At 37.8% G+C, this 288,358-nt stretch overlaps 1 protein-coding gene across 6 annotated transcripts; it reads left to right on the top strand.

Annotated features, from left to right (window-relative positions):
* Positions 1-122,238: 122,238 nt before the first annotated feature.
* Positions 122,239-252,901, top strand: ATP2B1 (ATPase plasma membrane Ca2+ transporting 1). Of its 6 annotated transcripts, none has more exons than XM_036864888.1 (22): positions 122,239-122,647; positions 179,086-179,511; positions 191,412-191,609; positions 205,150-205,404; positions 205,493-205,618; positions 209,170-209,310; positions 211,800-211,838; positions 212,594-212,755; positions 214,273-214,487; positions 216,876-217,118; positions 218,460-218,701; positions 221,279-221,516; positions 226,639-226,818; positions 227,457-227,544; positions 227,920-228,026; positions 235,126-235,317; positions 235,548-235,761; positions 236,227-236,438; positions 237,812-237,919; positions 239,737-239,919; positions 240,305-240,391; positions 249,631-252,901. In XM_036864888.1, the coding sequence occupies exons 2-22, from the start codon at positions 179,304-179,306 to the stop codon at positions 249,940-249,942; spliced, it is 3,750 nt and encodes a 1,249-aa protein (XP_036720783.1). In that variant the 5' UTR covers positions 122,239-122,647; positions 179,086-179,303; the 3' UTR covers positions 249,943-252,901. The 6 variants fall into 6 exon arrangements, with proteins under 6 accessions (XP_036720783.1, XP_036720782.1, XP_036720786.1 ...); XM_036864887.1 differs by lacking the exon at positions 122,239-122,647 and adding an exon at positions 123,039-123,296; XM_036864891.1 differs by lacking the exon at positions 122,239-122,647 and adding an exon at positions 123,039-123,296 and having other exon boundaries at positions 240,305-240,456; positions 249,631-249,789.
* Positions 252,902-288,358: the final 35,457 nt, after the last annotated feature.

The raw sequence follows: 288,358 nt of genomic DNA, 5'->3' as shown, positions 1-288,358 counted from the left end.
CTCTGACTCCATCTTTAGAATCAGAATAATAACCCCAACTTCACAGACCTATTGTGAAAATTACATGGGATGTCATGCAGGGAGGACCTGACACCCAAAAAGTCGTAGCTCTCGATACTGCTACTACGTCTGTTTGTGTCTTATTTTGTAACTAAACTAGAAGATTGAATTGAAGTCAAATAAAACCTCAATGCTTGCAAAATGGTATGTCCTGGTATATTTGTGTATTTATGATTGACTGAGGGATATCTGGATATTTTTAAATTTAAATACCCTTGTTTGTAAAGTCGTTCTAAGTTATAAGAACCACTATTCTTTAATACATTTAGTATAGTCTGAGGATAATGCATTATTTTCAAACGTAAGAAATTCCGGACCCTAAATGGAAGGGTGCTGGATTAGGAAATACTTGAACCTATGACTTTTGGCGCGCACGCGCGCGTGTGTGTGTGTGTGTGTGTGTGTGTAAGGGTGTGTTTGTTTGAGAACATTTCAGTGCCTCTGTGCCAGGATCATTATCATGAATTAATGGATTAGTAACAAAAATGTTGATATAGCAAGAGTCACGCTGAAAATGAATTTCTGGGAACATATTCGATATCCGTAATTGATTTTAGAACAAATAGGAAGTGTTCCACACGTCTATTGATGATGGTAAAATCCTTAATTCGACTTTTCGCATTCATTAAAAAAATCATAATCAATTACAAATTGTGAGTTCCCATATTCCAGTTGAGATTCTGTACCTCTAAATGATACAAGTTAACAACTTGCTTCTCCCCTTCCCAAATCATTTGAATTACATCACCAAATGTTTGAAGAGGATGTTTAGAAGATGTTTTTTACTTCTGATAGGGGTAAAAGGATCACTTAAAATTAGAATAAAGAGTGTCTCATTTACTTGGAAAGAATTATAGTCTTAAAGCATTTAAAATGAAAATTATCTGGAAATCATCTAAAAAAGGCAAGTAGGTGGTAATATTGTCATTATTGTTTGCATTACAAAACTTACTGCTTTATGTGTATATGCTCACATCTTCTTTTCTTTTTATTCCAATAAAATGTGTGTTAAATATAACAGAATTAACCAATTATAAAATTGATCAAAAGAAAATTTCTAAAATGAATCCTAACATATTCTTCCTATGAAAAAAACACATAGTGACAAATTTTTAAAATCACATGTAAGAACCTACTTTCAAACAATAGGATTTCTTTTTCCATTTCATTTCCTAGTCAGAGCAGCCACGTCATTATTTATTCATTTTTGCAAGACGCACATGTCACAGATGTCCGTAGACCTTTTTTATCCTTAAATAGCTTTATCAAAAGATTTATTACGGGCTTCCGTGGTGGCGCAGTGGTTGAGAATCTGCCTGCCAATGCAGGGAACACGGGTTCGAGCCCCGGTCTGGAAAGATCCCACATGCTGCGGAGCGACTGGGCCCGTGAGCCACAACTACTGAGCCTGCGCATCTGGAGCCCGTGCTCCACAAGAAGAGAGGCCGCGATAGTGAGAGGCCTGCGCACCGCAATGAAGAGTGGCCCCCGCTCGCCGCAACTAGAGAAAGCCCTTGCACAGAAACGAAGACCCAACACAGCCAAAAATAAATAAATAAATAAATAAATTTAACATTAAGATACTCTTTGACAGAGAGGACACCAACAAAACTAAAGACAGGGCTTGCTTTCCTTTAAAAAAAAAAAAAAAAGATGTATTACTTGTAAATCTGTATCATATAAGAAATCTTTTCCTTTCTTGACCTGGTCTTTTCCCACCCTCACTTCCTTCATAAAGAAAGCTTTGAGGAGAAAGGATCACAGGAAATAGCTGTGGGGAGGATCTTAAAAAAATAAAAAAGCAGTTCATCTGGCCGCTGATGGTTGCTTATTTAGCATATAAGTGACCAGACTCTATCCAGCTTATCTATCTCTTTACCACTATCTAACGCTTAAAATAATTTTAAGGAAGCACCTTATAGGTGAGAGGTGTGCTTTGTCTCTGAGGAGCTCATCATGTTTGACAGGGGTTTTATTGTTTTAATAAATAATTTTTTAAATATTCCTGCAAAGAAAGCATAAGTGAGTTATCTGTTTTTAAAGGCTGGGAGTGTGGGGTGGTGGAAAGAACATGAAGAGGCCAGGTCAAGGAACAGGCTTACAGATTCAGCCCTGGAGCTAGAATGCTGGGGTGCGTATGTGCATGTATTTGAATGTCCATTTCTGTCTTTACATCTCTCAGCTTCAGGATTTCACTGCTCAATGCCTCTCTACCTAGTTTCCCACTCTCAATCACTTCATCAAGCAATCCTTGACAAAGTTAATGTTCCCTTCTCTTGCCCCATATTTCTGAATTGGTCATTACCAATTTACCTTGTATGAGCCATAGGTTTCCCCCTTGTCCTGAATCTTGGATTCTGCTTCACTAAAATATGGCAGATTTGGGTGAATACATTTGGTCTGATGGTTCAAAATGCCCTGACGTGCATGGCAGCTTGACAGTAACTTCGAGAGGGTAGTGAGAGGAGAGACATCTGATGAACACAGAGATGTCATAGATTTGTGTAGTGGCTTTTATATAGAGGCTCTGACAAGGAACATCTAACTTCTACCATGACCAAGGCAAAGGGCAAAGGGATGGTACTGCCCCCTCATCCCCTACATAGTCAGCAAACCCCTATTGAGCACCATTGACCAGATACTGTGCTGAACCATATACTGAATGCAAAAGCAAAGGAGGCCATGTTCTACCTTTTTGAATTTTGAAATGCTGTCCAACAGAAGAGTTAGGCATGCAGACATACCCAATTATAAAGGGAAATGAGTTATAGTAGGCTATAAGCTTTTTAAAATGTTGTGAGAGTATGGAGAATAGAGTAATCCCATCCATTCATATATGTGATTTATTCCCCCTCCCCCCTTTCAGGCTGCCTTAAGGTATAGTCTAATCTGATGTCATCTGTATAAAATTTTAGTTAATGCAGGGCAGCAAGGAAAGTCATAAAATATAATTTTCTCTGGATCATTCTTACACCCTCAATACTGCCCTCCCGTTTGAAGGACCCCTTGCCCAGTTGCCTGATGGATAATGTTTTCCAAACCTGGAAATTCTGACTAGAACTCTAGTACTTGTGGGTAGACTAGGCCAGAAATGTCATAGGTACACCCTTCTCAACAAACACCCTGACAAGTTTCTTTTTTTTGGGGGGAGGGGGGCTCTGAATATCAGTGACAGAGATAAAGCACTAGCTCTGGGGGGGTCTGTGGGTTGGTAGTTCCCATCTACAAGTAATCATTTAATTGAAAAGGTAGTTTTGATTTATTAGAGAGAAAAGTGACTGGCAAAGTTTACCAGGAATATATTAGCATAAAATGACAATTCTCAATTTGTAAGTGAACATGTGAAAAGTGACACATGATTAATCCTGACTTGGTCAGTAATACCTGAGTAATCAAAAGTTGGGAGACATTCTGAAATACCCACTGGTGGATGGTAGGCAATTTAAACATGTCCCAGTGTTCTTGGAGTATTTTCACTCAGACTTGTGCATGTGTCAAACTCTGGGGCAACATGCCAAAGTCAGAATGGATTGATACCAATAAAGCACTGGGAACTAAGATAGGGTTTTGTATAGAGCATAGATACCAATCTGGTATTGTACACCTAGTAAGAGATGAATTTCAACCAAAGGAAAGAGAATTTTATCAGCTCTTCAAAATTGTGGTACCAAGGTTGATGCTGGATAACTTTAATTTCATTCGTTTTCCAAAGAAGCTTTCCTTCCTTCAGATGCAAGTTTTTGAATCTTTTGGCTGAGTTTCTAATTCTGAACGTACACGAAAGATTCAAAAACATATTATCTACACAAGGACCAAAAAAAAGACTAGGAGAATTTTTTCTAGTAAAAAGTTTAATAGTAGTTAATTTGAGGGAAGGTAGATTGGTGTAGCCACTATGGAAAACAGTATGAAGTTTTCTCAAAAACCTAACAATAGAACTACCATATGAGCTAGCAATTCCACTCCTGGGTATATATATATCTGAAAAAAAAAACCCACTAATTCAAAAATATAAATGGACCCCAATGTTCATAGCAGTATTATTTACAACTGCCAAGTTACGAAAGCAACCTCAGTGTCCATCAACCGATGAATGGATAAAGAAGATGTGGTATATATATTCAGTGGAATACTACTCAGCTATAAAATAAAGAATGAAATTTTGCCATTTGCAACAACATGGATGGACTTGGAGGGTATTATGCTGAGTGAAATAAGTCAAACAAAGAAAGACAAATACTGTATGATATCGCCTAATGTGGAATCTAAAAAAATACAACCAATTAGTGAATATAGCAAAAAAGAAGCAGACTCACAGATATAGAGAACTAGTGATTACCAGTGGGGAGAGGGAAGGAGGGAGGGGCAAGATAACGCTAGGAGATTAAGAGCTACAAACCACTATGTATAAAATAATAAGTTACAAGTATACATTATACAACACACGGAATATAGACAATAGTCTATAATAACTATAGAGTATAACCTTTAAAAATTGTGAATCACTATGTTCTACACCCAAAACTTATGTAATATTGTACATCAACAGTACCTCAATTTAAAAAAATAGTTGATTTGATATCACAAGATGCAGTAAATTGCCATGACCTTAAGTTTTCAAGCACTAAGTAGATTTTCCCCTGATCAGTATAGAAATTAATTATTATTCCATAAATCCCTCTTGAATTCCAAACAGTGTTTATTTCGGCAATACTGAGAGAGCACTCCTTGTTGTTGACATTAAAATCATCCTAAAAATCGCAATAATGTGATATCCTTACCCTATTTTACCCATGGCTGAAAACTACATCCTTACTTGCAGCATATCTCTTCTTTAGAGTCATTCGTTCAAATCAGCTTCAAGAAAACATATTCACAATATGGATAAAGCAAATACACACACCCACACACACACACGCACTTGGTTTATTGAACTTAAGTTGATCCTGACAAAAAAAGTAATTTTCATACCTTTGAGTATTTCACTAATAAATACCTGCACACTAACCAAACCCTCGGTAAAATCCATTTGCTGCATTATAAATCCATCTATGAAGGACTTTATATATTCATTGATCTAGTTGTGTTTTTTTTTTTTGTTAATTTGTCTAATGACCAGAATCTCGTATTCCCAATCATTGAATAGTCTATGCTCTCTCAATGGTTATCAATCTATATAAGAAGGGGAAAACTGAGCATAGTGGTGGTGTATTAGGGTTCTCCAGAGAAACAGAACCAACAGGAGAGATAGACCGATAGATAGACAGATAGATAGATAGATAGATAGATAGATAGATAGATAGATAGATAGATAGATAGATAGACAGATGTATACATACACATATAAGTTGCCTCATGCAGTTGTGGAGCCTAAGAAGCCCCACAATCTGCCATCTGCAAGCTAGAGACCCAGAAAAACCTGTGGTGTAATTTGGTCTAAGTTCAAAGGTCCAAGAACCAGGAGTGCAGATGTCTGAGGGCAGGAGAAAATTGATGTCCCAGCTCAAGCAGAGAACAGATCCTCCCTTCCTGCACCTTTTTGTTCTATTCAGGCCTTGAATAGATTGGCTGATACCAACCCACATTGGTGAGAGCAATCTTCTTTACTCAGCCTACCAATTCAAATGCTAATCTCTTCCGAAAACACCCTCACAGGTACACCAGTAGTAATGTTTTACCAGCTATCTGGGCATTCCTTAGCCTAGTCAAGTGGACACATAAAATTACCCATTACAGTTGGTGTTATCAGCTTCATTAGCAACATCACTTCTGACACTCAGAGCCTTTTATGTGGCTGGCACTATGCTAAGCATTTTATTTGCATGATCTCAGTCCTCTCAACAATCCAATGTGACAAGTGCTACATAATAATTATCTCCATTCTTTAGATTAGGAAATTGAGGCCTAGAGAAATACAGTAACTTGTCCAAGATCACAGGGTAAGAGGCAGAACAGGTGTTAAACACACAGGTCTGTCTGACATCTAAAGACCACACCCAAACCCCTCATCCTCTAACTGCCCATGTCCAACTTGAAAACAGGTGCTTGGTTATTTTACAACATCCTATACCTGTAAAACGTACGTGAAAGTCAAGTGATATTGATGTTATTGGTTAAGTAAACAACATAATTTGTGGACTTTCTCCAGTTGGGAGCTTTCTTTTATTTACTTATTATTTATACCCTATTTTGTCATACAGATAAAACTAAGATTTAATACCAAAAAAAAAATCTTCATAAAAAGCAGTTGTGGGGCTTCCCTGGTGGCGCAGTGGTTAAGAATCCACCTGCCAATGCAGGGGACACGGGTTCGAGCCCTGGTCCAGGAAGATCCCACATGCCGCGGAGCGACTAAGCCCGTGCGCCGCAGCTACTGAGCCTGCGCTCTAGAGCCCACGAGCCACAACTACTGAGCCTGCGCGCCTATAGCCCGTGCTCCGCAACAAGAGAAGCCTCCGCAGTGAGAAGCCCGCGCACCGCAACGAAGAGTAGCCCCCGCTCGCCGCAACTAGAAAAAAGCCCACACACAGCAACAAAGACCCAGCACAGCCAAAAATAAATAAATAAAATTAATAAATTTATTTTAAAAGAAAAAGTTAAAAACAAAAAAAGCAGTTGCTCAGGAAACCAATCTGGCAAAAATAGAGTATGTTTAAAGCAGAGTTACACTGGTTTTCATGCGTTCATGTCACTCTACACCTTCTTTCTTCCCAGCACCTAATGGGAAAGCATTAAGTTGACCTAAACTCCAAGTTTCCTGGGGTTTGGCAGGCTGTCTGGTCTTGAGGGCTGCTATGACCACACAAGCAGTCCAAAGAGCTGCTTCGGGACTAGGCCCCTCAGGGTGTGGCCTTTGAGACTGGTGTGGGTGGCAGCAGTTAGCAGACCACAGGGCCAGGTTCCTGTAACGGTTCTCCCAGAATCCGGGGGGCCAAAGGGATTCTCTCCCACCCCTTCCACATACCCCAATTAATCCAGAAAAGTTGATTGGATGGAGGGAGGTTTCCACTCCAACTAGAAGAACAAGTTGAGGAGGCAACATTCCACCACAGTGTGAGGATGTGCCAGGCTTCCAAGCAGCCGTGTGCTGAGTCCCAGGAGCGCTTGGGTACGAAGCAGGCCTCAGTGTACGTGTCAGTGTTCGTCCCGCCGGTGTGACTCAGCTGGGAATTCACTCTGCTGCGGGGGCGGGCCTGTCCTTTTCATTCCTCTGAGGATTTCCTGGGAGTTGAAGGGTCATGAGGAGCTGCCAGAATGAGCATGTGCAGATGGCAGTGAAGGTTTCACGTCAGCAAAGAAGGAGCACTTTTGTGTTTTTCAGGAGTGGCAAGTCAAAATGCAGCCCTTAGCACCAGAGGCTCACTAGGGAAGTCAAAAAGAAAAGCACGTGGGCATTCACATTAGGCAGAAAAGGATCCACGGAGCTGTTAGAAAACCCGAGGGAGATAGAAGCTAAAGAAGTTTTCCTACTTACACACTAATGATGTTTATCTGCAGAGGCTGCTTCTGGTACTTTATATACTATTTAGGGGCCCTTAAAATTTAATTCATTATAAATATATTTTAAATTCAAAGTTTCAGAATAGTAACTCAAACATTTCAGAAATTTCTCTTTTTACTTACACTGTGTTTTGCCTCTGCTGCAAGGTGAGCAGCTCAGATACAGTAACCCGCCCACAATTATTGACTCCTACCTCCAGCCTTGCTTCTGAATATTCAAACACACAGCTGTGGGAGTGAAGTGAGAGGCAGGAGACCTGACAGTGAAAAAACTCCCTCTGTTTTACATAAACTCAGGCACTTTGGGGGTTGGGAGATGTGTTTTCCAGAGTGTTAGACACACTTCTTCAGTCCTAATTGAGGGGGTTGTTATCAGCATCTTGTAATTGCAAATGCCGAATTTAAACATCAATTTAAATTAAACAGGAATGAACAAAGAAAAATACAAACACACTCTATAGAAAAGCTTCAATTTCCTAGATTATCTGCATTGATTTTTTTTTTTTTGGCCATGCCGCACTGCTTGCGGGATCTTAGTTCCCGACCAGGGATCGACCCCGGGTCCCGGCAGTGAGAGCGCCAAGTCCTAACCACTGGACGGCCAGGGAATTCCCTGCATTGATTTACATGGGTAGTTATCTAGGTCTGTATCTGGATACTGCATTTTCAACATGCAGTAAAGGAATAAATATGAACATTAGAATCATAAAGATCAAAGTCAGACTTCCCTGGTGGCACAGTGGTTAAGAAGCCTCCTGCCAATGCAGGGGACACGGGTTCAAGCCCTGGTCCAGGAAGATCCCACATGCCACAGAGCAACTAAGCCTGCAGTCTAGAGCCTGCGAGCCACAACTACTGAAGCCAGCACACCTAGAGCCCGTGCTCCGCAACAAGAGAAGCCACCGCAATGAGAAGCCCAGGTACCGCAACAAAGAGTAGCCCCCGCTCGCTGCAACTAGAGAAAGCCTGCACGCAGCAATGAAGACCCAACGCAGCCAAAAATAAATAAATAAATATTTTTAAAATAAAAATAAAAGTCAAATCTAGACCCTACGACATTAAAGCACTTCAAATGACATTGGATGAATCACTTATGTACTCAAAGCCATGGATCCTCATCTAAAAAATGAGGAAGAATAATATCTACGTAATACAGGTAATAGAGAATGTAAGTTCCCACCAGTTTGTACACTTCGTGAGAGCAAATAATCTGAGGTTTACGGGGTTCCCCCCCACATTGCTATAACCTTCAATACCTAAGACATTGCCCAGCACTCAAATATTGGTTGAATAAATGAATGAATATTATACACAAAAAAGATTCCATATGTGAAATGTCTATCCCCTATTTAATTAATAAATGTTTGTTCCTTCATTAACCTCCACCTGACTCCATCTTCATTCCTACCATACTATTTCAAATGTTTAAGGCTGAATTATTTTGACTCAATTCATATAGTAGATTTATGTTCAGATATTCTTAGACATTTACACTAAGAATTATCTTTGAGTATTTCTTTTCTATTATTCCCTCTATTAAATTAATTAGCAGGACTATTAATTCAACCTCCAGAATATATCTCAGATCCATCCACTTCTGTCCACTTCCACTGTCACTATCTAATCTAGGCCACGATCCCCAAATGGATTCTTGCAATAACCTCTTAACTGGTGTTTCCCATTTTGCTATGCCCTTACAATCCGTAGCTGGGTCTCCAATCTCATCATGTACCATTTTCTTCTCTCTTACCCATGCTGCAACCATCCAGACTTCATTTCTGCTCCTCACATATCAAGCTCTTTCTGGTCTCAAACCTTCATACTTGTTATTCACTCTGCCTAGGAATGCTGCTACTCTGGCTCTTGTGTGTGAGCTTCCTGCACATTCACCTGCTCAAACACACCTCTTCAGAGAGGCTTTCCGTGTTTACCAGGTTTTCCCTACCATGTTTCTTCATATTTCTTATTTATTTGCTCACTGATTTAACCTAGGCTAAAATTGGCACCACCATTTACTGGCTGTGAGAACTTAGGCAACATACTTAACCACTCTTAGCCTTGGTATCTTCACCTATAAGATAAGGGTAATAATAATACCAATCTCACAGAGTTGTGAAGAATAAATGAGATATTATGTGAGAAAAGCTCTGAACGTTACCTAGAACATGCACTTGCTCGCTTAATGTTAGTTATTTCTATAATTTTTATTATTATGTTCACCTGCAAAACTACAGGTTCCTTGAGGTCAGGGACTGCATCTGTTTTTTTTCATCACTGCCTTGCTAGTTCCTAGAAATGTGCTGGCACTAAGTCATCAGTAAATGTTTGCTAAATGAATAAATGCTACCTAAACAGGCCACATACATTTCAGCTAAAGAGCTTCTTGTAAATACACATGCATGTTTAAATACGCATAAGTTAATTTGCTGCAACAACTACATAATGTAAAAAAGAAGAGAGAAATTGCTATTTGACAACTTCTCACCAGGTCTACCAACACTACCCTAGCCAAGCCACTGGGATTATTCTAGTAGCCTCATAATTGGTCTCCTTTCTTCTACTCTCACCTCCCTACAATCTATTCTCCTCACAGAAGTCAAAGTGATCCTATTAACACACACATCAGATTATGTCACTCTTGTGCATAAAATCCTCCAATAGTTTCCCATCGCACTTGCAATGAAGTCTAAACTCCTTGCCATAGCTGAAGGCTTACGTGATCTGGCTGCTGCCTGATTCTTCAAATTCATCTTCTACCACTCTGTTCCCTGGTACCACTAAATGTCTGACTTTTTCCCCACCAGCCTCACTCATGCCGTTCCAGTCAGGAAAGTAGAATTTTTAAATTTAGAAATTAATATAAAATAGAATAATCAGAAAGAACAGACATAGCAAAAAACACAGTAAGGGACATAGAGGTAAGAAAGCAAACAAAATGAATGAAACTAAAGAACTGAAAAGTAGTAGAGAGAAAACAGGAGAAAAAGAACTTCCAAAGGAGATCCAACATTTGCATAGAGGGCATACCCAACAAGAAAAATAAAAATTTTTAACAAAACAAATATTTAAAGTTACAGTTTAAGAAAATTTTCTTTAAATGTGGATTTGGATCTCTATATTACAAAAGCACACTGTGCCATGACAGAAAAAATTGACCCACAATGGTCAATAACTAGTCTTGTAGTAATAAAATTATTGAATGCTTGAAATGAGAGAATCAGACATCCAGGCAAAAATATCAAGTTATTTATAAAGAAAGGAAATTATATTGGAATCAGATTTCTTCATATGAATTACCAGTGTTAGAAACAATGGAGCAATGCCTGCAAAATACTCCACAAAGAAAGGGTGAATCAAAAATTTTATATCCTGCCAAACTGACCCTCAAGAATAAAAATTACAGATGTTTTAAATATGCACAAATTCATGGAATATTGTTCTCATGGACACTTCTCAGGGAAACTACTAGAGGAAAAGCTTCAGTCAACCAAGACATACCTGGAGAACTACAGCAAAAGGACTTGTAGTGACCATTGAATGTATTTAACTCTACAATTGAGACTAACACAAACCACAGTTTATGGTGAAGGAACATAGTGCAAATTGTATATGCCTGACCATAGAATAAGAACTCAAATTTTTTTAAATGGGAGGGAAAAGGGAAAGAATGGAGTAGAATAGTAAGTAATTCCATCTGCAGTAGCCAAGAGTCAAATTCTATAATTTAAAACTGACTTATAAGCATATATAACTCTATAAAATAGAACATTAAGAAAGATAATTGACTAAAATTGGAGAGTGAAAGAGAGAGAGAGAGAAATGAGGAAATAATAGTAAATGAACTACTTTTATCATCATAAAAGGAAACTAATAGATTCTGTTTGAAGAAGATTATAACCAGTGACATTACATAAAGATATAATTATGATAATATTAAAATAAAAATAAAATAAAATAAAATAAAAACCTCCTTAAATCTCAGCAAAATTTCACACTGAAAACAATCAGCAGACAAAGAAAACAAACCATGTAGTAATAGACTTTTTTAAAAAGTTATAAAAGAAAAACATGATATAAAATAATAACAAAACTAAGACCCAACACTTCTGTCAAATCAATAAATGTAAATTGTCTTGATTCATGTATATAAAAGAAAATTTTTACAGATTAAATCACAAAGTAAAACCCTACTCCATGCCAAATACAAGGCAAAACCTAAGATCATCTTAAAATAGAAGAGAAATCAAAGGCCTACCAAACAAAAATAAATAATATAAAGAAGTCATAATCTTCATATCAAGCAAGGTGGAAGTCAGAACAAGCGGATTTAAATAAAACAAAGAAGAGAACTTAATAATGCCAAAGGGTTCAATTCCCAGTGAAGATATTACAATTAAGTCTATCTATGCAAAAAATAGCAGCATTCATTGAGCAGAAATTACAGGAGACATAAAGAGAAATAAACACAAACATGCTAATCTCGGGAGACTCCAACTCATCTCTCCAGTGCATGATTAATCAGGTAGGAAAAAATAAGTAAGGATACAATGACCTAAATATCATAATTGATATAATGCAAATGATTAATATATTATAAACACCATAACCTGAAAATAGAGAATACACTTCTTTTCCCAAAAATGACCAATAGAAAACTTTACAAAATCTAAAAAAATAGAACCATAGAAATAACATTCTTTGATCACACTACCTAGAGACTATTAATCACACTATTAATAATGGTGCAAATATTCTAAATAATATATTAGCAAAAAGAATCCAGGAGCTCATTTAAAAAAACAAAAACAAAACAAAACAAAAAACCATTGTTACCAACTGAGATCGTAATGGTCCACTACTAGAAACTCTGTTGCAGTTCATCATATTGACAAATCTAAAGAAAAAAAGTATAGGATCTCTCCATAGATGCTGAAAAAGTGTTGGACAAAATTCATCCGCCTTTCCTGATACAACAAACAAACAAAACAACCAAGAAAACATTGAAATAGAAATTGGAGGCTATCTTGTCACAATAAAATGTGTCTAATTCAAAACAAAGCCATCATAATGCTTCTGACCTTTATGGAAATGTCTTCATTGTGTTGGCTAGTATCCACTAACACTACAACTATGTAACATTGTGCTGGAGTTATTAGTCAATACTATTACACAATAGAAAAAGATTATAAATATAAAAATTGGAAGAGATGAGTAAAAATACCACTAATTATAGATAACATGGTAGTGTAATTAGAAGGTTCAACAGGTTTTTTTAAAAACTACTACAAACAATAAGAGAATTCAGTAATAATGAAGTACAAAATCAGTGTGCAAAACTCAGTTGTTTTTATATATTCAAACAACCAGTTAGAAGATTCAATAGGAGAAAAGAGTTCGTATATAACAGCAACAGAAAAGATAAAATACATAAACTAAATGTCAAGAAAAATGTGAGACCTGTTAAAAATAAAATTTAAAATAATACTGATGGCCACAAAATAGCCTTTCTACAAATGGAAAGTCCATGTTATTGGATAGGAAGGCTCAACATCATATATGTGTCAATTCTCTCTAAATTAATTTGTAAATTTAACATGATCTCAGTGAAAGACCAACAGTTCTAAGCTATATCACCAGATGCTAAATTTAGTAAGAAAAATAAACATAGAAGGGGACCAGCCCTAAAAGACATTAAAACAATTTTAAAAGCTTAAATAATTAAGAGTAGCATAGTGGTCCATTAACAAAATAGAAATTCCAGAAGTAAGTGTATCAGGTACATACAGGAATTGAGTGTATAAAAAAGATGCCATCTCAAGTCATTAGGAAGAAAAGGGACTGGTCAATAAATACTTTAGGGATAAGTAAAGTAATATCCATATCTTACTTCATATGCCAAAATGAATTCCAAAGGTACCAAAGATTTAAATTTTTTAAAATATGACCATAAAACAGTAAGAAGGAAAGCTGGAACAATTACTTTATAAATTTGGAGTTAGGAAGGTCTGTCTAAACTTTTATGACTCAAAATCCCCAAGTCATAAATTATTTTATTGGTATATTTGGGCATAGGAGAATTTTTTTTTTAATTGCAGAAAGTCATGAACAAAGTTTTAAAAAAGACAAACTGTGAGAAATATTTAAAACTCACCACACAGGGCTAGATTCTCTAATATATTGATATAAATTGATAAGACCACTACCATTTTCAAATACAGAAAAAGGAAATGAAATTTGCTGTTAAATAAATGACGAGATAATCAACCTCCCTTATAAAAAAAAGAAATATAAACAGAAACCACACAGGATATCATTTTCTACCTCTCAGTCGGCAAAAATCCAAAGTTAGCTAACACATTCGGTTGATAGGACTCTGAGGGAAAAATAACACTTTCTCATGCATTGCTGATGGGAGTATAAGTTGGCCATGTGCTAATATCTATACATCTTACAAATGTATATACCCTTCACCCTAGCAATTCCACTGCTAGGAAAACCCAGATATCCACTAGTGATGTGTGGAATGCTGCCTGTACATTAGTACAAGATTAGTCATTGCAACAAAAAAATTTGAAAATATACTAATGTCCATCAGTATGTAACTAGCTAAATAATTAGTAGTATGTCCATATAATGGAATTACAGGCAGTTGTTAAAAACTGAAAGCAGAAACTCTCCCTGTACTGATATCAAGTGGTATACAAGGTATATTAAGTGAAAATAGTGTGATTAAGCAAAAGTAGAATAGTGTTTGTTAAGTGAAAAGAGAATAGAGTGTGTAGTATGTCATCTTTTGGGTAAAAAGGAGAAAAATAATGTAGCTATATTTTCTTGTATATGCATAAAGGAATTCTAAATGAATACTCCAAGATTAATAATAGCTGTTATCCAGAGGGTTGGACCTGGGGGCAAACTAAAAAATGAAAGACATGTATATAAAAGACGCTTTTCACTGTATAACTTCTTACGTTTTTTTTGAATGACAAGAATGCCTTATCTATTCAAAATTAAATTTAAAAGATTTAAATAAAAAAAGAAAGAACAATTTGTTATGAAGGTAATACTGTCTTGTGTTTTTCTTAATTTTTAAAAATGTAATTCTAATTTTATTTCTTAATTTTTAAATTTAATTCATTTTTTTATTTTTTGCATTATTTATCATAATAAAATTTTGAAGGCATTCGTTGAGTCTTCATCTCACTGTACACTATTTACTTTTTAATAAAAGTTTAGTATTTCCATAATCCTAAATATTTCCAGCAGGAAAGGACATAGAAGAGCCAGGCTATAAAATTGATAACTTTTCAACTGCAAATGGTTTCATCCCCAGTAGTTTGCCGAGTGTGTAGTTTCCTTGTCATTTTTTCTGGTTGGCAGAATTCTTATGATCAAAGTATCTTTAATAATACATAAAAGCTCACTTAGAACACATCTACTGACAATAAACTTCAAAGGCAGTGAAATCCATAGCTGTACAAAGATCCCCGTGTTGTGACATGCTACCAATTTTTAATTAATCAGTGTATATATCTAGTGTATTAAATGTAAGAAATGACATTTGTCACTCACCCCACATTTGTTCAGGGAATTTCTATTGGAAATAGTAAGAGGTGGTCAATTCCTACTGCCCCATCCAAGCATGCACAGCCATCCTGGCTCCAGACAAGCCACTGTTGCCACCTTCTCCTCTCATGAGGCCTACAAGCCAACGGAGAAACTTCACTTCCCACGTCCTATAGCTCAACCAAAGATTGGCACCAGCCCTATCCCCTTCTGATTAAAATAAGAAAATATGGTCAAATCACAACATAGTGATTTGATATTTCTATATGTTTCAAAATGATCACCAGGATAAATCTAGTTTCCATCTGTACCATACAAAGATAGTGTTGTAGGTCAATTATACTTCAAAAACAAATAAATTCGTAGAAAAAGAGATCAGATTTGTAATTACCAGAGGCAGGGGGTGGAACGAGAAGGAAGTGGATGAAGGCAGTCAAAAGGTACAAACTTCCAGTTATAAGATAAATAAGTACTAGGATGTAATGCATAGCATGATAAATGTAATTAGCACTGCTGTACTTCATATATGAAAGTTGTTAAGAGAGTAAATCCTAAGCGTTCTCATCGCAAGGAAAAAGATTTTCTATTTCTTTAATTTTGATGATAGATGTGATATATGTGATAATGGATGTTCACTAAACTTATTGTGATTATCATTTCATGATTTATGTCAGTCAAATCATACGCTGTACACCTTAAACTTATGCAGTGCTCTATGTCAGTTATATCTCAAAACTGGAAGAAAAAAAAAATAAAAAAATAAAATAACCCAAAGAAGACATTCCTATTTTTATCATCATTATATCTGTATCTTAAATTAACTTCAAAACCAATATTCAAATAGATAAAAAAATAATAATTCTATGGCAAAGATGAGGAGGGCTGTGAATATTTAGCCATAAACATTCAAATTTTTATAACTATTGCAATATAAATATTTAGTTTAGCCAAATAATGCCTGTCATTGTTTCAAAAACCACCTGCAAAACCTAGCTTTGAGAATAGCATCCAGGGACTAAGTAATCCGTGGCCATGGTGGGCACCATTTGCAAAGGGATTAGTAACATACACAGTCACTTTCAATTCAGCTTAAATTTCAGTCTGAATTTGAGCAGCATCATGCTGACACAACACATTCATAACTGGAGAGAAGTTTCCTGTTCTTTTTATGAAGCTCTGTAACCTTGGTTTCTGGGACTCCTTGTTTTGGAAAAAAAAAAAAAAAATCACTTCCTGATAATTTCTCTGTTGAAGAAGAAAACTAATTAAAAGAATAATTGGGAAATGAACATGTTTTACATAAAGATATGCAAGTGATCTTTTTTTATTTTTAATTCAACTTAAAATCTGACTACACATTATTTTTCTCTATAAGTATGCACAAGGGAAAAAATAAATAAAACACTTCTGCTTGCTGGGTGCTTCTAATAGGTGTTCAGTATCACAAAGACCACAGAAACCACATGATTGTGACAATTACTATGGCAACTAACAAAATTTTCAAATTGAAATACCCACAGTCCAGGCTGCCCACACAGAGCTCTTAGATTTGACACCCATTTCCACTTCAATGTATGTGTGCAAATTTGGAAGCCCCTGTCATCTTGTAACCACAGTGAAAAAAACTGCCTACGTTAACCCTGCTACTTGATTTTCAGTTGACTGTTCCATACGTCAGGGAGTATCTCTTGCAGCACTCCATTAAAAAATGAAGACCAAAAAGTTGGCTGCCCATCTAGAAAACTGCACATAAAGCCTGAAGCATACACGGTACTAAATTAGCAATATCATCCATATGTTTTCTCCTCTGTGTACTCAGTGCCATGAAAATAAGTTCATTAAAAATAGCTTCCATCACATAGTGTATCTTTTTCTTCTCCTGACTCAGATCATCATTTTAATCTGTCTGATTTAATTATCTAAAACCAAGTCCCTCACGTCAGAGAGGGCCTTTCCTCAAATAAATATCACACAGGAAAGCTGATGTGTAATAAAATTGTAAATGGTTTGGTCAGAATGTTCTGTTTTGTTTTTAGAGACAACAGAATTTCAGGAATCTTTTGGCTCATTATCATGTGCTGATGAGGAAAGTCTCAATATGGACATCAAAGCCATTTGGAAAAGGCTGAAAAGACAAGGAAAGTGTAAATAATCCTCTCTCCTGGCAACACACCCTTCTAATTGGAAAAAAAAAAAAAAAAAAAGTCATTGGACAGAATTCTGCTATGTTCAGCAAATGTCACTATGCGATTTTCTCTTCCTGCTTCTACTTCAGAAGAAACAAGAAACAGGAAATTTTAGGACAAGAAAGACAGAGGAAATGATGTGCATCTTAGCAGGACAGGCACACAAGAAAGGCAAATAGAGATCTCTTCTGCTAGGACATATGAAATTAGGATATACGAATTCACTATTGAGATAGAAATTCTCCTATCAGCAGCAAAAAGATCGTCATCATCATCATCATCATAATTAGCAACCCAACACTCCCTGAGTTCTTATACATACCAGGCATTGTTAAAAGCGTTTTACATGAATAGGCTCATTTCAGCCTCGCTTTCAGTGTACCACTGCTGTTTCCAACTGCTAAGCAAGTCATAAGGTGTAGAGTGGAACCAGTATTTAAACCCAGGCAATCTGTTTTCAGGGTTTAAACCCTGAAGAGAGAATAGGTGTCTGGAAAAGTCTATAATATTTCCCCTTGGAGTCTGTTGCCTTTCAAAGTCTGCACACAAAAACAAAAACCAAAACCATAATGTACAATAGTGATGTTTGAAGGGACCAGTGTTTAATGAGAAGATATACCTATAGTTGGAAAATGTCACCTGGGTATGGTTCCGACTAGGGGATCAGAAGAGCTAGGCTCCCACAACCAGCCTATGGCAGCAAACCTTAGTGTCCAGAGCAGCATTTTAAAAGGTGAATAAGTCTGAAGTTAGTAAAATGGAAGCAAATGGAAACAAAAATACAATCAACTCTTGATTATTTGTGATTTATGGCTGGGAAATACAGGTCGTTCAAACAGCTACTTTAGCCGGTAAGTTCAACCTTCTGCCCATGAAAACCTTGTGCATTCAGTTTTTATTACTGCTGTAACAAATTACCACAAATATAGTAGCATAAAACAACACAAATTAAATGTCTTATAGTTTAGTAGGTCAGCAATCTAGTATGGGTCTTACCGGACTACAAACCAGGTATCTGCAGGCTGCATTTCTTTCTGGAGATTTTAAGGGAGAATCTGTTTCATACTCATTTGGGTTATTTGCAGAATTTAGTTCTTTGTGATGGGAGAAGGACTGAAGTCTTATCTTCTTACTTCCTGTAAACTGAGGCCCATTCCCAGCTTCTAGAAGCTGCCACATTCCTTGGCTCATGGCCCCCTCGCTCACCTTCAAAGCCAGCAATGGCAAGTTGAGTTCTTCAAATCTCTCCTCCTTCCTCTTCTGTCTCATCTCTCTGACCCAACCAGGAAAGTTTCTTCCCTTTTTAGGACTCACGTGATTATATTGTGCCCATGCAATTAACCCAGGATAATCTCCTGACTTCAGGGTCCATACCTTTGATTATACCTGCAAAGCTCCTTTGCCATGTAAGGTGAAATATATACAGTCCTACCCAGTTCCACAGCTCACATCTCCAGGTCCATAGATAAAGCCAGGAACATCCTTGGAGGACATTATTCTGCAACCTCATTTATGAATAGGAAGCACAGTTAGAAGGTTTTGTTTGTTCCTCTTTTTCTCTTTAACAGCTTTATTGAGGTGTAATTGATGTACATTGAACTGCACATGTTTAAAATGTACAATTTTATGAGTTTTGACATTTGTATACAGTATACACCCATAAATCTGTCACCACAATCAATATAATGAATATACCCATTATTCCTAAAGGTTTCCTTGTGACCCTTTTTAACCCATCCCTCCCTCCTTCATCTCATTCCCAGGCAACCATTGATCTGCTTTCTGTTATTATAGTTGAGTGTGTATTTTCTAGAATTTTATATAAATGGAATTACACAGTATGTACTTTGGGGGGGGGTCTGCCTTTTTTCAGTCAATAATACTACATGACCTAGCCATTCCACGCCTATGTACTACTTTTTTATTTATTTATTTTTGGCTGCGTTGGGTCTTTGTTGCTGTATGCAGGCTTTCTCTAGTTGCGACGAGCGGGGGCTGCTCTTCATTGCGGTGCGCGTGCTTCTCTTGCGGTGGCTTCTCTTGTTTCAGTGGCTTCTCTTGTTGCGGAGCACGGGCTCCAGGCGCGCCGGCTTCAGTAGTTGTGGCTTGCGGGCTCTAGAGCACAGGCTCAGTAGTTGTGGTGCACAGGCTTAGTTGCTCTGCAACATGTGGGATCTTCCCGGACTAGGGATCAAACCTGTGTCCCCTGCATTGGCAGGCGGATTCTTAACCACTGTGCCACCAGGGAGGTCCCTCCTGTATACTACTTTTATTGTTTCTGCCTGGGACAATGTGTTAAGAAGAGAAAAGAGACTAAGAACAACCTGAGCTTTTCCGACCTCCAATCCAGCTCAGATACAAACCCCGGGCTAACCTAGACATAAGAAATCTTCGACACTCAGACAATATTCTGTTCTATCCATTAGTTTTTGCTGTGAAGAAACTATCCCTGAAACTAAGTGGCTTAAACAGTATCACTTCTCTGTGAATCAGTGATTTAAGCTGGTATTTGCTGGGTCATTCTGCTAGGACTGGCTAGGCTCACTCTGGGGCTAAAGTCAGTGCTAAGGGCTGATTCAGTGTCTCGCTCAATGTCTGGTGGGTGGTGCTGGCTGTCAGTTGATGCTGGCTGCCAGTGGGGTGATGAAGATGACTGGCCACAGGTCTCCAGCAAACTACTCCAGATTTATATTTACCTGGGGCAGCCACAGGATTCCCAAGAGCAGCAAGAGAGGCAAGCCCCAGTGCTCAAGGACTTTTCAGGCTTCTGTGTACATCACATTTGCTAATGTTTTATTGGTCATAGCAAGTCACATGACTAAGCTCAGATTAAAGGGTGAAGAAACAGACTCCACCTCCTGATGAGAGCAACTACAAAGAAACACTGCAAAAGGACATGCATTCAGGTAGGGAAAGATTTTGAAACCATGTTTCTGCAGTCTCGCTCATCTACTTCTCTTCCTCCTTCATTAACTACACTCCCTCACTACCCATTCACGCCTCAAGCCATGCCTCAAGTTCAATTTCCTTACCCATCACTCAGCAGAATCTACTCTCTCATAAGTTACCAATGAACTTCTTGTTTCTTGCTAAATCCAGGGAACCCATTTCCCTCATCATCTCATTTGGCATCTTGGCATCATTTGATACAATCTTCTCCCTTGGCTTTGATAACACCATTCTTTTCCTTATAGGCCTCTTAGCTATTTCTTCACAGTCTCCTTTATGGAAAAAGCGTGTAGCATGGTGCCTAGCATAAAATAAGCATTTTAAATGGTTTGTTGAATGAATTATTGAATGAGTGAATGAATGCAAGAACAAATAAAAAAGGATTATGTTCCCCTACCCACCAATTAAATGTTAGAGTTTGCCAGTCTTTGGTTACTACCTGTACACTGGTGATTTCCAATTTTATGTCTCCAGAGCCTAAATCTCTTTCCTTACTTCAGGCATGTATATGCAACCTCTGACTGGACTTTCTCCCCACTGACACTCCAAACTCAACCTGTCCGAGTCTGATCTCATTAGTCTCACTGCCAGACCTATTTTTCTTCCAGATTCTTCCACAATCTACCTAGTCACCCAAGTCAAAAATCTGAATGTTATCCTTGGCTCCATCCTATCGGTCGCTTAAGTCCTGTTACATCTTCCTTTTGAAATCAGCCCCCTTATTTCCAACCACGTTGTTTCTACCACTTTTGTTTGGGTCCTCATTTGTCCTTATCTAGATGCCTACAACTCAGTGTCTGCAAAATCGCTCTGAAGACAAAAATCATCTGAAGACAGGAAGCATATGTTTTTATGCTTGTTAAAAACATAGATTACCAGACATGCCCCAAATCTTCTGCGTCATAATCTCCCAGAAAGGAGCCTGGAAATATGTATGTTTAAAAAGCACCCCAGATGATTCTTGCTATCAGGAAACATGGGAAAATATTTTTTTGCCTCCCAAACACCAGAGTTGCCACCCACCCTATAATCTACTCTCCACAGCATTGCCAGTGACCTGTTTAAAACACGAATCTAATCTTATCACTCCTTTGCTTAAAATATTTTCATGGTTCTTCATGGTGTCTAGGATAATAGCCACATTCTTTAACAGACCCTTCATATTTCTCTGGCCTTATCTTTCAATCCTTTTCAGTATGGACTCTACGCTCTGTTCTTAACTCTTTCCTAAATGCAGCATGCATACCTTTTCAGGCCACTGCACCAGCTCTACCTACTACTTAGGACACTCAACCCCTTTATTCATCACACACATATAATACTTCAGTGAGACAGGCACTGTTCTGAGTGCTTTAGAAGTATTAACTCACATATTCATCCTTACAACCCTGGGATGGGTAAGTAGATGGTGGATACTATTGTTATCCCCACTCATGGAGAAAAGGGAGAGACATTTGCCTGGAGTCATGCGTAGTTTCTGGCAAAACCACGACTTGATCCCAGACAGCCTAGCTGTAGAATCTATGCATTTAGCACCCATGCTCTAGTGCCTTGCCTTCATCTGGTTAAACTCGTTTTTATTTAAAGCACATCTCATGCATTAATACTTCCTGGAAGGCTTCTTCAATCCCCCGGTCTGAATTAGCATTCTGGGCTTATTTTTTGTCACAGCACTCATAACACTGTACCATTAAAGTCTCTTTTCTTGTCTTACAAACCAGACTGTAAGTTCCTTAACAGAAGGAAACACATTTTTTGTATCCCCAAAACCTAGCACAATGCCCAGCATGAAGTACTAAGTATCCGTTGAATTTTTTAAAAAGGAATAAATGAATGAGTGAGTAAACTTATAAGGGAGCTGCAGGGAACATCAACGACAGACAATCTGAACATTGTGCCCCTGAATCGTCAAGTCATCTGTACACAATTTCATAAGGCTTTTCAATTTTGGGCATATGAGATGGCCTACCTTGTATGAAAAATAAACTTTGGAGTCTTCTTACAAATTCTACAAATGTTCATGGGAATTCAAATTAAACGCATGATTGGACATTTATTTGTTTAATCTACTCAGTAGATTTCTTTTATTTCTCTGTGTCAAGCATGAAAGTTAAAACTATTTCTAGACCTTTCATCTTAGCTCAGCTTTCCCCTTAATTTCTTCACTCCAAAATGTTGAACAAAACAGGTCCCTTTTTGTGGTTGGAAAGTTTGGCTTTACATAGAACCTTTCAACACACACTGTCAGCACCTGATTATGGGTCATTTTTTAGCCTCTGACTTTCACTTCCTTCCTTAAATAGGTCTTTCAGATGAATCATCTTCAGCCACTCTGTGATTATGCAGGGAACAAGTTACTCAGTATATAAATGAACAGAATGCACTCAGCTCCTTCCTACCTTGTATCCTTCTGTGCTCTGATTTTGGGGGTTTCATTTTCCATTCAGTAAAAATTTGAGTGACAACCGTGTGCTGGATTTTGTGTAAGCCCTCAGTTCATTAACACTTCCTGCAAGTATGAGAGGAAGCAAATAGCTGGGGAAAGCTCACATCTACCAATTTTCAGCCTTTTAGCATTTCTGGTTTGGAGAGGAATTTAGTGGAAAAGGACTTGGATGAGACTTTTTATAATACTTGTGCAATTATTTTTCTATATCTCATGTCATTATTAAAATAATTGTGTGTGTGTACAATACATTATACATATAAATGTAAGTAATCTGTCCACCACCACAGTAGTAGAGCCTTCTAACTACTCAAAAATTTATCTCTCAGCCCATAACCCATGAATACTTTATCAAATTCATTCCTATAATATGCATGCTGATAGTCATAACTATTGGATCGATTTTGGAAAATAATATATTTTGGTAAATAATCTATTTAATGATAGTTTATGGGTTGTATCGCATGTACACATGTCCATGAATATTAATATGAAAGAATCCACTTTTTTTCCATATGAAACCAAGAAAAATCAAAGTACCAAGACCTACAATACTGGAAAATACTAGAATGAATTAAGGAAAGAGGAAGTTTACAATAGGAATTCTTGTCTTTTATCTTCCATATGAATGACATCCTACATATGTATGATCCTGACCTACATTTCTACAGTTGAAGGCTGTTTCCTGAGTGAATCACAGCTGCAATGAAATGTGCAGCAACAGAGGTATGAAAATACACAGGCAACAGCACTCTGACAGAGCAATTCTATAGGCAAGAGATTAAAGGACTAATGTGCAGGACCTCAGATATGGTAGGTTTTAGGAAAGATTTTGAACCTCTATAAGAGTGCAAAAACTACTTATTTAAGAGTCTTTCCAGGCTGCTAACGAAGATTCTGGCTTTGTGCTGCTTCCCCCTCTCGTTTATCTTCTGAGAAGAGAAGAGATGTCAAAAGAAAGTAATGCTTTGGGCATTAGTAATGGAGAATCGTCAGAGAGTGAACAGAGAGCAGTGCCTGCGAGGTGGTAGGAAACGAGGAAGATGTAACAGAGTCAATTAGGATAAAGAGCCAGAGAGGGTGGGAAGAGAAAAATAAAAACAGCCCAAACTGGGGGCAGAGGAAATGGCTCAGAAAAGAAGCTAGGAGTGCAAATAGCTATGGGGTGTGACGGCAACTTGTGGGAAAGAGAAAAGAGGAAATTTTCCGAGAGCTATTTGTACCCTTCCTAGTATTTGCGAAACACAAGTGCAGTATTTGAGATGTTCTGAAATCACTTTTGGTAGCTGAGTTCCTTTGCATACAGTACTGCCCTGGAACAGAACTACATGGTTCATGGCTTTATAAACATTACACGTCTTGCAGTGAAACGTTATGAAAACCACCTTCACTGTCATCTGGCCAGCAGGATTTGTTGCCTCTGGATGAACTGATAAAACCCCTTTAGATTGACTCATTCTCTACTTGGACCACATTGCCTCTTCTCCTCTCCCCATCTTCGTTTACTGTTTTTTGTGTCCTTGTTGAAATACAAATAACATACTAGACTTTAACATCCTTGATGCCAGGAACTGTGTCTTTTCTTATTTTTGTATTTCGAGTTATATCTGGCAGAACACCCAGGACGTGATTAGATATTCAGTTAGTTAACTAATCAATTAATTAATTCCAGAATACATATAAAGTTTTGCAAAATAAAATGAGTAAAAATGCACGAAGAGAAAGCCAAGTAGCTTTGGTTTTGTTGGTGGTATTTTAATTATTATCACTTTCTTATTGATCTTTTCAATATTCTGATTCAGCAATATATTGGAATCTAAGAACTATCAGATACATTAGTCACTGGTGATTTAATTACTACAACTTTGCTTACCGACCTTACCAAAATGTTCTAATTGCAGCAATATATTTGGAACTCAATTGTTATTACCACATTTTAACACTTCAGAAAATATCACTAATTTAAGAGACTATTATTCTGCTAGAAAGTAGTTATATAAGTGGCATTAATAACACTTGCATTTTCTACGATTCTTGTCTAAAAATTAGCTACAAAATTGGCCAGTTTTAATTCTCTAAAGTTTATGAAGGTATGCACGAGATCATAGCTATAGCTCCCACACGAATTGTTTTGATTGTCTGGAAGTCTTTGTTGTTTCATTAGCTATTATCCTTCTGCATGAAGTCCTAACATAATGAAATGCACCAAACCATCTCTGGATCCAGAATAGCAGTGTGCCGTGAGTAGTATATAAGACTAAGATTTAATGGCTAGGTGAGAGCACCCATCAAGAATCCGGATTGAACTGTAGGAAGTTAAAAAGAAATAAAAACATTTGTTCTCTGACAACAAGGAACTTATATACAACATACACAAAATAAGTTGCTGTGATGTGAAATGAGAAGCATGAAAACATATACATACACACACTTTTCTGTCATGCATTCATAAACTTACATTTTCAGTTATGTTGTTGCTGTCTCAGTGTACACACATTGCCAGATAGATGTGTTTTTGACCAGGTAAAGTAGAAGAGTCCAGTTGAGAAAACAGGCCTGGAAGAGGCAGCACTTACCAGCTGTGTGCCCTATGTAGGTCTTAGAGCTTCACTGAGCCTCCGGTTCTTCATATGTGATGAGGAGTGAACACCTACCTCCGGAGTGGGGTCTAAAGAGGAAATGAGGTCACTGTGGAAGTGCCTAGCATAGAACACCCCACAACCAACTGTTCTCTCTCCACATTGCATTTTACTTTGACTTCTGACTGCTAACTCACGGCAAAGCCTGCACCTTCTTGGCAGTTCTGCTTCTTAGACACCAAGATTAAACAAACAAACAAAAGGCGCCCTTCTGATGACTACAAAAAAATAAAACTATTTACACAAGTCACAAAGAAGTAGCATTAAATATGTTACTGATGAGAGTTGTTCAGATGTATATATAAATGCTTGGCTACTTAAAAGATACAAAAGGCAATTAATATAAAGGAGAGGAGGTTTCTGGGAAGATTGTAGAACAAGAAGCTGTCCCTTGAAAGGGTATTATAAGTAAGGTCTGATTAAGGAAATTTTTATCGTGTTTATTCTTTTATGATATAATGCACGCTTTAAAAAAAACTTGGAAAGCATATAAATTTTTTTTAAAAATCATAAAATCAGCCATAAACTCATACCAGATATAAACTCTGGTAACATTTGTTTTCCTTCCAATGTTTTTCTTCATATGTGATCTATGTTTTTTACCTATTTTAAATTATATAACTTATGTGTCTTTGCATCTCATTTTTTTTCTTAGATTGTATAATAAGCGTTTTCTATGCTATTAAACATTTTCTGAAATCATGCTTTTTAATGATTTTTAACGGCTGCCTGTTATACGTAAGATACATGCGCAATAACTCTGAATCTCACCACTTACCAATTACTCCTTTATATTGCTCCCAGGTTTTCACTTTTAGCAAAACTTTAGATGATGAGAATGATGCATTTTAGTTAAAAGTAACATTTTGATCAACATGACATAAACCTTACAGACTGGATAATGAAGAGAAAGAGATGAAGGGGAACAGCTCAGAATAGAAAGCCAACATGGAATTATGTTATCTCTATATACTATCAGATAATATAACAATTGTACTTCTAAGTAAGTTAAAAACATCTTAAGGAAGTCAGAGAGCATTTACTTACACCAAGGAATGGACAGGAATTAAATAGTGAAAAAAGGTTATGTTCTTTCCAAAACACTGATGAATGTGAGACCTGAACTAGCTTTTGCGGTCACAATTGGTCTCTGGAAAGTGTTCTGTATCACAAGAAGATGCCATATTTAATAAATATCAAATGGTAGAATGACATCTGGCTAATAAGACAGATAAGGAGCTCATCTCATACGCAGGTTGAGCTCAAGTGAACTCTGGCATAACCATCAAAGAGTGCAAGGAGGGTGGGCAGAGAGGGCAAGGACAGAAGGGAAGATTTCTTCCATTCAAAACCACGCAATTCCATCTCATCAAGTCTTTCCTGATGATCTCCTTCTCCAGTGCCTCCCCTCATCACAAGCTCTCACACTGTAGGCACATGCCATCAGTTCATGGACTCAACTAAGTTCTAACAGTGTAAGGACACATAGAACAAATTCAATGTTCATGATGGTCATCCTTTGTTCCTCTTTTGTACAGCACTGAATAGTCTCTTCTGAGGTTCCATAGACCCTCCTCCTTTGTTACACTGAAACTTGAGCAACCGTAGATTGTGAAATGAAGGATTATAAGCCAGGGCCAGGAGAACTACAGAAGAAAATGAACAAAGGTAGAAGTTGGAACCAGATTATAAGAACACGTTGAACAGATAGCCTGGAGACAGAGATACATAAAAAACCAAAAGATAGAAGGAACTGGAGAGGTGAAGTCAGACAAAGAATCAGAAACCAGAGAGATCAGGTCAGGAGAAGGCACCAGTGCAGAAAGAAGTCAACACTTGGGAGGACCAGAGGTCACTGCTTCAGAGACAGAGTGTCTTAAACTGAAATTAGACCAGCCTCAAATGGAAGGACATTGTTTACTCCTCCTGAAAAATCAAGATCCACAGATTGGCATCCTGGACATAGAACCAAGAGATTAAGATGAATGCATTGGGTTTGGTAAACTAGCACCTCATTCAACTCCCTGAGGCCCAGTAACTTATCTGGCTTTGGGACTGGGTCTTTCTCTTTTATCTGCCTTACCTCCTATTCTCCAGTTTCACAGCAGGCCAGACCCCCTTTTGATTAATAGCTTTGGCTTAAGCTGTATTCTTCATTGGATCCTTTGGTTTCTGGTTGAAACTACCATGTGCAAGGCCACCTCCTCACTCGTGCAAGAGACATCCTTTCTGTCCTATATGTCCCCAACTCATTTCAGACAAACACAGATGCCCCTTTCCATTCCTTCCCAGGGTTGAGAGTGGCAGGATGTGTTTGAGCTGCTCAAAACCCTATTTTCTTTGGAGTTGAGGAAGAAGGGGATACAAGAAACAATATGAAGAGAACAGTACGCCCAGGGACATCCAAAAGCACTAAAAGCTCCTGTAATGGAGCAGGACCCTCTGGGCCATTCCCAGGACAGACCCCATGTCCTCTGCCTGCCTCTTGTCTGTAGAAAAACTTTAGCCAAAGAATAAGTTTAATCAGAGCAGTGAGAAAACGCAGAAATGAAGGAAAATAGTCAAGCAAGAAAAAATAATACTAGTTTAGCCATTAAACAAAGTCAAGGACTTTTAGTTCCTCCTCAATGGCTATAGATAATATTCTGAGTCATATCTTTTGAGCTGTTTTACAGATACTGAAACCTCCACCAGGTAGAAGAAGTTAACTACGTGATGACCAGACTATAGCCGTGACATAAGCTGCTCCATCTTGCACAATTCCAAGAACTGGCCTCAAAGAAACGGGGACAAACCAACCCTAGAACTAAAGATTAACTGTACTTAAAACAATCAAGATGACGCTTATCAGACCACCACATGACCAATTTCAAGATGACCGTAGGAGCTGACTGTGCTGTTCTGCATGTAGCCCCCTCGTCCCACCTGTACACCCCTGAAAGTCTCCTTTAAAATCTTTTGCCTCCTGATCGGCAGTTGGGAGTTGGCTCTTGGACACGAGTCCACCTTCTCCCCAGATTGCTGGCCTCCTGAATAAAGCAACCTTTCCTTTCCTACCAACACTTGTCTCTAGAGTATTGGCTTTCAAGCAATGAGCAGCTGAACCTGAATTCAGTAACACTCCCTCTAAGAGACACCCCTCGCCCTGGACAGGACTGCACAGGCCCGCGTGCACCCACGGGGCCACACGCAGTGCGTCAGCTTTGCCTCAGCCTCTCCTCTCTCCATAATCCTTCTCAGGAACTCTGAACCTGATCTGCTCATTCCTTCACCAACCTTTTAGTTAAAACGAAAAGTCCTCTTGAGCACTTTCTATTTTCCAGACATAGTTGAAGCCTTCCTCCTCATACCATTTATCTTACTTAAAAATTTCTCATTTTGTGGCTTCACAAAACATATTTACATGTGAAAGGCACCCTCAAGGGGATTCTGGTACATTTGTAAAACTCTTGAAGTATTTACATTTTACAGTGAATAATAATGTAGCTTATATTATTGATTCCTAACTAGCCACCAGAGATTCTGCTAAGCGCTTTATATTATAAATTATATATTATGTATTATATAATTATTTATCCCAATATTTTCAACATACCATGATTGCTTTCAATACACCTCTTATTTCCATTTAACAGAAGAGAAAATTGAAGATCACAAATAGTACGTGATGGATTCAGGACTGAAGACCAAACCCATATGACCACAACATTCATCCTCTGGTCAGTATTCTACATGGTTTCTTGCTCTGAATAACTCTGGCATTGCTGTCTTTGGCATTTATTTGGCAAGGAGGATGGCACTTTCTAATATCCTACAATGAAGATATAGCTACTGCACAATCTTGGTCACAGAATCATTTAGCTGCCCTGAAAATGGTTGTATGTGAGGCTTGCTAGACTCTAAATTTCCATACTGATCACCTTTTGAAGTGGGAGTGGAAAGAAAAAACTGCAAAATCATCCTTGGCCTGCCATCCTGGGAAGTAAAATGGCATTTCTGAATAGTCTTTCAATTTCTTTCAAAGCCCCTGTAGTAGGAATGAAAGGTGTTGCTTCCATCAGAAAGCTCCTTTCACTTCACTGCCTTTCTCAAGATCAGCTTTCTTGTCACTTACAGCTGAAATTGAAGCCAAGCCCTTGGGCTGGACCTCAGGACTCCACAAACTCCTCCCACAGCCTTCATTGCCTTTCTTTCTAATTCAGAGTTCTCACTGCTCCTGGGGCGCCTGGCCTGCCGTCCCTCACGCTTGGCTTGTCTCCTGCCTCTGCCCGGCGGTGCCTCCCTGTAAGGGCCATTTCACCCCTCTTCCTGTCCACTCTTATCAGACCTTCACTCAGCAACCTCTTCAGTCATACTCACTTCATCGGTGCCCTACTTTGTAAGCGGTCTGAAGCCCATTTTATATTCATGGGCTGTGTGTCTCTCTAGCCATAAAGTAAGGTCTTTGGGGATAAAGATTCTATTTTTCGTAGAATAGAGGAGTTAACTGAATGGATACTGGCTTAAGGAAATAAGATTATTTGGTGCCTGGCACAAGTAAGCATCCGTGTATTATAACTCGCATACTAATAGTAATAATTCTTGTTTTTGGTGCTTTGGTTCATAGAAATATATATACATATTTAAAAGGTATTAAGGTATCCTGACAACTCTGGTACCTCGGGCACAGCTCAAGACAGGAAGCCAGAGAAGGCTGGTTCACTTTATAGCAGTGATTCTCAGCTAGCGACAAATATCTGGAGACCTTTTTGGTTATCACGACTTGGGGGTCAGGGATGTTACTGGCATCTAGTGGATAGAGGCTAAGAAGGCTACCAAACGTCCTACATCGCGCAGGAGGCCCCCCACTGCAAGGAAATACCCATCGCAAAATGCCAGTAGCACTGAGGTTGAGAAACCCTGGTTCAGAAAGTAAGTTATTCTGCGGTCAGGTTGTCAGCATTGCCTGGGTTTGTTTGTTTGTTTGTTGTTTTGGCAGTTCATTGTCCAATGCAGAGAATATAGATTTTATTTTTAAGATTGAGAATACCACCATTTGCATATCAGTCATTTTAACTAAATACACTGTGACACAGCTTGTTTCACCTTTACGTTCAAAGTTACCATCTCAACTTTTTAAAATTACTTTTATTAACTTTTCCACTTTTGTATACAATATAAATCAGTTTCCAAATTCTTAAATAAAATCTTTGGATTGGAAGAGACCTTAGGAATTATCTGACCCAAACTTTTCATTTTACACGTGAAGAAACTGAGACCCAAAGTGGTCTGGGGACTTTTGAATGACAGAAGCAGGACTGGGTCCTCAATCTCCTAACCCGTACTCCAGTGCTCTTTGCAGTGTCACACAATGCAACCACTATGTAAATGAGAAGGAGTAAATTCTTCTTTGGGAGATTATTTCTTTCTAAGGACAGACCTAGTGACTGTGCTAACTAGTTTCACTGAATCATAAGGTAGAAAATAATTGCTACAGTAATACATGATGAAACACTTGTCCTCTGAAGAAGCAAGATCAGACACTAAAATTCTGTTTTGGAAATGGAAATTCTAAAGCCATCTGGCATTTTTCACTTTTAAGCTCATTTAGGTAATACTTTTCAGTATATTATCATAGTTCTTCAAATAATTTTGTGTTAAGACTTTATCTTTGTTAGATATTGGTTAACATTTTCTTGGTAAATAAATTATTATAGTAAACACTTAGATGAGAAAATCTTAATAAAAACCTTTCAAGAACAATCTTAAGTATTTTTGTTCTATGCGGTAACTTTGGTTTTCACGTCATTGCCAAAGAAATGACTGGAATGGAGAGGTTAATTAACTTATTTATAATCATGCAGTATATTAATGGTAAAGAAAGGATTCCAGTACTCAGCTTTTTGTTTTGTTTGGGTTTGGTTTTTTGGTTTTGTTGGTTTTGTTTTGCAAAACAAATGCTTTTAAATTATGCATTAGATGGAATTCCCAGTTTGTTGTTCAGCCTATATGCATCCTAGGGGTGTGAGCTTCTGAGCTCTCAAGCAATGTGAAAGAAATGAGTAATAAAAACTGATATCACCATTTCTTAATGTTTACTACTGAGCTAGGTTTATTTAAATATTTATGATATGAAGATTAGAGATCAATTTGCACCTTTACCCTCCACCATTCAAATTTGAATTTGTGTCATTTGTCCCAAAGAAGGCTCAGTGGAAATGCATGGAGAGATCAGTTTGAATCAAACAAACACTTCAACTCAAGGAACAATTTAAAACAAGGCCCCACTAATCAAGGAAAGGGTCACTAGTTCCTATTCTGATTAAAAATGAGGAACAGAAAGGAGGGTGAGCAGGCTGGAACTTCTTGCAGTGACTCGTTTGAGATTTATAGCAAAAGGAGGAAGTTACCTCCCAGAAGTTGTGTCTGAAGTAAAAAGAACTGTGTTACTGGCATACGAATACCAAACAGGCTGCAGCACTATTCGAGGTAGGAATGATGTGCAGATTAAATGCCACTAAATGTAGTGACAACTTTGAGTGACAGATGAAGAATAAAAATGAACAATTTTTCTGATAACATGTCAGGAAACAAATGCCTCTTTCTTTCAGAAGAAAAAGATATATATGGTTGCGAATTCAAGCAACCTCCCATCTACTGAACTTTTTCTCCCTTACAAAACTATAATTTTGGCCCCAAACGGAGCAATCCCTTGGTAGAAATTGTTACTTCTTCACTTCATTGAAGGTTTACAACTGTTTATTCTGACTGTTTCTGTCCAGGTTTAACAATGTGTTTTATACTAACATTGTCCTGTCTACTGCATAATAAGAGATCCAAGAATAGGTTAGGCATTTTGTCTTCTGTAGGCCAAAGGCCATCATAAGTTCAGATGTACTACTCAGAGCAAATTCGCATGGTTTTTGTACTAAAAATATGTCATGTTTTAGGAGTCATCTCTTTATAAAATAATAAGAGAATAAATTTTTGTATTAATTCAACTTTGTCAAAAATAACTCAAGAAGATATGGAAAAAATTTTTAGAAATTATACAGTACATATCTGCGTCAGACAATCAATAACATCTTGCCTTTGCCAACAAAATGAACTTGAATATTATTTAAACTTCCCCAAGAAATTTCTGGTGTGGATCAAAAAGCAGAAAAGAAAATAATGGGCCTCTGCCTCAGGCTACTATGTATGCAGTTTCCCTGGATGATGGAAATCCCATGGTGACAGCCTTTCATGACGGCGATAGATGTTTCCAAAAATACGGTTCTATAAAAGTCACTCTGAACTTAAGAAAGAAAATATTAATTAGGTAGTATGATGTAATGTGTCACTTTTAATTATCCTATCCTATGAGAAAACTTGAATCTAATATCAGACCAATATTTGGTTTCAGCTAAGGAGAATGGTAGCTGCTTATTTATCACAAGGATCTGTGAATCCAAAATAATGAAAGAAAGCTAAAGCATATTATGGAGTTATCAGTCCATTATAGGAATTCTTTAGCTATACAGAGGACAGTTTTGATAAATGGCTCTCAAGGGACCTTTTTAATTTCCATAAATAATTGATTATGGCCATGTTAACATGTGCTGTTGTTTGAGGGTATTCTCACTTCTGCCCAGAAATTTCAAGATATGAGTTGAAATGTTACTTTCATATGCTATTAAAGTCCATTATTTCTGCATTGAGGTTTCATATTATGCATCATGGCTGTTGTTTCACTTAGTGAAATGATCAGAAATTCACTTTGCCCAAATCTCAGTTTTGATCTTTGCATAATGTCAAAACTTCTCTTCGGAAAAAAAAAAAAAAAAGCAATTGATGGTTTTTCTTTTATGTTTAGTATTCAAGTTAAGAGTGTACAATTTGCAAGGAAGACTCTGGCCAAGAACTCACCTCCCCATCATCAGAACTTCCCCTTAACTTCTCATTTCCTCAGCTACGGTGATTTCTCTTTGATATCTCAGTGATTTCCCAGCTCCCACCAATTCTGTATGCTTAGCATTTGGAAGGACCAATTAACTGACATGACTCCATGGTTTTGTCTTTTTCAGAATGTCATACAGCTGGGATTATACAGTGTGTAGCCTTTACAGACTGGGTTCTTTCACTAAGCAATATGCTTTTAAGGTTCCTCCGAGTCTTCTGTATATTGATAGCTTGTTTCTTTTTAGTACCTATTAATATTCCATGCTATGGATGTGCCACAATTTATTTATGTATTCACCCTTTGAAGGACATCTTAGTTTCTTCTAACTTTTGGCAATTCTGAGTAAAGGTGCTAGGAACATTTGTGTGAGGGTTTTTGTGTGGACATGTTTTCAGCTCGTTTGAGTAAATACTTCAGAGCGCGATTGCTGGATTATATGGTAAGAGTATGTTTCGTTTTGTAAAAAGCCATCAAAATGTCTTTAAAAGTGGCTGAATAGTTTTACATTCCCACCAGCAATAAATGAGAGTTCCTGTTGCTTCACTTCCTCACCAGCATTTGGTGTTAGTGTTCGCAGATGTTCTTTATCAAATTGAGAAAGTTACCCTCTGTTCCTAGTTTGCTAACATTTTGTGTAATAAATGGATGTTGCATTTTGTCAAATGCCTTTTCTACATCAATTGATATGATCATACGATTTTTCTTCTTTATCCTGTTGACATGATGGATTACATTATTTGATGTTTGAATGTTGAACCATCCTTGCATACTTGAAGTAAATCCCACTTTGCTACAATGTAAAAAAAAATTAATTGACATGACAGTTCATCATGTGACTGACCTTTGGGGTTCACTCACAGAACCTAGACTATGATGTCATCAATTCTAACATTAACCATGGATGGAATTTACTGAGCCTTTACCTCATGCTGGTCACCATGATAAGCACTCCATATCCATCATTTAATTTAATTCTCATCACAAGTACTATGAGTTATTGCTATTCCCTTTGACATATGAAGAAACTGAAGTTTAGAAGTTTCAGGGAACATGCAGGTAGAAGGTGCAGAGCCCAGATACAAATCCAGGTCTGCTCACTTTTAAACGAGAAAGGATGCACCACTCCCTCTTTTCCCCAAGGTAGAATCTAAGAAGAACAAGAGGCAGTGGTTCAGCACTGAGTTGAATCTTTGCTAAACTCGGAGTCTCTAAGGTTCTATTTGTGTGACTGATGAAGAGAGGCCTTAAGGGAAAATGAGCCAGCAAGAGGTCCCTTCTTCTATTCTCAGAAAACCCAAAGGGAGAAGAGGATGAGAAATGAATTAAAGAGGCCAGACTTACCAAGTGTTGAGAATTACTGATTCTGTGGAGGGAGAAACAATTTGAAATTTTAAAAATGTATTTAATTAACACTAATATAGCACAAACTGTCAAACACTGTTCTACGTACTTCATAAATATTAGCTCATTCAGTCCTTACAGTTACCTATGAAATGGGTACAATTATTATCCTCATTTCAAAGATGAGGGAACTAAAATATAAAAATGTTAACTTACTTGCCTAGAAATCTGCTGTCAGTAAGGGGCAAAATTAAGATTTAAACCTCGGCAGTTTGGCCTTAGACGAGTACTTAAGCACCATAATATACTGCCCCTGATAGTTAGGAAAATATTTTGTTCCTTTTTATGGGCTTAGATCAGTGTTTCTCAACCTCGAGTTCAAGATCCCCTGGGTCCCTCAAATGTTTTTAAAGAGGCTTTCGGGTTCTCTTCAAGAGCTTTTTAATTTTATGTTTAATTCTCAGTTCAAATGAGGCTTAAGCTATAACTGACATAGTTTTCCTGTTCTTTGGAAAAGCTGCTTGTTAAGAGGGGCTTCATGTTAGCAGGGACCTCAAATTCAGGGTCTGCCAGGCAGAAATGAGGGAGCACAAGGAATTGAGGTAGGCGACAGGGTCTGATCTACTACCCACACACCGGGTTGTCTTCAGATGTGGTCCTGTCATGAAAACATCTCAGGACTCCCAACTGCTTTGCTCTCTGATAGCCCATTGGCCTTTGTGTGTACCTCTCTTATTGTCCTTCACTCCTGATGACCACTATTACCATTCTCTTTATATTAACCAACCAACTTCTATGTTGGAACTGCCTTGAAAGTTCTATGTAGACTTGCTGGTTGCCCTCATTATCTACTTTCCCCTTCTTTTATGATAGAACCTTCCATTTTAACTAGTTGCATTGCCAGGAAGCTAAAAGACTACATCTCCCAGTCTCCCATGCATAGATGAATGTCCCATATGACTAAGTTCTGGCCAAATGAGAGTTAAGCAGAAATGTTGACTGAGACTTATAGAAGATGTCCTTAAAAATGAGGATACTGTGGAGCATGTTGGTAATGCGTTTGGGGGCGGCAGGCGATATGTGCTAAATCTCTGTACCTTCCACTCAATTTTGCTGTGAACCTAAACCTGCTCTTTAAAAAAAAGTCTAATAATCTTTTTTTTCTAATGAGGGCTGTGCCTGTCCCTTCCTCCTTCCTCCTTCCTACTGCTGTAAGACACAGATGGGATGGCTAAATTCCTAAACCCATCACGGACCATGAGGTGGCCTTGGGAACAGAAACCACATGCAGCAGAAAAGCAAGGGGAAAGAAGTGAAGTTCTTCACCAGCCCCGACTACCTCACTCCAGACTCCTTTATTAATGGGAAGGAAATATACTGCTCTCTCATTTAACCTGAGGTTATTTTGGATTTTCCTGTGATATGCAGCTGGACTTGATCTTCAGTGGTGTAGAAGTACAGAGATGATGTTTTATTCACCCTTCATTGAAATATGCAGCACAGTCTCAATAGGGCAGGTTCAACTGAAAAATATACTTATTGAATTGAATCTCAAAAACCACTGAAAGGGCCCAGAATTCTCCATTAAGATATACACCAAAGTTCCTCCTGGCCTTCTTGTCTACATCTAGTTAAACTCATTCCAAATAAATTTCATAATTGTTTCTTTTCAGTCTTTCTTGATTATAGGTTGCATAATTGGAAAATATTTAATTAAAATGCTTTATGAATATTCCATATGCTTAAATATATTTTATTAGCTTTAGAATAGAAGGTGTGACCAAAGTATAGTTTTCTGCCTTTTATTGAAAACACAAAATTTTAGCTTTATTATTAGGGATTAAAACAGCTTTGGAAGGAAAAACTAAACTGAAAACAAGTCAGCATTTACAATACAAGTTCTGTTAAGACAATCCATTCTGAGTTTCAAACTAGCAAGTTACAAGGAAGCTTTTAGAAGTTAAAGTATTTGTAAATTCGTGAGTAGGGCTACATATAGACATGTAAACTCCAAAAATCTGTACTATAGTTTCCGGATTTGGGAACTATGAAACCTTAGGATATTCTTTAATCATAACTTATTAATTGTTTGACTTTTATCAATTTTAATTAGTGAGATTTCATCCTGTTAAAACAATGACCATAGTTTTAGCATTTGGTTTTTTTGCTCTTTTTTTATATTGAGGTATAGTTGATTTACAATATTATATAAGTTTCAGGTGTCCAACATAGTGATTCACAGTTTTTAAAGGTTATACTCCATTTATTGTTATTATAAAATACTGGCTATATTCCCTGTGCTGTACAATATCTCCTTGTAGCTTATTTTTATATGTAGTAGTTTGTACCTCTTAATCCCCTGCCCCTGTCCTTCCCCTCCCCACTGGTAACCACTAGTTTTGTTCTCTATATCTGTGAATCTGGGTACTATATTGTACAGGTAAAAGAAAAACTATTATTAAGTCTTTTTATATAATGTTTAAATATATGTAATGGAATATAGCTGACCCCTGAACAACACAGGTGTTAGGGGCACCAACCAGAGCAGTGGAAAATCCGCATACTGCTACCTCTGCCTCAAAAACAGAGGAACTGATAAATGACTCACCCAAGGGCAGGAAGCTGAAACAGTTTGGATAGAGTCAGAACTCAAACCCCAGTTCTTTTGATTCCACATATTATGATCTCTAATCAAACACAAACTTTTCCTCACACTTAGTTAATTTAAAGATCTATAAAATAAAAATCCAAGTACTGCATTTATTGAAAAACATCTGCATCTAAGTGGACCTGCACAGTTCAAACTTGTGTTGTTCAAGGGTCAGCTGTACTGATGAAACTTCAACATTCAAATAGAAAATGTTCATTAGTTCATTGATATTTCTTTTGCATCTCTTACAGAATCATCTAGAAACATCTCTTTTCAAGTTTTAATCAGTATTATCTAATCTAAGCTTTAATCAATAATTATCATTAAGAATAACAGTAGTCAATATTTGTTGAATATTTACTATGTGCTAGGCACCGTTTTAAGGGCTTCACATATTCCACAAATAGAATACTGAAACTCAAAAATGATAGCAATATGCCCCAGTCCTACCAATAAAAGGTAGAACTATGACTCAAATCCAGCTCGGTCTGACTCTGACTTCAGGGTCTTTCCACCAGTGAACACACTTTGCTGCCTTCTATTAATAACAAGGGGACTATAATTTCATTATTTTTGTCATTACATTTTTCTTCAAGTAGGGGTTAACCAAATTAATGCCAAAAGATTTGCCAGCCAGTTTGCTAGAATCAAGAGAAATTGTAGGTCTTTCTAGTCTGCCTGACTTGACTCTTTTTATATAAATGAGAAAACAAATTACTTCATTATGTAAAGACTGTATCAGCACTATTATTATTTATCTTTGAGCTTCCTGAGAGCCAAGGCAACAAAGCAAATAAGATGGGCTGCATAATTCTTATATCAGGACTTTGAGAAAAACGTTTTTTTTGGCATCAAACTCTAAAATCAATATATTATATTGGATTTATGAAGAAACATAATCAATAATGTCTTAAATAGCACTTTCACAACAAAAAAAAAGAAGTGATATTATGTGCCTGACTTCTGGGTCATGCCTCTGTGAAAGCCAATAATGCAATAGTAAAGCGTGATTCAGCGATAGTAATTTTTGCAAATTACCACAGTCAATATCTACAGATGTTCCATAGGAATCAAACTTTCATTTAGCTACCAGTTACACTATATGTATAAGAGGTAAAAATATCACGTCAACGCTGTCAAGCCATAAAATAATGTAGTCATCCGGAAGTATTCCATGATGCCTACTGTCCAAATTGGCTCAGCATTTCTTTGACTTGTATGATACTGCACAGAATTACACAGATCCTCCCTTTGAGGTCGCAAACCTTTTCAGCTACTTACTCATCTAAACAAAGCATTCCTTTGTTGCCCTACAACATCGTCCCTTCATATAGCTGGCACCCCTGAGCATACGGGTACAAAATCATTATGGCTACATGTCCACTGGTTCTTGCCAGCTCCCAGCTCCTCCCTAGGCAGTAACCTCAGACAGGCAGCTGTAAAGAAAGTGCAAGGGCAAAGCCACCTGAGTTGACCTATTGTGTTGAAAGTGCTTCACCTCCCCCACATTCAGCAGAGAGCACACGGAAACCATCCTCATGGATGTTTGTGCTAAAAGCTGTCTTTGCCTGAGCATTTGCTTTGTGAATGAGGTCATTTTAACAAACACAGTGAAAGTGATATGATGAAGAGATGTGGTTCTTTTCCTGATTAAGACATCATGTAAAACGTAGAATTAGCTATGGTCCCTCCAGAGGAAACTTAAGTAGACATTTTAAATTCGTAGTTAACATTACACATTCAAAGATAATCAGCAGCTGCAGCCTTACCTTGGATATATTGAGGCACAAAAGGAAAGGAGAGCATAGAAAATTGCTTACCTAGTTCACAAAGGTACTGAGAAGCTTAATGCTTCTAAAGCACTTGAACTGAAGACACAAAGCATTATCTTCTTACCACGACATTGTAACAGACGTCCATATGGTCCCATCTTCCACTAATTGGACTTAGATGTTGCATGCATTTGATGATTGTGATAATGGGTGATGTGATTATAAGAGCCCCTCCACAGGGCATTTTGTCCACAAATAAAATTGTCTTTATCCTATAGGAGAAAATGTTTCTCAGCCTGAAATAATTTGATTTTGTCACTGTGGGTCACAAACTGTGCCTTAGGCTTGTGGTGTGCAAAAATGTCTTTTAGTCAAGTGCCTGTCGTAAGAGGTTTCTTTAAAAAAAGAGAATGGAAGCCTCCATTTGTACCACGTGACATGATCTTATCTGCTGTCTAGACTGTGTTACCAGTTCAGATCCTTTACCGTTGGGTGAACTGAGTTTAAAGGTAGATAAAACAAAGCTATAGTTACCCTATGTAAACGGATCTGGAAAAAAAAAAAATTAACAGGCAGTTTACCTACCATGACATCGTACACAGTACTTGTGTTCATTTACTTAGTTCTTGAAATCTTATATAATTCATACTCAGCATGAATGTGTGAATATTGTAATTACACCTGTAATTAAATTGGAGTTTATTTGAGAACAGAGAATCAAAAGTTCATGAAGCTGGTTATCTAATTCTCAGATTGTAAAGTAAATAGGTCAAGTTTTCGGTGTTGCATTGTTTTAACCTGTCAATAAGAGAAAAAAAAATTGCAGTGCCTTGTGACTCTGAAATTTTCCATTAATTTTTTTTATTAAAATCTGAAAATTTAAGTTAAAAATTTGCATTGCTTACAAACTAGTTTCCCTTTAAGAACTGTATACCATTCAAGTTTTTCATTTCTACCTGATATTATTGTGAAAGTATTTCTGTTTGAACATTGAGTATTTGGCAATAATCGTCTTCTCCAGTGCCACAGCCATTCTGATCAGAGTGTAAGAGACGAATTAAGGTCTCCTTTTCAGTAAAGCAGGTGTTGATGCAGCCATATGTATCTTTTTTTTTTTTTTTAATTGATTTAAAGGAACCAGCTCTCTGAAAGTTGGTCATTTGAAACCCTGAGGCTAAACTGGCCTACATTTATTTATTTATTTATTTAAATTTTATAGGTACTTTTATTTTTTTTTTTTCTTTTTTTTTTTTATTAATTAATTTTATTTTTAATTTATTTTTGGCTGCGTTGGGTCTTCCTTGCTGCGCGCAGGGGGCTACTCTTCCTTTTAGTGCGCGGGCTTCTCTTGTTGCGGAGCACGGCTCTAGGCACGTGGGCTTCAGTAGTTGCAGCACGTGGGCTCAGTAGTTGTGGCTCACGGGCTCTAGAGCACAGGCTCAGTAGTTGTGGCACACGGGCTTAGTTGCTTCGCGGCATGTGGGATCTTCCCAGACCAGGGCTCAAACCCGTGTCCCCTGCATTGGCAGGCGGATTCTTAACCACTGCGCCACCAGGGAAGCCCCGGTACTTTTATTTTTATTTATTTATTTATTTTTGGCTGTGCTGGGTCTTCGGTTCGTGCGAGGGCCTTCTCTAGTTGCGGCAAGTGGGGGCCACTCCTCATCGCGGCGCGCGGGCCCCTCACCACCGCGGCCCCTCCCGCCGCGGGGCACAGGCTCCAGACGCGCAGGCTCAGTAGCTGTGGCTCACGGGCCCAGCCGCTCCGCGGCACGTGGGATCCTCCCAGACCAGGGCTCGAACCCGCGCCCCCCGCATTAGCAGGCAGACTCCCAACCACTGCGCCACCAGGGAAGCCCTGCCATATGTATCTTAATGAATAACTGACGTAAAACTTCCTTGACTCCTTTTTGCAGCCACTTTTGAAAAGTGGAAGTCAGGCCCTCAGAAAAGGTGATCCATTATCTTTGTACTGTATGCCAAAGACATATACAGAAACTCACATAGCTCTCCCTTCACCCATCAAAAAAGAGACCAAAAAACACCAAGAAGGTTGATATCTATAGCCTGTTCCATTTTCCTCAGAAGGCAAAATACACAGTAGCTCAAAATGAGAAAAAGGTAAATACCTATTACTTCCAACAACACACTACACTACAAAAGGACAGTGGACTATCTTTTTTTGGAAAAATATCTGCATAAATCCAATAAGATTTTTCTAAGAATTGGGCAAATTTGGAAAACTCAATCTAACACAACAATTTAAAGAGATAAAACCTTGACATATATGTAACTATTTGAGGACAGGTCCTTAGCTTTTTCCAGTAACAGAATTGTACCTTTGCCTAAAAGTTTTTGACCTCAATTAGCTAAGTATTTGGAAAGGAATCCCAATACTGAATGGGAAAGGAAAGATTTAAAATGTAGAGAGAAAAAGGCTCATTTCATTCAAAAACCCTTGACCTGTGTATGGTTTCATGTGGGATCTGGGTACTGGTATTGGTCATCATTTATCTCTCACTGCTTTTCAAAACATAAACTGTAATGTCATTCTTATAAAATTTCCATATAGCTATGGAGGTCTCCATCCTATTTTGCCTCTCAGCTAACTCAGCTTTATTATTTACCATAGGTGGGTCCATAACTCATGAAACATATCATTCTTTATAATTTTTTCTTATTTTTATCTTTATCTCCTACACTTAACTTTATTAAAAATTCATTCATCTAACATTGTATTTACAAAGATACTCATAGACCTGGCTAACCAACTGATGCTATTGTGTTGCTGAAAAAGGGAGGTTTTAGAATTTATTTAGATTTCAAACATGGAGATGAAGGTTGTTTCCCTTCTGGAAGGATCAATCAGTGCAGTCTTTATGTGCCATGTTTAATGAAAGTGAAAGCCCCAGTCATTTAAAAATGAATAAACTGAGCTTGGAATCTTAGACCAATTACTTACCAATGAAAACAGACCACTATGATCTGGAAACTGAATCAGGAAACTGATTCAAAACTGACTATTTGATGTTAATTTTAATTTTCTACAGTAATCCACCATTCATAATTTATTTTTAAATTTTTAATCATATATTGTGTCCTATAGGAATGTTGTACCACTTGCATAGAAAGTAAACAAAGCTATAGTTTTGTCAAATTAATTAATATTAGCACTACCAATAAAGAACCATGGTGAAAAAGGAGATAAACTTCAGTATCTACTGGTATGCTTCTGTTACATTCACCATCAATTATTTCAGTCTTCATTAATTAGTTATATGAGACAAACATGTGTTCTTCAAGAAGTTGGTCTCATTATAATTAAATAAGTATGGCTTTGTAGGGATCTACTCAGCATATTATGTAAGTCACATACAGGACAGCTTATAATAACTCAACTCTGTATTATAATTTGACTATATTGTTAAATTGTAATCTCATTAATAGAGAAATAACAATGGAATAAAGATCTCTCAGTGTGAGAGTGTCATGGACATATATACACTACCAAATGTAAAATAGATAGCTAGTGGGAAGCAGCCGCATAGCACAGGGAGATCAGCTCAGTGCTTTGTGACCACCTGGGGGGGTGGGATGGGGAGGGTGGGAGGGAGGGAGATGCAGGAGGGAGGAGATATGGGAACGTGTGTATATGTGTAGCTGATTCACTTTGTTATAAAGCATAAACTAACACACCATTGTGAAGCAATTATACTTCAATAAAGATGTTTAAAAAAAAAAAAAAAGATCTCTCAGTGTAAGATAGAACATTTTTTAAACAAAGAGAAATAAAAGAATCCTGGGAGAAAGTTTGGAATAAAAGAGCATCAAACATGTTATCATTTTTCATATGACTTAATAGCCTGATTATAAATTTAGCTGGACACTAACACAGCTTTATATCCGATGGCAGGTAATTTTTACTCAGCTCTTAGATGATAAGCTGGAATCATTAGTCTTTTTTTCTTCACTCTATATTAAATACATGCCAGACGTAGGTTAATGAGTTTTTAATTTGTCTAAGTGGCAAACAACCTTAGGATTTGCTCCAGTTACTATTTAATATTAGAATCATTACATTGTAAGTGTTATCCAGTTAATAGAAAAGACAACACATAATTTTTAATGTGTGTGTGAGGAGGGGTGAACCCTGCCATGGTCAAAATCACAATGGTCCAGGCAGCATCATTAGCTGTAACATCTTCCTGCACCAAAGGGAATGAAACCTTATCTAAGAGGCTGGGTTGTAAATGATATCAGCCGCCCTAACTTAGGAATCAGCTCCACTGAATTGTCTTCTCTGTCAAGTATGACATACACTGGAGAGTGAAATCAATTGGTAGTTTACAGGAGAAAGATGTAACCTTCAGATCGCATAACCAAAAACCTTTCTCAGAAATTCTCTTCTGGAAGGCAAAATCCCCTTTTATAGTCTCAGCAACAAATGATTAGCTGGAAGATTAAGATGTTAATAGGTTTTTCCTAGAAGACCAATTAAAAGGGTGGTTATTTTTCCTTTTTTATCCAATGAGCCAAAAGATAAAATAGATCATTTAAAAATTATAAACATTTTAGACTCTTTTTCACAGAAAAAATAATTACAATCATTCTCAATCTATTTTAAACATTTTTAAGATTTAATACTCATGGAAATATAAATATATATATATATGATAATTCATGTAAAATTGCCTATGTAACCATGTTTAAAAGACACTGCATCCTGTCCCGAAGGAGAAAATGAGAACAATATCCACAATTTTAGCGGAGGTTGCAACTCCCTGCATGTTTTGGCTTTTGTCTTTGCAATTTCATTTCATGCTTTACTCCTCCTCACCCTATAGAATCCAGCCACACTGATCTCTCAGCTCTGCAACCATATCTAACCCTCCCTCAGCTGTTCCCTCTTCCTGGAATGCTCATCTTTCCTCTCCTTGAATGGCTGCTTGCTTATCTCTCAGGACTCGGCTTAAATGTCATCTCCCCAGTCAGGACTTTCCCAGTAATTTATCACAAGTAGAAACCCTCTTTGTTAGTTCCTATTTGAGCGTCTTGTTTGTGTCTTTCTTAACACATACCATAATTTGTCATTTGCCTATTTATTTGACCTCCATGGGAAAGGAATCAAAATGTCTAGTTCTATACCGTATTATGGCCTTTGGTAAATTCTCAATAAACATTGGTTCAGTAAATTAATTGATGCCCAAAAAGAGGTCATAAAGGAAGATGTCTTTATGTTGACGTGTCATTTTTTTTTTTAACTCTAATGCTAAGTCCTTGCAAAGCAATTCACTCTATAAAATTACTTTAAAATGTTTTAGGGACTGCCTATCACCGATAAAATTAAGTTCAAGATCCTTAGCCTGACACACAAGGCCTCTAGAACTGGCCTCTGGAGCCCTGCCCAGTGCTACTTGCCTCCGTCCCCTGCTTCCTTCTTCATGTTCTAACGATGGCAAGCTGTGCCGAACCCCATGCCTGGGACCAAGTAGGCACTTCACAAATATATGATAAATCAACTGCTAGCAGTTTCCTGCACACACCTGCCTGTTTTGGTGGTGTCAACTGAGACTGGAGAGCTACTCAGAGACTAGATCTAGAAAGATCTCTGTATGACATGTTAGGGCTTAAAGCCTTTAAAGCGATGGGAAGCTATGGAAGGGCTCTGAGCAGGGGGATGACATAAGGAAGGACTGCTCAGAGAAAAGTATCATGTGCATTCTTCTGGCATTGGCATAACTTAACATGTCTTTATGTGATCAGCTCTAAGAGTGACTTAACAGCCCAGCACGAGGGTCAGGGGCGGAGTCTGGAAAATATTTCTGGTCAGTAGTTTCCACTTGAGTTGCATCTTGTACACTTTCAGTTCTGTCTTTTATGGAACACATAAGTTTTGAGTAACCTCCAAAGCCACCCAAGTAAAAATAAATCAAGAAGGATTGTGTTTACACTTTACTTCCCTGCATGTCCTTAGGCAGGAAGAAAGCCGGCTTGGGAGTCTATATCTTTCCAAGTCACTTATCTTGGATATGTCTGAAGCACCATTGAACTTTCGATGATTTTCATTAAGGTATATTTTCCAAAGTTAAAATAAACATAGGAACAAACAAACAAAAACCTCCCTGTTTCAGTACAGGTAGTTCTGAACTTTATATTATCTGTTGAAGTGTCATATACTGATATAATATTTGCTAATGTTCAGTTGATAATGGCTACACATATTTGAATAAGAAATGCAAGGACAAATTTTATTATCATCATCAAAGAACTTCTCATAAAAAGTTTTCTCAGCATCTTTTGGTAACTTTTGGTAATAAATATGCACTAAATTAATCATGAATTGTTTATTCCCTCTGCGGTAAGGATTATTACCTGGTGTTTGAGCTCCTTTTTTAATAGCTTAGGTATTAAAACTTCTCTGTGGCTGAGTGTCGGCTAGAATCAGTTTTACTCATTTGTCAAAATAATCTGAAGCTAATTAGACAGCATAAACCCAACGTGTGCAAAGAAGAAGGTACATTGTTCTTTAGAGATATCAGGCAGCTACGCAGTGACTAGGCATTACCTATCTCATTTTTCAAAAATAAATCCCTATAACTTTCATAAAATCTGAATTAAAAATCAGTGCTTTCCAAAACTTCATGAAATAATCTGCAGGTGCTGACATGCTGATAGCTACTGAGCTGAGAAGAACAAAGTTAACATGTTAAAACTGGTTGCATTCTGGAATATTCTAACATCTGGGCGTCAAGTTGGATGCATATGGGTAAACCTCAGCCTCTCACACTCAGGAGAGGATGAGCATGAAAAAGAAATAGAGGCAATCAGAAGTTTGCAGGAGCAGGCCAGGCACCATCTGGGCTATGTAGGAGGACTGCTGGGGAAAAAGGAACATGATGGCATATGCTATAAAAGTACAGATTGTAAAGAAGGGTAGCACCCTGATTTTGCAGACAAGTAACTACATTTATGTTGCAAAAGAGCCCTCTAAGATTCGGGAGGAAGAAAACACTCTGCTTTCAGGTTAGCTGCTTTGCAGTGTTCTCTAACACTGAAGGGGTGGCGATAGGGGTGGGAACGTGCATTTATTGTAGCCCAATAGGTATAAATAAATAAGTGTTCACAGGTATAAATCTCTTAACGATTGAGTAAGAATCTTAGGGGAGGACCCATGTCTAAAATGTCTCCTGCCTTCCCCACAGAAATGCAATGCTGGGCACGTGAGAGTGGCAGAAGCACTGTATTTGAAACTCAGAACATCTGGGTTTAATAACCATCTGTGTTTTGGTGAGAAAGTCAACCTCTCAGCCTAACTCCTCATCTGCAAAAGAAAAATAAATAAATAAATAAGGGAGGGGGTGGTTAACGCCAGTCCTGCTTGGGTTTTTTTAGGATTTTTGTCAGAGTTAGTAGATTAATGTATGTGAAGATGTTACATAAACTGTAAAAAGCTCCACTGCTGGAAGGCAATGATATTATACCTGGAGCAGAAGAGCAACAAACACTTGTTGACAGACTGGTTTCGAGATTAGGATTTATTCATGACTCATGTATGGAAGGATTCCTTTCCATTTGCTTCAGGGCTTCTCAGCCTCAGCACTGTTGACATCTGGAACCAGATGATTCCTTGCTGAAAGGTGGAGGGTGAGGGGCGGGGCCTGCCTGTGCACTGTAGAATGTTTAGAAACTAGACATCCCTCTAGTCTACCCACGGATGCCAGTAGCAGCCTCCCCATGCCACCCCCAGGAGATGAGATGACCAAAAACGTCCACAGACATTGCCAAATGTCCCCAGGTGGGGATGGGGTTGGGGGGGGGCAAAATTGTCCCCCAGTTGAGAACCACTGATTTAACTTCGAGACAAAATCCCACTATATTCCGAAAAAGCCATAGCGTTTTGTATCCCTGAAGCACAAATGATAACCAACAGTAATTATCTGTGATTACTCTGTAGAAGGCACTCTGCTAAACTATTTGCCTATATTAATTTCTTTAGTCCTACAACAGTGAGGAGGTTCAAGTGTTTTACAGATGAAGAAATTGAGGCTAAAAGGGTTGAAGCGACTTGCCCAGGTTCAAAGTCAGAATAAAGCAGAGCTGGTGTCTGGATCCTGCTCTGTAGGATTCCAGACTCTTCACTCTTAACCATCCCTGCTGTACGTACTCACGGAGATAAGATGATCAAAACAGCCCCACTCTCTGTTGAACATAAGACAACACATGCCGAGGTGAACCTGACTTTGACAGAAGGATAAAAGCACACAGCCATCTAAGAGCTGTAGCTGCTTGGTAAATATTTATATGAACCATGAAACTAGGCAAGGCATTAAAAAACAGGCATGTCTGAAGAAAGGCAGCAAGTCCTAACGTATTGATGCATAATCATCGTTTAATTCCATAGGAACCGTTTTTTGTGGGGAAATTATATTTTCTTTGTAAATATTTATATTTTCTTATTTAAGTGATATGGAAAGAGATGAAGCTTCCAAAGTAGGAAGCAACATAGGTAAGGGTAGGTCAATTAAAGTACATATTACTTGGTGTATATGAATGCCGAAAGCCTTCCTGTGGGATCAAGAAGCTCAGGGCAAATGCTGTTGTTCGTTAAGCATCTATGTGGGTATGTTTCGCCAGGTGCTTAACAAAAGTTAATGCCCGATGACTTAATATCTAGGATCTAGGCTCTTTCAAAATACAGAAGCTGTTGATATTCCCAATTCCTGGACCCAAAAATGCAGACAAGGTAAGGTTGAGCAATATGTATCAAGTCACAGAAGCCAAGAGAGGGCAAAAGAAAACTTTAATTACAGAAGGATGTATAACTCAGGTCATTCTACATGTACTGTCAATCATTAATGCCCGCTGAAAGAGTGGCTTGAGTAGCAAAGGTATTTAGTTTCTTAAGAGAGCCATTCCTCGTGGATGATTCCTTCTCAACTGACCAAGGACAAGATTGTAACTGCTAATTTACTACAATGAAACCTGATTGCATTTCCTTCTGACTTCTATTCTGCTCCCCCAAACCAACCAAAATTCCTGACTTTACAAGTTAATACACATATTTATTTCCTCAAATAATAATCTTGAACCTTATAAATGTGAGGAGCATTTCTTTCTACCAATAACAAGAACACATCAGTGTTACTGCAGGGGGCAGAAGATCTGGTCCTTCCCCGATCAGAGATTCAGTTTGAGCATATGCATGCAGGGTATGGTTACAATTTTTTTCTCAGCTTCCACAGCCAGTATCACGTGTGGTACACACTGCCACCCTTGCACTTGGAGAGACAGTCCTGGGGGAAGCACCTGGCTCTGTGCTTGCTCCCAGAAGGTGTTCTCTTTGTGTTGGTTTCATTGTGCCCCTTGCATAATGGTTCAGATGAACTGTCCGATGATGCAGGTGCCTGAATTCTGAAGGAAACAACTGCATAATTCAGGATTCTTTCTGTTACAAAGGATAGAAACCCAACTCAAATTTGTTTAGGCAAAACTGGGAAGTTATCTTTCCTAAATGAAAAACTTTAGGCATGAACCCTCCCAAACTATCTGCACAGCACTTTTAAGTTACAAAGAATCTTCACATTTATTGGATTGTTAGATGGATAAGAGATAGATAGATAGATAGATAGATACATACATACATACATAAAGAGGTAGGCAGGACAGGTCTTATCTTCATTTTCTAGATGCCATTAAATGATGTACTCAAGGTCTCTCAGCTAGTAAATTGCACAGCTGATTACTAGTTGACCCCAGGTGCCATGAATCCTAAACACTGCATTTCCCAGTGTAGCATGTCTTGAAAGTCTTAGACAACATCCTTACCCTCAAGATATCCAATTATAGTGAAAAAAAAAAAAAAGAAAGAAAGAAACTGATGCCCTTGAAAGCATTTTTGTGTGAAGATTTGATTTGTGCTTTATTAGAACTATTTCATTTTCTTCTCCTAAGAGGAATTCTATAGGACTATTTTGTGGAACTTCTACTAACAGCATGTGCAAAGTAGAAGTGGACACTTTATTTTGTCACAATCATACTAAATGGACAAATGGACCAAGGACCATATCATTATCATCAGTATATCACCGTCATGTTGCTATTGCCAGCAGCAATACAAGCACCTTGAGAGTAACTCCTAGCTGGGGCCTGTGTGCATCTGGAGGGTCTCAAAAGCCAGCACTGCATTCATTCATCATCATGTCCCTGACACCAAACGTAATTTTGGTTGAATTAATGGAGAGCAAGTCCTAATGAGACATAAAATCTGAAGAATGAGTAGAGGAAAAACAGAACTCTGGAGACTTTATGAGGGCTGTGACTGTAGATATTATTCTTTTTGAGAGTGTAATGAAAAGTAATCATTTCTTGAAGTCCCCATTTGTTATAAATGAAGATTACTAATTGATGAAGGACACATATAAGTTACCCTATTGTTGTGGAGCTGTATAAAGTTTCAATGGAATTAAAATGGAAAAGGACCGTTCCTCCACCTGCACTCTGAATCCCATCCCTCCTCCCACATCGGGGGCTTTTTGCCATCAAATACCCCCTCTTCACTTGTATGTTTACTCAACATAAAATTACAGTCATCAGTCCCAATATTAAAACAATCCTGGCTCCTCCCTGTATCCGCCTGTAACTACTGCTCTCTTTCCTTCCTTTCAGAACCTAAAGTCTATACTCGTTGTCTCCAATTCTTCATTCCTCATTCATTTTTCATACTGTGACTCGGTTTTCATGCCCTCTATTCTGCTAAACCTGTTCCTGCCAGTTTCCAGTACCATATACTAATTTCAATTTCAAAAGTATTCTTTTTATTCCTTATCTTACTTGACCTCTCTCTGGCATTTGACATTATAAACTCCTTCCTTAAAACTCTCTCCTTGGAAGGCCACATTCCCTGGATTTCCCCATTTACTCATTCTCACTTAGAACAACTCCCTCTTAAATGCTACTATTCCCCAAGGTTCCATTGTCAACAAGCTTTTCTATCTACACACTCTTTTAAGAAATCTTATCTACTCCTGTGCCTTCATTGACTATCAATGATTTAATGTCTCCCAAATCTTTGTCTCCATCAATAAATCCACAAACGCTTCAGCAGTCCTGCAATTTCAACATGTCCCAAATCAATTGCATTGTATTAAATCCCACCAAGGTTCACATCATTGACTCCCTGTTGCCACGAATACCAGTATTATCTGTTCCATTGCCGAAGTTGGAAACTTTTTAGTCATTCCAGACAGTTCTGCCAAATCCTTTCAATTCTGCTTTCTAAATGTTTCTTCTATTTGGCCCATTTTTTTCCATGCTCACTGCAACTCTCAAAATATTTCTCCTGGTTGTTATGAAAAATCTCCTTATTTGGTCCACCTGTGTATGATCCCCCTACTCACCTGCCCCCATTTCCCCATCACCACTTATTTCATCTCTAAAACAGCTGTCAAAGGCCATTCTAAAAACCAAATCTGATCATGTCATTTTTGTGCCTAAAATGCTTCAATGGCTCCCCATTGCCTCCAGGATGAAATTTTAACTCTATAACATGTCTGCCATACAAGGCCCTTCATTATCTGGCATCTCACAGACACATTAGTTAATCTCTGTATTTACAACCCTAGTATACAAAATAGGCCTTTGACAGGCACCTATTGAATGAATGAATGAATGAATGAATTCTGGGAAGGATGTCCTTAGATTTTAAAAAATGTTATGTGGCTTTTGTTTATCTTCAACAAATAATAATTTTTATACAAAGATAAATTCACATAGCTTCTTTGTTTTGAAGCTTACCATGTATCATCCAAAAAATAGGATCTTAAATTTTGCTTCTTTTTTTAGGAACTACATCTTCTAGAGAAAACATCTAATAAGATAGTTTAGAATACCCCCCAAATATATGAAGAACTCCCGAACTTGTAAATGGGCTATGTTCCAAACATTCTTTTATAACTTGGTTCTGTGAAACTTGGAATGCATTTTCTCATAGAAACAATGTTTTATATATTTTATTAAATTTAGACTTAAATTATTTTAGAATGATTTAAAGTAATATATAATAAAATGCACATGTCATAAGCTATTAGAGTAATGAAAGAAGGTCTATAGCAATATATTTGGCCTATGGAAAGTAATTATATCATAAATCTCATAAACCTGCACTAACCCAAAACCAAGTAGAAATAACCATGAGAATCTTGTCAGCCAATACAATATGAAAGGGAGAAAATATGAGGATTTTTTTTCTTTTTTACTTTCTTAACCTCTTTTTTACATCTTAATGTCTAATAAAATGATATATACTAATTCATCAGGAGACATTTTCTTTGTACTAAATTCTCAGAAGAAATTTTTTACATGGACTCTTATACAAGGAATGTTTAATAGACTATTAGGCAAAGATGGTTTAATAGAAAATGCAGAAATATTATACATAGAGCTACCATCGATGAAACTGAGAGCATATTTCATTATATTCCTATGAAGGCATTTCTATAAGTAATTCAAATAATATATACCCGTCTCTCTGATACTCTAACTTGATATGGAATCAAATCTGGTCACAGCCAGCATGTATCACTTAGAATGTGTGTACATGGACTGTCTCATTTAATCTTCACAAAAACTTTATGTGGTTAGTACAGTTATTACCATTCCCATTTTACAGATGAGAAAACTGAGGCAAAGAAGTGAATAACTTGCCCAGTTCACACAGCTACATTGGTAACACTCCCCTTACATTTTTTCTCTCTCAAATATTAATGATCTCATTCAGAATTTTAAAAGCAGTTGAATAACAAAATTTTTGAGTTTGAGCTTTCTATTGACTTTAAAATGAGTTGGGCCACTGCTACCTTTCCAGTGTTATCCTACTCTATTATTCTTTTTGCTCACTGAATTTTCATAAAGAAATAAAATGCCTCTAACCAACCAAACTTGTTCCCCACATTAGGGTTCTACACTTGAAAAAACCCTCTACGTAGAAAATATTTTTTCTATTATCTCTACCTAGAGAATGTTTCCCAAAAACCTTTATGTGACTGATGTTTTCATATAATTCAGGTCTCAGCAGAAGAGTCAAACAAGTTCCTCCTTGGCCACCCAATCTAGAGAAGCCTACTTAGATACTCTCTCATGCATCACTAGATTTTATTTTCAGTCTGTTTATTGTTATTTCATTTATTCTCTTCTCCCAGCCTCTAGAATTGTGCTAATAGAAATACAATGTGAATCATAAATGCAAGCCACACTTGTAATTTTTTTTTGAATTTTTGAATTTTATTTTATTTTATTTTTGTACAGCAGGTTCTTATTAGTTCACACTTGTAATTTTAAACTGTCTAGTTGCCTCACTAAAAAAATGTAAAAATAAATTTTTATTTTAAAAATTAATTTTAGTAATATGTTTTATTTAACTCAATATGTCTCAAATATTACCCTTTCAATAGAAACCAATTAAAAAATGTAATGAGATATTTAACATTCCTTTTTTCATGCTAAGTATTCAAAATCCAGGGTTTATTTTACACTGGCAACACACTGAAATTCAAATGAGCCCACATTTCAGGTACCCAATAGCCACATTCAATGTTCAATAGCTTCATGTGGCTATTGGGTACCATCTTGGACAGTACAACTTAAAATGTAAACTCTAGGGCTTCCCTGGTGGCACAGTGGTAAGAATCCACCTGCCATTGCAGGGGACACGGGTTCAAGCCCTGGGCCGGAAGATCCACATGCCGTGGAGGAGCTAAGGCTATGCACCACAACTACTGAGCCTGCACTCTAGAGCCCGCGAACCACAACTACTGAGCCTACATGCCACAACTACTGAAGCCCGTGTGCCTAGAGTCTGTGCTCCGCAACAAGAAGCCACCCCAGTGAGAAGCCTGTGCACCACAATAAAGAGTAGCCCCCACTCGCTGCAACTAGAGAAAGCCCGCGTGCAGCAACGAAGACCCAACGCAGTCAAAAATAAATAGATAGGGCTTCCCTGGTGGCGCAGTGGTTGGGAGTCTGCCTGCCAATGCAGGGGACACGGGTTCGAGCCCTGGTCTGGGAAGATCCCACATGCCACGGAGCAACTAGGCCCGTGAGCCACAATTACTGAGCCTGCGCGTCTGGAGCCTGTGCTCCGCAACAAGAGAGGCCGCGATAGTGAGAGGCCCGCGCACCGTGATGAAGAGTGGCCCCCACTTGCCGCAACTAGAGAAAGCCCTCGCACAGAAACGAAGACCCAACACAGCCATAAATAAATAAATAAATAAAAATTAAAAAAGAAAAGAAAAGAAAAATATCCCCCAGGAATCTGAAAAAAAAATAAAATAAAACATAAATAAATAAATAAATAGATAAATTTAAAAAAAAAAGATTTTAAAAGAAAAAAATGTAAACTCTAGTTCACTGCTATATCTCTAGAACCTAGATTAGCATAATAATGCCTGGCTCTTTTGGGTGCTCATAATGATGGAATGAATGAGTGAATGTTGAATGTGTGGACTATAAGTGTTCCATGTCTTAGATTGAAAGAAGACCCATATTCTGTTAGTGCCAAATTTGCACATGACAAAGATGACATTTTCTTACATAATTTTAGGTGAATGCTGACACCTTGATTCAGCCAGTGAAATTGATTTCAGATATCTGGCTTCCAGAACTGTACAAGAGTAAATGTGTGTCGTTTTTAAGTAACTGAGTTGTGGTAATATGTTACAGCAGCCTTAGGAAACTAATACACTTACTGATTTATCAAGCCACCTCCATATTAGATATAATTCTCTGGTAACTTGCAAAAATAGTCACAATATCCACTCCTCTCTGTACCCCTATCCCTTTGCCATGTGAATTAGCAGATGCTCTCTTTAAGAGGTATAGTTGGTTTCTCTACACTATCTGTTGCTTTGGCCAGTAGAATGCTGCAGAAGCAACATTCTGTCAGCTCCTAGTCTAGGTCTCAGGAGAGCTTGCATGCTTTCTTCCTCTCACCTGGAACTCTCTGTATTTCCATGTGAATAAGCCTGGTCTAGCCTACTGGATGCAAGAGACAGTGGACCCAGGTGTCCTCCATTGTCCAACCTGACAGTGAACCATCAGCTGGACCTGTGAGTTAAGTCATCTTAGGCCAGCCAACTCTCAATTGACCTGCCAGCAGCTGACTGCAGACAAATGAGCAATTGCCACAGAGATCAAAATAACTGCCTAGCTGAGCCTAGCCCAGAATGCTAGCCTATAGAATTATGAGCTCAATAAATCATTGTTGGTTTAAAGCTACTAACGGTTGGGGGTAGTTTGTTATGCAGCAATAAATAACTGATATTCTCCCATAAAGCAAATTCCTTCTACACGTGCTCAACTCTCCCATACAAATTCAGAGAAGGAGTCTGCCAAAAGAGAACTGTTTGTAGTCTCACTTGGGGACAGTGCCAATTATTCCATTTCCTACTGGAACTCTATAGAGCTAAAATTTTCTACAGAAGCAGCATTTCATCATGTTGAATATCTCCATGAATACTTGGCTAAGGCCAACTGATCATCATATATCACAGTATAGATAATACAGAACTAGAATTTCAAGGTAGGTATAAGTAACATGGCTGATCTAAACATAAATACCTTGTTTCCAGCCAAATACAATTTTGAGTGACATTAAATCCTTTTTGCCCAGTAAAGATGAATTAGTTACAAATATACTGTAAGAACTGATAACGGTAGATGATAACTATAAGAACTGACCTGTTGATATTTAATTAGTTTGGTAAATCTGAATCCTGAAGAATAGCTGTTGAAAAAACTTGATTCAATTTGTCACATTTGATATCAAATTGCACTTCTGACAGTGAGTAGCCACTAATTTCCGTTAGGTTCGTAGTCTTAGTCCTAATAAGAATAAAACTATGCCACCAGAATACAGGAGGATACTGGTCTTCCTGTCTGCTAAGACAGGAACTCAGTTTATCAGGGTGATATTCAGATAAATGACTAAGAGATACCAGGATGTGACCTATATACCAATGTTTAAAATTGTAATTCAAGAATATATTTCAAAAATTGGCACTTGATTAGCAGTCCAGGCTGCAGATGATCCCAACAGCTTGCAAAAATATCTATGAAGGCAAAGGAAAGACAAAAATTGATGACAACAAAAACTAAAACTGACAATCATCCTACCACCAGAAACAGAGAAAATTCCATTAACTGCAGGAACTAGGGAGGTGAATTGTAAATTATAATAGCAGTCACTTTAAATAGAGAAAATTGACAACATGAAAGAATTAGAAAGAGCTTTCATTTATCCTTCACTGTATATCATGCAGATCAAAGATGCAAGATCAGTACTAGCCAGAACACCAAGCAAGGGAGCCCTTCCAGGACAAAAATAACCTTTGGAGGGAGAAAGCATACTATTCCCCAGTTTGGCCCTCATTACTACCTTCCTTTCTTTGGAAAATGAGACTCCCAAAACACAAAAAGCAAGTGTGGAGTGTGTGTGTGTGTGTGTATGTGTGTGTGTGTGTGTGTGTGTGTGTGTGTAGGAAGAGGAGGAAGAGGTGGTGGTGACAATAGATATACTGCACACTTGGAATCATAGATTCAACAAGTAAGGTACTATGAGCAAAAATGAAAATAAGGACAAACTGTTAGTTAACCATGGGGACTCTAGTTTTACTTTTACTCCCTTGGTTCAAAGTATCAGCAGATATTTTGAGTGGCATAGAATCCATCTCAATCCAGCCAACCTGCAGCATTTAAATAATCTAGGACTTGTGAACATTAATCTGCTCCCCCACTGGAAGTGGCTTATTACAAATTTGGCACAAGGGAAATTCTTACCACAATAAAAGAAAAAGAAAACTTCTCAATGTTTTCAGTAAGATAACAGAAGATAAGAAAACATTTGAATTAGGATAGAATTCAAAAAGGGTGACATAATAAAAACATGTAAAAACACAATTGGAATCAGGTAATATTTAAATGATATTAGAAATGAAAAAGCTGAAATTAAAATAGAAGGCTGTAGTAAAACTTAATCATTAACAAAACTGAGACAAAAAAATATGGATTAGTGACTAAGGTCAAAATTTAGAAGTCTTCTCCAAAAAATGAAAACAAATATTTACAAAAGTGAAGACAATAAAGTCCAAGAATAGAGATTTAATAAATAGATAAATTAGTATTATTGAAGAACCCTGAACCAAAATAGCAAATTAAAATTGAAATATAATAGAAGAAAACTTTACTGACTGAAATGAAGACCTAAGTCTTCAAATTAAAGGGATTTGCTTTGTTCTATAAAAATAATGAAAAGAGAGCCATAAAAAAACACATTGTAGCAAATTTTATAAAAAGATGATAAATCCCTATAAGTATTCATGTAGAAAAAAATCAGTTTTATGTGGAATAAAAGAATTCTGGCTTCAGAGTTCTCTGCAATATTAAGTATCTTAAGACAACAGTGTAGTATTTCTAAAGTTTTAAGAACCAAAGCTTGTATCAGCCAAGGACTGAGGTAATACTGAGGAAAATAAGAAAATAGAGAAACCACATTAAGAAACAGAGGGTGAGGGATAGCAATGAGCATCAAAACCAATAAAAATGGAATTATTGAAATAATCATTATTATCACCATGCATAAAAGTAAAAGCAATATCAAAAATAATTATTAATAGAAACTGTACTGGCATCCAATTATCCATGTGTTTTATCCTAAAAATATTGGACAAGTTACAATATATATCCAAAGAACTAGTATTATTGTTTATAAAACCAAAATACTTAAGTCAAAACTAAATATTCATCAAGAAAGATGTAGTTAAATAAATTATAATATATTCATGTATTAAATACCTTAAAAGAATATATAGATCTATATTTATTGACATATAAATATGTACATAAAATATTATACATATATGATTTCATACCTTCATTTAAAAATATATATGTGTATGTGAGTACATAGGAAAATATCTTAACATATGTACCCCTAAGTGTTAACAGTATTAATGCAAAATGTTCTTTGTTTGCTTAGTCATTCTCTGCTTTATCAGAACTTTTTATAATACATAACAAAGCTACATAGACAAAATTTGTGAGAGAATCCAGAAAATCTCGCTCAGGATTTCTTTGACTTTATTTACTACGTCCTGTATTTTATAAAATCTACTTTTTCTAAACTATCACCATTTAGATTAAGTTTTAAAGCTCTCTTATTTAAAAATAAAAAAGATTAGACCAAGAAATAACCCATGATTTAAAAAATAGACACTTAGTAAATAATGAAAAGATCATATCCAAACTTATAAAATGCTTCTCAAGATGACACATAGAGGCAAATACATTACTGTAATTTATTATTTAGTAAAAGAATTAAAAAATCATTAAATTCAAGATATTAGAACATAGAAATAAGAAAAAATAAATCAATGATAAATTCAGCATTCTTTGAAAAATAATATAGACTAATTTCTCATGAATATAATAAAAGAGGTACACAAATGGACAAAATTAGAATGCAAAGGAGATATTATCATAATCATAGAGAATTTTCAAACTATGGTATACAGTGTACAACTCTGTACTAGCTGTTTGTAAAATCTTGACAAAGTGAATTATTTTCTTGAAAAATATCAATCCCAAGATCAACCCAAGTTCATGCAGAAATCTCAGCTAGAAGGAAAAGAAAGAAAATGCTTGAGGAACAATTGATTTTTCCATTGAGTTTTGCTTTTTTTTTTTTTTTAAGATAAAGCTATCCCCATGCTGTATAAGCTGTTACAAATCATAGAAAACTCTAGACCCACTTCATTTTATGATGCTAGCATAACTTTCATAGTACAACTGTCAGTTTGTGAGCAATTATTGTGAGTCATCAATAAATACGTGTGCCCCCATAATTACTGTTATCTCATACTCTGGTTTCTTAAGAACCAAAATTTATATTCATTAATATTCATTAACAGCTGTATCAAACCTGAGGTCATCATTGATATTTACTATATTCCTTTCTTAAAAAATAGATAAATGATGTATTTGTTCTAAAACTGGATTTTGGTGATGGTTTCAAAGCTGTAAACACTTACTAAAACTCATTGAATGCTACACTTAAAATGAATGAGTTTTAAGGTATGTAAATTACATCTCAATACATAGTCTGCCTAAGAGAATCAAACTAAATAAACAAACTGCTTTTTGTTTTTAATAAAAATATTCAAGTGTCTATGTGTGTTAGTCTGCTTGGACTGCCATAACCAAATACCACGGACTGGTGGCTTACACAACAGAACTTTATTTTCTCACATCATATCTTTTGAGAGTTATGATGGACGATCCCAGTAAGCCATGAGGCAGCCAGGACTCCTGACTATTATTTCACAGTACTTGCTTAGCAGAGAATACTCTACCCCAAATTACTATAAGTAGGGTATTACTTCTTTCTACAAAAAATTACTCATCACAAGACCCTCTTGCCGTCTCTGCTTTCTCAATCCCCCAGATCTTATCATGCAAATTATGAGTAGATATATATTTAGTAATAGTTCTATTACAGAAAGAAAAATAAAGGGAAATGGCCACTAACTTTAGATAAGTTTTCTCTCTCAAAACTGAAGATAATTAAAGAATTATTTATTAAATAATAGTATTGACCCTGTCAATATATACCAAAGGTCTTAAAATTCATTGACTTTGTAATTCTACTTTTCAGAATTTCTTCTAAGTACATCATCAGAAATTTGGCCATAAATGTATGTAAAGTTGTCCATTTTGGCATTATATGTAACAAAAAATATATCAGCAACCTAAATAAGGAAATGGTTACGTAAATTGTGATATATTCCTACCAGTAAGTATTATATACCCATTAAATTTAATAATTGCCTGGAAATTTTATGTGAAATGAGAATGTTTTCACAAAACAGTGTAAAAAAAGTTGTGTATGGAAGTTGTTGGTTAACCAGTTCATGATTCTGAGAATTAGTAAAGGAAAATGCATTTTTCCCATTTTCCTGCATTTGCTATACAAGATGTATTTTTCAATAGCTAAATAATGATGAAGTAAAGTTCTTCATAGAAGAATTCTAGCTAACAAATGCAAAAGGAACATTAGAAACAGAAAATACCCATTTTGCAACAGAAAGAAAGAAAAAAGAAAGAAAGAAAGAAAGAAAGAAAGAAAGAAAGAAAGAAAGAAAGAAAGAGAAGGGAGGAAGGGAGGGAGAGAAGGAAGGAAGTGAGGGAGGGAAGGAAGGAAGAAAAGAAAAGAGAAGAAAAGAAAAAGAAAAAGAGAGAAAAAAGCAAAGAAAAGAAAGAGAAAAAGAGATCATAATGAATGGATGTTTAAACCCTTCAGGGAACTTTAAAAATGGGTGGGTCAGGCTAACACCACAACAAGACAATAGATCAAGCCCAGCATCATTAACAGTGGGACAGTCAGACATGCGCCTCATGAAATATACAATAATGTTCCTGCCAAAAAATAAATAATAACAATGAACAAAATTGGACCTAAATCCAGTCAAGAATCTAGATCCAACTACCAATTATAAGAAAATATGGGGAAAAAGAAACATGTTAAATGACATCACGAGGAACCAGTCAAATTCAGATGGTGAAATAGTCAACAAAACAAATAACAGGTTTTCCTTCAAACAAATGGCATTTTTTAAAAGAGAGGAGGGGGAAATTATTATGGAATAAAAAGACAAATGACATAACTAATTGCAATGTATGGACTTTGCTTGGATCCTAATTAACAAACTTCATCATAAAAGTAATCTTTGAAATAATTAGGACTATTTCAATATGGATTAATACTAGACGGTAATAAAGAATTGCTGTTTTAATTTTAATAAGGCTTATAATAGCATTGTGATGTGTTGAAAACAAAAGGAAACCTTTTATATTTTAAAAGTGTATACCAGTGTATTTATGGTAAAACTATATGTTGTTTGAGATTTGTTTTAAAATACTGTAGCAAAAACAAATGTGGAATAGTCTCAGAGTGAGGAATAAGTGAAACGTGACTGGCAAAATGCTAAAAATTATGGAAGATAAACAGTAGGTACATAGAGATTCATTATACTCTTCTATCTACTTTTATGTATGTTTTTATACATACATAATTCATAATTTTTATGAAATTTTCTATAATAAAAAGTTGTTTAATGCACATTAATACATGAAACAAGACTGAGTAAAATAAACCTAAAACTATTAATGGTGATTAACAATAGATGATATCTCTGAACTGTGGAATTAGTGATAAATTTTGCTTTGTTCTTTATACTTTTCTTCAATTTAATTTTCTACAAATATCACAAGTTACTTCAATAAGCACAAGAAGTAGGCACTTAAAAAAATAAATGCTGGCCTCTTGATTAAAAATGTTGGTTAAGTCCCTCCTCCTCACCCAGGTGTCCCTTTGTCTGGCATTTGATGATATTACATTATGAGGAGTTATATTTTTCTTCTTAGATTCATTCAGCATCTTTGAAGTAATGCCCCAGAGGAAAACCATCTTCTGAGTTCAGATGTTTCGTAGATGAGAGTTTAACAAAAGTATTACTAATTCTAGCATAGAAATGTCCTGTGATGCCTATGTGAACTAACAAGTACCTAAAGTACAAATATCTAGAGAGACTGAGAAAATCAGAACAGTCATCTGAAAACTATGAATGCCCATATTAAATAGAGAAGAGGGCAAATAAGCACATTGTGGCATAGGCTAGTCTTTACTAGTTAGCCGAATTAAAATTAAGAGGAACAATTTATTATAGGATGATCAGGCATCTCTTTTTTAAAAAAATCCTCCTGAGATTAACTAAAATCTGTGAAACTGGTCTGTCTTTACATCTGTGTTATTATGTTTCTCCATTTGTTAAAAGGGCCAAAATCCTTAAGTGTGAAGGAGTCAATTATTTACAGTCCAGGTCTATTGTAAATAGAAGATGTTAAAACCAATGGTCAAAGAACTTCCAATTAAATATGGCAAGTTATATGCATGTATTTACTTCTTTCCCACTCCCCAAACATTTCTAAAAATAAGAGTGAAGGGATTAAAAGGGCATAAACCCATAAAAACAGAGAGGGCAGGATCGCAACAATAAAATTTTAATAACTGAAACAATGGACAAGTAGTTATTGATTAGGAGGCCAGAAAAATCTAGCAATACATATTGTAGGACCCCAGAAGGACTCAGAAACTGCGTCCTGGTCTCTCTGAGAGGGTATAGGTGGGGCTGAAAAAAGAATTGATTGAAAATCTATATGAAAACCTTATTTTCTCCCCAACTCCAAGCATCCACAAAACCACCCCACTCTGAGTCCAAAAGCGGACTAGAGTTTTACTCTCTCGAGAGCATAATCAGAAGACCTCTAGTTTTAGGGGGGACACCAGGCACCTCTGAGGACTGGGATATCACACTGAATACAAGGAATTAAGTAAAAGTCTATTAACCAAATGTGAAATTAGAGTTTGACACCCAGCTAAATTATCACTCAAATGAAAGTATAGAGCAAAGAAATGTGAGGTCACCCCCAAATATGTTTATCTCAGAAACTTATTAGAGAAAGTGTTCCACCAAAATGGGGAAATAAACCAAGAACACTGAAAATGTAAGATCCAGGAAACTAAGGATCCAACATAGAAGAGAGCTATAGATGCCACAGCTGTGCAGCAGGCCTGTTCTAGACTGGAGCACACGGTATGTGGGCTCAAGAACGGATGCCTCAGGGGAGAAGGATGGGAAATAAAACAGACAAAGAGATTTAAAAGTAATCTGATATGTTTTAATATCTTGAGGAAAATTTATATTCCCAGTACTTCTAGCAGAGAATTTTTAGGTAAATTAGTGAAGAGGTACATAGAAAACTAAGCAAAAAGAAAAGTAAGATAATTATTACCTCAGGGGGGAAATTTTTTTTAATGTATGAGAAAGGAAATGTGAGCCTTATATACATTGTTCAGCTGTAAATAATGTTGACATAGTCATAATAATATAGACACAAAAGCCTTTATTAAAGCTTCAATATCTGTATCAGAAAATGATGAGAAAGGAAATGTGTGAAGGTATTTATTAGTGAGGGAAGAATGGAGAAGAGATAAATTTTCATCTTTCATAGAAGGAAGTCAAAAATAATAAAAGTGCAAAATCTCAAGAAATAACAACATAGGCATGCTATTTAGAAATAAGTAAATAGAAGAAATTGCTAAAATATCTATGAGGAGTAAGAATCTGGGGTGCAGAAAGGTAGACACAGGTAACAGCTGTTTTTGTATTATAAACCTAGTTTTAAAAAAATGGCTTTTTAAACCATATATATGTGTATAGCACTGATAAAAAATAAATAAAATTTTAAAATAACATAAAACCCATGAGCAAATTTAGCAGGTCAATCTTGTAACCTAGTTCATTTTCTTGCCACCTTCTAGCATAGGGTTTTTAATTAGTATGAAGTATGTTTCTGGAAATCAGGGGAAATATTGCTGTTTGTATTTTTAACGTTTAGTAATTAATTAGATTTTAGTGAAGATGCAGAACCACTCCAGCTTATCTAGTCAGAAACATAATACAGAGAAATGGGTACACACAAAGTTCAAGGAGCAAGATCTAGTCTTAGCTTCCAGAAATGATTCCCAAGTACAACAATGAACCTATGTGGGAACTGCTGTTTCTCCATCAGAAATTTAGAAAGTAGGAAAGATGCAACTGCTCATTCCAGGAACACACCATCCTAGCCACAATCCACAACAGCAAAATGGATGTTCTATGTCCTACTTCTCAACTTCCAAGAAGTTAGGAACAGCCGTACTTACTGCAGAAAACAAAATGCTTCATAACCAAAAACTTCACAACCAGACTTGCCCAAAGCAACAACAGAAGCACAGCCACCTCATTTCTGACTTCCAAAATGTCACACATGGACATCTGGGGAAATCCCAAATATAAGGGAAACTGGGAAATGTAGGCTTTGACTTTCCAGCCTCTTTTTTTCAATAATGCATGACCCAAAGGTTGGAATGGAGCTGGGTGAGCCAAAGAACAGCAATTTTACAAGGAATATATAATGCTATAGCTGCTAATTCACTAACAGGCCCCAGATGGGATCACCCACCCACTCAGGTCTGAACTAAAGCTAGGACAGTTGTTCATTCCATTAGGAGAACTCCTAAAACGGATATTCTCAGAAGGCCTAGCATTTAATGAGAAGTCAGTGATTAGTAATAGCTAATAAAACTATACATTTATATATGACTATATATCATATTGTGACTTTTTCTGGAGATTGAATGACATGATAATTAAGTATTCATGGACAAAACAGTATCAGACAATCTGGACAGGAAAAATCCATTGATGAGATTATGGAGACAGGGCAGAAAGGCAAATTAAGTGGAAATTTTAACCCTGTATACCATTCAAATGATAGATTCAGGCCAACTCACAACGGCTTTTAAGGACACATGCAATGGAATTCAAGAGATCTTCTTTAACTGGATCTTAGCATACTTGAGGCTCTTTCTTATGCAAAATGGGAGCTTAGTTTGTAAAAAAGTGAAGGAAGGGTCCTGGTTAGGGGGAGTTTAAGAGTTTAAATCCTGGCCATCAGGGAAGCATATGAGGTCACTCCATGTTCAAAAAAAAAGATTCAAAAATTTTTTTATATCCTAAAGCCCATGGTAGTGATCATCCCAATCCTAGACAACTCCTTACTTTCCATGATAAAGGGAGGGGTTAGGAAGGCTGATGTACCAGACACTAGGAGAATCCTGCTGAGATTTTTACTTTAAAAGGTGACTAAAGTGTTTGGAGTAGGTTGCCAATTGGCCAAAGGAGACTATACAGATACACAACAAATATATATATCACATACATAAAAACACATTTTTAAGGCTAGGTTAAAATTCCAATATAATTAGCCAAAGATTCCAAATGTTATTAGAAGTGAAGTGACATGCACATTCTATCGATTTCATCAATAAGAGATTGAATTATCCCAGAAATAAGAACAGCATGTTGGTCCTTTAGCCTGTTTTGCCCTCAGATTCATCCATCACCCTTCCCCTCTTCAGCCCTTCTTCTGCTCTGCTCTGTGTGCAGAGGGGCTAACCCACAGGCTGTTTTTCCCAGACTCCTTTGTCAACGGCTCTTCTGCTGGGTGTAGTCCAATGAGATGTCCAATGAGAAGTGCGATCAGAGGATGGTAAGGAAGAGAAAAGGGAGGTTATTTTCTCCCTCTCTGCCTTGGGGATCATTTTCTGGCAGCAGATATATCTCCTCTTTGACCCCAGCTACCACTAAAAAGCCCATCTGGTTCCGCTTCCTTTAGGTAACCCCGACCACTAGGCTCTATAATATCACCTCCTCCCTCAGTTTCTCCAGCAATTGCTATCTCATGCATGATGATTTCTGTTTTCCTGATCGGACTCTGACTGATAAAATTATTGCAGTAATTCTTTTGAGTTGATCTACAGTTTTTTCTTGGGGCAAGAGATAGTTGTACTTGGTCTGTGATTCTTCTAAGTAATCAACTTTAGTGATTGTCTTTTTTTTTTTAATCTAAGTTTATTAACTTTTCCTTGTGAGATACTGTGTGTGTGAGTCAAGGATTTTCATTTGACATATGAAGAGAATTTTTATTGGGATAATAAAAGGACTCTGTAAGTGCTTAATTAGGAGACAAAAGCCAGCCATCCTCCTCTGTTTGGGACAATGGTTGTCAACCTGGTTATCCATCAGAATAGTATGGGGAGTCTTAAAAATCACCCCCACCAAGGAGATTCTGATTTAAATAGCCTAAGATGAATAATTTTTAGAGTAGTGGTCCCCAGACCAGCGGCATCAGTATTACCTAAGAACTAGTTAAAAATGCAAAATGTGGGTCCCCCCAACCGTAGAACTACTGAATCAGAAACTTCTTGAGGTTGGCACAAGAAATCTGTGTTTTAACAAGCCTACCAGGTGATTTGATGTACACTGAACTTTAAGAACCACTATTTTAAAACTACCCAGATGACTCTGATGTGCAGCCAAGTTTAAGAACTACTGGTTTAGGAATAAACTATCTATAAAATCATGACTTTAATTAAACATGCAATTATTTAATACCTACCATGCTTTGGAATTTCCTGTTGCCCAACAGAAGACTGAAAATGAGATTATTAATAAAATTTGAAACTGCAGAAAGATGATGCATTAAAAGAAAAAATTGTAAGAGCCACAATTATTCAATCACACAGAACACAAAAAGAAAAATGTATTATGAAATTTCTTCTTTCTGAATTAAAAATAGCTAACTAGATAGTAAATGTGCTTCAACGATAAGGCTGAGGTCCATTGCAGAATGCATGTCCAATTAACTAACATACATTTCTCCACTTGTCTTCAATTACACTAATGGCACAAAATCTTTGCTAGAGATGATTTTAGATATCATGTAATCCAGGATTTTGCAACCAGTAATTCATGGACCTGAGGGCTTACAGAAGTTTTCTGGCAATGTAGCAGTTTAAAGTGTTTCATGTGAAAATAACAGTAACTCCAACTCCAACTAGCATAAATGATCAAATACATTTTAGGCTCCCTCATTTTCGGTCCTCAACTAATGACAGTTTCTGTTGGAGTTTGCCTCAACTCCATTTCTCTACAATTCTCTTGGTTTTACTCTCTTCCTTATATCAACTTTGACTTCAAACTTGATATTCCTCATTGTAGCAAAATGGCTGCAGCAGTATCAGGCCTCACATCTGCATCCCATATCATCCAGAGAAAGAGAATGTGTCTCTCCAGATAAATACTGAAGAAAAACAAGGATTCTCTTTTTCCAGAAATCCCTGGAAAATATATTCTGGTTTTTCTTTAGCCCAGGTTGGTTTATGGGACCTAATCCTTGTGGTCAAGAGAATGAACTGGGCTTCAGTCAGTCAGGGCCCATTACTAGAGCTAAGGATGAAGTTGTTTACTCATGAGACAAATGGAAAACTAAGATACTATTGCTACAGGAAAGTGCAATGAATACCAAGAATCCTAAAACAGCAAATTTCTGCTACACATAGGGGAGGGGAAGTGTTTTAAAACTGATAAGTAAAATAATTGTTCAGATGTTTTCCTTCAAATTAGATGCATCTTAGAGCCTCCAAGAATTTATCAAATGACCATTCATGGCAGCCAGTGGAGATCAAAGGGATATTCTCAAGACAATCATTTAGTCAGTTTACTTATCCAGGTTAATTCTACTAGTTTAGTGTTTTATTTGCTCTTCAGCTTAAAATAATTTTTATTCTTAGTTACATATTGTATAATTTAACACCTATAAGGGACCACTGTTTGGAGACAGAAAGACATACATATTGACGTGTGTTTTTCATGTTCACCCAGCACCTTCTGATGACACTGCCACAATTTTCTTACGGGAAAGCATCAGCACCTTTTTCCTGGTGGGTACCATATAAGTGGAACTGTCAGTCAAGATGTCCCTCTCTCCCATAGCCACACAGTGAGCATGTGACCCAGAGCAGGCCAACCCAATTCCTTTTCCTGGGACAGGAAAGAATGACAGAGCTGATTCATCTCTGTGATGACACTTTAAGAGGACTATTCAATTACCTACTGCTCACAAAACCCAAGAGCTTTCCAGGTTCTTGCTGTTTCTAACGTGGCCCTTCAGCTTCCTTTGGTGTGTGAGTCACCTATGGCCTTCCAGTCAATTCACTTTTTGCTTGAGTTTTCAAGAATAGGTTCTATGGTTTGCAACATACAATCCTGATAAGAAGCATAAAAATGGCAATTCTGAACATTTCCTTCAAGATGATCAACACTGAATTCATAAATTCAAAAAATTTTTATACAGTATATCAATGCATGTCTAGTACTTTAAAAATCACTGTTGAATAGGGAAAATATAATAAGATTTTATCCAATTTTACTTATAATTTGTTAGGAATAAAAACCTTCTAAACTCTCAATGCATTATTTGTGGATAAGTGTTTGGGAATAGCAGCTTGAAGCCTTCTCTTTTATCTTACCATGTAGAAACAAAAGACAAAAATATGAAAATAAGCTAGCTCCTTTTTAAAGCAAAATTGTTTTAAATGTTAAAATTCTAAGTATAGCTACAAAAGTGGCTTTTCAAGGTTTGATGCATAATAGGCAGTTAAATTTTAGTATATATTTTAATACATATTTAATCCCAAAAGAAACATGATGTAATATTATTTTTAATTGATTCATCAACAAATTATGCTTCTTCTCATAAAATAAAATTCAGGAAAATTAAAGAAAATTAAGCTTTTTCTTAATAACTCATAGGGATGTAATGTATAGCATGGCAACTATAGTTAATAATACTGTATTGCACATTTGAAAGTTGCTGAGAGAATTGATCTTAAAAGTTCACATCACAAGAAAAAACATTCTGTTAACTATGTATGGTTATGGATGTTAGCTACTCTTGTTGTGGTGATCACTTTGCAATATATACAAATATCAAATCATGATGTTGTACACCTGAAACTAATATAATGTACGTCAGTTATACCTCAATTTAAAAAAGAAAAAGAAAATTAAATATTTTCTAAAGCTGAATGATATGTTTAAATATATAGTGACTAATGCTCAATGTATATAAAATAATATTAAGAAAAAGAATAAAAATATGTATAGTAATCTTTGAAGACATACTGATTTGAAAATTTTACTTGCCTTTCAAACCACTTACATTTCACACAGATAATAATAATTATTTTTAACTCCTAGGGGCCTTGGATAGATTATTTATTTCATTGAAAGGTGATCGAGTCAAAAAAAAAAACAAACTGGAAAACAGTGATACACCTCCTTACTTGACAGGAACCAGAGAGGTCACACAGATAACCCTGAGAGGTGAGATACAAGCAGGGTTCCTTAGACTCGCTGGGCCCATCAGACATTCTTGCTTTCTGCCACCACAAATGCACTTCAGTAATTGTAGAAAAGTGAATTCTCATCAGCTTCTAGGCAATGTCTGTAACTTTACCAATTCCAAAACTATACATTTCTATGCAATTACATATATGATTGCCTACAAACCAACAGATGAGTCTTGAGTTGAACCCACAAATTTTGAGGCTAAAATCCAGAGCAGTTGCCCAGGACCCATTACCCATATATTGATTTAAGACCTTCTCAGTATTGAGTGATATTGCTAAATTAAGGTTTCATACATCTGAGTTTACAGAGATTGAACTTCTAATATTCAAAAGAGGTATAGAACCTACTGCGCTCCTCCAATTCTCTGCTAGGAGTTTTCTGTGACACCAAGACAGGGAACCAAGAATGGACAGATAGTAACTTTTATTGTGTTCCTTTGATTGTTTCTGTTGCCCCAACTAGTCACTTTTGAACCTTTCTGCTATCTCCAGCTGTCTCTGATGAAACCAATACATAAACTTCCAATAATTCAGGATCCCATGACATTGAGAGTCTGTAAATAACAAAGAATAATTCAAAGCTCTTGGACAAAATTGTTCCCCTTGTTAAATGGGCTACCCTGATAAGCAGGGGAGAGGTAGACTTAGAAGGTTGGAGAAGAGTACAATATCAGACCTTTAAAATACTTGTAAAAGTTTTATGTTAGCTTGAACTAGGGCCTTATCTGACTCCCGTGACATGGTGAATGTCATGTGGCTAACAAAATCTCATTCTAAACAGAGTTTCCATGTTCCTGTAAGTAAGCCAAGAATCCTATGATCTACAGCTACAAAAATTAAATAAACAAACAAGCAAATAAATAGAGGAAGAGTTTTAATCAAGCATAGTATCCTCCAATGTGCTCCACCCAATTGATTGGAATTCCTGTCGTGTTATTTCTGAAAGTATGGCCAAAAGATACAATCTTTTATCAATTATTTTATTTTTTGGTGAGAACATTTAAGTTCTACTCTCTTAGCAAATTTTAATTGCATAATTCAATGTATATTCACCATGTTACACATTAGATCCTCAGATCTTATTCATATTATAACTGCAAGTTTGTATCCCTTTACTAGCTTCTCTATTTCCCCCAAGTCAGATCTATCCCTGACTTTATTTTGTTTTATTTTATTTTAATTGAAGTATAGTTGATTTACAATGTTGTGTTAGTTTCTGGTGTACAGCAAAGTGATTCAGTTTTTTTTTTTCAGATTCTTTTCCATTATAGGTTATTACAAGATACTGAATATAGTTCCCTGTGCTATATAATAAACCCTTGTGGTTTATCTACTTTTTATACAGTAGTGTGTATCTGTTAATCCTATACTCCTAATTTATCCCTACCCCCCTTTCCCCTTTGGTAACCATAAGTTTGTTCTCTGTATCTGAGCCTGTTTCTGTTTTGTAAATAAATTCTTTTGTTATTATTTTTTAGATTCCACATATAAGTGACATCATATAATATTTGTCCTTCTCTGTCTGACTTACTTCACTTAGTATGATAACCTCTGGGTCCATCCATGTTGCTGCAAATGGCATTATTTCATTCCTTTTTATGGCTGAGTAATATTCCAGTGTGTGTGTGTACAGATACATACATCTTCTTTATCCATTCCCTCTGTTGGTGGACACTTAGGTTGCTTGCATGAAAAGACACATTTTTCTTGAACACTCCGTAACTGGGCCTGGAATCCAAGTGAGTTTGCCCCAGCCCCTGTCTCGTTCTGAAATTTAGGATTCAGGCATAATGTTCATCTCTACTTCCTTCCCCTCTGATTTTCCTTTGACTTAAATTCCAGACCACTACCACACAGTGTCTCACCCCCTCGACAGTTTAGTCTCTGTGCTTCTGTCAGCATTGCGGGTCCATGAGAAGCTGCCAATGTTGCCTTTTTGTGATGTATCAGTGTTTACCTGATGGTCCGGTCCTGTAGCATCCCACAAAAATCTACTTAATTGATACTATCCCTGAACTATGGTAGTAATACCAGCAGATCTCCACATGCAGAGGTTTTAGTCAGAGGTGCCAATCACACATCTTCTTTGGCTACAGTGGAAGCATAAATTCAAAATCTATATAAAAATTTGCCTTAGAATCAGGCTTAATCTAGGTTAGTGTCTGACTCCATTGTGTAGTAAACATCATGTGCTAAGTAAAATCTCCTAAGATTCTTCCTGCTAAATGATTTCTGTGGTTCTTTAAGTTTCCTAAGAACACCAAAAAGGTATGACCACAAAAAAGAAAGTGGGGATGGTATGATCACCAGAAGATCTGCCATTTTTAGGGTGTTCATTCTCCAGTATTCATATCTTGGTGACATAGGCATGAAAGTTATATATTAATTGGACCCGCCTGAATCAGGGGATGTCTGTGCTTACTTTTTCAGCTCTGAAACTCTGCTCTCTGATCTTTGAAGTTAGAGTTTTTTTCGGAGGAAGCAAGAGGACAGAGTAAGATTAAGATTATTCATAAATATTGTGGAATGTCTGGTAGGATGAGTGAAGCACGGGTAAAGCAAATGCCATACTAGATGTGAAACCACGTTTATGGAAAAGAAAAGGGAAGCTTTCAGGGAGCAAAAATGCACCAGAATATAGAAACCACAGAAGACAGAGCTAGAATATGCCTCAGATGTCTAGGAATAGCAGAGTTAAAATGTCTGTATATTAGCAGACATGTAAAATTACAGAATAATATTTGACAAAACATTTATTTCAGACTTTTACTATTTGTCCAGTTTCTTTCCCTTCCTTCCTTCCTTCCTTCCTTTCTCTTCCTTCTTTTCTATGATATAGGATTAGATAATAATTTGTTGATTTTAATCTTTCTAGGTTTGTTCATGTTTCCCTTTCCTTGACTCTATGGGCCCCAAAAATGGATTGCCTTTCTGAACACTAAATGGAAACTTTTTTTGTATAAATGCAGAAACCTGGACCACACGATATTGAGTATAGACTTTCAGGGAAACCAAAGTGAAAATCCCACCAAAGATACTTTTAAATTATTGCCTCTGTACATATGGAATGTGATTTCTTATCCAAATTTTTTGAGATAATTTATGAATTTGTTGTGTTGCATACTCTTTAATCAACATGAATACCAAATAAGTGAAATTATTTACCTAGTCATTTTAGATTTACAAAGAAAAAAACTACATATACCTTGGATACAATTACTAGTACATGGTCAGTCCATTTTAGCGGATCAGCTGGCTGGCTGAATGCAGGTCTGTGTCTCTCAGGCAGCCCATGTAGCACAATGGAAAGGCACTGGAGTAGGAGCCAGAAGATCAGATGTCAGTTCTGTAGTGTCCCTGGGAAAATCGCTCAGCCTTTATAACTCTCCGTTTTTTTATCTGTAAAATAGAATAAAAATATCTTCTGGCCCGCCCCGCTGGATTGTTAGGAGAATCAGAGAAGACAGTGCATGTGAAAGCATTTTGTAAACGCAAGGCATTTGTGATATAATTTTACTTAACTAGTAATTGATATTCCCCTGCTTTAAAGCTACATTTTCAGAAACTAAGACAATTAGTTATGGCAGTTCGTATATATCCCAAAGCTAATTTTGACATAAAAACATCAATTTCAAAAGCCCAAACCATGTGGCCTGTCCTTAGGCCTGAAAATTATTCAGTGTTTTGTAAAGCTGAGGTCAGTCAGTTGGTGCCTCAGGATGGTGTCAGCAGCCGGCCAGTGATACTCAGCTTTAGCTGGGGACCAGTTTTCCTCTGACCTCAATATTACAGTGTTTCAACTGTCATGTGTTTAAAGCCTGTAGGCTGGTTGATAAGAAAAATGAGGCAGGGTGCAAACACCTGGGGCTCAGCTACCTTAGTAAGTTTAAGTCACTGTTAGGAGTGGGGAGGCATTTCAGCAACTTTTCTCATGTTTACTTAAACTGATTTTAACCTTAAGGTAAACTATTAACCTACTTAAGGAGCAACCAAATTAGAGTAGTAATGTAGTTTCTCAATTCAGTTATCAAAAGGGCCTACTAGGGTACCTTGTCCATGAATCAATATATCGTCACTTTGTCACCTAAGTATTCAATCTGGGAGAAGTTATTTTCCAGAAAGTGATAGCATCATCTTATGTTTGTCTGGTCTTCAGGGGATGAAGGGGTATAGCTCTATGAGAACATGACTGATAGAATGGAACCTGCTTGAACATTAGCATCATGACAGCAGTCTCATTGCCAGTGGTTAAAATTTCAGCTTTCAGTTTTCAGATATCAAAATAGCAAGAAAGGTTTCCATAAATTAACTGGTACTTTTCCCGACCTCTGCCACTTCACAGCCATGGTATATCTGGAAGCTAAGATATGGGCACGGGACTTTGGGTGTTTCCATTAGCAGGTTGGTTTGCACTGCTAGATAAAGATGTCTGGGGGAGTCCAAATCTCATTTACCATGAGGCTCCTTTTTATTTTTCCACTCACCTTCTATATTGTATAACACAACAAAGTTAAATAGCATAGATTCCTAGGTCGAGGGCTAGCAATAGACTAGACCAAGTCTATAAGAGGTCAAGCAGTGGAGAAGCAGAAATTTTAATAAAATCCAGGGAGCAGGGGTAGGAAATCCTATGTGTTAATTAACTCTACCTCTTTTAGGCTTCTGATAGTTGTACAATTATCCTCTGCTTCATTACCATGAGCTTGTTCAAGTAAAACAACAATTAATAAAATTTTAGACTACCCTTCCCAACAATTTAAAAAAACATCTGCAAGCAAAATTATTATATCATTTTATCACAGCCATTTAAAAAAAATAGGATAATATTATTAGCAAACTGAGACCTAGCTGTGACATGTCCAAGCACTTTCCTAATTGATAAATCAAGAGTTGAACCAATCATTTCTAGAGTCCCTCCAAGCACTAGTATTCTATGCTTCTATTTCAAATGGCAAAGGGATGCAGACAGCTCTTGAATTAACTGGGGTGAAATTAGTATATCTAATATACTGTAACTGGTAATACTAAAACCTAATTTTATCAATTTAGTTTGGGGTCTTCTTTTCCTAAATTTTTTTTTCTTCTTCCTGCTTATTTTTTGGTAACTGCACAAATAGAAAAGAAAGGTCAAATAGACGGCACAGACAAAAAAGATGTAGGTCAGAGGATACAAACTTTCAGTTATAGGTAGAATAAGTTCTAAAAATCTAATGTACAACATGGTGACTACAGTTAATAATGTGGTATTGTATACTTGGAAGTTGCTGAGAGTAGATCTTCACCTTTCTCACCACACAAAAAAAAGATTAACTACATGAGGTGATGGACATGTTCATTATATTGATGTTGGTAATCATTCTGCAATGTATACGTGTATCAAATCATCATGTTGTACACTAAATATATACAATTATATTTGACAATTACTCAATAAATTTGGGGATGGGGGACAAAACAGCTAATCTCTCAATATTAAAGCACTGGCTATTATCAGGATTTCACACAACTGCTTATGAAATTTACTGAAAATTCCTCCTATATCTATCTTTACTGTAAGTGGATTAGGCCTTAAAACATTTCAAGTGAGACCCTATCTAGGATTGCTTGCCTTCTAACTAATGAATTTATTTAACATCATTGACTAGTTTTGATGCCCCTCCCCCCATTCATGGAATAGAAGAAACACAGCAGCGACAATTCTGCTCCAGTGTGTTGTGCTACTAGCTGGCCTCAATCCTGACCTAGAAGGAACATCTTCAAAGCTGAGAATTAATTTAGAGTCTGTTCCAGGTCAGTCCTTGGCGTCTTTGCTGAGAAGACCTACTAATGCCAACCTCAACAGAAATAAACACAAGCCCATTAGGAACTGGACTGAGAGCATTAATCATGTAGCATAAGACAAATAGCAAAGCCTGTCAAATGATGAACCTACCAACTCAAAACTGAGTACAAAATAGCAATTCCAAAATGTTACAGTAGGTAATATCCCATTAAAAGGTATAAAGTTTCCACAAGACCAACAAACAAATTAATATACTATTAAAATAACTTACTAGAAAACTCTAAATATAATGGTTTCATGATGCAGTCTGAACCAGAAATGCTTCAAAGTAACATATTGTAATTTAGGACATTTTGCTACAAATTATCCTTGATACGTGGCACAATTTAAGATAAAAAGATGCATTTCTGGGTTACGGTGAAATTTTTCTTATCCTAAAAACAGTATGCTGAAAAATACTAAAACACGACTAGTAATCTACTGGCTCAATTTTTAAAACACTTTCAATTATCTCCATAAATGGAGAGATTTATAGGTTTATCAAGTAGGTACAGGATTTTCTTGACAGTAAATTCTTGTAGAATGAAGCCAATTTATACTCATTTTTCAATATCTAAAATAACTACAAATTTAAATTAGCAAACTACATTATGCAATCATATTGATAACTATGTCCTTGGTGGTTCATATATAAATATTTTAGCTACTTCTTTGCATCCATAGGAGAACAGGATTGGAAGCCTACTTTTCTGGGGTCCATCCATCATCATAAGGTGCAGGTCCAGACTAAAAGTCTGTCTCATGTAGCTTGCAGACAAGGAGACTCCTATTTTCACCTGGTCAGGTGTTGCTTCTGCTACAAGGCATGCTAATACTTCAACAGCCTAAGTAACGAGGGAAATGAGGCCAGGACTGGGCAGGGACAAAGCTGGGAGAAACTGACCCAGCTATAGGGCTGGTGCCCAAGGAGGTAGTCTACTGTCAAATGACCAGTCCGAAAGGGCACAGTGATCCTCCAGCTTGGTTGCAGCAGTCTTCAGTATCTGAGATCCCCTGAGAAAATACAGTTTGGCAAAATGAGGTTTCAGGCAGCAGGTGATCTGCCAAGACAGATGCGGTTGTCACCACAGAACCTGTATCAGTCAGGGTCCTAGAAGGAAGCATCCATCAGACTCAGGTTAGGAAAATTCAAGAAAGTTCAATTAAGGGACTATTTCTAAAGTTGTAGGATGAAATCACAAGGGAAAATACAATGCCCCAATACCTAGCTAGGCTGTAACCATCCCTAGCTAGAAGGGGTGAAGAGTGAAGGCAATTCCTAGAATCTGGAAGCAGAGGACCACCTGGAGCAGAGCTCTGACCTTCTGTGGAAGGAGGTGCGCAGCTCAAGGTAACCCCAGAGGGAAGAAGCTAGAAATATAAATACTCTGATCTCACTCAAGCCACTCCCTGGAATCTCCTGCCAGGGCTCCCCCGTTGGCCAAACCCAGCTGGAGCCAGAAGGCAAGGGTTGGTAGGTTCATATGGATCAGTATGGAGAAGGGAGGGAGGAAACAAGGTGGAAAAGGGTGGAAAGGAGTCTAGCAGGGCAAACAGAAAAATGGTGACATAAACAGGATCCCCCAAAATGTGTGGGAGTCTGGGGAGGGCCCAGCATCCAGAGAAAGGGGCCAACAGAATGAAGCAGTATATTAGAGCCCTCATCAAAAAAAGAAACTGGGTCAGAGGAGGACTCCACCCACATAGGAAGTCAGCTGCTAAGCAGCAAACCAAGGCAGAAGTCTGCTGGCACATGTTATGCCAGAGATGTGGGAGTGAGGGAAAGCCCCCAGGCATGCTGGAGGACTGGCTCCAGAGCAGAAAAGCTCATCCTCGATCTACCTCACTGATGCCTTTGGCATCGAATGTACCTTCTGCCTGCATCAGGACCGACATAAGAACAAGTCAAGAAATGAGACTGGTGAAGACCAGAGTATCTGCAACTGGAGAAAATGGGAAAGAAGTCCAATGCCATCGGAGACTGTTAACGGTCCTTGCAAGAAATGGATGACAAGTTCAAATTGGGAAATGTAAGGAGAGTCTACAAAGGTGTGGAAAAGAATGTAGGAAATGTAGAGAAACTGCAAGGGATGTGCTCCACCCCTAGACTCGGGACAACAAGGGAAGGGGGCAGTTATAAAACCCAGAACTGCAGGCTGAGAAATGCCCCAACCTTCAAATGAGGAACCATCATTTGTCTTGGGAGAAAAGGAGGGGGAACCTATGGAGAAGAAACCCAGGGGACGTATCTCTGGACTCAACTCTCTACCCTCTTCAGATCTCCTGCAGGACTCCCCACTGACCAACCCACCCAGAAGCCAGAGGACCAGGTTAACTCCAGTCTACACAGGTCAATGTTGTAGGCCACAAAGAAGGATGGGGACACGACAAAGCTAATAAAAGTGATCCAGGACAGGCTATAGTGTAATCCCGGTGAAAAAGGATGAGGTTCTTCCCATGAGATACTTACCCATAACAAAGGAAAAATAGTAACTTTACATAAAAGAAACTAGCAGACTCCACCTTGACTAGACGATCAAGTTGGCATCACCAGGAATGGGTCAAACTGATATCTCGTGTTTCCCTATATGATTCCCTGAGAAGAAATCCATACTTGAGTCTGATCATGAAGAATCATCAGACAAACCCAGACTGAGGGACAGTGTACAAAATAATTAGCCCATCCACTTCAAAAATGTCAGTGTCGTGAAAGGCAAAGAAAGACTGAACAATTGTTCCTGGTGAAAGGAGACTATAGAGACATGAGAGCTGAATGCAGCACACGACACAGTGTTTCCTCCTGATGCCAGGACATTTACAGGACAAACTGTGAAATCTGAATTAGGTTGTAAATTAGATAATAGTGTTATATAGATGTTAATTTCCTGATTTTGATTCTTGTACTGCAGTTATGTAATAAAAAGCCCTTGTTTTTAAAAAATACATAATGAGGTATTGGGGGGTAAAGATGCCTCATGTCTACTTTCAAACAGTTCAGGGAAAAAATGCATAGAGAGAAAGAAAAGAAAGAAAATATTATAAAACATTAACATTTGGGGAATTTGGGTGAAGTGTATATAAAAGTTCTTTTACTATTTTTGCAATTTTTCTTTAAGTAGAAAATTATGTTAAAATAAAGATAAAAGTGAGGAGAACTTGACTGGTGCAATAGCAGTGGGACTAAAGAGGAAGGGACATATACAAGAACTATGTAGGAGGTAAAATGGATCAGATTTAAGTGATGAATTATGTGGGAGGGGTTGAACATAAGGCATATGGTTTTGAACATAAGGCATATGGTTTTGACCACCACATAGTGCAGATGTCATCATTTTGGTACTCTTAGTGTGAACTGCTAAGTTGTCTGAATGATATATTAAATGTGCCCTGGATAAAATTCAAATATCTATTTCTATAATTTGTTATTTTTCTATCGAATTGACACAGTCAAATATTAGTAGATTCAAAACAAGATCCTAAATATCCACATCATCAATAGTAATAAGAGTTTAATTCTTTCCCCAGGAAAAGCAAGCAATTGTGGATTTACCCAGTAAGGGGTGAAAGAATGCCCCTGGCAAATCAGTTCCTCTTCTCCAGTCTTCCCTGGGATACAGAGCTGATTAGGACTCTTTCAAAGCATCAGAAGAACATTTAGAATGCAAAAGTAACTCAGACCTGTGACAGAGTGGTTCCCTGCAACTGATTGGGGAAGCAAGTTGTAAGAGAGAGCATTCCAAACCCTTCTACTCTCATGTAAAACACTTTGTTTGGCACAAAGTTGAGAAAGAAAATCATATGTCTTATAGGCGTCCATCAATCTCAAATAGTCACCAATATGAGAAATTAGCCCCATTTCTCTGACCGTCCTATGTGTCCTATTCCAGGGCACAAAGCCCAGTTGTTTAAGGCATGGCCTATTCAACAAGCGTGTACTGAACACTTACCATTAGCATCAGCCTTTAATCTGGGTCAGATTTATGGGTAGGTATAACCCACACTTTGCAGGAAATAGAGACTTAAGGATATAGCTTTTCTGCTGTATTTCTCATAGTAGTGTAAGTTTTCTGGGACTAATTGTTAATATGGATTTAATGCTTGATTACTATGAGTTATATCTGTTTTTATTACTCAGAGTCCTAGTTAGATGTTGGTTATAACTAAAATACCTAAATAATGGTGGATTCTATTGAACAACCAGCAACTAGTGCCAAGAAGATTAGCTGCACCCACACTCAGCTACTGGGCTGAGAAGGGAATGATATTGAGGTGAAATAGGCAACTGGTTACTAATTAATGTTGTTTTGAGATGCTTCAAGAACCCATAGATCCTGCAGTGTTACCATTAAATATCCTTTCCTTTGAAATAACCACACCTACCAAGGTCTCCATTAAAATGCAACTACCCTTAAGGTATGTCAATAATACAGAAGGGTAAATCAGTTTATTAAATACTGTGAAGGATGAGGATAACATAAGAGTATTTTTGGATCTGGAAGTGGAAGATTTTGAAATGGAAGAAAGCACAGAAAATAGGAAAGTGCAAAGTTTTAGGAAAAAGAAAATCTCCCTACTTCACAGCTTTCCATAGGACTGGCCCTAAAACTAAATGTCATGAGTGTATGGGTGTGTTTTCTTTAACTTTTTCCAGTCAAGAGTCATGTACCACAATGTTCATTGCAGCTCTATTTACAATAGCCAGGACATGGAAGCAACCTAGGTGTCCATCGACAGATGAATGGATAAAGAAGATGTGGCACATATATACAATGGAATATTACTCAGCCATAAAAAGAAACGAAATTGAGATATTTGTAGTGAGGTGGATGGACCTAGAGTCTGTCATACAGAGTGAAGTAAGTCAGAAAGAGAAAAACAAATACCGTATGCTAACACATATATATGGAATATAAGAAAAAAAAAAAAGGTCATGAAGAACCTAGGGGTAAGACGGGAATAAAGACACAGACCTACTAGAGAATGGACTTGAGGATATGGGGAGGGGGAAGAGTAAGCTGTGACAAAGTGAGAGAGTGGCATGGACATATATACACTACCAAATGTAAAATAGATAGCTAGTGGGAAGCAGCCGCATAGTACAGGGAGATCAGCTCGGTGGTTTGTGACCACCTAGAGGGGTGGGATAGGCAGGGTGGGAGGGAGGGAGACGCAAGAGGGAAGAGATATGGTGATATATGTATATGTATAGCTGATTCATTTTGTTATAAAGCAGAAACTAACACACCATTGTAAAGCAGTTATACTCCAATAAAGATGTTAAAAAACAAAATAAGACTTTTTTTCCCAAGGCTACAGTCTACATCCCCAAACTTCGACAAACACCTTTTATCAGAATGTGGGTTGAAGAACAAGGGTGCAGAAACTCAAATAGCAACTAGAATCGCAAGAACACATGCCTTTAAATGTGGGAAAAAGCATCAAAATCATGAAGTAATCCAGGGTATTTGCTTATCTTCCCTATTTGCTTACCTTCCTATGACCTGCCATTTCCAGCATTCTCTCTCTGCCAAAAACGAAGTTTTGTTCTGACCACAGGAAAGAGCATCACTGAGTCTGCGCTGTTTGAAGAATATCTCCAAGTGTGGGGCTGAACATCTTCAATTAATTTTCAAAGAATATTCCTTCCGCAGAGATATGTTTGGGATTTCAGGATTCAAGCATTGTACCTTAAGCCTCATTTTCAAACTGAGCATCTTCTTTCATTTTTCTCATCACAACAGAGTGTGCAGCAATAGTAGACACCTTCCCTGGGACCTGTCTGATCAGAGCCCACAGTTCAGCAGGAGGGATCTCCAACCAAGATCTAAAGAGCAGACACACTCTGGATAATGGCTTATATTAATCACTTCAAGTGCTGCATCTCTTTTGGTAAGTTCTATTTTAATTTTCTTCTTTAGTGATCAAAAAGGAGCAAGAAAAACTTACAACAATTGTCTCCTAGTACGTTTGGAACTACATTTCTAACTTTTCCCACCCTGTTGCCTAAAGGCAGATAAACCCTTAACAATATAAATCTTACCTGAAACTAACATAATGTTATATGCCAATTATAATAATTCAATTTTTTAAATAATTTAAATATATTTTAAATTTTAAAAAGTGTTTAAAAGACATTATAAATCTGATAAAATCCAATAGGGTTAAATCTCTGGTCAGATCCCACAATGTAAAATGGCATAATGCTTTCTAGCTCACGTAATCATGGTACAGATGAAGTTATATTGCATATGTTCAATATCTTGCACAGAATAGATGCTCAGAAAAATGGTAGCTATTATTTTCTAAGACTGGCATTTTAATAGCTGGCAATTCAGAGTAGGGATAGAGCCTGATAATGCTGAGAACATCAATGATACATTAGCCTGTGGTATGCTGCTTTACAATTTCCGATGCATTTTTTAGGACATTATCACACAACCACCTGTGAGGTAGATTGAAGTGTTATTGTATTAGTTTTTTATTGCTGCATAACACATTGCCACAAATTTACTGAATTAAGTAAACAACACAAATTTATTATTTACGTTCTGCAGGTCAGAATTCCAACAAGGGTCTCATCAGGCTAAAATTAAGGGTGTCGGCAGAGCTGTTGTTTCCTTCTGGGGGCTTTAGGGGACAATTGTTTTCCTTGCTTATTCAGGTTGTGGACAGAATTAGCTCCTTGCAGTGCAGGACTAAGGTGCCCATTTCCTTGCTGGCTGTCAAGTGAGAGCCATTCCAGCTCCTAGAGTCTGCCCCCATTCCTCAGCTCATGGCCTCTTCCCTCTGTCAAAGCCAGCAAACATTAGGGTGAATCCCATTCATTTTTCACATCTCTCCTGCCTCATTTTTCGTGACATGTTTCTGATTTCAGCCAGGAAAAGTTTCCCAGTTTTAAGTGTCTGTGTGACCAGATTGGGCCCACTTGAATACTCCAGGATAACTCCCCATCTCAGGGTGCATATCTTTAATCACATCTGCAAAGCCCCTTTTATCATGTAACATAACACATTCACAAGTTCCAGGGATTAAGACATGGACATCTTCAGGGCGGAGGGTGGTTCATTAATTTTCCTCCCACCGTTATCATTATCCACATTTTACAGATAAGAATAATGAAGATCAAAGAGGATAAGAGACTAGCAAAGGGCACACAGTAAGCAACAAAGAATGGACTCAAATCCCCAAATTGTTTTACTCCAAACCGAACTCAGTGTTCTTCCAACAGACAATTTTTTTTCTGAAAGGCAACTCAGCATTTTTTTTCTCTTGCATCGCTCCTCCCTCCCCACCCACATGTAAACCCACACTTCCATTACTATATTTAAGGCTGACATCTTGAGAATTAATGCATTTTCCAGAACTTTCCACAAAGAAGCCAAAGTTTAGTTGTATTTCGACTGATTTGATGTAATTTCTTCCAAGACTTATACCATTGAAAGTATTATTTGCCAACAATTGGTTACTTTCAGCTAGAGCTATAAAGATGGGTTGAGCACTAAAAGCAGTTCATGTCATGGTACATGTAGGTTATCTCACAATTCTTCTCAAGAGATGTACTCCAAAATTTACAAGCAGCTCATGCAGCTCAATATCAAAAAAACAAACAACCCAATCCAAACATGGTCAGAAGACCTAAATAGACATTTCTCCAAAGAAGATATACAAACACATGGCCAACAAACACATGAAAGGATGCTCAACATCACTAATCATTAGAGAAATGCAAATCAAAACTACAATGATGTATCACCTCACACCAGTCAGAATGGCCATCATCAAAAAATCTGCAAACAATAAATGCTGGAGAGGGTGTGGAGTAAAGGGAACCCTCTTGCACTGTTGGTGGGAATGTAAATTGATACAGCCACTATGGAGAACAGTATGGAGGTTCTTTAAAATCTAAAAATAGAACTACCATATGACCCAGCAATCCCACTACTGGGCATATACCTTGAGAAACCATAATTCAAAAAGAGTCATGTACCACAATGTTCATTGCAGCTCTATTTACAATAGCCAGGACATGGAAGCAACCTAAGTGTCCATCAACAGATGAATGGATAAAGAAGATGTGGCACATATATACAATGGAATATTACTCAGCCATAAAAGACATGATATTGAGTTATTTGCAGTGAGGTGGATGGACGTAGAGACTGTCATACAGAGTGAAGTAAGTCAGAAAGAGAAAAACAAATACCACATGCTAACACATATATATGGAATCTAAAAAAAAAAATGGTTCTGAAGAGGGAAGTAGCCGCATAACACAAGGAGATTAGCTTGGTGCTTTGTGACCACATAGAGGGGTGGGATAGGGAGGGTGGGAGGGAGACACAAGAGGGAAGAGATATGGTGATAAATGTATATGTATAGCTGATTCACTTTTTTATAAAGTATGAACTAACACACCATTTTAAAGTAATTATACTCCAATAAAGATGTTAAAAAAAAAAAAGATGTACTTAGCATTTTGATACTGAAATGTTCAACATTCATTTGAGACAGGACTGGTCACTTCATATTTCCTAGATAATAATATTTCTAGCCTCCTTTCTTGTTACTAGGATTTAGAAACATAATTTTAAATTTATTTTCATATGATTTCAGTTAACCAGTAGGTGTTTATTAAACCCATTAATAAATACAAAATGTCAGTAGGCAATTCAAGGGAATATGTGATTAAATGGAAAAATGTGGAGCCCAGACTGTACTCTGAAAACAATCATGTTCCTGAAATCTAAGGAGACTGTTCTGATTAGAAGTAGAAAACACTCTTTAAAGAAAATGGGCAGTCAGTTCAAGTTGGTTGTATGCAGAAATATATAGAGGATGGAAAAAGCCTGGCCACAATCAATCATATACAAGAATAACAATAAAATGAATGTTTTTATCAAAAAAATCCTGAACAGTAAAAGTCATCGGCTTATGCATTTTGAAATAAATTATACACTTTTATAAATTACAAAATTAAATCAATAAAACTCATTTTTAAAAAGGCCAGGTCATGAAGTAGATGCAGAGCAAAATAGAGATGTTAAAATTTTTAAGGAGGAAAGTGAAATTTAAGAAAAATTAGTCTGACAGCAGTACCCAATCTTAACTGTAAGTGGAAGAAAATAAGGACCAATAAAGAGCCAGATGCCTTCCAGCCATCTAAGTCTGTGATGATAAAGGCAATGTAATCAAACAGTTGACTGGCTCTGGGGTCAGACAAATATGGGCTCAAATTCTGTCTTTTTCACTTGCCTTTGGGCAAGACACTTGATTACTTTGACTCAATTTTCTCATCTGTAAAATGGAGATAATAATATTATCCGCCTCATGAAATTGTCATGAGAATTAAATGAGATGCTATCTAAGAAGCACAGAGCACCTGGCACATAGAAAGCACTCAGTAACTTTTAACTGTCATCATTATCATGATTATTGAGAATGGTGGCAATGAAAATGGAAAGAGAAGGGACAAAGGTCATTTTGAAGGCAATATGATTAGGATGCAGAAAATGTCTCCAGACTTTCTGACACTGATCACTGAAGCTTAATTGTTTAGGAAGTTGGTACAGCCTAAAACCTGGCTCAATCTAGAACTTCACTCCAAATGTGTCACCCTAAATCAGTTCTGTCCACTTAGGGCAAAATATGGTCAGGACCATACTCTGAAGACTTCTAATTTAACAGAGTTGCCCAACAGAACTTTCTACAGTGAAGGAAATGTTCTGTATTGGAACTGTCCAATATGATGAATACTAGCCACATGCGGCTATTGAGCCCTTGAAGTGTGGCTAGTGCAACTAAGGAACTGGTTTTTTTATTTTAATTAATTTCATCTTATTAATTAACAACATGAATTTTAATTAAAAGCAGATGGCCACATGTGGCTGGCGGATACCTCTCTGGACACTAGCACAGCTGCTATCATATCCAAGATGGTCCGTGATCAGGATGTCAGCCCTGAAGTACAGATGCACTGGGTATCGCTGGGGCAGTGAGTACAGAGGATGTGTTCATAGGATTTCTCCAAAAGTAGGAGTAGATTAGAACCAAAGCTGAGGTCATGATCATCTTAGAACTAGAAAGTCTAACTCTTCATTTTAAAATTCAAAGCTAACTACTGAATATGCTTACATTATCCGTTAGTTTACATAAATGTGAAGGATGAGTAGAGAAAAGGAAATGAGTTAGGAGGTAAGAAAATAACATGGGGGACACCAAAGACAGAAGTTCAACTTCTCAGGAAGAAGTTCTGGTCCATCCGCTCCTCTCAGTCTCTGTGTACAAGTGGAACGTGAGATGGAGGAAGCAGGAAGTAGTTTGTTTTCACTTCCTCTTTTTGCCTTCTCCATTCATTCTTCCACTTCACTTCCAATTTTAACCCTTCAACTAACTGCTTCCCTCCTCTATCTTCTTCCATAGTAGTGACAGCACAGAAAGAAACATAAGCATTCTGGAAAACTCCTGTTGTCTTTCCTAAGTGAAGTAGAGGAAACAGGACAGGACAGATGGAGAAACTAACTGTGATGCAATTGAACCAAAGGCCTCAGCTGATCCTTGGGGGGCAGGGGTGGAGCTTGAATGGCCTCTTCAAAGGGTCCTGAATTGTCCTGAATTGAGGCAGAGAGACGGTCCTTTGAATTTCCCCTAGGCCCAACAACAGTCAGTTATGGAATGCAGGCTGTCCCTGGAGAGAGGTATAGACATGGGCAAGGCAGCTTCCCTTTGGCAGAGGACAATGCCCAGAGAAGGAGGGAATTCCTGGAGAGGAAACGGACTCTTTGTCTCAACAACCAACACTCCCAGCTGTCGACAGGCAGAATGAGCCCATAAAAGTGGGGCAGGTGGGGGAGGCGTCTGGGCAGTGTGCCACAGCCAGCAAGGTTCTGTCCCTGTCTTTGCCACGAGCAAGTGACTCTGAACCATCCATTCAGCTTTCCTAAGCTTTCGTTTCCTTATCTGGATGCAAGGGAAGTGGAAGAGCTAAACTCTGATACACTTTTTTTTTTTGCACTCTGACTTTTTATTTTAAGAACTATTCTAATTTTCTGTTTTATTTACAAAGTTGCTGTTTTAAAAATATTCTCAAGGCAGGGCAAAGAGGGGAGTTTTTTCTGATTTTCATAAAAACTGATGGTTCTATCAATGCGCTGCTTTATTTAAAATAACCTCAAAGTCAATACTTAGTTTTCATAAACTGAGGATTTCTGACCATCTTTTATCAACAGCATCTTCACAAGGTATCTGACTTTTATTATGCCACTAAACTCTGTCACTGTGCTGTGGAATCCATTGCTTTATTTTGTGACCATGAGTTACATCTATTCACCTTTAAACACACACACACGCACACGCACACGCACACACACACGCACGAAGACCAGCTTTCACTAGTGGATCTAAAAAGACTTCAGAATACAATCTTAATGTCACTGTGATTGGGTGGGACTGCTTTTAAACCACCCCTGGGGAAACAGTTTATATCTCATTCTTAAATGTCTCCAAGGAGCGCTTTCAGAATGTGAAATATCCTTTATTCAGTGATCAGCAGCCTTCATAGTTAGGAGGTTCTTTCTGATATCTACCCTAAATCTCTCCTACTGCAATTTCAAACCACTCCCTTTTCCCTCCTTAATGAATTAGGAAAGGACCTGGTAATCACTGTCACCTGCCTCTTATAATTTTCATATGTTTAAGTTTATTAGGATTTATTAATACCTAAACATTCTCTCCTCTGTGTCATTTTATCCCACTTAGCTATTGTCTGCTTTTTAACTCTTGAGAAATATTATTTCATCTTTTTAGTACATTTTCTATCTTCTCTATATATTCCATAAAGTATGGAGGCCAGACTTAATGAATCTTTAGAACACCATGACTGATGAAGTCTTTTTTTTTTTTTTTTAAACAATTTCTTTTTTTTTTTTTTTTTAAGAAATTCACGTTCTTTTATTTATTTATTTATTTATTTATGACTGTGTTGGGTCTTAGTTTCTGTGTGAGGGCTTTCTCTAGTTGTGGCAAGTGGGGACCACTCTTCATCGCGGTGCGCGGGCCTCTCACCATCGCGGCCTCTCTTGTTGCGGAGCACAGGCTCCAGACGCGCAGGCTCAGTAATTGTGGCTCACGGGCCCAGTTGCTCCGCGGCACGTGGGATCCCCCCAGACCAGGGCTCGAACCCGTGTCCCCTGCATTGGCAGGCAGACTCTCAACCACTGCGCCACCAGGGAAGCCCTGAAGTCTTTTTTATTTTAAAGGTTTGGCATATTACAACCTAACATGGGTTAGCTTTCAAATTGCCTTAAACTATCCCTACATTAAAAATGTATATCAGATTGTTTAACCTCAAGGAAGAAGCAATTTTCCCACAAGACCTATTTATAAAGTAGGATAGTATCTTCCCTTATAGGGGAAGCTAATGTAAACTATTAATGACATGTATCAGGTGCAAAATGTTCTTAATGCTAACTCTCTCCAAATAATCTTTAAAATAACAAGACTCGTTTTGTCTATTAGAGTTTGGTTTTGAAAGACAAATATTTTAATTATTATTAGCTCAGTAATCAATACATGGGAAGTTACTGTTTTCTCTGAATGCAGCCTTTATAACCTCATTGGCTAATGCGAATTTCTTGACATGTAATGTCTTTCCTGCTATTTACAAAATTAGAAGAAAAAAAATGAAAAGAGCTGCTTGACAGATTTTTCTGTTAGCATGTAGAGTTAAAAAGAATTACACAAAGGTGAAATAGAACTCAAATTTTGTATTTTAAGTAACGTATGGAGAAAGTACAAAAAATTAAAATTCACTTTCAACCTGATGTCAAATATAAAGACAGTTTAAAACATTTACAGTAGTTTCTATATTCTATTTAAGAGTAAATTTTATACTTATACATGGGAAGTAAGTATATCACATATACTTGTGTTTTAGGACATTGCCTCCTTTAGTGAACCTCAGCTTGATACATTTATCATCTCCTTCTGAAAGTTGGCTACCCACAAATGCATGTCAATTGGAGAGTCACGTGACACTGTAATTTGGGTCTCCTCTGGTCTGTAGGTACAGTGACTATCACCTCTGCCTCTTGGATTCATATTGCCCTTGACCTTCTCCCAATTCTGACTATGAGTCCTGGGCTGACGCCTCCGATGCTGCTGTTCCCACAGGCTGGGAAGAGCAGCTGAGTGCTTCCACAAGAGCCCTCTGCACAGAAAAACCTTCCCCATTTCTATTCAGTTATACATTCAAATGTGAAGAATGCTTTATACTTCAGTGGTAGGTACTTTCTGTGCATTAATTTATTTAATTCCACAATAAACTTCTGATATAGGTACTATTGTCACTATTCTACATTTTAGAAAATTAAATTCAGAGTAATTAAATATTTTACACAAGCCACACACCAGTAAGGGGCAGAGTCAGGATTTGAATAGGTATTTCTGACTCCAGTGCACAAATGTTTCCCATTATCCACTATCTATCCCCCACTGCCATGTGTAGGCAGGATAGCTTAGGTGTGCAGAGTAGGGATGGTGGAGTTAAACTGTTACAGGTGTTTCAAAACCACTTCTCAGTTTATGACCTACTTGGCATCTCTACCCTCCAGGTCCATGATGTGTAAAACAGATATAAAAATAGTGTATAACTCATAGAGTTGGTATAAGCATTAAATGCGAATGTGTGTAAAGTACTTAGACTAATGCTTGCCATGTAGTAAGTGCCATTAAATTAGCTATTATTATTATTATTGTTATTTTATTTTTATCATGCAATAAGAAGATCCTACTGAAGAGCAAATGATATAAAGGGTGGAAGAGTGGTACTGACACATTAATTCAATAGCCCACGTAGAGTCTGAAAACTGGTAACTAGTCACCTAGTAGACCTGCAGGGAAATGGAGACACTGAGCAGGTGTATTTGACTATTGGACAAGGTAGATCTCCATCAAGGTAGTGCTACAGTGGACAATCACTGGGGAGCAAGGGACACGAGAAGCCCACATTTAAAATAAAATATGGGGGGAGAATAATTATAAAACTACTTGAAGTTATATATGGGACCTCTATTAAATCTAGGCCTTAAATTTTCACTATTTCCTAATTTGGGTCAAGGTCTTGTGCCTAATAAAGTCCATAATATGTTTGACAGCATTCCAGATATCCTTTATTCTTCTTGATTTAACTTTCAACTTCTTTATTTAACATTCTACTTCTTTGTCAGCGCCTCATAGGTGAGTATTCTGCCTAAGTTGCCAACTTCAAGGCAGCTGTCAACTCTGTATTGTGCCTGGTACCAAGATCTTAAAACTCTCTAATCAGCCTGTCACACTTTTAAAACTAAAGCATTGGTGGCATAATCAAAGGCTGGGACTCCATTGAGAACTTCACCTAGGATTTTAATCTGACTCTCTGTACATGCTAGTTGCAAACGTGTAAAAAACTTATGAGTCTATAGTGATTCCTTATGTAAAAAATTATATCATGCAGAGGAAAGGGTCATGGAAGTGACTAAATCATCAGAGGAAAGATGAATCCATTTATACTTTCACTTCTCCAATTATTGGACAGCCAGAGGAATTTAGATTCCCAGTACCAGTTCAAATAAGGACCTATGCTATTAGAGTAGTAGGAACTTGAATGTCTACTTCATAGTGCAAGACTAATGGAAGTACACCATGTTATTATGAATGCTTCAGTGAATTTTTAATAGTGTCTAATATTCATTCCTTTGTGTCCCTCCAGGAAAATATACCCTAATACTAATACTAAGAATGAGTATGCTATAATTGCATGTGTTTTTGTTAGTGTATCAAAAACACCAACTAATATTACTTTAATCTAAATTCTATGAGTTTATAGTGGTTACCATTGTTCTAAAACTTTGGCAGATACAAGGCAAAAAAAAAAGATATTTTAAGTGAGTATAGGTGTTTACAAAGCATTTTCAATGAAAACATTTTATTTGTCATACATAATAATCCTGTGTGCTAGTTTGAATAGAGCCAATATTATCATCCTTGTTTTAGGGTATAAAAATCAGAATGAACCAACCAAGCAAAAAATTAAATAAATAATTTGCCCAGAGTCTTTGGCTAGTAAGTTGCAGAGCTGAGACCCAAACCTTGGTATTCTATCTCAAAAAATCCACATATTTTCTGCTTTTAAATGGCCTACAGACTCACTGCTGTGGCAAAGTTTCATAGAAATCTTGCCTTAAAACCGCTTGAAACGAGGCAGACAGTAAATAAGGCATAGTTGCCCAAATGAAAAGACAATGGACATTCATCAAGTTAGAAAGTAAGAAAATCCTTATGGCCAATTTTGGTGGGAAAGGAAAAGCTTCCTAGAAGAGTTAGAACTTTATATGTTCCAATGTTGGACCTTCATGTATGTTTTCCTAAAATGTGTAGAGGCAGATGAGGAAAAGCCTAATTGTACCTTTGATCAACAGGTAAAATACTAGAATTAGGTAACTGCATGGGAGCAGTGAGATACTGACCAGTCCAGCATGCCATGGGGGTGGGAGATTCACACTGGAGAGTAGCAGGTGATGGTAATAGGCAAAGCAGACTAAAAGGTAGAGAGCTTTATGTCAGGCAAAAAATTTGGCCTGGATTCAGCAAACCACACAGAGCTGCAGTAAAGGAAAAGATAACCCAGCAGCATGGTGTGAGATGAATTAGAAGGGCCATCAAAATAATGTAGGCCTGGTGAAGCCTTATATCAGGAATAGCACTGAGTCGTTAAGAAAGAAACCAAAGACTGTTTTGTGGTGGCCAATATGTGTTAAATGCAAAGAGCAAAGGACAGAGGCAATCCCAAGAATTAGAGTTAGCTGCATGATGATGGTGCCGATGACTAAATAGGAAAGCTAGTTTGTAGTTTGAGTATATTTGAAGGTAGCAGGGAGTGCAGTGGATAATGTTTGTAAAATGGCTTCCTCTTGACTGAAAACAGTCTATGTCCTAATTCAAGGTAGTTTCTTTAAATTGGAGACAAAGGAATGATTGAGGTGATCAGTTTGAATCTTTTACAAAACATCTTACTCCCCACTATATCCTTAAGATACCACCCTGGGGCATATTTTGAAAGTTTTAAAATTTCCAAATGGCAATGGTTTGGAGATTATTAGAAAAAGACCAAGAATCCAGTTGCCGTGGATGGAACTCTATTTCTAAAGATCCTTTACAAAGGAAAGAAACTCAGATATCAGGGACCTAATATGCACAGGCACTATGTGTGGGGGGGGCGTCTGCATTTATCTTCCTTCGCACAGCTCTGGGAAGCCCCTGTTATAATCATCATCAATAGAGATGTTAATGGTGGTGTGGAAATGGAGCCTCAAAGAGCCTCAAATGGGTAAAGTCATAGTGTGATGGCAGAGTGTGGATTCACTGCTGGGTCTTCTGCTTTAAATTTGGTGTGCAGCAAAAGGGTATGGTTCTTCTCTAAGTACATCATGAAAAAAAGAAGGATCTGCTATAGAGTGTCCTGATAAAACAGAAAAGGTACAAGATAGGATAGGAAAGGACACCACTATCTTTAAAGAGTAAAAACATAATAGAAAATAGGAATAACGTTAAGACAAAATAATACAATATAAGCTGGATAAATATATGCTAAAAAGATATAAAGGAAAGATACAGCCAGAGTGCATAACATTGTTTTTTTTAATATATCGTGTGTTAACACGGAGTCCAAAAATTCTCTCATATTCTGTGATAACATTAGGAGTACTCTCTGAGATTAAAAAAAAAAAAGATTGTGATAAGATATTTTAAATCTGAAAATTTAATATTTTCCAGATTATTTAGAAATTAGGTGTGATGTTTTTCCATCCAAGAGTGTCAAATGCTGTATTTTCCCTTTCTACCTCAGTAGACATGCTGTTCTTCAGCATCTGTCTCAGTACAGAACGATCATCAACTCACAGTTTAGTCATGAAGTTCAGGAAGTGAAATCCAGGGAATTGTCCATATAAATGAACATGTTTAACCTGTGCAGTATAACAGAAAACAAAATGTTTCTTTCTAATAGATGAATCATAACATAATAGGGACCTTCCCACAAAAGAGCTTGACTCTTTTTAAACATGCAATTTTAAAGCCATTTAATAAGCACAAAAGATTTCCATTAATGTTGGATTTAGAAGTAACTCATAGTCAAGTCCTTCACTGGAATTTGACTCTGCATTTCAGTGGTCCTCAACCTTGGCCATGCATCAGAATCACCTGAAAAGCTTTATAAAAACACCTGCTGAGTCAGGACCTCTGAAGGTGCAGCCTGGGCTTCTTTGTCTGAAAGAAAGCTCCACAAATGACTCAAATGCACCAGCAAGATTGAGATTTCTGATATAAGCAATACAAAAATAGTTCTTCAGTCACCTTTCTCTGAGAGGAATTAGTTAGGATATTGCCATGCAAACTTAAAAACAAAAGTGTTCCCTGATAAGGAGACTTTGACCACTTCTCAAAAGAGTTACCTCAATTCCACAGAACAGCTGTAGTTCCACAATCTGTACCCCTGCAGGCTATCCCACTTTCAGCAGCTGCGATAAATTCCAAGCATACTTCCAATGCAAACCAACCCAACCTTTGAATCTAAATCCCTTCAAGTCTCTCCTAAAGTTTAACTGTAACTGTTCACTTTGGTTCAACTTTCCATTTGCCTGTATTAGTCAGCTAGAATGGTTTAAAGATTTATAGATAGAAAAGCTCACATATGATCCATATTTTATTGTAATCAAATGTTAACTGGGTTGCTCATGCGACCAAGTATTTGCCTACTATGGACATTTGAAAATAATTATTGTCAATGAATCTTTGCTTTCTTTTTTTTCTGTGAAAAGTGATACTTGAACTTAATAAATATTTATTGGGCCTCTACTATTGCTGGACACTGTGATATGCACTGGGGATACAATAATGCCCTTAATTTGATCATATTTTAATAGGAAAGCATTCACTTGACAAATATTTATTGAATGGAAGCAAAGATACATAAGGTGTAATCTTTGCATTCTGGGATATCACAGCGTATGTGAAGAGGCAGATTTATAAACAGAACTTCCTCTTCAATTTGGTAAGCGTCATGACAAAAGTATTATGAGGTACCATGTGATCACAAAGGAAAAGCAGTCTATATGGGGAATGTCAGTACAAGCTTTTCAGAGAAAGTGGCATCTAAAGTGGAAGAATGAATGGAATTTTCCAGACAGAGAAAAAGAGAAAGAGTATTCCAAACAGAAATAGTGTGTCCAAGTCTCAGAAATAAGAAACTCATGGCACTCTCATGGAAGAATGAGAACGTCATGGAATATTTAGCACAGACTCTGCTATAGAGTGTTATAGACTCTTATAACACTATATCTATGTAACTCTTTCTCTGTTGCCATCATTGTCATCATTCTTGATAAATTCACCAGACCTGTAGATAACCATCCAATTGCCTGGCCTCTAGGCTCTTTACTTCCAGTCATCATACAGAAAGGTGAAATGATGGAGAATTTGCTTTCTCTGCCACAGTGTCTTTGAGCTAGGACGTCAGTCTTCTCCTGCCTTTGGACTTGGACTGGAACTATACCACAGTGTCTCCTGGGTCTCCAGCTTACTGACTGCAGGTCTTGGGAACCTCTTAGCCTCCATAACCATGTAAGTCAATTTCTTATAATATGCATGTATACATGTGTGTGTTCATGCATGAGTGTGTGTGTATGTGTATGTGTTTTGTGCCTTATGAGTTCTGTTTTTCTATAGGACCCAGACTAATACAGTAAACATCAATAAACAAAATGGATAAATGAATGATGGTATGTGTAGCTAAAATATGGCAGGGGAATAAGGGTATGAAGCTAAGAGACATCAATAATAATAACAACACAAATGTGTTATGCCTTAATTATATGCAAGATACTCTGTCAAACACTTTATTTATATATTTATTCATTCATTCATTCATTCATTCATTTATTTAGTTTTGGCTGTGTTGGGTCTTCGGTGCTGCACGTGGGCTTTCTCTAGCTGCGGCGAGTGGGGGCTACTCTTCCTTGCAGTGCGCGGGCTTCTCATCACGGTGACTTCTCTTGTTGCGGAGCACGGGCTCTAGGTGCGTGGGCTTCAGTAGTTGCAGCACACGGGCTCAGTAGTTGTGGCTCACAGGCTCAGTAGTTGTGGCTCGTGGGTTCAGTAGTTGTGGCACACAGGCTTAGTTGCTCCGCAGCATGTGGGATCTCCCTGGAGCAGGGATCAAACCCGTGTCCCCAGCACTGGCAGGCGGATTCTTAACCACTGTGCCAGCAGGGAAGTCCCTGTCAAATGCTTTAAATGGACCATGTTGTTTAATCTTCATAACACTATCAGATGTGTACTTTTATCATCTCCATTTTATAGAGAAAGTCACTGAAGCTCAGAGAGATGAGGTAAATTTCTAAGGTCATATTATTAAAAATGTTTTGTTTTAATTCATTTCCAAAATAGAAATACTTTCCTTCATTATTTCGGTTCTTTCAAATCAATCAACTAGTCAAGCAACAAGGATATACTGAGGCTGCTATTATGTGCTGTAGGTGATTTCCTCTCAGGAAATGAAGCCACTGACAGTGAGCACAGGCATCTTCCTGTCTTCAAGAAACATCAGGTCAAAAATACTCCAAACTCATGATGCCTCTGGACAACCTTCCATTTTTCAGTTCTGTAATTAGCTATTTGCAATAGAAAAAAGTAATTATAAGAGCAAAATAACTACAAGCAGCTGTAAATAAGAAAAACTGAGTTCAACGAAGCATTCTAAACCATGCGTTCCATTTCAGAAATGTACTGTTCAGGTCATTAGTAACGTGGGAATTATTTTTTACTCTAAAGACTAAAAAGTCTGTCCCTGGTAGACTTAATTTAAAAAATAAAAACTAAAAAAAAATAAAAGAAAAAAGGAAAAAGAAACACCTTTTCCCCCCCTCACACAGCCATCTAGATCAGGAATTGGCAAACTTTCCCTGTAAAAGGCCACATAGTAAATATTTTAGGCTTTGTGGGCCGTATAGTCTCTGTCACAACCGTTCAACTCTGCTGTTGCAACATGAAAAGAGCCATAAACAGTAAGTAAATGAATGGATGTGCTGTGTTCCAATCAAACTGTATTTCCAAAACTAGACAGTCAGCTGGATTTGGCCTGAGGGTTGTAGTTTGCCCAATCTCTGGTCTAGAACCTTGGGTACCATACTCCCAGATTAGAAAACATAAGCAGTCTACTCACTCTGATGAAAATTACTTATTGATGAGGTCTAACCCAGTGAATACTAGTACATGTCCTGAAGAATAGGTTGAGAATGGGTAGAAAGTAGCAATAGTTACAAGATTGTGTCTCTACTTGAGCCTGTCCTAAATAAACAACTAATAAAGAACCTGTGTCATTAAAGAATCAGAGCCATTACCACTTTAAGACAGGACTCTACCATTTTACTCGATATCATCTTTCATCAGCAGGTTCTTAAACATTATTGGTTCCCTCACATAAATTCCATTTTACTACAGATATTTACCTATTGTAGACAAAGCAGATTTGTTATTTTCCCTGTGATTTGGTGACTTGTAAACTTGTGAACTGAGGCATAGAAATGAATTAGATAAAACCACCTGCAAGTTAATTTTTAGGTTATTTCTAAATGGTACCACAGATTTCAAAGGTAAAGACCTAGACATCAGAAAATCTGCATTGGCAGGTTTTGACCTTTTCTTGGTTTTGAATTTTAAAAGATTACAAGAGAATGTTTTTTAAAGTCATAATCAAAACATCTGAGTCATAAGCCCGTTAATATTTAGATTATAATAAAATATTAAATCTTTCAATTTAAAACAATGCATTTTTAACCATCAAAAAAAGTCATGTAACTAAAACTCATTGTTTTAATTTCCCTTAAAATTGCATTTACATTAGTAAACAACACATTTTTTTTACTTTACACATTTTTTTTATAGATTTATAAAATCTATAGTATTTTGTTAACACGTTAGGTTGAAAATGAAATCTTGTTAACACATTATACTGGAATTTTATTGTTATAGGGATTGAAAGAACCTTCAAAAGCTATCTGGTTTAGACCTTAACTTTCAGTATAGAGTCATTAAACTTTAATTTCCAAAGTGAATTCCACAGAATGCAAGTGCCACCATTTTTTTAAACACACATTTTGTGTTGTTTTGTTTTATTCAATACGAAGGATAATTTCTAAATTCAACAAAGTTTAGGAATCTCTTGCTTAATCTTAAACAGGATTCAAAGCTGATCTTCAGGCAATCTTTCTTCTGAAATATAATTTACTCTATTTGTCTGAATTTCTAGCCTCAGAAGTTTTATGTAAGGCTTGGGTTAACATCTGGAAGAAAATAGCATTCCTTGTTTGGCGGGGTAGGGCCAAGGATGTCCTTGGGGCAGAACACAAGTATCCTTCAGCTCTTTCTTTCCAAACTACTGAAAGAGACTGACAGCAGGTTCGCGCACTGCCCACACAGAAGGCCTTCTCCAGTCCATGTGCCTGAGATTCATCCATCCCTAGCTCTGGTTCAGAGTTGAATTCCAAATCATACCAGTCAACAAAATTATGTTTACCAATTTAAAACTATGCCATATGCTATAGTATTGTTATTATTATTTTGAGTTGTAAATTAGTCAAGAGAGAATTGCTAGAGCCTGTGGAATTTTTTAAATAAAGTACGTTGAGGCAGAAAAAAAGTTTTTAATCTTTATTTTAAATTACAGAGTGGATCGTGACAATTATCTTTGAACAACCCAAGGGCTGTTTGTGGAACAGGTGAGCACACTAGAGAAAATTCATTTGTTTTTCTTGTCGTAGTAACTTAATGTTTTGAGAGTTAAATATACATTTTTCTCAAATGTTGTTTCACTCATTTTCATACTTCATAAGCATGACTTCTGAACATAACAACACTTGTCAGTTGATTATCAGCACGTGCTTACATGAAACCACAGTAAAAATGTGGTTAGAAACTACCAAGAAAAAAATGAAAGAAAAAAAAAGTTTATTATCTTTCAGTTTTATAGGAGAAAGGGTGTGGTTAACAAAATAGTTTATTTTAAAATAACAAAAGTACTGTTGAGACAACTAAGTCCATCAATGGTTGTTTGAGAATATATTGTAATATATTTTTTAAATCTTCTAAAATCAGGTATTTTATTATAAGAAGAGTTGAACATCATATGCCATAATTTAAAATTGCCTTATAATTTCTAAAGCCCTCTTTTTATGTAGAAGGGCAGGAGGGACAGATCAACTAGAAGAAAAATGTAGAGACTAGTAAATTGGAAGAGGTAAATTGAAAAAATAGAAAAATCAGAAAGAAATTTTAAGATTTTAAAAAGAAGAAAGTCATCTAGAGAGAGAAGAAAAGATTAAAAAATAAGAAGGAAGAAAAAGAAGGCGAAGAGGACAGAACACAATAGTAAAGGGGTTAAAAATAGATTTATATCTAATATAATATGCCTAAATTCTTTTTCCTTCCCCCCCAAAAAAACTACTTTGAAGGAAAAGATGGCTAAATTATATAAAACACAAACTGTAACCACCCAAGAATTACAGAACTGAAACTTTTCTGTCACCAAGTAGCCCTTTTGCTTCACAGTAATATGCCCTGCCTGGCATTTCTGAAACACAGAGATCACCCTATCTGCTATCTGATCTGCTATCCCATGGCTCACTTCCTGCTCCTTCCCTCAGTGCATGGCCCATGTTCACAGAGGAATATACTAGACACAGTGGTCTCAGTATTGGAAGTAAAGCTTTAGGAGGAGAGTGCTGGTCTATAGGTAGCATAGAAAGATCATGGGAATTTTGTAGCTACCAGTGTAGTAAGTGATTTAGGCGAGTATCATCAATGGATCCTAAAACCTTGGTCTCAAAGCATTACTCCACAGCTGACTTACTAATTAAAAAGGGGAAAGTTTATCTTTACAAAGGAGAAATCTGGCAGTCACCATCTTAATCGAGTAATCAAACTAAACACCACCAACAGGGGAGCAACCTGACATTCACCTCTATACTATTCCTGCCCAAAATATTTTAACCTAAAACAAACAAAACCTCAAACAAATACAGAACTTAGGACACTCTGCATGACAAGTGACCTGACTTTTCACAAAAGGTAATAGCATGAAAGACAAAAAGTGGGGAAACTGTTCTGTGAAAAAATATAAAAGATAGACTACTCAAATGTTATGCATGATCCTAGATAGAAAAAAAAATAGAGCTATGAAAAATGGGGGGACAGTTACAGAAATGTAAATACAGATGATATATTAGGTGATGTCATTGAATCATTATTATTAGATCATTATTATTAGTTTTTTTAGGTGTGAAAAGATTTATTATGTAGGAGAATGTCCTTATTCTTAAGAGATGCAGGCTAAATATACTTGGAGGTGACAAGATGTCTGCAACTTACTTTCAAATAGGTCACCAAGAAACTGTGTGTGTGTGTATGTGTGTGTGTGTAAAGACATAAATGTGGCAAAATATCAATTGGTGAACAGGTGTTCGTTGTACTATTATAAAATGTTCACAGGTTTAAAGCATTCTAAAGAAAGAGTTGGACAGCAGGTGGTATTGGGAAATTGTTGACCTTGAAGTCAGAGAACCTAGAACCTCAAACTGGTGTTTCTATCTTGGGCAAGCCACTCTAGCCCTCTGAGCATGAAAAGGATGACCTCACTGATCCCCCCATAAGATTGCTCTAAAGATGTATCATGTATGTGAAGGGGTGTTTGTAAACTATAAAGCACTCAAGGGTTGTTAACCTGGAGTCCAAAGATAGACGACAGGGTGCCATGAATTTGGATGGGGGAAAAATTACACCTTTGCATTCAGTAGCCTCTAAGTGAAATTTAACATTTCCTCCAATTATACACCTAGGCATGAGTTACATGTCATGTGTCAAGTACATAGTAAGAGCTCCATAAATGTTAGCTCTCTTATCACTACACTTAACCATTTCAAATTGCACAAATGAGGTTCATGAAAAGCATGAGTCAGTCATGGAGTTCTTACAATCCTGCATCCTCTTTTTTCTTCCACATCTAAAATGACACTCCTACTCTGAGCTAATACCATGTGACAGATGCTATATCACTGACTCATGCTTTCCATGGCCCTCACTTGTGCAACTTTTAAAAAATGAATTGCACTGATAACAGAGCTAACTCAATGCATTCAAAACTGAACTCCTGGTCTCCCCCTCAAACTCCCCCCTCCCCTCCAAAAAAAAAAAAACTGCTCACTTAGAGCATCTCCCATATTGGCATGCCATCTATCCAGGTACTCAGGTCAAAAATATTAGAGTCATCCTTGACTCTTCTCCACTCACTTCTACTTTTCCGGAGAATTCTGTTGGCTCTAACTTTAAAATAAATTTTAAAATCTAACCACATCCTTCCACCTCCAGTGCTACTACTCTGGTTCAAACCACCAGCATCTCTCACCCAGAGATGAATTCAACAGTCTGCTGATGGGTCTCATACTTCTTCTCATGCCCCCTATGTTATCTATGTACAGTTCTCCTTTTACATTGTGTCATATCATGGCATTCCTCTCCTGACAAACTTGCAATTGTTCCCATTTCTCTCTGAGTAAAAAGCCAAACTCCTTCAAGTGATCTCAAGAATCTGTATGATCTGACCTCCCCTTATGTCCATGACCACAACTCCTACTACTCTTCCCCTACTCCTGCCCACTCACTTTGACCCAGCCACACTGGCCCCCTTGTGGTCCCTTCAACATGCCAGGCATGCTCCCACCTTCGAACTTTTACACTGGCTGTTCCCCAGAAATTCATGTGGTTAATTTCATCATCTCCATGTCTCTGCTCAAGTCACCTCCTTAGAAAAGCCTAGGCTGACAATCCGGTGTAAAATAGCAACCCACCTCAGGATGCCTAATCCCTCCTTACTCTGTTCTTCTTTTTGTGCCTATAGTACTTATCACCTTCCAACATAGGAGTAATTTAACTATACATGGTCTATCTCTCCCTGCTAGATTATAAGCTCCATAGAGGCAAAGATCTTTTTTTGTTCACTCATATATTTTTCAAAGTCATGTGGTCATTACACAAATAACAGATGTTGATGAGGATGTGGAGGAAAGGGAAACTTGGGGCTTCCCTGGTGGTGCAGTGGTTAAGAATCCACCTGCCAATGCAGGGGACACGGGTTCAATCCCTGGTCCGGGAAGATCCCACATGCCACGGAGCAACTAAGCCCGTGAGCCACAACTACTGAGCCCACGTGCCACAGCTACTGAAGTGCATGTGCCTATAGCCTGAGATCTGCAGCAAGAGAAGACACCACAATGAGAAGCCCGTGCACCACAACGAAGAGTAGCCCCTGCTCGCCACAACTAGAGAAAGCCTGTGCGAAGCAACGAAGACCCAACACAGACAAAATAAATAAATAAAATAAATAAATATTTTTAAAAATTAAAAAAAAGGGCTTCCCTGGTGGCGCAGTGGTTGAGAATCTGCCTGCCAATGCAGGGGACATGGGTTCAAGCCCTGGTCTGGGAAGATCCCACATGCCACGGAGCAACTGGGCCCGTGAGCCACAACTACTGAGCCTGCGCATCTGGAGCCTGTGCTCCGCAACAAGAGAGGCCGTGACAGTGAGAGGCCCGCGCACCGCGATGAGGAGTGGCCCCTGCTCGCCGCAACTAGAGAAAGCCCTCGCACAGAAACGAAGACCCAACACACCCAAAAATAAATTAAATAAATAAATAAAAAAGAAAAGGGAAACTTCGTACATGGTTGGTGAGAACGTAAATTGGTGCAGCCACTATGGAAAACAGAATGGAGGTTCCTCAAAAAACTGAAAATAGAACTACCATATGATCCAGAAATTCCACTCCTGGGTATATATCTGAAAAAAACAAAAACTCTAATTCAAAAAGGTACATGCACCCCAGTGTTCATAACAGCATTATTTATAATTGCCAAGATATGGAAGCAACCTAAGTGTCCATCAACAGATGAACGGATAAAGAAGATGTGGTGTATATATGCAATGGAATATTACTCAGCCAATAAAAATGAAATTTTGTCATTTGCAGCAACATGGATGGACTTGAAGGGTATTATGCTAAGTGAATTAAGTGAGACAGAGAAAGACAAATACTGTATGATATCACTTATATGTGGATCCTAAAAAGTAAAACAAAGTAGTGCATATAACAAAAAAGAAACAGACTCACAGACATAGAGAACAAACTAGAGGTTACCAGTGGGGAAAGGGAAGGGGGGAGGGACAAGGTAGAAGTAGAGGATTAAGAGGTACAAACCACTATGTATAAAATAAGCCACAAGGATATATTGTACAACATAGGGAATATAGCCAATATTTTATAATAACTATAAATGGAATATAACCTTTAAAAATTGTGAATCACTATGTTGTACACCTGAAACTTAAATAATATTGTACATCATTTATACCTCAATAAGAAAATTATGTGTTCACTTATTTATTTTTTTGTTGGGTTGTTTGTTCAGTTTTTTATTGTGGTAAATTCCACATAATATTTACTACCTTAACCATTTTTTAATGTACAGTTCCGTTATATTAAGTACCTTCATATCGTTGTGCAACCATTGCCACTGCCACCATCTCCAGAAATCTTTTCATCTTGCAAAACTGAAGCTTTGTACCCATTAAACAATAACTCCCCATTTCTGTTTGCTCATGCTTTATAAGCACCTGCCACAGAGGTACTTAATAAATTTTTGTTGACTTAATGAATGAATGCCTGTCACAAAACTTCAGATGTCATCTCCATGGGGAATATTTGTAAATTTATCACTCAAATAGGTTCTATTTCAGATTCCCACAGTTGTGTCTAAATTATGCTCTTCTCTGTACACTAACTGTTTGGGCTATGCCTCTTGCATCTTTGTAGTCTCCGGTATCATTATCATATTATCTTAAACATAGCAAATGTTTATTAAAAGTCTAATAAGTGAATAAACGGCTGAATACCAGAGTCATGAGTGTTGGGCCTCCCCCTACCTCAAAATCCAACCTCACGTGTTTTAGCACCTCCTACATGGTCCCAAGTGTGCCAGCGTGTGTTAAAGCTGAGATGTTCTCGATAAGAAGCAAATAGTCCACAAGTTAGAAAACACACAGAACTATTTTTTAATATCATAAAAACCAAGGTTTACCATGACATATTGATGGCCTTACTTTAAGATGCCAGTGCTTTAAGGGCCAGCAGATGAGAAAAGATAGCAAGCAAGGAAGAATTAAGTCAGTGTATTTACATCGAGAATTGAGAATAATAATAAAAAACAAAAAAAAAACAAACAAAAAAAAACAGGCTTCCAGGAGTTTTAACTGCTCAAGAATCTACCAGACCTCTTGAGAGAAAAATTGAGATGGAAAGCCTAGGAAACCATAATTGACGCTCTCTCACCCAAAAAGAAAAGGGAAGATGAACCACTGCACCTAAAGTAGGAAAGAGGTCAAGATGTTTAGAATCCATCCCATGATACCTGAGAGGAAGAGAACGTTTTAGGAAGACATAAGATTACATCACTCAAATTTACTCCCTCCCAGGCCCTAGGAAATGCTCCAGATTCTTTGGCGGAAGTGCCTGTAGATAAGAGTCAGGCCAACACTGGGATAGTAGAACAGAAATGTGAGCAGAGCAGTGGTGAGGAGGGATCCGCTACACACCTCTGAGAGAGAGGAAGGGGTGACAGCTGCAGTGAGCGGACAGGTGGATGGACCAGAGCCAGGAGCAGGTGGAGAATGAGAGTTGGCAACAGGATCGAATTCTTAATGGCCACTGTGGAGAGGGCCTGAACAAGGAGATGTGGGGAGGCTGAGAGGTCCAGGGGCTTAAATAGATGGAACCCTGGAAGCCCTTTTTTATCCCTCCTGCCCTACAGGGCTGTTGTTCCAAGGAAAGCGGAAGCACAAGTAGATCAACTCAATTGAATTGTCTCTTCTTTGAATTGAAGTTTCAGCCATAAAATGGGTCATAGAAGGTCTGTGCGTCCTAACTCATAGATATTCTGTATTCTGAAATTTCACACTGGTTGATTTTTTTTCATCAAACTGTGGGTTAAACCTCTCCATACGATTAGAGCTAAAAAGTTGAAACTGACTTCTGATGGCTGTTGAACAAAGTGATACGGTCTCCTTCATGTCCCAGACCCTTGTTCCTCATCCAGTGCCTCTATTTTTAAAAGCTTCTTTGTGACTCCTAGATGAAAAGCTGTAGGATTTGGGGGGTAAAAGAGTAGGAGACTATGTGGTGATAGAAAAATGTATTGACTCTCATAATCTCCTTCAATTAGCCTCAGCCCAAGCTCACAAGCAGCACACGAAGACTTGGGACCTGCACACGATGAAAACACACATCAGAAAATTCATCCAGCGTCTCTTTCTTTCATCTAGTTCAAACTTAAAGATTGACGCATCTTCTTACTTAGCATTTGGTGGTGCATCTTCTAATTGCTTACCAATATCTCTAAGACACTTTTTTCTAGTGTTTCTCCCTTAGCTCTGAGAAGAGCAGCTTACACTTGGGGAAAAACACGAACTAGGCCCACGGTGTCCTTCCAGGGAAGGAAATCAGATACCAGAGTAACATGAAGCAGAGAGGTACCTTATCATGTGTTACAGGATGAAAAAAAATTGAAATTTGGTTTTACTCAGTAATTGAATTCCACATCACACTCCCTCCAGGACCTTTGATGCTGAAGAATTCGTCTTAATTTCTAAAGGCTGAAAGAAAGTTTTGAAAGAGGAGATTAGAGATTAGGGATGTTATTAAGAATTGGGTGGGATGGCAAAAGAACAAGAGGTAAAGGGTCCAAACCAACAATTTGGTAAAAATGTTTTCAAGAAGTGTATCTGCTTGGCCATTTGTTGAAATCTGCATTACTTACCATGTAAATGATGTTATGAATGATGGTGGGGGACAGTCACAATCAGTTGCCTTTCCAAGAGCCATTCTTTCTTCTTTTTGTTTAAAGAATCCTGGTTTTATGGTCAGCTTTAGGGAATTAATCATACTCTACGCCAGAGGAAGTCAAACTTTTTTCATAAAAAGCCAGGTAATGAATATTTTAGGCTTTGCAGATCATATGATCTCTGTCACAACCCATCAGCTTTACCATTATAGCACAAAACCGGCATAGACAATATGTGTATGAATGGGTGTGGCTGTGTTCCAATAAAACTTTATTCACAAAAACAAGCATAGGGCTGGGTTTGGCCCAGGACCATACTTTTTCAACCCCTGGTCTAAGGCAATCATAGCAACTCCAACCCTTTTTGCCAGTTATTGATCTAGTCATAGGTAGGTCACCTACTTCTGCTGAGTATGAAGTAAGAGGAAGTCAGTTAAGAGGTTTCTGATAAAGCATTTCTTTCATGATAAAAGAGAGGGGGTATAAGAAGAAAGTCTTTTGAACCCTTCCCTCTCTTTTTCCTTTGAACACTTGTTTGAGGACATGATGCTTGAAGCTGTGGCAGCCATCTTGTCCTCATGAGGTTCTAAGTTGGAAAACAAAAGCCAACAGCTGAGAGTGGTGGAATGGCAGAATGGAAAGAGCTAGGATCCTCACTGAATCACTGCACTGCCATTTATCTCCAGACTTTTTGTTAGGAAAACAATAAATATCCTGATGATTAAGTCACTGTGGTTTTCTGTTACTTGCAGCTGAAAGCCTTCCAAATTCATATATACACAGAAGCTCAAAATGTGAATGAAAGCGTTTTAATGGTACCTTTAAATTCTTCTGAATATCTTGGGATATTTTCTGCCATAACGTTGGAGCATGGGCTCATATAAAATGAAAATAAGTATTGATATTACCAAAAAAAGTACAAGATTGCCACTGTAGGAGGTGTGGAGTTTACACCAGTGCTACCCAGTACTGCTATGGAGGAGCCACTGTGCCTATAAAAGAGGTTATTTTTACATATGAAGTCATTTTAGGTCAGGTTTTCTTAACAAGGGAAAAGAGAGGTTGGAGTGGATACGAATAAAGGCAGCTAACAATGACTGTCACATCAATACAATTACTGAAATTATTATTGACCATCTTGAATTGTCAAATAAAACTGAAATTACATGGTTTCTGTTTAAGAATGCAGGGAAGTCGACAAACTATTGTTAAAGTTTGTTGTGTAATTAAACCAAAAAGAGTTTTATGTTCTTCAGAAAGCTCAGCATAAATGGACTCATGTCCCCAGACCTTATATTCATTCAGTAGATGTTTACTGAGAGGCTTATAGTATTTTTTTCCACCCTTTCCCTCTCTTTGTGACCTCTGAGTGTTTCCATACGCTATTTCCTCTGAATGGAATACTCTCCTTCCTTGTCCCACCTTCCCATCTCTCAATCTGGCTGACCCTAACTCATCTTTCAGGTCTCAGATTAAATGTCACTGCCTCAGGAAATCCTTTTTCTAACCCCATGTAATTACATTATATTTTTTCATGGGTGTCATCCACCTATCATTATGTTCATTGTTCTCTACTGTAACTATTTCTTTTATTTTCCATCTTCCTCACTATATTATATGCTCCACAAGGTCTAAGATAATGTCTGTTTTGTACAACAGCATCTAGCAGACTGCCTGCCCCATGTTTAATACATACTTGTTGACTAAATGAATTAGTGGAATGTCATGTACGCTGTGAAAAAAGAAAATTGAAGACAGACCTAACATAAATGATTAATACTATAAGGTGGCTGAGGCTACAGGGATGCTACAGGATATAGAACAGGTGAGTTTAACCCATGTCTTGAAAAATGTGTTCACCACGTAGTGAAGATGGGTAAGAGCATTTCACGCAAAAGAGACACTAGTAGCAAAAGACTAATAAAATCCTGTATCAAGGTAATTGTAGTGAGAGAGGGTGATTGGAAATTCAGATATATTTTGAAAGTAGAATCAGCAAGATGTGTTGAGATTGGTTGTGAATGTTGAGGAAGCAGGTGTCCAAAATGACTTCCACATTTTTACCTGAGGCAACTACGGTGGTGATAACATCATTTATTAAGAAGGGATTAAAAGAGAGGTAAATGTTTGGGCAGCCAAGAAAGTTAGGAGAAACAGAATTTTAGGGTTTGGGGAAACTTTTGGGTATAGGTGATACGAAATCAGAAGTTTGAAGTGGAAGACATATTTGAGGGAATCCATGGAGCATAGAAGATAGTTGAAAACAGGAGTCCAAATGAGAATAAGCTAAACTCATCTGCAAAAACATGGCATGATTATAAAGTAACAACTGCTTCTTCAAAACAAAACCAGCATCACTTAAACATCCCAAAGAATGATGCTTCTTTCAACCGAGTCACTGCAGGAGGCCCTGCATTCATGCTGTCTTTGCTGCTACTACTACTAAAAATATATTCAACACTTCTTTTTGGAGCCATCCTTTAAAAAGTGAAAAGGGTATTCTTTTGAATATCCTCAGTGATGGCAAATCTTCATTGTTTGGGATAAATTTGGTGGGGGGAGGAAAAAAACTTCAGGGCTAAGTCTGATGAATAAGAGGAATGAAGGATTATACTATATAAGATCATTTTGGTTCAAAAAAGAGGAATAGTAATAGCAAGAAATTTTCTTATATGACTTATAACTGAATCTTAAAGCAATTTTAAGTCAATAAATATTTCTGCAGTGTGTATGGGCTAGGCACTGTGCTCTATGTGCACAGTAGCAAAAAGGAAGCTGCTGATGTGTTTTGAACCATAGCATTTGAATAAGCATCATTTGAATAAATATTCAGTTCCCCCAGTTGACTCCTTTGAAAGGTATATTACTTAAAGAAGTATTATATCTTCCTACCTTCCTCATGGTTGTGGCCTAATGCCTCTTTATTGTGCTTCCAAAGTTCTATGTGCGTATCTCTTTGATAGCATATTCATATAATGTTGTTATTATCTCTACATGTCTGTTTATCTCACAAGACATTATCATTATCTTATTCTGCACTTAGCACAGTGCCTGACACAGAGCAGTGGTTAATAATTGCTTGTTCATTGAATAGGTAGGTGGATTAATGAGTGAGTAAGTAAGTGAATGTGTAATTGAATTTCTGCTCAAATGCCTCAGAGAAGTCTTTCCCCATCAGCTGACCTAAATATCCACTCACCTACCCCTGTCAGTCTCTGTGTTTTTATTTGCTTTATTTTTTTCTCTACAGTATTTATGTATATCCAAAATTATGAATGTATTAAATACTGTCTATTATTTATTGTCTGTCTCCCTCAGTGGATTGTAGCCTTCATGAGAACAGTGGCCTTGCCTGGCTTATTCACAGATGCATCCCCCAGTGTCTACAACAGCTGCTGGCAGAATAGTTTCTTTTTAAATAAATAAATGCATGTTTCAGTTATATCTTGCTAGGTAATAAATTATCCCAAAATGTAGTGGCTTAAAACAACCACCATTTTATTGTATCTCATACTTTTGTGGGTCAGGAATTAGGGCAAGTGTCAGCTGAGAGAGTCTTCTGGCAACTGAGGACCATCAGTGATATTCATCTGGTGGATGGGCCAGTCTGGAGGATCCAAGACAGCTTTGCTCACATTTCTGATTCCTTGGCAGGGATGACTAGAAGGCTGGGCTTAGCTGGGCCTGATGATCAGAGGGCTTACACATGACTGTCCAAGATGGAGTTCTCAAGGCAATCAGGTTTCTTCCTTGGTGGCTGAGACCTCCCAAAGTGAGCATTCAAAAGGTATAGGCAGAAGGTTCCATGCTTTCTATTAATTAGCTTCACAAGTCCCACTCTATCATATTCTATTCATCAAGCAAGTCACCAAGTCCAGCCTGTATTCAACAGAAGGAGAATTAGACTCCATCTCTCAAAGGGAGGATCAGCAAAGAATTAAACTGATGGTCATGTTTTCATCTTCCATATTTCATGAAGGAAAAACAATGAATATGCAAAATTGGGTAGGGATCAAAAACAAAACACTGATTGCTAGAGCCAGACATAAGAAGCCAAGAAAAAATAAATTACAACCCATATTTCTTTTCTCTACCCACAGAAAGACCAATTTTTATAAAGAAACAAACTCCTAGAAAATAAGATCTATTAAACACTCTCTGTGTGTCGGCCACTCTAGTGAGTACTTTATACGTGTTCTCTCATTTAGTCCTCACAAATCACACTATTGAGTGGATATTATTGTAATCGCTCCCTTTTTACAGATGAAGAAACTGAGGCAAAGAGACATCAAGTAATTGCTTAAGATTACAAAATTAGTGAGTGGTAGGAACCCAACTAGTTCAACTCCAGAGACACATTCTTATCCATCAAACTATAGGGCTCTCGAGGTAGGCATCATAATACATTGCAAGGCTGGTATTTCTCCTTAAGAATGAGCAGGAAGGGCCTATTTAAAGAAAGCGAAAAGAACATGAGCTTTAGAATCAGCTTTTTGTCATAAACCTGGCTCTTCCTAGTAGTAACTGTGCAGCTGTGGGCAAGTTATGTCTTAATTACTCATCTGTAAAATAGGGATGATAGTACCTGGCTTGTAGGATACAGCGAAGATGAAAGTGAATATTTTAAAGTGCCTAGAATAGAGCCATCACTTAGAAAGACTTAAAAAGTGTTAGTTCCTTTCTCAGATACACAATGAGTGCCCTACTTATAGGGAAAATCAATCCCACTGTGTCACAATTTTTTCAGAATTTCTCCTGGCATGATTAAATATTTATACTGAAAGGCAAAAAAAAAAGGTGCTCCAGAAATTCTTTTTAAAGATTTTTTTTTTTTTTTTTTTTTTTTTTGGCTGCATCGGGTCTTAGTTGCGGCAAGAGGGATCTTCCGTTGTGGCGCACGGGCTCTTCGTTGCACACACTCCTCTCTAATTGTGGTGCGTGGGTTTTCTCTTCTCTAGTTGTGGTGGGCAGGCTCCAGGGCACATGGGCTCTGTAGTTTGCAGCACATGGGCTCTAGGTGAGGCGCATGAGCTTAGTAGTTGTGCTGCACGGGCTTAGTTGCTCCACGGCACATGGGATCTTAGTTCCCTGGCCAGGGATCGAACCCGTGTCCCCTGCATTGTAAGGTGGATTCTTTACCACTGGACCACCAGGGAAGATCCCAGAAATTTAGATTTATCTATCTCCCTTCACCAGTTCAGTTTCTGCCCTATCTAGTATGGATAATAGAATCAGTTCTAGCAAAAGCAAGGTTACCACTGACAAAGTAGTAGGGGGCTGTCAACACAATTTTTCATTGGTAATAGAAGTAGTTTTAGAGAAGACTTACTTTTTAGTTAGAATTAGAATGAGCTGTAAAATAATATTGTAAAGAAAAATGCTCTAGATTTAGTGTCTAGTTCCATGTTCTACTAAGTATCACGGGGAGAAATGGTGATATTAGAATATCAGCATTTCTAACTTTCAAAATCTTACCACTATGATTAGCATGAACATTTTATTACCGATAGTATTTAGTCATGGTTTTTTTTTAAGAAAATTTCCTTTTCTACAGCTAAAAGCACAAGATTGGTACTTGGTCACTTATAATTGTTATGTATAATAATGTACACTACTATTTTAGGTCTTAAATTAGCTACTTGCCTGACAAATAACAGAGAATATCAATTGCATTCACCATGCTCAAATTCTGTACTCTCTGAAAAAGGAAGAGAAATAAACTCAAGAGCAAACAGGCAGCCCAAGTATACTGAACATAAGTGCACCATTAGACTAGGGAAGAAATAGGACAGTTTGCGATGACCTAAGGAAAAAGCTTGTAACTAACTATTGGACGAAGGCGGAGGAAAAAGTAGCTGCAAGTCATGTGCAGAATATTTCAGCTTTGAGGCGTAGACAAATACATGACAAATAGAAAAGACGGAAACACTCTTGAGTTCTAATAATGCTATATTTACAAGCACCTCATTTGAAGACCAGAATTGTTCCCTGGAATATATTTTATAATGACCTAAATTATAAAATCAGAGTATGAATCTTAGAGTAGGAGGATTACTCTAAAGCAATAGGATATGTTAATTACAGAAGAGAAGTGGGCAGGGAAACGAAGTCTGATTATTCCAATCTTCGTGAAAATCACGAAGCTTTTTTTTACAAATGAGGAGACCAGCAGAAGCATTGGGATTTGGAAGAGAACAGATATCAGAGAGAACCTGAAGAGAAATACGGAAGATCAAGGAGACTGCCTAGACTTTGAGAAAGCAGTCTCTGAGCAGGAGACTGTGCTGTTGACACAGCAATCGAATAAGTGATGGACAATTATTAAACAAAGCCTTTTATGACCAACAACTTAACAAAGGAGGCACAAATCTCTGTCGGTTGTATAATAAGTGTATTCTAAAAGCCTCCTATGAATTAACCAGTGGAGATCAACTAAAGGGAGAATGGTCTACTCTTTGCCTATTAAGTTACTATCACCAAGTTTGGAAGCCAAACAAAATAAAAATCAAAAGAAAGTGGACATTTTATCATGGATGGTATTCAAACTCTATAAAACTCTATGTTTCTTTACAGTCATGGCAAATTTTACGAATTATTGCACTTAGGATTTTTGTGATTAGCACACACGTAAAACGAGATACAGTGGAAAAGTGATGGGGTGGAGGGGGGAAGTATGAAAGACACATGCTTATCAATGTCCTGAGTCATCATTGTGGCAAGAATAGGAACCAGTCGAATGCTACACATCCTGGGTTTTTTAGTTTTAAAGGGGCAAGAAGAGAGGTCAAGTGTGCACAACAGAAAATAATGAATGACAACTCAGGTGTAGTATTAATTACATGGGCAGTTTTAGAAAGAAAGTATTATACATATAAAAGTGAGCAGCTTCTTGGGTATTCTTCGATTTGAGACTGACCCAAAGGGATAACTATTCTCTAACCAAAAGTATGTGTCCCGTTTATTGAGGTGTCTAAAATTCACACCATCCTTTATCACTTTAGGTTTATAGATGGAAAGGAAGACTCTAGGTCTGTTGGTATGAGGCCAGGGTGGAGCACCAGGAAGGAGTCTGGGCAGCAGGGAAATGCTTTGTATTCAAAAGAAGACACAGAAAGGGCAGCAGAGGGGAATGGAAAGGCAGCTCTAACATCTCTTCCGACTATTGTCCAAGAATTTGGGTCAAAGGGAATAAGAGTGATATTTTCTTTCCTTTTATCTCACTCACTGAATTGGCCATTTTGGCCTCAATTATTTTTGCCACCTACTGAGTTGTGTTTTGTGTATTTATTATGAAGGCTTTGTTTCTTTTTGGAAAGTAATTTTGCCATTTGACTCCTTTCCTGATCAGTTCCTCTCTAATCACCATTAATGACTATTGATTGTGACAACTTGCAGCTTCAGATGGAATAAGTGACTTAATATGGAGAGATTTGTATCAAATCCAAAATATATTTTTACCTAAATCTTTGGAGTTTGGTTCATATAGAATGATTATCGGAACCACAGGTATATGCTATAGAAACTTCTGTATATACATAACTTTCAAATATATATGATATCTCTATCTATCTATCTATCTATCTATCTATCTATCTATCTATCTATCTATCTATCTATCATCTACCTGTCTACCTAGAGATATGTTAGATATATAGAGACAGGAGAGACAAAGACAGGTATATGCACATTTTGAGCTTTAACTTAACATCTTAAGACACTTACCCTGTCTAGACGATTACTCTGGTCTAGATGAGGAATTATCTACATGATTGTTGGGAAATCACTATGGACCTGTGTAAGTTACTGAAGAAATATAGGAAAACCTATAGATTTCAACTCTAGAGAAGTTGTTCATGTAACATGATTCTCTGATAGTTTATCTTTCTAGTAATACGAATGTAAATAGGACTTTTCTTAGAGTTATAAAGGTTAGAGATCACGGGATTCCAAGCCTGTATTCAATGCAAAAGAGTCTGACAGTTAAAAATGCAGATTTTGCTGGAAGGCTTCTTTGTAAGCATAGCATTCCAAGCCTAACTCCGGATGAGTTTGAATCCTTCCTCTCTATTATCCTTCTACCCCTCCGATTCCATTGATCTCAGAGTCCTGTAGAGTCCAGCTCCTTAATATTTTCCCTCATCTCCATCCCCATCACCACTTGCCCATTTTACATCTTCGTCACTTGCAATTGCATTACTAAAATAGCCCAGCCTTCCCAAAGAGTTGTCCTCACCCCCTTGCAACCATTAATTCATGATGCTATCAGAGTAACTTTTAAAAACACACATCTGATCCTGTCACCTGCTGCTTAAAACCAGACTTCTTGACATCCTATTAAAGACTTTGGTCCCAGCCAACCTCATTCTTTCTCTCCAACCTCATTCCTATATCTAACCTCAGTTACATCCTATACTCCAGGCATTGTGAATTACCTATAATTTGTAAAGAACTAGCATTTCCGCACACCTCCCTATCTTTGTATGTGTGGTTCCTTCTACCTGAAAAATCTCCTCCTCTACCATCTTATGGCCAAGCTAATTTTTGAAAATTCAGCTTAGGTATTGTTTCTCCCTGTGAAGCTCCCATAGCACACATGCATACCTGGCACTTACTTATCACACTGAATTAGAATTGTTTTCTTCTTTGTTTTTCCCATTAGATTGTGAGTCTTGTATCTCCAGTACCTATAGTACTATTACAGGACCTGAAATATAGCTAGGTACTCAGTTTTGAATGAGCATGAGAGATTGTTTCTGTTAAGCAAAGAATTACCTCTGCATGGGTCTATTCCCTTTTCCAGATAATAGCCCTAATATTTGAAGACAGCTATTTTTGTCTAAATTTATCTTCTTATTCTCAACATCTCCTTTAATCCACGGCCTGATCATCTTTGCCTTGGTGGTCACAAACTCTTTTTGAACAGATTTCCTATGTAACCTCATCTTGCTTTCTGAACCTCTCCTTCCAAAAATTCTTAACATACCATCTAAAATCTATCCAATTCATTTCCTAAGAGTAAAACTAGATATCTTCTGAATAATTCACTTCCTCTGTAATCTCTTATTCCTAAAGCTATCCCCTCCAGGAAAAAAATTGCTAATATCTCATTTTATCAAGTCATCTAATCTTTGCCTCAGAGCCTTTTTTCAAGCTACATCCTAAATGTGACAAGGTATTTAAGTCAAACAGTTCCAGTAATGGTTGGGCAGGAGCTTACCATGGTCTTATCAAGGGAGTGTCTGACTTTGATGGGCTAGAGAGGATATTTGTAAAATTCTGTGTCTTAGCTTAAAAAAGTTAAGACTGCTGGGAAATCTACCAAGCTAATAAACTTTCTTTTTGTTGTTGTTTAATTAGCTTTGAAAGACCAGTCCTTGCAAAAGTATTTCACTCCTACTTAGAATTATTTAGGAAGGTGTTTGGAGGATTTAGAGAGGAAATCAACTACTTAACCAAAATATGGCACTCCTAGGATTTTCTAGATGGAGGAGTAAGTCCGTATGGAACAGTAAGAACAGATATGTGTACCTGCCTTTAAAAAAAGTCAACCCTGTTAACAAAATTACCATCAGATTTTCTGTGCCTTCCCAGTTTGAAAGTAGGTATGGCACATAGATATCTATGATATTATTTTCTATACTTAACAAAATGTTTAAAATTTTCAAAATGAAAACTAAAAATAACTTTTAAAAGCTATGTAGAAAATTTCCCTCGCATTGCCGCATTGCTTTACTTAAATCTTTACACATCTATTAAAGTTATAAATAGGAGTATATACTGTATGTGAGGTTTATCTGTTTGTCAACATGAAGTGTCTACCTAGGCTCGTGTTGTTTTTTTCAGAATGATTTTTACCTGTTACAACATAAGTACCAAAACTACTCAACTCTTCAAAAGCTATTGTTTTATTTTTGTACAGCACTGGAAGAAATGTAGGATAAGTGCTGCCCTCTCCATTTTAGAAGATGGGTGGATAGGGTTGTAAAGGATTCACTCTCTTGCTCTGTGTCTTTCTGGGTCACTACATCAAGGTGCCTGAAATGGTAACACTTTATGGCCTCCAAAAAGTTTCATCATTAACTATCTCGGTATCTTACTTCTACCCTTACTGTCCATGTATAATAACTTAAATAAGGACAGTTTTCAGAATTTACTGATAAAGTATAATTTTTATTTACTATTTATATTTCTAGATATAAATTTTAAAGCCCAGTTATTAAGATTAATTAAGAGGGAAAGTATTATACTACACATTAATTTAAATTATCCTTGCCTTACACATTCCATTTATTACTGATTTATGCTAAGTTGAGAATTGCTACATATTTTGGATATATATCTAGTTATTAGATTCTAATGTATTAGTGGTCATCAAAATGTCTTTTAGAATCTTAAAAAAAAATAATAATTAATAAATAAATAATAATAGAATAAAAATTTACTTTTGAACATGCTCTCTGGGTATCTAAAGCACTATTTTTGGATTTTACTGTCAGAGTGCAATAGCCTCATTATTTTGGGTAGAAATTCATTGCTTGGTTTTTGCATCTATATGAAGGATCTCATAGGCTCCATCTATAATAAGCTGCTTATCCAGTATGTTAATTTTTTAAATGCTGCTCAAAAAAAGAGGCTGCCTTCTTCTGATAAACCCAAGACTTTAATAACATGTCCTCTGAATTAATTCTGTAACTGCAGTCCTAAAGTTCAGCACAGCGATCTAGGCTGTTTAATTAGCTCACAGCTGCACTGCTGGGATAACATTTCTTGTTGAGGAGGGAGCTTGGTTTTCATTATTTGGGCTCTGGTTCATAGTTCAGTGGTCATTTCAAGCTTTCTTAAAGAATTGCTTGTCTTTGTTTTCAGGGAAGACCGTACGCTGTCCTGCTTAATCATTACTCAGAAACACTTACTAGTAATCTTGTCATGACTGTATAGCCATTGATTTGACCTTAACATAACAAATGCTGGCAATCTTCTAGACATAGAGGAAGCCTGTGGGATCAAAAAATTATCTGAGTTACTAGTTTAACTAGTATATAAGTCACACAGAACCTAAGTCTCAAGTACTTTACTATTTCAAAATTCATTAAACTTTTAAAATCTCCTTTTTAATGATGAATATAGATCATAAAATTTAAGAAATCCTTTTGAAGCTGTATAGTTTAACTATATTTTCTACATTTTCCAGCAAATTGTATTATTTTCATATACAGTAGAAAATATGAAGACAATATAAAATGAGGCAGATTAAGTGGGAGTTGAAGAATATAAATACCGGGACTTCCCTGGTGGTCCAGTGGGTAAGACTCTGCGCTCCCAGTACAGGGGGCCTGGGTTCGATCCTTAGTCAGGGAACTAGATCCCGCATGCATGCCGCGATGAAGGTCCCGTGTGCCACAACTAAGACCCGGCACGGCCTAAATAAATAAATAAATAAATAAATAAATAAATAAATAAATATTCATAAAAGAAGAATATAAATACCTATTCACTTAGTGTCTACTAGGAAAAACATGACCTAATTTTATCCTCACAGCCACACTAGAAGACTGTCTCCATTTACATAGGGGAGAACTAAAGAATCAGAGCAGTTAAGGCACTTGTTCAAAGCCACACAGCTGGCAAACTTCAAAACTGGGATTCAAATCCAGGCCTGCCTTCCATCAAAGCTCAGGCTCTTTCTAAGTGTCATATTGCCTCCCCCTCAAAGCCAAGTTTAAGAGTCATCTTTCGCATAATAATCTTTCCAAGGAATCTTAGTTCTCTTGGCACGAATTTACACAATGTGTACTATACTGTCACATATTTATGTATTTCTTTGAAATTATTTTTCTTGATATTTTGTGACTTGTCGAGGCTACTAGATGTATATATTCCCTAGGTCCAGACACTGTATGCTTTACTTCCTTTTATGCCCTACAGCAAGAACTACTTTGGACAAATTATACAACCTTTTACACTGGTTATGTCAGGGTATGATTAAAGAGATCTTTAGTTAGAATAGGACTACCTCAGAAATCGTCCCCAGGAATATAGAAGACCATATACGCGTGCTATGATATCAGTAGAATAATGATAGCTCAAAGAGAATTTAACACAACCAAACCAAAATGATAAAATTTTCATCCTTTTTGGTAGATTATTTAGTGTAGAAGTGTTCTTGTAGTCCTATAAACAAGGCACTATTACTTGGAAAAGTAATTTTGCTGTGATATACTCTTTGTTCAATGGTGAAGTGGCTTCAATAGCTTACACTGAAACAAGGAATTTAAGAAATATTTTAAAAATTAAACTTAAAAATTTAGGTGAATAAAATAAGAAATGAAATGACAGTGGCCAGACACACTTAACTCAATGTGGGGATTGTGTGTGACAGTAGCAGAGCATTAAAAAGGGTCTAGAATTTGGAATGGGGAAAACCAGAAATGCAGAGGAGGTGAGAATCTTGACAAGGCAAGGGAATCAGCCATCAGGACATTTTTTTAAGAAACAGGCATAATTAAAGTTCAAGATGAACCGGTGAGGTCAGAAACTAAACAACAAGTAAGCAGAAGTGAGTATAAATAGATGTGAGAAGTAAGTCTAATCATCGGGTCAGAAATAGGGGAGGCAAGCAGAAGATTATGAGGACATGGTTACTGGAGTTCAAAGAGCTACTGAAAAGAGTAGTGACCGGCACAGTTACTGGCAAAGAGTGAGGACCTGGAGGCCATAGATTCCAAAAGAGAAAGGCAAAGCAAATAGTCAGATCTTGGACTTCTAGCCTGTAGAATTGTAAGAAAATAAACTTCAGTTCCTTAAGCCACCCAGCCTGTGGTGTGTTATTATGGCAGCCCTAGCAGACTAATACAGTCCAATTATCAGTGTGCATGACAAACCCCACAGAGAAGAACTGCACCAGACTCTCTTGAACTCTTAACAACTGTAACCATAATGGGAAACCCCAACTCTGAGTCACCAGAGAATATCGTGCAAACCTATATTGCTATAAAATTGTACTCTAAATTTGCCTGGGCCTTGGATAACATTTTATCCTTTGCTCATCCTTTAGTTTCTTTAATCAGCCCATTCTGCTCCTTACTTAGCCTTACTCAATTCTGGCTGATGACCATAAGCACCTATTATTATATAAGGAATATTAAGATGACATTTGTGTGCCTATGTCATCTTTCCTCTAAACTTCAATTTTTACCTTTTTGACACTTTTTTTTTTTTTGCCTTTTTCTTCTGCATCAGAGAAAGAGATGTTCCTTTTTCTTTTCAAGGTGAATCCCCTCTGTTTTAGATCCTACCTTATTCTGATCTGCACACTCCCCAGCATTTTCAGCTTTCCTCCCTTGACCCCTTCTTCTCTGCCATCAAAAACATATAAGTCAAAAAATTGACTTTCAGTGACCTGGCTTTTGATGACTGGTAAATTGGCTTTTGTTTGTTTGTTTGTTTGTTTGTTTGTGTTGGGTGTTTGTTTCTGTGCGAGGGCTTTCTCCAGTTGCGGCGAGCGGGGGCCACTCTTCATCGCGGTGCGCGGGCCTCTTACCGTCGCGGCCTCTCCTGTTCCAGAGCACAGGCTCCAGACGCGCAGGCTCAGTAGTTGTGGCTCACGGGCCTAGTTGCTCCGCGGCATGTGGGATCTTCCCAGACCAGGGCTCGAACCCGTGTCCCCTGCATTGGCAGGCAGATTCTTAACCACTGCGCCACCAGGGAAGCCCAAATTGGCTTTTTTTTCCCAACACAGCTGACCCTTGAAAAACACAGGTTTGGGTCCACTTACATGGGGATTTTTTTCAGTAAATACATACTATAGTACTATACCATTTGCAATTGGTTGAATCCGAGGATTCAGAACCTCTGGTGCAGAGGGAGGGCTGACTGTAAGGTTTTTTTGGTTTTTTTTAAACATCTTTATTGGAGTATAATTGCTTTACGATGGTGTGTTAGTTTCTGCTGTATAACAAAGTGAATCAGCTATACATATACATATATTCCCATTTCTTCTCCCTCATGCTTCTCCCTCTCACCCTTCCTATCCCACCACTCTAGGTGGACACCAAGCACGGAGCTGATCTCCCTGTGCCATGCGGCTGCTTCCCACTAGCTATCTATTTTACATTTGGCAGTGTATATATGTCCATGCCACTCTCTCACTTTGTCCCAGCTTACCCTTCCCCCTCCCTGTGTCCTCAAGTCCATTCTCTACATCTGTGTTTTTATTCCTGTCCTGCCCCTAGGTTCTTCAGAACCTTTTTTTTTTTTTTTTGGGTTCCATATATATGTGTTAGCATATGGTATTTGTTTTTCTCTTTCTGACTTACTTCACTCTGTATGACAGTCTCTAGGTGCATCCACCTCACTGCAAATAACTCAATTTCATTTCTTTTTATGGCTGAGTAATATTCCATTGTATATATGTGCCACAGCTTCTTTATCCATTCATCTGTCAATGGACACTTAGGTTGCTTCCCTGTCCTGGCAATTGTAAATAGTGCTGCAATGAACATAGTGGTACATGACTCTTTTTGAATTATGGTTTTCTCAGGGTATATGCCCAGTAGTGGGATTGCTGGGTCATATGGTAATTCTATTTTTAGTTTTTTAAGGAACCTCCATACTGTTCTCCATAGTGGCTGTATCAATTTACATTCCCACGAACAGTGCAAGAGGGTACCCTTTTCTCCATACCCTCTCCAGCATTTATTGTTTGTAGATTTTTTGATGATGGCCATTCTGACTGGTGTGAAGTGATACCTCATTGTAGGTTTGATTTGCATTTCTCTAATGATTAGTGATGTTGAGCATCCTTTCATGTGTTTGTTGGCCATCTGTATATCTTCTTTGGAGAAATGTCTATTTAGGTCTTCTGCCCATTTTTGGATTGGGCTGTTTGTTTTTTCGATATTGAGCTGCATGAGCTGCTTGTATATTTTGGAGATTAATCCTTTGTCAGTTGCTTCGTTTGCAAATATTTTCTCCCATTCTGAGGGTTCTGACTGTAAAGTTATAGGCAGATTTTCAACTGTTGGGAGGTGGGTGGCCCAACGCCTGTGTCGTTCAAGGCTCAACTTTATTCTACCTGGAAGAAAAAAAATGACCCTGAAGGGGTTCCCTGGGGTCACCAGAATAAAAGAACAAGGCAGTGGATAAAAATTAAGAATTTATCATTGGAGAGGTGATAGTTCATTTGTTTATTCATTTCAAACTAATTTTATTTTAATCACCTATTATGTGCCAGATCTTATTAGGTCTGGCATGTAATAAATGTTTAATGAAAGTTTCTTTGTATAAAAGAATAGATGAATTACTACCTGGATGCTAATGCCTCCTAAATATTAGGCATCGTCCATGTTTTCCTTCCTTAGTAAACTGAGAGGATAATTGTCAAGATCAACAAATGATTAATGAATAAATTAATGAGTAACATTATCCTTACCCTCAAGGGGCTGAAGTCATGAAAATGGGTGAACTTTATGAAAGTTAGGATAGAAGGAGATGCTCAAGTATAAGAACTTAATATCGGAAATAGCCAGGGAAAGAGAAAGAACTAATGAAGAACACAACAAGAGAATGTCAGGACAAAGGAGGGAAACAGAGACTGTGAAGTGCATCAAAGTCACCTAAAGGAACTATCAAAAATGTCTATCCTCTGGCTCCACTCCAAACAGCCGGAGTCAGAAGCTCTGCCACTATGGCCCCAAGAATCTGCATCGCTAAGCTCACACAGGTGATTCTTCGGCACATTCTAATATCTTGAGAACAAAGGAGGGGTTTCAGAGGAAAGGAGGGCAATAATGAAAAATTATATAAAACTATAAGCACTAAATAATCTAAAAAACATAAGATGCACCACAAATGTGAGAAAAATCCTTCTGATTTTCCTGTTTGGGGCATAAAAAGATACTGAAGCGCACACCAGGGTGGGTGGAGCAGAAAGCTGTTAGCCTGGATCCTTGATTCTGTGTTCAGCAACTGAATCAATCATACTATCACCTACCTCTGAACTTCTAATGTGAGAATAAGCCCCTATTCATTAAAATAAAGTAAGTCAAGTAAAAATGTATATTCTTGTTTGCAGCACATTTACTTTGTAATAAAGGATAAAGAATGCATGCTTATGAAAAATAATGACAACAGCTCCCGAGCATTTAGTACACACCAATTTTTCTGTTAAGAGCTTAATATAAACATTTCACCAAAACTTCACAACAACCCTATGATACACCATAACTCACCATTATTAATGGGAAAATAAATGAGTTACATATGGAGGTGAAAGATAACAAAGGTAGTAAATCTATGTTTCATAGATAAACAAAGGATAGGAAAATGGATGTGGTAAACTTGCTAATTCTCAGGTACATTTCCTGGCATTTCTATTGCCCATCTTCTTTTGCATTAATTTAAATCTCCTATATATTTCGTGGCACCAGTCAAGTCCAAATCCTCATTTAGGAAATCTTCCTCAACAACATTTAAGTAAGAGCTTTCCATTTTTTTTGAGTCTCTGGAATTTAGATTTAGGGCCACATCCTATGACCTAGATACTACATACGGGGTAGGAAAAAAATGCCTTATACTGAAGGGTACAGGATGTTAAATAATTCCCATCAAATTATGACATTTAACCGTTTCACATTTTTCACCTATAAAAATTTTCCATTATGTGACTTGAAAATTCTTATTCTAGGCTTACCTGTAATCATACTTCATTTAATTCAGCAAATGTAATTAGTTTGTTACTAATAGATAACAGTTCTCTGCGGCTTTCAGCTAAGTAATGTTTCACTTCATATCTCTCTCTGATGATCCAGGTTAATGGAAATTTGAGAATATACACAACTACTTTTTATGAAGCGCTGAATATTTTTCCTCTTCTGCCTCCCTACACCTGTCAGTTCTCTTTAGTATTCTGCAATGATTAGCACTGACACATTCACATACGTATAAAAGTGTACTTTGGGAAATGATATGGTTTTAAAAATATGCTGCTGTTGGTATGCCTTTATTTTGTCCCCTTGATAGATGAATGTGACAGAATTCTTGAGGGAATAAAGATCCTAATGTTTCCCTTTACACTTAATTACATTGAGGATTTTAGAAAACTCTCTCCATAAGTTATACAAGATTAGTTCATACTGAATTGATCAACTTATTAGAAAAGATGTCAATAGTTGAGATTTATGCCACTAAATGAAACATACTTTAACAGTTTGCAAAATACATTATTTTGAATATACAGCCTGTCTTCAAGCAATGTTAACATCCCAAATAGTAACTTGCCATAAGATTTAAATACCTTTATAAAATTTTCATTGTAACTAAAAAAATATATTTAAAGCATATTAAAAGTGGTTTAGAAGATTAAGTATTTCAACAATAAATTGCATTATATTGCTCTTATTATGCACCAATATATCTATGGATCAATTAAATCCATAGAATAAGTGAGGTCTAAGATTAAAAGAATACGGTTATATCATATACAGTGGCATTCTTGAATTTAAGTAGTTCCATTTTTTTAGGAAATGCTAATTAAGTAATCAAATATTTTCTTGATTTTTACAATGAAAAATATGCCATTAAGAAGGTTTCAGTGCTAAACCTTTGGGAGAAAAAGATGAATTTTCTATATATGATGTGTACAGTTATATATTGCTTTCTATTTGAAGAATGAAAATATAAAAACCAAACTACACAGTACAATCATCTTGACTATGACAGTAAAAATATACTATTGTATGTGACTCACATTTCATTAAAATGCATATAAATATGTTCTGGGATATATATGTATATAATCTCCATAAATGAAAACTCTATTGAAATCGTTCTAAAATGAAGATGCTGAGTAATTTTTCATGACCACAACACTGTACGAGCATACCCTTTATTATTTGGAACTGCAACAAACCCACAAAGTGAACAGATTCTAGTTTAATCTATTGTCCATTTAGCTAGTGCACTATAGCAATGAATCATATATTACTTTAATGTCAAATTCTTGATTAAAGTAGAATACATAATTCAATTTTCTATTGCGACTTCCTTGGAGGAAAAGTTGGACAAAAGCCAATGATTCTTAAATGTCTCTAAGCCGTTTTGAAAAGTTAATCTGTTCTTCTGTTAAGAAGTTTTGAAATAGTGTCAGGAAGGGCTGTTGTACCCACCAACCAATTTCTCAACAGTGATTAAAGAGAGAAAGAAACGGGGTCATCCTGCCCAGTGCTTGTTTTGCATGTCAAGGGCACAGCTCAAAAGGTTGGTACTGTTTGACCTGGTAAGATACGTAAAGTGATAAAAAATTTTTTTCAAAAGGGTTAACTGGGGTTTTTTTGCTTTTTAAACTTTTCACATATTTAGTTTTTAAATCCTTCAAAACTATTTTAATGTAAATACTACCAGAGTGAACATACATAATAAAGTCCTTCGCATCGACTGTTTGCTTTTAGGAAGACGTTACAGACATTAATTTTTCCAGTCCTGGAGTTAAGAGAAAGGAGGAGCCTCTGCAGAATTTATCTTTTTGTTCTGATTAAGTGGTATTGAAAATAACACGGACAAAGTCTCTAAAGCAGCGGCCACAGTTCAAACAGAGGCGATTAGATGAAGATGGAGCACGATGTCTTAGGTAAGACACAAATCTTTGAACACGTGTGTATGTGTGTGTAGGAAAGAAAACCCATTTTATTTCTGAAGATGTCACTACGGTGGTTTCTTTTTTATTAACTTGCAAAATCTCTTGAAGGTTGTGGCACAGCATGTTACCTTTCAGCATCTCAATCCCTCCCCCCTGAGATGCTACAAGTGAACTGAAGAGCCAAAGGCTTAGCATAGGTAGAAAAAGCAAACCCCGAAGGAAGACACGGGGATTCTGAGCGCAGATCCTGATGGGCCTGTTCGCACCGGCCGAACGCCTGCGTTAACTCTTTGGGCGCTGCAGCGGGTATCCCCGGAGTCTACGGGCCCGACCGGCAGAAACAGAGATGGGGCGCCCCTCGCCCGTGGGGGGTGTGGGCTGTCCTCCCCCAAGGAGGGAGCGAGCTAGGCGGCACTTTTGTCGTCCGGCGCGTGCGTCACGGCCCGGGACAGGAACCGAGTCCGGTACGGAGTGGAGCAGAGACGTGGCGAGGAGCCGCTCAAATGTCCGCGGACGCGGGGGTCTGCGTTAACCTGTCCTCGCCTGGAGGGCTCGACCTAGCCCGCCCGCCAGCCCGGCTCCCGGGCTCGGAGGAGCGCAGGCCCGGGGTTGCCTCGGGCGGGACCGCAGGTAAAGGGCGCCCAAGTCCGCCTGCGGCGGACATCGCTCTCCTGCTTCCACAGTTGCGGGAGCCGCCCGGACCCGCTCCGAAACAGCAGCTGTGACTGACGGAGTCACCGCCCCGCTTGCCCGACCCACCCCCTCCTCCCCCTCCGCCCCCCGCCCCGATACGTCATGGAAACACGGACGTCAGAGCCTTTCAGCCAATCGCTGGCAGCGACAGGAGGAAAGGGGCGAACGGGAGGGGGCGGGGGCAGCGGCCGGCCGAGGCGCTCAGCGGAGGAAGAGAGGGAGGGGCACGTGGAGGCGCGAGTCCCCCGCCCCTCACTCCGGCCACCCTTTCCCTACCGCGCGGCAAGTGCTAATCGCCGGGCGCGCGCTCGCCAGCCGGGGGCGCGCTCTCCGGGTCCTCCCCTTAAACGCCCTCTCCGCTCCGCTCAGCTCCCAGTCTCCGTCCGAGTCGCGCTTCCTCCCGCGCGCGCGCGCCTGCCCGCCCCCAGGCTCCCCGCGGGCCGCGTCACGTGACCGCGCCTAGCCAAGGCGGCAGCGGCGGCAGCGCGAGCTTCGGCGGCGGCGGCGGCAGTGGCAGCGGCAGTGGCAGCAGCTGCGCCGCCAGCGTGGAGCGGGAGGCGAGAGGGTGTGGAGAGAAGGGAGCGCCAGACCGGAACGGGTGAGTGTTCACCTCCCTTTGCCTCCCCCGGCAATCTTGCGGGCCACCCGGTGCAAGCGGGGCCCCTGCCCGAAGCTTCGCGCAGCCCCCTCGTGCTCCGCTGTCCGCTCTCCGGGGGCCGCGGGCCCCGCCCCGAGCGGGTCGGGCTGCGGTGCTCACGGAGGGGGCTGCACCCCGCCCGCCGCTGCCTTTGCGGACGGCGGCGTGAGGCCGGCGGAGCTGCCCGTGCTGAGCGCGGCGCGCCCTGTGTGCGGCTCTGCGGAGCTCAGGAGGCGGGTCCTGCGGGGACGCGGGCGGCCACTCGGCGGCAGCCGGGCTCTGGGCGGGGGCCGGCCGGGCGCCGCCTCCTCCTCCTCCGCCGCCGCCGCCGCCGCCGCCGCCGCCGCCGCCTCCGCCTCCTCGCAGTGCAGCGTGAGTAGGGAGCCCCGGCTGGTGGACGCCGAACCTCTCGGCTCCGTGGCCACCTCATCCTCGAGGTGCAGCCGAACCTCCGCGTGGCGCCCCGAGTCCTGCGAGCCGCCTGCGGACGGGCTGAGGACCGAGCCCCCGTTCTCTGCGTTTCCCGCTGTCCTCACCGCCCCCTCCCCCGACCCTCCTGCAGCCTCCCCTTCCTTTCCCCTTCGGAAAATGGTTCCTGCTGCTGGGTGAGGTGAGTGGCGGCCGCCGCCCGTCCGCGGCGGGGGCGGCGGGACAGGTCACCTGCGGGGGAGGCCGGGCGGAACACGGAGGTGGGGGCGTCGCGGCGGGGCTCCTGACAGCTGGGTGCTCCGTGGACTGCGCGGATTCGGGAGAAGTTGGCGGGGGCGTTCCGGCGCCCCCTCGCAGGTTGTCTCCCGCCGCGCCCGCCCCGGCAGATCGTAAAGGTGAGCGGCTTCCTCGGCGTGCGCCTCAGCGCCGGGTCCGGCCGGGAGTCCCCGCGCAGGGCTCCAGGGACGGGGCTCGGTGGGACTTAGCGTCTAACCCCCCAGCTCTTCAGTTCTCCGAGCCGCCTCCGCCGCGCCATAGCCCATCCTGCGGCCGGCCGCCCCCGCTCCAGCGCCTGGTGACCTTGAGGGCAACGGTGCCCGGCACTTTTTCCCCGCGCCCCGGGAGGGTCACCCCTCTAATCCCCGGCTTCAGCCCCACTGGCGCTCCGCGGGCGGAGAGCGGGGCCGGGGTCGGCCCCCGGCTGGGGCTAGTTGATTGATGCGTGTCACATCGGACGGTGATTCCCCGGGAGTTGGAGAACCGTCTCGCCTTTACCCCAGCGTCTGTGGTCTGGCCTCCCAGGATGTTCTCGGTTGCTTCCGATTCGCGTTCTTAGACTTAGTTTAAAAGAAAGAGAGAAAGAAAAAATCCTGCGTCCTCCACCCCCTTTTTGGAAGGGTCAGTAAGAGCCGCATTCCAGTTGCGGGGGTGGGGGTGTGTGCTCCCTTTATTCCATCCTGCTGGAGAATCCTGTGGCTTAGCTAGTTAGCGACCCCTGGTTCTGCGTCGCGGTCACTGGCCAGGTTGGTGTCTGTGCGCATTTCATTCACCAGTTTTCTGCCGGACTCGCAGCGCTGGGAGTGCTCGAATCCTGTGCCGTGCAGCGGTGCTTGGCGCGGAGGGGAGGGCAAGAGGTGCTCAGGGGGTCTTTAAACCTACGGAGGGCTCGACCCTCCTCTGCACGCGTAATTTTGCCTTTCCTGGGGTTAGAGCGCAGCAGGCAGCCACCTTTGGCCGCTATGCCTGCTACTTTTCTGGGTTTATTAATAATCTAATGGCTCCTGTTGGTATCGATTGCTGTTCATGATAAATTAGTTATATGGATTTTTTTTCATACGCGTGTAGGTATATGCTTATATCTGGACTGTCTGCCTTTCAACATGGAAGCCTTTGTTGTGTTTCACCTCCCCCCACCTGAGGACAGTCTTATTTTAAAATAAAGCTCTTGTTCAGCGTGGGTGTATTTTATAATAAAAGTACTTGTAAGGATCTGCTTTGTATGAGGCTCTCCTCGGGCAGAGGGTGTGTAACCCTTTGGATAGTGGCCCACGTGAGTGAATGAAGGGCCTTCACCGCTTGTCCTGCTGCCAGCCTTCCGCAGACTCCCTGTCCTTGTGTGTGGCAGAGGCGGATTGGGGGAATTAGAGGGATTGGAGGAGAATCTGCTTTTTGTACTTGAGCGTTTCATCTGGGTCCCCCTCCCCCTCTTTTTTTCTTTTTTGTCCTGGTGAGTTCAAATTTGAAGTAAATAGGAACATATTCCTTAAAGGGAGACTTTGAGAACTAGTATATGAAATGGGCCCCATGATTTCAGGGGGCCGTTTTAGTTTCTGTGCTTTGCATGAATTGCTGTAATTAAGGGTGGATCTCTGTCCTGATTTTGGCTTGGGTGTAACTGCAAAAATCTTTGAAAAGTAAGTTATTTCCTACCATATAGTCTGCAAAAGTGAGTCACAATCGGGTGAGTTGAGGACAGAGCGCCACCTTTAATTTAAAATTTCAGCATTTTCTTTTATTAAAATGGTGAAAATTCAGAGAACACCCTCTTGATTTTTGTTGCAGTTGTCATTACTGGCATCCCCATTTAGATGTGTAAGGTGAAATTGTCTTCATTTTCCTGTATTCTGCAATTCCTCACTCTTAGGGGTGTTTCTGCAATTGTATGGGAAATCATGGTTTCTTCACTGAAGCTTGGGATTTAGTGTAGAACTCTGAGATGAAGTGAGAAACTAGATTTGATTTGTGCTTATGATAAAATAATAGGGGCAATGATAGTTTGGATCTACTTAGGAAAAGAAATAAGGAAAGTAATAGCTTCATCGTAAATAGATATTTAAAACTAGCCGTTGCCACCAAATAAGGGTACCCACCACCAAGATAGTGGTTTTATAAATTTTTTTAGCTTCTGTGCTATAAAGAGATTCCAAAGTAAACATGCAAAATTATTAACCTTGTTTGAATAAGGTATAGTAATTTTTTTTTGTTTTTCATTTTCCAACAGCTTGCCTTTTATGGTTTGACTGCAAATTTTACAATTAATTGTTTTTAAATAATACAAATGAGGACTTCCAGCAGGAGTACTTACCCTCAAAGTTATTGAAGACCATATTGGAAAAAGTGGTTTCTGTGCATGGCTCTTCTCAAATGTATCAATATCTTATATAAAAATGAATGGAGTTTTTAATGCTTAGAAAACAAGTGCTGTAGTGATAGCTAAATGGGTGCGATTTCCTTCCCTGACCACTTGGTCCCTCCTGTCCCCCTCCCTCACAAATCAAAAACTTGAGATACACTCTGTCTTTAGACACAGGATATCCTCTGATGATTGTGACTGCAGATGTAACATAAAGAAAAAAGGATTCAGCTTTCAAGTAATGAATAAATAAATGTGTGGATATTACTAAATATAGTTTTAATTGCAAACCACAAGATTGTTACCATTTCTATCTGCATTTAATTTTTAATCCACCACTTGTAGTTTCTTCATAGACTACTGTAAAGCATAAGCTATTGAGCTACAGATAGTTTTATTAAGTTAAAAAATCTGCTTGTGATGAAAGGTAGTTTATGCTTTTCAGTCTGGAATATGGCCCCAGGTTAAAGGACATCATTTGAGCAGTTAGGTTGATGTATGCAGAGTAATTATACATCGTTACGCGTATCTTGATGGAATCCTTGATTTGGGGGTTAAATTTACCAATTTCCTTTGTCTGACAGATATGTTAACTTCATTTTGGGTGCAGCATTCTCTTACCATGTGAGTTGAGTTGTATAGGTCAACAGGTTTTAAGAGGAATGGCCAACTGCAGCTATTGATGGTCTTTTGCAATACTAACAAAAAAGTGTATTGGCCCCCTTTTTTATTTTCCTTATGTTTTTACACATACATGCAGTTGAAACTGGTCATTTCACTTTTTACTTCTGGAATTTTGTAATGAGTGAGAAAATTAAAGGAGTAAGGATCAGGAAGCAGAAAATTAAGTTTTTGCAGCTTGGCTAAGAGTATTTACTCCATTGGAGAGGAATAGTTATTTTCTGATAGGTGTCATGATATATATAGAAGGGTGCATGAGAGCAGCTTATTTTGGAATGTATAGAATCTGAGGTAACATTGAAGGAAAATGATACAATAGGTATGGGGATAATTTTCAAAAAAAAAACTTTAAAAGATTTGGTTTTTAGCTTTTACAGATATTTTATACACACACACACATATACATTGTTGTCTTGTTAAAATTTTTTATTATGGAAATTGTCCAGCATGTGAAAGTAGAATAATATACTTAGTGACCAGTTTTGAGTTATCAATTCATGGTGCATCTAATTTCATTTCTATTTTTACACAAGAAATAGATCTATTATAAATGGGGGCATAAGACAGATGACTGTATTAAATTCTTATGTTTTATATTTATAATTTATAGGATATATACAATAATGTACAATATCTAGTTGAATCTGAAAGGTCAGTTTTTATGTTTGTTGTTTCTGTAATAGTCTGTTTTACAGCAGACACCTAAAGACAGTGTCTCTCAAATTTTACTCTTAATGATAATGTCTTTGATTTATAAAATGCTTTACAGTATTTCAGAGTGTATTACATAGTATCCCTTTTGAGTCTCACAATAAATCTGTGAAATTAGTAGATAGCTGTACCTTTCTTGTTTTTTAGGTAGGTAAAATGATTTCTCTAGGCCCTAAGGTCATATAATATAGCCAGCAGCTAGATTAGCCAGAACTGGATGCCTTCTAGTTTTTGCTTCATTGCTCTTTCCATTATACATGTCTGTGTAAGTTTGTGAAAGTTACATGTTTATGAAAATCAGGTTCTGACCACAGTAAATTTAATAGTGGAATATAAACAGATTTGTTTGGGTTTAACTTATAAATTTAATCATTGCTTGTATTTGGTATAATATAAGCAGTTCATACCCTGATTGCTTAACAGCTGAGTAAATGAATTTGAACATATTTGAAATACTATATTTTTAATATTGTGGATAGGATTATTTTTAAGTTAGGAATTATGTTTACAAAGACTTGTTAGTCCTTGAAATGATTAGGGGTGTCTTAAATCTTGAGTTAAAAATAAAGTGGCCTGTACTAAAAGTTTCTTTTTTTAATTTCTGCTGTCATTTTTTCATGTATTTGGTTTTTTTCTGCCACAGCTTGTTACCTAAGTCTTTTTGAAATATTAATTCGGTATTTAATGAAATTTAGTTTTAAAAGGTCCCAAATGAGATTTTAGTTCTCGATATCCAAAACCTTGCTATAAAGCTCACAGGGAAGGTGGTGGTTCTGCAGAAAGTGTGCAGGAGGGTCACCTGGGGGAGTTACTGAAAGTGCAGACTCCTTGGCATTGCCCCTGCAAATCTGATTCAGCAGATGTGAGTGGGGCCCAGTAGTCAGCATTTTGAGAAACACTCACGTTGAGTTTGCATTTTGCTTAAAATTACATTACGTAGTAGAGATGCCTTTATAAATTAGAAAGACATCATTGATTTATTTGACTATGAACATAGTGCTTTCAAGTAGTTTTGACTATTGTAGCCAAGTTTGATTTGTGGACTTGGTGGTTTTTGTGACAATTGTAAGACTGGTAAATTGAAAATATTTTTTTATCTGTGTGCACTGTCTTCTTTCAGAAGATTCATCTACAGTTATTGAGTTACTTATTAAGCACTGTAAAAGTCCTAGATGGAAAATGTTCTTCTCTGTTTGTTTTCATGCCCCAGTGTCTGCCATTTCCAAATGACTTGAACATGGGGGCTTATGTAAAAATAATGCATGCTGTGTCAGTACAGTACTGTATATTTATATACATATGATATGCTTTAGTCTAGCTCTTATTTTATGTTAGAAGGAAAGACTTTGGATGTTCCTTCAAACTAAAAGGACATAAATTGGTGGATAAGTAGTGGTCCTTATTAATTTCAGTTAACAAGTAGCTGTTCCTTCAAAAACAGCAGGTTAGTCCTTAATGATCTTTCAAGAGTATTAATAAGACTAATTGATAATTTACCATTCTGTGCATGAAAACAGAAGTTACTGCTGTTTTACTTAATGTTAAAGAACAGATTATATAGTTCAGCAGTCTACTGTAAGAGCCATTTGATGTAAACTGATCTGACTTTAACCATTTTATCTACTCTATATGGATTACCTTCTATTTAAGACCAGATTTAAAATGCAATTGTTTTTGCTTCATTTATGACACTATAGTAAGTAGCCTGCATCTGTTTTTAAAGTACATTTTATAATGAAATTAATTTCAAAGCAGGTCCATCTCAAGACTGTGCTGAACACTTTTTTGATCATTTGTTACAAAACCTTAGGCTTGTTCGCTGCGCTTTAGAATATATTTAGGAATCATGGGTTATAATTTACTAATGGTTGTGGAAATCTAAGCTCATAAAGATTTCTGGCAGAGAGATCCAGATAAACTATGGGTTAACCTTTCACCATATTCTTTTAAAGCTATTTTTCATTAAAATTTTCCTAAATAACTGTGTTAATTATTCTAAACAGTATGCAGTGTTTTTAGTTACCTCTTTGGTAGGAGTATTATTTGGTATTTCTAAGTACAATAACTTCCAACAATGTGGTGTCTCAAAATCCAGGATACGTGGATTTGTATTAATATTTTTGTCACTTCGGCCTCTGGAGGAAAAAATAAGGATAGTTTTGAATGGACCAGTGCTTGCTTACATTGTGAAATCTGAGATGATACTCCCTAACTGTAAGCTGGTGTGACTATTATAAAGACTTAACAGATTTAGGACTAAAAGTTGTGTGTTCTGAAAAGTAGATCATAAAAAGGATTTGTCTGTTTAAAAGATGCTTTTTAAATAACTTGATTATTAACAATGTGGATTTATTGTTCATTGTATTAAAACTCAGTGAGTTGGTTTGCTCCCAGAAGGATTCTAAGCAATCTTTTACTCTCAAAATTCTCAGATCTGCTGCTCTAATCTACCTTTGATATTTGTGCCAGAATTTTCTTGTTTTTAAGTAGTTTTGCTGCTGTCATTTCTTGACTAAAACGCTCAGTGGTTCCTCATTTTTCTCTTTATCAAGATGCAGCTTGACTCTGAAGGCCTTTTATAAAATAGCTCAGTATTCTAAAGTGCATTTTAGAACACCGATTCTAAGAAATATTAATAGGGGTTTTATGGAGGGAGAGGGGCAAAACCCAAATCCGAGATAGGCTGGTTTATGCAGTTTCCCATTTGGGACTTCTCCCATATTTTGCTATGGTAATACGGACTGAATCTATCTAAATGTGTTTAGTGTTTTAAAAGCTCCCTTGTTTCACAGAATCCCTTTTAGTGGAGCACCCACTTGTTGCTTTTCTGTATTACTTAACCAGGATCACCACTTTGCACACCTCCGGGGGGTGCTGTTCGCAATGTGAATCACGTTTCTGGAGTTGAGAGCAGAGCTGCAGTACTATACTGCTGACTTCCCACTGCGGGACAGTCATGTCTGGCAGTCTCCTGCGTACACTCTTCTCATTCCTTTTGCTGTGACTTCATTATGATTTTCCTCTCACTTGATGGGACCCTTGATCTTGTCTGTCTAAATGTTCCCATCCTCCAAAACTCAGCATTCATCTACCTTTCGCAGTCATCACTCATTAACTTTCTTGTCTGAATTGCTGTACATTTGTAGTCTGGGTTATACAGTTCCCATCTATTATATATCCTTTTTGTCTTAGTAATTTCATTCAGATAAGAACATAAGTTCTTGAGGATATATAGGGTTTTATCCCATAAACGTTCAATCAGTATTTTTCTGGCGGATTGAGTTAGGACTTAGACATTGTGTAACTCGCGTGAAGGTAAAGTGAATAAAGTGGAGGAACTTTTCTTGGAGAATTTCTAAAGACTTTTTACCTTTGAAATTTTAGCTTTGCTCAGATGGATTCATAGGACAACCTGTTTTACTTCTGAAGGGCAGCCGCATTTCATAGACTGTTGCTGGGACAATAGAATTTAGCTTCTCCATAGGAAGTCATTTCCATTTCTTAACTGCAGTGTAGTAATTTGTCCATTTTAGACAAATTACAGTAGCTAAAATTTATGTCTTAAAATGACCAGTTTCACTTTTCTTTTAGCTCATGACATCTTTTCCTTTCATCAGCATTGATGTTCTTAAGATGTGCTTGTTGTATCTGTAATCCATTAGCATATTGCATGATGTAAAATGCCATAATTTGAAGCATATATTATGGTCTAAAATTTACAGTATGATACCCTTGTAGTTACTGTTTATCGATAGGAGTACTCTTGGAGCTAAGTTTTTAAATGTCTTTTTGCTGCAGGTTCTGATTTTCTGAGAGAGTTCTTCTTCATGCATTGAGAGTGAACTATTGGCCCATGACTTGGTGCATGATCACTGTGGGCATCAGGAAGATGTGTAGATATTTAGTCTCTGTTAAAGTTTAAAGCATAGCAATGTGGTTATTCTTCTAACTGCCTTCCTTAGGTCAAGGCAGGAAAGCCTGTACCTGACTTTATCATTTCTGTTGAATGCTCGTGTAGTACGTGGAGTCATAATTTCAAACATTTAAGCAATTAATGATTTATATAGATTTGGCACATAAGCTGTTGTAGTTTTAAATGCTTGAAAAAAGTTGCTCTCCATAGATTATTCACTTTCCAGTGTTTAGCACCGCTGAAACTGTACAGGTGTACTGATCTTGAGTGTTCTCCCAACCCTTTTACATTTTATAGACCTAACTCTTGGTAAGGTATTATAGAAGGAATTAATCGTTGATCAAAAGAGGAGTGTAGAATGGTTTTAGTAGTGAAAAAAATAAAAAGAAAGCTGTGAAGGCAGACATCAGTGGAATCAGCAAAAGTGAAATGGGTTAGAGTATGATCTTTTCCTACTAGATTTTGATGTTTCCTATTGGGACAGACGTGGATGGCATTGGCATATACTCCTTGCTGCCTTGCTTATACTTGGAGTTACGTGAAATTTTCAGTTCCTTTGCTATAATTCTGTCCTTTTTTTCTCTACTTACGCCCCAAATCAAGTGAGTGATGCTTTACCTACCATTTTTTGTTTGTTTAAAAAGTGAATCACAGACTTCAGGTACTTTGCACACTCTTGACAACTAGTACTGTGGTGGAGAACTGTTGAGTTAAAGGGCAAATATAGGGACCTGAAAACAAGGAAGGTCAGTCAGTGAAATGGGAAAGAGATGATGGCAAAGTCCAGGAAAAGGATATCCTCCAGCATCAGACCCTATGCATGTCAGGTATCAGATAAACAAACACCAATCAGCCCTTTTTTGCATGAAGAATGGATTTAGGATACAATTTAAATTCACCTGCCTTTAAGCTTAAACTCCACTTCTTTAATATATATATTGAACACTGGAACTTACCTGATTCTCTTTTGCCTCTGGATGCTCTTGCCACATCGTTCCTTTTGCCAGGAAGGAATGCCCACCTTTCTCAGAGACTGTATATCTGTATTTTTTTGAAGTATAGTTGATTTACAATGTCGTGTTAGTTTCAGGTGTAAAGCTCAGTGATTCAGGTGTATATATGATTGGATTTCAGATTCTTTCCCCTTATAGGTTATTAGAAAATATTGAGTATAGTTCCCTGTGCTGTACAGTAGGTCCTTGAGCCTGTGTATCTTCATGGTATTACTATGTGTGACTAGACCTAAAACTTCTGATTTGGGTTTTTAACTCTGTGATGTTGTCTTAAGATCTCTTCAGATTTAAATTTGAGTTTTATCGTTGCCACTAAAAAGCCAAGTGACCATGGGTAAATCACTTGGTTTCTTTGTTACCTCCCACAAAAGTACAAAATACAAAATCAGAGAATTTTATTAACTTGTCTCTCTTGGAAGTTTTGACTTTTAAAACAATATGTCCACAGTAGGTCTTCTTCTCCCTCCACCTTGTCCCAAATTTTCAACTGTTGAATTTATTTTTTAGGTTTACCATCTGATTTTGCCTTATTTATCATTTGGTGTTTCATCGATGATCTGCTGTTTCATTCATGAAGACAGTTTAGCTTTTCAATAAATCTATTTACCTAAGATTTCCATTAAAGAAGTGGCGTATCAGTGGCATTTGACGCCTGCTCCCTGTCAAAGTTTGCTAAAATGAGAGTGAGTGTGAGTTTACAGTATTTGTTAAGACCCGCAGCCACCTTCCCTCACTTTGCTTGCAGGATGCTGGCCAGAGTTGAAGTGTCTTCTCTGAGAACTCTGACTAGCTCAAGGGAGAGGAACCACTAATCTGCTTTCTGTCATTATAGATTAATTTGAACTTTCTAAGGTCTGTATACATGGAATCATAAGGTATGTGTTCTTTTTTGGTCTGGCTTTCATTCAGCATAATTATTTTAAATTCATCCATGCTGCATATATTAATAGTTCAATGCTTATTATTGCTGGTAAAGATTTCATTGCATGGATATACCGCACTTTGTTTATCCATTTACCCATGGATAGCCTTTTGGGTTCCAGTAACTTATGGTGTCTGTTCAGATCTTTTGTCCACTTTTTCATTAGGTTGTTTGTCTTATTATTGAGTTGTAGTTTCTTTATATCCTCTAAATAAAAGTACTTTGGGAAGCATTTGTGCTTGTGCTGGGGGTGGGAGGAGGAATGGTGTTTAAAGAGATTTATGTATCTAACACCTAAAACTGAAAAAGCAAGCAGGAGCACTGCAAGTATTATTTGTAGAAATGGAGTTAGGTACTGAAACGAAAGATACCTGTTCCTTGTTGCCTGTGAATGGAAACTGGGATAAGGGGACTAAAAAAACTGCTGATGTTTTTAAAAAGTCTTATAGACCTGTTTCTGTAAACAAACTTCATGCATGTATAAGTTTGTCAAAACTAAAAATGAATACATGAGTGGAATAAGTTTATATCTGTGGATAAGCCAGATATGTCCCCTGTTCCGTTCTTGTGTCTGCGTGCAGTCTTGTGCAACTGAGATGCAGAATTCAGTATTACTTTGAATAAAAGAATCCATTTTTACTAAAGCGTAAGTGAGCAATGTGGACTTGACTGAAAACTTATTTAGGGGAGGCAGTCCACTTAAGTTCCTTGATTTCTCCCTCAAGTCTTCCTCCACTTTGCAAGTTCAAATTTCTTCCTCCTTTATTATGTTGAACAGTTGCTTGCCTTCTTTGGTTCCTTAGTTTCCCTTGGATTGTCCCTCACCATCACCACTACTCCACACGCACTCCAAGCAGCTCATAAAAACATATGAAGGCTTTTTTTTCTAAATAGTTACATATAGTCCTGTCCCTAGCTAAGAGTTTGGTATATGATTTCTTTATTTCTTCATCTGGGTAAGTATAGCATTTAATCCCATGAAATGTTGATTTGTGAGAGACTCTTTAATATGTTAAGGAGTACCCTTCTGTAGGTGTGTCTTAACAATTAACCATATTTTAAAATTCCACCCCCTTCACTAATTTCCTGTCTTCCCTTTGAAGAATTTGATATTTGACAGAATTTCTTCCTCCTGCTCTTTCTTTGAAGGAAGAATCTCAGAGGGAGACAGTAGTCATTCCTTAAGAGATGCTGGAACTCAGAAAAGAAAAACAAAAACCTATGGTTCTTTTGTCAAACTGGCATGAAAAATAGACCAGCTATAAAACACACTAATTACTTGGACTTAGATAAAGGGAATTTTAAAATGTTTAATAAAACGAACACTGGTGTAGCTGCTTTCTACCTGCCAGATACTGTTTCAAGGAATTTACAGATATTAACCTGTTTAAATGAGTGGGTTCTGTGGAATTTGGGGGAGAGAGATTCTCTACCGAAAAAGATGAGAGGGGTTATTAATGGTTTTAAAAGGGAATCCTGGAATACAGTGACTTACATAACTTTTCTATCAATTTAAAATGTAACAATACTGATTGTATAATTTTTGGAAAATATAGAACAATGTAAAAATGAAACAATCACTGTCTCTGAGAAATAGCTTTAACATTTTGATTTATTTTTGAACTTTAAAAAAATTTGTACATCTATTAACATGCTTGAGATAATGTAGGTATAATTGTGTGATTTTAAAAAGCTTTGTATTATTTTCTTCTGTCACCAGATTTTTTTCATCAACATCATTTTAATAAGTGTGATATTCCATCCCATGGCTAGTCCCTTGTTAGTGGATGTTTGGGTCTTAAGTTTTTCTCTTATGTTAAATAATCCTCTAGTGAACATCTTTTTTTTGTAGATTTTATCTTCATTTATGATTGTTTCCTTTGTAATTTCTGGGTTTAAAGGATTTCGGTAGTTTGTTATCTTTTGATTAACATTCTTTGCCAGCCTCGTTGCTGAGAGGCTAGTTAAGTATTTAGGATTCTTTGTCTTTTCCTGCTATGTGTACAGTTTGTGCCACTCAACTTCTAGGTCTTTGCGTTACTTTCTCAAATTCTCATAGCCCTCTTAAAAATTCATAATTTGTTGTTGTTTACATGTTTGACACCTCCACGAGGTGTTCAGTTTGAGAGCAGGGACTGTTTATCTTTCTGTTACTCGCCTCTGGCACATGACTTTTACCTGTGATGTTCTTAACGACTCTTGAATGAGCCTCTTGTGTCTGGTCTTGAGCTTGAGTCCACTGACTTCAGACTCCAGTAAAATGCTTGTTTTGTCTCTCTTTATTTTATTTTATTTTTTAAAAGTCTTTATGGAATTTGTTACAATATTGCTTCTGCTTTATGTTTTGGTTTCTTGGCCCCAAGGCATGTGGGATCCTAGCTCCCTGACCAGGGACCGAACCCGCACCCCCCGCATTGGAAGGCGAAGTCCCAACCACTGGATCGATCGCCAGGAAAGTCCCTGTCTCTCTTTAGAAACTGTAATATGCTTGTGGTGAGACTTTATCACAAGGCACTTTTTCTTTTTTTTTTTTTTTTTTTTTTTTTGTTGAGAGGAAACTCCCCAGACCCAGTCCTCCCAGTCGTACCCCCGCCTCCGCCTCCTCCTGCCTGCCTGCCCGCTGGGGCGGGCGCCCGGCCGTCTGTCTGTCGGTCTGTCCCCCCCGCCTCGGGGGTCCCGTCCCCGCTCCCGGCCCCTGTGTGTGTCCCAGCGGGAGACGGGCCTGGCTCCCAACCCCACCCCCGGTGCAGGGAGTGGGGACCTGGGAGCTGGCGAAGAGGGGAGTGGGCTGAGGGGAGATTGGCCCTGGGGCTGTTGGGAGAAGTTTCAGGGACTCCCTCTGCACCCCGGCGGTGTCACCACTTTCTCAGCCCCTCTCGCTACTGAAGCCGGCACTTTTTCTTTTAACTTAAGCTGAAAATATGTCAGCTGAATCATACTATTGAAGATGAGAAATAGTTTGTTATAACTGTGTTATATAAGTTTAATTCTTTCTGAAACGGTTCCACCATCCCTGCTTTTAAAGGGTAAGATAAACTTTACTAAGTGAAGTAGAATACTAAGAAGAAACCCTTAGAAATAGATGTTACTTTTATTATTGTTTATTTCAAAATGCTGATAAAGTTTTGTAAAATCCTTCTTACAGATTAATACATTTTTTTTTTTAACAGAGGAGAAAATTCTCCAAAAGTTTGACATTAAGCTTTTAAGTGCAAGTGTATGTTGAATTAATCCAAAAAAGTGGAGGTTCTGTATTTGTATATGAAATAAAACTTTAGGTTTAGGAAGGTGTCCTAGCAGGCTCTTCCTGTGACATTGTATCTGACTTTTTTTTAGTGCTCAGACTTTGAGTGGAAAACTTAAGATTTTGGATAAATAAATTCCTTCAAAAAATAGTTATGTGATCACTGTGCTAGACAGTAATAACTGTGACCTGCCAAGAAAGAGAGTCTGTTATGCAGAGCTTTCAGTCCGTCTCACTTGGTGTGTCCAGCGTTCCTTCTTGGTTTCCTTTTTTGTGCGGTGATTCATCAGGTGCTGTATGCTTCCAAGGAACCAGTGTTAAGTGTATGCACATGTCTCCTTCCTAGTCTTTGCTCTCTTCCTGTAATGAATAGGGATATATTGTTTCCAGCTATTCTTTTTTTTTTTTTAGATAATGACATTTTAAAAAAATTTTTATTTATTTTTAATTAATTTATGTATTTATTTTTGGCTGCATTGGGTCTTCGTTGCGGTGCATGAGCTTCTCTCATTGCGGTGGCTTCTCTTGTTGCGGAGCACCGGCTCTAGGCATGTGGGCTTCAGTAGTTGTGGCTCGTGGACTCTAGAGTGCGGGCTCAGTAGTTGTGGCGTATGGGCTTAGGTGCTCTGTGGCATGTGGGGTCTTCCCAGACCAGGGGTCGGACCCGTGTCCCTGGCATTGGCAGGCGGATTCTTAACCACTGCGCCACCAGGGAAGGTCCTCCAGCTATTCTTATACAAAGAAGAAAGACATTTTGGAGTCAGCTGTCAAACCTTCATATGGCAGTAGTTTTGCTACCATCGTTTCCTATTCTTAGGACGCTTGATGGTGATCTCTTTCCTTCTGTCACTATTACTTTTGAAGTTTTTTTGTTTGTTTGTTTTGTGGGTTTTTTTGTTTGTTTTTTAAAGTTGCACTGAGCTCTGCTTATATACCACATACAACCAAGGTAGAGAGCCAGACTGTCAGTTCTGAGTTGCGTCATAATCTTGGACTTGCCCCCACTGTCTCCTTTCTTCTTCTTTTTCTTTTTTTATAAATTTATTTATTTATTTTTGGCTGCATTGGGTCGCTCAGTAGTTGTGGCGCACGGGCTTAGGTGCTCTGCGGCATGTGGGATCTTCCTGGACCAGGGCTTGAACCGTGTCCCCTGCATTGGCAGGTGGATTCTTAACCTCTGAGCCACCAGGGAAGTCCCCTGTCTCCATTCTTGTAGATTCAAGTTGAATGTTTCCCCAAGCTGAGGCTGTATTGGTGAAGGTCTTTGTGCTGAAAGGAAAGAAAACTCCTCCTTTGAGGGGTCTCTTTGGCTATGCCTCTCCAATATATTCAATACTAGGTAGCCCCATAAGGCAGGTGCTGCAAGGAGTTGAAAGGAAGAATTTTTGAGTGGTTTTTGGGATCTAGAGAGATTATAGTTTAACTTAAATCTGCAAATGTATGCTTAGAGATTAGAGTCATCAAAAGTCACTAGATTATAGCAGTGTTGAGGACTTTAAAGATGACAGCTGCAGAAGTGGGATGTGACAAGAGGAGGGAGAATAGGACAGATTATGTAGTTGGTTGAATGTAACTTTTTACATTTAGTTAGTAGTTAGACATCAACGTATATGTTTGACTATTCAAAGCAGGTTTTTTTCTCTTAAGTACTGCCTCTTAATTACTTAGAAAAGTTAAAGGTGTAAAAGGATAAAATTATCATGACATTCCTCTAATGTTGAAGTCAGTGAATAATGGTGGTCTTGTCATGGAATGCAATTTAGTGGGTTAATTGCCATCCGAAATGCCTCTGAAAGGGAAAAGAATGAAAGAGGAAGGAGACCAGAAGAATGGGGAGAGGTGTGGGATAGCTTCTCTCCTAGCCTGAAGGCTATTTTTTATCTAGCTTCCTGAACCATGTAAAACATGTAGAAAACCAGGAAATTGGCAGACAAGCCCTCTTAGAAGCCAGGAGTCCATGCATCAGATCTCTCAGTGCCTCGCTCCACTTTAGGTATTTAGTTTGTTTACTAGTATTTTAAATAGATTTCTATAGCATTTTGATATCTGGTTTCCCAGCACACTGCAGATGAGAGCAGATTTGGAGGAACTGGAAAGGTAGTTCAGAAGCAGGCACAAGTATTACCAAAAAAAAATTGAAAATTGATGTCGTGAAAAAGGTTTTTAAAATTAAAAATTGGAATTCACAAAACTTAATAGCCATGGAAAATTTGGTTCAAAAACAGTGTAGCTCTGTGCTGCTCTCCTCATCTGGACTAGTCATCTTGTAGGACTCATCATGAAACTGCTTCGTGAAGCCCTCCCAACCTCTCCAGAAAATTGGATGCTCTCTCTTGGCACTTACGGAATTCTCAGGTTGTCCAGTTAGACTCTGAGCCCCCCGTAGGACCCCATTTCTGCTGTCACAGTGATCACCTCAAGTCATACCAGGAGTTCTTACTGTGGTACAGACATGCCCAGCCTGCTTGTTATTCTCTGACATATCAATACTTTGTACATCATACTTTGTCTAAGTTCCTCGTATTACAAAATACTGCTGTCTCTTCAAGACACACTTTAAAAGCCAGTTCTTTGATGAGGCGTTCGTTCCCCCACCTTCCCTAGGCAGGGTCATTTCCATGTCTGTGTTGCCATTGCTTTGTATTGTCAGTGTTTCCTTGGTTCTGAAACATTCATTAGAAAATAAATTACTGATTTAATAATAGTTACGGGAGGCAGAAGTAGAAATTAAATATACATACAGAAATACTTCGGCTAACTGGCAGGGGCATGTTACAGGCATATTCCACTTTCTTCGGTATAGGAAAATGAGTCCAAGCCTTTCCTGAGCTTTAAGTCATCTAAATCATTTTGGCCATTTGATTAAGAATCACAGCATGGTAACATGTTGCTTTTTATAACCTATGTTCTGTGATCTTAACTTTCTTAACAACTTTACAGTTGACCTGTAACTTTGAAACTTATATATAGGTTTTGTCTGCATTTCTTATTGGTTTAAACTCAAGGGTTTTTTTTATTGTCTTTGTGTATTTTAATTTTTTTGTCTTTAATAGTAACTGACTGCTAATGCATAAAAAGGAAACACTGCCCTTTCTTAGTTTGATAATTCTGTGGTTTTTCTGAGAGGTGGCAAATTCTGTTCCCTTTAATTGTTTTGCCTGGCATGTGACAAACAATATCTGTATAAACTAGCTTTTGGTTTCAGTGTTACTTTTTAATTATAAACTTCTGAAAGATATTTTAAGTAAAAATTGGGGATTCAAATTCCCATCAACTCAAGAAGTGTGTAATTTCCTATTTTATGGGCTAAAAATGCTGGGAAGTGGAAAGAATGATTTCTGAAATATATTTAAGCCAGAGAAATACAGTATTTCTAAAATATCTTTTATTATCTTATATTTATCTGTCAAGTTCACACTCCTGGATAAACAGAGTTCTTCAAGGGTGAGGTCTAGATTGGTGCTTGTCTCTATCCCCGGGACCTAGCATAACACCTGGCACATTATAGGTCTTTAAAAAAAAAAAAAAAAAAAAGAGCGGTAATCCTCAGTGGTTACTTGCTGGTTTAATCATGTTTGACTTTTTCAAATTGTCCAAGAAAGTTTTGTGGTATGTTGTTGAAAGATTTTTGTGTAAAAATATTAAAATAAACTTTTTTTCTTTGTAAGGATAAGCTTCAGCTTACGGCAAATATCTCACAACCCAATTTTGCTCCATAGAGAAGTGCTTTTGACACGAAGAGTTTGAGTATTATACTGGTAACAGTCACAGACTTCAGATCACTGCTTTAGTTAAAGAAAATAGATTTGGCTATAATATTTGAGGTCATGAGGATAAAGAATCTGATTTTCTTTGATAGTTAGAAGAAGATTGATTGTGTCAGAAGCATGTTACATGTAACAGTTACTATCATATTTATTCTGCATAGCAGCCCTCCAGATAAGATGATGGCTTCTTTCTCTGGAGATAGAGAAATGAGTCAATTCACCTGCCCAGATGCTCAGTGGCAGAGAAGGCCTGTGGCCCCAGCTGTCTAACCCGCCACTCTGCTGCTCTTACTGCTATATACTGTTGAGCCTCTCACATGTTACCAGAAGTTTGAAAGTAATGTCAAGGGCTAGATTCTTTTTTTTTTTCTTTTTCTTTCTTGGAACTAAAGTGTTCTTGGATGATTTTTGACATGCTTACTTGTTTACCTAAGGCTTGATGAAGAATGTACAGGAGGCTAGAGATTTGGCTTATTCTAATTGACTCTAAATATTGACTACAAAAAGCCAAATTTAAATCTAGTTCTGCTTAGGTTATAGGAAGTTTGTGCCACACATTTAAAGTGACAGTGAGGACTTGATATTATCTTAATCTTAAAAGGAGAATTTATGTTACCAAAGATATTAGGAAATAGTAATTGTTAATGAAGTGTGGTATGTCTGATGATATCTGGTGGAAAAAGTTAAGGTCTGTAATAGAAAAACATAACATTGGAGATTCAAGGAAGCGTTCATGTCAAAATTAATAAGTGATAAATAATAACTGGAAAAACACATGTTTATTAATTTTTTAAAAGCATAATTCTGTTGAATTCATTCCACAAGACTGAACAATTCATTTGGGTTTAGGATGTTGACATTCTGAATGGATTGAGATTCTGTGTTATGAAATATTGCCTTTTATAGACACTTGCCTATGATAAACAATAGGTTCTGTGATATAATTATGTTTTAAACCAATGTCCCTATAACATATAGTGTGTGAGCCATTCCCTTGTTAATGAAACTTATCTACAAAATTACTCTTGTTTTTTTTTTTAACATCTTTATTAGAGTATAATTGCTTTACAATGGTGTGTTAGTTTCTGCTTTATAACAAAGGGAATCAGTTATACATATACATATATCCCCATATCTCTTCAAAATTACTCTTGTTGATGTATCTTCTAGAAAATGAAGATTTGCTGTCATTGAGGATATTTCCTTTTAAAAGTGCCCCAGACTCTAAAGGAAATTTCAAAATAGGAGTGCTTGAAATGTTTTTAGCAATGACAGCCTTACTAGGATGAGCTAACATAATTAATTCTTAGTGTAAAAATAGATATTGTTAGGTTATGTATTTTGATACCTCAGTTATTTCTTTATAGTCACACTACATAGTCATAGTAAGCATCTAGGATAGAGTCTAGATTTACTAGATGCTTAGTAAATGCTTACTGGAAAGAATCCAACCATCCAGAAAGTTCACAACTGGCATTTCTATACATTTTAAGAGTCAATATGTCAATATGAATTTAATTCAAAAAGTGAGTTAAGCAGTCAATATGAATTTAATTCAAAAAGTGAGTTCCAGGTTTGTCATGGGATCAGTATGAATTCAGTGCAGACCATTACAACTTCTGTATTTATACTCTTCTACAATGACATTTAATATTTAGAAAACACTTGCTAAACTTCTATATGCATAACACAGTGTGTACCATGTGTATGGTGTAGGATAGGAGATGAAGGTGAGGATACAAAAGAAGTATCTCCCTAATTGGTTTATGATACATTAGGTATGATAGGTGAATATATGTATTTATATAGCAAATTAATAGATGAGGATTAAGAAGCCATATTGATGGTTTATATAAAATGTGTGTATATATACACAATGGAATATTATTCAACCATAAAAAAAGAAAGACATCTTGCTATTTATGATAGCATGGATGAACTTTGAGGACATTATGCTAAATAAGTCAGACAGAGGAAGACAAATACTGTATGATCTCACTTATATGTGGAATCTAAAAAACAAACCAGAACAAACAGATTGGTGATTTGCGGGGGTTTTGGCGGGAGGCAAATGGGTGAAGGTGGTCAAAAGTTACACACCCTGGGGATGTAGTATATATAGCGTGGGGACTATAGTTAATAATACTGTATTGTATAGTTGAAAGTTGCTAAGAGTAGATTTTTAAAAGTTCTCATCACAGGAAAAAAGGTTGTAACTGTGTGTGGTGATGGATATGAACTAGACTCATTGTGGTGGTCATTGTGCAATATATACAAATATTGAATCATGTTTACACCTGAAACTAATATAATGTTACCTGTCAGTTATATCTCAATTAAAAAAATATTGAGTATAGGCCATTTGGAATAAGGCAGCCTCCGAGCTGCAGATATGAATTTGTGTTCTTAAGTTTCATCTTAGAAGCATGAAGGTTATTAGTTCTATTATTAGTCTGCGGCCAGGAAGGCAGGTCATATGGTAGAGGCTATTTTACAGTTCATTTCCAGTGTTTTGTAAGTGTTGTAAGTTGGGAGACCAGAGTGAGGTGAAGCTTAGCTATTGGAAGACCCAGTTTCCTTCTGAGTCAGAAAAATTAAGTGTATTCAGTGTTTAGACTACTTTTAAACATTTGTTTGTAAACTGGTAATATTAAATCAGTACTAGAGTTGCCGTATTTTGCAAGTAGAAATACAGGGCACTCAGTTAAATTGAATTTCGATGAATAATTCTTTAGTGTAAGTGTATTCCAAGTAATGGATGGGATGTACTTATACTAAAAATTATTTATTGGTTGTCTGAAATTTAGATTTAAGTGGGTGTTCTATATTTTACTCAGCAGCCCTGTTAGAACCTGACAAGACAGGCAGTAACAGAATGTGAATCTTTTCTCTAAGTTGGAAAACAGGAAGTTGAAATATAGATCATACATAGGTTTTTAAAAGTATGCCAATATTGAAAGAGTTTGAAGAGCACCTGTTCATTGCCAATCACAATACAGAGGAGGTTTTTAGATTGTGGATGGAAACAGCTGAAGTCAGTAGAGTGAACCAAGGTTCTGAACCATTAAAGTGAACTTAAAACTGACTCTACATTGTGGCTCACCTTCAGGCTTCTCATGTTTTTTTCTGGTAGAAGAGACTATAAGCAAAAGATACGAGTAGTCTTAAATCTATGGAAGGGAACCACTGATATTTTTGCACTTGGACTGGGAGAGGTAATGAGGGGCAGCATTTTGAGGGCAAAGACTTTAAGAGCTAGAAAAGATCTTAGAGAACTTGGTCCAACCCTCTCTTTTTTAGATGAGAAAACTGAGATCTGGGGACCCCACAACTTGCCCAAGATTGCACAGTGAGGATGAAAAACCAGATCAGAATCCCATCTTAGTGCCCCTTCTACTGTTAGGTGTTCAGCTCTCCTGAACTTTGACAGACATAGTATCCCTTCAGCGAAACATTTGAGTGCCAGCTTTATGTTGTCTCTGGTATAGCTTCAGGTACTATGCTAGGTGCCGGATAATTTTGGTTAAAGCAGGTAGTCTGTGTCCTGTATAAATGGAAATTTATTGTCTTTCCATTTATTTATTGTAAGCAGTTGGTGCTCAGTGAGCAAGGTGTACGATAAAATGGCTTCATTAACATGTGTAATCTAGAGCTAGAACTCTGATGCCTGATCCCTGAAGTTTACTCCCCTGTTCTGCAGTTTGTAATAGTTGTGCAAAAACTAGTGTCTCCAGATATTTTATAACCAAAACATCTATGCAACTGATAAGTGTTAACTGTTCTTTGTAGTTCACTCAGTTACCCTCAATAATGAAGAGTAATACCGATGAGACCTCAGTGTTTGTATGAAAGGAAGTGTTATAAATTCATCCCCTGGTAGACTGAACAGACAACAATCTTGGCTGAAGGCCTCAGCATCATCTTGGGTTAGATGCCTACTGAGGACCTTATTCTGGAATGATGTCTCGTTTGTGAGGTAGATGCCTTTGGGTGCTTATAAGGAGTTCTCAGTTGGTCAGCACTATGGTCCTGGTTTTCCTGTTCTCACTTGGAAGAGAGCGTTCTTTCGTGTTCTTGGGCTTTTTTCTTTTTTTAAACATCTGACTTAGTATTCTGCATATGACTGAATTGATGGAAAAGATGATCTTGCATGTACTGTATGAGTTTTGCCTTCTTATTTTGACATCTTTCACTGGTTTTCAGATATGTGAAGCATATTTGGTTTGATTTAAACATTGAAAACGCAGTTATTCTAACTTGTAAAATCTAGCAACTAAAATCACCGGGTGAGTAACTTTTATTTGAATCCCTTGTTGAACTTATCCCCCCAAATTAGTGTTTTTCTTTCTCAGCAAATATGGTTAAAACTTAATGTTTCTTTTATTCAGATGCCCCAGTTTTATAATTTTTACCATCAGTTCTTCATCAGATGATGTACAGTAAGAGGAAGAATGATCCAAATTTATACTTTCCCAAGGATATTTAGAATGTTTTAAAGATGGATCTCACTTACAAACTTGACTGCCTCTTTAAATTGGAGCAAAATTTTTCTAATCGATAACTCTTCAGGGTAAATTCTAATTAGTTACATTTTTTTAAAGGTATTTTGTGTGGTAGCATCTTTATGGGAGAATGATACTGTCGTTGTTATTTAAATGGGGAAGGGACTAGGTGGTTAGATTGGTCACTTTCTTGACCTCACTGCCTAATAAGTTGGGAGAGGCTAATCATTTGTATTTCTAGAAAACATAAGTAACTCCATAAGGGTAATTTGTTAATTATGGATATATGGTAGAGACAGGATCATATTTTTATTTGGATTAATACCCACTTGTTTTAGTGTGTGTGTGGCCGCTGTGGCCACTTAACTGTCGGTTTAACTAAGCATATTTGCTGTGTGTGTCTGTGCATGCACACACACACCACTTGAAATATGACACTCTTCCCAATCATGTAGTTTTGTGTTGAGATTGAACATAAATATGCTGTGCACTGATGTAGGCATAGTGAAGCATGTGGAAATAACCTGTGTCTAGAGGGTTCTCTCAGGCTGGTTAGGCTGTTGATGAATATGATTGGTTGGCTAATATTCATTTATTACCTGTTAGTATTTCTTAATGAAGAGTGTACTCAGTGTAGCACTATTTTTGCTAAAATTTCCTTTTAGATTTTTTGGAAGGTTTAGTGGTGTGCTGCATTATCACATTTTATTCAGTGTAGACTGGATAAAGGGGGAAATACAGTTGCGATTTTAAAATCCTTAACTGCGAACTGAACTGAAAGTGAGTGTGCTCAAAAGCGTATTAGTTATCTGGCTTTCTTGTAGTAGGGGAAAACAGGGGACAAGAATTTGAGAAAGGGATCTAGTCTTTGCTTAGACAAGTAAAGAGCAGACCAAAGTCAAATTAGGATAGATTGTAGATATTGGAAGCAGCACCATTTTGTACTTGGAAATAGACTTCTAACAGGTTAAGCTGCATATGCTTCTGGTTTATCTGCCCAGGAAAGTGAGGTATAAGATAACCCTTCTTTTATCATCTAAAAAGAGTGAAATATTGACTGGAAGAACGAGTTTTACAGTTGCCTAAGGGAACTTCAGACAGTTTTCTTTTAACAATGGCCAGTATTTTCATTGATACCTAAAGAAAAATATCAGAATTAAATATTGCTTGAGGTAAAAGGGAATGTATAAGTCTTCTAGGACCACTGTAACAAAATAACCACAGGCTGCTTGGCTTAAACAACAGAAGTTATTTTTTCTCACAGTTCTGGATGCTGGAAGTCCCACAGATCGAGGTGTTGGCAAGTTTAGTTTTCTCCTGAGGCCTCTCTTCCAGGCTTGTAGATGGCTGCCTTGCTGTGTCCTTATCTGGCTTTTTCTCTTCTGTGCACCTCTGGCTTCTCTTCCTCTTATAAGGACACCAATTCTATTGGACTGGGCCCCATCTTTATGACCTCATTTAATCCTAATCACCTCTTTAAAAAGCCCTGTGTCCAAAGACAGTCACCTTTTGGGTTAGGGCTTCCACGTAAGAATTCTGAGGAGATACAGTTCAGTCCATAACAGGGAAAGCAAAGAAATTCACTCTCTAAAGTGTAATTTTAGTCAACTAGAACATGGTTCTCAAATTTTAGCATGCATCAGAATCACCTGGAGGCTTGTTAAAAACACATTGCTGGGTCCCACCCACAGAGTTTCTGATTCAATACATCTGGAGTGGGTCTGAGAATTTGCATTTCTAACAAGCTCCAAGGTATGCTGAAGCTGCTGGTCTGCAGACCATGCTTTGAGAATCACTGATGTTGTATTTCCCATTTGAATTGAGAGAAGTTGCTGAAGAATGCCCCCGAGAGTCCCCCAAGGAACTCTCTCCTTGGGGAGGGAAGTGATGAGATGGACTGCAGTGGGAAATAGAAGATGTACTGGGAATGTCGAGGAAATATTGGTCTGCTCACTGGCTATCATGTTTGTTCTCAGTAAGTTAAAGAGACATTTGATTGGATGTTGAAAGCAAGCACTTCTGTTTTCTGTTATGGGAGGAAAATTGACTCTAGACTTGGTTATTAAGGAATTTAATTCCCAGAATATTTATCACATCCTTCAAATCTTTGCTGAAATGTCCCCCTCTTGGTGAGGCATTCCCTGATCATCCTATTAAATTGCATCTGTGAATTTAAAGACTTTATCCCAAGAAAAGAGGGCAAAGGCAGGTGCTATAGTGAAAAATACAAATTAGGTAGAGTGGTGCCTGATGCTTAGAATTTAATGTTTATTTAGTTTAAACAGACTTTTGGCTTGAAGTGTAGGCAGTGAATAAAATTGGGTTTGTACTTCAGAAGTTCATTTTTGTTGGTTTAGAACTTGAAACAAATTTTCTCATAGAAATAAAACTATAAACAGTTGGTCAACAAAATCCAAAAATGAAGTTAAATCACTAGTACTATACTAGCCTGAGATCTGGGAGTCCCCACTATATTAATATGGAGTAGCAGGCAAGAGGGAGAGAGACCAAATTCCCTTTCCTCACCAGTCTCAGATGGACCAAGAGAGAAGATTAAATTTTACAGTGTGAATATAAAGCTCTGTGTTAAATTCTCCAAAATAACCCAACTTTTCTTATAAAACACTGCTCTTGGTGTGGCTGATTTTAGCTGGGTATTGAAATAGCCCTAAGTCATTTTTTCCCCTCATACTTAGAAATTCTTGTATTTTAAGATGTGTATAGACATGTATATGTGTGTATATATGTTTCATATACATAAAAAATATATGAAATTGTGAATTCATACTGATAGCTCCCATACTAGTCCAGCCCACAGGGCTCTTCTTTGTCCCCCATTCCATTTTTTTGGTCTCTCTCTACTTCCACAGTGAGAACTGTAGCTCCCCACATTAACACTTTCTTTGAGAACGTCTACATCCATGCCACGCTGACAGACAGAGGTATTAAGAGAAATTTAAGACTTGTTTACAGTCCCTTTTCCTCTAGGCGAAGGCAATGTAGTAAAAATAATACTGTGTCTGAAAGTTAACTTGCATTGCCCCCCCCACCCCATACACTTTCAGAGTTGTCATTTTATTCATTTGAAATACAGTTGGGTTCATTTACTTATGTTGTATTCTCTTTTAACTTCTCGCCCCAACCCGTTTTGTTTCAATTTTATATTTTGAATATGTAGAACACTAATGTGCTTCCAAAAGTCAAAACTACACATAAAAAATGTATAATCAAAATACTTGGTCCTTTTCCTTTTCCCTTCTACCCTCTCATCCCTGTTCTTTTTGCAAGTAGCTAATTTTTTTGTTTTCTGGTTTATTCTTTCTATGTTTCTTTTCTCAAAAATAAACAGACTTGTGTATCATTTCTTATTTCTCTTTTCTTACACAAAATGGGGTGTATGCGCTCTGCTTTTTCCCCTATTCCATATACCCTGCACATCTCTCCATATTGGCTTATACATGGCTTCCTCTTTTTTCTTGTTTTTTTTTTGTTTTGATTTAATAGCTTTGTGGTATTCTGCTGTATGTGCTCTGCAACCACTCTCCTATGTTTGGACATTTTAGGTAGTTTTCAGCATTTTGAAGTTATAAATAATGCTGCAACAAATGTGCATGTGTATTTTCATATTGTTAAGATATATCTTCAAAGTAAATTCCTGTGAGATTGCTGATGTGAAGGGTCAATTAATAGTAGTTTTATTAGCTATTGTCAGGTTAGGGATATGCCATGCTCTGGTTGTCTGTTGCTGCTTAATCGTGTAACAATTCTTTTATTATGCTTCTAGATTCTAGGTCAGAAATATAGGTAGGGGACATGAGAGTGGCTTGTCTCGAGCTTCTGTCTGGAAGTCTCAGGTAGCTGGGAGGTGACTAGAAACATTAGGGACTAGAATTCTCTGGCAGCTTCTTTACTTATATCTGGTGCCTGGACTGAGATGGCTGAAATTGGGCTCAGTTCAGACTGTCAACCAGAATATGTACACATGGTCTCTCAGTGAGCTTGGGCTTCTTGACAGAATTGGCAGCCTGGGTTCTGAGAAGGCATATGTATCAGGAGAGTGAGCATTCCAAGACAACCAGACAGAAGCTACACGACCTTTTATGACCTAGCTTCCAGTCCCATAGTGTTGCTTCTGTGGTACTCTGTTGGGGGAGGTAGTCACAAGTCTGTCCAGATTCAAGGGTAGAGACATGAACTTCGCCTCTTCATGGGAGTAATGTCAAAAAATTTACAACTATGTGTTACAACTGCTGCATGATATTTTGCATACATTGCTGGTGCATTGATTGTTTCCTCAAAGCCTCACTAAACAGCACATTTTCGAGCTTTTGAATTTTCGTTACTGTGTATGGTGAGAGGTGGTATTTCACCATAGATTTAATTTGCATTTTTCTTATAAGTGACATTGAACATCTTTCCCTGTTTTTAAGGACTATTTTTGTATTTTAGTGAATTTATTCTTATGTGGTGTAAAGAATGCTTAGATATGATTTTATCTATGTCTAAATAGTCAGTTGTCCCAATACAATTTATGAAAAAGCCCATCTTTGCTTCTCATTACTCTCAAGTCATTTGAGTTACCACCATTATCATATACTACTTTTAATATATATTTGGGTCTATTTCTGAACTTTGTATTCTAGTCCATTGGTCTATTCATATATCAGGACCATACTCTTTTATTCATAGGGACTTTCCAGTACATTTTAGTATCTGGTAAGGCTAATCTCCCCATCATAGCTCTTCCTTTGCTGTGGCTTCCTGTCTATTCTTGTGTGTTTATTTTTCCATATAAACTTTAGCATCAACTTGTCTAGTTCCAGAAAAAAAGCTCATTGTTTTTATTTGGATTGCATTACATTTACAAATTGACTTAGGGAAAATGGACATCTTGATGATGTTGAGAGGTCCTAATCATGAACAAAGAATGTCTGCATTTGGTCAAGTTTGCATTTGTGTCTTTCAGGAGTGTCAGGGTTTTTTTAAATATAGATTTTGAGCATTTGTTAAGTTTATTCCTAAGTTATTTTTAATCTTGTTGGTTGCTATTGTGATGAAGTTTTCCATTAAATCTTCTAATTGGTTATTAGCTGTGTATGAAAAGGCCGTTGATTTTTGCATGTTAATTTTAACCCTTGTGCCTTACTCAGTTGTTTTATTATTGAGTTAGTTTTCATTGATTCTCTTAGTTCTGAAGTTTAGGGTCTTCTAGGTATATTATCATGGCATCTGAAAAGATTGTTTTATTTTTCTTTTCCGATTCTTATAGCTCCAGTTGTTTTCTTTTTTCTAATCCATTGGCTAATACTTTCAGAATGATGTTAAATAGTGGTGGACCTGACAGTATTTTTTCCTTGTTTTTGACCTTATATTGAATGCCTCTAGTATTTCCCCATTAATTGACAGACTTTAAGATTGAGATATAGATAGATAAAATTTATTAAGTATTTGTTTATTTCTGCTAACTAATAGATTTTCTAATATTGGAGTATTGCATTCCTGGTATAAATATCACTTTATTGTGGTGTATTTTTTCCTTAATGTGGTGTTGGAGTCTGCAGAAATCCTAAATAAAATATTAGCATCAATTTTCATAAGTGATATTAGTCTACAGTTTTATTCTATCTTTATTAGGTTTAGATATCAGTGTTACATTTGCTTCATAAGGAACTTGAAAGTTTTCTTTTATTTACTATTCCCTGAAGCAATTTATGTAGCGTTGGGACTCTGGTCTTCAAACTTTTGGTAGAATTGCTCTGTGAAACCCTCTGAACCTGGTGCTCTTTTGTGGAGGTTTTTCTTTGGTAATGTTTTCTGTTTATCTTTGCTGTGGTCAGTTTTGGTAAGCCGTATTTTCTTAAGAAATTATCCATTTCATTTGGTTTTAAGATCTATTTACCTAGAGGTCTTCAATCTATTTTTTGAAGTTTCCTCTGCATAGTTATTTCCTCTTCTGTCATTTTATTTTAGTATATTTGTGCATTTGTCTACTTTGTCAGCATGTATAACATGTACATTCTGTTCTTTTAACCATGTTCCCACCTTTGTCTTAGTTCTGTAGTTAAATGTATTAAATGCTCACCCTTAAACTTTTCGCTGAAGATTCCCCAAGGATCCCTTAGTTCAATGAAGTTCATCTTCTAGTAAATTTTTCAGGAAGGGCATGTGTACATTGTATTTCTGGGTTTTTGTGTCTTCACAACTGTTTTCTTTGGTAGACTTAGTATTTGAAGGAAAGCTTGGCTCCCACATTCTTAAATTTCTTGAAAATGCTGCTCTGCTCCACTATCGTCTTTCATGGGTTTTTTTTGTTTGTTTGTTTTGGTGTTTTTACTAAGATGTGTCTTGAAGTAGATTGTTCCAGGTCAGCTTTCCCAGGTATACAGTGGACCCTTTCAAGGTGCTGGTTTAGATTTGCTCTTATTTTTGGAAAGATTTCTTGAACAATAGTTTTAAATATTCTGTTCCATTTTTCTTTTCTTAAAGGCCTCTAATTATACAGTGTGGGATCTCTTGCATGTCTTATATTTCATACACTCTCTTCTGTCTCTTTTTACTCCTTTCTTATTTTCATTCTCTTATTTTCCTGCCTTCAATGTCTCTTACTAGATTTCCACTCAAATCCAATCTCTCCTGAGCACTTTGTAATTTATTCTTAATTTCAGAAATGGTTTTATCCTTTTCTCTTTGATTTCTTCTTTGAGATTGATAATTCCTGTTGCATTTCTTCCTAGAATTTTGTTCATATCTGCTTTTAGCTTTTGAATGTTTTGTTCTAGGTGATTTTCGGTTTTGTTTTTAATGTCTTCAGATACTTGGCTTGAGGGTATTTAATTCAATTGGAAATATTGCTTCACAATTTTCTGATGTTTCATGGTTTTTGGTGTGTGTTGTTGTTTTGTGGGGGGAGTGTTCATTAGCTGGAATGTGATTTTACATTTTCTGTTTTCTTCCTCCAGTAGCTCTTTATGGAATTGGTTTGGTTTTTCCCACCTATTCCTAGGCATTTTGTGGACAAGGCTCTTAGTTCATAAATGCCTTCCGTCAGAATAGCAAAGGACATTTTTCTAATGAATGATGGCAATAGTGAAGGGAATTAGGCAGAAATTTGTCTTTTTCTCTTTGGTTTCTTCAGGATCCTTAAATTTTCTTTCTTCACTTCTGTCTCTCTAAGGGACACCTCTCTTTTCTATTAAATCTGCTTCTTCCCCAGAAGTGCTGCTTGTTTGAGCTTGCGTTTTTGTTGCTGTTGTCTTTCAGTCTCTTTCTGTGTCACTGATGATGTCAACTACCAGATTCCAGTGTTGAGTGTTTTGATATTTGATGTTGGACTTCCCTCTTCTGTGGGTGATTTTGTCTGTGCTTCATCTGTGTTCTCTGGTCCCTTCTCTTTAAGTGTCCCTTCTCCTGTGTCAGGCTCCCATAGGTTTGCAAAGGCAGTGGGAGCTCTCTTGGATTTTGGTGTTGATTTCTCCACTTGCAGGTACTTTGAAATTTGTGGTGTTCTGTCTCCTAGTAATATTGGAGGTCATGTGTGGTTTTATTTGCACTTTTTGTGATTTTATGTATTTTGAGGAGAGAGAGATTGGGATTCAGGCTGTTACCATATACTTCTGACTCAGAAGTTCCAGAGGAGCTTTTTAAAATTAAGATTCTTAAATGCTAGTCCTGGAGACTCTGATTCTATTGGTGTGGAGTGAAGCCTAGGACTTTATATGTTTTTTTAAAGCTCTGTAGATTATTTGGATACAGAGCTAGTTGGGGAACTGCTTGCCTTAGACCAGGGACTAGCAAACTTTTTCTGTAAAGGACCAGATATTAATAATTATTTTAGGCTTTCAAGAGCCCGTACAGTCTTTGCTGCATATCCTTTTTCTTTTTTTTTTTTTTTTTAACCCTTTAAAACTATTTTAAAAATCATTCTTAGCTTTAGGCCTTGCAAAAACAGGGTATAGGCAATTTTGGCTAATGCCTGCCATTCAGATGCCTTTTTCTGAACTTGGCTTGAAAGTTAGTGTTTACTAACTAGTGTTTACTAATGTTTACTTTTTTCTGAGAACCTGGAACAAGGAATGTTTTCAGTGCGTTAAGCAGCTTTGGATCTTCTCAGGTGTATAAACCAAGAGATGGGTTGAGGTGTAAGCCAGAAAGCATGGAAATAACAGTATGAAATGGAAAATGGAAATGTAGGTGTTACTGGTTAGCTGCTTCAAGAACAAAAGCACTTTATGTGATTCCTTGTAAACTACCTGATTTCACAAAATATTGCACTTTGATGGATGCCTAGCGTATTGACCAGCACAGTGTGTAAAAATATGCAAATGAGGAGCCCTTGGGGTTGCAAATATCCCTCTAGAGTTATTTGTTTAAATTTTAAGAATTTATACCAAATTTATTTGACTTTTTGTACAGCCGATACTGAGCTCTGACCGTGTACAGGTTCAATTCCTTCTTAAGGCAACTCTTGATTTGTGTTAGTAAGACAGATGTGAAATAGCTTCCTATTTCCCATGGCCACAGGGCATGTTCTTAGTCTTAAAGCTGTTATTCTGTTGTTTAAATGTATTGGAGAAGGTGCATGAAATCTTGCTATGTGGACCACCATCCTTGCCACTTCTGATTCCCCAGCAGTAGTTTTAAACAGGCTTTACAACATAAGTCTCATGTGAGGAGCAAAGAGATCATTTTGGAAGGTGAAGTAACACGAATAACAGTACTATAGAGGTGAGAAGGAGTAAAGCTTATTAATTAACAGGCTCGTTGTTATTAATCTTTAGCCGTCTCTGAATGCCATCCGCTGACAGGTTCTTCTCTCTCCACCTATTATAAGAAAACATGAAATGGAGGTCAAATGGCCACTTAAAAAAAACCCCAAAAAAGTCCTTTTAAACTTCGAGAGTCACATAGTTTAATCTTCTGTAGTCCATGAAGATATTGACTTCTATTATGGAATCCCTATGGTTTGAAGGCATGGGTTTTGAAAAAAAAAAAAAAAGCACTTTGTTAGTCACCTTTATTTTTTGGTGACTAGTCATCCTGTTTATCTTCATTATTCACTGCTGCAGTCAGTGTTTAAAAGTCTTTCATACAGACTCTTTGTTTGGGAGGGGGAGGGGCAGTTAGTAGGTTAGTGATTTTGCTTGATGCAGTGTCCTTGACTCCTCCACTTTTTTGGAGATGCTATGATTTTCATTTCCTTGCCTAATAAGAAAAATGGACAAATGTAGTTATAGTTCCATACCCTTTCCTGGCACCATGGTCCATTTTTCATAGAAGCCAGAATAATCTTAAAGTACAAATCAGACCATATCACCTTGTAATTAATGTTCAAACTCCTTGCCATGGCCTACAAGTCCCTCGATATCTGGCTTCTCCCAGCTCATCACCCCGCCTCATCATGCACTGTGCAGTAGCTACACTGGCCTTCTTTCTATCCCTTTGGATAGAACATTTCAACCTTGTTTCTGCTTTAGGCCTCTCCTGTTTTCTCCACCAGGAATGCTTCTTCCTTCACATCTTCTTGAGGCTGCTTCCTTGTCATTGTTGAGGACACTCTCAACTACTCCTCTTCATCCTCTCTGAAGTAGTGCCCCTTCCTTGCATGCTGTCCTTCTTTCATGTATTTATCATTCTTAGAAAATAGCTGGAGGAGACACATAGTTAGTAGAATTCAAGGTTCATTAGGGCAGGAACATGGTCATGTTCACCACTGAGTTCTGGGTCCCTGAAGTATTGCCTAGCACACAATAGACATATTTTGAGGAATAAATGGAAGCTTTTGCCACTGTGTATGGTTTTTATTTCAATTATTATTCTCTTTCATTGTTGATAAAATATGAACAATGCTGTAATTCCCCCACCCCACTCCACTCCTCTTGGTGGAAGTTAAGGACTAATTCAGCTGAGCTTGGAAATGCAGGGGTTGCCTCTTACCTACTCTGACTATTTGATCCATGGGTTTTAAGAGTAAAGTTTTTTTAAAGGAGAAACATTTCAGCATTAAGGATAAGCACATAATAGTATATCTTGGAAAGCTGTCTATAATCAGTTACCTCTTTAAAATAAATTTTCACTGTTCAGTTCCATGAATTAGGTAACGAAGAGTTGCACTACTTGCACTTTTATTTGATTACCAGAATACCAGGAGGATGGTTTCATCTTTTTTTTTTTAAATGAGAGGGTGGTTTTTGTGCTTTCCCATAAAGGCATCTGAATTTAGATTTCTGTGGAAGTGACTTCTCCCTGGAGTTGCCTTAATAACCATTGACCCACACAGAAAGGGAGCTCAGATTCTCTTTGTGCTTTCAAGTCTTACACTCACCACCCCCACCCCAACCTCCATGAATATATAATCAAGTGCTTTTAAAACTAACTGGCCAAGTTTCCTCAGTATCAAAGACCTATTCAGGGAAATTTTCAGGAGACTTTGAAGATCACTGCTGCCTTCCCTTCTGATTTAGTATAATGTTAATGCAGGCAGGCTTTGGTTGTAGCAAACTAAAACTCCTACTAATTTTTTTGAGGACTTCTCCATTCTGTACTTATGGCTTCCCCCACCCCCATTAGAAAATCTCAGTGCAGGGGTTAGTATTGATAATATTTCATCTTATTCCTTTTTTGTCCCACTTATTGAACATGTAGCCTGCCATCTGGTATATGAGATCTCCCCTAGTTGTGGCATTTGAAAATTGTATGTCTTTTATGTCTACCTTTAGGTTTTTGATGAAAAACATTGGACAGGATGAACCTATAATTTAATTGATAGGCTACTACTGGTGAGCTTAGGAATAGCCACACCTGATTTTCTGGTACTATAGAGAAGAAGAAATGAACACTGGTGCGGTTTGGTACCAGGAGAAATAAGCAAAAGCAAAAAGAGGTGAAGGAACCTGGTGGTGTGTTTTCAAGGAAGTGTAACTGGTTTTACTTCCAGTACAGTTTTCCTTTGAAAATGGTAGGGGAGGACACACAAGAGAGTACACTTGTTCTCTGTCATTTTCGGTCTTCAAATGAATGAAGTACAAGTGTTATCATAAGCTTGGTCCTGTGTTCTTGCATTTAAAAGATGGTGAATCAGATATTGCCATTAGTGAGTTAGGAGGAGAATATTTGAAGGACAAATTAATCTCCGTTGGGAACTATTTCTTAAAATGTTCATTAGCGTACTAGAAAGATTTGGGGAGGGTATAATCACTGCCTCCCACTTACCAGCACACAATTGAAATTAAACTCCTGTGGATAAATCACTCAAAACAGCTGGGCTTTGCATAGGAGTACCTCAAAAGTTGGACCCTGGATCCATGAAAAATACAAGGTGTTTAATATCCTGCAGGGTCTGTATTCAGTATCATTTGGCAGTGATAAAGAAAGCGTCTGTCTGCTGTTCCTTGTGTTGCTTTCCTGGCACTGTTGGTTATAAGAGGTATTGTTAATAGTCAAAATTGTGAAGTACTTTTCAGACTAGCACTGTGATTGGTTTTGGAGGGGTGGTGGTTGTTTTTTGTTTTTGAGAAAGACTTAACAATTTTTTGATCCATAGTGGATACTGTTTCCTACAGACTTTTCTTCTAAGGAGAGAACAGTGATTTGAAACTGTAAAAAAGGATACTTTTTCTTTTGTTTGTGTTCTGTAGTAATAACAATAATAATAATAATAATTAATGGCTGCTTTGTAAATCTGGGAATTATAATTGTTTTAAAAATGTGTATTTAGAAGGGTAATTATCTTGTAAAACTGTGGGAGCTGGAAAATTTTGTTTTATGTGAAGTGGCAACAGCTATCAAATGAATAAGCTGCATCTACTTGCAGTTTTTGTACCCTCAGATAAGTAAAAGTGGTGTCTTCACTAGTGGAGACTTGGTATTCCCCAGACTTTGCATACCACTTTGTTATCCTTTTAATGTAAATAATATCTACAAAAACAGCAATAGTAGAAACGCTCTTCTCATTTAAAAATTGAAATATAGTAAATGCTTATTTTTCAGATCTTTTCTAGGAGAACATTGTAATTTTTATTTTATTTTATATTTTTTTGAATTTTATTTTACTTTTTTCTATACAGCAGGTTCTTATTAGTTATCTATTTTATACACATCAGTGTATACATGTCAATCCCAATCTCCCAGTTCACCCCCCCACCACCACCCCCACCCCCCGCCACTTTCCGCCCTTGGTGTCCATACGTTTGTTCAAGGAGAACATTATGATTTTTAACTGCACTTAAATCTGATGCTGCCGCACAAGGTCTTACAAGATCTGTCATCAGTAATTCTGCCAACCATCAGCTGTATAAACCGTGTCTGTAATTCTTTTGCAGTGCCTTATATGGTTCTGTACATCCAGGGTGAAATCAGGAAATATTTATTGTTGAGAGTAAATCGAAAACCTTGGGTTTTAGCCCTTTAATTTGTCCTTGCAGAACCTGCAGTGGAAGAGGAAATTGGAAGGTTCTCCCTACATGCACTTCTTTCCCTATCACAATGCCCAGCCCCAGCTTCCAGTTTGTGTTATACATACTGGTCAGCGGCAGACAACAGGTTCAGCTGCCTTCAAAGCTAACACCTCTCTACTAATTACCCTCTCCCTCCACGGAGGAAATATTTTGATGGCAATAGGTCTCTGAGGTTGTAAAAACAATTTTCTGGCCTAAATAGATTTAAGTATTCTTTAAGTAGCATTGTTTTCCAAGAACCTTTTATCTTTTTTTTTTTTTTTTTCTGAAATAATTATACCTAAAAATAAGTTATGGCTAGTTAGGGCTTTAAGTTAAAAAAGCAGCAGCACATCTACCACTAGAAGAAATGGATTCTGGGGCAGCCTGGAGAGGACCCTTTTCTTACCTGTTTTATTATAGTGGTAACTAATGGTTGAATCATGTGAAATATTTTCATGATTATGATCTTGAGTTGTGAGGGCCACTTTTCTGGCATGTAGTGAAAACTTCATTGTTTCAGTTTTAAGTTACATAACAGCAATATTGGGGAGGGTACAAATTTTATATTTGCATGGTTTTTCTAGCATTATAGTTAAATAGTACCATTTGTTCATTTAGCAAACATTCAAGTGCCTACCTTGTGCCAGACTGCATACTCCACTCTACGAGTAAAAGATGTGCTCCTTAGTCTTATTGTTAATAAAGGAAGAACACAGATATTCTCAAAGTTCAGAATAATATCTTTAAAAGAATGAATAGTAATGCTGCATTCAGGTACAAGTATGTCATCCTTCATAATAGACAAGTATTTTGGCTCTGAAAGAGATATGTTGACATTTATATAATACGATTCCCTATGTACTGTTACATGTATGTCTTAATTGTGAAAATCGTGAACATAAGCTTAATTGGTAGAACAAATTGAGGTTTTCTTGTCTGTTTTTAATGATGAATTCTCTTCTTGGTCTATAAACCTTTTCCTTTTTTTTAGCCTCTTTGTATTTTTTGGGTGTGCCGAAGGGCATGCGGGATCTTAGTTCCCCGGCCAGGGATGGAACGTGCGCCTCCTGCATTGGAAGCGCGGAGTCTCAGCCACTGGACCGCCAGGGAAATCCCTGTATTTTCATATGTAGTGTGACGCTTTTCACATAATGAGCTTCAGTAAATACTGATGATGATGAAAATTCCTGATCTCTTCAACATATGATCATTCAGAATTAAAATTCCCATAGAATTTTAGTGACATGCTGAATTTCCGAATAGATGAACATCTCAGAGAGGTCTAATATCATACTTCAATATATATGTGAGCATATATGCAAAGGCAGGGCATAGTGGGGAGGAGCAAACCACACTGCTTGGGTGTGAATCGTAGCTCTGTCCTTAACAGCTTTGTGACCTTGGACAAATTACTTAACCTGCTTCATTCACTTCAGTTTCCTCAGAGGGAAAGGAAAGTAATAGTACCAATCTCACAGGGCCATCGTGTTCCATAAAACACTATGGAAATGTTAGTTATTATTGGTAGCATTATCGTCGTAATCATTCAACTTCGTGTAAAACCCATAGCACAATGCTCTCTATATAGTAAACACTTAACATTGGTTGGTTCTTCTAATACATTTGGCAACAAGCCAAAGAGGTAGTACTCAGAGGTCTCAGAGGTGTTTACGCCGTCATGGGCACAATTTCAAAGAATCTGTTTTTAATGCTACCTTGTGGCCAAAGCTTTCCCCACTTAGCCATCCCTGTGTTCCCCCGAATATCCCATGTGCATTTTGTATTTTCTGGCTAATTCGAAAAGGCTCTAATGAGACATACTGTTTTAAACCCTGTATGAGCTTAATGCCCACTTTTTTCCTTCTTCCGGATCTGTGAATAACTAAAGGTTAAAAAAGAATCAACCAGTGTATACTTACCACAGTTGTAGTTAAATAATTGTATAGTTAGTAGTTTCATATATATATATATATATAAATAAATATCTTCTCCAGAAGAATGTAAATTCTGTGGAGACAGAGATGATTCTGTTTTGTTTCCCTCCCTGTCCCCAATACCTAGCACTCAAATGCACCTTGAATGAGGAAAATGTTTGCATGCTTGTTCTTTTCATGCTAATGTTAGTAAGGGATTACAAGTAAGTGTACATGAATGAAGATCTTCACCTCTTCTGAAACTTGGTAGGCTAATTGAGGAGGTACACAGTTTATAGAGTTAGAAAAACCCAACTTTCAACACTTGAATAAATGAGAAAACTAGCTGTATGCTGTTACCTATTCTATACCTCCTGATTGTAAGTATTTTCAGGGGGATGGCGACCCAGTGCTAGGTATGACATTCACTCTGCCACTGTTGTTACTCATGCCATATTCATATTATCCACATTTCTCATTTGCCTCATTTAAAAGTCTCCAATAATGGCCAATATGTATAAGGCCAGTACTGCCCTTATTAAGAAGATGGATATCCTTAAGGTTCAAGTTAAAATTTGCCATAATAAAGAACAAATTCCATCTAATCTTAAGGGAGAAATGTTGGATGCTTCGGAAAGACACATTATACAAGATGTCATATTCATTCTCTTTTAATCCTCATGACAGCCTTGAGGGGTTGATAGCAACATATCTAATATTTATTTTGTAGACATGACCTATCACTCTTACGACAGGGTCTGAAATTCAGTGTTTCGGAGGGAATAGAAAGGATGGAAATGATTAGATTGAGAAGGAAAAGGAATTTAGCTACTGATTGGCTATTGGGGAGAGAGTGAGAAATCAGAGGCGCTTTTGAGCTGAAGTGGTCGATACTTTGACTGAAATAGGAAAGGATAGAACCGTGTTTCCTAAAATATTCTGTGAAACACTGGTTCCTAGAGATATTAATAGGTGCTCCATTGGCGGGGGTGGTGGGGGAGAAACAGTAGTTAAAAATAAGTTCAGGAAATGCTACATATAATATTTCCCTCTTGTAGATTCACAAAATTGCATGGCTGTGCAAAGTCTGACTAAAGAAACCTATTTGCTATGCTGACCTTTTCACATCATAGCTGTTAACATATTGTGAATTAGCCTTCTATAAGACACCAGTTTGGAAAAGTCTGGTCTAGAGGAATTTGGGGATTGGTAATAGGAATGAATTTTGAGGTTTTAGCTTGAGGTTAAAACTAAAAATTAAATGACCATCAGGATTTTTGAGGTGAGTGAGAAATGACGTCTGAAAGTATAGTTTTGTAGGTGAATTACATGGAAGCAAGAGACAAAACTGGAAAAGAAAATACTAATATCCAGTTGAAATCCTGAACCCAAGACTATTGAATTGCACCTGGGTCCTTCAGATAAAGGCACAGCTTTTCAATACCTCACGTATATGCAGAGATCATGCTGACTCTGTAGAATCCACAGTAGGCAGATAACGGGGAGTACAGATAGTGTTTGTAAGTACAAGTCTAGAGTTATAACTGTTGAGTGCTGGTGAGATAAGAGTAGAGGACCCCAGACTTTACTGGGATGGGTGTAGAGGCAGAAAGTGGATAGGGGAGCCAGTCAGAGAAACAGGAAGGGATGCTAAGAGAGATAGATATAAAACTAGAAAGTGCACGTGGAATGCGAGGGAGGAGTGTTTCACCGGATAGGCAGCCATTGGTGTAGATAAGAAAGGGATATCAGATGCTTGGGCCCAACTCCTCCATTTTACCCATGAAAAACTGAGAGCAAGGAAGGAGAGTGATTTGCTCAGGATTAAATGTTAGCACAGCAGAGTCAGGATTAGAATCTGGTCGCTTCTGTTACCTCTTTGTACTCTAGAGATGTCAAAAGGGAAGAGACTGCTAATGATAATGTTGAGGTTATCTCCTCTCTTGGGAGGATGAGGATTGGCTGTCCCCCAAAGGGCCCTCGCAGGATAGGGATTACATCCCTTAGTAGGTTTACCATGATAAAGAGTCTGAGACTTGCAGGCTCTGAAACTCAGTTCATCTACACTCTAATAATCGATTTTTTGGATCAGACTATAATTCTCAAAGCCTCATGAGATTGATATAAAAATCAGAATGTCAGTTCATTAATTTACGTGGGAAAGAAAAAGTAACTGCCTTGGGAAACAGATTTTCAAGTCCTGGCTAACACATTCTCTTCCCCGTAGATTGTGCCACATGAGATGCCATATTATAATTAGAAGGTTGCTTAGTATGTCAGCAGAACAAGTGGTATAATGTTTGGAATGTGTAATAGAGTCGGGCTTTTCTTACCCTCTCAAAGACCAGTTACCTCATCTGGCAGTTGGGGTAATAATAGTACAATACCTTGTTCACAGGGTGTTGAAAGGATTAGGTAGAGTATACTGTGTATTGTTTAGCACAGTACCTGGAACATCAGTGTTATAGTTCTTCCCAGTTAGGATACAGATACTACTGGAACCTCATCGTGGCTTAGAATACTCTGCTAAACACTGCTTGAATGAGAAAGGCCAGGTTTTCTTTTGCTGTTCTAACAGCTGTCTTTTGCCTGTTCTTTCATGGTTGACCCGCCATTTCTGATTGTTAAATGCCCCCCCCCAATTAAGTTAAATTAACTCATTCAGTCTAGCTAATGTCTGACCTTGAGAACTGGGAACCATTTAAATCTTTTTAGTATACTTGATGTGGATACTCTGCTCAATCGATTATATTAGGTTGAACCATATGAAATTGCTGATATTCTACTGGTTTTCACATAGAAAAATGGCAGTGTCATATGGCTTAATCTAATATACTGATTTTAAAATTTAATTCCTTCCAGGTGGTCCCAGTAGTTTCTGTTATGAGGAGCTAAGTCTGTTGATGAGTTCAGAAGACTTTCCTTTAAATGCAAAGAGCTGTACCCTTATACTTCTCTTCCTGTGATCAGGTTCTGAGAAGGTTCTTCTGTTGTATGTCTGCTTGTGTCCTTTGTGTAGTATACTATTTTTCTTTTTCCTTTTTTTAAAAAAATTAATTAATTATTTTTGGCTGCATTGGGTCTTCGTTGCTGCGCGCGGGCTTTCTCTAGTTGCCGTTGAGCGGGGTCTGCTCTTCGTCGTGATGTGCGGACTTCTCATTGTGGTGGCTTCTCTTTGTTGTGGAGCATGGGTTCTAGGCGCTCGGGCTTCAGTAGTTGTGGCACACGGGCTCAGGAGTTGTGGCTTGCGGGCTCTAGAGTGCAGGCTCAGTAGTTGTGGCGCACGTGCTTAGTTGCCCCGCGGCATGTGGGATCTTCCCAGACCAGGGCTCGAACCCATGTCCCTGCATTGGCGGGTGGATTCTTAACCACTGCGCCACCAGGGAAGCCCTAGTATACTATTTTTCCTCTTTTCTTTACATTTACTCTCTTACTTGCTCAGGCCAGCATTGAACATATGAATGATTATTCGTAATTCCTAGACTGGTAGTTTACATGGTGCATTTTCTATTTAAGTTATTAAATCAATGTTTGCTGCTCATTGTACATTCTGTGTATGATATCCTGGATCATGGCCATTAACTTTAAAATGTTCACAGTTTTGGTAAGGATACTGTGGGTCAGTACCAAAATAGGCAAATTCTTCCATTGCACTAGAATTTCAATGTAATGCTGATAGATCAAAGTCAGAATGTCTAATAATTGAAGGCAAATATGTCATTTTTATAATGCTCAGCTAACATCCACAGGATTTAGGAAAGACAGTAATCTGTAGGCTACTCTGACAAATCAGCTAATTCCCCCTAGTGTTTTCTGGTTCTTGTCCATTTACAATATGTGAATTCTAAATGGTTATAATCGTTGGATAGATACAGATCTGTATTTCTGCCCTGAATATTGTGCCACAAAGAGTTTTCCAGGTTGGTGTTTAGTTTTCTTAATCATTATTTTTAAGTTTTGAAGAACCTTCAACAATTAATCATCTAATTTTAATTGTGGGAAGAAAACCTTTTTTCTGCCTCTGGGGTGTCACTCTACTGTTCTTTTTTAAAGTAGATCAATCTAGTTTGTAGATCAACTGTTAGAAAATTCTGGATGTGATCCAGGCCTCTTGCTTTTTAATTCTTAAATTCTGTTAGGTGTCATTATATATAAGGACATCACATTCAAATATTGAATTTAATGTCTTCACTTACTTAGCAAGTATGTATTATGTGACTTCTGTATCAGTAGCTTGACTTAAGTATTATACAATGTTCACTGCACATGATGGCTTATTGGAAACTAAAAATGTGTTACTGCTAATTATAACAATTAAATAGCTATGGTTTATTAAGTACTTACTATTACGTGCCAGACTCTAAGACATTGGGATGATTTCTAAGATATTTCATGTATTAATTCATTAAAACCTCTTCAAAATTATGAAGTAAGTGGTGTTATCCCCATTTCACAAATGAGGAAGCTAAAACACTGGGTAAATTGCCGAAGGTCACCCAGCAAGTACAGAAAAGCGCTGAAATGAAATCTAAGAAGTTGTGGACCTGCCATCATCGTAGTCATGATTCCCTGGTGAGCCAGGCATCCTCTTGATTGCTGAAATAATCTCTGCTTCTCTGGAACTGACAGTTTCATTTGCCAGCACCCGAGACAGGCCTTACTTAAAGGACCAGTATGTTCAATGCATTGCAACATGTTTTCCAGTTCAGTTCGATTACCCTGTATTGAGCCGTTTCTGTGGGAAGGTGTAGCCGTAGGTGGTCACTAGGAGATTCAGAAATGAGCAAGACCAACTTGTCCTCAGAGCTTACATTTTAATCAGGAAGAAAGTCATGTACACAAGTAATTGTAGTACATGTTGAATGTTATAGTGGCTCAAAAACTACAGAAGCAGAAGTAGACTAGTAATTCCATGTCATGGTGTCGAAGAAGGGAGGGCACGTTAACTGTTTCTTGAAGGAGAAGTTAGTAGAAAGGCAAAGGCAATAGGCCAGCTTTCATTAGGAAAAATGACGCTAGGAGATTATTTGAAACTTGTCCAAAGAAAAAGGAGGTGGGGAACCTGAGAGTGATACTGAAACAAATGGATGAGAGGAATGGTGCTGATTTGGTACATGACACCATGCTGAAGCCGTCAATATCCACATTTCTTCTACTGAAGACCTCTACAGAGGAGAGATGCTTATAGGCTAGATGCTGCCCAGTGTCTTATCACCATCTTAAAAGTACTCCTTCCTTCTCATCTCCTTCCTGGTTCCTTCATTTTACTTTTTGCAAGTGCTGTGAAAGTGTTCTGACCTTTTCAAAGGGTGATGCATGTCTCTCATTAGTTTTAGAAGATGATTTATAAGAGTTTTAGAAAATGATTTATAAATCATTTGTATTAAGAAGTTATCATAAAGAAATAGGAAGTCAGGAGCTTTTGAAATCTGCATGTTTTCTCCCAAGTACTATATTAATATTAACCTGAAGTTTTGGGGGGGGGTTGTTTGTTTGTTTTTAATGTGTGTGCCTGATTTTTTAAATATTCTGTGATGGGAGCTTGAGGATTCTAATTGCATTGATCTTCTACAATTTAGATGGACTCTTACCCATTTTTATTCTAGTGAACAGTTAAGCAATTTATTAGCCTCTGTAAGAGCTATGAAAGGAACACAAGTTGTGGCTACTCCCTCAGAAAGCTTAAGTTGTATTTAAGAAGAGAAGATAAACTTTTAAGAAACCTTCCAAGCGTATAAGTAGATAGTGTTTTTATCATGGTATCATCTCTTTCCTGTGCTGCCTCCTTATTTTCCTGTGCTCAGGTATGTCAAACTATCACTCACACGTCTGTTTTCAGCCCTTTCATCACCTCTCCCCAGCCCTGCCTCAATCCAGGTGTGTCCTAGACAGTGAAGCCTTTCTCAAAACCACATCCCCATTAACACTCGTCGCTTTGTGTGCTCACCCAGCCTTTCCTGATGCTCTCTACAACACTTAATTGTGTTTGCTTGTATACTTGTCTTTCTTCCTCATTTAGGCCGCAGACTCCTTGAAGAAAGAGACTTGGATGTAGGGCTTACTCAGATATGTTTGGAACTGATAGGAACTTCAGAGAAAACGACAGATATGGGGGGATAAGTGTAATAATATTGGTGATTGAGTTAGATTTGCTGCAAGATACTCAAATGTTCATGTCTGTTAACAATTGAAAACATTGGCCTGGAGCTTGTTCAAGTCCTTAGATATAGGTCATGATGTGATATCAGCTGCTCTGAGAGGACTGTGGATAGATCCCTGGGTGATAACCTCATTTAGGGTATGGTAAAGATTTAAAAAGCCAGGAAATATGTGGGCTGAGGAGTATTGCTTAGAGGCCTGGGAGAACTAAGTAAGAAATATAATGGATAGGAGGGAAGAATACTGTCAAATGAAACAAAAATATATAGGAGGCTGAGGGCTGAGAAGAAGCCTGAGATTATTAATCACAACAAGCAGCCAACCCGGGAGTGGGAGGATGGATCTAGTTTGCCCAGGGTCAAGGTGAGAGCAGGTGATCAGGAAGAAGCATTGAGGATAGACCTTACAAGAGGTGGTAAAAGGAAGGGAAAAAAGCATATCTTGTTTGCCTAACAAAATCCAGGAGACGACTGTTTTGGGTGGGAGGAGGAGAGAACGGTCTTTTATGGGGTCGAATGTATCTGAATATTGAAGTTGAAGGAACCAGTACAAAGTAGTGGCCATGGCTTGCAGTGGCTGTCAAGGAAATAAGGAAGTATGGTCTTGGAGTAGACTTGAGTAGCCTGGAGAGGCAAGAGTTGGAGTAATTTAGGAGACTCCAAATAGAAAAAGGAACATGCTAGGAAGTTAGAGATGTGTCAGTGGATCATACGTTACTGAGAAAAACAAGTTTCTAATGGAATTTAAAATTTTAAACGGCATTGCTCAGCCAGATGGTATGTCTCTTCAGGGGTAGCTAATTAACCAGATGAGTGTAGTATGAGAATAAAAGAGCAAGGGACGACAGAAGAGCAAAACTGGAATCTCTGACCATTGGGAAGTTAGCTTTCTTAGGGAGGCAAGTATGATCAGAAAAGGTCTTGACTGCCTTTGAGCCTGGAGGTCAGGATATATATACAAGATTCCAAAAAAAAAAAAAAAAGATAAAAAGATTCCTTATAGGTGAAGAGAAATAGAAGTTACACCAGAGAGGAAGTCTTGAAAATAGAACAATTCCAAGTGATGATGACTTCTAATGTGTAGCTCTACCCTTGAATAGCAGTCACAGAGTACAAATCAAAGTCTTGGAATGAAGGTCAGGAACTGTGTGAGACCAGGGAGTTTGAAGGATCATCAACATGATGTGATGGCGTGGTTACGGCTCAACACATCCCCTGATGTCCATATTCTTTGCCCTTTGGTGAGTTAACTGTAAATCAGGTTCTTGCCTAACATCCTCTTAAAATATAGCTTACCTTGTTTTTCAACCAGATTTTCTGAATGTGTTGCAAAAGTGAGTATTGATTTACTGGGCTGTTCTTTAGTAACCATGGCTGGAAATTGCAAAAGACCATCGACTAATCAAACGGTATAAAGAAAAAGGAGATAAAGGAATGGAAAAGGGTCTTCTGCCCTTAGCTCTGTGTTCAGTTGGTTTAAATATTGGAATAAATAATCCTTGAAATCTAGAGTTTTTAATTAAGAAGACAGAAAGCTCATGTTAAATTTATAGATAAGAGTTATGCTTCCCTAAATATTGCCAACTTTATTTTTGTGAGCTCGTTCAGTGACATAATGAGCATCCTGTTTCCTTAAGCATTTAAGTGTAGGTTCTTGTGAACTGACAGGATAGAAGCTCTTAAGAACTGAGTAGGCTGATAGAGCAGCTGGTGTGACATTCAAGTGTTCATATTGCCTTCTAGCTCCTGAACAGAAGGAAAAAAAACACTGTTTTAATTTAGAAATCTTTCTTGACTATAGCTGAAATTCTCAAAACCAGTGAGACTAGAAAATGAGAGAACACTTCGTTCTCATATTTAACTGTAGATAGAATATGTTCTTATATTTGTTGGTAAGCAGCACTGGATTATATAAAATTACTTCTGAGCTTTTCAAAGGCCTTTCTTCCGCGTGGAAACAATTATTGTTAGGATGAAAGTTCTTAAAACGCCTAAATAGAACAATAGGATAGGAGAAAACAAAGGATAGTTTATTTCTGGGAGAGAGCAGGAGAAGGTAGATATCTGAATTGTAGTTCTCTGTTAAATTTGTTAAAATTTAATATTTTTAGGTGTTTAAAATCATTTTACATATGTTCAAGATAAAGCAATGTGTCTTCACGTTTCTTTAAATAAAGGAAATTATTTGCAGTATTTGTATAATACATCAATATACTTGGTATTAAAAATAAAAACAAAGTAACAGTGTATTTTTAGAATATGGTGTGCTTTCAGTTATTCATGCAAATTAAGAATAGCATAACAAAGAACCATGAGTAATTTGCTTATATTGTTGTTGGGAAATTTTGGATTAAGGTGATAATCCAACAGTTTGTTCCTTAGTCAGATTTCAGGGCATACTTATTATCTATAATAGTGGTTCTCCAGACCAGCAGCATCAGTATCACCATCGCCTGAGAAGTTTTTCGAAATGTAAATTCTTGCGTCCTGCCCTGCATCTACTGAATTGCTGGGGATCAGAGATCACCAGCAGTCTGTGTATTAAAGAGCCCTTCAGGTCATTCTCATGCAGGCTGAGGTTTGAGAACCACTCATTCCTGGTTAGGACAACCTTACCAGAGACACAGGCATCATCAATGTTGGGAACAAGATGAGTCCAACTGATTTGACCATAAAGCAAAATTGTCTATAGTGAACTTCAAGTAATCTGTGTTTGGGATCATTCACATTAAAATTTTATCATATCTTCTGCTTAATTAAGTACTCTGGCATAAACAAATAATCTGTGCTGGAAATGACAGTTATCAAAAGAGTAATTGTCTTACAGCCCCAGGGAGGGGGATGAATCACCAGTTTACAGAAACTGTTCTGCTTTGGGCTGACATATTTCTTTATAAACTAAAGACTATGGGGGAAAAGGAGCTGTACTGGGGGCTAGGATAAGGAAACTGGGTGGTTTTTTTCACACTTTTACTAAGCCAGACTGCTATAGTGTGGTTTCATCATTTTAATTGAATAGTGAAATTATGAGATAGGAGAGAAACAAAAAAAAAATGAACCTTGTAAATGCACACGCAAATAAACTGATCTCATGCTCGCTACCTAAAAACAGATGGAAACAGTTATGGTCAGGATTACAGTGCCACCCAATCCCTCTCCACTGACTCCCTTGACAATTTCAAGACGAAGAAGAAGCAGTGAAAAATGAGAAAAAGCAACCAGAGGTGGCACTGTGGTGGGAACAAGAGTCAACATCAGAGAAATTAAGGCAACAGTACATTTCAAGAGTGAGGTAGTGATTAACAGTAACAAAGGTTGCCAGTAGGTCAGATAAGAGGGACTAAATGTGTCTGTTAGATTTAGGAAAAAGAGAGGTCAGTGGTCACCTTGAAGAGTAATTTTTGGTGCAGCACAGAAGCAGCTGGTTTGAAATGAGGTGATCTGTGAGTTGGAGATAAAATAGAAATGGCAAATTTAAGAGAGGATGATAGCTAGATGAGGGTTGGAGGATTTTCTTACCAATCTGCCTTTACAGGTAAGATTTTTATCTCTTAATTCTTTAGATCTAATTGCTAACTTTATTACCATATTGATTTGGCATAATTGTAATTTAACATGAGTAATCCTAACAAATTATTTCTCAAATAAATATATCATTTCTTCTAGGCTTTATGAAGTATTGAAACTCAGCATTGTTGCTTTGCATAGCCTTGAGAGTCTAGGACCCAGTTAAGAACCACTGCCATGTTGCAGTCATTATATAATTTATTTGGAAATCTGAATTACCTTTAACTTACATTGTCTGAAAGAATTTAAAGGAAAGTTTGTATATTTGCATACCAAAGTGGTTTGAAAACTCCTTGAAGGCTATGACTTTCTCTTAACAAACTAAACACCTAGTATATTATTTTAAACATAGCATTAGGAGTTTTGTATTGCTCTGCTGTTTGAATTGCCATTGATTACTAATGTAAAACCTGTTTTTCAAATTGATTTTTAGCTAAGGTTCAAACAGGAATATTTCCATTCAATAAACATTGAGCACCTACTATATTCCTGACAGTGCTGGGGTTAAAAATAAATGGCACAAATCCTGCCTTGAGTTCACAGTTCATTGGGGAAGACAGAGAGGTAAACAGATCATTGCAGCTGTGTGTTAACGAAATTGAGTTATTTGTAGTGAGGTGGATGGACCTAGAGTCTCGGGCAGAGTGAAGTAAGTCAGAAAGAGAAAAACAAATACTGTATGCTAACACATACATATGGAATCTAAAAAAAAATGGTTCTGAAGAACTTAGGGGCAGGACAGGAATAAAGACACAGACGTAGCGAATTGACTTGAGGACATGGGGAGTGGGAAGGGTAAGCTGGGACAAAGTGAGAGAGGGGCATTGACATATATACACTACCAAATGTAAAATAGACAGCTAGTGGGAAGCAGCCGCATAGCACAAGGAGATCAGCTCAGTGCTTTGTGACCACCTAGAGGGATGGGAGGGAGACGCAAGAGGGAGGAGATATGGGGATATATGTATATGTATAGCTGATTCACTTTGTTATACAGCAGCAACTAACACAACACTGTAAAGCAATTATACTCCAATAAAGATGTTAAAAAAACAAAAAGCTGTAATAGAAGAACAAGTTAGTGCCTCCACTATTCTAATCTACTTGCTTCCCACCCTGAGAGATTTGCTAAAGTGGTCATTCTGAATTTATCACTGGCAGCATCTGTAACTTGCCCTTGAAAGTATTATATTTAGTCTCTGTCTCTGAAAGAGTCTAGTGGGTAAGTAACTTACTGAGGGGAGTGGGACTAATTTTTGTCAACACAGACACAGCCATGGTATTCATGAATTTTTTTGAGACTAATAAATCAGGTGTTGTAGTCTGTGCTTATTTTCTGCTTATCCGTTCTATGAAACAAATCCTGTTTGGTGAATTTAATCTTATGTAAATGTATCATTCTTTACTCACCTGATGTAAATTACTTTTCTAAACAAGCTTTATACGCTCTTTTACGCAAGCGTGTATGTTTTCTTTAAGCCCTTAAACTCGATTAATGCACATTCAGAGTAACATTAAAATTAAGTAATCCCTTGGTTCTTCAGAGTGTTTTAATGGAATAATTTGAATATAACAAAATTTGGTAAAAGAAACTTCCCACCACTCACGACCTTGAGGTGTCCACTCTCTGATATGTATGATATTAGACCATCTGCTCTTTCCTCCATTACAGTCAAATATTACATGCTAGTACTTATATATTCAGTAATTTACAGTACATTTTTGTCATTTCTTATTAAAATTGCTTTAATTTTTTAAAGACTAGATTTTAGGGTATGAGTTAGGTATAAGATTTTTTTTTCTGCAGAAGGTGACTATAAGGAAGTTGAAAGAGCGTAGTACCTCTTGCTTAAGATATGAAGATCAGAGATAAATAAGGCATGGTTTTTGTCTTTAAATAAATGTTCAGTATAACAGACCTGAATTTAGGCATAGTTATAACAGTCCAGATTCCCTCAGGGAACATTTAAGGTGGCGAGTTTCAGGTTGTTCACTGACTGAGAGTTACTGCTAGTATCTGGTGGGGCTGGGTGAGGCTGGATTTCTTAATTTATGAGCTAGTCCTCACTGTCAATAACATGCCAATAGCAGCTACAGTGAGAAACAGCTATAAAGATGTTATCCCTCTTCTCACAACTACTTGTCTACAGAGGAATTTGAATTAATTTTTATGTTTAAAAAAAAAGCTAAGAAAATGGAGATTTTGTGAGTGTTCTTTTTTGAAAGGCTGCAGTCAAAAACTTTTACCCTTTTGTCAATCAAATGGTGTGTCTAATAGTTAGGGTGTCAGTACCCATTTTGAAGTACAATGCCAGTTATTTCCCCATAGTAGCCTCCTTAAAACCTGTATGTTGTTACGATTTATCCCATGATTTAAATTTTGACCTTTTACTCTTCTTTTTAATGATTTTTGTGAGCATTTAATGCTTGCTTTCTTTTATTCTTTTTGGAAGTAGATGATGATGAGTGTTTGGTTTCAATGGGTATAAAATGAACAATTGAATTTGATCTTCAACATCCCTTTCAGCTGTTAAAGTCTATGATATTTTCCTTTGTAATCATTTTTTAGCAGAATGCTGGCTTTTTAAAATTTGTATATTGTTGGTATTTTACTTTGATTTAGAAACTTTTACAATTTTTCTAAGTGAATGAAAATAAGCTGTCTTTAGAGGATTTTCCCCCCCAAACCCCAGATCCATAATTTGTGTTCCTATAGAACCAGTAATGGACTAAGAACCTTTGTAAATACTGTTTTTTTATTTTTAAACATTTACTGAGACATGTAATAGACCTAGTAAATAGAAATTTGACTTAACACTTAAATTATTTCAGTATATGAATGAAAATTTGAAGATATTTTATTTTACCTTAAGAGAACTGTTTGAATTTTCTTGGGAAAGAATATATGAAATCAGAAGTAACTTAATGTACTGAAGTAGTTACCGAATCTATAAACATTGGAAAATTAAAGAGTAAGGTTTAGGACTATAACTTTTTCTGTTAGTTTCGAAATTTCATCCCAAATTGGGAGTGATTTGAAAAAAATCAAGATTACTTAGGAATCTTTAGTTGACTCAAAGGACACTTTAAGAGATTAATGAAAGTTTAAATGAAAGGATTGGTTTCTAACAAGTAAATTACTTTTGATTTATAACCAGTTTGTGTAAATTCAGGGTTGAAATTAATCAAACGTCTTTCCTAAGCTTATGAACACAATTAGCAGATCTTCAGATTAGATGGTATGTTTCATACACTATATTAAAAAAAAAAGAATAAGTTTTCTTGTCTGGGGTATGTTCTCTTTGAAGTAGTCTTGCCTAAAAGGAATCTTGATTTTTAAAAGCTGAACAGTTTAAGATCAGTGGGGAATGAAGTGCTGGACAGGAAGTTGTTTCCATATATAAAGCATACTTATTACATCAGGACTTATGGTGTTACCTTTTGAATCAGGAATGGATTTTTTTTTTTAATTTTATTTACTTATTTATTTATTTATGGCTGTGTTGGGTCTTCGTTTCTGTGGGAGGGCCTTCTCTAGTTGCAGCAAGCGGGGGCCACTCTTCATCGCAGTGTGCAGGCCTCTTACTATCGCGGCCTCTCTTGTTGCGGAGCACAGGCTCCAGACGCGCAGGCTCACTAGTTGTGGCTCATGGGCCCAGTTGCTCCGCGGCATGTGGGATTCTCCCAGGCCAGGGCTCGAACCTGTGTCCCCTGCATTGGCAGGCAGATTCTCAACCACTGCGCCACCAGGGAAGCCCAGGAATGGATTTTTTAAAGACTAGAGTCATCACCAAAAGGGCATGGGCTGTCTTCAAGTATTGAACTCTCTTCCATACTTTCTTTTAGTATAGCTCTGTCAACCCCAAGCGCAGGGAGCCTAACTGACCAAGGGACCCTTTATTGGTCAGGGTTCTCCAGAGAAAAAGAACCAATAAGAAATCTATCCATATAGTGATTTATTTTGAGGAATTTGCTCAGGCAGTTACAGAGACTGAGAAGTCCCACTGTCTGCCAGCTACAAACTAAAGACCCAGGAAAGCTGGTGTTTTAGATCAGTCTGAAGTCCTGAGAACCAGGGAAGTCAGTGGGTAATTCCCAGTCTGAGGGCAGGGGAAGACTGGACAGTCAGGCAGGGAGGGGTGGGTACGACTTACCATTTCTTCACTTTGTTTTATTTGGGCCCTCACTGGATTCGATGATGCCCACCCACATTGTGAAGGGCAATCTGCTTTACTTAGTCTACCCATTCAAATGCTAATCTCATCCAGAAACACCCCTGTAGGCACACCCAGAAGTAATGTTTAGCCAAATATCTGAGCATCTTTTGATCTAGTCAAGTTGACGTAAAATTAATTGTTATAGATCCATCCCAGTTTGGGATAACTTGTTACTAAGTTCTGCCTCAGCCAAAAATCTACCTCTCTGTAACTTTCTTTCATTTCATTCTAGTTGTGCCCTCCACTACTCCACAGAATATATCTAGTCACTATTCTACACTAAAATTTCAAATGTTTTATGCTATCACTTATATGTGGAATCTAAAATACAATGCAAATGAACATATCTATGAAACAGACAGACTCACAGACATAGCGAACAGGCTTGTGGTTGCCAAGGGGGAGGGGGGTGGGGGAGGGAAGGATGGGAAGTTTGGGATTAGCAGATGCAAACTATTATATATAGTACGGGTAAACAACAAGGTCCTGTATAGGACAGGGAACTATATTCAATATGCTGTGATAAACCATAATGGAAACGTATATGAAAAAGAATATATGTATAACTGAATCATTTTGCTCTACAGCAGAAATTAACACAACACTATAAATCAACAATACTTCAATGAAATTTTTTTAAAAATTTCAAATGTTTGAAAATAGCTATCATGAAATATGCATCCCCTAGACTGAATTTCTTCCACTGCTTCAGTGGACTGATTTTCTGACATCTTCAACATTCTCTTTATTATTTTTTACACTATGTTTCTCATGGTAATTCAGACCTGACCAATGTGAAATCTGGTAGGCCTGTTGTCTATAATACAAATAAAAGTTGGTGCCTCTCTTTTGTTCATCAGTCTTTTTGATGTATTCAGTCATCAGTGCTTTATCTGTATAGCAGAGCTTCACTTATATTAGACTGTCATCAGGATTCTCTTTTCCTCTAGGTTTAGAAATATAGTAAAAATAGCTAACATGTATTTACGATTTACTGTGTGTCAAGCTAATTTCACACTGTTTTACATATATTCACACATTTAGGGAGGTGTGTTATTTGTTATTATGTCTGTGTTTTACAGATGATCCTGTAACATTTTAGATGTGTTTGTCCAAGGCAAAGTAGAATCGGTCTATTAACTCCCTTTGTTAGTTGTTACACTCCTGTCATTGCTGCCTAAGACAGCTTGGGAGTGGGAGGGGAAGGCACTTACATTAATTAACATCAAGCTAATGCATACAGAGCTTTGAGTAAACTGAACCTTTGTCTTTGAATATATACTGTTTTATTTCTTGTATGTCATGTTTGTACAGTTATGTTTTTGGAATTAAATGTAGGAGACCATACTTTTGTACCAATTAAAGTTAGTTTCCCATTCCCACCTGTCTCCGATTCCGATTCTGTCATCTAACATACTTGCTGACTTACCTAGCTTCAAGTCATCTACAGATTGGAGAAACATAACTTCTATATTTTCAGAGCACTAAAAAGTTTCGAGCAGTCAGGAATTAGGAGCCCAGTAATGCATTTAAAAACACCTTTCAGGTTGTTCCTTTTATTCTAATACACTTAGTTATAGTAGCATATACTTTCTTGCCTGCAGGAATCTTGTGTTACTGTATAATATTAATAATCATTTTTATTTTTAAAATTTATTTATTTATTTATTTTTGGCTGTGTTGGGTCTTCGTTGCTGTGCGTGGGCTTTCTCTAGTTGTGGCGAGTGGGGGCTACTCTTCATTGCGGTGCGCGGGCTTCTCATTGCGGTGGCTTCTCTTGTTGCAGAGCATGGGCTCTAGGCGCGCAGGCTTCAGTAGTTGAGGCACACGAGCTCAGTAGTTGTGGCTTGTGGGCTGTAGAGCGCAGGCTCAGTAGTTGTGGTGCACGGGCTTAGTTGCTCCGTGGCATGTGAGATCTTCCTGGACCAAGGCTCGAACCCACGTCCCCTGCATTGGTAGGTGGATTCTTAACTACTGTGCCACCAGGGAAATCCCTAATAATCACTTCTAGAGCTCCATATTTCATCCAACTCCATATTTCATCCCCAAATTTACTTAACTCTTCCACTATATTTCTTGTAGTTTTTCTAATGTGTGATATTTTTGTTGTTGTTATCATTGTTGAGTCTAAATAATATCTATACAACCATTCCACAATCTATAAGGCAAGTGACCTTGTGAAAGAAGGGATTGAATTGTAATATTAACAAAACTGTCTCTTTATGAGCTTCATTCAGTACTAAGACCTCATAGTCATCCTTTTGTTTTCTTTTGGGGGCCTGCCCATTCACAGTAAAGCTTATGTGTCAGTTGGAATCCATCTTATTCTTCTTTTTGAAGACTGTAACTATTTTTGCCCACTCTAGTCTTAAACCACCTCTGTCTTTTTATGTATTCCCTCAAAGATTATCAATAGTGGTTGGGTCAGAGATGTCATCTCGGGATTCTGGGATATAATATATAGGCCTATGTAGATTAGGTATGTGTTTTCCTTAACATCCCCCTCTTGTGGAGCCTGAGCTTCCACTTAACATTTCTTCTTTAACTTTTCAAATGGAAGGTCAGAATCTTTTAGTGAACGATGAGAAGCAAAGTAGATGTTCTACTGTGTTGTACCTCAATCCCAAATAGCATGTCTCTTGATTGTCATGTTGTAGCTAACAAATGAGAAGCAAAACTTTTTTGTTGTCTTTGGCATTTTTGTCAATTCACTAGTTAGGTGAGTAAAAGAGTGAAGAGTTGGCAGAGAGGAAAATAGGGGGAGAGGCTATAGATGATCTAGAAATAGACGACAGCCCAATTTATCATTTGTAGGTAATCAGTAATTCAAGTAGTCTACTTTTGGAAAGCGGCTCGTTTGCATTTGGTGGTTTTCCCTGGACCTCTCTTTCTTTAAACAGTGGGGGGGACTGAACATGGTTGGTAATCATGTACTTATCAAAGCCTTATGGGTTGCAAAGTCATAGACAATCCCCAAAAGGAATTTATTGAAAAATTAATGAAAAGATTATGGATAGGACAGGCTTTAGGCATTGACTGACCAAGGGGCTCAAATGATCTAGCACTGACAGACATATGTCCTCCCTCCCTCCCTTTTAGATCCTTTCTCAGAGGCTTTCCACATCTCAGATTTAAGTTCAGTAAGAAGAAACAAGTCTCTGTTCCAGAGTCACAGCAGGTGCCTTGTTGTCACCTATGTATTGGTCTTTGTTGAGTCACATGCACGTTACTGAACCCATCATCCTTATGGTCAGGGGAATGTCTGGATATGGGGATGGACCACACTGAGAGTTGGGGAAGGGCAGATCCCCAAACAGAAAGTGAGGCCATTGCTGAGAAATGGGGGAGAAGGATGAGCTGATGTGGCAGATAACAAATATCCACTATAATGTCTATTAAATTCTGTTTTTATTGTATAAATTGGTACATTTGGTGTTGTTTGTTTTTTAACCTACAGAAATTTCCATTTCAACCTAATAAACATGAAGACTTAAAGTAGAGACAGTATAGTAGAAGAAGCATGGCTTTTGAGTTGCAAACAGAGATTTCAGATCCTAGCTATGTTATGTATCCTTATTGTTGAGAAATTTAAGGGCACCCAATAAATAACACGCTTCTCTCCTGCTTGAATTCTGTGAAGAGAAAAGACAAATATTGGCACATAGGAATAAAAAGTTTTATTACTGACAAAAACTGAAATGAAAGTTTTTGTGTGACAACAGTGAAGTTCTAATATTGAATCCAGAACTAAACAGTTATTTATCACCCCCCCCCCAGCCCCCGGACACTTTGAACAATAGGCTTTTTTACCTGGGGGTCTGCCCCTAATAACTCAGACCAGAATGGATGAGTCTTGCAGACATCAGGCTCACAAAGAACACAGGGAGGTGAGGAAGCTATGTATGTCTAGTTGTTCTCCGAAAATCTGTCAAGCAGCTCATTTCACCTCAGTGGTAATGGGTTGGGTAGGAGGTCAGAAATTGTTGAGGAAAATTCCTCTTTGTGGAAACCAGAGAAATGATGACATACATGCCTCCAACACATAAACTAATGAACTTTAATTATTTTATCTCTTCAGTAAATAATAATAATTTATTTTAGGGTTGGTGTGATGTTCAGATACCAAGAAATTTGGGGTATGAAAACTCAGAGAGTATCAAATAACCACCCTCTTCAGTTTTTGAAGTTGGGTTATTATAATAATTGATGTGTGAGTAGGAACCCACTTTGCCTAGGAGATGAGTAAAATTAGTAATAATTGGGCAAGCAGAAGGATTTGTGAAGTGGGAGGAAGCAGGCAAGAAAATGTCTTACAGAGTTCACAACTATCACATCCTTGTAAATTTAAGCCAAGGCAAGCAAACTTTCCCTCCACTAGCCATCCTCAACCATTTAGTTTTTAGCCCGTTCTCCTGTCCAGTGCTTCTCACATTGTACTCTCTGAACTAATAACATCAGTATCACCTGAGAATTTGTTAGGAAAGCAAATTCTGGAGCCCACCCTTATCCTACTGAAACTCTGGAAGTGGGGCCCAGCAATCTGTATTTTAACAAGTCCTCTAGGCAATTTTGATGGATATTGAACCACATACCATGATTTGCAAACATCCCCATAACAGTTTCATAGCTGGATATTAATTGTACTTGCAAGTAATCTCTTCTAGTTCCTCATCATTAAGCATTTATTAAATATGGAATATTTTGGGGAGGGAGAGAGGCTGAATAGGTAAAATAGAGCTTAGGCTTGAATGCCAAACAGATATGAACAATAAGACTGTGTTTTCATTCTATAGGTTTAGATATAGTGGCATGATAACTGTTTAAAAGACTAACTGTAGCAGCAAAATGTAGAAGGGATTCGTTGTAGGAGATAATAGAATGAGAGAGAAACTCTAGGGGTAGTGATTATAATTTGTGTAGGGGGACTCAAAGATCAGGAAGAAAAGGGGATCTGTAGAAGAGGCTTTTCAAAGGAAGAGTTAATTGAACTCAGTTCACTGAAAGCTGGGGTGGACAGAATCAAAGATGATTTAAGATCTCAAATCCAGATGATTAAGATAATGATAGTTGGGAAGGGAGCTTTCTAATTAGAGAATAAGATGAATCCATTGTTGGGCATGTTAACTTTGAGGTCATACTTTAAAGGACATATATTGAGAAGGAAGAGTTGAGAGCTCATTTTTAGGTGGTTTAGAGTAAGAGGAGAACTTGAAAGTACATCTGTCCCTTGGTATTGGCAGGAGATTGGTTCTAGGACACCCCCCACCAAGCCCCTACAGGATACCAAAATCTGCGGATGCTCAAGTCCCTTACTGTCGGCCCTCTATCTGTGGGTTCCACGTTTGCAGATTCAACCAAGAATTGTGAAGAAAATTAAAATAGTGCATTCATTCATTCTTGAAATGCTTATTGAATGTCTACCATGGGTCTGGCACAGTTCTAGGTTCTCAGCATATAGAAATGGACCAACCCATGCGCTGTATGCAGAACTAATATTGTAAGTGGAGGGAGACAACAAATAAGTAAATCAGTGAACAAGATAATTTCAGATAATACTAAGGGCCAGCAAAGAAAATAAAACAGAGTAACGGTAAAGAGTGACTAAGGGGTAGAGAATTTCTTTAGATAGTCAACGAAGACCTGAGGCGGTGACATGTGACAGAAATCAGTTGGAAAATGTGAAACATGTGAAAGATAGTTTTAGGAAGCCAAAAGTTGCTGGCATCACAGAGTGGCCAAGGAGAGTTGCAGGAAAACATATGAGAAGTTCACTGTGCTTTTTGCCCTTTTGGGGACTCTCCCATATGAAAGGTTTGGAGAGACAGGGTAGTGTATTTGAAGGAACATGGGTCTAGAGGCATCCCAACTCATTCATGTCAGGCATCTGTGGGCTGTGTAGAAACCCCTCAATTTCTCTGAGGCTTATTCTTCTCAGTAGAGTAAGGAGCAGTAACACCTCATGGGATTAAATTGTGATGATTAAATGAGAGAATGAATTTAAAGCAACTAACGTAGTGCTTAATGATAACTATTAATAATCCCTAACAGTTATGTGAAATATAGTTTCATTTAATAATGGTGAAAGCTAATGTCTCTTGATATACAATTTTATTTAGAAGTTATACTTTGACCTTTTATCATGCAAAACATTTTAAGGGCATGAAACTACAGTAAAAAATATTTTTGCAATTAAATGATATACTTTGATTAGCTACCTGATGACACTTAGAAAGTATGCTTATATGCATAATACTCTCATATGGATTTTACTAATTTTAAATATTTTCTTCTTACAGATGTGTACGTCTCATGACTGATAGGAAGAAACTAGTCATGGGCCAAAGGTCAAGATACTTCCCTGGGAAATGCTGCTGATGCTCCTCTACGAAGTCATACAATGAGTGTTTGGTTTAAGAAAGATTTTCATATTTAAAAGATTTTCATCTTGGATATATATCAAGTGAAAATTAGAGTCTTTTGGGAAACATTTTCCTCCTGTTAAATTATACTTGTAATGGGCGACATGGCAAACAACTCGGTTGCATATGGTGGTGTAAAAAACTCTTTGAAGGAAGCTAATCATGATGGAGACTTTGGAATTACACTCGCAGAGCTGCGGGCTCTCATGGAGCTCAGGTCTACAGATGCATTACGAAAAATACAGGAAAGCTATGGAGATGTCTATGGAATTTGCACCAGGTTAAAAACATCTCCCAATGAAGGTGAGTTTTATTACATTCATTTTTAGTACTTTGGCGAGTTCTGTAATTGGCTCATAAATAAGCATGCTCAGATTGTCTTGGCTATTGTTTGATTATGCCATGTTTTTCGTGGCATTAAAGATTGGTGTAAAGTAACTTTAGATCAAAAAAAGTGTTGCAAATTGATTTATATATTTTAAGTTGGTGGGAGAAAGTATTTTGTACTGTCGCACATATTGCTGCTTGTTTACGATAGCATGATTGTCTTTCCACTTGAGCTGGAATCAGGCTTGGTAGTTCCCAGGGGATTCAGTGGAACTAAACCCTGCTCACTATCCTTCACTTTGCCAGGCGGCTTAAAATAGCTTTCACTGCCAGTAGCTGACCAAGTTTGTTTTTTTTTTTTTAACCTAAACTTTAACAATTAGTTCAGAAGGTACCAGAGCAAATGGAGTAGATTAGATGGCAATTTTTAATTTAGCGGACATTTCCTTTGATTAAAAATAGTTTTCAATCTTCGAATTATATTCAGTTTCCCTGTGTTCAAAGAAATCTTTGGTTTCATAATTCTTGATTTGTAGTACATTTCTTTTTGAAAAACAGAAACGTTCATTATAACTTCATTGCGTTATGGTCTTTGAAATGGTTTGAAGGGATAATCTTTTATTTAATATATTGATCATGTTGAATATAAAGGTAAGGTTAGGAAGTTTCCAAAAAGGATTTCCAAATTGCAAAGGAGGGGGGGAAGGATACATGAGGATGAATGTTTGGTGATTACAATTTATTTTAGTAAGGAAGGGAAATTATTAATGCTAAAGTTTAAAAGATATTAGTATATATTCCAAAGCCAATTCTAGAAAAATTGTGCTTCAGTGTTTTTCTTAACATTTTTCCTAAAACGTCTTATGCCATGCCACTACTTGTGATAAATTTTAAGGTAATAGCAAAAAGTTATTTCCAAAGTTGTAAAAGAATTTTAAATCACACTAAAAGATTCTTTAAAACCTTTATGTAATTCTATGTGAATTGCTCATTGTTTTAATGGTAGGTAGTTGCTTTAATTTTTCTGAGGTAGCATGGTCTTGAGGAAGCTAATGTCAGTATTCACATATATCCTAAAAGGGCTTCCTCAGATCAGTTGGAGTATATTCTTTTTTCTGTAAAGTCTTCCAGATTGTCTGGATCTTTTCCTCAAGTCAGAACCACTAGAAACATGGACTTCTCAGTTATACATTAAATATGCTGCACCATTTTAAGAGCTGGACCTCTGCTGCTTAAATTCAGTGAATCAGGAACAGACCCATGGAACTTTTAATAGATGTAATTTGACAAACTTTGGAGTTTTTTCAGTATGCAAATCTACTTTAAAATGTTAGCTAACTTCATATAACTTCAGAGATTTGTACATTAAGTTGCTATTCTCAATTGGTAGATTCATTAATTCAACCGTATGTACATACTACGTTTAATCTAAAACCTAATTTTGGATGTTTCATGATCACCAAATTGATAGGGTATATTAACATTAAAAACCCTCAATATGTATAACAACATAGTTTGTTCATAAAAACGATATTGGGGCTTCCCTGGTGGTGCAGTGGTTAAGAACCCGCCTGACCATGCAGGGGACATGGGTTTGAGCCCTGGTCCGGGAAGATCCCACATGCCACAGAGCGACTAAGCCCGTGCGCCACAACTGCTGAGCCCGCATGCTGCAACTACTGAAGCCTGCGTGCCTAGAGCCCGTGCTCCGCAACAAGAGAAGCCACCGCAATGAGAAGCCCGCACGCCGCAACAAAGAGTAGCCCCCGCTCGCTGCAACTAGAGAAAGCGCGTGCGCAGCAACAAAGACCCAACGTAGCAAAAATAAATAATAAGTTAATTAATTAATTTTAAAAAACCTAATATTGAACTTCACTTTGAAATCTGCACATATTTGCACTTCCCTCAACCATGTCTTTGTGTTTCCCTGCTGTTAGTTACGAGAAGACAAAACTTCTGATTAACTAAAAACCCTTCCATGATGCTTTTTCATTTTTAATGGACATTATTTCTCTTTAGTTTGCACTGCAGTTTCTTTTGTGTTGTTGTTTTGGGCAGTTCTCCTTACATTGATTTTGGTTTAATTAGTGAAGTTTATTAAATTAACGGAAACTTTGTACCTAGTACAGTAGGTTTTAAAATTTAGGGAGGGGATGGTTATGTACCTCTTTTACGACATGGTGGAAGTTGTGGATAATCTCTAGAAATATTCACTTAACACTCAAAATTTTGTGTGTATTGTTGCTGCTTTGTGCTATTAAACAAGTGTATGCCATTTTCCCCGTCTTTTATTCTTAGAAAATTCTTGCTCATCTTCTTCCTAGTATTGTGAATTTAATTTTTGTCAAAATTTGTACAAACTTTTGTCTTCACTGTTTATATATATATAGTTTGTCATTTTGAAATATTCTTCTAAAGAATGTGAAAAAGCCATTGTAAGCATTATGTTTGTGTTTACAGTCGTCGTAAGAATAAATAAAAACAACAGCAGCCTTCACAGAAATGTTATTTCCAAAGGAATAGTTCTAGTTTAATTTAGAAATAATTCACTCAGAAGCTAATGAATATTTTGTCACTGATCAACTAGGCAAATGGTAACAAATGACTCATCCCTGGGAATAATCAGCTAGGAGTTTTTATGTAAAATGATCTAGACAATAAGTAGCCTTTTTTTTTTTTAGTATAATCTGCTTATAGTCAGGGAAAGTGAGATAACAATGATTCTTTAAAGTACAGGAATTTTGGTTAGGTAAAACTGAAGTTTATCTGTCACTTTAGTTCTTTCATTCATTCATTCATTGACACACAGTCTTTTGTCAGATCTAGATTAATGATAGTCATATGTTTTATATACCCCCTAAAAAAATAATTAGTGTTGGCAGTTTTAACTGTAAGATAATTGTAAGTGTATAATTAAATTACATCCCAATTTCAGAGATGTTAATAAAATATAAGAATGTGTGTGTTTTAGAATTGCTGAGATATTGTGTTTATTGGGTATCTCCTATCTTGTTGGCACTTACCTAGGCTCTGGGCATACATCCATGAATAAAAGAAAACTTCCTGCCTTATTTTTACATGGGGAAGACAAGTTCACAAGACAAATGAGATGTGTAGTGTGTTAGTGATATATGCCTAAGAGAAAAATGAGTGGAGAAGGAAAATCAGAAATATTTGGGATGTAGATATTAGATTGCTCTAAAGTCTGGAGGAACAATTAAAGATGTTTCTTAAGAACAACAACGATAATAAGTGACGCGTAGATAACACTTTTTGTGCCAAATTGGTAGTTAGTACTTATAAATATCAACTTACTTTATCCTCACAACAACCTTATCCTGTTTTACAGCCAAAGAACCCACAGCACAAAAAGGTTAAGCAACTTAGCTGAAGTCTCACAGCTCATAAGTCCAGAGGAGGGATTCAAACCTAGACAGAGGACATGCTTTTAACTACTGTAGTGTACTTCGTGTTATAAAAGTTCATCTCATTCAGCTTGCGAAAGAGTTGAGAGATTGAGAAAGAAGTACCTGTATTCTCTTGTCACAATAGTATTTTTTTGATGGCAGGAATTACATGATGAAAAAAAAAATGGGGATTTAAGATTCTGTTTATTAGTTGGTCTTTAAAATATGCCCTCCTCAGGAAGTTGTGTTTGTGTGCTTCCTCATTTGGCCTGCTAATTTATTGCTTGTTTTCTAGCAGAGCAGTGCTTTAACTTGATTTCAAGCATACTGTACGTGTACTGATCAATAGGAAGTGTTTTGAGCCAGATGTAATTTTCATATTAAAAACTTCCTAGTGGTTCTGATTAATTATCTTTACTCTTAAAAGAATTAGAACTGTAAACTTCAAGGTTAACTGGAATGAGATTTATTGCTTCATATTTTTGGTTTTATGTGTTAGCAAGCACCTATCTTATAGTCCTCAGAATCCAACAATGTACTTTTAAGGCAAAATAATCTTCTAATATCCTAACTATATAAAACTGCCATTACAGTTTTGTTCTTCTGTATCATTATTGTTTCCCTACATTAACCTTCTTATTCCTGTTCTAAACCATATTTCTTGATCTTTTTATTGTTACCCTAGCTTTTGGTATCTTTCCCATTTTAATGTGTTCCTATGTTATCTATATTATATTTTATATTGGATGGTAGAATAGACTCTAATAAGATTTACAGAATGCAAATCTCAGCCCTTGGTATCATTTATTATTCATAGTACTGTATCAAGCAAAGGATAAAAATGAATTCATAAAAATTAAAGATAGGTACTGAATGGTACTCTGTAAGAGGCATGACTTTATGGATTTGTAAAGGGCAGGAAAGCAAATGAGACACCAGGCTTTTTAAGTGGTAGTTGCTAAAATTAGGTAGACGAGAACAAAAAAACAAAGGAAATAAGGAAACAGTGGTAGAGAGAAGCAAAAGTAGTGTGTGGTAGGAAGCAGGGTAGAGTCAACAGCAATTGTCCCTGGCTGACTAATGTTTCCATAATGTTTCAGATGGCAGTTTATATTTGCACTTGCTAGTAGTAAGGTTGTTGGTAATGGTGTGCTTTGACCATGTCTTCATGATGTAATACAATAAAATTGACATTCACACATGGAAATATATTTTAACTCTCGAAAGAAGTCAGCCTTTTGCCCAGGATAAATCATTACTGACTTACAGGCTACTACAAGACCACTGTGATTCCCTGATGTATGTGTTTGGTCATACAGGTTGGTTTTAGGCATTCGACAAGGATTTGCATGGCCATGGTGTGCCAGCCACGTATGTTTTAATGCTTGTATACAGTTATCAATGAGGGTTTTCTATTGATGATCCTGTGTGACCTTGTCCTAGAAATTTATTCCTGCTATAATAGAGAATTGTATACCCCAATAAAATTTTTTTAAAAATAGAGAATTATACATTTAATTTAAATCCTGCTCAGATTACCAGTTTTCATTGCTTATTAATTTTTTGCAGATAATTGTAACACTGACTACTTCTTCTCAAACCTTGTAGCATATATATATTATTTTTTAAAGTTGTACTTGATAGAGCCTGAAGTAACATCGCTTTGTTAGTTTTTTCAAGTTCAGTTTTCTCAGTACAATAGACATATTTCCTTCCCAAAGCATTCTCTTCTGCTTTCATAACACTATACTCTCAAGGTTTGCTTTCTTCCTATCTGGCCCGTTTCATCCACCTCCTGTGCTCTCCTTTCAGTGTTGGCAGGCCTTGTGTTTCTGTTCACGGTGCACTCTGCATTCTCCCTGGGTGATGCTCTCCACTTCTAAGACTTCACATCTGACTCTGACATCTGTGGCTCCAGTCCAGGCTTTTCTCCCAGGCTTTGGGCCTTTTGAAAGCTCAGTTGCTTTTAGACATCTTCGTTTTCTCAGCCTCTCCAAACTTTCCCTTCTGAAAGCATATTTCCTCTTTCCCCCTTTGCAGTGAAACTGTCATCCACCTTGCTAGATAGACTTGACTTTGATAGGAGTCTTTCACCTGTTCTCACTCACTGGGTCGACAAGACGTGGAAATTCTAACTCCTAACTGTCTGTTAACTCAAGGGTGTCTGCTTCTCTACCTCCGCACCACCCTGCTGGAGGCTGCTGTCTTTCTCTTGCATAATTCAGGTAACAACATACTAACTGGTGTCTTTTCCTGTCTCCCTTCACGCTGCCTGTCACTTTCCTGCTGAAAGCTGGCAGTGGTTTTCCACTGCCCTTAGAAGGAAGTTCAGACTTCTCACTTAGGTTAACAAATTTCTTTGGGGTCTGGCTCCTGCTTACCTCATCTCATCTCATCTCATCTCATTTTCCAACTCTCCTCCTCAGTATTTGAGGCATAGCAAAATTTTCAGTTTTCTTAAATACTGTTGTGCCAAGCTCACTCTTGTTTCTGGTCCTGTTACATGATGATCTTTTCACCTAAAACACTCTACCTCACCCTTCCTGTGACTGTCTCTCTTAATCATTCCTGAGATCTCAAGTTTGGTATCTTAGAACTCCCTTGTCCACCCCAACCCCGTAAATTTGGATTCCAGTTCCCTTTGCTGGCTTCCATTAACAGCCTCACCACCCCCATCATAATATGTAACACACTGGCTGGTGAGTAACTGATTACTTGTGAAGTCTGCCCCACCAAACTGTGAGTTCCTTGAAGGCAAGTGCCAGAGAAAGACATCCTGTCTGACTCACTTCCCCTCGTATGTTTATGCCTATCACAGTATCTGGCCCATGGTTGGCATTCAGGAACTAAGCCTAAGTTTGAATTTAGACAGTGATTCACTTAAATTTGAGGGCAGTCTCCTTTTCTTTTGAAATTGAAAATATGATGAGGGTATTAGTCTGTTTTTCAGGAAGAATGAACACACACACAAATTTTCACATACTTTCTTGATCTGTGTGTTTTCCTGTGGCCCTCACTTAAAGAATGCAGGCTGGCTGCTGCCACCACTACCACTACTCCACACACACACACACACACGCGCACACGCGTGCACACACACGCGCGCGCACACACGCACACACACGCGTGCACACACGCGCGCACACACACACAAATACTGACATAATTTCAAGTACAGAATTTGATAAGATTGGGGTGTGCTATGTAATAGCCATGATTTTCAGTTAAATCCACCTGCTTTCTATATTCCATTACTCTCCCCTCTTCATTTTCTAAAATTGAGACATGTTTTTATTAGCCCCAGCAGTTGGAATGCTACATTTTTTTTTTTTTTTTTTAAAACATCAAGCTATTGATAGAATTTGCATTTTATTCCGTAATCTATCCCTTTCACACATAAAGACAGTATCCTTGAGCCATTATCTATTGATAGAATGGTAGATCCAGACCCCAAAAGCATATATTCTGAGCTGGTTTTGTTTTTTCTCTTTGTCAAGCTAACTGGGCCCTAATGAGATCAATGCCCTTGGCCTTATTGCTGCTACACTACAATCAACGGAGCCAACAGGACTAGGCAGAAGATTCTCAGTATATTTATTCATACGTTATTCTAAATGATTTGATATCATATCTCCTCTCCTTTTAAAACTAGGACCATGTAGTCTCATTACCAGTTCCAACTGCTTACCTTTCTCTTCCCCGCAAACTTTGCTTTCTCCCCCCTCACAGTGGAGCCTCTTCCTACACCTATACTAGGCTAACACCCACGCCCTGGATTCCATTTACTCTGGCTTCTTCAAAGGCTTTGCTCTAGATTAACTAGCCTGTGTCTCTCCTGTATCACCAGTGTGGTCTTCTCTAGTTGGTCATTTCCATTGCTAAATAACTTGCCTTAATATCTGTCACTCATCTTTAAAAAGCAAAACGGGTTTTATTTACCCATTTTAATTCACCTTTACTGCTTTATTTTACTTTTACTGCTTTGTTTCTCTCCATTGCATCACACTCCTAGAAGAAGTTACTGTACTCATTGTTTCCACTTAACTAATTCCCATTATCTGTCAAATTCTTTCTAATCAGACTTTCTTCCATACCTCCACTGGAAGATTCCTTATCAAGGCCATCGGCCTCCATCTAGTGAAAGCCAGTTATCCATTCTCTGTCTTCATTTTACTCCACTTTTGTAACACCATTTGATATAATCAGCCACATCATCTTTTTTAAAACTCCCTTTCTGTAATACTGCATGAATCTATTTGTAAGTGCGTGTGTATGTGTATCCCCTTTTCTTCTCAGTTTTCTTTGGTGTTTTAAGAACCCTAGCTGATCTTCAAATCAAATGTTGGAGTGCTCCAAGGCTCTTGCCTCAGCCCTGCTTTCTTCTTGTCAACTTACTTTAGCTTTCTAGAAGCTCTCATTAGGCCCATGGCTCCAGAATCATCTGTATATTGAGGACTCTCTGGCTCAGATCTCTCTGTGAGTTCTGAATATGGATAACCGGCTGTCTACTAGACATTCCCGCTTCTTGTTTAATGGTGATCTCATGTTTAAATCGATAAAGCAGAACCATTAACTCCTGCCTACCTTTTTCCACCCAAATCTACAGTTCCCAAAGCCTGCCCTATCTTGGTAAATGTCTCTATCATCCATCCACTTGAGTGCATGGACAAAAAAGAATCTAGGTATCATTCTTTATCCTTCTTTTTTTCTTTCATCCACATCCACTCCTTCAGCAAGTTCTGTCTGATCTCCTTACAAGATACCTGGCAGATTCAGTGACTCTGCCTCCGTTTCTTTCTTTTTTTTTTTTTTTTTTTAAATTTATTTATTTATTTGGCTGCTTTGGGTCTTTGTTGCTGCTACTCTTCGTTGCGGCGCGCGGGCTTCTCATTGCGGTGGCTTCTCTTGTGGAGCTTGGGCTCTAGGCGCGCGGGCTTCAGTAGTTGTGGCTCACGGGCTCTAGAGCACAGGCTCAGCAGCTGTGGCGCACGGGCTTAGTTGCTCTGCGGCACGTTGGGATCTTCCTGGACCAGGGCTCGAACCCATGTCCCCTGCATTGGCAGGCGGTTTCTTAACCACTGTGCCACCAGGGAAGTCCTCTGCCTCCATTTCTGAACCCAGGTGCAAACTACCACCGTCTCTTACTTTGTACTGCAGCAGCCTCCCAGCTGGTCTTTTCCTCCACTCTCCAACTCTTCAATTTATCCTTCAGACAACTTAAATGAAATTAGTTATCACTACCCTGCTATAAAGCCTTCCAGTGGTATCCATTGCACTTAGAATAAATGCCAGTCCTCTCTTCATACTATTTTAATTGTCTCTTTATTTATCTCCCTCCAGTACAATATAAGCTTGCTGAATGTAAGACTTGTTTTGTTCACACTGGCTTTTTAGCAAGTAGAACAGTACCTGGAAGTAGCAGAGACTCAGTAAGTATCAGGCGTCAGGGGAGGGGGGACAGACTGCTGCAGAACTCTGAACTTCATTATATTTAGATTATGTGAGTTTATTATTTTACATGAATAGAAATCAGCTGTCCCCAAAATGGAGTTAAAACCTATAGTGTTCAGTCTGTAACTTGTCTTTCTCCTTACTTACCTTAACTAACTGTTGCCCTGTAGTTTATGGTTTATAAACTTTGTACCTTCTCCTTTGGTCCTCCCAAACTATCTGAGTTATACCAATAAATATTAATGCCCCCCCCAACCCCAAAGGGGTTAAGTGACTTGCACAAGATTTCAGTAGGTGAATTGGAGCCTAGGTTTTCTAATTCCTAAACCAGACAGCTTTAGTGGTGCAGTGACCTAGGTGTGTGCTTGTATATGTGGTGGGAGCATAGGAAGAATTATGATAACCTTTGGATCAGCTGCTTTTTTACTTTCCTTATTCCCTCCAAGATACATTTTTAAGCGATCTTTAGCTTTATGGCTGTTATTTTCAGCATTAACAAAATATTGGCCCCTGTTACAACCAATATAAGTTAAGATTTAATCAACTATTTTTATAGTTGCAGTGGTGATATTTAAAACTGAGGTGTTATATGTAGTTAATGGTAGACTCTATTAAGGGTGAGTTAAACTGATAGAACCAGTATCTTCAAACATATTTCTTAGAAAGAATTGGAGACTGACACAGGGAGGGATAACAATCTTTTTTTTTTTTTGCTGTAAGGGCATTAAAATATAAGACAGAACAAACCTACCCACTGTCTAATATCATCCTTTCATAAAAGAAAGGGTATTTTATTTGAAAAGCAGTAAGCACATAATTTCAGAACATCTCAAAGTACAGTTCTTTAAAACAAATACATTCTGTTTTGTGGAAAACCTCACTGCATCGATTCCCTCATCCCCCGATTAAACCACAGACTGTTGTTAACTGTTTGCAGCCAGGATTGATGAGGGGCATTACTCTCGCCTGAAGAAACAGTGTGTGGATTCTAAGTTATAATTTGCAAGTTTCGTCTCTCATATTGTCTTTCCCCCTAGTCCTTTGTCCCCTAGTCCAGTGCAGTCCTTCACTGCCTTTCTATCCATTGACTCTGACTCAAAGCCTAGAGCTCTGTGGAAGCTTTCAGTTGATGACTTTTGTCATCAGAAATCTAAGATGCTTTTTGAACTGCCTAGTGTGGACCCGACTGTGCTACAGTTGCTTGTGAAAACATTCTCTGGAAGCTTTTTGGTGTCTTTAACAAGTAAATAAGTAATTAATAAATAAAAAACCAAAGTAAATAATTACTTTAAGATCTGTATATTCATCTCTCATTGTTGTAATAATGAACTTCCTTTGTTTTCTCTCTTCTGCTCTTTGCCCGCCTCTGCATCCAGAGTAATAGCTGAAACACTTAAAACCGAGAGCCTTACAGTGATCTGCTGTTTCCCTGTCTTCTTCCTATGCTGTTCTCTTGGAATGAATTCTTGCCAAAAAATAAAGAGTTGAGGTTAAATGGATTATAAATTTAAATTTATAATGATAAATGAAAAGTCATGTCATCCTGGTATCTCTGTCCTCTTCTTCAGTGTTCTTTTCCTTTTTTAAAAAAAAATTATTTATTTATTTTTGGCTGCGTTGGGTCTTTGCTGCTCCACGCGGGCTTTTCTCTAGTTGTGGCAAGTGGGGGCTGCTCTTTGTTGCGGTGCGCGGGCTTCTCACTGCAGTGGCTTCTCGTTGCAGAGCACGGGCTCTAGGCACGCAGGCTTCAGTAGCTGTGGCACACGGGCTCAGTAGTTGTGGCTCGCAGGCTCTAGAGTGCAGGCTCAGTAGTTGTGGCGCACAGGCTTAGTTGCTCCGTGGCATGTGGGATCTTCCCGGGCCACAGCTCGAACCTGTGTCCCCTGCATTGGCAGGTGGATTCTTAACCACTGCACCACCAGGGAAGTCCCTTCTTCAGTGTTCTTAAACTAAGGAAAAATGTCATTTGTCACTGCTGCCTGTGTTTTCATAGTCCCACAATAATGTAAATATGTACATGCTTTGCATTAGCTAGTTGGGATATATCTAGGCTCGACAGGATCAGCAGGATTAAATTAGAGAAGGACTTGCTTGGTAGGGTGAAGGAAAGGCAAATTTGATCATCCAGCTCTCTCTTAACCTTTTGCTTCATAGCTTTCTAATTCCATGCTCCAGGCAATAAGTAGTATGTCCTACAAGGTACCTTTTCCTTTACAGTGATGGTCAGTCAATAGCACTACCTGTTTCTTTAACTGGAAATAAATCGTAAAAAGTAAACTTGAAGGAAAGGTCATTCTAAGTCTCCTGGTTTTTTTTGTGACTTGCAAATCTTTTATCAATTGAAGTATAATAGACCTTTTTTTTTTTTTTTGGACCGTGCCACGCCTTACAGGATCTTAGTTCCCCAACCAGAGATTGAACCTGGGCCCTGGCAGTGAAAGTCCTAACCACTGGACTGCCAGGGAATTCCCTATAACAGACCTTTTAGACTAGAAGTTTTAGAGCTTACAGTGGATGAACTTTTCATTGTTTTTCAGCAAATAAGAATGAAAATAAAAGACTTTTACTTATTAAGTTAACCAAGATGCAATAAGTAAATCAAATAAATATCTTTATATACTTCCCCACTTTTGGAGGAAAAATATCATAAGTAAAGGTCAGGGAAATGTTTAATTCCGATATAAAACCATCAAACTCATATCATTTCTGGTCTCTAGCAGTCTATAAGATGGTGTAAGACAGTATGATCAAAAACCAGCAGTTTGGAAAAGTGGAAATTCTTAGTTCAACCTTGTGTCATCTACTTAAAATGTTCTCTTAAAGCATTGCACATGTTTTTTGGTGATTTAAATTATGTACACTTAGTCTAACTCATGAGAATAAACCATTCTGATAGGGTCTTATGAATTGTGTCTAAATGTAACGAATCTAAAGTGTAGAGAATGAATGTGTTTTGAATAAAATATTTTCATTTGTAAGTAGTAAAACTGTTCACTTAAATTTATTTCTTTTTATTAGGTTTAAGTGGAAACCCTGCAGATATAGAGAGAAGAGAAGCTGTATTTGGAAAGAATTTTATACCTCCTAAAAAGCCAAAAACCTTTCTTCAATTAGTATGGGAAGCATTACAAGATGTCACTTTAATTATATTAGAAATTGCAGCCATAGTATCATTGGGCCTTTCTTTTTATCAGCCTCCAGAAGGGGATAATGCACGTAAGTAAATTGGGCGGGGAGAGGGAAGACTTACGTGTGATGCTAAGTTCAGTGCATTTGCTTACTTAATACATAATAACAATAGCAGGCCAGCTTTTATTAACTGCTTTGTACTGGATATCGTTCTAATAGTGCTTTTAATAGTTCTTTAAATATATTACCTCAGATAATTTTCCCAGTAACCCTATAAGATAGACAGTGTCACCTCCATTTTACAAGTGAGACACAGAGGTTAAGTAACCTACCCGTGTACGCATATGCTGTGTCTGGCAAAGCACTAAGCCATATATATGATGTGTTATATGTCATCATGATTTTTAAGTTCTTTAGAACACTATTGTGAAGTAATTAGTTTTTAATTTGGGGTGTTTTTTTTTAATCTTTTGGAAAATCATTATGAAAGCAAAAATTTATTCTTTTCCCTAATCTATTACTTTTCAAGTTCTCAAAATGTTATATATATTTTGTTATATACATGATTTGGATAATTTCCTTGCCATCTTAGAAATGTTTATGCTACAAAGTATTCTGACCAGTGGAAAAATACAGAATGGTAACTCTGCTTTAACCTATAACTGCACATGATTTTGTTTTTCTCTCATCTTTCTATGTCCTTCATTTCTCTCTTTTTTTTTCTTTTGCTGCGTTGGGTCTTCGTTGCTGCGCACGGGCTTTCTCTAGTTGCATAGAGCAGGGGCTACTCTTTGTTGTGGTGCGCAGGCTTCTCATTGCAGTGGCTTCTCTTGTTGCGGAGCATGGGCTCTAGGGTGCGCGGGCTTCAGTAGTTGTGGCACGCGGGCTCTAGAGTACAGGCTCAGTAGTTGTGGCGCACCGGCTTAGTTGCTTCGCGGCATGTGGAATCTTCCTGGACCAGGGATTGAACCCATGTCCCCTGCGTTGGCAGGCGGATTCTTAACCACTGCGCCACCAGGGAAGTACCCCTTCATTTCTCTTTTAAATTTCTTCTTCTTTTTCCTTAAAACAAATTATTTAAAATGGGTATTTCCAACATTACATTCTATAACTGCCTGGAGATCTAGCTTGGGTTTTGGTCACTATATTTAAGTAGCTATAGAGTGAACCATTAGTATTTTATATATCAGAAGAGTGATTCACCAAAATATTTTTGTTTGTGAAAGCTTCATTCTTCTGCCTTTCAAGTTATGAAGAGTTTAGTAAATATTTGCTAACTCTAAAAGTTGGCTTAGGTAATCATTTAAAGTAATTCTTTCAAAGGTATGCCTAGAGCTCATGTGAGAGAGAACTTTTGGCGGGGGCGGGCGGGAGGAGGTAGTGGGTCACAGCATAAGCGAGTGGATCTGAGGCTGAAGTCTGTGGAGATCAGGATTTCTCAGAGGGGCACTGTTGACATTTTGCACCAGAACATTCATTGTCACCTTGGCAACCAAGAGTATCTCCAGAGGTAGCCAGGTATCCTATGGGGGGGGGGAGCAAAATTACCTGCAGTTGAGAATCACTGATGTAGATAAGAAAGGATTTAGGCAATATTCTTGTCAGTATTGAGCCAAATTATTTTTTAAACTTTTATTTATTAAATAAGCGGTACATGTTTTGCTGTTGAAAAATTAGGGGGGGAAATGACAATTCAAAGGAAATCATATTTACTGAAAATCCCACTTTTTAGAGGTTATCATTTTGATATATATCCTCTGAGATTTTTAAAATGTTTTTATGTATGTGTCTGTGGTGCTCATGTATATGTATGTGTGCACAAGTGGGTGGGTGTGAGGATGTGTAAGTGTGTGTGTCTTTTCGTCTGGAAAGGGAGGTGATACCATGTTTAGCAACATGCAGTTAAATTCTTTACTGCTTGGTTTATCCAACTGTCATTATAGAATACTGGGAATTGGTGTTCTAGACTTGAGTGCGTTAGCAGATGATTAAAAACTTTTTACTTTTAACATTTTTTCCCAAGACTATAAGAAAACTGAAGAAAAATATTTTCAGTGGGAGTAGGTTCTTACTAACAGGATCTGGGCAAATCTTGGAATTCAGACTGCTTCATTTGTAGGATATAGTGACAGGCCCTTTTTCATATTTGCTTAAGGAGATAACTGGTATTAGATCCAACTGAGAAGATAATCTAGAGTTGTTGGTGTCTTAAGGCCCTTAAAGAGGCTCAAAATGTACCAGAAGGTGTTAATAAACCATATAAAGGTATTTTTGCTCCATGGTAAAAGTTATTTAGTGTTTGTATTTTTTTAAAAAACACTTATTAGTATATTTCATGTATCTTTTCATCATGTTATGTTTAACACTAAGAAGTGGATACTTGCTTAAAAGGAAATCCATTAATTGTTAATCTATAGTCATAGAAATCCAAATTATCAAAATTTCTTACTAGTACTGTTTAGTGTGAAAATAAGCACTATAACCCACATAAATCTATAGTCACTGTATACAACTAGTGGTTCTCAAACTCTTTGGTCTCAGAACCCTTTTACACTCTCTAAGTATTGAGAACTCCAAAGAGGTTTTGATTATGTGAGTTATATCTGTAGGTATTTACTGTATTCTAAATTAAAACTGAGAAATTTAAAAATATTTATCAGTGCATTTAAAAATAATAAATATTATAATATATAATTATAATTACTATAATTAATTATTAATGAAGTTTGAAATGAAATAATGAAGAGTAGTGGTGTTTGTAATGTCATTGTATCTCATTGAGGTCTGGCTTAATTGAAGATAACTGGATTCTCATCTGCTTCTGCATTCATTTTGTTGTATTTAGCACATGTAATGTAGTCTTTGGAAAGTTTCACTATACATTCATGAAATATGAGGCAAAATAGCATCTTAGTGTTATTCTAAAAATAGTTTTGACCTCGAGGATCCCCCTGGAGTTCCTAAACAACACTTTGAGAACCGCTTTTCTATGCTATTAATATATCACTTGATATACCACCCAAGAATCACGTAGGGGATTTTAGAATGGCATATTTGCCCTGTGTTAGAGAGCATAGGCTGAATTTAGATGGTGTGTACCTCTCAGGCGAATATATTTACAAGGGAGCACCTTTAGTAAAAATCAATTTTTATTATTGTATTTACACTTGGACTTTACTGAAAACATTATTAAAATACTTTTTTTTTTCCATGTATAATTGGTAAACTACAGTCCTTTCCTAACTTTGATTTTGAGATTTCTTTCTTTTTTCCCTGCAGCTCCCTTAAAAATTTGTAATGGTCATCAGTAGGAAAAAGATTCAGTTTCTAGAAATACTTTAATACTGTCTATTTCAAGATAATTCTAACTTTATCTGTGTAATATAAAGTAGAACTATATATGAAATGAAATATGTCACTAACTTGTTTCACACTCTTCTTTTGAAATATTCAGTAGTTTAGTTATAAATACATATGCATGTGAGATTTAAAGCTGAAAATTAAATAATTGTCTCACAATTCCTTTCCCTTAACCTCTGTTACATTGTCTTTAAACTTTTTTGGTTATTTTGCCTATAAAGAAAAGATATGAGCACACATCTCCAAATGATGCATTTATGCATTTATGAATTATATATATTTAAAGTTATTTATACTGTGAGCATTTTAAAACACATACACAAATAGAAATTAAAGATTAAAAAGGTGAACGTTTAAATTTTTGATTTTTAGTAGCCTTAAAACATCCTTATTGGGCTTCCCTGGTGGCGCAGTGGGTGAGAATCTGCCCGCCAATGCAGGCGACACGGGTTCGAGCCCTGGTCTGGGAAGATCCCACACGCCGAGGAGCAACTAGGCCCGTGAGCCCCAACTACTGAGCCTGCGTGTCTGGAGCCTGTGCCCCGCAACAAAAGAGGCCGCAACAGTGAGAGGCCCGCGCACCGCGATGAAGAGTGGCCCCCACTTGCCGCAACTAGAGAAAGCCCTTGCACAGAAACGAAGACCCAACACAGCCATAAATAAATAAATAAATAAATAAAATTTTTTAAAAACCATCATTATTAATAGCATGATTAAATATACATATTATATTTTATAATCTTGATTTAGCCTGATTTGGGTCTAAGTTTGTTTTCTTTCAGAACTTGGTTTTAATATCTCTCATAGCTGGAAAAAACTCAACATTAGGTAAATCCAAGTGGAAGATTTTAGTGTACTCACTAAATCATGATACTTATTTTCACTTCCATCCACCAGTTACGTAAAAGTTTTTCTTGAAATATGATTGGTAAATTTCATCTTCTGATATGAGTCTGTCATTCTTGCACACTATTAAAAAGTATTGCTTTTCCTTTTCAATCTGCAGCAAGGGAATCCCCTGCCATCACTTGATTTTAATTTAATTTAATATATTTTTAATTGTGTTTTATTTTATTTATTTTTTAATTGTATTTTATTTTATTTTTTGACCATACGGTGCAAGCATGTGGGATCTTAGTTCCCTGACCAGGGATCAAACCCGCACCCCCTGCAGTGAAAGTGCAGAGTCTTAATCACTGAACCACCAGGGAAGTCCCAAGTATTGCATTTTTATATTTTTAACCAGTAAGACCACTGTAGTGCTTTATTTGGAAGATAATATTTTAGCACTGCCTCAAGGTTGGTGAAAGTGGTCAATATAGTATTTCAACCTTCATCTGTTCTTGAGTTCAGACTTGCTTTATGTAATTCAGAGAGCAAATCTCTGATATTCTGGGCAGGGCGAGAGGTAAGGGGAAGCTGTCTTTACAGCTTCTACTATTTAAAATAATGTAAACCATAGATTCACTTAACTGGTTATTGTATGCAATGATACATAGTTATTTCTTCAGCTTGAAAATAAATAGAAGTTTTAGTATTTGGATGGCGGGGCCAGCACTCTCAGTAGATCATCTAGCCATCTCCTTTGGAGAACATGCTTTATACCCATTGGTGGCTGAATCCTGCTGATCTTCACAGGGATATTTTTTGTGATTGTTCACATCATGCCCATTTGATGAGGATGGTGATTGTTCCATTTCACGCAAATTGATTTTTCTCCAGCTTCTGTCTTCTCTCCCTTTATCTGTCCCACATACCTCTCGCTGATTCATCTTTATTCAGCACCCTTGCACCTCAAGTCCTCTCTTCAGTTCATGCTCACTATTCTGGAATATGCTTTAATCATTGCTAGCGTCATTGGTTTACTCATTATTTTCTTGTGAATAATCCATTTCCTGTTCTGCATTTCCTAAGAGAACCATTGACTTTCAGAGATTTTAGCTCAACGCTCAGTAAGAAAGAACTTTACATAGGAACAAAGAAGAACATACTCCTTCATGTGAATTTAAAACTAACCAAAGTAAGCTTTCAAAAAACAGTTCACCTTTACTACATGTATATGCTTTTCTGTTTTGTTCTGTTTCATTTTTCAAAATTCTGGTCATGAGCCACTGAATTGATTTTATTTTATTTTATTTATTTATTTTAAAAACAACTTTATTGGAGTATAATTGCTTTAGAGTGGTGTGTTAGTTTCTGCTTTATAACAAAGTGAATCAGCTATACATATACTGTATCCCCATATCTCCTCCCTCTTGCATCTCCCTCCCTCCCACCCTCCCTATCCCACCCCTCTAGGTGGACACAAAGCACCGAGCTGATCTCCCTGTGCTATGTGGCTGCTTCCCACTAGCTATCTATTTTACATTTGGTAGTGTATATATGTCCATGCCACTCTCTCACTTCGTCCCAGCTTCCCCTTCTCCCTCCCTGTGTCCTCAAGTCCATTCTCTACGTCTGCTTCTTTATTCCTGTCCTGCCCCTAGGGTCTTCAGAACCATTTTCTTACATTCCATATATATGTGTTAGCATACAGTATTTGTTTTTCTCTTTCTGACTTACTTCACTCTGTATGACAGACTCTAGGTCCATCCACCTCACTACAAATAACTCAATTTTACTTCTTTTTATGGCTGAGTAATATTCCATTGTATATATGTGCCACATCTTCATTATCCATTCATCTGTTGATGGACACTTAGGTCGCTTCCATGTCCTGGCTATTGTAAATAGAGCTGCAATGAACATTGTGGTACATGACTCTTTTGAATTATGGTTTTCTCAGGGTACATGCCCAGTAGTGACATTGCTGGGTCGTATGGTAGTTCTATTTTTAGTTTTTTAAGGAACGTCCTTACTGTCCTCCATAGTGGCTGTATCAGTTTATATTTCCACCAGCAGTGTAAGAGGATTCCCTTTTCTCCACACCCTCTCCAGCATTTATTGTTTGTAGATTTTTTGATGATGGCCATTCTGACTGGTGTGAGGTGATACCTCATTGTAGTTTTTATTTGCATTTCTCTAATGATTACTGATGTTGAGCATCCTTTCATGTGTTGGCAATCTGTGTATCTTCTTTGGAGAAATGTCTGTTTAGGTCTTCTGCCCATTTGTGGATAGGGTTGTTTGTTTTTTTGATATTGAGCTGCATGAGATGCTTATAAACTTTGGAGATTAATCCTTTGTCAGTTGCTTCATTTGCAAATATTTTCTCCCATTCTGAGGGTTGTCTTTTGGTCTTGTTTATGGTTTCCTTTGCTGTGCAAAAACTTTTAAGTTTCATTAGGTCCCATTTGTTTATTTTTGTTTTTATTTCCATTTCTCTAGGAGGTGGGTCAAAAAGGATCTTGCTGTGATTTATGTCAGCGTGTTCTGCCTGTGTTTTCCTCTAAGAGTTTTATGGTGTCTGGCCTTACATGTAGGTCTTTAATCCATTTTGAGTTTATTTTTGGTTATGGTGTTAGAGAGTGTTCTAATTTCATTCTTTTCCATGTAGCTGTCCAGTTTTCCCAGCACCACTTATTGAAGAAGCTGTCTTTTCTCCATTGTATATTCTTGCCTCCTTTATCAAAGATAAGGTGACCATATGTGTGTGGGTTTATCTCTGGGCTTTCTATCCTGTTCCATTGATCTATATTTCTGTTTTTGTGCCAGTACCAAACTGTCTTGATTACTGAAGCTTTGTAGTATAGTCTGAAGTCAGGAAGCCTGATTCCTCCAGCTCCGTTTTTCTTTCTCAAGATTGCTTTGGCTATTCAGGGTCTTTTGTGTTTCCATACAAATTGTGAAATTTTTTGTTCTAGTTCTGTGTAAAATGCCATTGGTAGTTTGATAGGGATTGCATTGAATCTGTAGATTGCTTTGGGTAGTATCGTCATTTTCACAATGTTGATTCTTCCAACCCAAGAACATGGTATATCTCTCCATCTGTTTGTATCATCTTTAATTTCTTTCATCAGTATCTTATGGTTTTCTGCATACAGGTCTTTTGTCTCCTTAGGTAGGTTTATTCCTAGGTATTTATTCTTTTTGTTGCAATGGTAAATGGGAGTGTTTCCTTAATTTCTCTTTCAGATTTTTCATCATTAGTGAATAGGAATGCAAGAGATTTCTGTGCATTAATTTTGTATCCTGCTACTTTACCAAATTCATTGATTAGCTCTAGTAGTTTTCTGGTAGCATCTTTAGGATTCTCTGTGTATAGTATCATGTCATCTGCAAACAGTGACAGCTTTACTTCTTCTTTTCCGATTTGGATTCCTTTTATTTCTTTTTCTTCTCTGATTGCTGTGGCTAGAACTTCCAAAACTATGTTGAATAATAGTGGTGAGAGTGGGCAACCTTGTCTTGTTCCTGATCTTAGAGGAAGTGGTTTCAGTTTTTCACCATTGAGGACAATGTTGGCTGTGGGTTTGTCATATACGGCCTTTATTATGATGCGGTAAGTTCCCTCTGTCCCTACTTTCTGGAGGGTTTTTATCATAAATGGGTGTTGAATTTTGCTGAAAGCTTTTTCTGCATCTATTGAGATGATCATATGGTTTTTCTCCTTCAGTTTGTTAATAGGGTTTATCACATTGATTTGCATATATTGAAGAATCCTTGCATTCCTGGGATAAACCCCACTTGATCATGGTGTATGATCCTTTCAATGTGCTGTTGGATTCTGTTTGCTAGTATTTTGTTGAGGACTTTTGCATCTATGTTCTTCAGTGATATTGGCCTGTACTTTTCTTTCTTTGTGACATCTTTGTCTGGTTTTGGTATCAGGGTGATGGTGGCCTCGTAGAATGAGTTTGGGAGTGTTCCTCTCTCTGCTATATTTTGGAAGAGTTTGAGAAGGATAGGTGTTAGCTCTTCTCTAAATGTTTGAAAGAATTCGCCTGTGAAGCCATCTGGTCCTGGGCTTTTGTTGGAAGATTTTTAATCACAGTTTCAATTTCAGTGCTTGTGATTGGTCTGTTTATATTTTCTATTTCTTCCTGGTTCAGTCTTGGAAGGTTGTGCTTTTCTAAGAATTTGTGCATTTCTTCCAGGTTGTCCATTTTATTGGCATAGGGTTGCTTGTAATAATCTCTCATGATCCTTTGTATTTCTGCAGTGTCAGTTGTTACCTCTCCTTTTTCATTTCTAATTCTATTGAGTTGAGTCTTCTCCCTTTTTTTCTTGATGAGTCTGGCTAATGGTTTATCAATTTTGTTTATCTTGTCAAAGAACCAGCCGTTAGTTTTATTGATCTTTGCTATTGTTTCCTTCATTTCTTTTTCATTTATTTCTGATCTGATCTTTATGATTTCTTTCCTTCTGCTAACTTTGGGGCGTTTTTGTTCTTCTTTCTCTAACTGCTTTAGGTGTAAGGTTAGGTTGTTTATTTGAGATGTTTCTTGTTTCTTGAGGTAGGATTGTATTGCTATAAACTTCCCTCTTTGAACTGCTTTTGCTGCATCCCATAGATTTTCGGTCGTCGTGTTTTCATTGTCATTTTTTTCTAGGTATTTTTTGATTTCCTCTTTGATTTCTTCAGTGATCTCTTGGTTATTTAGTAGTGTATTGTTTAGCCTCCATCTGTTTGTATTTTTTACAGATTTTTTCCTGTAATTGATACCTAGTCTCATAGCATTGTGTTCGGAAAAGATACTTTATACGATTTCTATTTTCTTAAATTTACCTTGATTTGTGACCCAAGATATGAGCTATCCTGGAGAATGTTCCATGAGCACTTGAGAAGAAAGTGTATTCTGTTGTTTTTGGATGGAATGTCCTATAAATATCAATTAAGTCCATCTTGTTTAATGTATCATTTAAAGCTTGTGTTTCCTTTTTTAATTCATTTTGGATGATCTGTCCATTGGTGAAAGTGGGGTGTTGAAGTCCTCTACTACTGTTGTGTTATTGTCAATTTCCCCTTTTATGGCTGTTAGCGTTTGCCTTATGTATTGAGCTGCTCCTATGTTTGGTGCATAAATATTTACAATTGTTATATCATTCTCTTGGATTGATCCTTTGATCATTATGTAGTGTCCTTCTTAGTCTCTTGTAATAGTCTATTTTAAAGTCTATTTTGTTTGATATGAGAATTACTACTCCAGCTTTCTTTAATTTCCATTTGCATGGAATATCTTTTTCCATCCCCTCACTTTCAGTCTGTATGTGTCCCTATGTCTGAAGTGGGTCTCTTGTAGACAGCATATACATGGGTCTTGTTTTTGTATCCATTCAGCCAGTCTGTGTCTTTTGGTGGGAGCATTTAATCCATTTACGTTTAAGGTAGTTATCGATATGTATGTTCCTATGACCATTTTCTTAGTTGTTTTGGGCTTATTATTGTAGGTCTTTTCCTTCTCTTGTGCTTCCTGCCTAGAGAAGTTCCTTTAGCATTTGTTGTAAAGCTGGTTTGGTGGTGCTGAATTCTCTTATCTTTTGCTTGTCTGTAAAGGTTTTAATATCTCCATCCAATCTGAATGTGATCCTTGCTGGGTATAGTAATCCTGGCTGTAGGTTTTTCCCTTTCATTATTTTAAATATGTCCTGCCACTCCTTTCTGGCTTGCAGAGTTTCTGCTGAAAGATCAGTTGTTAACCTTATGGGGATTCCTTTGTTTGTTAATTTTTGTTTTTCCCTTGCTGCTTTTAATATTTTTTCTTTGTATTTAATTTTTGATAGTTTGATTAATATGTGTCTTGGCATGTTTCTCCTTGGATTTATCCTGTATGGGACTCTCTGCACTTCCTGGACTTGATTGACTATTTCCTTTCCCACATTAGGGAAGTTTTCAGCTATAATCTTTTCAAATATTTTCTCTTTCCCTTTCTTTTTTCTCTTTTTCTTCTGGTACCCCTATAATTCGAATGTTGGTGCGTTTAATGTTGTCCCAGAGGTCTCTGAGTCTGTCCTCCATTCTTTTTTCTTTATTCTGCTCTGTAGCAGTTATTTCCACTATTTTATCTTACAGGTCACTTATCCGTTCTTCTACATCAGTTATTCTGCTATTGATTCCTTCTAGAGAATTTTTAATTTCATTTATTGTGTTGTTCATCATTGTTTGTTTGCTCTTTCGTTCTTCTAGGTCCTTGTTAAACGTTTCTTTTATTTTCTCCATTCTATTTCCAAGATTTTTGGATCATTACTCTGAACTCCTTTTCAGGTAGACTGCTTATTTCCTGTTCATTTGTTTGGTCTGTTGGATTTTTACCTTGCTCCCTCATCTGCTGTGTGTTTCTCTGTCTCCTCATTTTGCTTAACTTACTGTGTTTGGGGTCTCCTTTTCACAGGCTGCAGGTTCATACTTCCCGTCGTTTTTGGTGTCTGCCCCCAGTGGCTAAGGTTGGTTCAGTGGGTTGTGTAGGCTTCCTGGTGGAGGGGACTGGTGCCTGTGTTCTGGTGGATGAAGCTGGATCTTGTCTTTCTGGTGGGCAGGACTGCATCCGGTGGTGTGTTTTGGGGTGTCTGTGACCTTATTGTGATATTAGGCAGCCTGTCTGCTAATGGGTGCGGTTGTGTTCCTGTCTTGCTCATTGTTTGGCATAGGATGTCCAGCACTATAGTTTGCTGGTCGTTGAGTGGAGCTGGGTCTTAGAGTTGAGATCGAGATCTCTGGTAGAGCTTTCGCTGTTTGACATTAGGTGGAGCCGGGAGGTCTGTGGTGCACCAGTGTCCTGAACTTGGCTCTCCCACCTCAGAGGCTCAGGCCTGACACCCGGCCGGAGCACCAAGACCCTGTCAGCCACACGGCTCAGAAGAAAAGGGAGAAAAAAAGAAAGAAAGAGAAAAATAAAATAAAGTTATTAAAATTAAAAATTACTAAAAGTACAAAAAGAATTAAAAAATAATAAAAAAAGAAAGAAAGAGAGCAACCAAACCAAAAAACAAATCCACCAATGATAACAAGCACTAAAAACTATCCTAAAAAAACAAAAACGGACAGACAGAACCCTAGGACAAATGGTTAAATCAAAGCTATACAGACAAAATCACACAAAGTCCACCTCCTCAATTTTGGGATGATTCGTTGTCTATTCAGGTATTCTACAGATGCAGGTACATCAAGTTGATTGTGGAGATTTAATCGGCTGCTCCTGAGGCTGCTGGGAGCGATTTCCCATTCTCTTCTTTGTTCGCACAGCTCCCAGGGTTCAGCTTTGGATTTGGCCCCGCCTCTGCGTGTAGGTCGCCGGAGGACGTCTGTTCCCCGCCCAGACAGGACGGGTTTAAAGTAGCAGCTCGTTAGGGGGCTCTGGCACACTCAGGCTGTGAGGAGGGAAGGGTACGGAATGCGGAATGCGGGGTGAGCCTGCGGCGGCAGCGGCTGGCATGACGTTGCAACAGCCTGAGGCGCGCCGTGCGTTCTACCGGGGATGTCCCTGGATCACGGGACTCTGGCAGTGGCGGGCTGCACAGGCTCCCGGGAGGGGAGGTGTGGATAGTGACCTGTGCTTGCACACAGGCTTCTTGGTGGCGGCAGCAGCAGTCTCAGCGTCTCATGCCCATCTCTGGGGTCCACGCTGATAGCAGCGGCTCACGCCCGTCTCTGGAGCTCGTTTAGGCGGTGCTCTGAATCCCCTCTCCTCGCGCATCCGGAAACAATGGTCTCTCGCCTCTTGGGCAGGTCCGGACTTTTTCCTGGACTCCCTCCCGGCTAGCTGTGGTGCACTAGCCCCCTTCAGGCTGTGTTTACGCCGCCAACCCCAGTCCTCTTCCTGCGACCCGACCGAAGCCCGAGCCTCAGCTCCCAGCCCCCGCCCGCCCCGGCGGGTGAGCAGACAAGCCTCTGGGGCTGGTGAGTGCTGGTCGGCACCGACCCTCCGTGCGGGAATCTCTCCGCTTTGCCCTCTGCGCCCCTGTTGCTGCGCTCTCCTCCGTGGCTCCGAAGCTTCCCCCCCCCTCCCCGCTACCCCATCTCCACCAGTGAAGGGGCTTCCTAGTGTGTGGAAACCTTTCCTCCTTCACAGCTCCCTCCCTGAGGTGCAGGTCCCATCCCTATTCTTTTGTCTCTGTATTTTCTTTTTTCTTTTGCCCTACCCAGGTTCGTGGGGAGTTTTCTGCCTTTGGGAGGTCTGAGATCTTCTGCCAGCATTCAGTAGGTGTTCTGTAGGAGCTGTTCCACATGCAGATGTATTTCCTATATATTTGTGGGGAGGAATGTGATCTCCGCATCCTACTCCTCCGCCATCTTGAAGGTCTGAATTGATTTTAGACTCACAAATGGATTACAGCCCAAGGTTCCAAAAGCACCGTCCTTGTTCTTTCTTCACCATTACTGGCCCTACAGTTTGGAGGTTTCTTTTGTCCCTGCCTCTGTCTTTTTCTAAAGTCTTTTGCCCTAGAGCCTCTGTGCTGACTTTAATCTCTCCCCGAAATCCTCTTCCCTTAAATCTATATGGCTAGTTCCCTCATATCATTTGGCTCAAATGTCATGGACACCTCAGAGGGGCCTTCTCTGTTCACCCAACCGCAGTTAGCCCTCTTTTTTCATTTGCTAGCACATCACCATATTTTATTTTCTTCATGGCACTTACGATATCTGAAATTAATTATTTGTGTTTTATTATCTGATTTTTTCATATCCCATTCACACCTACCAGTCTGAGTATAGGTTCCCTGAGGAGAAAGAGCTTATATGTCTTATTCACTGTTACACCCTTAGCTTTGAAAACAGTGTTGGCACCTAAAGTAGGAGCTCAAATAGTTGAATGAATGAGTAGCACTTTGCTTAAATTTTTATGTTATGAAAAGTCAAGCTTTTTATCATACTCCAGTGAAACTGATATGGTAAATAAGCATGGTTCATGGGTAAACACATAATATTTAACTTTCCATGTACGACTTGCCTACTCTATGTAGTAATAGCATTAACTATTGGTTGAGTATGAAGGATGTCTCAGCCACTGTTCTACCTTCTTTACAAGTGTCTTCGCATTTAATTCTCTCAACAACTCTGCCGTAAGTGGTGGTCTCCTAATTTGACAGATGAAGAAACTGAGTCTCAAAAATAAGTAACTTGCCTTAGGGTCGAGATTTAATCTTCCCCAGTGTCCTCACTCTTAACAGGTACCCTAGACTGCCTCCCTACCCTAAAGATGAGAATCCTCAGAGGCAGGGAACTTGAAATTAACAGAGTAAGCATTGTCATCATTATGGAATGCTTTGAATCAATAAAGTGTTTAGAGCTGTAAGCAAAGTTAACGGGGCATATAAACATTATAATTACATATCTGTTGCCATCAATTCAGAATCTTTTTTGATAAGCATTTTCTTTCTTTCCAAATAGTTTGTGGAGACGTTTCTGTTGGAGAGGAAGAAGGTGAAGGTGAAACTGGTTGGATTGAAGGAGCTGCGATCCTCTTGTCAGTAGTGTGTGTAGTATTAGTAACAGCTTTCAATGACTGGAGTAAGGAAAAACAGTTTAGAGGTTTGCAGAGTCGAATTGAACAAGAACAGAAGTTCACAGTCATCAGGGGTGGTCAGGTCATTCAGATACCTGTAGCTGACATTACAGTTGGAGATATTGCTCAAGTGAAATATGGTAAGTAAAAAAGGGCAGTGCATCTTATACATGATGTGATGTTATTGTAATCTTGTTCACAGTTTAGCGTACCTTTATTTTGTTTTAGGTGATCTTCTTCCCGCTGATGGCATACTTATTCAAGGCAATGATCTTAAAATTGATGAAAGCTCATTGACTGGTGAATCTGATCATGTTAAGAAGTCTTTAGATAAGGATCCCTTACTTTTATCAGGTATGAATTTCTTTTATAACTGAACTTTTTCCTCCTCCTCAACTATATACCACTGTCAGCAAACAGTTCCCCGAAGAGCCAGTAATGTGAAGAGGATTCTGTATTTTATGTTAGCTTCTACCCTTATAAATCTTAGAGACTTTCTTTTGTAAGTCAGCAGAGACATTAGAGATCTTTAAATCCAGAACTGTATTTTACAAATGAGGAACCCGAGTCCAAAAAAATGAAGAGATTTGAGAGTCGGTGTTAGTTAATGTTAGTATAATGATAAAACTAAAGTATAAGCCTAATGATCTCTGTTAAATTGATCTGTTTTACATTTATTCTTAAGGGCTATTGTAATATAAAATTAAAGAATGATTGTGTGTTTAAAGCAAATTAATGAATTCTCTATGATGGTCTACAAAGGATAGGATTTAAAAAAAAAAACAACTCATAAAATCCTTAAAGTTAACCTAATCTTGCTCCCTCATTTAACTACTGAGGAATGAGTCTGAGACATTAACTATTTATCTAAGGTAATATGATTAATAATAAATAGGTCCAAGAGTAGTACCACATCTACTAGGCAGAACTGAATTTGCACACGGTTAAGACATGTTCTGAAAATCTAAGGCTTTGTGTAGGTGAGGGTACTGTCTGAAAAGGGGAGGTGGGTGTCTACTTAGGAGGCTTTTACACAGCTTAACTGTTGATAGCTAGACCTAAGGTTAATTGGAAATGAAATGGAAGGGATGATGAAAAAAATTACAAGCTGCCTTCTAAGATGCTACATGAAAGGAAACCAGAGTACCACAACTTGTCTCCAAAATTACACCAGTTCCTTAACTTTTGATTTTCAGTTTCCTACTCTTAATTTTCTAGTGTTCTTTATAGAATTTACAAAATTGCTTGTAAGACATTTGGTTTAAATATATTTTTAGATTGAGTTATACTAGCATTTGGAGTAAGAAAATGTTGCCTATTTGTCTTTAATTATTATTTTCAGATGTTAATGGAATGCTAACATTTCCCACATTGTAAGGAGATTCTGCTTATTTAAATATTTAATAACTTGGCAGCTATACTTTCTCACTTCTTCTCTGTGAACTTTATATTCTAATTGGTTGGACATGGTTTTACTGAAACCAAAGTCAAACCTGTGACAAGCGTCAGTTAAGTTAGAATCACAACTTCGGGGCACATACCTAAGTTTAACTATTACCTTTTTAAGATTTGTAAATATATGCCAAAAGGCTTATTGTAAAACGTCCCACCACTAAAAATCAGAGTAATTTCATGTATATACATTTATAAACAGCATTATAAATAGGGGGAAAGTTTCATTTTAATATAGACTTTAGTTTCTTTGAAAAAATCTTGGGATTTGTATACCTTCAATATCCTGCACTACTAAGAACATTCCTACTCTATTTGAATTTTTCTTTATATTTCTCTGCTTGAAATTCATTCCAAATAGAAATATCTTGGATATATAATGTATTTAAGTTTAATGTATACTTATTTTACTTATTCCTTGCCATACTTCTAAGAAACTGTGGTTAATGTTAGCCAAGTAAAACCTATGATTTTTCCAAAGGAGAGGGAAGCTAGCTGGTCATACCTAACTGCCATAGACTGACCAGGTCACAGTGTTTGGTGAACTGAGGTAGTCTCTCTTGCCTTTTTGCCATGTATACCTCATGGGCTTTGATGTACATCTAGCTTATTCACACAATGCTTAGCTCTTCAGAATGACATCCTTTAACGGAACCTTGGTCCTTTTCTGTTTTAACAGAGATGGCTGGTAAGGTTTTGTAGACTCAGGTTCCCGACACACCAAGTATACCAAGAGGACTCTATAAATTTTCCATGTTTAAGAAAAGACTGAAATAACTTTCTGGAGTCCCTTATCACAGTACGGGTGGGAAAGTTTTTCTGCATTTATTTCCATCTTCCAAAAATGTACTGAAAACATGAAATGCATTTATTTTTAAATTTATTCTCATGATGCCATCTCTCACTGCTGTTCTTGGCTTTTTAAATTTAGATGTTTAAAAGCAGTTATTCAGTTAGCGGTAGGGATATGACCAGAACAAAAACTGTTTACTTTGCCTGAGCATATTAGCTGCCAACATTTGATTACCTGTGGTAGAGAAGAACAGAACATAAAAAATTGAAATTTGCTGAAAGCTAGAATTGTTAAAAGAAACAAACTGTCTTTTACATTTAGTCCTTGCTCAATAAATATTGTTTCACTGTCCTTAATTTAATTTCTTGTTTCCCTTGCATTTTTACTGGCAAAGAAGCTAATAATTAGTGAAACAGTCAAAATATAGATTTTTTAAAGCAACAAAATCAAAGGCCTAAAAAATTCATATTGGATAAATTACTTAGTAATTAATAGCCAAATATAAATTCTTAGGTACTGGAGTAAGTACGTATGCTTTACGATCTTATTTTGCAAATAACAATTGAACATTGTTTTGGTACGCAGGATGGTATAGTACGTGCTACAGACCCTGCCCTCCAGGTGGTTGTAAACTAGGAGATCAAATAAATAAATGATAACTATAAAGAAGACTTTATTGAGTATATTAAAAAGAGTTAAGTTTTGAAAGTTACTTAAAATCACAAAAATATTAGAGAGGTGAGAAGCCTTTTAATGAGTGAGGGAAAGATGCAGAGGTGTGGTCGTACAGGTTGGAGAGTTGTGAGCAACCTTAGTGACATTATATCATAAGAAAAATATTCCCTCTGTCCTCTGACAGAGCTGAATTGAATCTGCCTTGTCACTTAATAGTTGTGTAACCTTGGGCAAGTTTCTAGGAAATAAGAATAATAATGCCTGCTGCTTGCAAGACTGTTGTGAGGGACAGAGTCAGAATTCAGTCAGTGTTCCCATCTCTGCTCCCCAGCTTTTTGTAACGGAGTTTTATGTTAGGCTAATGGATGAAAAAGTTTGGAGTGTTGTTTGGTCTCCATGTGAAGACTTTGACCTTTATCCAGTAGGCAGTGAGGGTCAGAAGTTTTGGAGCCATGAGAGGCTTATGATAAAATCACATCTTAGGAAGGGTAAACTTATTTCAGGGTGAACTGGAAAGACAGAAACTAGCTAGGCAGCTGTTGCAGTGATCTAGGTGGGCTGGCATGAAAACCTGGGTTAGGGAGAGGTGGTGGGGTTGGCTTGGGAATATGTCAGTGGTTGCTGTGTGATCCTTTTTGTTGTAAGCACGTTTCTTTATAAGTGAATTGTCCCTAATAATAATAATACAGTTATAATTTAAATATTGAACATTCATTGAACCCCTAAAATTCCAGGCAATGTGCCAAACACTTTACACTTACAGACTTAATTTGCGTCTCATTTTTACAGAGTGTAGGTACTGTTATCCACGTTTATGGACTAGTAATTGAGATGTTACAGTTTGCCCAGTATCACATGATAAATGAGTGGTAGAGTGAGCTTTGAACTCAGATGACTTATAACAGACTTAAAACCTTAAGCACAAGAATTTAGGTTTTATTTAATGTCTTGTTGAATTTTAAAAACACATTTTCTGTTGTCGTAGGTACTCATGTAATGGAAGGCTCTGGAAGAATGGTAGTTACTGCTGTGGGTATAAATTCTCAAACTGGAATTATCTTTACCTTACTTGGAGCTGGAGGTGAAGAGGAAGAGAAGAAAGATGAGAAGAAAAAGGAAAAGAAAAGTAAGGATAGCAATATGCTATAAGAATTGGCATTTGGAAATACGGCAGCCTAGATTGTAAGAACTCATCCAAAAAATACACTGTTTCATCAGATTTTGAAATGAAGAGTTCTACAAAAAATTAGTTACCCAACATAGTACCTTCAAGTGGTAGAATTGATGGAGGGGGAATTTTTTTTTTTAAGACTTAGTAGTCCGAGGAGGGCTTTATGAAGGAAGATATCAATCCTGCTTTACCATAGCCAGATGAATTCAGCATCTCCTTGAATACTTTAAAATCTCCCTGTCATTTGACCAGCAAAATGAATTAAACTCCCACTTCCTTTGCTTATTTTTTTGCTACTTCGGTAGTAGCTTTCCTTGTCAACCATATCACTTTTTGGCCTCATTTAGCTTTTCATCTTTTTCATGTTTTCTACTACTCACATTTCCCAGTCTGTACTTATGTACTTGGTTTTTAGACATAAGACCAAGACTTCACTTTGACACCTCATGTGTTTGTCTTGTTATATTCAGCCCATCATTAGATATCAAGGTTTTAAATTTTTAATCTTGATCCATTGTATCTGCTGTCCCTCCAAGGAGATCTATTATCAGCAAACTTGATAACCATAGTTCATCCACAAGGATCTTATAAGAAGCTGTTATACATAGGGAAATAGCTCAGGATCACTTAGTTGGGGGGTATGTCCCCTTTTTAGAAAAGCCCTCCTCACCCTTTACTCAAGAGTTTTTCCCTTTAGGGCAACAGCACTTTACTGTGGTTTAACCGCTTAGATTTATTTAATTTTACTTGGGCTAGTAAGCCCATATTTCTCTCACACACGTAAGTGTTTTGAGATCTTATAAATGCCTCACTTAAAAGTCTTGGCTTGCTATATCTACAGCAGTGTTTGTAATATTTAGGTGTTTTGGTTCGGTTTCTGGGTGCTGTCTTGAGCTGTGGAATCTTGATTTCAAAGAGAACTATGTTTGAGGAGTTCCGGCTGCTGGCAAGGGAGGCAGGCCCCACACCGTAGGTCTTTCCTGTCCCACTCCTCTCAGCAGCCCTCCGTGTGCCGCCCTGAGGGGCCAGTGTGTAGTGCTGATACCATTTCTGGACCGCTTTGTATGCGTTACCTCAATAATCCTTACAACCATACAGAAAAGACTATTTATCTTTTTGCTGACAAGTAAACTGAGGCTTATGGAGGTTACATAACTTGCTCCAGGTCGAAGATCTAATTAGTGGCAGATCAGACCCACTTGTCTGACTCAAAAGTGTGTGCTCTTCACCATATATTGTGTTGCATCCTAATTTACAGGAGACTAAAGTCAACAGACCCTATTAAAAAAAGAAAGGGAAGTTCACATCATGACCTTGTTCCTGTTGACCATACAGTTTCTTTTCCAATAAGCACCTTTTTTTTTTCTAAGATCTTATATACCTATTTTTATTAATCCAGTCAAGTGTATTCCCAGGAATTAACATCTAACTGACTGCTGTTTTTGATTCTTGGTGAGAGTGTGGGGGGGGGGTGGGGAATGGTAGACACCATTTTTCCATCTGTGGACTTCCAGCTCTTTTACCATTCCCTTGAATAAATTGATATTATATATTAATATAATCCAGGGTTATCTGTCTCAGTTGCCTTCATAATCTGGAATGTGAATGTTTGGTCTCTTTCCAAAGTCGGGCTCATTCAGAGTAGCTAGGTATTCTGTCTCCTCACCTGTCTTGAGCATCTGTTCCTCCTTGACCATATTTGTTCCACGTTTTCCAGTTTGAAGGTAGGTCTCCTTGATAGAGAAGTTGAAAGAACAATAGGCTGAGTGGTTCTCTTTCCTCTTCGTCATTTTTAATATTACACTCCCTACTCCAAACAATAGACCCATTCCCTCCTTGATTACTTTTTACGTTAGACATTCTCATCTTTCTGTTTCCTCCAAATCTAAGTGAATTTGGGGATTACCTTAACTAGTAGTTTTACTGTCTTATTTTGTACCTTCATATTCTAGTTTTACTTGCTTGCCTCCCCTATCTTTTATACATACCAATTTGGTTCTCATTCCCATCAGAGTTCTCCTGTGTGCCTGTTGTCTTCCTATGACATTCCTTCCTCCCTCTACCCTTTCCCTTTTCCACATTCTTAGGCTTATATTTGTATTTAGTTTGAAAACCTCTTGTACCATATTTGGGTTTGTTGCAGCATAAAAAAGAGTAAAGTCTTATGGAGAAATCAACCAAGTATAGATACCCCAAATTATTTTGGAGTGTCCCCCCATGGTTAAGACCTAGGGAGTGATTGAGCCAGAAGGTCATTATGGGCCAAATGCTTTCTAATCTGTATACACACACACACACACACACACACACACACACACACACACACACACACACACCCCATTGTGTAACAGTTCTGTTATAGAAATGTGAGCTACCTTTGCATAATTTAACATGGCTGTATTCATTTCTTTTGGAAAGCTTTAATTCCCATTTTGTTCCTACAGATAAGAAACAAGACGGAGCTATTGAGAATCGCAACAAAGGTAAATTCAGGAGGATAAAAGTACACTTAGCTTGTTCTCATTATATCCACAAATATATCTCTTGTGTACTGTATTCATCCAAAAGTAGGATGTATACGGAAAATTAACAATCTGTATTACTTGGGTGAATGTCTCTTTGGTCAGTGCCTGACTTATGCTGCCTTTACAATGTTAATAAGACTTTAATTATGACCTGTGGTAGTAAGCTTAGAAAGGTCCAGATGTAGGTAACTTTAAACTTAAGCATTTCAGTATTTTATCATTGGTTACAATATGATTGCTAGCAAAAATGCATAAGAAACAAAATATAAAATGTAAATTTTTTTGCAGCTATTTAATAGTCTGTAAACATATGTGCATTTCTCTGTATGTGTGGTCCTACATAATGTTCTACATTATGGTCATAACTTATATGGGAGGGACTTATGGTGTTTGGAATGAGTCTCATTATCTAACACAACACACAGGAAGAAAAATGATTTGGTACTTAGCTCTTTCAGGACCCTGTATTTCTTCTTATGCCTCATCCCTATTTCCTACCTCAACATTCTCAAATCTGGTACAGAGTTTCAAAACCTAGTGTCACTAATTGTCTTATTTTCTCTGGGTAGGCACAGACATACACAGGAAGCTAAATGTTTAAATCTTTGTGTTTCTGTAAGAAATTGATTTTTTTCCCCCAAAATTGCTTGAAAATATTAACAGTTACGTGTGCCTTTAAAATGTAGTGAAGTTATATTTGCTCTTCGATGCAGCAAAAGCCCAGGATGGTGCAGCCATGGAAATGCAGCCTTTGAAGAGTGAAGAAGGTGGAGATGGTGATGAAAAAGACAAAAAGAAAGCAAATTTGCCAAAAAAGGAAAAATCTGTTTTACAAGGGAAACTAACAAAGCTGGCTGTTCAGATTGGCAAAGCAGGTATGATATATACGAGAAAATAAGATGTTTTGTTTTAAAATATGCTGCCTTTCTATTTAAAAATCATCTTTGACATACTTAAGACTGGAAATCATTGCTTTGTGAGTGGAAGAGGAATTAAAAATATTTTCAGTTTTATCTACAATGTACCAGGCCTTTGAGTTACTGTAGATCCTCACAATATTTTGCAGCTTGGGAACTGTTATCCTCATTTTATGTAGAGGGGGTGTCCTCTGTCAACTAGCTAATGAATAAGTGGTCACGTTAGGATTAGCGCCTAAGGCTGCCCAATTCACAAGCCCACGTGCTCCTCTCTGAATTTCTGGGAGCGATAGAGAGAGGGCTTATTAGCAGTGAGGTTACTCCGTGAAGATTACCCAGCTATATTTTAATAAAAAGAAATTTCACCGCACATTTTCTTATCTTTTTTCTGACTATGAAAAAAAAATTAGGTGTGTGTTTTTCTAAAAGTTATAGTTAACTTAAATTGAATGGATTAGTTAGCGTTAGAATGGATCATCCTGGTGAGGCTGAAGTTATAAATTACAACCATCACTAGAAAACACCTGTTAACAGGACTACTCTTCAGAGGAAATAAAACAGAGCTTTAGCTAAAAACATAGCATGCCCTTCAACAGTATCATCTTTATGAAAGAACACGTGTGGGCTAAATCAGCCTACACTATTAAAGTCACTTACATTGCATCATTCTGTTACTTCCTATGACTATGTTGGAAAAAGTTAATTTTTGCTTCTGTCCTCAAAAAGCTTATTATCTAATAGCAAATATTTGCTTTTGATAATATGTAGCCAAATGGTAATACTGACTCATACAGTGTTGGGGAAAAGGGTGGATTTAAGATGGTGATGGGATTTTAGTAGACATTGAATTGGATTATTAGACCCAGATAGGTGAACGTGCCTTATTTTGTAATACTCATTTATAAGGGGCTAAATATCCCACAAAACAGAAAGGTGTAAATGATTTGTAATATATGATTAACTGTTGGTTTGCTAAGTTAATAAAGCAGTAAGGATAGATGAAAAAAATTAAGTAATTTTGGTAATTTGTGTTTTCTTCATTAAAAACATGGGGTTCAGTATTTAATTCTAGGTCTCCCCATTGATCAGGTTCTTATCAACTTCTCTTTTGTCATGAAAGCAGCTTGCCACTGTGTAGAGCACCAGCTTATACTAAGCTTTTGGTATTTCCTTGTCATTGCTTGTTATTTTGTCTCGGCTTTAGTAGAAGACTGAAGATACAATTAAGTCTAGAAAAGAATCATAAACACTTTTTTCCCCACTTCTCCTGGGTTTCGGGACTATACTTGGAAGCAGAAATTAAATCTGATAATGTCAAGTGATGAGTTAAGCACGAAAAAGGATGTAACAGTTTCTCAGCGAAATTAAAATAAATATCACCAAAGTAGTTATAATTCTTCCAGTGGCTAATATGTAACTGACTATGAATTGTGTCTAGAATATTTAATAATTACATTTTCCTTCTTTTTATGTAGGTTTGTTGATGTCTGCCATCACAGTTATCATTCTCGTATTATATTTTGTAATTGATACATTCTGGGTTCAGAAGAGACCGTGGCTTGCTGAGTGCACACCGATTTACATACAGTATTTTGTGAAGTTCTTCATTATTGGAGTTACGGTTTTAGTGGTAGCAGTGCCAGAAGGTCTTCCACTCGCAGTCACTATCTCACTGGCTTATTCAGTCAAGGTAAGCAGAAAAGAAAGTCTCAGCTGGTGTAGAAAATGTACAACTGGTTGCTCTTTTCTCTTGGGTTCTGGAACTAGGGGATTTCCATAAATTTACACTGTTTTCTTTAGCGCTGTCATTGATTCCCTTCTCCTCCCCCCCAGTTGAAGATCTCTGCATCGAGACCTATACATTCCTGGGATGGCAGACTTGACACAAAGCTAAGCATAACTCTGCTGGGGAAAGTTCTAGCTTAATTTTCCTCATATGATAGTTATGTTGTCCTGTCCCCTCCTGTTTCCAATCTGTAACATTGAAGTAAGCATGCTTGTCATTTGCCTGTGGTACAAGAGCAGAGAGGTTTACTTGAATCCAACTGTCTAAGGCCTCCTTGTTTCCACACTTGGACCCTTATGACCCCACGGTCCTGCCTTCACATGGTAGACTCATGTTTCTAAAAAATAATTCAGATCATCTTGTTTCCTTTCATAAAACCCTCCAGTGGCTTCTTGTCAGAATGAAATCCAAGGCTCCTTGCTATGGCCTGCAGGGCCCTGCCCCATCTGGCCTTTGCTTTCCTCTAGTGTTCATCTCCCACCTCTCTCTCCCCGTCTGGTCCAGCCTCACCAGCCTTCCTGCTGTTTCTCAAATACCCCAACCCTGTTCTCACTTCAGGACTCTTGTGTTCCTTCCTTTGAATCATCAACTCTCTAACTTTACTCAGGTCTCTTCACATATCACCTTCTCTGACCACTCCATTTACAGTAGCTAACTCCTCCTTGTTCTCTTAGTAGAATGCTGAAAAAATGAGCTTCAGTGGCTTTGCTAGCTGCTGGTTACCTAAAGGAATATTCTGTTTGAAGATTACTAATCTACTTTTTAATCAATTTTATATCTTATATGGAAAAGGTGGCTTCACATGTAAAATTATACCTGATGAAAGAATGCTGCTCTTGTCAGTTTTCTAATATTAATTAATATTTCTCCTTAAGTAGTATTGCTGACAGAGAGCAATACAAAGTAATTGGTCATAGTTTCTGCTCCAGCACTCTTATCTTCAGTGTTCCAACAGATGTGTCACGATAAGAATATTTTTTGCTTACTGTTTGAGTTTATTTTCAGGCATTTCACATCTTTTGTTTCAAAAGTAAAATGGTAAATGTGTCAAAGTAATAATGAAATACAGTGTAATCATCTGTTTGATGTTTCAAAATAATTAGAAATAATTGGGGTAAACATAAGTTTTAGACACATGGGTAAAATCAGTCATTCTATCAATACTGTCATTAGTTCACTTTGAATAGTCATTAATGATATTAATTTTTCAATTGATCAAAAAGATATAGGCAGGATTGATTTGCAGTCCTTTCGTAGAAAATAAATAAGAGCATTTTTCTTTAAGTTTTTATTAAATGTTTATTTTAGCCCAAATGTTACCAGTCACTTTTCTTTTCATTGAGGTGTGGTCCTTATGGCTCCTGTGTTAGTGTTTGGCAAAACTGAACACATTTTCTTTACTGCAGAACTTCCTTCTTTTAATGTTCAGTATTAATGTAAATCACAGTAATCTTCCTTCCCCATATTTATTTCTTCAAGGAATCAGTTTCTTGCAGTATCTTGCATATTAGTAGTCACAGAACATACTTTGTAAAATAACTCTTTACAGGTTTTAACCCATTCCAGGTATGCTTTAAGAATCAATTATCAAGCATTTTAACCTAAATGCTTTTTGGAGCTACAGTGAAACTCTTGTTCTTTTTAGAAACTGTCTTTTTCTTGTAAATAAGAGGAAGGGATGATCCTGAGGATGAGAAGACCAAGTGTACCAACATATGGAAAAGATAAAAATGATCCTTTCTGGTTTTGTTATGTTACCTCAATCTATCAGAGTCAAAAGAAAAAAAAAAATCAGGCAGCTGCATGCCCACAAACTCGATATTTAACTGATAAGCTACTTTTTCCTTGGTGACTGATACAAGAATCTTTTGTTTTCCACTTAATAAGGAGACTTAATCCTTACATGTTATATACTCTTACATGGCTGTAAGTACCTCTGTACTTAGAGTACAAACTATTACAGCTCTTGTAATTTGAGGACACTTCACAGAAGTGTTGGAGGCATATAGTCAACATGATTTGCATATAGGTGCAGGTATCTGTATTCATTTACTAGATTATGTTATGTAGTGGGGAAATGATTGAAACCACTGAAAGCTAGTACTCTATTTAGCTTATTTGAATAGGTCAAATATACTAAATTCTTCCAGCATTAAATCGGTGCTTTATACTGTGTATCCATGTAAAGTTGGGAGTTTTAGTTCTGATTTTAAAGCAGTTTATAATCATTTTAATATAATGAGGTCATTGGTTTTATATGTAGCTTAACTACTTTTTTTTCGGTCACTGTAGAAAATGATGAAAGATAATAATTTAGTGAGGCATCTGGATGCTTGTGAAACCATGGGAAATGCTACAGCTATTTGCTCAGATAAAACAGGAACATTGACAATGAACAGAATGACAGTTGTTCAAGCTTACATAAATGAAAAACATTATAAAAAGATTCCTGAACCAGAAGCTATTCCACCAAATATTTTGTCCTACCTTGTAACAGGAATTTCTGTGAATTGTGCTTATACATCAAAAATATTGGTAAGCTTTCTTTAATAATTAATTTATATATGAAAATTAATTTTTCAATTTGTGATGATTTGACTGTATGTAGCTTTTAAGCTCTATCATTACTATTTATAAATTGAAGAAATGAATTGTGTTAAGTTTTTAAAATATACTGTATTTAATTTTCTTTTGATACAATTTGTGTTACTAGTAAGATCTGTTGATCAACATATACATTCTGTTTATTTGTATTTTTCGTCTCCTGTATTTTGAATTTCCTGCGTTTAGAAACTCTTGAGCCTAACAACCAGAATAAGTCCTTAATTTTAAATTTTTACTTTGCTCATCTTGTGAAAGACTAGTCTATCTTACTATAGAAAATTAACTCAATTTACTAGAGAAGATTTTGAAACTAGATTTCAACTTAAAATAATATGTTTTATATATGCTTGCTATATGCTCTGTTTGGTTTCTCAGTAGATCCTACCTGTAAGGTGATCCTTAAACCTTTTGGGACTAACTGAATAAAGTAATTCTAGACTTGTACTACCTTAGAATAAAATATTTTTAACTTTGCAAGTTTTAAAAGTCTTTATTTATAACATAAAGCATGAAATTGTTTGGCTGATATGTGTTCTAGTGATTTGTGGGTGAAGACCATAAACAAAATTAGTATTTCATGAATTGGATTATTGGACTGGAAAGTTATGAGATCTTGATTCTAGATCTAGCTTTGCCTTAGCTGTAAGTCTGAGCTTTACTTTCTTCAATTGTTAAGTAAAGATGGTTACATCTGCCCTTAATACTGTTGTGATGATTACATAAGGAGGTATTTGTGAAGATACTATGAAGGAAATAAAGTTTTTATATATATTTAAGTCAACAGTGCTTCATTTTAATGCTTATATTTTTATTTTAAGCCATAAAAATTGGTAAAGTAGATTTAATTTTGAATTATTTAATGTAAATATTCAATGAAAACAAGAGAAAAGGAAAGGAATTAAAATTTCTTAAGTCCCATATGTGTCAGGAACCAACTTTAAAAGTTACATGTCTTATTTAATTCTTGGGTCATAAGAGCGCCCATTTTCCAGATGCTGAAGCCAAGGACCACAGCAGTTGGGTAATTTGCCAAAAGTTCACATAGCTGGTAACTGGCGGGGCTGAGATCGGAATCCGTGTCATCTTTGCTCCAGAGCTTCTTTCTACCTTACTTTTTCTATGTCCCTCTTTGAAATGCTAAAACTAATAGAAGTTTTCTATATAATTTCTGTATAATTTTGTTTTAGAATGTCTCGTTCTGTTTTACATTATAAATTAAACTGTCGTAGAGAAACAAGATGATACTAGCTTCTAAACCTTTTTTTCTTATAGCCACCAGAGAAAGAGGGTGGATTACCACGTCATGTTGGTAATAAAACTGAATGTGCCTTGTTGGGACTTCTTTTGGATTTAAAACGGGATTATCAGGATGTTAGAAATGAAATACCAGAAGAAGCACTGTACAAAGTCTACACCTTCAATTCTGTTAGGAAGTCCATGAGTACTGTCCTGAAAAATTCAGATGGAAGTTATCGAATATTCAGCAAGGGTGCATCTGAGATAATTCTGAAAAAGTAAGAGTAAAATGCTTAGATGAATAATTTGCTTTATGGAATATCTACTATGTTATTATTGTTGCTATTTTCTTTTTGTGAATATCAGGCATTTGCTAGGACCTTGGAGTTTTTTAGTATATTTTAATGGTATCGCTCTTTTGCCCAGGGTATTCTGTCATTTTCATACTCCAGCTTCTTTTATTTCTTAGTATTTTGCTACAGGGAAAATAAGCCCATTACATTCAATCTGGTAGGTTTAATGAAGTGAACATTGATATTTGTTCTTAAACATGTTGACTCCATTGTTATGTAGGATCATGAAAAATAAAAGCCTTCTGGGAAGAAAACCTGCCGTTTATGTCTTCAACACTGCATTGTAGATAGTGATGAATGAATTATATATTAGTTTTTAGAACAGCAAAGCATTAAACCTCGATCTTGAGAATCCTTTTATATCAGAGTGAGGTTTTATCATATTTATGCTGCTGCAGCGTCGTATTTAAATATCTGCTGTCATTTTGAATGGTAATCTTTCTTTTGTACTGTCCTTATACACACCAGTCGCCTCAATTTTGACATCACATGTTTATGTATAGTTTCCCTAATGCTTATTTGTTACTACAGGTGTTGAAATTATTTTGATTTTTTTTTTAATTCCAGTAGAGAAGTAGAAAACTTTTTTTTTTTTAATTAAGAGCATTTTTGGAAAATTAGAACTCACTTAAAATTGTAATATTTAAAATATTTCCAATTTTAATTAGCTTATATGTAGATTATAATCCAGTGTTATCTTAATGAACACTTGTCAGATTATAATCTAACAGGTTTAAGAGAAAATACGTATAAATGAAAATGCAGAATATGACAGATGTACACAAAGTTTTAAGATGAGAGGTCATACTATGAAGGGTGTAGCATTTAAGATAGGTTTCGGTATGAAGTAAGATCAAGTTGAAGGTAGCCACACTGGAGGGAAGGAAGTGGGAGTATGCAGACCATATTGGGGGAATAGCTAATAGTCAGACAGTTCAGCTGAGTGGTGATGGGCTTTTGTGGCACACAGGACATCTTTCTTCCCTTTACATATGCTTGGTTATCTGATTTCTGTGAAATGTTAGAAATCTTGCATCCGTGGCTTGCTGAGAAGCAGGTAGGTGGTATGGGAGAGATTTTTCAATCAAAACCAAATCAGGCTTTGGCTCTTCTGCAACTAAGTAGTTTTGGGATGCTGGGAAGATTCTTCCGTTGGCTTCCATTTTCCTTCACTGAAAAAGAGGATGATGACCACCAATTCTAAGACCCTGAGATAAAATAATGCATGTAAAACATCCAGCATGGAGTATATTAAGTATACAATAACTCTTTCCACAGTGAGATTTACTTTTGCTGTGGAGTCTCTTAAATGTTAGCCTGAGCAGTTAAAACAGTTAAGTAGGCCAGATAATGCAGCTGAAGCATTTTTTTCATCAGGTAGCAGAATGAGCATAGCTGTGGGACTGAGGATAATTCTTGCATCAGGGAATAAGGTGGGTTGTGGGGGGAAAAAAGGATGGACTGGAGACCGATATCATTTAAAAGCCTATTACAGTAGCTCTGGCTTGAAGTAAGAGCCAGAAGAAGGCAGTAGAGTAGCAGGGGGAATAGAAAGGAGAGGAAACATTCGGAAGACTGTTCAGAGGACAAATACATAGGACTTAGGAGCTAATGCTATATAGATGATGAGGAGAAAGGAGGTATTCAGGTGAGAGTTTAGACTTAACATTGAAATTATTGGGAGTAATGTTGATGTCTGTTCAATGGGCAGTGAGGACACAGCCTTTAGTCTTGCATGCAGTAAATTTAAGGTACGGTACAACATCTGAGTAGACTGTCAGAGTGGAAAGCTTTGGAAAACGATCAAAACAGAAGATGGGGATTTGGGAATCACCTGCCTAGAAGCAGGAGGCAGTGGCATCACCAAGGAGAAGAACATAAAGAGGCAATGTGAAAAAATAAACTTTAAATAGGGAAGTATACAGTGTAACTTTTATTTACTACACAGTTAACGAGTTGTAGTTAGTTTCGCTGAAACTAAAACTATTTTGGCATTATCTCTCTCATTCTAAGAGAGTGCTTATTTTAACAGTAAGTTATTTTTTTTCTTTCATGGTTAAAACAATATAGGTGATGAAACAGCATCTCAGGTAAGGGTTGATTGAACGTGGCTTTTTACTTTAAAAGAAGGAAATATCTGGAAATTTTGTGTTAATTAAAATTAATGTCTAATTCTGTACCAAAATGGACAGGCATATAGTTTATTCTTCTCTGCCACGAGGGTTTTTTGTGAAAATTTAGAAGCCCTGCATTTCCAAAAGAGAAGTGTCTAAAGTAACTTGAATGGAGCATGGTCAAGTGAGAACCATAAAAAGAGAACTGTATTTTGTAAAGGGGAGGGTGAAAGGTGAATGTGATTTAAGTCTGTAAAAGCACAACATATGTAATTCTCTGAATTCCGGGTAATCAGATTCCATGACTCTAGCCCTTCCAGTTCACTTAAATGGCATTAACCATTATTTTTGTTAATTATTGATGTTTGGATTCAACATTTCCTTATAGGTGTTTCAAAATCTTGAGTGCTAATGGTGAGGCAAAAGTATTCAGACCAAGGGACCGTGATGATATTGTAAAAACTGTGATTGAACCGATGGCATCAGAAGGCTTGAGAACCATATGTCTTGCATTCAGAGATTTCCCAGCAGGAGAACCAGAACCAGAATGGGATAATGAAAATGATATTGTCACCGGCCTTACATGCATTGCTGTTGTGGGGATTGAAGATCCTGTGAGACCTGAGGTGGTGAAACATTCTGTGTTCTGCATGTGCAGAAGGCACTAACTTTAACCAGTTTTCTAGTAAAATTCTTAGTGTTTGTGATTTTATTTCTCTCCTATGTGAATCCAAGATTAGTGAAATAATAGTGCTTGTGCTGCATGTGCTACCTGTTTATGGTTTTTAATTAGATAACTTCTCTTTGGGATCCTGTATGTTTATAGCATAACCAGTGCCTTGAACTGGGTAGGTTTTGTCCATTGATATTTATATTAAATTACATAGTAAATGCCATTAAGTTATTTGTTTTCATGGTCTGTAGTCCAGCACTGTCCAATAGGACTTTCTGCAACCATAGAATTGTTCTGTGTTGTTCCATATCATAGCTACTAGGCACATGTGACTACTGAGATTTTGAGGTGTAGCTAGTGCAACTGAAAAACTGAATTAAAAAAAATTTTTTTTCAATTTATATTTAAACATCTTGTTACCATATTGGACAGTCCGCAGCTCTAGACTTTGCTTTTCTTCTTTAAATCTTTTTTTTTTTTTTTTTTTTTTTTTAAGTCTATTGAGCAACTGCTGTGTGCCAGCCACTATGCTAAGATACTGGAGACATAAAGATTTTTGAGATCTGGTTCCTGGCCTCAAAGAAGTCACTGTCCTGGGCAGGGATGGACAAACACATAATTATAACCAGGATGTTAGTACATAGTTAGATACATATGCAGAGCGTGTTATATGAGCCCCCAACCTTCTAAAGTAATTATATCTTTTTATTGCATTCTTACTGTGTGCCAGATATTATGCCAAGTGCTTTACATGTATTATTTCATTTAATATTCACCTCTGAGTTATAAGTATTAGTACTTATTTGAAAGATGAAGAAAAATTGAGATGTATAGAGGTTAGCTCTAGACATTAGAGCTAGTGTGTTCAAACCCAGCTCTGTATAAAATACATTTGCTTAAAAGACCCCACTGTGTTATGTTAACCATGAGAGGGGTCAAGTAAGACTTCCTAGAGGTTAATTACCTGATGTGAGTCTCAAAGGATGAAGAGGTATTGGCTAGACCAAGAGAGAGAGTGAGCGGTAAGCACATTGTGAGCAAAGAAGCAACATGAATAAAAGCACAAAGGCAAAAACAGCTTTTGTTCAGTGGCTGTCATCAACTAATTGATTCAACATCCAGTGTGTAGTGCCAGGCACTCTCCTAGGAACTGGAAATACTGCACTAAACAAAATAATTATGAAACTTATACTCTAGAGGTAACACAACAGATAAACAGATAAAGTGATAGGTACATAGGCAGTATGCCAAGTGAAGACACATCCTGTGAGGAATAAGACTTGGTCCCTGCCCTCATAGGCCTTATATTCTAATTGGCGTGAGGTAGCAGGGGAGCATCAGATATGACTATTACAAGTGTGATAAGGGCTGTAAAGGATATGCACAGGGTGATAAAAAAGATAGCAGAGACCACATTAAGGATCTCTGAAGATGTAACATTTGAGTTGAGGTCTGATGGCTAAAAGTGAGCCAGCCATGTAAATAGCTGCAAGAACAGTATTCCAGAAAAATGGCACAAAAAATATAGGACACTTAAGAAGAGAAAGTATTTAGATTTTCAGAGGTGGAAAGGAGGCCAGTGTGGCTGTAAGTTTGGACAAGAAAGGGCAGATGAGATTATCTTTGGCCTTACTAGGCAATAAGGGCTCTGAATTTTATTCTGAAATTCAGTGGGAAGTCGTTGAAGAAATTCAGGCTGGGAAGTGACATGATTCATGTTGTTAAAATAGTATTTGGGGTACTATGTAAGAAATGAATTAAAAAGAGGAGTAGAAGCAGGGAACCCAATGAGATTATTGCAGTGATCCCAGGCAAGAGATGATCATGGCTTAGAACTACAGTTGTGGCAGGGAAGATGGAAAGAAAGGTATGATTTTAAAGTAAATAGAGGTAGAACCAATAGGAATGAATATGTTGGGTTTGGATATACTCTTTTTGACATTGTTGAGATCTCTGAAACATCCAATTATATGTCAAGCAGGCAGTTGAACCTAGAAGCCTGAAAGTGAAGTAGGCTGGAGAATTCACATATGAGGCTAAAGGAGATCTCGTGAGGAAAGTGCGTAGCTAGAGCAGTAAGCTTAGGACTGGGATATCTCTACAATTAGATCTCTTCTGGAGGAGTGGGGAATCAGTCTCCAACTTGCATAACTGAGTGGCTGGTAGATGGTATTACCAATGTAATAAGAGAGTCAGACGAAGCTGCCTATTTAGAGATCAAGTTTGGGGTTCTGGAGTTTCAAATGCTTATGAAACATCCAGGTGGATCATGTTTGCCAACCTTTGGTCAAAGGAAAACCATTCGAAGTTTTATACATTGATTTATGGCTTAAATCTTATCTAAATATAATATTAAATCAGGATGTTTTCAACTTTTGTCCTTTGGAAAATGTATTGCTCATTTTATGTTCTTAGCACTGAGGTTGATGGACAGTTTTATCTTTTTTTAAACACGTAAGTGGCAATTAATTTCTTCAGTATCACAAAATGAGATGAGTACTTTCATACTAAAATGAGACAATGTGATAGGACGTAGCTTTCCCAAGTAGGTCTTCTGGATTGTACAGTTCTGATGTAAAGAATCTTGATTAATTAGATGTATAGAATAAATCTAGCTTTATTGCATATGCATAGATAGTTAAACAAGATGCTTGGCTTCTCTTCAGTTTATCTGTAAAAGTGGAGGTAGTTTGTAAGTTTTAAGTGGAAGTATTTGGTGGTTAGTGGACTATTAATAAATTTAGTTTACTTTCTTAAATATTATTTGCCACATAGCTTTAAGCAAGACCAGTTTCTGCCTCTTATTCATTGTTTCCTATTCCAAATGATCTCAGGGTACCACCCAGTGAGTGCTAAGATGGACAAATCTGGTTACTTTCTATCTCAAATGAGAAGTGAGAAATACATTTATACAGCAGACCAGTGTTTTCAAAATCAAATATTGATTTTTTTAAACAATAGAGGGATGTATAATATGAAAGCACAGTTCTGTCTAGGTAGGCCATGAAAGCTCCCAGAGATGTTACATTTACACTGTTTACAATAGAAGTCACAAACAGCATATAGGCCAAAGTTAGCCTTCAGTCAAGTTATATGTGGACTGTGTGTGTGTGTGTGTGTTTAAAACATCAGGTTTGAGAGTACACACAAATCTGGGTTTCTGCTTTCTCTTGAAATTATAGATTCTGTCAACATTTCCACCGTGATAAAAAAAAAAAAAAGACTAGAGCGGAGTGCTCTTCTATTAGGATTGTCTTGGATTTGTCACTTTCAGTGTTTTTTCCTCATTTCTGTTACCTGCATGGCCCTGTGGGTATTTGCATTTGCGACCTCTGTTCTAGTAGGATCGACATGGATTTTCTGGTTAGAGAAGAACAGGAAAGGATTTTCTAGGCAAAGAGAATTACAGAAGCACAGGCACAAAAATAATACATTGATTATTCATCTATCAAGCTGTGTATAGTAGAAAAAAAATTTAGATAAATCTAGGAAACTACTCTTTTTTTTTCAATTCTTTTGTGAAACACAACCATGATACTTAAAACTTTTAACAATAATTCCTAAATATTTATTATTTTTTAAATTTCCTAAATTGTGTCACAAATGCTTATTCAAATCAGGATCCAAAATCCACACATTAAATTTATTGCCATGCCTCTCAAGTCTCTTTTAATCTAAAGGATCTATAGGTTTCCTCCCTTTTCCATTCTTGCAATTTCTCTGTCAAAGAACAAATTGTTTTTTTCTTTCAATTAGCAAGTAAACTATTGTTTCATTGGAAATTATTTGTAGAAGGACATGTGTCCTGGAGAGTATTCTACATTCTATAATAGATTTTGCCAATTGCATTCCTTCTATTTCCTGTGAACTGGTAGTTAGATCTAGAGTAGGGTTTCCAGATAAAATACAGGACACCCAATTAAATTTGCATTTCACCTAAACAATGAATTTTTTTTTTAGTGTAAGGGTGCTCAATAGTGCAATATTTGGTCATCTTGTATTTTTTTAATTGAAGTATAGTCAATTTACAATATTGTGTTAGTTTCAGGTGTACAACAAAGTGATTCGGTTATACATATATTTTTCTTTTTTTTATTCTTTTCCATTATAGGTTATTACAAGATATTGAATATAGTTCCCTGTGCTATATAGTAAATCCTTGTTTTTTATCTACTAGGGAGCTATTCTGAAGCTCAAGTGTGATACTCTGTTATACTGAGAACTTTGTGGTTTATAGTATAACAGTTGAGGAATCGTATATTTTTGAAGAAGTGTATTAAAAAAAGAACTGTATTGTTGGGTATATCAGATGTTTTAAAGGGGAAACGAACATAAACACAAGGATGCCAATTTTAAAAAGCTATTGCAGTAGCTCAGGCAACAAACATTGGAGACCGGGTACAGGGAAGGTTTGAGGTAGAATCGCAGGACTCGCTGGCCCTTAAGGATGTATAGGGTAAGGAGTTTGAAGATATCAGATAATCTTTAGGTTTCTCTTAGATAGAAAACATGGTTTCCGTTTTAGACACCCAAATTCTGATGTCTATTTTCTGATGGAACTAGGAATCCAGCTCTCACAATGAGCTGGGAAAAATATGTAGGTCTGAAAGTTATTAGCATGTAGCTAGTATTTGGAGGTTCCAGAATAGGTAAGATAACTCTTAAAAGATCAAGAATGGGGAAAAACAAGTGAGCCTCCCTTAACCCCAAAGAACACCAACATTTTACTCTGGTGTGGTCTGGGCAGTAAAACCAGAACGGTGGAAAGCCAACCAGGAAAGAATTGCCTAATGGTTGCTAGGGGAAAAAGGCGCTTTAAAAAGCCTTTGGCAAATAAATAATGTAAGCAAATTAAGTCAGATGATAACTGAAAGTGAAGCCTGAACTAGGACTGTGGCAGTGGAAGAGGAAAGAAGAGATTATTGGGACTACTTCAAGAAGTAATATCTTGAGATGTAATTAAGGTTGTCATTTGTGGGACTATGAGGCAATGTATATTTGTTCGGTGGGATTTTTCCCCACCCTGGAAATACTAATTTTCTTTTATCATGTGAATTTTTTTCCACATTAACCAGGTGCCAGATGCAATAAAGAAATGTCAGAGGGCTGGAATTACTGTGAGGATGGTCACTGGTGATAATATTAATACTGCTCGGGCTATTGCTACCAAATGTGGTATTTTACATCCTGGGGAAGACTTCCTATGCCTAGAAGGTAAAGATTTCAACAGAAGAATACGAAATGAAAAAGGCGAGGTAAACATTTTTTATTTTTTAAGTTGATATATTTTTAGTATATTAGGAATTTCACTGGACAGATACATCTTGAATATGCACTACGTGTTAGGCATCGCACCTGGATCAGTGCAACCGTCACCCCAAGAAACAAAACAGTAGCATTTTAGGAAATAAAGGGGACAAGTGATAAAGAAATTTGCCCTAAAGGGAGTGAGTGCTTCATTTTTTCAGTCTGGGCCCAAGAAGTACAATATGTGTAAGCGACTAATGGGAGATGAGTTTGGAAAGGTTACTATGGAACATGTTTTAGGGGACCCCAAACCCTGCACTACTTATGCTAAGGAGTTTCCATTTTCATAGGCAGTGGGGAGATGGTTAGAATTTGATCTTGTAATGATATATATAACAGCGGTTCTGCGTTAGAGTGACTAGAGATCTTTTTAAAACGCTGATTACTAGGCCCCACCTCAGAGTGTCTTATAAGATAGACCTTGGGTCTCACTCAGCAATTTCCATTTCTAACAAGTTCCCAGGAGTTGCTGATACCGCTGGTCTGTCCACCACACTTTGAGAACCACTGATACAAATGCTAGGTCGCTAACTTGGAATTAGAAAACTAGGCTTGGGCACGTTTTAACTTTGACAAAAATTTATAGATTGAGCAAGAGCGGATAGACAAGATTTGGCCAAAGCTTCGAGTGCTTGCAAGGTCATCTCCTACTGACAAACATACACTGGTTAAAGGTGAGTAGATTTTACAATTACTTCGCAATTTCTTAATAGAGAAATGCGTTCTGCTTCCTAAAATAGTAATAGATATGGAATATTAGATTGAATCGTGGATATCATCTTCTCCAATAAAATCTAAATACATTTCCTTTTGATACCTTAGGTGAACTGTGTTTATCTTCAGTGATTAAAACAGGATACAACTCCTAATACAACAATTTCTGGAGTTGTTCCTTGCCCAACATCTCAGCAGTTTCCATTTCTCTGTGTTTAATTATTTATTTTTAACTTTGAGTCTGTAAAACTGGCTAGCTAGCATATTCTGCAGAATCACTTTATTATTAATTAAACAGATTGTTTTTACAGCATAAATACTTACTTTTATTTCAGGTATAATTGACAGCACTGTCTCAGAACAACGCCAGGTTGTAGCTGTAACTGGTGATGGTACAAATGATGGCCCAGCATTAAAGAAAGCTGATGTTGGATTTGCAATGGTAGGAACTTAACCTAATTCAAATATTCAGATGTAATTTACTGGCTGGGTTTTCTGTTTGTTTGGTTTGTTTGTTTGTTACTAAATTGCTGTTGATTTTAAACACTGTCCCTCAAGAGTAGCTTAAGGGATAATATGTAAGCCTAAATGGGTTTATACGTCTAATTAGTTTATATAATACCTTTATTTGCTGCTGGAAGATGACATGACTTCTTTTGAACAGTTATAATAATATCATACATTTACCTTGTACTCTGTAAAATATATGAATGTCTGTCTTCTCATCTAAACCTTACAGTCCTCTTAAACAGGAGACAGGCTTAGAACAGTTATATGTATTTAAATTAAGAATATGATTAAGAATCTTCCACTCAACTGAAAATGTCTTAAGGGTAACTTTTAATAGTAATCATTTCATGTATAATAGATGTAATCTTTTTTTTTTTTGTAATCTTTTTTGATTGAAAAAAAAGATCTACTTCACCCCACCCAAGTTCTCAATTTATATTTGATTATTAAAAGTGCTAGGAAATTTTAGCATTTCATTATTATTTTCTTTATACTGTAGCCATAATACTGATGAAGTGTTTACTATAAAGTAGTTATCATGAAATACATATGCTACATAAATGTTTAATGATTGAAATTAGATTGTTATATCTTTGAATCCAGTCCTTCTAATTTTTCAGTGTTGGAATGAATCTTTGTACTTTCAGTGCCATAGAAAATTTAAGTATTTTATTTAATTTTAATTTGATTTATTTCATTTTTGGAAAATACAGGTTCATAATCACAATTCTCAAATCCAAAAATCTGAAAACTGAAATTTTTTTTCCTAAATTTGCAGCAGAATCATTTGATTGCAAAAACTATTCTGAATGATATGAGGATGTTATTTGTCCCACTTAATATGAATGTTCATAGTCATTGTAGAGATATTAATGTGTTTTTATGGGATGCTAACCCTCTCTGGGAGAATTTGTGATAGAAGGTATGTACCTCATTGTCTTGCTAAAGCATGAGAGACTTTGAATTCTGAAACACAGTGTGCCCCCAGGTGTTTCAGAAAGGAGAATATTTATGTGTACCAATGTTTATTTGCATAATTTGTCCCCCTGGTATTTTGCTGCTAAAATAGGGGTTTAGCAGAACCACCACCATGGTAGCTGCCTTTTAACAAGAGTGAGGGAGATGGAAGAAGGAAATGATATGGGTAAAGTACCCTCAACCAATAGCTGTGAACCCAAAGATTCCCACCCTGCCCTATCCCAAACTTATTATGGTAAGCAGTGCATTGGTGAGAACTTCTGGAGAGCTGGGAGAAGAAGCTGTAGGGATAAGGAATATTTAAGGGCTTTTCCTTTGGCTGTAAGCAAAACAGGATCATTCATTTTAGAAACACGGGATCACTCATTGCTGCTCTTGAGCATTTGGCAGGATTCTTACTTCTACTTTCATCTGGACAGCTGACCAGGAAGGTATTTATATACAATGCATTTTAATATTAAAAAAAAAAAAAAAACAAACTTTCTTCCTAAAACTTAGGTGTTTAAGGCAGATACTAAGGGCTTTAAATAAATGCAGGTAAATATAGTAATTCAAACAAAAACACAGTACAGCAGCTGCTCTGTTTGTTTGATTTTTAAGCCTTGAAAGTTTTAGGTCCATTTTACCACTTTTTTTTTTTAAAGGTAGCATGTCAAAAAAAATCTAAATTTATTTTAAATGCACAGAGAAAAACTAAGTGCGTAGTGGCTTGGACTTGAAAGCACTCTTGCTCAAGCTTGAATTTACTTTGTATATTTGTTCAGTTCTTCAATTTCATATTTTAAAACTGAAAGATGAAATTATTTGTCTTGGGCTTTTATTAGATACCCACAAGAAATTGCTTTTGTGTGTGTGTGTGTGAGAGATGAAGTGTCTCTTTTTTTAAATTTATTATTTATTTTATTTTATTTATTTTTGTCTATGTTGGGTCTTTGTTGCTGTGCGCAGGCTTTCTCTAGTTGGAGCGAGCAGGGGCTACTCTTTGATGTGGTGCGCGTGCTTCTCACTGCGGTGGCTTCTCTTGTTGCGGAGCACGGGCTCTAGGCGCGCAGGCTTCAGTAGTTGTGGCTCACGAGCTCAGTAGTTGTGGCTCGCGGGCTCTAGAGCACAGGCTCAGTAGTTTTGGCGCACCGGCTTAGTTGCTCCGCGGCATGTAGGATCTTCCCGGACCAGGGCTTGAACCCGTGTCCCCTGCATTGGCAGGCGGATTCTTAACCACTGCGCCACCAGGGAAGCCCAAGAAATTGCTATTGATTATTTCTTTTTAAACCTGTGTCTTATTTTTCAGGCAGAAATAGCATTTTAAAACACTCTATTCTCTGTCTCTCTGTTTATATATATAGGTGTGTGTGTGTGTATGTATACACACACACACACTTACATTTAGTAAATTCAACATTAAGATAAAATTTACAACAATAAATTAAAGGGACTTTAATGTGAGTACATTGCAAAGAGGCCTGGCATTTTCCCCTGTTTAGCCACTCCTTTTAGAATTCCTTTAGATAGCAAGCTTCCATGCTGTGTTTAAAATATGATTACATTATTTTTTAAATCATATTGCATTATTCTTACCAAAATTCAGTTAACCACACATGTACAGATATTTCTGTCATCATACACTGAATGCCATGATGTATTTCTGTAACCAAATATGCATCTGTGGTAGTAAAATCTTCCCTAAGGTAATTAAAATATCTTCATTTAATTTAAAGTGTTTTTAGACTTTGGGTTAATAATAATTTGTTTCTCCTCCAAACATTAAGAAGCTGTTTTCAATATTCTGGGCCAGAAACATTACAGGTGAGTAGTTGCTGCCTCCTAAAGGTTCAGCACACAAGGAAGTAAATCATTGAAGCATGGTGGCAGCCAGTGAAGGACTAAACACTGCACAGGGAGTGCCTCAAGGAAGAAGTCCTTGACTCTGCCTGTAGAGACTGGGGAAAGTTTTCTGAAAGAGGTGCCATTTGAATGGAGAGAGGGAGAAAAGTACTGCCAAGAGACCCTTCTAGAATTGCAAGTAGTTTAACTTCACTAGAAGAGGGTGTGGTGTTGGTGGGTACTGGAATGTGACGATCAGAAGGGCCTTGAATATGAAGATGAGGAATTTGTTCTTGTATCCTGTAGATGAGCACTTCCCAAGCAGACTTCTCATGCAGTAAAACAAATTTGGAGACTCACAATGCATGCTAGCATACAGCTCTAAGAAGCTTATAAAAAGCTGTTTTAACGTTTTTTGATGGAGAGTTTCCCAAACTTGTTTCACTATGGAACTAGTTTTTATTTGGACACCAATTAACATCTTAAAGTAGCTTTTTAAATTTTGAAAGATTTTGAACAAGGGAGTGTGAGATTTGCATTTGCAAAAGATGGAGGATGATTAGAGGCAAGGAAACCTGTTGGGTTTAGATGTGTTAAATATGTTGCACATTAAAAGTAAAGTATACAGGGAATTCCCTGGTATCCCCTGGCGGGCCAGTGGTTAGGACTCCGTGCTTTCACTGCCGAGGGCTCCGGTTCAGTCCCTGGTCGGGGAACTAAGATGCCACAAGCGGCACAGTGCAGCCGAAAAAAAGAAAAAAAAAAAAAGTAAAGTATACGTATTAGGAGTTAGAGACTAAAATTTTAAATTAAGATTGCTCCTTCATGGAGTATTTTGAGAAAAACTTGTTTTGGACTTTGTGTTTATCAAAACAATATTGCATAGCATTTAAAAAGTCAAACAGTTCTATAAGACTTAATAACTATGTCCCCTACCACATATCATTTCTTCCAGCTAATTTTTTGACTAAAGAAAACCAACTATTTTCACTGTTTGTTTTCCTTAGTTGTTTGCCTCCATGTACCTAAATGGCATGATTACAAGGGTTTTTTAATTTTTTTATATTTTTAAATTAATTTTTATTGGAGTATAGTGCTTTACAATGTTGTGTTAGTTTCTACTGTACAGAAAAGTGAATCAGCTATATGTATACATATATCCACTCTTTTTTGGATTTCCTTCCCATTTAGGTCACCACAGAGCACTGAGTAGAGTTCCCTGTGTTATACAGTAGGTTCTCACTAGTTATCTATTTTTATACATAGTATCAATAGTGTATATATGTCAATCCCAATCTCCCAGTTCATAGGTTTTTTATTGTTTTAATATAAAGCATTTGTTAATGACTCTTCATTAAGGAAGATAAGGATTTAGCACTTTCACAGGCACACAGACACCTGTATGCATTCATGCACACTACCTATCCTGTTACTCTTCCATCAGAGTTAGAGGTCAGTCAATATACCGTCCTTATTGTGATTAGAAATGCTGTTCCAAGCTGAGCCATGTGGTCTGTTATAATTACTTTTACTTCCTTGCACAACTTTTCGTATTCCCTATACATTTTCTTTTTCAATTCACTTTTTAATCTTTAAATTATTTATCTATCTATTTTCTTAGTTTTTTTATGTACTTAATACTAATTCATCACTCCTTTCATTACGTCAGAGACATCAGGCACTTTTACCAGTTTTGCCTTCTTAGAGATCCCTCTCCCAGATCTTCTGATGTGCTTCAATCTGGACTGTTTGCTAAGCCTGCTACACAGCTGTCTCTTCTTTCTCCATACCTAAGAATTTCCTTTTCCTCTCTCTTATGTTAGATTTTGAATTTCCTGAATTTGATGTCAGTGTCTTTTTTGGTTTACTCTCTCATGTAGTAAAGCCATCTCCTCCAGTAGATCCCTGAGAAAAAGGGTTCATGAGAGTTAAACTTTTTCATAACTTTTATGACTGAAATCTCTATTCTCTCCTCAAAGAATCCTCCTTGATACTTAGTCTGACTTGGTATAAAAATCTAGGTTGACAGTAATTTTCACTCAGAATTTTGAATTTGTGCCTCCATTGTTATTATATACCATTTTGAATTTTGAACCTCCTTCCCCCCTGCCACACACACACACACTTTTTGGAGGTATATAAGTCTTTCCTTTGTTCTCAGTCCTCTGAAATGTTGTGATGGTTTGTCTTAGGGCAACTTTTTACTATGAAAACTCATTTTCTTCAATTTTGTGAAATTTTCTTATACTCGTCTTATGTCTTCTCCAGTGTCTCTTCTTTGTGGGATAGTCCCCTCTGATTTTTGAACCTCTTGGACTTACCTTATTATCTTGTCTCTTTTTTCCTGTCTACCATACCTTTGTCATCTTGCAGGAATATTTCCTCAACTTCTGTTGTTTTTTCATTTCTGTGATCATATATTTAATTTCCAAGAGTTGTTTTTGGATCTCTGAGTTCTTGTTTCATTGCTGACCTTTTGCCTTTCTAAGGATTTGATTTTTTTTAATAAAAATCAGCTTTTATCTCTGTGTAGTGTTTGTGTCTCCATATGCCTTTTGGTTTAGTCTCTGTCTTTCAGGTTAGTGCTTTCTTCAGATGTCAAAGTGGTTCTTGGTTGTCTCTGCATATTTTACCAGTAGAAAGCTGAAAAGCTGGAAAGCCTTAGGCCTCTAAGTGGGATTTATTGACCAGAAGCTTCCCAGTAAAGTGATCTGGCTTGGCCATTTCACTTCCTTAGGGTACCTTGAATTTTCAGTATTTTTAGGTCTCTTCTCCTATGATGGTCAGATTTTCAGGAAAGAATTTTCAAATGTGCTGCCTAGAGGGCAATCCTGAATGCTGGTATTCTGGGAAACAAGTAGAAAAAGGAGGGTAGTGGTCTCTACATTCATTAAACAGAGTTACTCTTAACCCCTTTTTTTCAATAGAGCACCTCCTATACTCAGCAGCACTTGGTATCCTTCAGTCTAAACGTTCTCTGTTATACCCTCCCTAGTAAATTAGCAGGCAGTCTTCTGCCAGGTTAGAGGAAGTGGCAGACTTCCTGGTTGCGTGGATGTGGGAAGGGACTCGGAGGCTCTAGCTGCCTTTTCTTTTAATTTTGTTATTAAAATATAACACACATACAGGAAAGTGTCTGTGTCATAAGTAAACACTGAATGGATTATCACAAGTAAACAGACCTGTTCTATGCAAGGCAAGAAATAGAATATGACCTATGCCCCCAGATGCCTCAACCACACTCCCTTCTAATTACGGCCGTGTCTCTCTGCAGAGATAACAAGTATTCTGAAGATTCCTTTTGTCTGGTTTTGAACTTCGTACATAAGAATCATATATCCAGAAGCTAACACACCATTGTAAGGCAATTATACTTCAATAAAGATGTTTAAAAAAAAAAAAAAAAAAAAGAATCATATATCATGTATTATTCTGAGTCCATCTTCCTTTATTCATCATTTTTCATGTGAGATTCATCTGTGTTATTGTATATAGCTGTAGTTCACTCATTTTTATCAGTCCACAACTTATTAATCCATCCCATTCCACTGTTGAGGGACATTGTTATTCTTAGTTTGGGCCCTCTAAGTACTGCTTCAGCGTCTTCGGTAGACTTTAAGAATCCTCCTGTTCTTTTTCACGCCTTCACCCCTACCTCCAGTGCTGCCTGGTGCTGCCGAGTCCTGAGCCTTACATAAGAGAGTCCTGTAGTGCAGAAAGGCTGCTACTCTGCTCTCCTACTGTTGATTTAGGATTCAGCTTTCTGGAGTCTGCTGAGTTTCTTCCTACTTGGTTATCTGCTTTCCAGCCTCTTAAGATGTTTTTGCAGTGTCTCTTTTCCCACTAACTTTTTGACTTTGTAAGTTTTTATTTTTTAATTAAAAAAAAAAAAATCTTTTAGTGTGACTTTTGGAAGGAACTTGGGTAGTGCCTTTGGAAGGACCTTGGGTAGTGCCTGTGTCCATTCCTCTTTTTGTTTTTTTAAACTCAATTTGAACATTATTGTCAATGCCTCATTCATTATGTTCGATTTCTGCTGAGATAGAATGTCTTTCTGAGAGATAGTACAATATCTTAGACTAACTATATTACCCCCTTTTATGGTAAATTTAAGTCAATAATTATTAAGTATAATGGTAAATTTTTGTTTATAAAATATATATTATCCTTTCAAATATTTAAAGGTTATATTTTAAACATTTAGTCTAATTCACAGAAATTTTCTTTAATAGGGTATCGCTGGAACTGACGTAGCTAAAGAAGCATCTGATATTATTCTCACAGACGACAACTTTACAAGCATTGTTAAAGCAGTTATGTGGGGACGAAATGTCTATGATAGCATCTCAAAATTCCTTCAGTTCCAGCTTACTGTTAATGTAGTAGCAGTGATTGTGGCTTTCACGGGCGCCTGTATTACTCAAGTAGGTTGACAATTTATTCATTAAAACTTGTTTATTTTAGAGCAAAGATGTGTATAATCTGCCTTTTTAAAGTACTTAAATATTTAAATAAGTTGAAGCTTAGTATTTTAGGTTAATTCATATAAAAATGTAATCCTGTTCTGTTAAGTTTTTAAATAGAAACGGCTTCCTGAGAATTGCGGAGTCCCTGAATAGTTGTAAATGTCTATTAAGAAACCTGTCTTTTCTAGGATTCACCACTTAAGGCTGTGCAGATGCTGTGGGTAAATCTCATAATGGATACGCTTGCTTCCCTGGCTCTGGCAACTGAACCCCCCACTGAGTCTCTCCTGCTTCGGAAGCCTTATGGTAGAAATAAGCCTCTCATCTCACGCACAATGATGAAGAATATTTTGGGTCATGCATTCTATCAGCTTGTAGTAGTCTTTACACTCTTGTTTGCTGGTAAGAATTTAATGCCTGATAAAGTTTCCGTTGTTTCTGTTCCAAGCTAATATCCCAGATAGTTTTAATGTTACAAATTTTTCAAGAATATAAGTTATTTTCTTTCTGACTCCCCATTTATCTTTAATTTCTTCTGTTTATCAGTGGATCCTTAGTACATTTTGAGAGGCAGTGTGATAGATTGGGGCAGTGGGGGAGTAAAAAGAGTCCTAATTTCTTGTCCTTGGCTTTACCACTAACTTAGATATGTGATCCTGAACATGTCACCATAGTTTTGGGGGCTTCCGTTTCCTCCTGTATAAAATAAAAGAGGGTTGTACTAGAGAATCCCAGGTCCCTTCCAACTCTTTCTGTGCTGCCGTTTGAGAGCAAAGAAAGGTCTGACTAGGTTTTATTGCATACTTCCTTGAAATGTTAAATTATTTTGTATGATAATTACAAAATGGTAATTTTTCATTCTTTCAGGAGAAAAGTTTTTTGATATTGATAGTGGAAGAAATGCTCCTTTGCATGCTCCTCCATCGGAACATTATACTATTGTTTTTAATACCTTTGTACTGATGCAACTTTTCAACGAAATAAATGCTCGGAAAATTCATGGTGAAAGAAATGTGTTTGAAGGAATCTTTAATAATGCCATCTTCTGCACAATTGTTTTAGGCACATTTGTGGTACAGGTGGGTAATTGTAAAAGATAGTTTCAAATATGATTATTATGTGGAGATCTTAGGTGAACAGGTGGCTTGTTCCAGAAATTACTTGACTGCAATGTGTGGGCCTTCTGTGTATTGCCTTGATGACATCAAAAGAACTCGAGTGAAAATTTGCCCCATCCTGAAGTTCTACGTGTGAATGAGTACATTAAACTAATACTACTTTAATTGCACTACTGGTTCTGTGGCTGTGATACTTCACACTCACTGTGATTCTGATTATTCTACATTGTTATTATGAAAACTGTTGTAATTTTTATGTTATTTAAGGCCAGTCTTATAGTCAACCACTTTTTAGTCCAGCTAGAGTGATCCCTTAATTGCTTCTAGCAATTAATAGTAGTTGTATTTGTACAGTTGAGTTCATTATTAAAAAATAAAAGGTTTTGAAATGAATATTTTAAAATCCATGTGATTCTGAATGGCCTCATCCAGACCTGGTACGTGCCAGTTTTCCGTTTTGTAATATTGTCAAAACAAAGTAGAAGAGGAGTGGGAGAATGGGGTGTGAGAAGTGGGGTTGAGATGAAATAGAAAGGACCGAATTTTCCCATTTTTGTAAAGGTCATTCTAAGGACAAAACTAAACATCACTTTACATATGGTAAATTTTATATAATTATATACCTATGTTTTTATATCATCTTGGATTCTATGGTACTCCTCTATGTAAATGGTTGTTATTAGCAGAATCTGGAATCAAAGCAGGTAAGTGAATATGGTGCATGATCACACCAGGAAGTCAGTAAACACAGTAAGATTTAAACTTAAAAGGTGAGCTTTTCAACAATAGAATCAAACAGGATGGTGCTAGTTTCAAAATGAAGATCTAAGAATTTTGAAGTTTATTCAGTCTATACCTTGTGTACTGTGGATACCGAAACCAAAACCCTAGACTTAATTATTTCTGTGCAGACTGTTTCTGTTTTAGCTTTCAACTTCTATAAACTTTAGGGGAAGTGTTGCTTACTTGCTGTGTAGTTTCTGGAAGTATTTTATAAAAAAATCATTGTTCATGACATGCTAAAATTTTAGTTTTTACTTACTATTAAAGTTAGGTTTATTTTATCTGTTTTTAATATATGGGGATTGCAAAAATGTAACTGCCTGTCTCTCTATCAAGCAAGTCTGATAAAACTTAGTTCCTCGCATAGGTTGATATACCCAAAACAGTTGATGGTAGGATGTCATTCTTCAATGCCTTCGTGCTACTCAAAGTGTGGTCTGTGGACCAGCTACTGGTCTGTTCATTACAAGTCCACAATGAGATAAGGAGCATGGGCCAGAGTATAAGTCAACAACTTCACTAAATAAATTTATTCTTGATTATTCCTCTAGATAATAATTGTGCAGTTTGGTGGAAAACCTTTCAGTTGTTCAGAACTTTCAATAGAACAGTGGCTATGGTCAATATTCCTAGGAATGGGAACGTTACTCTGGGGCCAGGTAAAAAAATCTCATCATTTTTTGTTCAAACCTACAGTGATTTTTAAAAAAAATTTCTAGTGTGTGTATTCTTTAATCAGTTCTATAACTTGATTCTAAGTAGTTTTCATTCTGTTTTTTAGAACAAGTTTTACAACTGTTACTAAGTTGATGCATTTATAACTGGTTAGAATGCTGATATCTGTATCTTTCGCTCTATGACCTACTTTTGCATTTTCAGATTTAATATTTTAATAAAAATATTATATACTTTAGACTTTTTATCATTTTGTTATGTAATTTAATACAAGTGTAGCATTGGAAAACTCTTGAGTTTCAGTTGATGTGAAGAGTGTTTCTATAAAAATACTGGTATCTGGAAAAATAGGCCACAAAATGACATTTTAGATTATTTGGATCAAATGGCTTCAACAGTGTATGTATAAAATACAATGCCTGAAAAATTAGATATCCTTAATCTTCACTATGGGTAGCTGACTTGCAGATATATGTCATTATTTTTTAAAAGATAAGTGGTAACGGTGTGTGTGCTGTTCATTTTAAATCCATTACCATCACTATAAAACTGATAGAATCTGTACCAACATTTTCATAAATGAAGACTAGCCTATGTTATGGTGTGTAACTGGTGTGAGCTAATTTACTGTCATTTTGCAAGTCAGTCAGACTGAATATTCAGATTGTACTTAACCTTAACTCAGTCTTTATGTGCCTTTTATCTCACCTTTTTCTTAATTGTGTTTCTAGGTTCTGAGGTTTCTCTTCTTACTCATTATAAAGACCTCTTTCATTGAGATCTTCTTTTAAGCAGGATCCATACTGGGCCCACAGTTGTTTTTTTTTTATTACCGTTCTAGTTACTTTATAATGTTCCCTCACAGGCAAAACCGAACCCTACAACCTCCCCCAAAATCTGGCTAATTTCAGGAAGAGGAAATTCAGTACAGTGTACATGCCTAACAGGCATCAGTTACTGTCTTTGATTGACGTCGTCTGTTGATTTTAAGTGTGCGATGGTAGAAAGCACTGATTTTGTTGGTCAGGAAACCTAGGGTCTTAGTCACTCCATGAACAAGTCACTTCCAGTGTCTCTGAACCTGTTTCATCTCTAAAATGAGGTGGTTGGACTACAAGTTCTCTGAGCAGTTCTGATTCTGACTGCATGCCTGTTTCTCCCAGCTTCCTTAAGGAATGGCTGTGAACACCTATAAGTTCATACATATTGGTATTTTGGTATTTTTTATGTCTTCTCGGGCATCTGTTCCTGTTTGGTGTCATTCTCAATCAGTATTAATCCAATTTTAAATAGTTGTACTTTTTGAAAATAAATACATTCAATAAACAAAAGCTATTTTCAGCTCAGCCTTGAAGATTTTCTGAATTTTGGTATGTTTTTTTCTCATTGAATTCTTAAAGCACTAATGAAATGTAAACTTCTTTTGCATCATATAAGATCACCTATTTTCATTTTATTTGAAATGAATATCATCAATATGAGTTTAAGGAAATATGTATATATCAAAGCATGGTTGTATAATTTACTGTCTTGAATGTCCTAAATAAAATATGAAAATGTAATCAGGTTATTTCCATTCAGGAAAACTTTTTAGCCGTCAAACTTAAATCTTTTGTGTAGCTAAGAGAAGAATATTTTTTGTTCTGAGAAAGAAGGCCTCTGATGGACAGGATCTCATTGCTTCATTGGTAAAGATAGTTGGCTATACTTGCAACTTTCCATAGCTTTTTTGTATTAAAGTTGATCGGTTTAATTGTAGTTTGATATGATTTGTTTCTAAGTTCTTTCCCCTGTGTTGTAGCTTATTTCAACAATTCCAACTAGCCGTTTAAAATTCCTAAAAGAAGCTGGTCATGGAACACAAAAGGAAGAAATACCTGAGGAGGAGTTAGCAGAGGACGTGGAAGAGATTGATCACGCTGAGCGGGAGTTACGGCGTGGCCAGATCTTGTGGTTTAGAGGTCTGAACAGAATCCAAACGCAGGTATGGGTCTGGTGGAGAGGTAGGAGAGACGATGGGAGCGGGAGCTGAGGGCTTTGGACCTGGGGAGGAGGTTTGAATGTGCTCCTTTGCTTCCTTTCTAGCCTCCCCAACCCACAAAACTTATTCTTTTGAAAAATAGTACTGGTGCCTGGAATGAGTGAAAGTTTTAACTGACCATGAAAGAATGTGTCTATATGCCCCTAAGCTCCTTTTTTCCTAGCTTTTTTCCCCCCCTTCATCTCCAAATGCTACTCTTGCCTATTTATCTGCTCTGTAAAAAGTGCCTTTTTCTTTACTTTTTATATGTTGATAGATGGAATGGTCCTTTCTCTTGTTCTCTCTCTCTCTTGCTGAGCAAGCTGTCACAATCTCTGATTCCTTGCAGATGGATGTAGTGAATGCTTTCCAGAGTGGAAGTTCCATTCAGGGGGCTCTAAGGCGGCAACCCTCCATCGCCAGCCAGCATCATGATGTAACAAATATTTCTACCCCTACACATGTAGTGTTTTCCTCTTCTACTGCTTCTACTACTGTGGGGTGTGAGTGTGTGTTCCTAAGTGCATGAAATTAACATTTCCTACTTCACACACCTAACGTTTCTCATTTTCTCCTTAATGTTTAAATTCATTGTTCAGGCTTTTCATAAAGCTTTCTTTTCGTAAAGTGGATTGAGACCTCAAAGTGTTGTCGTTGTGGTTGTTTTATTTCTTAGAGGGTTAGATAACAGGTGGAACAATTGCAACCAAAGATCAGACATGAAATCTGTGAGCTTGTCTCTATGCTAACTCTGATAGTTAATATGGGGAATAAAATTGTAGCTTAGAATTTGTGAAACGACTATACATTTTTGAGTATATGCCTTTAAACATGTTCCATACTGCATGATTCCCAAAAGCATGTGATTTGAAACTGATCTAACAGAACCAAGAAATTGCATTTTTAAAGCTAAAAGTGAACTTAAGCATTCTGACTTGTATCTTGTTCAGTTTGTAAAGTAAGTTAGTACCCTGAAGAAAAGTTCTGAGCATATAGCCAGGTGTTTGCCTTCTTAGCTTGGACTTTGTGGCCTTGCTGTGAATTTTTAATTTATTTTGTTTTGTTTTGAGACTGCATCCCTGTATAAGCTTCAAAGTTCTTTGGTATTTATGTGGGTTTTTTTCATTTATATAATCAATTTAATTTAGGATTGCTTCCTAGATAAGAAAATGTTCTATTAAGTTTTCCAAAGAAGTAGGGAAAGTGCGTTTCTTTTAATTTTTTTTCAGTTTTGTTTTGTTTTGTTTTTTTAAGTTTACTCATTTCTCACACCACTGCCCACCTCCCACCTCTTGCAGCAACCAATTTGTTTTTTGTATCTATGAGCTTGGTTTGGGTTTCATTTTTTTTAGATTCCACATATAAGAGAGATCATACGGTATTTGTCTTTCTCTGTCTGACTTATTTCACTTAGGATAATAATGCCTTCAGGGTTCATCTGTGTTTTCACAAATATCAAGATTTCCTTTTTTATGGTTAAATAATGTTCCTCTATGTGTGTGTGTGTGTGTGTGTGTGCGTACACCATACTGTATCCATTCATTCATCAGTGGACACTTAGGTTGTTTCTGTTTCATTCTATCAGATGTGAGGTAATATCTCATTGTGGGTTTTGATTTGCATTTCCCTGATGATTAGTGATATTGAGCATCTTTTCATGTACCTATTGGCCATTTGTAGATAGGTTTTGGAAAAATGTCTGTTTGGATCTTTTGACCATATTTTAATTGGATTGTTTGGTTTTCTTGCTATCAAGTTGTACAGGTTTTTTGTATATTTTGGATATTGGCCCTATATCAGATATATGATTTGCTAATATTTTCTCCCATTCTGTAGGTTGCCTTTTCATTTTGTTCATGGTTTTCTCTAATGTGTAGAAGCTTTTTAGTTTGATGTAATCCCACTTGTTTAATTTTGCTTTTCTTGCTTTTGGTGTCAGATTCAAAAAATCATCATCATCCTATGTCAAGGAGCTTACTTACCATCTATGTTTTTTTCTAGGAGTTTTATGGTTTCAGGTCTAACGTTAAAGTCTTTATAATCAATTCTGAGTTCATTTTTGTGTGGTGTGAGATAATAGTGGTACAGTTTCATTCTTTTGCATATGGCTGTCCAGTTTTCCTAACACCATCTATTTAAGAGACTGTCTTTCCCCATTGTATATTCTTGACTCCTTTATTGTCAATTAATTGACCACATATGCATGGGTTTATTTCTAGGGTCTCTGTTCTGTTCCATTGATCTATATGTCCATTTTTATGCAAACTCATACCAGTACCATTCAGTTTTAATTACTATATCTTTGTAATATAGTTGAAATCAGGGAGCCTCCAGCTTTGTTCTTATTTCTCAAGATTGCCTTGACTATTTGGGGTCTTTTGTGGTTCCATACAAATTTTAGGATTGTTTGTTCTATTTCTTTGAAAAATGGCATTGGAATTTTGATAGGGATTTCATTGAATCTGTATTGCTTTGGGTAATATGGGCATTTTAACAATATGAATTCTTCCAATCTGTGAACATGGAGTATCTTTTCATTTATTTGTGTCGTCTTTAGTTTCTTTCATTAATGTCTTGTAGTTTTCAATATACAGGTCTTTCACCTCCTTGGTTAAATTTATTCTTAGATATTTTATTATTTTTTTGATACAGTTGTAAATGAGATTGTTTTCTTTTTTTTTTAATTTATTTATTTTTGACTGCATTGGGTCTTCGTTGCTGCGCACGGGCTTTTCTCTAGTTGCAGTGAGCGGGGGCTACTCTTCCTTGCAGTGCACAGGCTTCTCATTGCGGTGGCTTCTCTTGTTGCGGAACTTGAGCTCTAGGCGTGCGGGCTTCAGTAGTTGTGGCACACAGGCTCAGTAGTTGTGGCTCACGGGCTCTAGAGCGCAGGCTCAGTAGTTGTGGCACATGGGCTTAGTTGCTCCGCAGCATGTGGGATCTTCCCAGCCCAGGGCTTGAACCTGTGTCCCCTGCACTGGCAGGCGGATTCTTAACCACTGTGCTACCAGAGAAGTCCAGGATCGTTTTCTTAATTTCCCTTTCAAATAGGTTATTAGTGTAAAGAAATATAACAGATTTTTGCATATTGATTTTGTATCTTGCAACTTTACTGAATTCGTTTATTAGCTCTGACAGATTTTTGATGGAGTGTTTAGGGTTTTCTATATATAATATCATCTGCAGACAGTGACAGGTTTATGTCTTCCTTTCCAATTTGGATGCCTTTTGTTTCTTTTTCTTGCCTAATTGCTCTAGTTAAGACTTCCAGTACTATGTTGAATAAAAGTGACAAGAGTGAACATCCTTGTCTTGTTCCTGACCTTAGAGGAAAAGCTTTCAGCTTTTCGCTGTTAAGTATGATGTTAGCTCTGGGTTTGTCCCTTCATTATGTTGATGTATGTTCCCTCTATACCTGTTTTGTTAAGAGCTTTTATCATAAATGGATGTTGAATTTTGTCAAGTGCTTTTCTGCTTCTGTTGAAAGATGATCATGTGATTTATATTGATGAATTATTACAGGTCATAATTTTCATTAATTGACTAGAATGACAGATTTTCTTTCAGGTTTTTAGTAAATGACTTTTAGTAAAAGGTTTTTAGTAAACTCTCCAGAAGTCTTATAACCTTTATCGTTCTTACTCTGAATTAGTGTCTTGAGTCCATGGTGGATTCTTAGTATATTAGAGTCATTAAAGGTACAAACCCACCCATTCCTCATGCCTACCCTTGAAGTCAGCTAAGATACCTGATTTGGCCAGAAACCTATCTTTTCCATTTGGTCTTTAGCCAACTAAGGACTAGAGGAACCTTGGGAAGCTGGGGAGAGGATGAATTGAGGGGAGAAAACAATGCTGTTTACGCAGAGCCTATCTGTTCACTCTTTGCTTAAGTAATTTTCATTTGTTATTTTTGACAGTGTTGCAAAACAGCCAGAACAGGAACTATCCCCATTTTATAGGTGTGAAAACTGACTTGGAGTTTAAATGACTTGTCCATGGCTGATAAGCAGAGGCAGCATGATGTAGAGCAAAGAGCAGACAAGTGCTGTAAAGACAAACTGACCCTGTAACATTTAGACAGGATGTTAAATTTACATATGTGGACAGATAGGAATCTTCCTTTTAGAAATTACTGTGGTACTACCTACCTGAATGAAATGGTGTATGCAAATTGCCTGGCCTTACTCCTGGGATGGCTGATGTCAGATGCATGCCTCCCTCCTATGGATTTCACATTATTCCTGGCTTTCGAGGACATATTACCACTCATCCCTTCATCTCCTACTATTAGTGTTCATTTAGTTGTATTTCATAAACAGTGGAAGGCCTACCATATGCCAAGGCTGCTAGAACCTCCAGATCTTGTCATCTAGTAAGGGAAGCAAACAAGGAGTTGGGAATTTCTACATGGTAATGAAACAGAGAATGTTATAACAGGGTCCTTCACCCACCCTGAGAAGTCAGGAAAAATTACCGAAAGGAAATGATTCCCAAGCTGACCTGACAGAATTTGGCGGTTGAGGAAAGCAGACCTCAGCTGACATAGTTTGATACTAAAAGAGTAATGGAATGTAAGGAGTTGATGAGGCTAGAATGGAAAGTAAGCATCTGTTTATATCCCACAGGAAGGAGCCAAACTGAGACTTAATCCCTCCCCTCAAAACTTTAAATTTGAAAAATTTCAAACTGACAGACAAGTTGAAAGATTAATACATGAATAATCTTCACCTGGATTTACCACTTCCTAATATTTTATGATGTCTGCTTTATCTATATAATATTAATATATACTTTTTTTTGAGCCATTTGAAAGTAAGTAGCAGATATCATAAATGCCATCTCTAAATACTTCACTATGTGCTCTCCTATATAATCATACTATATAATCACGTCCAAGAAATCTATCTTTGATACCATTTTATCTAATATACAGTCCATATTCAGATTTCTCCAGTTGCCCCAAAAATGTCCTTTATAGCTTTTTTGATCCAGGATCAAAGGAAAGACATTCAATAACGTGTGTTATGACTCTTCAGTCTCCTTTAACCTGGATCCATTTTCTCTACCTTTATTTTTTGTAATATTGACTTTTTAAAAAAATCCAGGCAAATTGTCTTGTAAAGTGTCCTGCATTCTGGATTTGGTTGTTTCCTCTTGATATGTTAAACTTTTTTTGACAAGTTTATCTCCTAGGTGGTATATATTCTGTTTATTTTTACCTCAGAAAATTTTAAGTAATTGACTTCTTTCACTTGGAGTGGTATCACATGACCTTAGGTGTATCATATTTATTGTATTTCTCTGTATAATTGTATTCCAGGCTTTATATTAAATATCAAATCAAGCACAAACTCTGAAGACATAGCCACCCACACCTGCTTCAGGTGATGTGCTCTGTGCTCTTTTCTGATGCACAACTATATATGAAACCTGTGAGTTGCTGGGCACATGTATTGAGGGTAATGGTGTTAATACATTTAATGAAAGGTGTAAATTCCTCATTGCTTTCCTGCCCTAATATAGAATAATCTTAGAAATATCTGTGTTTGTCAAACTTCTTTGACTTTTTTTTAACCTTTTTTTTTTTTACTGAAGTATAGTTAATTTACAATGTTGTGTTAATTCAAGTGTACAGCAAAGTGATTCAGTTATACATATATATATTCTTTTTCAGATTCTTTTCCATTATAGGTTATTATATGATATTGAATAGAGTTCCCTGTGCTATACAGTAGGTCCTTATGGTTTTCTATTTTATATATAGCCGTGTGTATATGTTAATCCCAACCTCCTAATTTATCCCTCCCCCCTCCCCCACTATCCTCTCTGGTAACCATCTGGAGTCTTTGCTGTGCTAAATGAAGAAATTATAATCCATTTCAACTTTGTCATATACTAGGCTTGTAACATCTCTGGAGAGGGCATCTTTTTTCCCTCACTTATTAGTCAGATCTTTTAAAAATCTGAAGAGGAAACTTTCTATAGTTTTTCTTTATAAAGTGTATTCTTCTAATATCAGTCTTCACGGTTAGTAAATTCTTTTGCTAAATCAATAGTTACGCCTTCCCGGAAAGGAGAGATTGAGAGAAAATTTGGCCTTCCAGATAAAGGATTGGCAAACCATAGCCTGTGGGCCATATCTGGCCTGTTGCCTGTTTTTAACTGGAACATAGCCATGCTCATTCATTTAATTACTGTCTGGTAGTTTTACACTACAAAGGCAGAGTTGAGTAGCTGCATCAGGGACCGTATGGCTCACTAAACCTAAAATATTTGCTATCTGGCCCTTTACAGAAAATGTTTTCCAACCCCTATTCCAGGTAATTAAAACATTACATATTACACAGGTGAGTCTCACTTTGAGAAAATTTGATATGCAAGTACACAGCTTTGAAAAGCAACCTCGAATTTTATTCCCTTTTGCAAAGTATCTTTTACTTTACCATTGAAATTCTTTATGGTGCACATAATAAAGGTAGTGATGAATACAAATTTCAGAAATGGGCAGTCTGTCGTAGAAGGTAAGATAGATCGGCTACTGATTAAGTAGCCTCATAGTTTAGAGCCGTCTCCTTACATACAGTGTTTTGGGCAGTAATATTTTCTACTATCAAAAGTTAGGATTATATTTAAGAAAATGGGTGGTTTAGCAGGGTACATGATCTTAATTTGATTTGTTACTTAAAGTTTAATGTAATGCTTACATATTCAGTTTCCTAAAATTACTTTATGATCATAATAATCATTTCAATTTTTTGTTTGCCATATGTGCCTCATTCATGCCTCTGATTTTTTTTCCTCAATAATTTACTGTTTAAAAAATTTCCTTGACATAGGGATTGTTGAATTTTTCTTAATTCTAATAATTTTAGGAGCTATAGTTTTGTGCATAGTAGGTCTTAATAGCTATTAAAAGAATTGAGTTAAAAGACTAGATAAACAGTAAGGTTTGGATTGTCAAAGATGGGTAATCATTTTCTGCTTAAACTGATTTCTTTGTGGTATTAAAATAGTTTTCTGTCTACCTACAGTATAATGCACGCAGTTGGCACTTTTTAATTACTCAGAATTACTACAGTACTGTGAGAATTTTACCTATAGAAGGTAACAGGTGAGGGCAAGTATAAACTAGGTCAGTGTCACGCCTTAGATCGAGAGTGCTTTCTTATTTATGAGTAGAAAGTAAAACAAATCTGGCTCAGTGGCCCCTAGTTAATCTAGATGTTATTGTGTGTGCCTAATGTGAGAACTGTTTATTGAAAATTGTATTGCTTTGCAGTATTTCTAAGCTGTCCTTGTAATGTGCTGACCTAAATCTTAGGAAGTATCTTCTTCTACTGAGGTTAGTTATAAAGCTGATGTCCATACGTTCTCTTCTTTTATTGACTTGAAAGAACCTGGAGTTGGGAGTACAGAAAGTTTGATTCTAAGACATTCTGGCACTAATTTGTAGTGACCCAGCAAGGCAGCCACCTGTCCTCAGTTGCTCAGTTTCATTATTTGTAAAGTGGTTGAAATAAACTATCTCGAATATCCTTTCAAGCTTCGATGTTCTAGGATAACTTAATACATTTTGTCAGATACGAAAAATAATCTTAGCAAAACTGGAAAGCTTTGGTAAAAAGGAATCTAATTTCACCTGCCACAGGTGTGAGTGTAATCGTTTATACAAATATACTCACTGCACTCACCTGCTTATAACTCTTTACGCTTGCCCTCCTAGAGCTTTGCTGACTCCCAAATCTCTAACTTAAACCTATACCTTTCTTCCGAGCTCTGGATATTTTCACTTGGATGTTCTGCAGCTCCCCAAATTTAACATGTTTCAAAAATTGATTTTTATTTTCCCCTTGATTCTTCACTACTCCCCTCTACCCAGACTGGTCAAAACAAAACAGATCTCAACTGCTTCTCTAGCTCCATTAGCAATACCAGCAACCAATTCAAATAAGCAACAACTTTAGAGTCATCTTGAGCAGCTCTCATCACTCACCAGACTTACTGGCTGGTCCTCCAGTTTGTATTCTCTATGCCTACTGGCCACTGACAGCAGTGAACATAGGAGTGCAGGAATCGCTCCAAGATCTTGATTTCAATTCCTTTGGATAAATTCTTAGAAGTGGGGATCTGGAATAGTCAGACTCATACCAGCAGAGTAGAATGGTGGTTACCAGGGGCTAGAGGGAGGGGGAATTGGGAGATGTTGGTCAAAGGGTACAACGTTTCAGTAATACAAGATGAATAAGTTCTGGAGATCTAACGTATAGCATGGTGACTACAGGTAACAATACTGTACTGTATTGTATACTTGAAATTTGCTAGGAGGGTACAATCCCAAGTGTTCTCAACACACACAAATGATAACTGTGTGAGGTAGTGAATATGTTAATTAACTTGATTGTAGTGATTATTTCATAGTGTAGATGTATATCAAATAGTCTTGTATGCCTTAAATATATACAGTAAAAAGTGGGCATAAACTGCTGCATTTTCAAAAAAATAAATTCAAATATCCCTGTGAAGAAATTAATTTTTTCCATGCCATTGTCTTATGAGGTGAATTTAGTGACTTATGAGATGACTTTAGTGATCTTTTTTTGGAATATCAGTATCAGTTACTTCTCTTAACATTATGAGTAAATGATGTCTTCATTGCTAAACAGGATTCGTTAGAAAGCAAAAGCAAACACTATTTGAATTGATGTATACTAGATGCTCAACTATTTGGATTTTGTCTTTTTTTTTTAACTCTTCACGGCACTGGGTTAATGAGACCTAATGTCAGTATGTGCGGGAATGTATTTGAGTCGATTATTCATTAACCTGTCTTCATCCATACAGCATACTTCTGAGAAGGAAGGTGAATTGTTGAGCTATATGTTTAAGGGTGAAAATGCTAGAAGACTTTGTGTCTTCTCCTGGGGAAATTTTTCACAGAAGGATCCCAGAGGGCTTTTTGTTTTGTGTTGTTTTGTTTTAAATCTGTTCTTTCCAATGAAGTGTAGTATGTAAATTTATTTGTTTTATTATTATAGAGAAAAACACTAACCTTGACTGACAAATGGCATATACTCAAATATTTATAGCTGTTTAATGGCATTTTATAGATATTTATTTGGGTTTTGTCTTTTTATTTTTTAATTAAGGGCATAGTGGGGTAGATGTGAGTTCATTGTGACATTCAGCTTATATTTGCTTGGCTTTTTCATAGTCGGTGACACCCTGATTCCTAGCATGATTAATAGTAACCCTCTGTGCTTGACTTTGTTTAACTTATTTGAATTGTTTTCAAAAATTATAATTTTTTTCATTTGAAAAAATTAGCTGAAGCTGTGTATGGTTACTTTTATGTTTGTTTTCTGTTGATTTTGTTTTTTTAGGGAAAAAAATCCTATAAAATGGCTATTAAATTCTTAGCCAGTGACAATGAGATTTTCTTAGTATTACTTTGAATTCTACACCTCTTAATTCTTAGAGTATGTGGTTTTGTTGGTCTGTAGCGTCCTACTAAAATATTCATTTTTTTTTACAGTGTATTGCAAGTTCCACTGCATTACATGCAAATATGATTCACTCATACCTAGCTGTTTGTGGATTCAAACTCATAAATGAACCATTTTTAAATTAAGCTAGTGGCGTACTGATATCTTTCTGTGTTTTCTGATGTTTACAGATTCGAGTGGTGAATGCATTTCGTAGTTCTTTATATGAAGGGTTAGAAAAACCGGAATCAAGAAGTTCAATTCACAACTTTATGACACATCCTGAGTTTAGGATAGAAGATTCAGAGCCTCACATCCCCCTCATTGATGACACTGATGCTGAAGATGATGCTCCTACAAAACGTAACTCCAGTCCTCCACCCTCTCCCAACAAAAATAACAATGCTGTTGACAGCGGGATTTACCTTACAATAGAAATGAACAAGTCTGCTACCTCTTCATCCCCAGGAAGCCCACTACATAGTTTGGAAACATCACTCTGATTGTAAGCTGAATGTTAACACACTAGCTGCATTGTAAAGAAACAAATTGAAACTGGGTCTTTTCACATATTGTGACGGACAAGATAGTATTCTTGTCTTTGGACTTCAACAGAAGACACACTTGTACGAATGTAGATTTATTTTTTTAAAAAAAAAAAAAGCAAAGCTTTCTGCCAGACTGAGGGTGCTTTTTGGGGGGTGGGAGAAATGAACTGACAGAAACAGTAACTCAGCTTAAGTTGACCTGTGGATCATCAGTAGAACCTAAGAATGGTCCTGAACAGTGTATTAGCAAAGCTTTAGTTTATCTCAGTCCTTGGTGGGAGAGAGGGAGGAGTAAAGCTGGGCAAGCAAGCAAAGAGCCCTGGATCATTGAATTGATGCTTTAATTTCTGCTGTTGGCTGTTAATAATTTGGATTATTTATGTTTATAAATGATACAGATCTGTTTACAAGGTTTGTAGATACTTTTTTTGTTCCTGTTCATAGATGGGAAGCTTCCTTATAACTGATGCAGAGAAAAATTAGTCCTTCAAATACTGCTGTATTTTCAGGAAAAAAAGGGGGGGGGGTGTTTCTATTGAAACTGTACTAAATTTTTGCCTACAATTTACCTTGTTAAATATTGTAGATAAATTGCTAATACTAATAGCCAAATAGATAACACTAATGCTTTGTTTAAAAAAACAACAAAAAACAAACAAAACAAAACAAAAAAACATGAGCAGTGGTGTTCTAATGAAGTTATGGCATCTGTCCTAATTAGTTTCTTAAATACATTTACTACTTAATGGTTTTGAAACAACTGTTTAATTTTTAAAATTTTTGAAAACTTGCTAATAACCTTTGTTCAGAATTTAGTAGATTGTTTAATGCAGGACATCAACTACATAATGAAAGATGCTTGAAATGCTTTTGTTATTTCAGGCAAATCAAATTAAATCAAACTATCAAACTACAAGAAAACTTTAGTCCTTTTTGTTTTTGTCTAAACATGTTAGTTCAGTGATGTCTTGGTGAACTGTGAGTGAACTGTATTGATTTTTTTAATAAATCCTTAGAAACCTTCATACAGCATGAGGGCTGTTGGCATTTTGAAAAAGGTTAATAAGTAGAAGCATACATGTTTTCCTTTTGTTTTTGAAACTTGTTTGTAAACATAAATAAATATGCCCTTTTATTAAATAAATACACAGCAATGTTTTTTTAAAAAGAAATTTCAGCTTCTTTACTCAATTCTACATATATGGTGCATCGGTCTGTTCTCTTTAACCACAATTGGAATAAATTTCAAGATGGTAACAGCCCCATGAAGTACCCCCTTTAATTCCTTGGTGGCAGTCTAATAGAACCAAATTAAGGAAATCATTGCAGTTTGACATGTTCTTCATAGAGTTTAGTTTGTCTAAAATAGTCTCACAGTTTAAAAAAAATAATGACCACCATTGTCTTTGATACATTTGTTTTCATTCTTAAGTGGCCAAATAACAAATTAGGTAAAATGAGATTATGTGAAAAGGTGGGAAAGGTCCTAAAAATATACATATTTAGATGTAATAATTAACCATATGCTAGAATGCCCATCTCTAAGCCAGTTGGAGTCTTTAAGTCTTTTTTTCTTTTGTCTACCTTCTCCCCCTTTTTGCCTGTCTTTACCTTTTAGGAACTGGCATTGTGTTAGGGCCCAGATTGCATCAGATATACAATCCTCAGGCTGACATAAAGTTTACGAGGACTACTACAACATCTGAGAGTGCTGACCCAGCAAAGAAACATTTAGTTGATGGTGCTTGATATTTTTGGTGGGTGGGGGAGAATCTTTTTCTCTCCATCAGTCCTTTGCAGTTAGCCTCTGCAAGACTTAGAAAAACATTGTCTCTGTCAGCATTTGTAACTGTACATTATTCATCAGGTATTTATAGCAAATCATACTGTAAAAAGAGGTAGCATGATATGCTGGAAAGCATATGAGGCTAGGAGTCAGGACCTGGTTTCTAGTCTTGATTTTGCCATTAACGTGCTGCATGACCTTGGGGAAATCATTTACCCTAAATGAGGGTGGTGGACTAGACTATCTTGAAGAACCCTTTCAGCTCTAAAAATTTACCCTATCAACTGGAGAGCCTACAAGGCATAGGGAATAGAGAAAAGGGAAATGTTTTCAGTTTTCTTTTTTATTTTGGTTATGCTTAAATATGAATGTAATTACCAAAAGATTTAGAAGTGCATGTGCTTTGGAGGATTTGTATTGAGCTTTTACAGTATTCATTTTTCAACTCAAGGCAATGGCTTTTTACAGCAACTCTAATCCATAAACGGGTCTTATGACATCCATGAAGTAGTAGCAAGACATGCTTAGTGTGTATTTCTCTCTTTGAGACACTGTAATTTCTACCAGAAATTTCCAGAGCAGTATGTGAGTAGAAAAAAATGCAAACAAGCTGTTAAAGATCTTGGATCCCATTATATAGTATGTATAGCTGAAATCAGCATCTGTAATTCAATCACGTTTTCTCTTTTATCCTCTAACCAAAAAATTGTTTAATTTTGCATCCCAAATGTTTTTAATCTTTGTATATTTTTTAAAAACCTTTTTCTCCTCATCATTGCCTTTTTTGTGGTTGTAAATAGACTTACTTGCACTTTGAAGATGAGTTACTCCTTGTCATCTTATAAATATGTGATATGGTAATTTTCATAACAGATGTCAGTTTTGAACCAAGAAATGGTGATTTGTTTATAAGCAAAAAAAAAAAAAAAACTGGCTTCATTTCTGTGAAATTGCTCTTTGAAAATTTCTTTTTACACGTGTAAGCCAACTGAGATACCGTGATGGTGTTGATTTCTTTCAATGATGCTTACCATCTATTTTAGCCACTGAGCCTTTTATTATTTGTCTATTTGTAAAGTTTATTTGTCTTAACTCATTTAATAAATATACTGTTTATCTGTTTCTGAATGGGGACTGAACTTTTTGAATATTTAAATTGATTCGAACATCATATTTGGGAATTTTTTTTTTCTACTTGAAATTTAAAAAATCTAATTGATGAAGATTCTGTAATGTACTTGAAATGTTATGGCTGTGTTACAGTGAATCAGTGTTCTAATATGCATGATCTTGCCCCTAGAATGAAAGTGGGTATATTGTCCCTACTCTCCTACCCACTGTCTTCAATCTTTGTAGCACAAGAGATAATTTTTGCAGTCCAGGGGAGAGTAATGTTTGGGTTTTAGAAAAGATTAGTTTTTCACATTAAATATAAGACCTTATTTTTTCATTAACTAATGCAAAGTTGTCAATAGCAGTTATCTGAACGTTATGGTAACAAAATTAATCAGATTGCCCTCAGCTGGTTTTTATAATAAATTATTAACATAAGTTAGCAACTTTGTTGAAATACTGAGAAAACTTTAAATGATTATTAATACCATATTTTTCCATCAGTAAAAATTATTCGGTTAATGAGTATATACAAGTACCATATTTATGACATGAGAGATGTTTTCTACTTTGTCAAGTTTGATTTTATATATTATGTATTAAGATTGAATTTTGAATTAAGTCCCTTTGTAAAATTAACTGAATAAGAAAGGGAAGTTTCTGTAAGTTTCTGCTTATTGACATTTTTTCTTCCCTGTGTCTTTAGAGAGCTCCTGTCATGTTACAGCTGCCTTTGTTCTTTTAACGAACTGCACTCTTAAGACTCTGACGTCCAAACCCCATATCAACCTGTATCTTTTTAAATTACTGTTACACTCATTTGTAGACCAAAAATACCTTTTAATAGCATAATTATACCACCGAACTAAAAACAATCTTTGAAAGATCCTTGAAAAATTGTCTTTATTTCAGAATAAGCATTATAAAAATACCATAAAGAACGTTTCATGCTGTAATGGGAGTCATGGTTGTATTCCTGTACTTCTCTTATCAGTACATGTCAAAAAGGAAATGATCTTTATCCTTATAATGTAACTTCCTTTCAATAGATAGATGATTTTGTCTCTTAAACTCTCGATAGCTTATTTTTGTACTTTCTGTCTTAACTACTTCTTTAACATTTTCCCTATTTGTTAGAAAAATACTTCAGCTTGCAGATGAATATACTAAATGTAGGCATGTTTAATCTCTATTCTCTGAATTCAGTGTCATTATTGAACACGATAATATTAATGATTCCAAAGTAGGAAATTAAAGGAAGAAATATGAATATGTGTTTATATGGTATCAGTCTTTGCACAACTTTCTTAACCAGCACTGTGTCCTAGGAAAACTAGTTTCCAAATCAGTACCACCCAAATCTGGGTGGGGTGTTCAATGCGGTAAGTTCCCTAAGAATTCTCTTAATTAAATCAGAGGTACAAGGACCACATAACTTCCGAATTACTTTTTAGGTAATTAAATACAGACACTCTCTCCTTACCTATTAAAAGGAATCTTGTCGTATCATAAGTTAATATCAATGGAGTACCTGATATATGCTGAGCACTTTATGTGGATTATGTAAATATTGTTAACAACCCTCTGTGCTGCTGCTGCCATTTTACATAGGGAGAGACTGAAGCTTAGAGACTTTAACTAACTTGCTCTTGGTCACATGGTGAGGAATTTACACCAAGGCTGACCTTCTCAAGAACCCCAAGCTGGTAGCTATTGGGTTTTACTGTAGTACTAGCATCTTGATAACCTGAGTCAGGGCCCAGTGCCTAAAAAGCTTAAATTTTTTTTTTTTTAATTTTATTTATTTATTTATTTACTTATGGCTGTGTTGGGTCTTCGTTTCTGTGCGAGGGCTTTCTCCAGTTGCGGCAAGCGGGGGCCACTCTTCATCGCGGTGCGCGGGCCTCTCACTATCGCGGCCTCTCGTTGCGGAGCACAGGCTCCAGACGCGCAAGCTCAGTAATTGTGGCTCACGGGCCTAGTTGCTCCGTGGCATGTGGGATCTTCCCGGACCAGGGCTCGAACCCGTGTTCCCTGCATTGGCAGGCAGATTCTCAACCGCTGCGCCACCAGGGAAGCCCCAAAAGCTTAAATTTTAAGTGTTCCTTTGTTGTTGTTCTTTTCTGGCATCAAATGCATCAGAGATGATCTGAAAGATTCTTCATAACCTTCCTGGGTTATGAAGAGACTGAGGCAAAGAATCACCGATTAAGATGTATAATCCATGCTTTCCTTATAATCAGACCTCCTCTACCTGAAGAGTGAAAGATAAACTAAGTAGATTTTTTTTTTTTTTTTTTTGGCCGTGCCACGCAGCATGTGAGATCTTAGTTCCCTGACCAGGGATCGAACCTGCGTCCCCTGCGGTGGATGTGCGGAGTCTTAACCACTGGACCTCCAGGGAAATCCCAGAATGGTGTTTTTAATAGCATATTTTGGGTAGAAGTTTTCGTTATTCAATACTTTTAAGATCGGTATGTTTATTCAAAGTTTCATAGTGGTTTTTTTTTTTTTTTACTTGAGAAAATTAAATTTTATTGACACCAAGGATACTTAGGCCACATCACCAAAAAAAATTTATGGCAGTATCAGTAGTGCCTTTTAATTAAATGACAAATTGGAAGTGTTTAACAACTTGTCCCTTTTTCTTGACATATATGATTAAGAATATATCTTTTTATCAAAATGTAAAATACCATCTGGCAGAAGTAACAATTATTCTGTTGACTTTATACATTAAATTTAAATCACTGTACTTTAAAAAGTAAATATTTTCCTGTTTTTCTTTTTTCTTGTGCTAGATCTATATAATATTCAAAAACTGCATAATTCAGAAACTGTTAGTGGATATAACAAAACTGACTTTGAATTCTGAACAGAAAACAATGTTTCTTAAAATTTTTTCCAAACATTTCTTAAAAATTCAAATGGCAATAGCTCTTTTCTAATATTCATAATTGTAAAGTTAGGCTATCTGAAAACCTACTGTTACAATTTCTTGTTAGACACATAGTTAGACTTTGTATATGACAGGAGTTATGTGTATATGCATGGAGTGCTCTTTGCAAAAAGGAAGGAATTTTTATAAGGTTGATGCATTTTGAACGGGTATGTATTAGTGCTAATAGCCAGAGTTATACATTCATTTGACAAACCTGTCAGGTTCAGAAGATACCAAATGAGCAGGAAAAAGTTTCATAGTATTAGTCTAAAAAGTCATCGCTTTATTTCCTAAATAATTTGTAATGAAAATTTATCACACTAATGAGATAATAGCATTTTTCTTGAAATTTGTGAAACTAAAGAATAGGGTGTTTTATATTTGTTGAAGAATTATTTGGTCCTCCAGCTGTATTTCCCTTGGTGAAAATTCTTAATGTTTTAATATTTAGCCTAAGGGAGTAACCCTATTGCACATTAGGCTTTAATAATTTTTAAAATAAGAAAATTACAGCCATTATTTCACTACTGTTTTAATACCATTTTACATTAATGTTTGTGGTTTGTGAATAGCCAGCCTCCCAGTCTGTAAAAATAAGATGCTTGCTGATTTTTATAATCTTTAAGGTAACATTTATCTTAGTGAAGATAATATTTTTAGACTCTTTTTTTCCTGTAAGGCTGCTTTTGAAATCATAAATATTTAGTCTGAGGCATAACCTTAGTGAGTAGCTTGAGACAAATGCAAAAATATTTAAAATGTGAACTCAGGGACACCTGTGTTATCCGAGGTTAGAAATTCAACTTTAGGCTGTTTTTGATTTATCTAGGATTCTAAATCTTTTAACCATAAGCCTGCTCTTTCAGTTGGCTTCAAATCCTCCAAGAAGGGTAGTCTGTAGTATCTAAACTCTTTCACTTTCTCACTGTTACAGACTTGGGATGGGAAGTACGTCCCAACAACTGAAGTGTGGTGGTGGAGAGAGTGAATTGTGACAGTGAAGCCACACCACGTTTCCTGAGTCCAGGACTCAACTGCTTAAGAACACTACGCTAGTGTCTGTCTCCCCTTTCCTGGTCCCCAAAATGTCTGACTGATAACTGCTTTCCTGCCCTTTATCTACATCTCCTGCTTTCCATTTATTCATTCACTCAACAGATATTTGGTACCTGTCATGGGAAATGCATACGGTTCTAGACTTGGGAAAACCGAGCAAGGTCCTTCCTGTGCGGGAGTTTAAGTTGTAGTGGGTGGGAGAGACAGACCTATATGAGGTGGTAAGGGATGATGCCATGTTACATAGTGTGGTCAGGGAACCCTCTCAAATGAGGTGACATTTGAGCAGAGACCTGAAGGAAGTGAAAGAACCAACTTCCTGGTTGTCTGGAATAGCCTTCCAGCAAGAGGTTCCAGTAGCTGGTGCTTGGCAACTTTGAGGAACAGCAAGTGTAGCTGGAGTGGAGTGAACCAGTGGGAGAGTGGTAGGGTATAGGCTGAGAGATGCAATGGGAGGCTTTGCCCAACCCTATAAGCCTTGGCAAGAACTTTGGCTCTTAGGCTGACTGAGATGGGAAGCCAGTGGAGGTTTTTGAGCAGAGTGGCAATGAGTCTGACCTTTGAAAGGATCATTGGCTGTTCAACACAGAGCGAGAAGTTGGAAGTTAGAAAACCAGTTAGGAAGCTATTGCCTTTTTCAGATGCATTCCATTCCAGCTTAGCTTTTTCTGCTGCTTTTGTGGCCCCAAAGCTTTCTTCTAGAAGCTTCAAGCTACTGAAGAGTCTTGTGGACCCCTTATTTCTTTATATGTTTTACCTTTATGCTTGATCCAGATGACATAAGGCTGGCGTCACTTTTACAGTCAACTCGCAGAACCTAGGTACTTTCCTAATTTGCTTTAGCCTGTATGCAGTTTCCCAAATGAATCACAGTACTACGTTTTTACTCGGTGTTATTCAGCAACATGGTCCCAAATAGAAGATGGTAATTTTTCAGCTGTTCAGTCTCTAAGACTATAAGTGCACCTTCTGCAAACTATCCTTTTTTTTTTGCTTTGTGAAAGCTCTTTACACCTGCTAATTTTATTTTTTATACCAAGTCTGGTTGTTGGTCTATTGATTCTTTCATCATCTCCCGGTCTTTTTTAGCTACTAATTTTCCTGGCTCCATCCTAATGAAGGTACTCCAGTTGGCTGCCTCACTCCTGCTCTGTCATTGACCGAGATGGCTTTGCCTCCTTGACATTTCACACCTTGGTTCCTAATCCTGAACCACCTCTACTTCCTTCCTGTCCTCAGCTTCAGAGTATACTCATAGTCTTGCTGGTGACCACAGTTCACACTCATTTCCTGGTTTTCCTCACTGATGCTCAAACCAACCTTTAATTTGTCCCTTATTCTTTTAAGGGTCATTCCTCATTGTATTTATTCCAAACCTTTTACATTTTTCTCAGGACAAGGATTCAAGATGTGGTTTGTCTGACTAGAACGTACCTTTCCCATTCTACCTCTCACTGTCAACTAAACCTATATTTTTTTCACACATTTTAGCAGATATCTGCCTCACCTTATACTTCTATTACTGGTTTTTGGTCCAAAGAACATGATTTTACATCTATCTCTATTAAACTGTTGCTTTAGTCCATTCATACCACTTTGACTCCTAATTTTATCATCTAGTTTATTCTTAACCCTTCTCCGCTTAATGCTGCCCAAGACAGTGATTAGCTTTCCTTCTATTCCTTTATGGAAACCACTGTTTCACAACAAAACTGAAAGACGTAAACAAGACGGATCTGCCAATAACCCTTTGCCTTACTTTTCAAAACCACTACCAGGTTGATATTAATGCCCTTTTAATCCAGTCACTCAACCAATTAGGGATCACCTAATTAAATGTTCTGTCATCCTACACACAAATAGCCATCAGATCCAAAAGTAGATGTCTTGTTGAAATACTGTCAACTACATTTCCTGTTTTGCTACAAATACTTTTTCCTTGGTTTCAAGTACTTTCGTCAGTTTCTTGATTTTCACTGTTATTACCCTTGTCTATTCCCTCTTTGCCTTAAGCCCACACACTTAGGTTTCTTAACTGTGTTGTCCACACCCCTGTCCTCTTTTCTTTCCCATCATCAATCTATCCAACACGTAACCCAAAATCTTCCTAAATCACCACTGTGCCCACATCATCCCTCCTCTCCTCAAAAAACAGGTAAATACCAGAGTTTAAAAAAGAACACATATTAAATGGCTCGCTATTTGCTCCTAACAACTCTGGCCTCACATGGTTGTCACCTGCCCTCTTTCCACTGCTCTGACCACATTTTCTGTTCGTGTTCTCTTCCCATTCCTGTGGATTCCTCCTTGAAGCTCCACGTTCTTGGCCCTTTTTTTACCATATACCTCTTCATGGTGCATGTACTGCCCGACCTCCTTCCACCCTCAACACCTCAGATATATAAGGGAGAAATAGTGAAGAGTGCTTTTTTAGGGGGAAATCACCTCTGCAGAAGAGGGTGCTGAGGCTTAAAGATCTCTTGAGGTTTAGGGAAAGGTGATGTGACGTCAGAAGAGGATTTGCCTAGAAGTCAGACCTGGGGTTTGGTCCCAATTCTGTCTTGTGCCAGCTTTTAATACCTTCAGGCTTCATTTTCCTCAACAGGATTGTGACTGTTAACGATTCTTCCCCAGTTTTGGATGTTCAGATGAGCTTGGAAACATGAAAGCACTTTAACAATTATAAAGAGCAATGCAAGATGGTACTATTGACTTAGTAGCAACAGAAACAATTCTGTGAAGAGCTATTCCTGCCTCTCCCTATAAATTTGGTTTAAATAGAAATCTTCAGAGTTGAAAAGTGCCCTTAAATCCCAACTGGTTTATAAACACCCAAGGCTTTGTGAAGAGTACCCTGGAGATTCATCTCACTAGAAATAATAGTGTTTGCTTCCATTTCCTTTTTTTCTGTGCTTTAGTCACTATAAACATTTTCCCTTTTAAAAAGAAGCAGCTTGCTTGCCTCTTGCACAGCTGGAGGATCAGATGAGTGTGCTATTAACCCACTCAATTTTTTTTTTCTTTTTTACTATGTTATTATTTAGCTGAACACCACTGATGGTTTTGGGACTGTTACCTAGTTTTAATGGCTTTTTTGATCCTAGTCATGACTATCTCCATAATGGACCATGGGATAAGTCCATATTTCCCAAACTTTGCTGCACATTGGAGTTACCCAGGGAACTTTAAAACATACTGGCCCCAGGCTCCCACCCCCAGGCATTGTGGTAGAGGCTGCGGCCTGGGCTTCAGGATTTTTAAAAACTTCCCAGGTGATTCTATTATGCAGCCAGAGTTTGGGAACTACTGGGTTAAACAGAGGGAAGCATTGATAACTACAGTGCTGAAATGCAAGAAGATATAATGAAGAGCATAAAAAGTAATAATTTTGTAAATTTGCCCTTCAAGATGTTCAGTAGCAGAAGTCCTGTTTCCTTGGACAAAATGCTTTTAAAACATCGGGTTCTCTAGTACTTCTTTAAAAATCAATGTTAAGAAGAGAAAATATACTGTATAGAGGATTATATTGAATTTAGGGGTTTTTTTAATTTACTGTGATTAAAAAGTAACCTAAAATACATTTTAGTAAGAAGTTAAAACCTCTTTATCTTATTTGAAAAGCAAATTATGACCAATTTTAAAATAAACTAATTGGGTTTAATGAAAGCAAAATGAAAGGATTTCAAATATCAGGTCATGAAATTTTACTTGTTTTTTAATTTCTAGTCTATATTTACAGATGCAAAATCAAGCAATATGCCATTTTAGAATTTTTTCTAGCATATTAACACTTTTTGGCATAGTTAAAAATAAACAGCATGTACAGCTTGACAGGCAAATGTCATTTTATGATGAATGTTAAATATATTAAAATATTTATAGTACATTATTTAAGAGTATACATCTTTAAAATAAGATTTTACATAAAACCACTTTATCTTGTACCTGGAAAATATTACTAATTAATTTTTTTCTATTTCTAAGAATAAAAGTTAAGTTAGTCAAAAAAGTTTGGCTCCAACCATCCATTTAGTTAATCCCTAAAAGACCCCAAAACATTGCCCGACTGGTGGTCTGTCCTATGCTTGACTGTTTTCAGCAACAGTTACAGAGCACACACTAACATTTATTGAGCCCCTACTCTGGGTGACTTGCTTTTCTGTTTTACCTCAATATGTCATTACAACTCTATTCCCCTTTTATAATAATTTAAGAGACTTGCTTATGGCCACACACCTGGTCAGCATCATGTGGGACTGAATCCAGAACTGTTCAACAACCAAACTCATGACCATTATGTCAGATGGTAAAGCCTCTTCAGCTCAGTCCAGTCACTCCAAGGGCTAGAATCAGGATCATATCAAACCAGTCCTTCATGGAGTTTTCAGATACCTAAGGCAGCTAGCATGTCCCCCCAAACTCCATCCCCATCTTCTCTTTTCCATGCTCAACATCTCCAGTTTCTACAACTGTTCTTCATAGTAGGGTGACTGTATGTCCCAGGTTACCAGGGATAGTCTTTGTGTACAAACCTACCATCCCAATGTGATTATGAAGAACTCCTGTCTTTTACTCTCAAGTGTTCTAGACTGAATGATAAAAATTATATGTTTTCAAGTTGCCTCATCATCTTGGTCCATTTCCTCCAATGTGGTTATATCCTTCTGTGTCTGCAGTCTGGCAGCTATTATTTTGAAATTGTGGAGTTTGGGATTCTACTGCTTTGACAAGTGGAAAATTGAGAAAAGATGTGGAACCACTTTTTGTCATCTATACAGATGACAAAGAAACTCCAAAGTACATCCTGCTGGTAGGGGTAGCTCTCAAAGTTCTGTATGTAAGGCTCAATATATCTCCTAAAGTTTCTAGCTGAGAAGACCACTGTAATCCATTGTGCAATTCTCTACACTGAGCTGTCTGGATGAAACCTAGCTTTCTTCCACCCAAGAGACCAAGGATATAATTTGGCTTGATCTGTGTTTCAGATGCAAATGCTTAAATATCTTAAAAATTGTGTGTATATATATATATATATATATGCTTACCAAAGATACAATTACAAATCAGACATTTCTTTGAGGATAGCATATAATAAAGTGACTTATGTATAGGCCCTCAATTAATAACTTCAAATGAATGAAGTCAGGTCAGGGTTTTGAAAAAATACTTCCCTGCATGATTTTACTAGCAATTCAAGTGTTTAATAACAAAGGCTTGTTTACGTATATTATACCACATCTTCATAATAGAATAATAAGCAATCATTAAAAATGTAAAAAAGAAATTTTAAAAATCATATACTTTTTATAGCCGGCTTTTTTCATTCTGTATTATATTGTAAATAATTACATGTCAATACTTTAGACTCAGTTCCTTAAAAAAATGAGTTGTGTGACTTAGGTCATGTTATTTAGTCTCTGTGAGACTTCATCCTGTAAAATTGGGGTAACAGTATATCTACACATCTCTCAGGGTTATTGTGATGATCAAAGGAGATGAAATGTCAGAAAGTCCTAGCACAGAGCACAGCCTGTGCTCAAAAAAAAAATCTCAGTAAATACTCTGTGGGTTATGATAGTAAGAGCTTTCATTAAAGGGGTATTATTAGCAAATTATTTAATATGTGCTGATTCCAGTACCATGAGGGAAGCAAAGTAGATCCAATAGTGTAAACTGGTAGCCTGCGAGCTGTATATGATCCATCAGTGTGTTTCATTTGTCCAGAATGGTAATGATCCAAAAGGTTTTTTTTTGTTTTTTTGTTTGTTTGTTTGTTTGTTTGTTTGTTTTTTTATTTATTTCTGGCTGCATTGGGTCTTCGTTGCTGTGCGCGGGTTTTTCTCTAGTTGCGGAGAGCAGGGGCTACTCTTCATTGCGGTGCACGGGCTTCTCATTGCAGTGGCTTCTCTTGTTGCGGAGCACAGGCTCCAGGTACGTGGGCTTCAGTAGTTGTGGCACGTGGACTTCAGTAGTTGCAGCTCGCGGGCTCTAGAGGGCAGGCTCCAGTAGTTGTGGTGCACGGGCTTAGTTGCCCCACGGCACGTGAGATCTTCCCAGACCAGGGGTTGAACCCATGTCCCCTGCATTGGCAGGCAGATTCTTAACCACTGCGCCACCAGGGAAGCCCTTTTTTTGTTTTTTTTAATGTTCTTAATTGATTGCCTGCATTGACAATTAGATTTCACTAAAAACATCCAAACTGTTGGCATCTAGCAACATTAGACCCTGATTCCCATATGGTAACAATAGCTTGGTACTTTACCCTCTCTGGTTTGCCACAGTCTCCACCACTCCCTATAGCTCCACACCACTGTTATTTATCAGTATTGGTGACCATTTATTATTGTTTCTCTCAGAGTAAAACTAAGAGGAAAGTGAAATATTTTTATTGCTATTAAGTGTGGAATAATATAAGATTGATAATGATTTACTCTCAAGAAATTCTTCTCACTCTGGTCTTTTTCACTCATATATGTTACCTGCCTGACCACATAGGTGTTTGTGTGGAACCTATAGTCTCTCATAAAATTCTAGAGCTATAACAAACCAGCACTTTGGACCAGATAATCATCTTTTCTTCATTTTATAGGTGAGTTAAGACCCGTGAGAGATTGTGACATGCCCAAGGTTTTAGTCAGAAACAAATTTGAGGCCGAATCACATGTAGAATGTTGTCTCTCTATATATTTATTAGACTTCTAAAAGTTTTATTATTTTTGTCTTAATTTTTAAATAATGGAAATTAGTGTAAATTAATTCTCTTCAGAGTAAACAAACCCTCCAGTACCTGTTCCCTCTACAAAACACATATGTAATTCATGGCTTTTTAAATGCATATTTTTAGCATTTTCTTATAATGTCAAGAAACATTTTAGTTCAATAAGCTTTAGTTTTGTTGTAATGCTTGTAGTGAATTTTAAAAGACCATTTGAAAAGTACTGTATTTTGCATTAATGGTTTTCCTTTTTTTCAAGAATTGGGAACCTGGTTAGAACTTGTCCTTGAAGGCCATGCAACCTTGAAACATGCATGTGGAGGTAGTTCTGGTGTTTCTCCAAAACATTACTTAATACAAATAACAAACAACTGAATTAAATCATTTTATTTTTATGTTCTTTTTCTTCCCCTCTCCAGTTTCTGGAAAGGGAAACAGCCCAAAGGAGTTGGAAAGCAGATGACATGGGTAATTCACAAGTGGCTCTATACTAAATAAGTGAGGCATTATTAGTATGTATAAAAATATAAAGCTCTTTTGAAATTTATAATGCGACTAATTGAGTTAATTTGAAGATAGAACAAAAGAATTATAGCTAGTAGTTCCATTAAGAAAACAGCGTTTTATGCTTTCCCTTTGGGAACATTACCTTTTATCATTGGACTTGATAGTTTTATATGGGAGATTTTGGATTATATTTGTTATGAAACAATCCCAATTACAAATAGCTTTGGTTTTTATTTCAAAGAGTATTATTATTATTTAGATTATAAGAATAATCTATGCTCATTATTAAATAAGGAAGTTATCTAATGACAAGGAAAACTACCCTTAACCCCATTGCACAGACTTAAAATATGGGTGTGTATATTTAGAAGCTTTTGTTCTGTGAGTTAATACCACAGCTCATGTCTTCAGAAATGTCCACAATGGGAGTTCTGGATATTTAAAAAAAAAAAAAAGTTTGCTGGATTTTAGGAGTAGCCTAATGCAATCCTCATTGTTGGTAGGGACAAAGGACACCTAAACCAAACAAACCAACCACCTGTATGAAGGTTGAAGTCATGGTCTATCGATCTTAGTGACCAGGCCAGTGGAGGGGAAGAGAGCAGAGGAGCTTGGCTCACAGTGAGGTTTCTCCTGGGAAAGAAAGACACGAAAGGGAGAAGAGCTGTGAGCTGTGTGGTTAGAGGCCCTGGCAACTGTGCAGTCAAGGCTGCCTTCCAAGAGGACTGTAGGGTGAAACAGCATTATTACCAGTAGCCTGAGTGTCTCTCCTACAGAACCCTCATAAATTGAGACGAGGACGTACACAGAGAAGCCATTTCTCCATCAGTCAGAGAGAGAGATTAAGGTAGGCTTATAAGAAGAGGTTCAAATGGCCATAGTCCCAAGGACCAAGTGAGGAAGACCCAAGCAGATGGTAATGGGTGAGCAGACCGGAGCAAGACGGCCTTTACAGAAATAAGCAGTCTTGCTATGCTCATCACTCAATGTGATGCTTTAAATTCTGGTCCAGAAACCACTCTGGGTGTCTAACTTATGCAGGGACTGTCCTTGGCAGAAGGGGTACCGAAATGAAAAAGGCACAATCCCCAATATCTGAGACTGATACAGGAACAATTATGATAAAGTGATAAGTGCAAGAACGATGCTAAACAGGGCATGTCGGAGGATTAACTCCAACAAGGATGGAATCCAGGGTTAAAGAAGGCTTATCAGAGAAATCCCCAGGGCAAGAAATTGAGAGATGGATGGGGCTCTGCCAGCCCGGGGAGACGGATGGAGACAGGCTAGACAGAGAAAACAGCTGATGCAGAGCAGCAGGGAGACAGAGATGTTTTCGTCATGATCTACGAGCTTATCAGGTAAGCAGTAGTTCTGAATCCACTACCCTTTAAGATTAATTGAATGACACGTTTACAATATAGTACAAATCTCTCTAGAACAGGCTAATGGGAAAGACTTATCTTGATTAACTAGATTCTTGGAGATGTGGGATTGTATTGCTTTAAAGTACATAAAGGCATTCAGACGACAATAACTGTTGGATAATAAGAATTTTGGAAACTAACAATGAATAGCTTATAAATGTGTGCTTCTAACATGTTCTGTTCCAGCATTTAAACCTTTCCCCTTAACAATCTTGATTATGCTATGAATTTGCTAAACTCACCTTCTTTTTGCTTCCATCTAAAGCAAAATAAATCCTGAATCTGAATAATAAATATTTACTGTACTATTTTGTGTTTAAAAAAAAAAACAAAGCTTTTTTTTTGGTTACCAGAAGGACAGTCTACCCTTTAATGAATGGTTTACCTACTAAATATTTTCTCATGGTTGGATTTGGTGACAGAAGGGACAAGAAGGCTTAAATATAAATATCTTTAAAGTCATACCTTCACTGCCAATTGTATAACTTCATGTCAAGATCTAATATAATTAGAAAAAATAAATTCTCTCTGTTATGCCAACATAACTAATTCCATGACATTTGAATCATCTCAAAGCTAAAATTGTTTCATGATTTCTTTTATCCAAGCCTTTTAAGTATACAGTACATGTTACTGTGTACTCAGTTTTTTGGAATGTGGAGGCAGCATCTGATTTAATATTTTCTATTTGGGTTGTTTACTTTGTAGTCAAACATTCTTCAAAAACATTTTCCTCTCCCCCCCACATTTTCCATCCAAGGCTGTCAGTTCCTATTTAGAAAGGTTAATGGAGATCTGGAGTCTCCAAGCCTCTGATACAGAAGCAGCTCTTGCTGGCCTTTGAATTTGCTGCCAGGTCTGATTCTACATGTAAATATTTGCCTGAGTGGGTTAAATTCTCTTTTTCCACAAGAGTGGGGGAAGTGAGGTTACCATAATAAAACTTATGAGAAAACTAACTTTCGTTTCTGCATACTTCTTTGGCTAAATTCTTGGTTGTTGTCAAATTTGCGGATGTCTTCATTACTGCTCTTCATTAAACTTTTAGTCTCCTTTGGAACGGCTGAGTCGACCGGGAGATAATACAGTGCATTTGCAGGAGCCCAGGCTGTTTTAATTAACTCCCCTTTAATGTCACAGAGGAGGCTGGGTCGAGTGGGCCCTTTGCCATGACCCTTAGCTCTTGAAAAGTGAGCATCTTCTTAGGAGAGCCAGCTTAAAGCAACTTACTTTGGAATGCTGACATGTTTCTGTTTTACCTCTCCAGAAAGCAGACCCTGCTTTGGAATGTGGTGGAAATAACCACAGAAGAAATCGTCTGTGAGCCGAAGAACTTGCCGCTAACGGTGGCTTTCTGCCACAGCCTCCTGACGGGAAGGAAGAAACCTTGTCTGTTTGCAGCACTTCACTTCCTCTTTCCAGACAGAGGTCACCCACCCGATTCAGACAGGAGGAAGGGAGCTGACGGAACCAGCCCCTGTGCTCACTGCCTTTGCCTGTGCTGTTCACTGGGAGTACAACGTGAGCCACAAGGGTGATTTTAAATTTTCTAGTAGCCACCTTAAAAAAAGTAAAAAGAAGCAGATGAAGTGAATTTTAATAGTATATTTTAACCCAACATATCTAAAATATTATCATTTCAACGTGCAATCACTAGAAACTTTATTAACAAGATATTTTACTTTTTCAAACGGAGTCTTCTGTTGCTTCTTTTACACTCAGAGCATATCTCAATTCAGATATTCACTTTCCATTGGAAACAGATGTTCGGTTATTTCGATTTCATAAAATTCACAGCTGAAATGACAGATTCACAAGTTGTTCCGAGCATACTAAAAATTGTGTTCCGATAACTGAACCAAGTATCAGTTTTTAAAAATTAATTGAAATTAAAGTATTCCATTTCTCAGGTGCACTAGCCCACATTTCAAGTGCTCGAAAGCCACATGTGGCTGGTGACTTCCACACTGACAGCACAGAATTACAGCCTTGCTACTGAAAGTGTGGTCCACACACCAGCATTACCTGGGATTGGAAATGGGATTTTATTGGAATCTCGGACCTCACCCCTGACCTACTGAATCAGAATCTACAGTTAACAAGACTTCCTGGTGATTCATATGTACGGTATAGTTCGGGAAGCACTGATCTATTTAAGACACCAGGAAAGCTGGTATTATTGCATCTATTTTATAGATGAGTATACTGAGGCTCAGGTTGAATAATGTGTCTGAAATCACAGAGCTAATAAGTGTAGGAGCTAAAATTCAAACAACTCAAATCTTGCCCATTTTTAAGCCCACACTCTTTATAATATTTATCACTCAAAGCATGGAACATGTTACTAATGATATGAAAGTTAATTTTAAATGGTACCCAGAGAGCACTTTAAAAAGCACTAAATACAAAGTTTGAATATTTGACCCTTTTCTGTCCTCTTTTAAGTTTTTAAATAAGGTCAAAGATAAAGTCTCTGATTGGTGCCATTATGTTTTCAGTACGTAACGTTTGCTGTCAGTGGGCCATAGCCTCAGAACTTTCAGTAAAGTATGTAGATAGATTTTGTAGCTTTGTCTCCTTTCATTGTATTTATTCTTACTTTTACCGTCTATTTATGACAAATGATGCTGGCTCTCCATTTACAGCAGTGATACACAGAGTAGATGTATTTAAGTAAGAGAGTGGTTATAAATGTGAGTGTAGACAGGGCACAGCTATGGCCACATGGGGAAGGAGGCATGGGAGTGATAAGGGGTGGGAAACACTCAGTGCCAGTAGCAGTTCAAGCCCTAGAGAAGACTGGGAAGCACAAAAATATTGTGTGTTTTTGTTGCAGGTGCCCCATCAAAGCACTTAACAATGGTTGTAGATTCTTTGCGCCTGTGATGGATGTAATTGTATTTGGTTGGTTGGTTGGTTGCCCAGCATCTCCTACCTCCTGGCACAGAAAACAAAAGGTCCTCCTTTTGACCTCCCCAATCCGACAGCAAAGCTGTGGCGCCTCCAATTGGATGCTTCTGTTCCTGGATTTACATAAAGCATGTGCTGTGGAGAAGCAAGGGCAGTGGCTACACCAATGGTCGTGGTGGCAGTGATTTCCATGGCAGGAGCCATCAGGGGCAGCAGGAATGCCAGACCAGGCTCTGACCTGATTCAGGGGCCCAGGCTCCCTTAGCAACGTTCCATTTTCTATGTGGATTGCTCTCCAGGTTTCCTACGGTATCTGCGGCTTCGGCAGCATCATTCCAAAACTGCCTCTTCCCTTTATGGTAACCACAGTTGGTTTCTGTCTTTTGCAAATAAAAACCCTGACTGTTAGAATGGGATTATTTGATTGTCTGTCAAACCCACTAGATGACTAGTTCCCAGGAGAGTGGAGTCTGTAACTGCTTGTTCACGTGGCATAATGTCCCGGGGCCTGTCCTGGTTTCAAACAAAGTTAGTGCTTAATAGTTATTTGATGAATGAATGAATGAGGGTTAAGCATAGAGGAGATACCGATAACCAATGTTGAAAAGTCATGCTTTTACTTTCTCAAAATGCAATAAATGTATTCTATGATTTAAGAGAATCTATGAAAATTAAACTTCAAAGATAAATTAGTAATAACATCTAAATGGAAAGAACTCTTTATTTCCAAACTGACACACCCAAGATTCCTTCTCTGATTTTTCCGGTGTGGAGTTTTGTTTTGTAACTATAAACTCTTAGGGGAGCTTAGAGCATAAAGGTAAAAGTTAATTTTTGTGCAGTGAATATACAACGCTTTCAAAATGAAAGGAAATGAAGTATTTGAAAAATGACATATTCGGAACCATTGGCAACCCAACATGGCTCAACCATGAAGATCACACGTGTCTGAACTAGAAACGTCAATCACAGAATTTTCAGAAACGAGTATGTGGCATGCTAAATTGCAAAGCTGTGCCAAAAGCAGTTTACCAACATTATTAAGCTTCACAAGAACCAAGGAGTTACCTACTTTGGGGGCCCTTTTCCAGGTGAGGAAACTGAGACGCAGCAGAGAAACTAATTTGCCTAAGGTCAAGGAGCTAATGATAACCGCACAGCTAAGGAGTTAGGATTTAAACTCCAGCCTGACTCCAAAGCTGAAGATTTTAAACACCGTGCTATACTTGTCGCCGAAGAGATTTCTGGCATATATTTGTAATAAACACCCTTGACTCCATTGTTAATGCTTGACAGCTGGCAGCTTTTAGGTCCCCCTTCTTTTTTGTGCTCCACATCTGGGCAAGCCTATATGGAAGCTGGTACCTTCCCTCTCTTTGTGCCAGCGAGGAAGTTCACTTCACTCCAACCCTAGCTACTAATCACACACACAAAAGCCACTCACCCCTTCCTTCTCTCCAGTCATTTTCAGCCCACCTTGGGTGACTGCCCTGTTCTCCCCAGAAAGCCTCAGTGTATGAGTAATAAATCTCTTCATAGTTTCTCGGTGTTCATGTGGCATCATCCATCTCAACATCCAAACAAATTTGGAGGCAGGGGGTGCTGATCCCACCCTCCGTGAGACAACCTCAGGACAGTATTCCATGTCAGCATTGTGGCATATGAAGACAGAAGCCTTCAGTGAAGACTGCTATAAGAAAAAAGATGCTATGAAACTCATTACTGCATTGGCTGCACAAAGAACATTTATTATCTTGTCTAATTTTTGTGAATACTATTGACAAGGAGGGAAGTTCCTTCTTTTTTCCCCACTCCAACCTTGTGTCCATTTTCCCCTAGGAAATTTTCCAGCTCAGGGGAGTAAGAATTGATTATCTGACTGGTATATTCATAAAACTGAATTTTATTAGTGGCCAGGATAACTCAGTGTAAAAATTAGCACTCAGATCTGAACCTCTTCTGTTTGTTGCCACTAAAACATTCAATTCGGTGACTGAAGACCCCACAATTGACATTGTCTTCCATCCCCTGGACCTGTCCTCGCTATCCTCCCTCCTCAGCTTAAATTCCATAGTCAGTCACTGTCGTCACTCCTTGCCTACATCCCCATCTCCATCACCATCTCTCCTTTCATCATACCCTGGTTAAATCCACCTCTCTGCCTACTCAGCACCTGCCCTTGAAGGTGGTTGGAGAAAACAGAGCCATGGTGAGTGACCTCACCGCGAATTTAAGACAGCAGCCCTCAGGTGACCCCGTAATGCTGCCAGGAATCCATGCTGCGTGCCCTCGGCCCTTCTCCACTGCCTCCTCTTTCCCCAAACCTCTTAACTCACCCTCCCACATTCTCACTCTTGGCTGATGACCTTGCATCCTGCTTCACTGGGAAACTGAACCAACCAGAAGAGAATCCCATTGAGCCCCAATACCACATGGACTTGCCAACTGCTGAACCCACACACTCCGACCCTCTGCCTGGCATCAGAGGAATTCTATGTGCTCCTAAGCCCCATGGGCGCCAGACCCCTCACCTGCACGAGGACATCGCCTCAGCAATTTGCCATGTCTCATCAGCCTTTTACTTTTTGCTGCCTATTCCCAGGCATGTAAGCTGACTCCTGAACTCATTTCCCCATACTAGTCACCACGCTATTCTTTCACTCCTTTTCACAGCAAAATTTCTCCAAGAGATATCTCTACTATCATCCCCAATTCCTCTCCTCACATCCTCTTTTAACATCACTACACTCAGCCTTTCAGCCCTGTGATTCCATGCTGCTCTTGCTGTGAAAATTCAATGTCCTCCATGTTGTTTAATCCCATGTTCAGATCTGGATCCTCATCTTACTAAACCAAGTGACATCATTTGACAGTTGATGACTCTTTCCTCCATGACACACTTTCTTCACTTGCTTCCCAGACACCACACACTCTTGGTTTTGATTGTATTTTGCTGGTTACTCCCTCTCGGTCTCTTTTAATGATTTCTTCATCTTAATGTTGGACTGCCCCAGGGATCGGTCCTTGATTCTCTACCTTTACTCACTTCCTTGATGATCTCATTATGACCTGAAATACAAATCTTTAGGCAGTCATATCCAAATGTGTATTTCCAGCCCAGACTCCTTTCCTGAACTCCAGGTTTGTGTACCCAAGGCTTATTTGACATCTCTACTTGGATGTCTAATAGACATCCGGAAATCAACATTTCCCCAAAAAAGCTCCTGATCTGTCCCCCATCCATAGTCATCTCAACTGATGGCAGCTTCATCCTTACAGTTTCTCAGGCCAAACTTTGAAATCATTTTTGATTTTCCTCTTTCTCTTACGCCCCATCTCCAATCCAGCAAGAAATTCTGTTAGCTTTACCTTGGAAAGATATTCAGAACCCAAGCCCTTACACCACCTCCACTGCTATTGCCCTAGTCTGACACCATCACCTCTGTATAGATCACTGCAGTAGCATCCTGACTGCTCTGCCCTTTTCCCCTGCGGTCAATTCTTGATGGAGTAACCATGATGAGTGTTTTAAATATAAGTCAGATGATGTTGTCACTCTGAACCCTGCAATGGCTGCCTACTCACATCCCCACAGTATCCTCCAGGCCCTTTACAATCTGTCCTCTCCATCCTCGCTTTACCTCTCCAGCCTCATCTTCTCTGACTCTCCTCATCACCCCTTCTCCATAAGCTACCATGGGCCTTTGCTGTTCCTTCAAAACACCAGGTGTGGTCTCATTGTAAGCCTTTGCATTAATTGTTACCTCTGTCTGGAACACTCCTCCCACAGATAGCCACATGACTGACTTCCTCACCTCCTCTGAGTCTTTGATACCCTGACCACCTGCAACAGCTTGAATTTTCCAAAAATGGCCATAACAATATCTCATCCTGAGACTCTTTTTACAATGTCACCTTTCCACTCTCCCAACTAAGATATGGCGTCTATGTTCCTTCCCCTTTGAACCTGGATGAAACTTTGTGACTCTCTCAGCTAGGAGAGAGACTTTATGTGACTTGAGGCTCGGTCATAAAAGGCAATGCATTACCATTCCCCAGTGAAAGGACCAAGGTTTCTTATAGAAATTAGAGTATATGGTAGGGAAAATACAAGTGATCCTGGAAACATCTTATAGCACTAGAATGTAAAGAAGTGCTAAAAAAATTAAAGAATGGGAGCATGTCAAAGGGACACAAGAGCCAAACTAAAGGACCCCCCAAGGCCCAAAGCTGGAACAATTTGGGCAATAAAATAATGTAGTATTGTAGTATTATAACCCAAAGTATAAAATATATGTGAGTTCACACTGATATAAATAAACAAGTGAGGGAGGAGAGACATTCCAAACAGAAGAATTCCAAATGATCCATGTAGATACTACCCCTTCAGGAGATGGAGTTTAGCCTCACTCCCCTTTTGAGCGTGGGTTAGGCTTAGTGACTTGCTTCCTAAGAATCGAATATGGGGGGAAAATAGCAACTTTACTGTGGAAAAACATGGCAAACATGACCTTAACCAGGTGATCAAAATTAATATCACTAGTGATATCACATGGATATCTTGTACCTCCACGTGGGAAAGGCACTTTCCTTTGTGGTATTCTTTCCAAAAATCCATCCCCTCAGTCTAGTCATGAGAAAAACATCAGATGAATCCAACTTGAGGGGCATTCTATAAAGTAACTGACTAGTACCCCTCAAAACTGTCATAGACCCGAGGAAACTAAGGAGACATGAAAATAAATGCAAAGTGGGATCATGGATTAGATCCTGGAACAGAAAAATAAGAGGACATTAATGAAAAAACTAGTGAAATCCTAATAAAGAGAATAATGAATAGTTATGAGTGAATGTTAATTTTTTAATTTTGACAAATGTACTAGGAGGGAAGATCGTTAACAGTGGAAACAAACTGCGTTAGGGATGTACAGAAACTCTGTACTCCGTGTGCAACTTTTGTGTAAGTCTAAAATTATTCTGAAATAAATTTTACTTAAAAATAAAGAGGCAGGACTTCCCTGGTAGCACAATGGTTAAGAATCCGCCTGCCAATGCAGGGGACAAGGGTTTGATCCCCGCTCTGGGAGGATCCCACATGCCCAGAGCAACTAAGCCTATCCGCCACTACTACAGAGCCTGCACTCTAGAGCCTCCGTGCCGCAACTACTGAGGCCATGTGCTGCAACTACTGAAGCCCACCCGCCTAGAGCCTGTGCTCCACAACAAGAGAAGCCACCGCAATGAGAAGCCCGCGCATCGCAACGAAGAGTAGCCCCCGCTCGCCGCACCTAGCGAAAGCCCACGTGCAGCAACAAAGACCCAACACAGGCAAAAATAAATAAATAAAATAAATAAATAAATAAATAAATAAATAAATAAATAATTAAAAAAATAAAAGTAAAGAGGCAATATAGCTTCATCTAGGCCTCTTTTTCCCTTTCTCTCTCTCTGTCTCCCTACCCTCACCCCCCTTGCTCTTCATTCCGGATGTCAAGCTGTGAGAACATCCAGTGTACATGGAGGCACCTGGTGCAGACGTTCCAGCCGACAGTCCTAGGGACAGTTTCAAATGCTGGCCAACATTAAGCACCAGACACAAGTGTGAGGAAGCCTCTGAGAGGATCCCAGCGCCAGCCACCACCTGACTGCACCTGTGTGAGAGGCTGTGAATGAGAATGCTTGGGTGAGCTGCGTCTCCCTCAGAACCATGGGAGACAATGGTCATAAGAGACTGTGACTGTTTATGCCACTAAGTTTGGGGTGCTTTGTTACACAGATGACATCATCCTCCTTCCCGGGTTAGTTATGCCCTGTTCTTTCTCCTTCTCCATGTAGCAGAAGAGGCAAGCAGACTCAGAAAATTGGGGGGGACATGATCCCACTTTACAGGCACACCTACATGTGCATTTCCAGGAGGAGACAGGAGATCTGACTTCTGCTTCAAGCCTTAACCTCATGCCAAATGTGGTTATTACCAGGCAGCCTTGGCTTGAGAAAATAGTGAGTGGTTGAGCATCTATTAATCAAGCAGTAATATGATTCCCATTCTGCTATTATTCTCTGTGTATACAGGGTCCTGAAGAATGAGCTCCAAGACTGCGTATTGAGAAGGTAGGATCCCAGCATATCTGAGTGGTTGTATAATACACTAAAAATCCTCACCCTTTACAATGTAGAGGAAAATATCTCCCTGGTGTCTTTTTTTTTTAACATCTTTATTGGAGTATAATTGCCTTACAATGTTGTGTTAGTTTCTGCTGTATAACAAAGTGAATCAGCTATATGTATACATATATCCCCTTATCCCATCCCTCTTGCGTCTCCCTCCCACCCTCCCTATCCTACCCCTCTAGGTGGTTACAAAGCACTGAGTTGATCTCCCTGTGCTATGCAGGAGCTTCCCACTAGCTATCTATTTTACATTTGGTAGTGTATATATGTCCATGCCACTCTCTCACTTCGTCCCACCTTCCCCTTCCCCCTTCCCGTGTCCTCAAGTCCATTCTCTATGTCTGTGTCTTTATTCCTGTCCGGCCCCTAGGTTCTTCAGAACCATTTTTTTTAGATTCCATATATATGTGTTAGCATATGGTATTTGTTTTTCTCTTTCTGGCTTACTTCACTCTGTATGACAGACTCTAGGTCCATCCACCTCACTACAAATAACTCAATTTTGTTTCTTTTCATGGCAGAGTAATATTCCATTGTATATATGTGCCACAATTTCTTTATCCATTTGTCGATTGATGGACACTTAGGTTGCTTGTAGTAATCTCCCATGATCCTTTGTATTTCTGCAGTGTCAGTTGTTACTTCTCCTTTTTCATTTCTAATTCTATTGAGTTGAGTGTTCTCCCTTTTTTTCTTCATGAGTCTGGCTAATGGTTTATCAATTTTGTTTATCTTCTCAAAGAACCAGCCTTTAGTTTTATTGATCTTTGCTATTGTTTCCTTCATTTATTTCTGATCTGATCTTATGATTTGTTTCCTTCTGCTAACTTTGGGGGGTTTTTGTTCTTCTTTCTCTAATTGCTTTAGGTGTAAGTTTAGGTTGTTTATTTGAGATGTTTCTTGCTTCTTGAGGTAGGATTGTATTGCTATAAACTTCCCTCTTTGAACTGCTTTTGCTGCATCCCATAGGTTTTGGGTCGTCGTGTTTTCATTGTCATTTGTTTCTAGCTATTTTTTGATTTCCTCTTTGACTTCTTCAGTGATCTCTTGGTTATTTAGCAGTGTATTGTTTAGCCTCCATGTGTTTGTATTTTTTACAGATTTTTTCCTGTAATTGATATCTAGTCTCATAGTGTTGTGGTCAGAAAAGATACTTGATACAATTTGAATTTTCTTAAATTTACCAAGGCTTGATTTGTGACCCAAGATATGATCTATCCTGGAGAATGTTCCATGAGTACTTGAGAAGAAAGTGTATTCTGTTGTTTTTGGATGGAATGTCCTATAAATATCAATTAAGTCCATCTTGTTTAATGTATCATTTAAAGCTTGTGTTTCTTTCTTTATTTTCATTTTGGATGATCTGTCCATTGGTGAAAGTGGGGTGTTAAAGTCCCCTACTACGATTGTGTTATTGTCAATTTCCCCTTTTATGGCTGTTAGCATTTGCCTTATGTATTGAGCTGCTCCTATGTTGGGTGCATAAATATGTACAATTGTTATATCTTCTCTTGGATTGATCCCTTGATCATTATGTAGTGTCCTTCTTTGTTTCTTGTAATAGTCTTTATTTTACAAGTCTATTTTGTCTGATAAGAGAATTGCTACTCCAGCTTTCTTTTGATTTCCATTTGCATGGAATACCTTTTTCCATTCCCTCACTTTCAGTCTGTATGTGTCCCTAGGTCTGAAGTGGGTCTCTTGCAGACAGCATATATACGGGTCTTGTTTTTGTATCCATTCAGCCAGTCTATGTCTTTTGGTTGGAGCATTTAATCCATTTACATTTAAGGTAATTATCGATATGTATATTTCTATTACCATTTTCTTAATTGTTTTGGGTTTATTATTGTAGGTCTTTTCCTTCTCTTGTGCTTCCTGCCTAGAGAAGTTCCTTTAGCATTTGTTGTAAAGCTGCTTTGGTGGTGCTGAATTCTCTTAGCTTTGCTTGTCTGTAAAGGTTTTAATTTCTTCATTGAATCTGAATGAGATCCTTGCTGGGTAGAGTAATCTTGGTTGTAGGTTTTTCCCTTTCATCCCTTTAAATATGTTCTGCCACTCCCTTCTGGCTTGCAGTTTCTGCTGAAAGATCAGCTGTTAACCTTATGGGATTCCCTTGTATGTTATTTTTTGTTTTTCCCTTGCTGCTTTTAATATTTTTTCTTTGTATTTAATTTTTGATAGTTTGATTAATATATGTCTTGGCGTGCTTCTCCTTGGATTTATCCTGTATGGGACTCTCTGCACTTCCTGGACTTGGTTGACTATTTCCTTTCCCATATTAGGGAAGTTTTCAACTGTAATCTCTCCAAATATTTTCTCATTCCCTTTCTTTCTCTCTTCTTCTTCTGGTACCCCTATAATTCGAATGTTGGTGTGTTTAATGCTGTCCCAGAGGTCTAAGACTGTCCTCAATTCTTTTCATTCTTTTTTCTTTATTCTGCTCTGTGGTAGTTATTTCCACTATTTTACCTTCCAGCTCACTTATCTGTTCTTCTGCCTCAGTTATTCTGCTATTGATTCCTTCTAGAGAATTTTTAATTTCATTTATTGTGTTGTTCATCATTGTTTGTTTCCTCTTTAGTTCTTCTAGGTACTTGTTAAATGTTTCTTGTTTTTCCTCTATTTCCAAGATTTTGGATCATCTTCACTAACATTATTCTGAATTCTTTTTTCAGGTAGACTGCCTATTTCCTCTTAATTTGTTTGGTCTGGCGGGTTTTTACCTTGCTCCTTCATCTGCTGCATATTTCTGTGTCTTCTCATTTTGTTTAACTTACTGTGTTTGGGGTCTCATTTTTGCAGGCTGCAGGTACGTAGTTCCCGTTGTTTTTGGTGACTGCCCCCAGTCAGTGAGGTTGGTTCACTGGCTTGTGCAGGCTTCCTGGTGGAGGGTATTGGTGCCTGTGTTCTGATGGGTGTGACTGGATCTTGTCTTTCTGGTGAGCAGGGCCACATCCAGTGGTGTGTTTTGGGGTGTCTGTGAACTTATTATGATTTTAGGCATCCTCTCTGCTAATGGGTTAGGTTGTGTACCTGTCTTGCAATTTTTTTGTCATGGGGCATACAGCACTGGAGCTTGCTGGCCATTTGGTGGAGCTGGGTCTTAGTGTTGAGACAGAGATCTCTGGGAGAGCTCTCGCCGATTGATATTACATGGGGTTGGGAGGTTTCTGGTGGTCCAACATCCTGGACTTGGCTCTCCTGTCTCGGAGGCTCAGGCCTGACACCCCGCCAGAGCACCAAGACCCTGTCAGCCACATGGCTCAGAAGTAAAGGAAGAAAAAAAAGGAAGAAAAAATAAAATAAAATAATAATAATAAAATTAAATTAAAAAAAAAAAGAAGAGAGCAACCAAACCAATAAACAAATCCACCAGTGATAACAAGCACTAAAAACTAGACTAAGATAAACATAAAATCAGAAACAAATCAGGCACAGACACCAAACCCCAAGTCTACAGTTGCTCCCAAAATCCACTACCTCAATTTTGGGAACATTTGTTGTCTATTCAGGTATTCCATAGATGCAGAGTTCATCAAGTTGACTGCGGGGATTTAATCCCCTGCTCCTGAGGCTACACGAAGAAATTTCCCTTTCTCTTCTTTGCTCGCACAGCTCCTGGGGTTCAGCTTTGGTTTTGGCCCCACCTCTGCATGTAGGTTGCCCTCAGGTGTCTGTTCCCTGCCCAGACAGGAGAGGGTTAAAGCAGCAGCTGATTAGGGCTCTCTTGCTCTCTCAGGCCGGGGAGAGGGAGGGTAATGTAGTCATAATTGGAATGCGGGGCGAGCCTGTGGTGGCAGAGACCAGAACAGCCTGAAGCACACCATGAGTTCTCCCAGGGAAGTTGTCCCTGGATCACGGGACCCTGGCAATGGCATGCTGCACAGGCTCCCGGGAGGGGCGGTGTGGATAGTGACCTGTGCTCGCACACAGGCTTCTTGGTGGCAGCAGCAGCAGCAGCCTTAGTGTTTCATGCTCGTCCCTGGGGTCCGAGCTGATAGCTGCAGCTCACGCCCATCTCTGGAGCTCGCTTAGGCAGTGCTCTGCCTTCTGTGGGCACACTGGGAAGGAATCCTCTCTCCTCATGCACCCAGAAACAATGGTCTCTTGCCTCTCAGGCAGTTCCAGACCTTTTCCCGGACTCCCTCCCAGCTAGCTGTGGCGCACTAGCCCCCTTAAGGCTGTGTTCACGCAGCCAACCCCAGTCCTCTCCCTGGGATCCGACCCGAAGCCCGAGCCTCAGCTCCCAGCCCCCACCCATCCCGGCGGGTGAGCAGACAAGCCTCTCAGGCTTGTGAGTGCTGGTCGGCACCGATCCTCCGTGCGGGAATCTCTCCACTTTACCCTCCGCACCCCTGTTGCTGCGCTCTCCTCCGTGGCTCCGAAGCTTCCCCACCACCCATCCCCTGTTTCCGCCCTTGAAGGGGCTTCCTAGTGTGTGGAAACTTTTCCTCCTTCACAGCTCTCTCCCAGACGTGCAGGCCCCGTCCCTGTTATTTTTGTCTCTGTTTTGTCTTTTTTCTTTTGTCCTACCCAGGTACTTGGGGATTTTCTTGCCTTTTGGGAGGTCTGAGGTCTTCTGCCAGCGTTCAGTAGGTGTTCTGTAGGAGTTGTTCCACGTGTAGATGCATTTTTGACGTATTTGTGTGGATGAAGGTGATCTGCACGTCTTACTCCTCTGCCATCTTGAAGGCCCCCCCGCCCCACTGCCCTCCCTGGAGTCTTAGTACCAAGAGTTGTTCTGTGTTTCAGGGCAACAGATCTTTTGCTTTTGCCTTTTGGTCACTGAAACCACATCGAGTGATCTTTCATTGGCTGGCAGAAATTTCCAAGCTGAGTTAGCAGGTCACTGCTGGCAGGTGGACTAGGTCTAGTGCACAATATACACCCCTGGCTTCTGGCTTCATCTTCATTCCTATTGTACAGTGTTCCACTCATCCTATGTGTTGTCTTACATGCAGCTTTATTTTCCTTCTGGAAGGAGGGTATAAATAAAATAAATATACAAATACTTAATAATGTTAAGTGCCTCTTACAGAATGAATGCCCAGTAGATGAGTTTCCTTGGTCTTTGCTTAGTCCTGAGCTTTATTGAGACTATTAGGTGTCTACAGCCCTGTCTGTGCTTTCTACTGATGGAGTCCAATAAATGGACATGTGAGCAGAACCTCTGTTGAGTCCCCTTTTCCCTTTGCTGTCCATTTTAAATGAGAATTGGGCTCCAGCAGTTTCAAGGAGGCCTGACCCACTTTGACCTGGGCTACAAGTTTGGGTACACTACTGTGGTGAAGACAAAGTACTAGTATCTTTTGGAGTGTAACTTGGCAAGGAGTGTGAGTGGACCCAGTTCAGGTCATAGCACTAGTCACTTTGAGGCTTCAAAGAGGAATTTTTGTTCACTGAATTGCTAGAGTGAGATCTGTAAATTTCTGTAACTCTGAGTCTTTGGTCTCTCCTAAAACAAATATATCATCAGCTTTAACAATCCCAGAAGGTAAAAAATCTACATAGTGGAAGATTCTTGTAATTGTGTCAAGTTTCTTTATGAGAAAAAGAAGAAACCTTGTGGGGGCTGTCAGAATAATATAAGACAGCTTGTGGTTTTTTGCCTTGAGTTTGCGTGGGCAGGAAATTTATTCTTTGCTTGGTACATCTTTGAGCTGCACACAGCTGTGTGAGATCTCAGCTCTTTACAAATTGCTAATAAAGAAGATAATGCCAACATTTGCACTCTGCTCAGAAGTCAACTGCTGAAGATTTAAATCTAGATTTCTGGAGAGAAAATCTTAATCTTTTGAGTCATGTCAATATGTTTTTAAATTCATTTCTTAACACTGAAGTGAACTAAAATTAGAATTTGGAATAAGCTAGGAGCAATGAAACAATTTTCTCATCCATCTAACATGTACTTACTGAACATCTAATCTATGTAAACGCATTTAGCAATTTTTAAAAAGTGACAACATGGGTCTGATCTCCAAGTACAAGGATTCTATTAAGTTTTGGCCAAAGAGGAAGAAGGTAATTAATGTTTGTTGAGTCCTTACTATGTGTCATGGACTTGGCTTGGGTTTATATAACTGTTATGACATAAATATTATGGATCCCATTTTACATATGAGGATACTGAAGCTACATAACCAGTAAGTGACAAAGTGGGATTTAACCTCAGAGTAATTGATTCCAAAGCCTGCTATATCACATTGCCTCCTACAATATAAATTTTCACCTTGATTAGAAAAATTTCTTTTATTTTACTTTTTTAAATGTTCTTATAAATATTTTTAATTCATTTATAGTAGATTTAAATACATTGAAAGCACAAAGAAGATAAATATATATATATATTTCTCTGACATAACCATTTATTTTTAAGTTAATGTGGTATTGGATATGAATGTGGGAAGTAAAGTGAAATGAAGCAGTCCCAAGATGGTGTCTGGTCACCCTGAGTTCATCCCTGCTACCATCCTCCGATCCTTCCTTCTTTCCATCCATCCCATTAATTGATCTCCTACCGTATTCTATCCTGGAGTAGGCATTGGAATGAGGAGATAAAAAGAAATGGACTTCACTCCCAAAGCATTTTCAGGTGAGTGAGTGAAAAGGATACATAAAGTAAGCAACTTAAATATAATGTATTTCATGAAAAGAAGTACTAGGGACAATAGGATCTTGGAAGAAGTTGTGCACTTGGAGGAGTAAGAAAGTGATATTTGAGGGCTTCCCTGGTGGTGCAGTGGTTAAGAATCCAACTGCCAATACAGGGGACACGGGTTCAAACCCTGGTCCGGGAAGATCCCACATGCTGCGGAGAAACTAAGCCCATGCACCACAACTACTGAGCCCACGTGCCACAACTACTGAAGCCCACGCACCTAGAGCCTGTGTTCTGCAACAAGAGAAGCCACCACAATGAGAAGCCCACTCACCACAACAAAGAGTATCCCCCACTCGCTGCAACTAGAGAAAGCTAGTGCACAGCAACGAAGACCCAATGCAGCCAAAAATAAATAAAACATTTTTAAAAAAAAGAAAGTGATGTTTGAGATTCACCTTGAAGGAGGGATAAGAGATGAACCGAAAACATTCTGCTTGGATAACAAAGGGAGAGGGTTAGATTAAACTGAACTACTACATCCATAATGACTCACGTACCACTGATCCACGCTGAAAGATGCGGCTAACTGCTTCCCTTTCATAATTCTAGTCGCATCCAGATGTCAGCTGGGAATACCACCAATTTGTCTCTTCCAGGTTCAAGGAAATCTTTACACTCTACTCTTGGAGCCCTATTCATTTCTAAATGCAGACTGGAACATACATAGGAGTTAGAAAATCCTCATCCTAGAATATGCCAAGATTCTCCCAAATTCACCACTAAATGTGGTTATGATGGGGGAAGAGGAGAACTTTGGAGCTGTGCGGTCATTCTCAAAATTCATGCTTCTCAAGTATGGTCTAAGGCTCTGGCTCAGAATCCATTTGGGGGTACTCACTGAAAATGGGGTGTCCTAGCCCTACCCTATGGCTCTGAGTCAGAATCTTTGATCATGAGACCCAGGAATCCTCATATAAACAAAATCTGTGGTTGAATCTGATGCTCCAAAGCCATCCTTGGGAATTACCTGGCAGTCCAGTGGTTAGGACTCGGTGCTTTCACTGCCGGGAGCCCGGGTTTGATCCCTGGTCAGGGAACTAAGATCCCGTAAGCCGTGCAGCATGGCCAAAAAAAAAAAGCCATCTTTGACCTGTACAACTTTGGGTCCAGAGCTTTCCCAGAACTGGTATAAGAAGACTTTGAAACTGCTCATTACCATCATGTAAAACTGCTTGTTAATCCAAAAAAAAAAAGAAGAAGAAGAAGAAGCAAGAAACTCATTATGTGCAAAGTATTGTACTAAGTGCTGGCAGAGGATAAATAGAGTTACGTGGGAGGGCCCGTCTCTCCAGGAGCTTGTGTCAAGGAACAAACACCAAGACAGAGTTAGGAGGGCAGGAGGTCTACTGGGGGTAATGCCTATGAAAAGTGAAGGGATGAGGGAGCAGGACACAACAAGGTGAGCCTTTAGACCATGATGCATCTCTAAGACCATCCTGGACAGCCCAATGGAGAGCTCCAGCTCATCGACTTCCTGTAGAGGAGTCCCAAGTTAAGCAGAGGTGGCCAGGCCCTGGTACCCCTGCCACACTTAGTCACTGGCTACAGCTACCCTGAGAGAGTGTGTCCTTGCCTCAAACATTGCGCCAAACCCCAAAGTTGTTGCAGCTAGAAGCTGTCGCCTGACTCTGCTGCTTATGAAGTTCCCTCTTGAAGAGAGTTCTGAGAGGTGTGCCTCCAGGGCTGCCCCCGAACTCGGGCTCTAAATGGAGATTTAAAGGTCTCATCCTTATCAGTGGAACATCAGGAAGAAGGGGTGTGGCAATCGTGAGGAATCAGGCACATGTCCCTGGAGCCAGACAGAGCTGGATTAGAATCTCAGCTGTCACTTAGTATGTGACCTCAGGTAGGTGGCCTGACTCTCCAAGACTCTCCTCAGTGGTCAGAGTGGGATGGTTATAAAAGGACATTTGGGGCTGGCTAATAAGAGTTCAAACGGTCCCTGACTGATCACGGTTTGACTCATGATTTTTCAACTTTTATGATGGTATGAAAGCGATACACACCTAGTAGAAACTGTACTTCAAATTTTGAATTTTGATCTTTCCCTGGGATGTCCATATGTGGTATGGTACTGTCTCATGATGCTGGGCAGAGTCTGTGAGCTCAGCTCCCAGTCAGCCCCGAGATCACAAGCGGAAGTGATCAATACACTCACACCCATTCTTTTCCTTCCAGTACAGTATTCAATAAATTACATGAGATATGCAACACTTTATTATAAATTAGGCTTTGTGTTAGATGATTTGGCCCAACTGTAGTCTGATGTAAGTGCTCTGAGAACTTTTAAGGTAGGTTAGGTTAAGCTCTGATGTTTGGTGTGTTAGGTGTATTATAAACATGTTTTTGCTTACGGTATTTTGAACTTGCAATGGGTGTATTGGGATATAACCCCAACGTAAGTCGAGAAAGATCTGTATAGACAATATTATATCTAATAATACGTACATACACACACCCACACACTCATACATACACCGCAATCTGCCTCTTCCTTTGCATGCAAGTTTTGTTTCCTAATAAAGAAGAGAAACTAGAAAAGAGGAAAGGCAAGCAGGCTAGCAATGGCACAGTGTCTGTTGTTGAGCTGGTCCAGATTGGATTCGTATCCCTTTTGTGGTTGGCACAGGTTTGTGTGGTCGGGTTTATGTGGATGGCTAGATTCATGTCATAGTATTAATATTTACAGAAATGATAGTATGTGTAGGCCACACTGGGGTTGATGAAAAAGACTGCTCAAGGTTAGATGACTGTGTTAGGGCTCTGGTCACTCAGTCCCCACCAGGCTGCCCCAGGGGCCAAGGGGACCAATATCCCCTGTAACCTCTGTGGTTCACTGCTGTGCCAGTGTACTGTTGGGAAGCTCTGCCATTAGCTCATAGATCTCATCAGGAGATTTGACGAGCTTCTGGCCACGTGAAAAACTGCTAAAGGCATGAGGTGACACAGAGGGAGGTGAGACATTCTCCCTATCTCTTCATTCAACTCAGAGATGTTTGAGCACCCCAAGTACCAGAACATTTGGTAGCATCTGCAGCTGAGATCTTGGGGGTAGATACTGTCATTTCACGTGACATCTGTGCGTGAAGAAAAAGAACAGAACAGACTGTGTGGTGACTTGAGGCTGACAGACCGGTTTATAAGAAACCATAAGGGAGATACTGTGATTTATAAGAAATACATATTTGGTCATTCAGATGACTAAATATACTTTTCATATATATTTGGTCTTTGTCCCAGGTTCCTGGCTCACAGCTTTCAAAACGCTTGGGACTTCCTGGGCAATAAGCAATGGGAGCATCTCTTGTCATAATATTTGATCTTTGTCCTCAGTCCCTGAAATCACTTCAGAATCGTAAAGGTGAAATGGATGCCTTTTTATTCATAACAAGACCCTTTCCACTACAGCTGAGTTTATGTTAATGTGTGACTTTGGTAAGCACCAAGCATGGAGGCTGGCTGCCAAGGGACCCGAGCATGATTAGGGCATTGGAACTTTCAATTCTACCCTCCAGCCTCCAGAGAGCGCGGGGGCTGCTGATATTGCATTCAATCACCAACAGCTAATGATGTAGTCAATCGTGCCTATGTAACGAAGCCTCCATAACACCCAAAATGATGGGGTTCAGAGAGCGTCTGCGTTGGTGAACACGTGGAGGTGTGGGCAGAGTGGTGCCCTTGCAGAGGGCACGGAAGCTTGGTGCCCTTTTCTCATGCCTTGCCTTTAGGCATCTCTTCCATCTGGCTGTTCCTGAGTGGTATCCTTTGTAATAAATTGGTTATCTGGTGAGTAAATGGGTTTTCTGAGTCCTGTGAGCCACTCTACCAAATTAATCAAACTGAGGGAAGGGGTCCTGGGAGCCTCTGATTTATACCCAGTCAGTCAGAAGTACAGGTAACAGGTAACCTGGGTTTGAGATTGACATCTGAAGTGCAGGGTGGTCTTGTGGGACTGAGCCCTTTACCTGCGGAATCTGATGCCGTCTCAGGGTGGATAGTGTCCAAATTGAGCTGAGTGGCAGGACATTCAGCGGCTGTTCAAGAGCTGCTTGTTGGTGGTATGAGAAAGCCCCTCCCCCACTGGAAACTGGTGACCAGAGCCCCTTTAATGAGGCACCCCTTGAGGGACACCCAGAAAAAAATTGTGGAATATTGGAGGAAACTTTTAACCCAAGAAAGAGCTGAGTCACAAGAAAACTACTTCTCAGGGAGTTGAGAGGATTAAACAAGCTAAGTCATGTAAAGTCTGGCACCACACTAAGTGCTCCATAAGTGGTAAATGGGATGCATGTATTGGGTCTTCTATTAAGTCTCTGTCTGCAGGTAACAGAAAATAACTCCAATATACTTAAACCGACGAAGAATTGTGGCCTTGTGTGTGTGCGTGTGTCTGTGTGTGTGTGGAAGGTAGGATGTGATGAGTGTGATGTTTATTATAAGAAAATAGAGTTATCTCATGGGACCTGAGGACTAGAATCTACCTGACCCTCAGGAGAGACTGGAACCTAGAACCTCAAAACCGGTCAGAACTCAGGCAACTTCAGTGAGTGGGTTTCTCTACGGACCAACTTCCTTTACTTGGCAGTCCACTCGGTGGGTGAAAATGTAACAGCACAACCCCTGAGCTCTCCTCCCCTTCAGCCCATATGGAGAATTCCTTAATGCAGACTCCCCAGAAGAATATCTGATTGGCCTAATTTGGGTGATGTGTCCAAACGTTCTTCGAATGAACTTTGGCCTGGAGTGGGGGACCCCGTAGCGTGCACACAGACCCCTGGTGGCCCTCCTGGGATCAGGATGAGCAGATGCTCCGTGCGTCTCTACCTCAGGTCTGATGCAGGTCTCAGGGGGGGAAAGAGAGTATACCCATCTTAGGATAACTTGAGGAAATTGTAAGGAAAGGACTACTTACAAAGGTGTGCAGGATATAGGGAACCGGAGGAAGGTACTACTCAAGCCGGGCTGTTCCCACCCCTGGACCCACCCAGAGAAGGATAAGGAGTGGTTATCAGAACCCAAGGGCCCAGAAGAACTGTGCAATTCCTCTGTGGGCTGCAGCAGCCCAAGATGACCCTGGAAGGAGGGAGCCTGGAAAATAGATTCCCTCGCATCACTTCCTTCCTTCCCTTGGATCACTTGCAAGTCACTCCGTGGCTGAACCAGGACGTAAGGGAGACCCTTGTGCTATAGCCTCTATAGGCCTGCCTGCTGGGGAGGAGAATGGAAGGAAAAAGGTAGAGGGTGTGTCTCGGGGGCAGAGGGATATATCTGGCACTGACACTTTTCACACTACTTAAGGAAATCACTCTTCTACCTAGTATTTAATAGCTCTCTTTAAAAACAAACCAGCAAGTTTATAGCATCAGACCTATCATCCAGACCCTAATTTCCATAATTCCCACTTCAATCAAAATAGGCTATTAACCATTCTACTTACTCCAAACTCCCACTCCTTGCCGCCCCACCTCACCCCACTTACCCACCCAAGAAAATATTCAAACCCCACCTACTTCCTAAGGTCTTACATTGAACAATCTCCCCCGTCCCCGATTTCTTTAAACTCTGTGAGACTTGGCGCTGTCCCATTTCCTGCTCTGTGCTGTAACTTTGTCCAGCTTCATGCTCACTCATCTCTGCGTCCCTATAGAAACGCCCACAGAAGATGCTCTGGAATGTTCGCTAAGTTGTTACGGAAGGAAGTTTGAAGAGTTTGGCAAATCTCATTTTTTCTGGGATGGCGTTCCTTCTTTTAAGATTGCTTAATGGATTCTTTAAGCTTGAAATTTGGAAATACACAGTTCAACAAGGTAGAACATTTGCGAAAGGACTTATGTCTCCCTCACAGCACTGGCACGGCTCCATTGCCCTTGGGTTACTTTTGAAGAACTTTGATTTGTTTTGACTGTTTCTGAGAAACAGAACACAGGAGTGAATCACTCTCCTATCTCTTACAAAGCAATAAGAGATGGAGTTAAAATTATTAAAACCCATGTGGACTGTATCTTGACATGGTATTAACTTAAAATCAATTCATAAAAGATACAATTGAAGGTGAGTCCAAAAATTACATACAATATTCTGTTTCACACCTTTTAACCTTATTCCAAGAATTCATTTGGCATCTGGAAAACCACCCAATTTTCCAAGTGGGACATTAGAATCAGAAAGTAGTTCACCCTTTCCAGTCTGATAATCTCAAGATCACCCTCAAGACTTCTGTCTTTATATTTAGAGACACTTCCCAGCGTGTATAGTTACTATTCAAGGACATGCTGTTAAAATAGGGGTCATCAGCCTATCTTCTTTTTCAACCTGCCATCTTTCCATCCTGTTACTTCTACTTTGAACTCGTTATTGTTGATCCTCTAGGCTCTTTCCTGTTCCTGCATTCAGTGGAACACCACACCACATCTCTCCTGTCTGCTTACAGACCATTTAATTTTCCTGACCCCAGGGGCTCTTTCACAAAGCCATGAGCACTGAATAAGAAAACACAAGTAAATCAATTAGGAGTTCAATGATGCCGGTGATAATACCCAGAAAGTTTTGTGAGAAAGATTAAATAAGGTAATGCATGCAAAACAGCAGCCTCTAGAGGCTCATGATAAATACAAAATAAACATTGGCTCTACAGTTCTCCAAATAATGAGAAAATGGCTTCCCTTTCCAAGATTATTCATCTTTGGAGGCCAGACAAAAAGCTGGTGTGGCTGCAATAAGCACTGGGGCCACCCAGCACCTCCTATCTGTACTTCTGGGCAAGACTTGCTTGGTTGGTAAATAAGCAAGTTTGGAAAAGAACAACTTTGGGCTCAGTGAGCTCCTGTTCCTTTGCATTAGCAGTGGTAACATCTAGAAAACAACAGTGCTCACCTCCTGCATAGCCCCACAAAAGTGCTTAGGTATTTCTCTTTGACAGATTTCATCACTCTCTCAGGGTTCTAAATTCTTTAACTTTTAAGATCAAGCTTCTGCTACAGTCCTAAACTTTGCCTTTTGGGAGGTAAACGGCGCTTTCATATCAAATGGAAAGTTTAGCTGGGGAACTACCCCTCTGGCCTTGGTAACCAGTCTTCCTGGA

The sequence above is a fragment of the Balaenoptera musculus genome, chromosome 10, assembly GCF_009873245.2.
Source record: "Balaenoptera musculus isolate JJ_BM4_2016_0621 chromosome 10, mBalMus1.pri.v3, whole genome shotgun sequence".
In the NCBI taxonomy this organism is placed as follows: domain Eukaryota; kingdom Metazoa; phylum Chordata; class Mammalia; order Artiodactyla; family Balaenopteridae; genus Balaenoptera; species Balaenoptera musculus.
This window is presented reverse-complemented; position numbering and strand designations above follow the sequence as displayed.

What these genes read in the sequence shown, in the direction of transcription:
- ATP2B1 (XM_036864888.1), top strand. Translation starts at nt 179,304, where the DNA reads ATGGGCGACATGGCAAACAACTCGGTTGCATATGGTGGTGTAAAAAAC. An exon ending in CAAACATACACTGGTTAAAG is followed by an intron (nt 227,545 to 227,919) that starts GTGAGTAGATTT and finishes CTTTTATTTCAG; the next exon opens with GTATAATTGACAGCACTGTC. An exon ending in CGGGCGCCTGTATTACTCAA is followed by an intron (nt 235,318 to 235,547) that starts GTAGGTTGACAA and finishes TGTCTTTTCTAG; the next exon opens with GATTCACCACTTAAGGCTGT.